This window comes from Aspergillus tubingensis (assembly GCF_013340325.1).
Source record: "Aspergillus tubingensis WU-2223L DNA, scaffold_9, whole genome shotgun sequence".
Lineage (NCBI taxonomy): Eukaryota > Fungi > Ascomycota > Eurotiomycetes > Eurotiales > Aspergillaceae > Aspergillus > Aspergillus tubingensis.
Window position 1 is genome coordinate 484,874 of NW_023336283.1, and position 242,653 is coordinate 727,526.

The 242,653-nt window shown below is 50.8% G+C and overlaps 78 protein-coding genes and 2 non-coding genes across 80 annotated transcripts; 45 read left to right on the forward strand and 35 right to left on the reverse strand.

The window, feature by feature from the left end:
• Positions 1 to 238: 238 nt before the first annotated feature.
• lcbA (serine C-palmitoyltransferase subunit lcbA) lies at positions 239 to 1,934 on the reverse strand (the record flags this gene model as incomplete). The annotated part of the gene is made up of 4 exons (XM_035503352.1): positions 239 to 421; positions 482 to 973; positions 1,029 to 1,539; positions 1,606 to 1,934. 4 exons carry the CDS (start codon positions 1,932 to 1,934, stop codon positions 239 to 241), a joined length of 1,515 nt encoding a protein of 504 aa, XP_035359245.1.
• A 772-nt stretch (positions 1,935 to 2,706) lies between these two features.
• Positions 2,707 to 8,529, reverse strand: AtWU_08245 (1,3-beta-glucan synthase; the record flags this gene model as incomplete). Its single annotated transcript, XM_035503353.1, has 3 exons — positions 2,707 to 2,992; positions 3,049 to 8,319; positions 8,396 to 8,529. 3 exons carry the CDS (start codon positions 8,527 to 8,529, stop codon positions 2,707 to 2,709), a joined length of 5,691 nt encoding a protein of 1,896 aa, XP_035359246.1.
• A 7,211-nt stretch (positions 8,530 to 15,740) lies between these two features.
• AtWU_t219 lies at positions 15,741 to 15,831 on the forward strand. Its single transcript is given in 2 exon segments — positions 15,741 to 15,776; positions 15,796 to 15,831. It is a non-coding gene; the product is annotated as a tRNA-Pro (tRNA).
• Positions 15,832 to 16,302: 471 nt separating this feature from the next.
• Positions 16,303 to 18,500, forward strand: AtWU_08246 (SprT family zinc-dependent metalloprotease; the record flags this gene model as incomplete). The annotated part of the gene is made up of 2 exons (XM_035503354.1): positions 16,303 to 17,369; positions 17,423 to 18,500. 2 exons carry the CDS (start codon positions 16,303 to 16,305, stop codon positions 18,498 to 18,500), a joined length of 2,145 nt encoding a protein of 714 aa, XP_035359247.1.
• Positions 18,501 to 18,844: 344 nt separating this feature from the next.
• mog1 (Ran GTPase-binding protein MOG1) lies at positions 18,845 to 19,594 on the reverse strand (the record flags this gene model as incomplete). Its single annotated transcript, XM_035503355.1, has 2 exons — positions 18,845 to 19,406; positions 19,506 to 19,594. 2 exons carry the CDS (start codon positions 19,592 to 19,594, stop codon positions 18,845 to 18,847), a joined length of 651 nt encoding a protein of 216 aa, XP_035359248.1.
• A 746-nt stretch (positions 19,595 to 20,340) lies between these two features.
• On the reverse strand, positions 20,341 to 21,935 carry AtWU_08248 (NYN domain-containing protein; the record flags this gene model as incomplete). The annotated part of the gene is made up of 2 exons (XM_035503356.1): positions 20,341 to 20,961; positions 21,009 to 21,935. The coding sequence occupies 2 exons, from the start codon at positions 21,933 to 21,935 to the stop codon at positions 20,341 to 20,343; spliced, it is 1,548 nt and encodes a 515-aa protein (XP_035359249.1).
• A 953-nt stretch (positions 21,936 to 22,888) lies between these two features.
• On the forward strand, positions 22,889 to 23,287 carry AtWU_08249 (heat shock 9/12 family protein; the record flags this gene model as incomplete). The annotated part of the gene is made up of 3 exons (XM_035503357.1): positions 22,889 to 22,922; positions 22,994 to 23,186; positions 23,248 to 23,287. The coding sequence occupies 3 exons, from the start codon at positions 22,889 to 22,891 to the stop codon at positions 23,285 to 23,287; spliced, it is 267 nt and encodes an 88-aa protein (XP_035359250.1).
• Positions 23,288 to 23,495: 208 nt separating this feature from the next.
• Positions 23,496 to 24,353, reverse strand: AtWU_08250 (uncharacterized protein; the record flags this gene model as incomplete). The annotated part of the gene is made up of 1 exon (XM_035503358.1): positions 23,496 to 24,353. One exon carries the CDS (start codon positions 24,351 to 24,353, stop codon positions 23,496 to 23,498), a length of 858 nt encoding a protein of 285 aa, XP_035359251.1.
• Positions 24,354 to 24,618: 265 nt separating this feature from the next.
• Positions 24,619 to 26,912, forward strand: cog6 (Golgi transport complex subunit COG6; the record flags this gene model as incomplete). The annotated part of the gene is made up of 2 exons (XM_035503359.1): positions 24,619 to 24,921; positions 24,978 to 26,912. 2 exons carry the CDS (start codon positions 24,619 to 24,621, stop codon positions 26,910 to 26,912), a joined length of 2,238 nt encoding a protein of 745 aa, XP_035359252.1.
• Positions 26,913 to 27,101: 189 nt separating this feature from the next.
• Positions 27,102 to 28,356, reverse strand: AtWU_08252 (Nif3-like dinuclear metal center hexameric protein; the record flags this gene model as incomplete). Its single annotated transcript, XM_035503360.1, has 4 exons — positions 27,102 to 27,940; positions 27,999 to 28,124; positions 28,182 to 28,225; positions 28,292 to 28,356. The coding sequence occupies 4 exons, from the start codon at positions 28,354 to 28,356 to the stop codon at positions 27,102 to 27,104; spliced, it is 1,074 nt and encodes a 357-aa protein (XP_035359253.1).
• A 475-nt stretch (positions 28,357 to 28,831) lies between these two features.
• On the forward strand, positions 28,832 to 29,326 carry AtWU_08253 (bola domain protein; the record flags this gene model as incomplete). Its single annotated transcript, XM_035503361.1, has 2 exons — positions 28,832 to 29,045; positions 29,151 to 29,326. The coding sequence occupies 2 exons, from the start codon at positions 28,832 to 28,834 to the stop codon at positions 29,324 to 29,326; spliced, it is 390 nt and encodes a 129-aa protein (XP_035359254.1).
• A 245-nt stretch (positions 29,327 to 29,571) lies between these two features.
• AtWU_08254 (peroxiredoxin family protein) lies at positions 29,572 to 30,421 on the reverse strand (the record flags this gene model as incomplete). Its single annotated transcript, XM_035503362.1, has 5 exons — positions 29,572 to 29,600; positions 29,654 to 29,819; positions 29,886 to 29,931; positions 29,997 to 30,096; positions 30,214 to 30,421. 5 exons carry the CDS (start codon positions 30,419 to 30,421, stop codon positions 29,572 to 29,574), a joined length of 549 nt encoding a protein of 182 aa, XP_035359255.1.
• A 3,290-nt stretch (positions 30,422 to 33,711) lies between these two features.
• skn7 (putative stress response transcription factor SrrA/Skn7) lies at positions 33,712 to 36,170 on the forward strand (the record flags this gene model as incomplete). Its single annotated transcript, XM_035503363.1, has 7 exons — positions 33,712 to 33,768; positions 33,862 to 33,878; positions 34,071 to 34,143; positions 34,225 to 34,368; positions 34,430 to 35,332; positions 35,384 to 35,573; positions 35,650 to 36,170. The coding sequence occupies 7 exons, from the start codon at positions 33,712 to 33,714 to the stop codon at positions 36,168 to 36,170; spliced, it is 1,905 nt and encodes a 634-aa protein (XP_035359256.1).
• A 947-nt stretch (positions 36,171 to 37,117) lies between these two features.
• AtWU_08256 (translation initiation factor eIF2B catalytic subunit epsilon) lies at positions 37,118 to 40,079 on the forward strand (the record flags this gene model as incomplete). Its single annotated transcript, XM_035503364.1, has 7 exons — positions 37,118 to 37,197; positions 37,552 to 37,588; positions 37,677 to 37,754; positions 37,829 to 37,885; positions 37,969 to 38,093; positions 38,170 to 39,344; positions 39,406 to 40,079. 7 exons carry the CDS (start codon positions 37,118 to 37,120, stop codon positions 40,077 to 40,079), a joined length of 2,226 nt encoding a protein of 741 aa, XP_035359257.1.
• Positions 40,080 to 41,647: 1,568 nt separating this feature from the next.
• On the forward strand, positions 41,648 to 43,362 carry AtWU_08257 (RING finger protein; the record flags this gene model as incomplete). Its single annotated transcript, XM_035503365.1, has 5 exons — positions 41,648 to 41,738; positions 41,813 to 42,341; positions 42,392 to 42,534; positions 42,583 to 43,278; positions 43,334 to 43,362. The coding sequence occupies 5 exons, from the start codon at positions 41,648 to 41,650 to the stop codon at positions 43,360 to 43,362; spliced, it is 1,488 nt and encodes a 495-aa protein (XP_035359258.1).
• A 2,586-nt stretch (positions 43,363 to 45,948) lies between these two features.
• mrsA (putative mitochondrial carrier protein) lies at positions 45,949 to 47,555 on the forward strand (the record flags this gene model as incomplete). The annotated part of the gene is made up of 8 exons (XM_035503366.1): positions 45,949 to 45,986; positions 46,190 to 46,259; positions 46,334 to 46,369; positions 46,486 to 46,618; positions 46,690 to 46,782; positions 46,845 to 46,901; positions 46,970 to 47,414; positions 47,504 to 47,555. The coding sequence occupies 8 exons, from the start codon at positions 45,949 to 45,951 to the stop codon at positions 47,553 to 47,555; spliced, it is 924 nt and encodes a 307-aa protein (XP_035359259.1).
• A 1,479-nt stretch (positions 47,556 to 49,034) lies between these two features.
• On the forward strand, positions 49,035 to 51,570 carry AtWU_08259 (putative AAA family ATPase; the record flags this gene model as incomplete). Its single annotated transcript, XM_035503367.1, has 3 exons — positions 49,035 to 49,121; positions 49,238 to 51,281; positions 51,350 to 51,570. The coding sequence occupies 3 exons, from the start codon at positions 49,035 to 49,037 to the stop codon at positions 51,568 to 51,570; spliced, it is 2,352 nt and encodes a 783-aa protein (XP_035359260.1).
• A 1,780-nt stretch (positions 51,571 to 53,350) lies between these two features.
• AtWU_08260 (epsin) lies at positions 53,351 to 55,376 on the reverse strand (the record flags this gene model as incomplete). The annotated part of the gene is made up of 4 exons (XM_035503368.1): positions 53,351 to 54,720; positions 54,791 to 55,011; positions 55,085 to 55,154; positions 55,304 to 55,376. The coding sequence occupies 4 exons, from the start codon at positions 55,374 to 55,376 to the stop codon at positions 53,351 to 53,353; spliced, it is 1,734 nt and encodes a 577-aa protein (XP_035359261.1).
• Positions 55,377 to 57,246: 1,870 nt separating this feature from the next.
• On the reverse strand, positions 57,247 to 59,078 carry trpE (anthranilate synthase TRP2; the record flags this gene model as incomplete). The annotated part of the gene is made up of 4 exons (XM_035503369.1): positions 57,247 to 58,568; positions 58,646 to 58,719; positions 58,795 to 58,943; positions 59,067 to 59,078. 4 exons carry the CDS (start codon positions 59,076 to 59,078, stop codon positions 57,247 to 57,249), a joined length of 1,557 nt encoding a protein of 518 aa, XP_035359262.1.
• Positions 59,079 to 59,994: 916 nt separating this feature from the next.
• On the forward strand, positions 59,995 to 60,932 carry AtWU_08262 (leucine--tRNA ligase; the record flags this gene model as incomplete). Its single annotated transcript, XM_035503370.1, has 2 exons — positions 59,995 to 60,539; positions 60,608 to 60,932. 2 exons carry the CDS (start codon positions 59,995 to 59,997, stop codon positions 60,930 to 60,932), a joined length of 870 nt encoding a protein of 289 aa, XP_035359263.1.
• Positions 60,933 to 61,551: 619 nt separating this feature from the next.
• Positions 61,552 to 63,787, reverse strand: AtWU_08263 (WD40 repeat domain-containing protein; the record flags this gene model as incomplete). The annotated part of the gene is made up of 5 exons (XM_035503371.1): positions 61,552 to 61,578; positions 61,634 to 63,304; positions 63,395 to 63,543; positions 63,614 to 63,630; positions 63,738 to 63,787. 5 exons carry the CDS (start codon positions 63,785 to 63,787, stop codon positions 61,552 to 61,554), a joined length of 1,914 nt encoding a protein of 637 aa, XP_035359264.1.
• Positions 63,788 to 66,630: 2,843 nt separating this feature from the next.
• Positions 66,631 to 67,809, forward strand: AtWU_08264 (rhomboid family protein; the record flags this gene model as incomplete). The annotated part of the gene is made up of 1 exon (XM_035503372.1): positions 66,631 to 67,809. The coding sequence occupies one exon, from the start codon at positions 66,631 to 66,633 to the stop codon at positions 67,807 to 67,809; it is 1,179 nt and encodes a 392-aa protein (XP_035359265.1).
• Positions 67,810 to 68,336: 527 nt separating this feature from the next.
• Positions 68,337 to 69,188, reverse strand: AtWU_08265 (mitochondrial 54S ribosomal protein mL61; the record flags this gene model as incomplete). Its single annotated transcript, XM_035503373.1, has 2 exons — positions 68,337 to 68,915; positions 69,150 to 69,188. The coding sequence occupies 2 exons, from the start codon at positions 69,186 to 69,188 to the stop codon at positions 68,337 to 68,339; spliced, it is 618 nt and encodes a 205-aa protein (XP_035359266.1).
• Positions 69,189 to 69,936: 748 nt separating this feature from the next.
• On the forward strand, positions 69,937 to 73,651 carry AtWU_08266 (leucine--tRNA ligase CDC60; the record flags this gene model as incomplete). The annotated part of the gene is made up of 4 exons (XM_035503374.1): positions 69,937 to 70,011; positions 70,092 to 72,595; positions 72,795 to 72,993; positions 73,049 to 73,651. The coding sequence occupies 4 exons, from the start codon at positions 69,937 to 69,939 to the stop codon at positions 73,649 to 73,651; spliced, it is 3,381 nt and encodes a 1,126-aa protein (XP_035359267.1).
• Positions 73,652 to 74,060: 409 nt separating this feature from the next.
• AtWU_08267 (aspartate aminotransferase) lies at positions 74,061 to 75,670 on the reverse strand (the record flags this gene model as incomplete). Its single annotated transcript, XM_035503375.1, has 7 exons — positions 74,061 to 74,274; positions 74,346 to 74,513; positions 74,574 to 74,653; positions 74,715 to 74,920; positions 74,976 to 75,378; positions 75,450 to 75,491; positions 75,545 to 75,670. The coding sequence occupies 7 exons, from the start codon at positions 75,668 to 75,670 to the stop codon at positions 74,061 to 74,063; spliced, it is 1,239 nt and encodes a 412-aa protein (XP_035359268.1).
• A 463-nt stretch (positions 75,671 to 76,133) lies between these two features.
• On the reverse strand, positions 76,134 to 78,193 carry AtWU_08268 (uncharacterized protein; the record flags this gene model as incomplete). The annotated part of the gene is made up of 2 exons (XM_035503376.1): positions 76,134 to 77,644; positions 77,722 to 78,193. The coding sequence occupies 2 exons, from the start codon at positions 78,191 to 78,193 to the stop codon at positions 76,134 to 76,136; spliced, it is 1,983 nt and encodes a 660-aa protein (XP_035359269.1).
• Positions 78,194 to 78,579: 386 nt separating this feature from the next.
• Positions 78,580 to 79,503, reverse strand: AtWU_08269 (telomere maintenance SDE2 family protein; the record flags this gene model as incomplete). The annotated part of the gene is made up of 1 exon (XM_035503377.1): positions 78,580 to 79,503. One exon carries the CDS (start codon positions 79,501 to 79,503, stop codon positions 78,580 to 78,582), a length of 924 nt encoding a protein of 307 aa, XP_035359270.1.
• A 282-nt stretch (positions 79,504 to 79,785) lies between these two features.
• On the forward strand, positions 79,786 to 80,615 carry AtWU_08270 (40S ribosomal protein eS10; the record flags this gene model as incomplete). The annotated part of the gene is made up of 4 exons (XM_035503378.1): positions 79,786 to 79,908; positions 79,987 to 80,023; positions 80,128 to 80,288; positions 80,361 to 80,615. 4 exons carry the CDS (start codon positions 79,786 to 79,788, stop codon positions 80,613 to 80,615), a joined length of 576 nt encoding a protein of 191 aa, XP_035359271.1.
• A 304-nt stretch (positions 80,616 to 80,919) lies between these two features.
• On the reverse strand, positions 80,920 to 82,613 carry AtWU_08271 (M20 family metallo-hydrolase; the record flags this gene model as incomplete). Its single annotated transcript, XM_035503379.1, has 3 exons — positions 80,920 to 81,862; positions 81,919 to 82,233; positions 82,363 to 82,613. The coding sequence occupies 3 exons, from the start codon at positions 82,611 to 82,613 to the stop codon at positions 80,920 to 80,922; spliced, it is 1,509 nt and encodes a 502-aa protein (XP_035359272.1).
• A 1,217-nt stretch (positions 82,614 to 83,830) lies between these two features.
• Positions 83,831 to 84,958, forward strand: AtWU_08272 (HIT family protein; the record flags this gene model as incomplete). Its single annotated transcript, XM_035503380.1, has 6 exons — positions 83,831 to 83,870; positions 83,979 to 84,061; positions 84,317 to 84,385; positions 84,590 to 84,682; positions 84,749 to 84,763; positions 84,851 to 84,958. 6 exons carry the CDS (start codon positions 83,831 to 83,833, stop codon positions 84,956 to 84,958), a joined length of 408 nt encoding a protein of 135 aa, XP_035359273.1.
• A 349-nt stretch (positions 84,959 to 85,307) lies between these two features.
• Positions 85,308 to 87,845, reverse strand: AtWU_08273 (CRAL-TRIO domain-containing protein; the record flags this gene model as incomplete). Its single annotated transcript, XM_035503381.1, has 5 exons — positions 85,308 to 85,798; positions 85,851 to 85,950; positions 86,000 to 86,041; positions 86,091 to 87,333; positions 87,814 to 87,845. The coding sequence occupies 5 exons, from the start codon at positions 87,843 to 87,845 to the stop codon at positions 85,308 to 85,310; spliced, it is 1,908 nt and encodes a 635-aa protein (XP_035359274.1).
• A 111-nt stretch (positions 87,846 to 87,956) lies between these two features.
• On the forward strand, positions 87,957 to 88,745 carry AtWU_08274 (DASH complex subunit DAM1; the record flags this gene model as incomplete). Its single annotated transcript, XM_035503382.1, has 4 exons — positions 87,957 to 88,271; positions 88,329 to 88,380; positions 88,432 to 88,483; positions 88,553 to 88,745. The coding sequence occupies 4 exons, from the start codon at positions 87,957 to 87,959 to the stop codon at positions 88,743 to 88,745; spliced, it is 612 nt and encodes a 203-aa protein (XP_035359275.1).
• A 1,354-nt stretch (positions 88,746 to 90,099) lies between these two features.
• On the forward strand, positions 90,100 to 91,915 carry AtWU_08275 (putative ubiquitin C-terminal hydrolase Ubp8; the record flags this gene model as incomplete). Its single annotated transcript, XM_035503383.1, has 7 exons — positions 90,100 to 90,151; positions 90,220 to 90,456; positions 90,506 to 90,613; positions 90,664 to 90,992; positions 91,049 to 91,474; positions 91,527 to 91,730; positions 91,796 to 91,915. 7 exons carry the CDS (start codon positions 90,100 to 90,102, stop codon positions 91,913 to 91,915), a joined length of 1,476 nt encoding a protein of 491 aa, XP_035359276.1.
• A 9,199-nt stretch (positions 91,916 to 101,114) lies between these two features.
• AtWU_08276 (Ytp1 family protein) lies at positions 101,115 to 103,086 on the forward strand (the record flags this gene model as incomplete). The annotated part of the gene is made up of 4 exons (XM_035503384.1): positions 101,115 to 101,376; positions 101,438 to 102,084; positions 102,138 to 102,839; positions 102,901 to 103,086. 4 exons carry the CDS (start codon positions 101,115 to 101,117, stop codon positions 103,084 to 103,086), a joined length of 1,797 nt encoding a protein of 598 aa, XP_035359277.1.
• A 993-nt stretch (positions 103,087 to 104,079) lies between these two features.
• On the forward strand, positions 104,080 to 105,000 carry AtWU_08277 (dienelactone hydrolase family protein; the record flags this gene model as incomplete). The annotated part of the gene is made up of 4 exons (XM_035503385.1): positions 104,080 to 104,167; positions 104,233 to 104,561; positions 104,619 to 104,736; positions 104,798 to 105,000. 4 exons carry the CDS (start codon positions 104,080 to 104,082, stop codon positions 104,998 to 105,000), a joined length of 738 nt encoding a protein of 245 aa, XP_035359278.1.
• Positions 105,001 to 105,744: 744 nt separating this feature from the next.
• AtWU_08278 (GPI-anchor transamidase subunit GAA1) lies at positions 105,745 to 109,387 on the forward strand (the record flags this gene model as incomplete). The annotated part of the gene is made up of 11 exons (XM_035503386.1): positions 105,745 to 105,937; positions 106,003 to 106,140; positions 106,211 to 106,292; positions 106,347 to 106,412; positions 106,464 to 106,585; positions 106,638 to 106,841; positions 107,105 to 107,122; positions 107,292 to 107,583; positions 107,667 to 107,905; positions 107,967 to 108,841; positions 108,899 to 109,387. 11 exons carry the CDS (start codon positions 105,745 to 105,747, stop codon positions 109,385 to 109,387), a joined length of 2,718 nt encoding a protein of 905 aa, XP_035359279.1.
• A 366-nt stretch (positions 109,388 to 109,753) lies between these two features.
• Positions 109,754 to 111,029, reverse strand: AtWU_08279 (proteasome regulatory particle lid subunit RPN9; the record flags this gene model as incomplete). The annotated part of the gene is made up of 3 exons (XM_035503387.1): positions 109,754 to 110,395; positions 110,456 to 110,691; positions 110,762 to 111,029. The coding sequence occupies 3 exons, from the start codon at positions 111,027 to 111,029 to the stop codon at positions 109,754 to 109,756; spliced, it is 1,146 nt and encodes a 381-aa protein (XP_035359280.1).
• Positions 111,030 to 111,607: 578 nt separating this feature from the next.
• Positions 111,608 to 112,462, forward strand: AtWU_08280 (class I SAM-dependent DNA methyltransferase; the record flags this gene model as incomplete). The annotated part of the gene is made up of 3 exons (XM_035503388.1): positions 111,608 to 111,645; positions 111,699 to 111,870; positions 111,941 to 112,462. The coding sequence occupies 3 exons, from the start codon at positions 111,608 to 111,610 to the stop codon at positions 112,460 to 112,462; spliced, it is 732 nt and encodes a 243-aa protein (XP_035359281.1).
• A 574-nt stretch (positions 112,463 to 113,036) lies between these two features.
• On the forward strand, positions 113,037 to 114,604 carry AtWU_08281 (complex I NDUFA9 subunit family protein; the record flags this gene model as incomplete). The annotated part of the gene is made up of 9 exons (XM_035503389.1): positions 113,037 to 113,185; positions 113,243 to 113,256; positions 113,322 to 113,384; positions 113,435 to 113,529; positions 113,583 to 113,674; positions 113,726 to 113,867; positions 113,915 to 114,073; positions 114,120 to 114,455; positions 114,506 to 114,604. 9 exons carry the CDS (start codon positions 113,037 to 113,039, stop codon positions 114,602 to 114,604), a joined length of 1,149 nt encoding a protein of 382 aa, XP_035359282.1.
• Positions 114,605 to 114,804: 200 nt separating this feature from the next.
• On the forward strand, positions 114,805 to 115,931 carry AtWU_08282 (uroporphyrinogen-III synthase HEM4; the record flags this gene model as incomplete). The annotated part of the gene is made up of 2 exons (XM_035503390.1): positions 114,805 to 115,102; positions 115,174 to 115,931. 2 exons carry the CDS (start codon positions 114,805 to 114,807, stop codon positions 115,929 to 115,931), a joined length of 1,056 nt encoding a protein of 351 aa, XP_035359283.1.
• Positions 115,932 to 116,295: 364 nt separating this feature from the next.
• AtWU_08283 (mitogen-activated protein kinase) lies at positions 116,296 to 117,502 on the reverse strand (the record flags this gene model as incomplete). The annotated part of the gene is made up of 4 exons (XM_035503391.1): positions 116,296 to 116,324; positions 116,374 to 117,103; positions 117,150 to 117,345; positions 117,393 to 117,502. The coding sequence occupies 4 exons, from the start codon at positions 117,500 to 117,502 to the stop codon at positions 116,296 to 116,298; spliced, it is 1,065 nt and encodes a 354-aa protein (XP_035359284.1).
• A 3,290-nt stretch (positions 117,503 to 120,792) lies between these two features.
• Positions 120,793 to 123,663, reverse strand: AtWU_08284 (COPII subunit SEC24; the record flags this gene model as incomplete). The annotated part of the gene is made up of 3 exons (XM_035503392.1): positions 120,793 to 121,368; positions 121,423 to 123,069; positions 123,127 to 123,663. 3 exons carry the CDS (start codon positions 123,661 to 123,663, stop codon positions 120,793 to 120,795), a joined length of 2,760 nt encoding a protein of 919 aa, XP_035359285.1.
• A 1,528-nt stretch (positions 123,664 to 125,191) lies between these two features.
• AtWU_08285 (kinesin family protein) lies at positions 125,192 to 127,551 on the forward strand (the record flags this gene model as incomplete). Its single annotated transcript, XM_035503393.1, has 3 exons — positions 125,192 to 125,450; positions 125,503 to 125,912; positions 125,962 to 127,551. The coding sequence occupies 3 exons, from the start codon at positions 125,192 to 125,194 to the stop codon at positions 127,549 to 127,551; spliced, it is 2,259 nt and encodes a 752-aa protein (XP_035359286.1).
• Positions 127,552 to 127,917: 366 nt separating this feature from the next.
• Positions 127,918 to 129,679, reverse strand: AtWU_08286 (MCT family MFS transporter; the record flags this gene model as incomplete). The annotated part of the gene is made up of 4 exons (XM_035503394.1): positions 127,918 to 128,356; positions 128,440 to 129,023; positions 129,128 to 129,234; positions 129,334 to 129,679. The coding sequence occupies 4 exons, from the start codon at positions 129,677 to 129,679 to the stop codon at positions 127,918 to 127,920; spliced, it is 1,476 nt and encodes a 491-aa protein (XP_035359287.1).
• A 599-nt stretch (positions 129,680 to 130,278) lies between these two features.
• On the reverse strand, positions 130,279 to 131,872 carry AtWU_08287 (AIM24 family protein; the record flags this gene model as incomplete). Its single annotated transcript, XM_035503395.1, has 7 exons — positions 130,279 to 130,602; positions 130,651 to 130,870; positions 130,922 to 131,040; positions 131,093 to 131,263; positions 131,323 to 131,394; positions 131,470 to 131,588; positions 131,665 to 131,872. 7 exons carry the CDS (start codon positions 131,870 to 131,872, stop codon positions 130,279 to 130,281), a joined length of 1,233 nt encoding a protein of 410 aa, XP_035359288.1.
• Positions 131,873 to 132,958: 1,086 nt separating this feature from the next.
• atm1 (ATP-binding cassette Fe/S cluster precursor transporter ATM1) lies at positions 132,959 to 135,482 on the forward strand (the record flags this gene model as incomplete). The annotated part of the gene is made up of 7 exons (XM_035503396.1): positions 132,959 to 133,336; positions 133,400 to 133,459; positions 133,513 to 133,627; positions 133,677 to 133,945; positions 133,999 to 135,045; positions 135,108 to 135,324; positions 135,403 to 135,482. The coding sequence occupies 7 exons, from the start codon at positions 132,959 to 132,961 to the stop codon at positions 135,480 to 135,482; spliced, it is 2,166 nt and encodes a 721-aa protein (XP_035359289.1).
• Positions 135,483 to 137,508: 2,026 nt separating this feature from the next.
• Positions 137,509 to 137,849, forward strand: AtWU_08289 (uncharacterized protein; the record flags this gene model as incomplete). The annotated part of the gene is made up of 2 exons (XM_035503397.1): positions 137,509 to 137,536; positions 137,650 to 137,849. 2 exons carry the CDS (start codon positions 137,509 to 137,511, stop codon positions 137,847 to 137,849), a joined length of 228 nt encoding a protein of 75 aa, XP_035359290.1.
• Positions 137,850 to 138,914: 1,065 nt separating this feature from the next.
• AtWU_08290 (VAC14 family protein) lies at positions 138,915 to 142,267 on the reverse strand (the record flags this gene model as incomplete). Its single annotated transcript, XM_035503398.1, has 10 exons — positions 138,915 to 139,392; positions 139,459 to 139,618; positions 139,685 to 139,764; positions 139,818 to 139,936; positions 139,988 to 140,092; positions 140,144 to 140,928; positions 140,985 to 141,672; positions 141,731 to 141,901; positions 141,961 to 142,123; positions 142,200 to 142,267. The coding sequence occupies 10 exons, from the start codon at positions 142,265 to 142,267 to the stop codon at positions 138,915 to 138,917; spliced, it is 2,817 nt and encodes a 938-aa protein (XP_035359291.1).
• A 766-nt stretch (positions 142,268 to 143,033) lies between these two features.
• Positions 143,034 to 145,837, reverse strand: AtWU_08291 (DNA-dependent ATPase RAD54; the record flags this gene model as incomplete). The annotated part of the gene is made up of 6 exons (XM_035503399.1): positions 143,034 to 144,580; positions 144,627 to 144,750; positions 144,801 to 144,884; positions 144,940 to 145,612; positions 145,670 to 145,698; positions 145,826 to 145,837. 6 exons carry the CDS (start codon positions 145,835 to 145,837, stop codon positions 143,034 to 143,036), a joined length of 2,469 nt encoding a protein of 822 aa, XP_035359292.1.
• A 742-nt stretch (positions 145,838 to 146,579) lies between these two features.
• AtWU_08292 (putative mitochondrial carrier protein) lies at positions 146,580 to 147,661 on the forward strand (the record flags this gene model as incomplete). Its single annotated transcript, XM_035503400.1, has 4 exons — positions 146,580 to 146,751; positions 146,808 to 147,147; positions 147,231 to 147,561; positions 147,617 to 147,661. The coding sequence occupies 4 exons, from the start codon at positions 146,580 to 146,582 to the stop codon at positions 147,659 to 147,661; spliced, it is 888 nt and encodes a 295-aa protein (XP_035359293.1).
• A 505-nt stretch (positions 147,662 to 148,166) lies between these two features.
• AtWU_08293 (putative C2H2 finger domain protein) lies at positions 148,167 to 148,696 on the reverse strand (the record flags this gene model as incomplete). Its single annotated transcript, XM_035503401.1, has 3 exons — positions 148,167 to 148,287; positions 148,376 to 148,555; positions 148,656 to 148,696. The coding sequence occupies 3 exons, from the start codon at positions 148,694 to 148,696 to the stop codon at positions 148,167 to 148,169; spliced, it is 342 nt and encodes a 113-aa protein (XP_035359294.1).
• Positions 148,697 to 150,020: 1,324 nt separating this feature from the next.
• Positions 150,021 to 152,912, forward strand: acoA (aconitate hydratase ACO1; the record flags this gene model as incomplete). Its single annotated transcript, XM_035503402.1, has 7 exons — positions 150,021 to 150,056; positions 150,183 to 150,200; positions 150,297 to 150,374; positions 150,465 to 150,484; positions 150,587 to 151,185; positions 151,244 to 152,589; positions 152,652 to 152,912. 7 exons carry the CDS (start codon positions 150,021 to 150,023, stop codon positions 152,910 to 152,912), a joined length of 2,358 nt encoding a protein of 785 aa, XP_035359295.1.
• A 1,089-nt stretch (positions 152,913 to 154,001) lies between these two features.
• Positions 154,002 to 155,060, forward strand: AtWU_08295 (putative metallo-beta-lactamase domain protein; the record flags this gene model as incomplete). The annotated part of the gene is made up of 4 exons (XM_035503403.1): positions 154,002 to 154,085; positions 154,152 to 154,164; positions 154,228 to 154,587; positions 154,642 to 155,060. The coding sequence occupies 4 exons, from the start codon at positions 154,002 to 154,004 to the stop codon at positions 155,058 to 155,060; spliced, it is 876 nt and encodes a 291-aa protein (XP_035359296.1).
• Positions 155,061 to 157,545: 2,485 nt separating this feature from the next.
• On the forward strand, positions 157,546 to 159,378 carry AtWU_08296 (glycosyltransferase family 20 protein; the record flags this gene model as incomplete). Its single annotated transcript, XM_035503404.1, has 5 exons — positions 157,546 to 157,852; positions 157,959 to 158,331; positions 158,397 to 158,767; positions 158,824 to 159,163; positions 159,216 to 159,378. The coding sequence occupies 5 exons, from the start codon at positions 157,546 to 157,548 to the stop codon at positions 159,376 to 159,378; spliced, it is 1,554 nt and encodes a 517-aa protein (XP_035359297.1).
• Positions 159,379 to 160,201: 823 nt separating this feature from the next.
• AtWU_08297 (uS17 family ribosomal protein) lies at positions 160,202 to 160,888 on the forward strand (the record flags this gene model as incomplete). Its single annotated transcript, XM_035503405.1, has 1 exon — positions 160,202 to 160,888. The coding sequence occupies one exon, from the start codon at positions 160,202 to 160,204 to the stop codon at positions 160,886 to 160,888; it is 687 nt and encodes a 228-aa protein (XP_035359298.1).
• Positions 160,889 to 162,435: 1,547 nt separating this feature from the next.
• On the forward strand, positions 162,436 to 165,370 carry AtWU_08298 (putative spindle pole body component; the record flags this gene model as incomplete). The annotated part of the gene is made up of 4 exons (XM_035503406.1): positions 162,436 to 162,492; positions 162,592 to 162,800; positions 162,871 to 165,259; positions 165,332 to 165,370. 4 exons carry the CDS (start codon positions 162,436 to 162,438, stop codon positions 165,368 to 165,370), a joined length of 2,694 nt encoding a protein of 897 aa, XP_035359299.1.
• Positions 165,371 to 166,261: 891 nt separating this feature from the next.
• AtWU_08299 (60S ribosomal protein eL8) lies at positions 166,262 to 167,559 on the reverse strand (the record flags this gene model as incomplete). Its single annotated transcript, XM_035503407.1, has 4 exons — positions 166,262 to 166,462; positions 166,540 to 167,049; positions 167,111 to 167,188; positions 167,557 to 167,559. The coding sequence occupies 4 exons, from the start codon at positions 167,557 to 167,559 to the stop codon at positions 166,262 to 166,264; spliced, it is 792 nt and encodes a 263-aa protein (XP_035359300.1).
• Positions 167,560 to 168,162: 603 nt separating this feature from the next.
• On the reverse strand, positions 168,163 to 168,805 carry AtWU_08300 (putative AP-3 adaptor complex subunit sigma; the record flags this gene model as incomplete). The annotated part of the gene is made up of 2 exons (XM_035503408.1): positions 168,163 to 168,651; positions 168,737 to 168,805. The coding sequence occupies 2 exons, from the start codon at positions 168,803 to 168,805 to the stop codon at positions 168,163 to 168,165; spliced, it is 558 nt and encodes a 185-aa protein (XP_035359301.1).
• A 389-nt stretch (positions 168,806 to 169,194) lies between these two features.
• AtWU_08301 (translation initiation/elongation factor MRX8) lies at positions 169,195 to 170,255 on the forward strand (the record flags this gene model as incomplete). Its single annotated transcript, XM_035503409.1, has 2 exons — positions 169,195 to 169,748; positions 169,820 to 170,255. The coding sequence occupies 2 exons, from the start codon at positions 169,195 to 169,197 to the stop codon at positions 170,253 to 170,255; spliced, it is 990 nt and encodes a 329-aa protein (XP_035359302.1).
• A 987-nt stretch (positions 170,256 to 171,242) lies between these two features.
• AtWU_08302 (F-box/WD repeat-containing protein) lies at positions 171,243 to 174,518 on the reverse strand (the record flags this gene model as incomplete). Its single annotated transcript, XM_035503410.1, has 3 exons — positions 171,243 to 171,368; positions 171,419 to 174,133; positions 174,222 to 174,518. 3 exons carry the CDS (start codon positions 174,516 to 174,518, stop codon positions 171,243 to 171,245), a joined length of 3,138 nt encoding a protein of 1,045 aa, XP_035359303.1.
• Positions 174,519 to 177,209: 2,691 nt separating this feature from the next.
• AtWU_08303 (putative meiosis specific protein Hop1) lies at positions 177,210 to 180,024 on the forward strand (the record flags this gene model as incomplete). Its single annotated transcript, XM_035503411.1, has 10 exons — positions 177,210 to 177,419; positions 177,477 to 177,499; positions 177,561 to 177,777; positions 177,827 to 178,106; positions 178,156 to 178,321; positions 178,370 to 178,667; positions 178,731 to 178,964; positions 179,008 to 179,236; positions 179,284 to 179,477; positions 179,527 to 180,024. The coding sequence occupies 10 exons, from the start codon at positions 177,210 to 177,212 to the stop codon at positions 180,022 to 180,024; spliced, it is 2,349 nt and encodes a 782-aa protein (XP_035359304.1).
• A 6,297-nt stretch (positions 180,025 to 186,321) lies between these two features.
• Positions 186,322 to 188,553, forward strand: AtWU_08304 (uncharacterized protein; the record flags this gene model as incomplete). The annotated part of the gene is made up of 1 exon (XM_035503412.1): positions 186,322 to 188,553. The coding sequence occupies one exon, from the start codon at positions 186,322 to 186,324 to the stop codon at positions 188,551 to 188,553; it is 2,232 nt and encodes a 743-aa protein (XP_035359305.1).
• A 1,972-nt stretch (positions 188,554 to 190,525) lies between these two features.
• AtWU_08305 (putative UDP-galactose transporter) lies at positions 190,526 to 192,130 on the forward strand (the record flags this gene model as incomplete). Its single annotated transcript, XM_035503413.1, has 4 exons — positions 190,526 to 190,594; positions 190,702 to 190,731; positions 190,796 to 191,770; positions 191,819 to 192,130. 4 exons carry the CDS (start codon positions 190,526 to 190,528, stop codon positions 192,128 to 192,130), a joined length of 1,386 nt encoding a protein of 461 aa, XP_035359306.1.
• A 480-nt stretch (positions 192,131 to 192,610) lies between these two features.
• Positions 192,611 to 197,524, forward strand: AtWU_08306 (putative DEAD/DEAH box DNA helicase (Mer3); the record flags this gene model as incomplete). Its single annotated transcript, XM_035503414.1, has 10 exons — positions 192,611 to 192,851; positions 192,921 to 193,052; positions 193,129 to 194,128; positions 194,180 to 194,361; positions 194,411 to 195,099; positions 195,154 to 195,729; positions 195,776 to 195,870; positions 195,986 to 196,083; positions 196,136 to 196,348; positions 196,410 to 197,524. 10 exons carry the CDS (start codon positions 192,611 to 192,613, stop codon positions 197,522 to 197,524), a joined length of 4,341 nt encoding a protein of 1,446 aa, XP_035359307.1.
• A 974-nt stretch (positions 197,525 to 198,498) lies between these two features.
• On the forward strand, positions 198,499 to 200,670 carry AtWU_08307 (uncharacterized protein; the record flags this gene model as incomplete). Its single annotated transcript, XM_035503415.1, has 4 exons — positions 198,499 to 198,522; positions 198,595 to 198,642; positions 198,700 to 199,339; positions 199,400 to 200,670. The coding sequence occupies 4 exons, from the start codon at positions 198,499 to 198,501 to the stop codon at positions 200,668 to 200,670; spliced, it is 1,983 nt and encodes a 660-aa protein (XP_035359308.1).
• A 470-nt stretch (positions 200,671 to 201,140) lies between these two features.
• On the forward strand, positions 201,141 to 201,860 carry AtWU_08308 (Mg-dependent acid phosphatase; the record flags this gene model as incomplete). The annotated part of the gene is made up of 2 exons (XM_035503416.1): positions 201,141 to 201,334; positions 201,395 to 201,860. 2 exons carry the CDS (start codon positions 201,141 to 201,143, stop codon positions 201,858 to 201,860), a joined length of 660 nt encoding a protein of 219 aa, XP_035359309.1.
• Positions 201,861 to 202,302: 442 nt separating this feature from the next.
• AtWU_08309 (transferase hexapeptide domain protein) lies at positions 202,303 to 203,085 on the forward strand (the record flags this gene model as incomplete). Its single annotated transcript, XM_035503417.1, has 1 exon — positions 202,303 to 203,085. One exon carries the CDS (start codon positions 202,303 to 202,305, stop codon positions 203,083 to 203,085), a length of 783 nt encoding a protein of 260 aa, XP_035359310.1.
• Positions 203,086 to 203,383: 298 nt separating this feature from the next.
• AtWU_08310 (putative filament-forming protein (Tpr/p270)) lies at positions 203,384 to 209,519 on the reverse strand (the record flags this gene model as incomplete). Its single annotated transcript, XM_035503418.1, has 2 exons — positions 203,384 to 209,178; positions 209,228 to 209,519. 2 exons carry the CDS (start codon positions 209,517 to 209,519, stop codon positions 203,384 to 203,386), a joined length of 6,087 nt encoding a protein of 2,028 aa, XP_035359311.1.
• A 652-nt stretch (positions 209,520 to 210,171) lies between these two features.
• On the forward strand, positions 210,172 to 211,056 carry AtWU_08311 (transcription factor TFIIE subunit TFA2; the record flags this gene model as incomplete). Its single annotated transcript, XM_035503419.1, has 1 exon — positions 210,172 to 211,056. The coding sequence occupies one exon, from the start codon at positions 210,172 to 210,174 to the stop codon at positions 211,054 to 211,056; it is 885 nt and encodes a 294-aa protein (XP_035359312.1).
• A 593-nt stretch (positions 211,057 to 211,649) lies between these two features.
• On the reverse strand, positions 211,650 to 212,549 carry AtWU_08312 (3,4-dihydroxy-2-butanone-4-phosphate synthase RIB3; the record flags this gene model as incomplete). Its single annotated transcript, XM_035503420.1, has 3 exons — positions 211,650 to 212,166; positions 212,250 to 212,367; positions 212,486 to 212,549. 3 exons carry the CDS (start codon positions 212,547 to 212,549, stop codon positions 211,650 to 211,652), a joined length of 699 nt encoding a protein of 232 aa, XP_035359313.1.
• Positions 212,550 to 213,402: 853 nt separating this feature from the next.
• AtWU_08313 (uncharacterized protein) lies at positions 213,403 to 215,545 on the reverse strand (the record flags this gene model as incomplete). The annotated part of the gene is made up of 2 exons (XM_035503421.1): positions 213,403 to 215,399; positions 215,503 to 215,545. 2 exons carry the CDS (start codon positions 215,543 to 215,545, stop codon positions 213,403 to 213,405), a joined length of 2,040 nt encoding a protein of 679 aa, XP_035359314.1.
• Positions 215,546 to 216,204: 659 nt separating this feature from the next.
• On the reverse strand, positions 216,205 to 217,883 carry AtWU_08314 (putative serine/threonine protein kinase; the record flags this gene model as incomplete). Its single annotated transcript, XM_035503422.1, has 2 exons — positions 216,205 to 217,723; positions 217,798 to 217,883. The coding sequence occupies 2 exons, from the start codon at positions 217,881 to 217,883 to the stop codon at positions 216,205 to 216,207; spliced, it is 1,605 nt and encodes a 534-aa protein (XP_035359315.1).
• Positions 217,884 to 219,136: 1,253 nt separating this feature from the next.
• AtWU_08315 (putative ubiquitin conjugating enzyme (UbcK)) lies at positions 219,137 to 219,825 on the forward strand (the record flags this gene model as incomplete). The annotated part of the gene is made up of 3 exons (XM_035503423.1): positions 219,137 to 219,243; positions 219,332 to 219,664; positions 219,720 to 219,825. The coding sequence occupies 3 exons, from the start codon at positions 219,137 to 219,139 to the stop codon at positions 219,823 to 219,825; spliced, it is 546 nt and encodes a 181-aa protein (XP_035359316.1).
• Positions 219,826 to 220,900: 1,075 nt separating this feature from the next.
• Positions 220,901 to 222,820, reverse strand: AtWU_08316 (NupC/NupG family nucleoside CNT transporter; the record flags this gene model as incomplete). Its single annotated transcript, XM_035503424.1, has 3 exons — positions 220,901 to 221,155; positions 221,212 to 222,463; positions 222,528 to 222,820. 3 exons carry the CDS (start codon positions 222,818 to 222,820, stop codon positions 220,901 to 220,903), a joined length of 1,800 nt encoding a protein of 599 aa, XP_035359317.1.
• Positions 222,821 to 224,886: 2,066 nt separating this feature from the next.
• Positions 224,887 to 224,958, reverse strand: AtWU_t220. The gene has a single exon. It is a non-coding gene; the product is annotated as a tRNA-Gln (tRNA).
• Positions 224,959 to 225,129: 171 nt separating this feature from the next.
• On the forward strand, positions 225,130 to 226,853 carry AtWU_08317 (putative CECR1 family adenosine deaminase; the record flags this gene model as incomplete). The annotated part of the gene is made up of 2 exons (XM_035503425.1): positions 225,130 to 225,256; positions 225,313 to 226,853. The coding sequence occupies 2 exons, from the start codon at positions 225,130 to 225,132 to the stop codon at positions 226,851 to 226,853; spliced, it is 1,668 nt and encodes a 555-aa protein (XP_035359318.1).
• Positions 226,854 to 227,876: 1,023 nt separating this feature from the next.
• Positions 227,877 to 234,457, forward strand: atg2 (putative autophagy regulatory protein Atg2; the record flags this gene model as incomplete). The annotated part of the gene is made up of 3 exons (XM_035503426.1): positions 227,877 to 228,038; positions 228,165 to 234,392; positions 234,440 to 234,457. 3 exons carry the CDS (start codon positions 227,877 to 227,879, stop codon positions 234,455 to 234,457), a joined length of 6,408 nt encoding a protein of 2,135 aa, XP_035359319.1.
• Positions 234,458 to 235,453: 996 nt separating this feature from the next.
• Positions 235,454 to 236,592, reverse strand: AtWU_08319 (RTA1 domain-containing protein; the record flags this gene model as incomplete). Its single annotated transcript, XM_035503427.1, has 3 exons — positions 235,454 to 235,746; positions 235,823 to 236,223; positions 236,303 to 236,592. 3 exons carry the CDS (start codon positions 236,590 to 236,592, stop codon positions 235,454 to 235,456), a joined length of 984 nt encoding a protein of 327 aa, XP_035359320.1.
• An 807-nt stretch (positions 236,593 to 237,399) lies between these two features.
• AtWU_08320 (glycosyltransferase family 32 protein) lies at positions 237,400 to 238,491 on the forward strand (the record flags this gene model as incomplete). The annotated part of the gene is made up of 1 exon (XM_035503428.1): positions 237,400 to 238,491. One exon carries the CDS (start codon positions 237,400 to 237,402, stop codon positions 238,489 to 238,491), a length of 1,092 nt encoding a protein of 363 aa, XP_035359321.1.
• A 90-nt stretch (positions 238,492 to 238,581) lies between these two features.
• Positions 238,582 to 240,684, reverse strand: AtWU_08321 (Zn(II)2Cys6 transcription factor; the record flags this gene model as incomplete). The annotated part of the gene is made up of 7 exons (XM_035503429.1): positions 238,582 to 239,279; positions 239,328 to 239,605; positions 239,653 to 239,859; positions 239,905 to 240,257; positions 240,307 to 240,370; positions 240,421 to 240,501; positions 240,551 to 240,684. 7 exons carry the CDS (start codon positions 240,682 to 240,684, stop codon positions 238,582 to 238,584), a joined length of 1,815 nt encoding a protein of 604 aa, XP_035359322.1.
• Positions 240,685 to 242,653: the final 1,969 nt, after the last annotated feature.

Genomic DNA, 242,653 nt, shown 5'->3' on the forward strand with positions numbered 1-242,653 from the left:
GCTTCAACAACCTCATACCACGCCTCAAGAAACGCATCTAGGTCGCATCAATCCACGGTGTAATATGTTATACAAGAAATCGTGTAGGGTGGTGTTCTATATCACCAACAAAAAGGGCAACCGCACGAATGAAAGAAGAAGGGTACAAGAGGCGTGTCATTGGAGCATTAATGTTCATGGCCACTTTTCAGGATAGGCCGGGAATTGAAATACGAGAATGAAAGGAAAAGGGAATTATTTACTTCCTTTTGCTCAGAACTTTCGTAATCGCGTGGCGAATGGTCGTTCCTGCTTTTTCAATCTCCTTTCTCGTCAATCCGATTGTCACGCAAACCTTCAAGGCAGGAGGAACAATCTGCTTCGGTTCGAAGTTATCCTGGAGAGTCTTCAGGCGACTGATAAGAACACCGTTTGCGAGACACTGTATCCAAATCAGTCAGTTATCTTTCCGTATAAGCCAATTTTGCCAAGCAACACTCACCTCGTCAACAATATCTTGGAGCAAGAATTGCTGGTCGTCAAGGGACAGCTTCTTCGCAGCAACCACCTCAGGCTTGAGGACCAGAATCATCATGGGGTTCTCGGGGGAACTGGTGCAATAAACCCAATCACTGCGAGGGTCCAACTGGGCCCACATGGCCTTGGTATGCTCCCGCAGCTGCGTCACAGTCTCGGGGCTGTTCTGGAGAAGGTTGATCGTAGCACTAGCAGTGGTAGACAAAAGAGCGGGAAGTGCCGCGGAGAAAGTATAAGCAGCAGCCGAGATACGCTGATGATGGACGATCTCTTCCGAGCCAGCACAGAAGCCACCTCCTGCAATCAGTGGGCCGGCCAGCGAGCCCACAATCATATCAACTTCCGCCGCATCGACATTCTGGTGCTCAGTCACACCACGGCCAGTTCGCCCAAGAACACCAAAAGACCAAGTCTCATCGAGGATCAGACGGAATTTGTACTTGAGTTTGAGCTCGATCTGGAACCTAGTCAGCTAAATCCACAGGAGAACCATGATGAGGATAAGCACTCACAATCTTAGGCAAATTCACCATGTCGCCGTAAGATTCAAAAAGACCTTCGGTGATAATGAACCGCCTAGTAAGAGGCTTCCTAGCTTGTTCCTTGGTAACCTTTGCAAGGACTCTCTCCAAGTCTTCCATATCATTATGCTCATACCAGCGAACAATGCTGCGAGAGATCTGGATACCCTTGCGAATAGCGAAGCTAACACCCTTGTCCGCAACAATGATATCACCACGCTTTGAGAACGCAGGAATGACACTGGAGATTGTCGAAAAGGCTTGCGCATAAATGATGCAGGATGCAGTACCGAGATAAGAGGCAACATCAGCCTCCGTCTTCATATGAACATCCTGAGTACCATAGAAACCGCGGGGACCACAAGGACCGACACCGTAGTTTCGCAGAGTCTGGATGGCCTTCTCCTTGAGCGACTCGTTCGTGTTAAAGTTGTAGTAGTTATAGGAACCGAGATTGGCGACCGTCCGACCGTTGCTCAACTTAGACTTGGGTCCAACTGGGCTGCAAGTCACCAACAGTCAGCATACCATGCCCGACAGGAAACAAATGAGGAAAGACAATACATACCCAACAATGACCGTCCGCTTATCAACCTCCATCGCCTCCAGTGGAGTAGGCTTTCCCACCAACGGCTCCGGAGTCCACTCATCCACCAAATCATCAACCTCATCCTCCGAAAGTTGAACCACACCCGGTTTAGTCGAATACTTCGGAGCGAGAAGGTAGCGGACCGCAAACAAGAAGAGGAAGAGTTCTACAGCCGAGCGGATCGGGTCGTTCTGGTAACTAGACTTCACATAACGTAGAAAAATCGCTGAACCGGGTAGACGATGGAAGAGGTCGGCGAGTTCATGGAGGTACTCCGAAAGGAGACGCTGAGTCTCCTGGATATCCATGACGGGAGAAAATCCACTTAGCGCTCAGGGCGCAAGTACCCAGGTAGCAGATGAGCGGAGTCTGAAGTTGAAATGAAGGAAAGACCCTCTATAAATGATTCGACAGCATCAGCGACTGAATAATAAGTCAAGGCAGCGGCATTCCCGGAGGTTCGAAGCAACGCGGCAAGTCCAACTTCCGGGATGGGCGCGGCCCTAACACGTGACTTGGCGCTCCTTGCAGGTCAGCTCGTTTCACGAAGCGTATCAAGCACTGAGCATCAAGAGGACCCTGAACATGCAGGTATTCTCAAATTATAATATTTACAGAGTCAAGGAAACGTACTATACGTCTACGTAAGAGTGGTGTTGGACTGGAACAATTAGGATCTGAAAATCTCAAGACTCTTTGAATTCATAGTCAACAGGACTAGAGGCAAAGAAGCCCTCTAGATAAACACCAAGGAAATCAAAGGCAGCCGATGCAATGGGACGATACAAGAAAAGCTGGCAAGTCTAGTGACCATACATAAAGGACAGAACAACACCTTGACAATACAAAACAGTTGAAAGAGATTGAACCCATTAATGTTGGCAACTGAAGGAGCATACACGCAGTTTCGTCAAGGGAAAAAAAGGTGGAGACGAAAAAGAAAAATAAAAGGCAAAGGTATGAGACTCGGCAGCGACATCAAGACGCTGGTTACTTTATACAGCTCGTTTCCATGTTCCATTTCCGAAAAAGAAAGACAGGTAAAATGTATTGAAAAACAATTTAGGACAAAAACAACCTCTAAGCAGATGCAGACGCCGCGGACGGGGTCCAGGCGGAGTAACCGACAGGAAGACCGTTACCAGTGTAACTGGAGATGGTATCGTTGTTGTCGGTATCCAGGGGCTGCATAAGACTCATGATGTTGAGGTTCACGCTGATGCCTTCATCGCGGGCAACCAGAGGAGCAATGAGAAGAATGAGGAACAGAACCAGCATAGTGAAATACAGGATCGCAAAGCGGACAACTCTTCTCTTGCGGAGCTTAGACTGCTTCAAAGAGTAGATGGGAGGGCGGATTTGACGACTGTTTGAATGTTAGTATAGATGAAAACGTAGGAATGAAGTGGATTCTGAACGTACCTAGGCCTCAGCCAGAAAAGGATGACGGAGTGGAACTTGTCGACATAGGGGATGCAGAGGGCAGGAAGCATGATGAAGAGGATAAGATGGCCCAGGACGAAGTCACCAGAGAAGTATCCGAGCTCGGTAATCTTACAGAGGAATTCTCTGCCAGGCTGGGAAAGCGAGTGCCAACCCATGTTGTACCATTTTCCGGTCCACCAAGCGATGTTCGACTGGTCATGCTTGAACTCTCTTGTCAGGGCGAGGGAGATGATCAGCTTGTAGATGAAGCGCTGGATTGCAGCGGCAGCGATCATTCCCAGGACCATGCGAGGCCACGACCAGCTCTCGAGGAAGAACATGACTTCGAAGATGACAAGCAGAACGATGACCGCAATGGCGTGTGCAATGGCAGCGAGGACAGCACCGAACTTCTTGCAGCACATGCCGAAGATGGGACCCATACAGCAAGCCATACCGAAGAACATACCCGAGACACCCGCGTTGACACCAATGGGACCGAAAGCGACGATCGCAATACGAACCACGGCATTGGATGCGCGCGCGTTGTCGTTGGAGATACCAGTTCTCGAGTTGATGTACAGGTAAGGAACCAGAGTTACAGCAACTTGGACGAGAGGGGCAATGATTTCACTGAAGAAAATGTTCGTGAACTTGGCCCTGGGAACATCGCCGGATCCCTTCTCTGAAGGAACACCAAGAAGCTTGCGCTTGTAACCTGTGAGACGGGTACGAGACAGGCGGCAGAAGGCAATCCAGGAGGAAGCATGCGAGCGCGAGTTACCACGAGACAGCCATCTGATGTAATCGCGGTAGTCGATGAAGAAGTCATGCCAGGCAAACTGGTGGGGGTTGAAGAGGAAGGGCGAAATGCAGAGAGCAAGCAGAGAAACCCAGAACCAGATCAGGGCGGGCGTCCAGACAGTGGATGTCGCGAACAGAAGCATGAGCAGGGAACGAGCACCGGCATAGATGGACGGTCCGGCGAAACGAGAGTACAAGACACCGAATGGGATGCGAGCCGTAGCGAAACCACGCCCAGTACCAATGTAGCGAGCACCACCGAAGGACAAGTTCTGGTGGACAGCGTTGGCATAGATCTGGCAGACGAACACCTCGAACATGAAAGAGAAAGAACCAAAGTGCTTGGCCAAACGAGTAGCCATGCGCCAAAGACCTCTCTCAGTCAGTTCCTGGACAGCCAGGGGAACGAAGGAGATGAAGAACACAATGAAGATGGAGACGACACAGCGGTTCACCCAGCCGATAATGGGAGTGAGATCCGCACAGTAGGTGGGACGCAGAGGGTCAGTAATGGGCAGGTTGGAGTTGTAACGGCAGGTGATAGTCTCGTGCTTCAGGGCACCAAGGTTGATCAGGACAATCATGAACATCTGCACAGACAACATAATGAACATGTTGTTAAGATGGAAACCAGGGTGAGCATAGTAGAAGGACAGGAAACGGTCGAGAGGCAGCTGTGTTCCGAGGTAGTAGTACTCTCTGGACAGCATCTGCTCACCCATACCAGTACCAATCTTGGTTGTGAAGTTCAGAATGGAGCCGAAACCCAAATCACGACCCTTACCGCACTGGAAGTACTCGCAGTGCTTGATGCGTCCACCACGGCACAGTGCAGTCATACCAGCATAAATATCCTCGTTCAGGTGGAGACCCTTTTGAGCCTTGGAGATACCACCACGCGTAGTCATGAAGATACCGTTCAGGAAATCAGGGTGACCATAGTGCAGCTTTCCACCAATCTGCGCAAGAGTACGAGCAAACAGGGTACCGAACGTCTGTTCCTTACTGGCAGCAACGTCACCAAGAACACCAACATTCTCGGAGAAAATGTATTCACGAGCACCGAGAATGGCGACGGGGGTCTCAGCCTCGGAGGCAATACCAGGGGTGTAGGGCGAGACATTGTCAGTGGTAAGTTCTTCGAACTCAGCAAGAACACTACGGATCTTGAGACACTCCTCCAGGTAGTTATCCTGGTTAGCGTCAATGACCTGGATGTATTCACCGCGGTAGAAGATGATAGAGTGGTTCTGGTTATCGGACTTGCCATCACCGAGGATAGGGTTTCCGGAGAGCTGGATGCGGAACTTGGGCTTGCGCATTCCGTTGTCAAGGAGCTCGCAGTGTCCATCAATCAAAGCCGAGTACAAGCGGGGCTCCTCACCCTCGTTAGCTGGCGGCTCCTCGTCAAGGTAAGCGATCTGGAGATCAGGGTAGGCACGCAGAAGGAACTCGGTGTTTTCACGCTCTTCCTTGTTGAACTTGGCATAACGCTGCATGGAGACACAGATCTTGAACTTGCGACGAGCCATCCTCTCAAGTTCACGTTCGAGCTTCTCGGAGTTACCACCAAACATCTGGACAACCTCGGGGTTCTCAACGCGGTAAAGCAGCTTGATAGCCCTGCTGTAGTTCATGAAACCGGAAATGGTTCTGTACAGGGTCTGAGAGCGAAGGGAGGACCAGATACGGGTACGGAGCGTGTATTCGGGAGCAGCAGACTTGAAACCGATGCAGTAGAAGGGAAGGTCATCGATCTTGCTCTTCTGCGCATCCTTCTCGTTCTTCTCAGGTTCGCCGTTGAATTGCGAGGTCTCATCAGCCAGAATCTTGGTGTCCTTGACGAAGCAGTCCCACTCGTGGGGATGAAGCTGTTTCAGGTATTCCAGCAGAGTAACACGAGAGTACGGCTCATCCTCACGGATAATTTCACGCAGCGACAGCAGAATCTTCTCGCCGTAGTGGGGGATAAGGACGGTGAAAGTGGGCATGTTGTCAACCGGGAGAGGCTCAGGCATGGGAGTGGCGACAGATTGGGCAAAGAAGGAGATACGACGCTCAGCCTCACTACCTGCGGGGAAGAACTCAGTCTTGAAGGACTGATCTTCCTGGGAAACGAAGAAGGTAGGAGCCCGCAGCGTACGCTTGCCCTCTTGTTCGGAGGGAACCTGGTGGTAAAGCAACTTCTGGACGTGATCAATCGCCAGCAAATGCTCACGGTACATGGAGATGATGATGGCGTTCCAAACTTGGGAGATGAGCACCTTAGGCTTGTACTTGATCTCCATGTCGGTCGTAGCCAACACCTTGGAGTAGATACGCTTCGGTAGGCGAGAGAAGATATTTCTCCAGGGCGACCAGATGGAGACACCGAGGTAGAAGGACCGCGCCACCGAGAAGATGGTGTTACAAATGACGTACCACAAGTAACTATCCAGGAAGAAGAGAGTCAAATCCATGAACATCATCAGACCGAGAAGAATCTGAGGCTGAGCGTGGCAAAGCACGTTGGGGATGTAGGTCACACCAGCACACTGATGGATACGCATCGGGGACAAGATGCGCATGGGATCCTTCAATGACAGGGTCAGGAAGAAGTAGGACTCGACCAGCTTCGCACCGAAAACACAGATCCACAGACCATAGGACATCCACATGTCATTGCCATTCAAGCGTGGGTAGCTCGCTGTGAATGTTTGACTGGCCACATATTGACGGCCGTGCTTCTTCAGGTAACTGCCAAACAGACCTCCAAGAGGCATGACAGAGAAGAAGAAGAACGTGGCCAGGGCAATGAAGAAGTGGACGATACCAATGATCAGGCAAATTGTCTCACTGAGAACGTTGTTGAAGCCGAAGACCACAACACCAGGAGCAAGATTGACAATGAAGACGGCAATGAGGAACATCAGACGCTTGCTGAGATGCTGAGCACCTGCCCACCGGCGAGGCACATACATCCACTCACAGAGCGTTGCGCAGATCTGAATGAAACCAACCAGGGCACCACCAAAACCGACAGCAGACCAATACTTTGAACCAGCGGGCTTATTGTCCAGCTGCTGCTGGTAGTTCTTGGTGTACAGGGTGGGAGCGTTGTAAGCAGTGAAGAACCAGAAAGCACCCAGGTGAATTACCCAGATACGGTTGAAGTTGGTGATCATGTGGAACCAAGACCGAGTCTCTCTGTACGTCTTGAAGAATGCTTTTTTCCAGTCGACGTCCTTCAACTTGGTCCATCTTTCAGCCGGGGGAACATCGACCAGACGAGTCTTATCCTCAAATGAGATGCGCTCGATACCCTCGGGGTACCAGAAAAGCTGATTCATATCATCGTATCCGATGATCTTTTCGTGATCACGCTCGCGGCGGACATACTTGCCATCCGAGATTTCATAACCCTGGTCACGGCAGAACTGGTAGAGGGGGGTGATGATCTCATTCAGGTAAGTGAATTCCTCCACCGGCTCGACCCGGCTCTGGCACTCGGGGGAGCTGTAGTAATCGTCGGCACACTTGAAGATGAAGCAAATGCACTCAGGCATGTAGCGGACCTGGTTAGCTTCACCCCAGCACAGCATGTACAGAGCCAGCTGGCGCACACGATCATGCGGGGACATGCGGTTCATGCGTGTCTTCCACCTGTAAACAGCAGCTTCCAGGCTATTGTCACCTTCCATGGCCTCGAGATTCTCCTCGACGTTTTCAGGATTCTGCTGTGCTGCGGCCTTGGCCGCTTTGCGAGCCTTCCTGGTCTTCCGGTCTGCTTTGCCCAACTTCATGTTGGCGAATCCCACGGCATCGTCCAAATCCAGGTGGGCAGCGAAATACCAACGGCGGTAGTTGGCATTGTCACCACCAATGTAGTCTGCGTGCAGAGACAGAAGGGCTTGGTTGGGCGTCATTCTGGAGGCACGGGAGTCCAGCTGTGTCATCAGGTGGTCGTACATGTTGCGCATGCTGTCCCTCTGGAAACCGAATTTGTTGACCAGGTCAATGAAGATATCTTCGATCTCCTCTTTGGAGACGGGAACCTGGCCATCTGATGCCCAGGCTGGGTATGGCTCCCGAGAACGCGGTCCACCAGGAAGGGCGTTTCCGTAGTCCATGCCGTATACGGGTGTCGAGGCGCCAGATGATCGGTTGGCGCCATACGAGACCTGCGAAGATGGCGGCCGGTATCCGTTGTATCCACGACCAGCATACTGGCTGTCGGCATAACTGTTGTAACGTTCGTCTCCACGGCCATAGTAATCCATATCCGCAGCTCGAGCAGTTTCCGACCTCATGGTGAAATCGCTAAAGGTCTCCGAATCCTCCTCAGAATCTCCACGGCGTCTTCCACGGGGTGCACCATTTCCTTGGTCATAGTACTGGTCACCGTAGTAGTCATCCTGGTGACCAGCATCGTAGTAACCACCCTCTTGGCCATATGCCTGACCTCCTTCTGCGTTGTAGTAGTTGCTGTTCGAGGGACAAACAATGGTCAATCAACTGAACATTCTGGGTACCGATTGTTGCATATAATGGGGAGACATACCCTCTATCATAATAGCTGTCACCATAATCGTTAGGATCGTAATAAGCCTGGCCATGTTCGTCCTGGTAGTACGCATCGCCATGCTCCTGATGGCCGTAGCCATCTTCGTAATGCCCTGCTGGATAGCCTGACATGTTGGATAGCCACAATCACCGAGCCGTGTAATAGCTTCTTCTAAAGCATGAGTATCAATAAGGCCTTATCTGGGGGGGTGGAGGATGGCGGTTCGTATCAAGATCCTGCAACTTACATCAACAGTGGCCCATTAAAAATTACTCTGATCCAATTTTCAGTGATAGAAGCATAAACAGATAACACTTCTTGGGCAATGGGATATGTATGTTCAGAACGCGTCGAAGATTGACTTTTGATGTTGTCGCAGCGTTCTTTTTCCTCTGAAGGCACCAGTGCCGGAGTGTGTTTCAAGGGTGTGTAAAACTAAACAACAATCTCAACTCGAAACGATCGTCTGCTTGTTTTTCTGTTGCTCGTATGTCGACTTCCAGGGCGGGGCCGGATGGTCGTCGCTGGAGGGACGTTTGATAAACGAATGGAAGGGTGAAGCGAAGTAAAGAACAAAACACGACTAGGGGGAGGGTCAAAAGCAAAAGCCTCCCGATTGCCGCTGGCTGAACCTGTCTCAGCCAAGAAAGGCCTCCCTCTTCTTTCCTCAAACGAAAGCAAGAAAGAAGGAAGGGAGGGAGGGAGAGGTCGCTAGTGTTGCAAAAGATGAGTCGGGGGGAAACGAAGTGTCGACGAAAAAAAGAGCGAACAGGAACCGAAAGGAAAATGAGGTCGAAGATCAAAAGAACGAAAGAAGGAAGGAAGGAACTAAGAGACGGACGGGGAGGGAGGAGGAGGCTTGAGTTGGACGGTAAGTGGTGAAAAGGGAATTGATTGACCACCCAAGCAGGGAAGATAGGACTGGCGCTACTCCCTAGTAGGACCTGGGAAGAAGGGGAGAGGGGGGGCGGCGCTGGTGGTTATTTTGGGATCTGGATCTGCTAATTTACTTGCGCGCCCAGTCCTGTACCTGTATGCGATACTGGATTATTCCTAAAAAGGTCCGGATGGTGTAAATATGGTAAGCAGACGGGTGCCCCTGCAGCCTATCACATCCCGATTCACCCTCCCCATTCATCCCACCTGCACCGGGCGGGGATTACCATCGGTATTACCGCACGCAGTACCAAAACGCGCGTATTGTTACCCACTTTTTTCGCCGTCCAACTAACTCTTGTCCACAACAACCACCACAAGCCCCCCCCGACGCCTCAGCCCTCACCATTTCTGGCCTGGAGATTCTTTGACTGTCGGTCGAATGAAGTGCGGATTACTTGGCAGGGTCCTCGGTGATTGGCTTACTGCCGCCTGAGGTGGCTCATGCTGCCTACCAAACTGACCTACCAGATGTCTTGTCAAGGATTCGAGGTGCCTCAGATACCATGGATAATGGGCCACACAAGCTGGAGTCGTTATTTACTTTTTAGTAACGTGGAAAATCTACGTATCTACCCCCCCCTCTGTTTTCAGTTATCCCCTTACCCTTTTTTTTTTCTTTCCTTTTTTTTTGGCAATGACTCCATCTTCCAATATATGATATCAATCAAGATAGTCAATGGTGTAATTATTACCCACCCTTAGGGGGGCGAACATCCCTTCCTCTTTCTCAATTCTGGAAACAGTGACAGCTCGAGGCTCTAGGTAGGAGAAGGTTAAGCGGCACAACAGGATGGCCAGACTGCGTTGGTGCCGGAATCCATGGGAATCAAGACGGCCCCTGAAGCCCCGACCCACCGCCAGGTAATGCAGATGGCGCAATGAAACTGTATCCATACGGTATGGTGTCTTTTGGCGTATCATCGTGACAGCAATTTACCATAGTTGTGTTTATGTTGCTTCGGAACGGCATGCAGGGATAATTCTCCTCATTCTTGAAGCCTGAAGACTGTCTCTCAACAACCGCCGCAGATATGGTCGTGGCCAGGGTAAAAATGCGTCGCTATGCAGTCTATGGTTGTTACAATCTTGATCTTGTTTATTTATGTTCATGGAGTACTGTGAGCCCCTCAAGGAGGAGGGGATGTTTGGTTCAACTGCTTTTTTCGGGCACTGCTTCGTTCCTGATCCAAGACCTGCACCCACGGTTGCCCTGTTGTATCTGGTGTGTCAGCATAATCACCTCGTCGGCGTAACGAGGTATCTCAGTAAACTACCCCATATTCAATGCCAATGTAAGCATTACTTGCGGGAGGGAACGGACTATAGAACTACCATACAGAGCTTTTACATCCGTCAGGCGACATCCACTCAGCGGAGGTATTATCGGATGCTCAGGAACTCCGTACATACATCCACGCTGCGGTTTCATTCTCAATCGAGCGTGAAGAGTTTGCACGACTTTATTCCATTTGCATCTATTATTTGCCGCTTGAATTTGCTACCCATTGACAGTACGTAACCTGGTAGTTCGAAAACAAACAAGTAGCGTCAGTCGATTTGCCACGGTGGGAAGCTATATTCACTGCGAGCCACTTAAGAAGCTACTCCGAACCATAACCGCTGATTAAGGTAGGTAGGTAGGTAACATTTCCATTTTTACTTTTTTTCCAATTATATCTTTCCCCCCTTGCCACCAATAGTTCATACTCGGCGGCTATCTCACATTGACGGGTAATCGGCCCTACAAAGTAGTACTAGAGGACGGGGTCCTCCGTCCAACTATCAAATCAAGTGTGCTATTCTTGTGGTTGACCCCGATGAACCCGCCTCGCGACGGTGGATGCAAACGGGTACTACTTACACAGAGAGGGTAGATCAAACTTTATATAGAGTGGAAGAAATAAGACGCATGACATGGTGGCTTTATCGAAGGTGGCAATACGATCTCTTGGGTTACTCAAACTGGGTGGATGTTCATTCAAGGTTAATGGGATGCAACTCCAATAGCAGAGGACTTGCAGGAATGCAGAGTATGGGGTTATGCAGTGGATTGTTTTCCATTCCTGAGGACAATAAACAACAATAGGAAGAGAAGCCATGCCATACTTGTTGTCCCAGCCACAAAAAACCATTTCATCCATTACGGAGTAGTATTAAACTATGCCGGGTGGTTCCGCTCGTTGATTTGGTTCATGAGGACAGGACAGGTCCTGAGAGGACAAGGTAAATTCCTAGTTGACCTGGCCCTTGGGGATTTGGGTGCCTTGAGTCATGGATCCCAATATTAATGTAGATTTGATTTTATCCACCTGACGAAGATAGACCCTGATGCCTTCTTTTGCTTGCTTCTGCTTGTCTGATCGATGAAATCCCGTCAGCAGCAAATTTGTGGTACTGTTAATTCACAAGACCCGTATGAACAAACACATGGGTAGAATTGAAAGTTACCTTACACGGAATACCTGTCAGCCACTTTACCTGCATGATAAACTGCGTAACGCAACTCAGCAAACCATGCGTTGACACCACATAAGCAAGTGACCCGTTTTTTCCCAGATAATAATGTAAGCATCAAACCACTAAGATTGAAGTGTTCGAGGCAAGCGAACCCCCCACCTACACATTAGACCCAACTTTGAGCCTTGGTAGACTTGGGTGGTTTCTTGCTTTTCTTTCGGTGCCTTCTTTGCTTCCTTGAAGGACTTCCGACAATATCTTGTTTCTGATTGGCAAGCTAAGGTTATCTTTGGGCCTTCCCGGATATCGTAAGAGATAATCAGGCTAGATGATCGACAAGACAATGTGGTCTGCCTTCTTCCCAGCCTTTTCTTCTCACTACACTGCGGGAAGGCTGGGAGAGCATAGCGGTGGGTACACACTAAGTGCTTAGCAGCCGACTACTGTATCTGCTTCATCTTAGACATTTTTCTTTCGCTTGTCGCCGGGAAAGCTGTGCTCCGGGCGGTGTTAAGAGGGGAAAGGTTCTAGAAGGATAGACTGGTCCTCTTGTGCGGGAATGAATGCTGAACGTGAAGCTTGTGCATCCACCGAATTATCTAGTATCTACGGGTGTACGCAACATGTTGATACTTGAACGATAGAGTCGGCTCCCAATTTAGATTCGGGCGAACATCACCCCAGAAAGGCAACTTTTTCTTCTTAAGACTTTTTCCGCCATAATGCAGGTCAAAAGCATGCACTTCTGAAAATTGTTTCCGAAATCTGTCGGTGACATGAATAAACACCTGCACCGAGATCGAAGGGCAACCAAGCAACCCTCGGAGCCATGGTTCCGGCTACTGCTGCACCACCGGTTGAGGTTCTCACAATATGTGTGTCTCATTTATTCTGCTAAGGTGTTCCCTGGTTCCCTTCTCATGTGGATATATTGTCTACGTTTATAGATTATAGATTGACTTTTTTGGTATTTCTATAACAAATTGATCCTCTACTATGGTCAGTACTTTTGACACAGATTGAAAATAGTTTCCGGACATGCTATGCCGGTGAACCATAGACCAGCTCCCCTATATATAAATAAATCTCTGCCCTTGCAGGTAGGATTCAGGAACACGGTCTTTCTCCGAACCCCTCGAGTCTACTTCTATTCTAAGTAGTAAATGCAACGCCAGAGTACAATGGAAGAATAATCGAATGTGGTCGACAAACTTGTGGGTATCCCAATTGACGAGTATCAAAGCACCACCATCATGCAAACGAGTGAGCCTGACATCTCCATAAGACCATAGCGTGCTCTCAGGCACAGCCATGCGATTGGCATTCAACGGATATTACTTGCTTATGCTGCATATTTTAATTGACTTTTTGAGCCATGCAATGATGGAGGTTGGTGAACCGCCAGGATCCCAGCCGTTCAATCTCATTGCAGCCAACAAATGCAACGATTGATCCATCTATCCATCCATCTTACTCCTCTGTAATAATTTACTACTGTGCTTACTGTGGAGTAGTTAACTTACTTACTGTGTAGGATCAGGACACCTTTCCAATACAGGTTTCATAAAATGGAGATAACCCAGAACCAATCCCTAAACAGCAATTCAGTGGGACTGGGACATGCGCGACCGGGGAACCGTCCAATCGGACCCGTCCGCCCGACAAAAGGGCCAACGGGTGGCGATTTCTTAACGCCGGACAACTCTCAACTGGCTGAAAGGGCCCGGACTGGTCCAAAAAAAACGACGACGTGGAACTCTTGTCTGGGAAGAGAAAAAAAGGGGGTGTGTGGTTTCAGGTTCCATTTGGCCCGACCTAGAACACTTCCCGGCACCACCAGGGCACCATTATTATCATCCTCCATTGATCGTGCCAATCAGCATGTTGATTTGGATTCCCCTTTCGTTCTTACAAACTAAACACATCTTGGTTTTGTAACTTGGTATCTTTTGTTTCGATTTACTTTACACCGCTTGGTTTTTGTTAGCCGATGGGGTATTAACTAACTATCAAGTACGTAGTTATAGGGTTGGGTTATTATTATCTTCTGCCTCGTTAATTATTAATGATCGCTAATGGACTCCTTATCCGCCTCGCTACTCCGTACTAAGATAGATACTTACTAGATACTATCTATATCAATCAATCAATAATTTTGGCTGAACAGGGGGAGTCTCGACTGTCGCGGAACCGAGTAGATACTCGGTACCTCATGAATAATCAGGGTTGACTCTGCCGACGGAAAAAGAAGCGATCATCACCATGCACAGCACGGTCGGTCATCTGCATAACTAACCACTGTGCTAATGTAGAGGGAGAGGCAGAGAGAGGAGGTTAGCCATCGTCATCCCATCTGTCCCGTGCTGTCCTGCCACCGACGGTCTCAGTAGGTACAGATGTTAGCAGCCTAGCATCGCCACACCGATATACCACGCTAACCATGTACATCTGCAACTCGATTACTTGAAACTCAGGATCGGCATGTGTCGAAGCAACATCGGGATCCAGAAGCACGGCAAGTCAAAAAGTTTGTTTGGCTGGGAGTGGGGTGATTAGCAACCTTGCTTGCGCACAGTTGTTCTGTCTGTCTGTCTGATCTGCACGGATGAGATGCTTCTCTCCGCATTCGGTTGTTCGAGTTATCAAGATGCAGTACTGTGTAGCTACGCGCAACTACCTCCGCAGTTATGGAGTATATGTGGCTCTTGTGGGTGGGATGATATGCATCTGCGTTTGGTTGGTTCGGTTGCGTTGCACGATGGAGGCAACGGTATCCCCAAAGCTTGATTTCATGTATTCTGTAGGCAGTGATCGAGTTCTGCGCTGTACTGTGCGATGCTGCTGTGGGCGACTTTCTGCTTGGTGTCTTAGACCTCATGGATGTAGTGTGACGTGAGTTCTGGTGGATGTGGGTGGATTGTCTCAGTCCGTCTGTTTTGGTTTGTTCGATAACTCTCGTGTGCCATATGATGTAGCTGTGCTTGGGCTGGCTGGGTTATACCAGTGTGTGTAATGGCCTATGTCGCCACACGGTAGTCGTATAGTGTATATGCCTAAGGGCCTGGTATGCCCTTTGGTTGATTGTGTTGTCCTCTGATCATCAATGCTGTGTGGCTGGTGAGAGTACTATATTATACTCTGATTCCCGATGATATATAGTGGTACTATGCCCGTGGGTATATGGTACATACAAGCCAATCACCCCAGGCTTTGCCGTGTAGTCCTTCCGCGATTGACCCTACACTCAGCCATGTTCTGTTGGCCGAAGTGTGAGCTACCGGTGGTATATACTCATAAGCTGTTGTTCTCTGCCATGCCCTTCGGTCCTGCCATGGTTGTTTGTTCAACCCTATAGACTCGGGACTTCCGATCCGTATCCCTGCCCCCCGCTTCTGCATCCCTAATTCACCGCATCTATGATGTCTATGGTGATATCATTATCTGTCCTGGTGACCGGTGTTTCACATGTCTAGTAGGTTCATGCCTGTTGCTCTTGCCGTGAGACGGGTTGTTATCCACGGCTGGAATACCGTGACTGATCAATATTGTATCCGTATGCCAGTCACCCCTGGGCTTGGTGCCACTAATATCCCTTCCTTGACACTACCGGCCACTACTAGTATGACATAGCTACCTGGTTTAGTAGCGGGTGTGTGTCGGTCTGTCGTATGTATAGCTGATGGAAATCGATGATGTAAATATTTTTGAGAGCTACACTCATTATTGCCATGTCAACGAACAATATGTAGCAACGTGCCAGGATTCGCTCATAGGATGAATAAGGATGCTAATCAACAAGAAGATAGACACGCCAATCAATCAGCCATATAATCCGTGGACAACCTGTCTACAAGGCCACAGACAGACCTACGGCATTGCTGTTCATGACTCTACAAAACATGCCCAGATTCATAGATCAAAAAGTTGAGGCCTAAATATATAACAAGCCCGGGTGGTCTAGTGGTATGATTCTCGCTTAGGGATACAAACCCAAGCATATCTGCGAGAGGTCCCGCGTTCGATCCGCGGCTCGGGCCTTGTCTTCATCTTTTTTGCTTTCATTTTTTTTTCTTTCTCATTTCACATGTAGGCATCTTTATGTATCGATAGGGACTTGAATCTGCGTTGTGAGACGATCAAACTTCCCGACCTTCGCTGATAACTGCATACCACGTACACCATGGAACCTTAAACCCAATGCCTGCCAGCACACCATCCCGTGGTAGGCGAACCAAGTACCGAGGTTGCCCTGCCAACCACGTCTCCTCGTCCATCCATCAACATTATCTAGACCACCTGCATAGATATATCCAGCACCAGCTCACACGCAGGTACACCACACCTACATCTGCAAGCCCGCAGACACCACATATTCCGAGCACCGGCATTACAGCAGGTGCATTCTGACATCTCACTTCCTGTCCTGCAGGAGTGGGAGGAGGAATAGGAGCTCTTGCTCGAGTCCCACCATCACCAACAGCCGCACCGCACGAGAAGACAAGACTACTATGGCTCGACTCAACCCATCCAGTCCCACAAAGCCAGCAAAGCTCCAAGAGCGCCGAACACCTCCACGGCAGAGGATCCTCAATCGTACAGCGACCATCAAGCGCGACACCAGAGACAACAAATACCCTCCGACGGGAAAAGCCAAGACAGTAGAACTATGGGCCGCCACCGAGACATGGACAAAGAGCCGATACTCCGCGACAACGCCAGCGATTGAAGAATCGTTGCAGAGGAATAATAATAACAGACTACAAAGATCGGGAACTGTTTCCAGTGGGGTATTCGATATCTTCTCGGACAATGGGGATGAGCAGAGTGAAACGGAGGAGAGCAGTTTGTCGTCTACTCGGTCTTTGATGTCGAATGAGGGACGCACTGCGGATCCTTTGAAGCTCTCCCAGGTCAATTCTTTGTTGCTTCCATTGTCGCAGCAGTCGCGGAATAATAGACCGCCGCGTAAGTCGGTCGGCTATAACTATGATAAGGAAAATGATCCGATCGATGATGAGGCAGAAGAGGCAGATGAGAGTTCCGGGCTCTCAAGGAACTCGTCTACTGCTTCGAACCGAGCGCCTACACGTACTACGAACAGAGATGTACAGCCGCGGGGCAGGTCCAGGACGAGGTATATGGGATATCGTCGAGAGGAGACGGAGTCGGAGGGCGAAGAAAGCGAAGATGATAATGGCTTTGACTCCCTGGACGATTTCATTGTCAGCGACAATGAAGATATCAGCTATCATGAGACGTCCGACGATGAAAGCCTCGAAGAAGAACAAGAAGAGAAACAGCCAACCCCTTCGCCGCCTAGGACTAGAAAGAGACTGCTTAGAGGGAGACGACCCCGTCCAGAAATAGAGCCAGAGACAACACCTCAGGATTCCCCGCGTGAAAGCCTTCACTTGGAGCCTTCGGTGCCTGCTACGATAACAATGGAGGTCCCCAAGCTCGAGGCAAAGCCCAAGAGGTTGTTTCAAAGCGAGCTCGAAATATCCGAGAAGTTGAACAAGCTGAAGCTGGACAATAAAGACATTGAGCCCAAACTGGAAGAGAAATACACTTATGAGTGAGTTTAGATGGAGACCCCCAGCCACCCATATATGTATTAACACCAAGCAGCAGTGTCGAAGAAGTAGACGCCCCCACCAAGAAGCTCCCATCGAGGAGCAGTGTTAAACTAGAGACGCCCCCATCTAGTCCAACAAAGGGACGCAGTTTACGATCTCCAACCAAGCTGAAGGCCCACATCCCACCAACACCACACCGAGAGAGCGTCGACGCATTCTGGAGTCAGGAAAACACCAACAACTGGATCGACCAGCACTCTCCGTGCAAGATCGACGATCTACTGCGCGAATTCGACGACTCAGACTCGGATGATGAATTCAGTGACAGGGATACTTTGCCCAAGACCGTAACACCGAAGACCACAACCAAGTCCTCAGCAAAAACACCCAGCAAGACAGCTATGAAGAAGGCCGAAGCGGAGCAGAGAAAGCTCGAGCGGGAGCGCGCAAAGGCATTTTTAGAGAACAGACAAGCCATGGCTGAGAAATTCTTCAAAGTCCTCGACGACACCGTGACCGACGGCCGACTCTCCAGAATGACCGCCTCGACAGGGGGCGTGATCATCGAATGGAAAAAGCGACTCCAAACGACCGCCGGTCGAGCATCCTGGAAATGTGTTACCCCGTCACCAAAGAAGGGAGGAGACCCGGCCATGCCACCGCAGCATTATGCCACCATCGAACTGGCAGCGAAAGTCGTCGACTGCGAAGAGCGGATTATCAAAACGGTCGCACACGAGTTCTGTCATTTGGCGAACTACATGATCTCAGGCGTGCATGATAACCCCCACGGCACTAGCTTCAAGGCATGGGCAAGCAAGTGCAAGGAAGCAATGAAGAACCATCCTGTCTACGGTGGGAAAGTCGAGATCTCGATCAAGCATGACTACGCCATCGACTATAAGTACGTCTGGCGCTGCGTGCACTGCAACTTGGACTATGGGCGTCACTCGAAGAGCATTGACCCCAAGAGACATCGATGCCGGTGCCAGGGCATCTTGCAACAGATTCAACCCAAGGTGAGGAATGTGTCGCCATTGAAGAAGTCGGTGAACGCGCCAGCACCAAGCGTCAGGGGACTGTTGAATGAGGTGGGCCGCGTGTTGAATGAGACGCAGAGGCAGACGTAATTGGAGGTTCTTGTGAAGATGGATTTGGGGATGATGATCTAGTAGGTATAATATTTGATGTATGTCATGACTGACGGTTGAATGTCTTGTTATTAGCGATCATGTACATACATACAGCTTGTTGTTACTTTCGTTCCTTTCTTTTCTCTGGATGTACAAACAGATCAATCAAGATACATACACCGATTACTGTGTTACCTTAAAATGTTTCTATAGTGATCCATGGATATTATCTACAACTATCTATCCAAGTAATAACCTAGCACGCACACACAATGGTATCATTCCTTCCACCACTCACACACCCAAGAAACACCAGAAGAAAGAAAGGAAGAAAGAGGGAATCATCCAAACAAATCCCACTCCACAACCACCAACCCATCCCCATCACCACCAAGCAACCCCTCCACCACCCCCCCAACAACCCCCTCCTCCCCCCTCAACCCCTCCTCATCCCCCCTCCCCTCAAACTCCTTAACCGGCACATTCCCCCAAACCACCAAATCACTCCCCTGCTCCTCCAACCTCACTACCAAAAACGCACACCTCACCACATCCTTCCCCACATTCCCCAACTCCACCCTCCCCGTATACACCCTCCCAGCCCCAGTCCCCTCCCGACGGCCCACACTCGTAATCGGTGTGCGGAAGCGGATAGTCTCTTTACTGACGGTGTCGTTTTCTTGGATGTCCAGGATGTGGTAGAGGATGGCGGCTTTGTCGAGGGTTTCTCTATCATCTTGGTTTTGCGTAGTGCTGGTGGCGGAGGCGAATAATTCGCCATGATTGGATAATGTTTCTTGGCTTGTGCTGTCCGGGACGTATTCGTTGATTTCGTAGATTAGGGTTGAGAGGGTTGTTGGGGAGAGGTAGAGTTCTTGGTGGTCGGGGATTTGGCGGAGGTTACTGTTATCATCAATTAGCATTGGTGTGGGGGATGAGGGGAGTGGAATAGGTTAGGTGGGGACGAGGGAAGTAAAGGAAGGGGAGGGGAAGTGTATATACCTAGCATCTAGCCAGCCCTTGGGGATGAGGCCTTTGATGGCGCCGCCGTAGAGGGGTTGCGGGGTGTATGTTGGTGGTGGTGAGGTCATGGTGGGATGGTGTTGTGTTGTGTAGAGTGGATGTGTGGTGTGGGGGTATGCGATTGCTTTTCTGATCAAAGTAGATGAATATGTATGAGAGGATAGGAAGGAGAAAAGAGGTATGTTGTAGATTGTTGGTATGATGGAGGAAAGGAAAAGCTCAGCTGCTGCGCGGAGCGGAACTTTGATTTGATTGATGGTGGGGGCGGGGTGTTCGGATGGGCGGCCGAGGAACAACTCTACTTAGTACTACTTATATTCTGGCAGAAGTGAAGACATCAGATTTGATACATTGATGAGGAGCCGATGATGGTATTTTAAATACCTCTGTCATATGGCTGGAGAGTGCGTATATGTTTTTCATCCCCAATTCTGGTATGCATCCCTGACAGATGGATATATATCTTTCTACTTCCATCCCTAGATAGTACCTGTAGTTCTGGATATCAACAACCTCAGATACTTCAACCATGATGAAGATACAAGCACACTAATTAGGAACACTAATACGAAATTCGATTAAATGCTACTAGGTAAATAAAAGTACTAGGTGCCATAAGCTTGTATGAACAGACACAGTGTATTCCATAGTTGAATCTAGGCTCAGCAGTGGTCTCGAGAATGGTTCAATTTGTTGTATCCTAATCTCGAGCTCCTATCACTGATAAATATCTTCATAGAACCACCAACATCCTATTCTGAAAGGAATAACAATCTGACCTGCCAGCAGCAACAACTAATGCAGTAACCAAAGCCTACATATCCAGCAGCTCCTCAATATACTCGTCCAACGCAATCATCCGAAACCGGTTCCCCCATTTCGCTCGGAATTCCTTCCGGCGATAAGCATAGCTCGTCACTTGGCTGAAGCTGACCAGCTCTACGGCCCAGCCCCGGCTCAGCGCCCGCTCTACCATCTTCATAAATCCGCCCGAGAATTCGGCTTCCGCCGCGTCTCCCGTGGCTAAAACGATGGTTGCCGGTTCGTCCGTGTCTAGCAAACTTTCGAGAATCTTCAGATGCAGAATTTCGTCCACACCCTGCTCAACCCAGCGCTCCTCTGATGCTTCGTTCGTTTCTGAACCGCTACCAGGGTCGTGAGCGCCAGCTCGAGGATTCTTGCGGAACCGCATTTGACGAGGAGTCATATGCTTGACTTTGTGGACCCGATCGAGGATGTTGGCTTCGTAACCAAGTTGTTCGCCTTCAGTGATGGCTGCAAATCGATCCGAGCCCACCAAGACTCGTTTGGCGGTGGGCCGGCCACGCTCGAGGATTAAAGAGAAGTTTTGGAATGACAAAGGCAATCGACGAATCCGCGTTTTCACCGGAATTTTGCGCGATAGCTTGACCGTATCGTGGAATCCAACCATGATCTGGCCCAGTTAGCACAAACACACCATTAGTCTTTAATCATACATACATTGGACATGTCAACAAAGACATGGATGGGACGGCGGGTAACATCCGTCTTTTTAGAGTTCAAAGGCCGTCCGACTTGGGTCACGGCATCTGCATAGTCGGGGAAGTTCTTCAAAAGCTTAGTCAAGAGACCAATCCTCCGATCAGCAGTAGACCTGTATGCAATAGGCTGTACGCGTAGCGTGCCAGTGTTGGGAGGGTTTTTCACAATCTTCGGGGGAGATGACTCCATCGACTCATCATAGGAGGAAGGCGGCGTCTCATATGGATCAGACATGGCACCCGCCGTGCCGACCTGCGGAGGGACCAGCGACGGAGTGCTTCCACTCATGAGCAGAGGAGGATCGAAGACGCTAAGGTTGCCATCAGACTCGGCTTCCACAGCGCTCTCAGAGGTGCTAGCCTCATCTACATGCTTGCTTAGTGCAACATCTGATTTATTGGGAGCTCGCTTCCCGGCGGTCTTGGCCTGCAAGTTGCGGGACCTGGAGACAGGTATAGGCTTTGACGGAGTACGGGAAGGCTCCTCATCCAAGCCTGCAGAGTCGACATGATCATTCAAAGGTCGTTTGAGGATTTCGATTCGCTTAGGCGATTGGGGCGTAGGGGTAGGCGAGTTTCGCTGAAGTTCACAAGGTTCAACTGGTGGGCGGGTGGCCGAGATGCTAGTACTGCCTAAAAGCTCCCAAAGAGAACCAAAGTCTCCTAGCTTCGGAGGGGCCCCCTCCACAGGCCTCACCTCGCGCACATCAGCAGAGGATGCGGAGCCATCGTTGTTGTTTGTCTCCCAAGCAGGCTGAACAATTGAGGCGGACTCCGGGTGGCGATAAGGAACCGATGAGCTACCAGTGCCGTAGGTCGGGGTGCGGAGGAGATTGATCACCGGAGTGAAATCCCAATTTGAAGCTGATTCAAACGATGATGGCATTACAAGTACGAGGGCGAAATTGGTGTGCAATGAGGGTGTTGATTGCCCGGCAGCAGCAGCTGGAGCAGTGATTGATAAGGCGAGCGGGGTTGCCTCCAGAGATAATCACAAACCGGCGGGCTCGCAGAGAACGTCAAGCACAAACGGAAAACGGTAGGTCAAAATCGCAAAGAAAAACAGAGCAAATAGATATAGAGCCGATCAACATGGTGGTCCAGCAGACCTAACGAGAGAGCGTGTTGGCGCCAAACGCATTGGAAGGACGAAGAGAGGGAGAGCGTCAGGCAGGACAACAGGCAGTCGGCCTGAAGGGACTCGCCGCGTGGCGGTGAACAGCTGGCCGCTTTCTGCTGGTGGCTACCGCTTGCTGTTTACATGGCATAACAAAGCTATACTATTTGCAGTCTAGCTCAGTATCGGTATTCGCTTTAACATACTTCCGAGAACATTCGAGCGCTAACCGCATCGAGCTACATGCGATCATGCAGACGTCATGACTAGGGGCGCCCCCAAAGAGGAAAGTCTGGACCAGATCGGCGAGGTCTGGCGCCATCCGCTTTTTCGACCTTGTAGTTTGTACACAATACACAGTACACAGTGAATAAACTCAAATATCGTCATGCCCCGATGACGCACATGCAAGATCCGGCGTCCTGATCGAAACCGGGGTACTCCCCTCATGATGACGTTGATTCGCTGGTATCTCTTCCAGGACTGCTTCCCCCCGGTTTCACTGGCTGCATTCACGTTTATCGATGGCGTAGCCATTCACTGCCAGGATAGTCGACGTCATGGAGCAACTTGAGGATTCAAAACTTATATAAAGACTTCTCTGCACCGTCGATGAGTGTCTCTTCCATCAACAATCCAATCATCTACAAATCGCAACATCCAATCCAAAACTCAATCACAACCAACACTTTTCAAGTTTTCTTAACAACCACTCAATCAACATGTCTGACGCCGGTCGCAAGGATTTCTCCACCAGTATGTCTCCTGTTCCTGCGTTCAGGCGCCCCATGCCAATTGGCTTGCGTGATACTTACTCGCTTCTGCAGAGGCTAAGGAGGAGATGACTCCTGACTCCACCAAGTCCACCCAGGACAAGGTTAAGGAGACCTTCACCGACACCACTGACCGTGTCGCCCGCGGCTTCCAGACCGATGATAGCAAGTCTGCTCCCCAGCAGGCCTTCGACAAGACTCAGCGTGCCAGCGACAACAACGCTCACGGCGGTGCTTCCGGCTCCATGTCAGTATATCCCTGATCATGCAGTGGTCAATGAGAACATCTTAACTAACAGACTCTGCAGTGGCGACAAGATCAAGGACACCCTTGGCCTAAACAAATAAGTGCACGGCACTTTCCAATACAATCGATCGACGAGTCATGACCAATAGCGTGGAATCGGAGAACGATGGGTTGGCGGCTCACTGCAGATTGTCCTTTTCATGATTTTATGAGTTGACGATACCACACCTTGATAGTATCACCTCTCCCTAGCTCAATACTAGTTGAACATTTGATAAACAAAGTCCTACATCATATGTAGTGTAGAATCTACTTTTCGGCAAGCTTCTCAGACATAGTGTTCCGTTGCTGGGTGAGTCGGTCAAGCTCCTGTTCTAGCTCCTTGTATTGCGCCCGAGCACCAGGGATGTCGCTTGGCAGATCATGGAGCTTCTTTACCCTTTCCACTAGTGTTTTAGTGCTCTCCAGCATCCTGATCACGCTCTGCTCTTCTGCAATTACTTCTTCAAGCGTGGGTCCCTTGCTCCTATTTCTCTCTAGCGAGGCAATTCGATCTTGGTATTCGCCAGCTTTGGCGCTGAGCAGTTTGGTTTCTCTTGTCCATTCCGCCGTTAGCGCTGGGAGGTTGGCTGGTGTTTCATACACCTCGTTGGTCTTGAGGTCTAAAAGTTGTTCTCGCAGCGTAGCCAGCTCTTCGCCCAAGTATTCGTGTAGTGCCTGTACTCTACTCATCTGCTGCTGCGCATCGAATTCCTCCACCGTAAGTTCAATGATCGATTGGCCCAGGTCTCTCGTACTTGTGCCCAAAGCCCCAAGTACTGCCGTTGTCTCTGCTAGGTCGTCCAGGTTTCGTCTGCCATTGTCGTCAAGACTATGCTCCACCTCATCCAGTATTTCCACCTTCTGCCTTTCCTCACTCTCCTCTCGGGCTTTGAAGCTTTCAACCGCCTGCTCGCGAGCCTGATGAAGGACGGTGGCTTCCTCATCCGCAGTATCATTGGCAGCGGCCAGTGCTAGGAGGGTGCGCAGTGTATCTTCATTTCGCTCGAAGCTGGGAACCGGATTCGGTGCGTACTGACGACTGAGCCATGCATTGACATAGGCCCAATCTTTGGCCTGAATGGCCGCTTGGCGCGCTTTTGCGGGGGAGAGGAGGGGGCTATCCATGGCAATCGTTCGTGTTGTTAGAAATTATCTGGGATATGCAAGGGTTGAATAGCCATGTAAAGGCCTAACAATCAAATATCTTGGTATTTTCTCAAGGATGCGGGCTGAGGAAAGGATTAGGTTCAAAGGTTGATTCAGGTACAGGGACGGATCAACAACCCGGCCGGGGAAAGCGCTGCGCCGAATCCCGCCTCCGCTTCCATCCCGCGGGACACTCGTAGTGACCATCCCAGCTAGACAGCTCGACTAGGCCAACAGTCCCACGATGGCGAGCTATTTCCCTCCCAATGGAGTCATCTCCAGCCATGGATCCACTCGAGCGTCCTCGCCAGCGTCCTCTCCGCTTTCACCCCCGGTACACCAGCGATCCAATGCCTTGTCCAACCGACTGACAAGTGTACTTTCGGCCTCCTATGCGGACTCGGACATTCGCGATGCGCTGGAGACACTCAGCCTCAGAGGGATACACAATACGGCAGAAGTTCGGAGACAGCTACGCTTGGATGTTCAGAAGGAAGTTGTCGATAGCAATGCCGAGATTGTGCGGGATTTCGGACTGGTTGCGGAGGTGAGATGCGCCGATGCTGAGAGATCCAATGGATGCTAACTTAGCCTGCTGCGCAGCAATTGAAACGGATAGGAACTGTGATTACCAACCTGAACCAGACTTGCGATGAGATGCGCAAACATATTGTCTCTGCCAGGCAGGAAACAGCACCAGTGCTCGAGGAAGCGTCGGCCTTGATGAAACAGAAGAAAGAGGCAGAGACCAAACAGGAGCTGCTGGAAGCTTTCACCCAACATTTCATCGTCCCCGATGAGGATCTGCTGATCTTGACACACGCCGAGGAGCCTATTGATGACCATTTCTTTGAAGTCCTCGCCAGAGTCAAGCAAGTCTACCGGGACTGTGAAGCATTGCTCGGGGGTGAGAACGAGCGACTAGGTCTGGAACTCATGGAGAAGAGCTCCAGAAGCCTCAACTCCGCCTACCAGAAACTCTACAGGTGGATACAGAAGGAGTTCAGATCCCTCAACCTTGAAGATCCTCGCATCAGCAGCTCTATCAGACGTGTTCTGCGAGTGCTGGCGGAGCGGCCAAGCTTGTTCCACAGCTGCCTGGATTTCTTCGCAGAGGCGCGAGACTACGTGCTCTCTGATGCCTTCCACTATGCCCTTACCGATGCTGTCTCTGGCACGACGGGTGACACCAACGTGAAGCCAATCGAGTTCTCCGCCCACGATCCCCTGCGGTACATCGGAGACATGCTGGCCTGGGTGCATTCCACCACCGTCTCCGAACGAGAGGCACTCGAGGCCCTCTTCGTCGCCGACGGCGAAGAGCTCGCCAAAGGCATCCAAGCCGGGCTAAGCAGCGAACCCTGGTCCCGTATCGACGAAGACAAAGAAGTATCATTCGACGGCCAAAAGGCTCTCAGCGACCTAGTCAACCGAGACCTCATTGGCGTCTCCCGGGCCCTGCGCCAGCGCGTCGAGCTAGTCATCCAAGGCCACGACGACCCCGTCACCTGCTACAAGGTAGTCAACCTACTATCCTTCTACCAAACGACCTTCAGCAAACTCCTCGGCCCGCAATCCAACCTGGCCGAGCTCCTTGAAACCCTCGAAAAGTTCACCTTCAACCACTTCGAAACCCTTATGCACGACGAAGTCAACAACATCTCAACAGACCCCTCAGCCCTCACACCCCCGGCGGACCTCTCCGCCCCCCAATTTCTCCAAGACGCCCTAGAAGTCCTCACCTCCCTAATGAAAACCCACGAGGCCTCCTACGGCGCCGACCCCATCCCCACACCCGGCCCCAAACCCACCTCACCACCACCCCAGGACACCACCACCACCACCACCAGCACCGAAAACAAATTCACCCCGGTCCTCCACTCCGCCCTGGAACCCTTCCTCGACCTAGCCAAATCCTCCGCCGCCGATCTCCCCTCCCACACCACCCAAACCATCTACCTAACCAACATCCACCTCACCGTCCGCACAACCATATCCCCCTACCCCTTCGCCAGCACCACTCACCTCTCCCCAATCCAAACAGCCCTCTCAACCCTCCGCACAGACCTCCTCGAAATCCAACACCGCTACCTCCTCACCTCCTCAGGTCTCCAAACCCTCCTCGCAGCCTTGGAGCCATTCTCCCCTCAACAACCACCCTCAGACCAACAGCAGAAGTCGTCATCGAAACCAAACATCTCAGATATCCTCACCCTCCCGGCCTTCCAGCCGCAGGCACTTGTGAATATCAGTCAGCAATTGGATGACTTCCTTCCGTCAGCGTTGATGGATGCTACGGAGAACTTGAAGCGCGTGGCGAGCGCGACGTTCGTGAAGAGCGTTACGGAGGATGCGGTCGAGGCGTTTTGTAGGGACTTTGAGTTTGTTGAGGGCATGGTTATTGCGGCGGATAATGAGGCGCGTGGAGGTGTGGTGGATGGGGAGGAGGGAGAGGAGGAGGAGGGAGAGGAGGAGAAGGGGGGTTTGAGGAGGTTGTTCCCTAGGACGACTGGGGAGATTAGGGTGTTGTTGAGCTGATTTAGCTTCTTCTTATTGTAGTAGTTGATAGGGGGTGGGTTGTGTGTTTGGGTTTGTGGATTGAATGTATATAGTGCGGATTGTGTTTGATAGCATTTGCTTCTTAGTTTTATATGTGAAGTTGAGTCGTTTATATTGTATATGCTATTTCATCTTCAGTTGATGTATGTAGTAAGTAGATAACTAGATCTACGCCTGACGAATCATAATACCATACGGATCACGATCCTTCTCACTAACATCCACCACACACTCCGCATCCCCAAACACCTCCTTCAACTCCGCACCAGCAGCACCACCCTTCAGACCATCCTTCCTCTTCGCCTCCCACTCCTCCTTCACCGCACCCGCCAACTTCTCCCTCATCACCGCACGCAGATACCCACGCTCCGTATTCGAATGCGCCAGCGCAACCACAACCGACCCACGCTCCACCGCCGCCAACGCCTCATGGTGACTCAACTCACCCGTGAAGAGCAGATCAGGGATCTTCCCGCCCGTGCCCTTCAATAAGATACTCGATCCGGAGCCAGGACATACACCCACAGTGCGGATCTTGATGTCCTCGACCGAGGAGGTCTGCGGAATAGCGATGGGAATACCGCCGGGGTATCCGACGCCCTGGGCGATGCGGTCCACGACGGCAGTGAGGGACTGGGGCTCGTCGAAGGTGACGATGCGGCCCATGCCGGCTGAATCCATGCCTTCGGGGACTGGGGGCGGAGAAGGGATGATTGTGTTGCGGACGTGGGGGACGGGAGTTGCGGGGGATGCGGGCTGGGGGTCGGGGAAGGTGGCGTGGGAGTATTGTGCTGAGGAGGATTTCTTGATGGTGGGCTTTGTGCTGGTGGTTGGGGCGATGGCGCCGGTGACGATGTCGCAGAGCCAGTCGGCCATGCCGCCGGGGGTGGCGTCAATGGCTGTGTGCGGGGAGTAGACGCTGATGCCTTCTTGGGCGAGACGGAGGAGGGATGATTGTTGGGGGTCGTTGAAGGTGATGGATTTGAGGCCACGGAAGATGATGGGGTCTAGATGTGTTAGTTGTGTTAGTCGGTGATGGGGGGTGTAGGAAGGGGTGTTGCATACGGTAGGCTACGACTACGGAGTCGCGGCGGGCAATTGCTTCGTCTGCAACTGCTTTGGTGAGGTCAATTGCTAGAAGGACGGAGTTTTTCTGTCGGCGGGTGTGGTCGAAGGGGGCTTCGAGGAGGACTGGAATATAGAGTCAATGGGGTGTAAAGCTGGTAGTAGAGGATGGGGGGAGCTTACGGCCGGTGTTGTCCCAGCTCTTATCTGCCAATGACTCGGGGTAGCTGTTGCATTGAACGAATTAGCAATTTTGGAACTCAATTGATCAATGTAGGTGACGGAAAGCATACAGCTTCCTCATGGAGCTCACCACTGCCTGCGTAAATGGCGATGAGGTGGGGTATGAAGCAGACATTGTGGAATATAAGCGGGCGGATTGGCGACGAAGAGAGTTCATAGACAATGTTGTTGTAGTCTGGGATATGCGATGATCAGGTGCAGTTCCGGGATGTCAGCTGGTCAGCGCAAAGTTGAGCTAGAAAATACCCCGCGAATGTAAAAGCAGATGAAGCTTTAGAAGAAGCGATGGAAGCCGAGGAGAAGCTGGCGCCACAGCTGCCCTAGTCCAGACTGGGGCTAGTACCCACCAGCCACAACGGCAGCTGACCAATCCGTTTCTTACGGTACGGTACGGGAGGAAGGAGAAAGAGGATCAATCCCAGCATGAAGGAATTCCGTCATCCTACATCGGAAGAAGCATCACCGCGCTGCCCACCCTTCTGACTCAAATCGCTCTTAACGACTCTCGGTCGCTTCACCTTAATATAACTTAATACTTTTAACTATTCAAGTACCTTATACTCCTTTGAAGTCGCCGCCCGGCTCGCTTGATGTACTCCCGCACCACTACCCTGTTGAGCAGAAGCTGCCGGTATCTTCTCCGCACCCCCGTCCATCACAAATCGCCGTTCTCGATTTCCGCGCGCTCCTTTGCGGCAGTCAACGCAGCCATGGCCGATACTTCGGGCGTTACGGCCGAGTCGCTGAAGAGCAAATTGATCGATCAGTTGCAGGCGCAGCATGTTGAGATTGAAGACTTGTCGGGTATGAAAGCGCCTGCTGATTAATTTCATCTCCATGAGGAAATGAATGAATGCTACACAACTATATGATTCCAAGACCAGATGTTGACGATAATGTTGTCTACAGGTGGTTGCGGACAGGCTTTCCAGGCCGTCATTGTCTCCCCCCAGTTCGAGAAGAAGACCATGCTTGCTCGCCATCGCCTGGTGAACTCGGCCCTCAAGGCTGAGATCGCTGCCATCCACGCCTGGACGCCCAAATGCTACACTCCCGAGCAGTGGCAGGCGCTGCACCAGGGCTAACTCTGTTGTGAAGACGGAGGCTAGAGGAATAGGGACTGGATATATCCTGGGGATTGACATGCCCTCGAGGGCATGCCGTCGGGCGTTGGGTTATTCGACATCATGGCTTTGCGCTGCCAGTTATGACTTATGGTTCGCTGGCTGTGGTTCTGAAAATAGAGTTCTATCGCAATAAATATTATGATATATTGTCATGTGAAGAGCCTAAGTATATAATTTTTTATATGCTAATTCTCTGGGCTGGTTTAGGCCAAGACCTTCTCGGCCGCAGAGACTACATAATCCGTTAGTAACAAACAATTTATATGCTGGTTTTTGGGATCATACCGTCAAGACCGATGTTGTCGGGCTCCACGAAAGCCTCCTTGACCTTGCCGTTCTCGACAAGCAGGGCGTAACGCTTGCTGCGGTTGTTTCCAAAGATGGAAGCGCTGTCGAAGGTCACATCCAGGGCCTCGGAGAACTTGCCACTGGGGTCACCCAAGAAGCGGATCTATCATGTAGCGTTAGTACACGGCACCGGGTGTTTCTCGTACAACCAGGTTATAAGATCACTTACGCCGCTCTTGCCCTCGGGGTCAAGGGAGGTAGCCCATGCCTTGGTGCTGTTGTCGGGTTAACCATGATACCCTCGATTAACGGATGACACAGTACGTGACCCGTAACTTACACGAAAGGGTCGTTGACTGCAACAACGAAGACCTGACCGGCCTCCTTCAGCTTGGGGTGGTTGATGAATCCAGGAACGTGGGTGGCAGAGCAGGCGGGGCCTAATTTCCGCCGAGGTGGAACGGTTAGCAATTTATCACCAGGGGATATCTTTAATAACAACAGCGACCACTCCTATTCAAGGCCGGGCCGACGATATCGGCACGAAGATGACATACTGAAGGCAGCAGGAACACCAACGATGACGCCCTTGCCCTTGAGCTCCTTGGCGAGGTTCACCTTGTTGCCGGGCGAGTTCTCAACCAGGACATCAAGGTCGGGGATGGCGTCTCCCTTCTGAACAAAAGCGGGTGCCGTGCTGTGGAAAAGAGCCCTCTGGGACAAGGTGCGAGGGACACCGGCGGTAAGACGACGAGCAGCAAACATGATGGCTACAGGGAGGAATGGATGATAATTTGACAAGGAATGTGTTTGGTATAGGAGATTAAATATTCCCGTTGGGGGGTTGCCACAGGAAGTTTAAATTGAGAAATGAGCGATATGGGAGGTGGAAGGAAGGAAGAAGGTGGGAGCTGGATGGAAGTTGATTATTGTTGTTCCTGAGCTGGTGGAGCTTCCTCAGCTTTCTCCAGAAATAACAAACATTAATTTAAATTGCTTCCCGTTCGGGAGGTCGGAACATTAAACATTGCGATGATTTCGTCATGGTCGCTTTTCGGCTGCAGCGCCCGGACGGTCGACTGGAGAACGTGGGGACTTGCTAAGGAGGAAGAGGAGGATAAGTATAGGACTTTCAACCATCCTTGATGGTCGAATGGGTTGATTGAAACAGCCAACTGCCCTCTGCAGATAAAGCCACACAATAGTGCGGTTGTGAACAGAATTCCGGGACCTCTTGCTGGTTTCAAAACAACCATCCACGTGAAAAAGGGCGATAACGCCATACTTTAAAGCCCACTTATGTATGTCTACATATCATCACATCAGATTCGCCTCCCCCGGCATGTGGGAAGTAGTACCAGACACAAGGCCGCGATGAAGAGGGAGGGGGGTGAGCATCGAATCAATCATACCGTGCGGACATCGACTCCGGCAAGATCTCATGGACCAGTCTCGATCGCTGCCTCAGAATCTCTGACAGCCTTTGTTCCCGCCAACTGACGGACACCAACCCTGCATTGTCTGTCTCTAAACTGCAAGGGTTCGTTTGCAGCATTCAAGTGGCTTTGGACCGGGGGGGTTTGAGTCTGGACTCTCAGCAGCACCTCCCCCATCTAGAACCTTGGCTGATAATTGATCTTATTCATGGGCTGGCTGGATGAGTGTGATAAGACGAGCATGAGAGGAGAAGACAGGAGTCGGATTAACCAGTAAATTAGTTGGGCATTTACTTACATAGTTTGTCTCGCATAATATTAATAGTACCAGCTTCCTTAGAACTAGTACATGATGTTCGGGAGGTGGCGTCTCCATGATCCATACTACTCCATAGCTCCTTGTGCTAAATTAAGAGCCCATCCGATCTCTCTATCACATCTTATGGCTCAATGAGGAAGACTGGAATTAGAATATGGCTATTTCATGGCCTGTCTCCGTTCTTTCTTTGTCATGTCGTTCTTACTTACACACCTGATAACCTGTTAGTTAGTTGTAATCATCTCTGGATCCTCGTATCGTCGGCTAACCCGCGAGAGGGGATCTGCAACTGTTGCCGAAATTGAGGGACCCCCTGAGAAGGGAAGCCATCTGTAGTAGAGGAAAAGATGGCCCAGCAGAGCAAAGTCGTGCACTGAAGGCATACATACATACATACTGTATGTAAGTAATGATGCAGTTGATTTGATTCTCTGGAACCCCACCTCGTACAAACCCGCTGGCTACCGCGGGGTCCGAGAGGAATGAACGAAGGCAAAAAGAGAAGACAAGGATGATGGGCTGAGAGATAAACATCAAAACGGTCATTGCTTCCGTCCACCCCTCCCTCCGTATACCACGACACGGCCGTTCGGGTTGTTGATCACTGCGCAGAATCCAAGGCCCCTCCACCTGAGGCAGCCTATCTCCATAGCTTCCCCCCCATCCTTTTCGTGCATCATTCTGCATCCATCAGGCGCACTGACAGCAGTCTTTGGACCGGTAATTCCGCCAGAAGAAGTGGTGGATACTGATCACTCACTCAGTCACACTTGCTTTGTTGCCTTCCTTACTTGGTGCCTTGTGCGTTTGTTTTTGGGTAATGGATATTCTCTTTCTGTCTTTTTATTATTACTTAATTATCTTTTTTTTCCTAGGCCGGAATTCTTTATTTACCCATTCATTTTATTTCCCTTTTCTTCTTTCTCTCTCTACCGTTTCTTCTTCGCCTTATACTTTGTATGTATGCTGGGAAAGTTAAAAAGGAGGGGAGCATAATTCTTGGTGAACGATATTGAGTTGTCAGTCCCTATTAGTTAGTTAGACCCGGGGGCTCTAAGATTTAGTTCCCAGTGTTAGGTTTTCGTTGGCTTAGCATTAAGAATTCTTCCTCTACCCCTCTTATGGATCTCCTTGCGTGAGGTCATCCCCCCCAGAATTAGAGACAAGTGCTGCATGAGAAACAGCCTCAAGATACCCGTCAAACGGAGAATTTCAAATTGCCAGAATGATTGGAGGACAAGTAGGTACTAGAGAAATTGTACATCTCTTTCGAAGTCAAGTAAGATTAACCGGAAGGGGTAAAGGGACGGAGAAGTGACAACCCAACGGGTGGGTTGGAAGTTGTGGCTAGTGACCACGTACTCGGGGGGGAAACCGGAAAACCCACTTGGGGCAATTGGAGATGCGTCGATAATAATCAATACCACTACTACCACTGCTACTTCATACATTTGACTACTGTAGATACTACAAGAAGAAACTTTGCTGGGCTGGGTGAACGTGAACCTGATTGCCAAATGAGAGTGAGCCATGGAAAGCAAATCACCGAACCACCTTTACCCACACGCCTGCCTTTTTCTAATCCACCCCCAACTCAGCAGCGCAGCAGCAGCAGCAGACAGGCAGACAGACAGACAGACTGACAAGACAAGAGAGGGGGGAGAAGAAAAGCCCCTCGGTGTTTCTCTCTCTCTCTCTCTCTCTCTGCTACCTAACCTAACTACCGACCGTTGACTGATGATTTAGGATTTTATTATAATTGAATGTTATTTGATTTGATTAGGATTTTCTTTTTCTCTTTTATTTTTTCTTTTTCCCTTCTTATTTCTTTTTTATCTTCCCCTCTTTAAGGGAAAAAAGGGCAACAAGACCAAGACTGAAAATAATAAATCCCCAAAAAATATCAGGCTCCACCAAAAGGAGGGACTGGAACTAAACCCGAACGGCATTGACTAATTAATCCCCATTCCTCCTACTTCCTCACTAACACTAAGGCTCACTAAACTAAACTTGCCTACCACCACCACCATCTCTCGACCACGACTACTACCTTACGCTCGTCTTTTTCTTTCTTTCCCTCCATTCCTCTTCTTTTCTTTCGTCCTCTTCTTTTTCTTGTCTGATCACTATTCTATTTCTCTCTCTCTCCAGTCTCCTTTCTTTCCCTTTTCCTTTGCCACCCGACATTTAATTTGACGACTGGCTGGTTTTTCTTCTTTCCCGTCCCTCCGCCCGTTTCTCGCCTTGCGACTTGTTGAGCCTGTTGCTTGTTCGATCGGTCGCGACCCATCTAGCCCACGATGGACGCTGGCCAGACCTCGACCAGCACCGCCCCCGCGGGCAACTCCAGCGATTTTGTAAGTGTCGCCCTCGATAGCGACCGTTGTGAACCTCATGATCGCTATTATTTTCTATGCGATTATTCTTCAGTTTGCTAACATGATGGTTAGGTACGAAAACTCTACAAGTGAGTTGTTCCCCTTTAACTACTTCCCTGTACCTTGCCTGCGCTTCATCACTTCGCTTTCTCGTCCGCCGGGTTTTTCAATCTCAAACCCCCCCGGCTTTCGCTGTTCGGTTGTCGCTGCGCCCTAGTAGAATCCAGCGATGCTCTGCATAATCTCGACATTGATCATGCGTGCTAATCCTCATCGCAAAGGATGCTCGAAGACCCATCGTACGCGGAAATCGTGCGGTGGGGTGACGAAGGAGACAGTTTTGTGGTCTTGGAGGTATGGCGCTCTTCGCATCTCCCACCCCGTCTGCCTTTCCTGCGGTCGCAATCCTCGAGGCTGACCTAGAAATCTATTCAGTGCGAAAAATTCACCAAGACCATCCTTCCGAAGCACTTCAAACACAGCAACTTTGCCAGTTTCGTGCGACAGCTGAACAAGTACGACTTCCACAAAGTGAGACAGAACAACGAGGAAAACGGACAGTCACCATACGGACAGAATGTAAGCAACCTGCGCTTAGTGGCAGTCGATGCGATAGGTTCTAACTGTACTTGCTCTCCAGGCCTGGGAGTTCAAACACCCTGAGTTCAGAGCGAACAGCAAAGAATCCCTAGATAACATTCGACGGAAGGCCCCGGCTCCGCGCAAACAGGCCCAGAGCACCGAAGACTCGGTTCCGACACAACAAATAGATTTGCTGAACCAGCAAATTGTGGCTCAACAACAACAGATTCATCAATTACACGAGCGACACACACGACTCAGCGTCGATCACCAGTTGATGATGCAGGAAGTTATGAGGGTGCAGAAGACCATCCTTAACCATGAAAATGTTATCCACCAGGTGATGACTTACCTGCTCTCCGTTGATGCCCGCCAGCGGCGCGACAGCAAAGCGGCTGCTGTGCCTTTCCAAGCCCAGGGTCAAGCCGGTTCGACCCTGAGCCCTTCACAGGGCGCATCCATGGACGACGAGCCCTCGTCACCCTTGCAGCATGCCTCGAAGCTCCTGAATGATATGAACGCAGAGATTCAATTCAATCTAGGGGGCCTAGAGTCCATGGGCGAGCCACCGAAAACTACCGCCGTGGTCCCTACACCTGCTCTGGAGACTGCTCCCCGGAATGGTGTCGCGCGGCCCTCTGCTGCTGACGCCAGTGCGAATACTGCTATGGTCTATTCCAAGATGAACGGAGAGATCGAGCCCGTCGTCTACCCGGTGGGCGCCACCAACGGAATCGATCCTATGTACAGTGAACATGTCAACAACGTCCCGTATCCCATGCCTCCCAAACAAGAGATTGACGAATCTCGACGGCAATTCCCCGACAACCGAAAAAAGAGCGCAAATGTCGATCCCGGTTGGGTGCGCAGCCCCCATATTCTGCTCGTGGAAGATGATGCGACATGCCGTCAAATTGGTGGCAAATTCCTATACTCCTTCTCGTGCCTGATTGATACCGCGGTATGTTACTTTTTCACAGACTCGGAACTCTCTCGACTAACATGGCTTCAGTTTGACGGCCTGGAAGCGGTGAACAAGATCCAGGATGGTTCCAAGTATGATCTCATTCTCATGGACATTATCATGCCCAATCTGGATGGTGTTTCTGCTTGCCACCTTATTCGCCAATTCGACAGGACCCCCATCATCGCCATGACATCTAACATTCGCAGTGACGATATCCAGCTCTACTTCCAGCATGGTATGTTCGCCACCCCCTGGGCTCCTTAGTACAGCCACTCTTGGGTCGCTATGTTAGTGACTAACAGCATTAATAGGAATGGATGACGTCCTTCCAAAGCCCTTCACAAGAAAGAGCCTTCTCGATATGCTTGAGAAACACTTGGTTCACCTGAAAACGATGCCGCCGGGCATAGAGGCTCCCCAATCGGCAGCAGCCGTTACGATGGCCGCGCAAAGCTCGGCCGCCCAGTCAGTCAAGGAGGACAGCTCTCCTGGGCAATCGCCAGCAACATCGATGACTGCTTGGCAATCACCGGGCCAATTTCCAGGCATGACTGCCGTGGCTCCTAACGTTCCGCAAGTCCAAGGCCAATATATACCCGCCGCCCCTGCTGCGGCTGCATATGCCGTAGATCAAAACGGAGTTCAGTATCCCGCACCCGCGGTGGCCCTTGCTACTACGGCGCCTGCGGCCGTCAGGCCGCAACCACCTCGACGACAGCTCTCGGAAATGTCGAGTGCCACCGAAAACCCCAATATGGCCAAACGGCCGCGCATGTACTCTCATCAAGCGCAGCCAATGGTTAACCCCATGCAAGCTGCGCGAACGGGCTAGATCGAGTGTCTTCCATCTCTCACCTCTTTTCTCGCCCTACACTAGATGAACAATGACCTTTACCCAATTCCCTTTGACACCCGCCTTCCCGCATCTCTCACCCCACTCCCGCTACGCCTCTCCACCTTACGATTTCCGTTGTTCTTCTCGTGATGAAGTCTTAGCCGTACGATACTGTTGTCTCGGGGAGTTGTACTGCTTCTGTGTTATTTTCCCGACGTTGCTCGATATATCCCGGTGTTGGAGGCGCGTGTTATTTACTTGCATAGGTTGCGAATCATTTTGCGGCAAACTGTTGCGTTGTTTTCGTTTCTACTGGCTGGATGGCCGATGCAGTCGAAAAAACTGGTACTCGAGGTATGGCATCCAGATACCTTGGTTTTGGCAGCAGGACCTTGGGCTGGCAGCATGTAGTGTCTATTGTACGCGTCATATGGACTTGTTATTCTTCTTGTTGGGGCGCTTTGTAACCAGTCTCCGTTGTTACGTGGAAGGTCAATTTGCTGTGGGTCAAACAGTTAGCTAAGCATATGATGCTCAACAGCAGGGTTGTTGGGTCAGGAGGTAGGAATCTATAGAGCCAAATTCAAAATCTATTATTAACTCCCATCATTTCCAACCACATAGATACTATTTAACGTTCAGCATATCCAGGTCTAGTAACAGAGTGCAAAAAGGGAATATGACGTTGCAGGCGCCCACCACTTTTTCCACACCAGCCCCGGAGGTTGAAATGGTGGCCACCCACCAGTTGAGCGGAGGGGAGAGCATCATCACCACCCTCGTCATCATACGACCCAGCGAACCGATCTGCCCACCCGATCCCTCCAAGCAGGCTGCACTTCCGATCTGGTGTTCATCAGCTTTATCCACGATAGATAAGGTTCTAGACCGTCGGTCCCTGAACAAGGGATATTCCTTCGAGTCCATGAGGGCCCAGGCCTTCGATGGTGTTCTGGACTCTGAAACCCCCGGCACTCGCTGAGCCACTGTGGCTGTACCCCTTCTGCAACGGTCATTCAATCACGTGAGATACTCATCACGTGCATTGTGACCAGGGGAGAGCAGCCGAGGTGAGGTGGGGGTGTTTGTGAGTAGGAGTAGGAGACAAACAAGACAAACAGGCCGCCAGGTGGGATGAAGAAGAAAGCGTGACTCTGACTACCTCCGCCCGACGGCGCCGGGCTTGGCGGAGATTTTGCGAGTTGAACGCGCCCTGGGCGAACTTATTCATTGTTGCTGTCGGATTGTGCCGATTGTTCTAGGTGACTTTTTACGCCTGCCATAATTTTCCCACAATACCCTGTTACTGCTATTTCCTATTTCTTGGACCTACGCCGTATCTGAGTCCCTTTGTGATTTGAGGTGGGGGAATTTCGAGAAATTACTCATCGGTCGATCTACATACCGTTCCTGATGTGAGTGCGCAATTGTGTGCCCTCAGCGCTCTTTGATGGAGGTTATGGACCTGTATTGTTCTGACTTGCTGACGCTTTTGGTGTATAGATGGGCCCGAAACAAAAAGGTGGTGCGGCGAAGAGGGGAAATGCCACGGAGGAGGTAGAGGAGACATTGCAGGCTGTTGTATGTTATATTCGAATCGCAGAGGAGAGGTTGGTGGTTTGTGGTTTTGAGCTAATGGCGCCGTGTGATTCTAGGTGCTTGCGGATACTTTTGAGACGAGGTTCGAGCCGTTCACACTTGAGAAGCCTAGGGTATGTGTGGTTGTGCTGCTGCGTTGACTGTATGCATCGATGGTGGGGGACTCTGAAGGCTGACGCAGGAGTGATTGATCTAGTGTCTCTTGCCGCTTGCGAACACTCCCTTGATTGAATATACGCTCGAGTTCCTTGCCAATGCCGGTGTGGAGGATGTCTTCCTGTACGGCGGAGCGCACTCCGATCAGCTGGAGAAATACATCAAGTACGTGCGGGCTTATACAGGATATGCTGGAGATATGTTATTGTGGTTGCCGGGCTGACAAGGAGGATTTGCACAGTGCGTCCAAATGGAGAGCGCCGTCGTCGCCTTTCAAGCAGCTGACTTTCCTCAAGTCGACGTCGACGTCGGTTGGAGATGTCATGCGTGATCTTGATGGCAAGCATCTCATCACGGGCGACTTCATTGTTGTCAGCGGTGATGTTATCAGCAACTTGCCCATCGAAGGCGCGCTAACTAAGCACCGTGCTCGCCGTGAAGCGGACAAGAACGCCATCATGACCATGATCTTGAGAGAGGCTGGCCGGAACCACAGAACTAAGTCCTCGTCTGTGTCCCCTGTTTTCGTTATCGACCCCACCAAGGACCGTTGCCTACACTACGAGGAGATCGACCATCATTCCCCCGAGTCTTCTCGCCTGAACATCGACGCGGAACTCATTACGACACACCAGGAGATTGACCTGCGCCAGGATCTGATCGACTGTAACATCGATATCTGCACACCCGATGTGCTGAGTCTCTGGTCCGACAGTTTCGATTACCAGACGCCCCGCAAGCAGTTCTTGTACGGTGTGCTGAAGGACTACGAGTTGAACGGAAAGACAATCCACACACACATTGTTAAGGACCACTACGCTGCCCGGGTCCGGAATCTGAAGGCGTACGACGCTGTCAGCAAGGATGTCATTTCGCGGTGGGCGTACCCTCTGTGCCCCGACACCAACCTGCTTCGCGGCCACAACTACGAGCTTCGGAAGGGAAGCCTGTACCAAGAGCAGGGTGTGACTCTGGCCCGCTCGTGCGTGATCGGTCGGCGCACGGTCATCGGCCAGGGCACCAGCATTGGAGACAAGACGACGGTCAAGAACACTGTTCTCGGACGCGACTGCAAGATCGGCAAGAACGTCACGCTGGATGGTGCTTATATCTGGGATGGCGCTGTCATCGGCGATGGAACGACTGTCAACCAAGCCATTGTTGCTGACCGGGCAGTGGTGGGCAAGAACTGCACCATTGAGCCTGGCTCTCTGATTTCATTTGGTGTCGAGATCGCCGATGGTGTCAAGGTTAGCGACGGAAGACGCATAACGACAGCCTACCGGGAGGAGGACGATGAGGTGCCGGCCAGTGAGCCCGAGGTTGTTGGAGAAGGCGGCAAGGGATATGAGTACGTTCCTTATGATGACGATGAGGACGAAGATGAGACGGCCAGCAATGCTTCGTCTGGTTTGAGTAAGTGCATTCTGCAGCTCCATTTTTTTTTGAGTCTGATTGGCTAACAATACTTTCGCAGTTTACAATATGGCGAACCTGTCTCTCTCTACAGAGTCTATCTCGACGCTTTCCTCCGAGATCTCAGAATTCGGCCGGTCTCGTTCGGGTAGTTTCAGTACTACAATGTCCGACGACGAGGACCAGGACCACTTTGTCCACGATGCCGCGGCGAGTGTCTACGACAGCTTGCGGGATGGCGTCACATCCGACGTGGTACAACTGGAGCTGGTCAGTCTGCGTATGACGGCGAACGCTTCCGACCACCAGGTCCGACGAGCCGTGGTCTCGGCGTTCATGAAGCGCATCCAGCAATTGATGGACGGCGGCAAGGGAGCGAGCGAGGCCATTCGAGAGATTTTCGGCAAGTACAAGGAGATTGTGGAGCGGTCACTGTTCGATCGCGACAGCGACGAGAAGCCCGATCAAGTGGACTTGCTGGTCCTCCTGCAGCAGGACCTGGCGCACCGCAGCCGTGGTGACACGGTCATGCTGTTCACGGCCAAGGAGCTGTACGACCTGGAGATCGTGGAGGAAGAAGCTTATGAGCAGTGGTGGGCCGATGAGCGGTCGAGCAGCACGGAGGAAATGCGGCAAGTGCGCAGCCAGTCGCAGCAGTTTGTGGACTGGTTGGCCAATGCGGAAGAAGAGGAGAGCAGCGAGGAGGAAGAAGAGAGTGATGAAGATGATGAGTAGATGATATAGACCATAGCCTAGAAGACTAGCAGAATTGACCAAAATTCAATGACAAAAAGGGGTTACTCCATTCATACTATTGCAGCATACCCATACCCAGCATGAATGGAGCTGCAGATGAAGCGTAGGTTGAATTGTTGCTAGTTCTTTCAGTGCCTTTATTTGGGTGCCTAATATCACAGGTATCAACCAGGCAGTCACGGGTATTACCCAAAGAAGCAAGTTAGATAATGAGATTGCCTGAATCAGTGACGATGGAATTATTTGTTGGCGATCGCCTGGTTCTTGCCTTGCTTCAGCCAGCACCATTCCAATAATAACTTCAAGATTGTTCTGTTTGTTGCTTCTAGATACGACTTGGATCCTCCCAGGTGGATAGACGACAGTGCACACATCATCTTCATTATTGTCATCATAGCACCCCTGTGATTATTGCTCACTATTTGACTCGGTAGTCGGTTAGTTACATGTCACATTGACTAAGAGGCGTGAGGGGAGGGGGGGGGGAAGAAGACCAGCTGTTGTCTTCCCAAGGTACTACCGTACTAGTCTATCTTTCTATCTATCTTACTCCGCACTTCTGGGAACTTTCTCTTCGATGTGCACGGCTCTATCTGCCTTTACCTGTTCCTCGAACTGTCTCTCCCCACAGTTTGGCTCTTTTGGTGGAGTTCATCCCCCTCTACTTTAGAACTTGGGCCTCCTGCTGCAGTTTGACCCTGCCAAGTCCCTAACATTTGGAGCCGCGATCGAGCATAATAAAGGGATACATCATTCCCTTTTTCCCTTTTTTTCACCCACTGGATCATTCCTCGAAATAGGGGATCCCAGTGCTGAGAAGATATTTTCGGACCGGAATCCACCTTGTTTTTCTTTTCTGATATTCCCCTTTTTGATCGAATCCACTGTTGCAGTTCAATCGCATCCAGAAAAAAACGGACCCCACACCCAGAATCCCTCCCGTGACGTCCGCCCGGCTGTTAGTGACACAACCCGCCCCTCCCTTTTGCCCAAGCAGCTGATTGAACATCATTAAGCTCTCTCCACGCAACGATCGGCTGAGGGCTAGTGCTGCCCTGTTCCCCTCGTTCCTACTACCTCTACCCTGTTTTCTTCTTCCTTATTGTCATCAGGGTATTTCCGTATCCCCCTTATTTTATTTCTTACCAAAGTTCCTGCTATTTCCGGTAGGCTGCGGGCTGTGTGTTGTCTCGAGAAAAAGAGGTCTCGACATCCCATCTCGAGGCCTACCTTTTTTTCGCGTCAGCACATAATACCGGCTTGCCACGGGCAGAAACGCTTTCACCACGCCTCCCCTCACGAGAAAGAGGAAGGCGGCCGCGGCGACGCTTGTAGATAACGAACCCAAAACAGCCGCCACCAAGGCTTCCGTCGCCCTTTCGCCTGCCGCCACCGCAACCTCCTCTTCGGGCCAATCCTCCCGCAAAAAGCAGAAGCCCGCGGTCCAGGACCCTGACTCTGATTATACCATAGCGACTCCTGGTAGCTTTTCGGTTCCCGTGCGATCGAAGGAGGAGGAGGATATCGATACTCCGGCGTCTACCAGCATGGAGTCGGATGAGGACTTTATGAGTGTCGGGTCGAGCCCGGATGATTTCCTGGATACCCAAGGAAGTGATGTCGAGAGTCTTGGGGAAGGTTAGTGATCGGGTTGACTACTTATTCTTGGTTATATGGTCATGCTGACGATATCCTACTTGCTTACTGTACAGACTTCGGTGACGATTTCGATGGCGGATTCTCTAAAGATAAGGATATCATCGCGACGAAACGAAAGCCTTATGAGGTTGAGTTTACTGTTTTGAGCCCGGAGGACATCGATCGTGAACAGAACTTGCAGATTAATGAGGTCTCCTCGATCCTTGGGCTGCCCCCAGAGTCGTCGGCTATTCTGCTGCGCTATGGACGATGGAATCGGGAGAAGTTGATCGAGTCATACATGGACCATCCCGAGAAGACGCTGGAGGAGGCAGGCCTCGGCACCAACTTTGATGGAACGCCAAAGACTGAAGTGATACCAGGTTTCGTGTGCGACATCTGCTGCGAGGACGGCGACGACCTTGAGACATATGCCATGCGTTGCGGGCACCGCTTCTGTGTGGATTGCTATCGTCATTATCTGAGACAGAAGATCCGGGAGGAGGGTGAAGCAGCGAGGATAGAATGCCCGAGTGATAGCTGCAATATGATTGTGGACTCGAAGTCATTAGGTCTTTTGGTGACAAACGATCTTAAGGAGAGGTTAGAATTGCAGCATGTCCTTTACTTGCCCTGTTACTGACGCCTTTTAGATACCACGCGCTTCTTACACGAACATACGTCGATGATAAAGACAACCTCAAATGGTGCCCGGCGCCCAACTGTGAATACGCGGTCGACTGCCCTATAAAGCAGCGTGATCTTCGTCGTGTCGTACCCACTGTACAGTGCGACTGTAGGCACTATTTCTGCTTTGGGTGCACACTAAATGACCACCAGCCAGCACCCTGCATGCTGGTGAAAATGTGGCTCAAGAAGTGCGAAGACGATTCCGAGACGGCGAACTGGATCTCTGCCAACACCAAGGAGTGTCCCCGATGCCACTCAACGATCGAAAAGAATGGTGGATGCAACCACATGACGTGTCGCAAGTGCAAGCACGAATTTTGCTGGATGTGCATGGGACTGTGGTCTGAACACGGCACTAGCTGGTATAACTGCAACCGCTACGAGGAGAAATCTGGATCAGATGCCCGAAGTGCGCAGGCGCGATCCCGGGCGTCGCTGGAGCGATATCTCCACTACTATAACCGCTATGCCAACCATGAACAGTCCGCCAAGCTGGACAAAGATTTGTATCTTAAGACGGAGAAGAAGATGACGAGCCTGCAGTCGCAGTCTGGACTCTCATGGATCGAGGTGCAGTTCCTCGATACCGCATCGCAGGCACTACAGCAATGTCGCCAGACGCTGAAGTGGACATATGCCTTTGCCTACTACCTCGCCCGCAACAATTTGACGGAGATCTTCGAGGACAACCAGAAGGATCTGGAAATGGCGGTGGAAAGCCTGAGTGAGATGTTCGAAAAGCCCGTACCGGAGCTGGCGAACTTGAAGGTCGACATCTTGGACAAGACGGCGTACTGTAACAAGCGTCGGGTGATCCTCCTCAGCGATACTGCAGAGAACTTGAAAAACGGTATGTCCCTTGTGATTTTGATAGACAATTCTGTATACTGACATGCAATTTCCAGGGGAATGGTCCTTCAACGTGGAATGGTAGACTACAGTATATAGAATGATCGAACTTACATCCTGTTGAGGCGCCACCCTCCCCCACTACTTCCTCAGCCGGTGGACGAGCTTCACGACGTGCATGACGACAGCGCATATGGTTTCTATCTATCTAAACAACTCTCTCTCTCTCTCACTCCGGCGTCCCTGATGTTTTCCTGGATGGTTCGTTATTCGTATGTATCAACTACTTCTGGCGATTTCTGTGCTGTACTTGTCATATATTTCTTCTTCCACATTTTTCCTCGAAACATATTAGTCAGAGGACTAATACTATCCGAGTTTGCCATTTCCATATTCAACGCCTCGAAGAGGGGAGGGATGTATTTGAGAGGCATGCACATGATGTGAACAGACTGAGTCGGGTGGGTAGGTGTCTAAAATTGACAAGTTGTGGGAGATTGTATGAAGAAAGAATGTCCGAGTAGGTAGATGCCTTATACGGAGGATTATAGTTAACAACTATTACAGTCACAAGGTATCCATGCTTATGCACCAGCTAGTCCAATTAGCCATAGGATGGATATCTGGGTACTAGAGAAAATGAAGAACCACGAAAATTGTACACAGAATCAACAACCTACATTGATTGATCCCACGTAGCAAGTCAGCGATGATCCACTAGATACTAGATTACTAGCCAGTTACCTTATCCAGTAAGTAGTAGTATTAGTAGTGCCAAACGCCAAACACCAATTCCCCAACAGCCAACGGCGCCAACTAGATGTCTACTACTACAGTAGCCTGCTTGAATAGTACTAATCAACTCGACCTCAGTCCGTTCAAGCACTGACACGAGATCTGAATATCCCCGAGCCAGGCATATACTGTCCCATTGAAAAGTAAAATAATGAAAATGAAAAAGAGAGGAATATCCATAAAAGGAACTTAACCCCGAGCCAGCACCCAAAAACAACCCGTGGCGAAAATTAATAATAATATTAAAAGGAAAATTCATTATTCTAGAATATGTCCAAAAGAAGTTGGATAGTGGAAGGTGTTAATCAATCAGATAAGCCAAACCGAGCCCGGCCCACCCCAAAACCAAAAGGAAACGAAGAGGAAAAAAAAGAGATCATCTGCACAGGCTGGCATGCACTGACTGGCACGGCGCCGCGGTGTGCCGTGCCGAAGTTTTGTGACTGATTGATTGATTGATTAAATGGATTCCTCCGTGCTTCGGCGGTTTGCTTACTTTACTTTACTTAGTTAGTCTCCATCTAACTGACTAACTACGGAATAAAGTAATAGTCTCTTCGCTTCGTGCCGGGGAAAGAAGAAGGAGAAAGGAATTTTTTTCTCCAGGTGATTAGATTAAGTAATAGATTTGATGGATGCTTTTTATGGGAAATTACCGGTTTAATGTCGCTGAATTTTTTTTATGCTGGATGGATGGATCGGGGCGAAAAAGAATTCATTATTCATTATTCAATAGTACTTCGGAGTAGTCGGTTGGGTTATGGAGATGGATGGGGCTCCGTCATCGGATCTGTCGTAGTTAGTCAGTTTTGCCTAGGTACTTTGGAGGTTCGTTAGTAAGGTAAGTTGTCTAAGGCAGTCTAGGTCGGGGATGCTGATTCAGCAAGTAGATTGTCTGTCTGTGTGTGTGAGCAAGGCAGGTGGTAAAAAAAGAAAAGATGGAAAATTTTGGGTAGTTCCGAGGAACACGTTCAGTAGGTAAGATAGACAATAATGATGTTTAGTTATCATGCGGAGGATAGGCATAGTGGGTGGTAATTGGGTAAGGATAAATTGGGGAGAAGCGGGCTAGAAAACACAAGGAATCAGGATGGAAGGAAGGGAAGGGAGGCAAGGCTGGATTTTATCAATCTCTCCATCTAATTAATAATTTTACCGAAGGGACGAACTGGTGAAAGTTCTCCCTCAATCAATTTATTTACCTATGACTATCTTACCTACTATCTAACTATCTACTACTTACTTGGGAGTAGTTTAGTTATGAGAAAGCTGAACTAAGTTAACTAACAAATAAATTACTGCTGCTCCGGGCGGGACTGTCGTGCATACTGACTGATACATCCTCAATACCACTTCAACAGCTGCATCCACGCGGGGATTCGGCCCGGTGAAACAGGTTGAAACCACCTCCGAACGGTATTAATGACCCGGGACTTGCTTTGCTCCTTTAGTTCACCTTCAGCAGCAAGAAATTCCCGACTGTCCAGAAAGATTATTATTTCCTATCTTTCGCCAGTCCGTCCTCTGCTCTCCTCCTCTCACCTTTCTCCTCTACTCCCCTCCCTTTGAGGCATTGAATAACTTCTTCCTCCCCGTCTTGTAATCGGGCTGATCCTACCTTTCTCCTCTCCTCGCCTCCTCTCCGTCTCGCTCCCTCCCCTTCCGCCCGATATTCTTCCTCTCGGAGTCCGGCTTCCTCTCCGCTCCGCAAGTCCGTTTTTCTGCGTCGGCATTTCCATCCTCGACCAAGTACCTCCACACTCCCAAGCTCGACCATCCCCCCCGAGCTGTCTGATATTCGATTCTTCTTCTGAAGAATATAAAATCGCCTCTTTCTCTAGCGACAGCAGCTGTGATACCAAACCAATCAAGCTCCATGGCGTCTCCCGAGCAAATTCCCGGGCAGGAATACGAGTATGTCGACCGTGTTATTTTCTCCTTCGTATTCGTGGCGATTTCGCTTGTTCGCGCAAGGCTATCTGCAGGGACTATCTCGTCAGCAGATATATCCTGCGATTGACTGCACTGTCCGATTTATTGCATTTTCCGGAGCGTTATTTCGCAACGATCTGCTTTCGGTGTTGGAATCCGCAGCTAACCCTCCATTCTGATAATAGCTATGAAGCCCTCCCCTCGAACTACGGCTTAGGCCGGAATATGCTGGCTGGCGCTTTTGCAGGAATAGCAGTATGTGGAAAACACCGTGATGAATTGGTGACTGGGTTCCGGTGGTTGTGCTAATGGGTGCCTGGTTGTTCTAGGAACACTCTGTTATGTATCCCGTCGACTTGCTGAAGGTACGTTGATGGTTGTAGGGGAGGTTTGAGATGGGTTGGAGGTGCTGGAGATTGATCGCTTCATCTCTTCTGTTGGACTTTGCGGGTGCGGTGGGCTAATGGTGGGGTTCGTACAGACACGCATGCAAATCCTGCATCCCTCGAATGGCGGGCTCTACACAGGCTTGACTAATGCGGTTTCGACCATCTACCGGATTGAAGGCTGGAGGACGCTATGGAAGGGCGTCTCGAGTGTTATCGTTGGTGCTGGTGAGTGCGACAATTTCGGGCGCGCCGTTGTAGGTGCTATCGCGGCGGAGGTTGACTTGGTGAATTTTTAGGTCCGGCTCATGCCGTTTACTTTGGTACATACGAGGTTGTTAAGGAGATGGCTGGTGGCAACGTGGACGATGGGCACCACCCGGTAGCAGCTGGTAGGTTTTGGTGTTTCGCTTGGAGGTGCGATGATTTTGGTGCAATTGCTGACGATGCCAAGCGCTGAGCGGTGCGTCCGCAACCATTGCTAGCGACGCCTTGATGAACCCCTTTGATGGTGAGTACTGCGCCATTTGCGCTCCGTCCTTCTCAGTCTGTTTTTGGGGTGTTGGCTAACTGAAGCAGTCATCAAGCAACGCATGCAGGTCCATGGCTCGGTACACAAGAGTATCCTTCAATGCGCCCGCTCCGTCTACAAGACAGAGGGTCTCCAGGCGTTCTACGTATCCTATCCCACTACGCTTTGCATGACGGTGCCTTTCACCGCCACTCAGTTTGTCGCCTACGAGTCCATCTCCAAGGTCATGAACCCGTCGCAGGATTACGACCCGTTCACGCACTGCATGGCGGGAGGTCTGGCGGGTGCATTCGCCGCCGGTATCACCACCCCGCTTGATGTTGTGAAGACGCTGCTGCAGACCCGAGGGCTGGCCCAGAACGAGGAGATCCGGTCGGCCAAGGGTCTGTTCAACGCTGCGGCCATTATCAAGCGGCAGTTTGGCTGGAAGGGATTCCTGCGTGGCGCTCGCCCCCGCATTATTTCTACCATGCCCAGCACCGCCATTTGCTGGTGAGTTTCCTTGCAACTTCCGACGGACCCATTGCAAAATTTACCCCGACGCTTGCGCATTGAAAACGGTTGCTGACGCAATTCTACAGGACCTCATATGAGATGGCCAAGGCCTACTTCAAGGGCCAGGTGGACAGCTAGATGCAAGCACGGCTTTAGCTAACGACCCGATCGCATGAATCCGACACAATCCAGCTCAGCGACCCTTTTTGACCTCTGGTTCCGACCTGACTCGTCCGCGGACCCAAGAAAAAAAAGACCCATTCCCCAAGAAACCATTAGTCACATGAATAGGAAGAAAGCCCGACCAAAAGCAAAACAGAAAAAAGAAAAGAAACGAAACGAAAGAAAAAAGATAGTCTTGTTGAACAAGCAGTCAAAAACAGAACAAAGCAAAATCTTCGTCCTTTGCGAGCATCACGTGCGCAGGACGGACCCGATCGAGCGCTGCAGGCTGAAATGAGCTCAACTGAGCTACGGGCGGGTTGAAGCTTTCTGCAGCTATCATCCCCTTCTCCTTGACCTCCTCTTCCTTTCTCCCTTCCTCTTCTTTTCCCGTCTGCTCTTGTTCTCGTTCGTCGGGGGGATTGCGCCAACTGCCGAGGCTCTCGGACTTAATTAACGCAAGCCCGGGCGATCACGAAATAGAGAACGGACCAGGAAAGGAGGAGGGATCCTTGACCGACTCCGAATGGGGAACCTTAACCTTCTGACGTGTATTTATCTGTTATGAACGGGGTGCTGATGGCTGGGCTTGATGGACGATGAATTCAGGCCTCCCGGGATGTTGGTGAGTGCTGCTTGTTCGTTATTATTGTTTTGAGTGCTTGGATCTGGGCCCTGAGCAAAAAGAAGGGCCCGGCGTATGTTTCAATTCGTGCTTCAATCGCGTTACTACTGGCGTTGGCATGCAGGGGAACATCTGGACGAGTTTCCTATATGTTTTTCACTTCTTCTGGTTGATCCTCGAGTTGCATTTTTATAAGTAGTTCTGGTTGGACGTCTTTCTTTTTTTGTGCCCCCAAATTTTAATGTTCGGATACAACTTTGCGCATCTGTCGGGTTGGATGCGGATGTTTCTGTATGTACGCTATAGAGGACCGGGATGACCATACTACCTATCTATCTATCTACCTATTTACCTACACCTATCCATGGCTCTTTTTGTGTGCATGAATCAGCTTCCGAGACACGGTGAGACATGATTTGAATGGAATAAATGAAGTTGTAGGGACTCTGGGGGGTCTCGAGGGGCGATTCCCAAGCAAAACCGCATGGCCGCCAAAGCCGGTAACCAACGACGTCACGCAGAAAACTGGGGAGGGCAAAACCGCCGCCGGATTCTGTCGTTCTGCTGCTGCTTCTCTTTCCTTGCTTCTTTCTGGCACTTTTCTTTTCCTCGTTACTACTTACTTCTTACTTCTTAACGTTCCCTCCCATGCTCGAGAGTGTTTCTATCTTCCTGTCATTCAATTGATCGCATACTCTCGTTCCTCCTATCCCTCTCCTTCCTCTTCCTCTTCTCCTCTTCTCCTCCCCTCATCTTCATCCTCATCCTTATCCTCTCATCTTGCGGGCGGGTCCTGCACATTCCGCCTTTTCCCCAGCGCTGGATGCATGATGCGCCCCAAGCCGGCGTCTTCGCTCCAGAAGACCTACGATGACTGCTACCTGATGTGCTCCACTGCCGTCTACTTTGAAGGCCAGGTTCGTGACTACTCAATGCTACCTTCCACTGCTTCCCCCCATTCCTCCTTTGCCTTCTCACAGACCCCCCTCTCCCTTCCACACTAATACTTACCTGCCTCGATCGGCAAAAACAGCAAAATGAAGAGGAAGCCTTGAGATCTTGGCGCTCCGCCCTGGAAACGATCTACTATCACAACGCTTATCGTGTCCCCTCCAAATACACTCCCAAAAACGAGACCGAACGTGCCCTTCAAGAGTCCATCCGCCAGCTCGAGCTTCAATGCCGCGAGCGGGTCGATCTCCTGCAGGCCCTCCGCGAAAGCAGAAAGGATTCCGCCGGTCGATCGCCTCCTCGAACCACTCCGGGCTGGATTGGTGACGGCACCGTCCCCGCGGTCGGATATACCGATCTCTCCAAACCCCCCACTATCCCCGGTCGCCCGCCCCCGACCACCACCGTCAGCTCCGACTCCATCAGGAGCGATCTTCAACCCAGCGCCGCGGCTTCGTCCCGGCCCATCCCCATCCCCGCTCAGCGCACCCAGTCGCATTCCTCGGGCAAAACGGACTCCCGCACCCCCAGTCCCGAGCGCCGGAAGATCATGCCGTTCACCCTGCGTACTAGTGATTTCAAGAAATTGGGCAAGAAGAAAGACACCTCCCGACGGAGAGAGCTGCGGCCGGCCGCAGCTTCTCAGGCCGCTGGGCTGGCCTGGGGGAGTATCTACAACACTCCCTCTTCGCCCGACAAGACCGCCAGCGATGCTGCTCTCGCGTCCTCCCGCCAGAGCGCCTCCAATGACCCCAGCTTTCGAAGGGAGCCGGCACCCCTTCGCGCCCATTCTGGAGATGGGCATGTCCCGCGGAAAGCATCAAATCCACCAACAGACGATCCAGATAGCCGTCGCACCGGACGAAAGCCTCGCGTGTCGGACCAGCCTGTCCGGCGGTCGCCTGCGAAGAAGTCGGCATCGAGCACTCCTTCGACGACACCGACGGTCTCCGCGTCTCGCACCCCAACTGCGGAGAGTCAGCTGCGGTCGTCTGCTCGTTCGCAGTCCGCCTCCGCAGGACCTGATGCGAAAGACGCTGTTCGTTCGCAGCCTCCGCCGAAGCCGTCTGTTAAGCCCAAGCCAGTGGCATTGAGGTCGGCCAATCCAACTTCATCTTCCCCTCGACGGTCTGTTGAGCCTATGGAGCGCTTAAGCCGGCCACCGACCAAGTCAACATCGCGTCCCCGCCTCGCCCCCACATCATCTACAGAGGATGCATTGGTTCCAGGTTTAGATCGTATGGCGTTATCGGGCAACAGTCCGGTCCGACCAACACCACAGCTCAAGCGGACCATAACGCCACCGTCGAGTGATCCGGAATCGCTAGGCCCCAAGTCTACCGAGCCAGACGAAGAAGATGCAGAGGAAGATGAGGGCGATATGTATTTGGACATTCTGAACAGGCTTCCCAAGGGGGTAGACGTCACTGCTGCTCGACAGATTCTGAACGATATAGTAGTCCGTGGCGACGAAGTTCATTGGGATGATATAGCAGGTCTAGATGGCGCGAAAAAGGCGCTTAAAGAAGCCGTGGTCTACCCATTCCTCCGACCTGATCTCTTCTCCGGTCTACGGGAGCCTGCTCGCGGCATGCTTCTATTTGGGCCCCCAGGCACAGGCAAGACGATGTTGGCACGCGCGGTCGCTACAGAATCCAAGTCGACTTTCTTCTCCGTCTCCGCATCGACACTGACTTCCAAATGGCATGGTGAGAGCGAGAAGCTCGTACGTGCTCTATTCGGACTCGCCAAGGCCCTCGCTCCATCCATCATCTTCGTCGACGAGATCGACTCGTTGCTCTCCGCCCGGTCATCAGGAACCGAGAACGAAGCCTCCCGGCGATCGAAGACGGAGTTTCTCATTCAATGGTCCGACCTACAGCGGGCAGCAGCCGGTCGCGAGCAAAAGGACAAGAAAATCGGCGACGCCAGCCGCGTGCTGGTCCTCGCGGCCACAAACATGCCTTGGGATATTGACGAAGCTGCGCGTCGTCGATTCGTGCGTCGACAATACATCCCTCTCCCGGAGCACGACGTTCGCGAACAACAACTACGGAAACTGCTCAGTCACCAGATCCATGAACTTTCCGACGAGGATATCGAAGTTCTGGTTCAAGTCACTGAAGGTAGGCAACATCTGCAACTCCCCCTACATGTATACAATGAATACAGAAACTAACAGCTATATGAACAGGCTTCTCAGGCTCCGACATGACCGCCCTCGCCAAAGACGCAGCCATGGGTCCTCTCCGTAACCTAGGCGAAGCGCTCCTGCACACCCCTATGGACCAGATCCGGCCAATACGGTTTCAGGACTTCCAGGCGAGCTTACTTTCAATCCGTCCCAGTGTGAGCAGGGAAGGGTTACAAGAATACGAAGAATGGGCTAGACAGTTTGGAGAGCGGGGAGGATAATCCTTTGGCTGTTCTAGCCTTTATGTCACGGCTTTTTCTTGCTCATCATTTGTCTGGCGTAACAGGCTGCGATGGGATACATGGTGTGCCAGGACAGGGGTAGGTTTATGTCTCATGTTGGATAACGATACGGTATGGTATGGGTATGATATGATATTTTTTTTTTGGTTCGGACGGGGTGTTTTTCTCTTTTTCCTGGGAATGAATGCATTGCTTATGGGTATGGGGTAGGTCAGGTTAGGTTAGGTCATTGGTAAGGGGCGCGTGTGTGGATGTCAGCGTTTCATCCAGGTTCCATCGATCAGAAATCAAATCCAAGAATCAAAATTCAAAGCTCGATGCAATGCAATGCAACCAACCAATCGGTAGACTACGAATTGCAACTGAAGTAATGTTTCATCATCCTTTCCCCTCTTCTCATCCAGAACCAAGTATCAAAGAGGAGAGAGAGGAAAGGGGAGGGGGCAAATGATGTAGATAGTGTAACACAGGGATGTAACATCACCTACTAATCTACTAACATAAGTAGAGAAAAGTATACATCACCACTCAATTCATATGACTGTCATATATAATAGTTACGTGCTAATTGAACAAGAAGAAAAAGAAACTTAATCGATACTGCGTGACAACGTAACTGATCGATCAACCATACAACAATATAATATAACCAATGCTTACTTATTATCATTCCCAACATTAAAGTCATTAGTAGATAAGTAGTACTTACTAACCAACTACTTCCTTTAGTACTAACCTTGTAAATATATACTACTCTATTAATAGTTACTATACACTGCTACTTGCTACTGCTATTGATTCCATAGTAGTCCCAATGATCTGAGTGAGAAGATGGAAGCTACTACTAATACCAGTCATTACTAAGTACTACTTACTAGATATATATTTATTATTACTATTACTCTTCCTATTGGTTACTGGTACAACTACTAGCAATATATCATCGTCTTGTAACTAGACAGACAAGACAACATTTGGATGGATGGATGGATGGGTGGTCAGTTACTAGTTCCTTGATCAACCAACTACTTAACTACTTGATTACTACTATCTACATGCATCAAAGACATGATAGACCGAATGACTATTGTACTAGTACTAATAGAGGTTTCCATCATAATATATATCCATTTTAAATCTAACCTAAGCTATGCTAACCTAACCTAACCTAACCTAGATTAGATAGAAGAAAAAAGTATCTACCAGAATAGAGAGAACTAAAAGACGATATCGTATGAAATGTGAAGAGAGTAAAAAAGTAGACGTAGGAGACATAAAAAGGAGGGCGAGAATGAGAGAAATAACACTCAAGATCAGAGTCATTCGTGGAAAGAAGAGAAAAAGAACAGGGTATATAGAATTCCGTGGATAGTGGTGAGTCAGAGGACAGACATATAGATGAACCAGCGTGCGTGGAGATAAGCGGTCACGGATGGACAAAGGGAATGATAAGTGCGAGGCAGAAATTGGTTGGTTGATTTGCATGGTGTAAGGCAATATCGTGGTGGTGATCTCAAGAGCGAGATGGGGGTGTTTCGTAGGTGAAAGAAGTGCCTCTGGTAGACCAGCGTGGCCACCATCTGTAAAAAGAGGTCGAGACATGTATCAAAAACAAGAAAATTGGTATCCGGATTCGACTCCTACAACTGCAGCTAGCAAGAAATGGAATGATAAAAACATAAAAACCCAAGCCTGATCAGGCTAGATATCTCAAAAACCATCACGAACCTCTCTCCCAACCGCGTATCATCACCTCTTTCTACAGGTCTATCAAACTGCCACCCTGTTGAGGTTGATGGTACGCCTGTTGTCCGCCCCAAGGGTTGTTGGCTGGCTGTGCAAAGCCCGTCTGCTGCGGCACAAATTGCTGCTGCTGCGGCTGCTGGCCGAAGAATGGGTTGTTGCCGGTGCGTGTTGCCCGTAACCGATCCAAACCCTGACCAGCGGAGTTGACAAATGTACCAGGAGCGGTGTGCTGCGCAGGAATACGCAGATCGCCAGTGTTGCCAAAAGTGTCCTGACCTTCGCCGGATGCCAGCAGCGCATTGAGCTGGGCGCGGTGCGGATCTTGCATTTGCGGAGGTGTGCTCTTCGGAGGTCCGAAGCTCTGCTGTGGCGGTGCAAGGTTCTGTGGGGACTGGAAGTTGGCGATTGGGTTGAACGAAGTGGTGGCTCGCTCTTCGGCCAACGTGTTCAATGACGGGGGTCCAGTCTGTGCGGGCTTGGGCTGGAACTGCTGCTGCGTACGCTGCGCAAATGGGTTGTTGGATCCAGTGGGCATGGGCCTCAGCGCGTCCGCCGATTGCTGGTTAGTGGCCCATGGGTTGTTGGTGCCGGTCGACAGGAAGTTGTCCTGCTGTTGCTGATTCTGGAACTGCTGCTGCTGCGGCTGCGGCTGTTGCTGCTGCTGCTGTGAGAAGAAGTCGGTGCTGCCGGTAGCTCCCCAAGGGTTGTTGGTATTGAAGGCAGTGTGTTGCGGTTGTAACGTTGCTTGCGGCTGCAGGAAGCTCTGCTGTTGCTGTTGTCCATAAAGGTTCTGATCGAATGCGGAGGGCTGGCCCTGGAATCCATTGGCGTATCCGTTGGGCATACCCGTCATCTGTCCCTGGAATCCAGTGGGCTGCGCATATTGGTTGTTCAGGTAGCCCGTAGTCAGGGGTTGCTGAGGATTGATGGGGTTGCCGAACCAGTCGACGGCGTTCTGCTGCTGATAGCCCTGGTTGTAGCCAGTGGGCTGTGCCTGGGCAGTCGGCACAGGAGCGTCGTCAAAGAGCGACTGCGCATTGCTCTCCTCCAACTCGCGCTTGCGCAGCTCTTCCTCTTCCTTGCTGAGCTTGATCGCCCGAGCCAGGTCCTCGTCATCCTCGGTTCCGGCCTCCTTGGCGCGGCGCTTGCGCTCCTCCTCGGCTTCGTACTTGCTCGCCTCGATGGCCAACCGATACTCGGCATCCTCATCATCGTTGGTCGCACGGCGACGTTCCCGCCGCTCACGGCGCGGCGGTTCCTGCCCATAACCTTGGTCATCGAGTCCGCTCACACGGGACTTCCACAACTTGCGGTCGGAGCGTTCACTGCGTAGTCTGTCTTCATCCAGAATGAGGGATGTAAGTTCCTTGGCGGCAACACGGACTGCCCAGGGACGAGTTAGCCACCACACGGATTCGGGGAAAAGCAAATCCACGAAATAGGGGGAGCCTACCATTCTGACCAACGTCTCGACCATCCTCATCAACGTATTGAAACTCGCGCAAGGTCTTGATGATGTAGACGTTCTTTCGGGCCCAGGTGACGACCAACTCGGAGCCTTCGTGTAGACAGTAATCGAGGACCTTCAATGACTTGAGTACGTGGCGCCAGTTCTTGCCCTTGTCGTTCAAGCGCTTGTCCAGCATATCCATGATCTCGTAGAAATCGGTCGGGCTGGATGATCACACCGGCGTCAGCTTCAATCGAGGACCACGAGAGCCAATGGCGGGGGGAGTAAGTGGCCTACCTGCTAAACGTCAAGGCAGCAATCTCTGCCATTTCGGTCCCCGTAGGGCCCCAGGGGTCATTACTTGTGGCTGTACGAAGCGAATTCACATGTTAGCAGAGTCCGAATGTCAGATCCGACCTTTTGTCAGGGATACCGTGCCGACCGACACCGTAGCATGATGCCCGATTGCGAAGGACCCCAAGAAACCCCGGACCGAAGGAACAGACGAAGACGTACCATTTCGAACTTTGACCTGAACGGAGGAATAACCCTTGGTCACGTTCTTGACACTGCGCACGACTTTGGACATTGTGGCGAGTTGGTGGATAGGGGGTGAGGTTGATTGTAGGTGGGTGTATGTGGCGTGGGGGATGGAGGTTGTAACGGCGGGAACTGGACCCTCGCAATGACGGACTCGGATCTCAATCCCTTCGCGGGGGGAGGAAGTGGACGGGAACGCGCGACACACGGGCGATGGCTTGGGAGGGGGGAAAAGAGAGAGATTTGGGGAGGTAAGTGCGATGGGAGCAGAGCCAGCCCGTCTCTCCTTATCGCGCGGTGAAAGTGGGGAAGATGATGGGGAGTGAGAAGTAGGAGTGGAGGTAGTAGAGTTGAAGGAGAATGAGGAGGAAGAGGTTAAGGTGAGAGAGAGAGAGAGAGAGAGACAGTAGTAACAGTCAGTCAGTTGGTGGCTGTTTAAGGCGTTAAGGTCGGGGGAGTCGGCGAGTGGCTGAACTGAAGAGGAACTCCGGCGGAGTATGTAAGCCGGATGCACACCAGTAGTTAACTAGTTATTTTAATTTAACAAGAAAACAGGGGGGGAGAGAGAGATGTATGATGATGATCGCTTGCACAACGGGAAAAGGAGGGAATGATGGGGACGGGATGAGAATGGAGAGGGTTCCAGGAAAGATGTTCAAATGGATGGAGAAAGAGAGAGATGTTGATTGTACCAGATGAAGAGAAAGAGAAAGAGAGAGTCAGTTGTGGTGGGCACTCACACCGGGAGATGACGACGCAAGCCTCAATCCAGCCAAAGTTTATCCAAACCACGACCGTTTTACTTTTCTATTTCTTTTTGCCCAATTCGTTTCCAGAAGGGTTCAAAGGGTTGAAAACTCAAATTGGATATTTGACAATCTCGAAAATGGAAATCGAAATCCGGGGGAGAGCAATAAGGGATGGAGAGTAGGAGGGAGATAATTGAGGGCGTGGGTACTGATCAGGCACTACAATACAATGTATTGACTATAGCGAAGTAGAAGAAGGGAGGGAAAAGAAAAAAAAAAGGGTCCACAACAAGGGAAAGATGGAGACAGTACAAGTACAAAAGTAGTCAAGTTACTATCAGACCATGGCAGAATTTCTTCAAAATGACACCATCTGTTTTGTTCCTCGCCTTCCGGACAAATCCTACCTACATACACCGTCCAACGATTGGTGATTCTTGCCACCTTGGTTCGGGGGCGGTGCTTATATTATTACTTTTGCCTCTACAGTACGAATTACTTATTCTTGCAGTATATGCCGTGGTTAACCAGCACATAAAACCATAGAATAATAACAATTCATCTGGACATTATATAAATAGTAGGAAGTATCCACCGACGTCATCGGCCGGGTCACTGCAGCAGTCCCCTCTCTTCCCCCCCAAAACACGTTCCTGACCAGCAAAACCCTTGCTGCCCTGTAAAGTAGTTAGTTACTACTAACCGATGATTCATCCAGAATCTTCCCCAAAGCAAGGAATGAAATTGAACTGGACTCCCCTCCCCACCCCAGGGCTCAACTCGTATCTGACAATCTACTGGCCTATCTAGATAGTATCGATCTCGTATCTCCATGTAATTCCCGGGGATGCATCCAGGCAGCAGGATTGGCAGTCCGTCGTGATCCGTCGGGCTTGACCTTCTCTCCCGTCTTCAAAACGCAGACTGCAATTCTCATACTCATATTTACTACTGGCTTCATACTACTATTTACTTCCCCCCTAGAAACCCTAACACTCATAAGTACTTAGTACTGCTACATGCTCTCAAATTCATAATCTATCAGGTTATTCCTGACACATGCAAATCCCTGGAATCGTAGAACATAAAAGATGAATGGAAATATAAACCTCAGAAAATGGAAAATAAAAATGGGCAAGATGGAAATAACAAGGCAACCAAATGCATCATCTACCCACGGCGACTTTCCTCTTCCAGACTCAAATACTTCGCCTCCGCCCCCTTGATGCATGCAATGTTCGCCCCCAGCTTGTTCAACGTCTCCACGTACTCGTCGTACGGGTCCGAGTCGAACACAATGCCTCCGCCCGCCTGCAGGTAGGCCACCCCGTTCTTCACCATCATCGTCCGCAGCGCAATGCACGTATCCATCGCCCCCGGCATCTCCGTCTGGCCATCCGCGCTGGCGATGTTATACCCAAAGTAGCCAACCGCTCCCGCATACACTCCGCGCTTCTCGCCCTCCAACTCCGCAATCAGCTGCATCGCCCGCACCTTGGGCGCTCCTGACACCGTGCCCGCCGGGAAGATCGACCGGAACGCATCGAACCGCGTCTTCTCCGGCCGCAGGATGCCCGACACCTGCGACACCAGATGCTGCACGTGCGAGAACTTCTCCACCACCATCAACCGGTCCACCTGCGTCGTGATCGGGTCGCACACCCGGTTCACATCATTGCGCGCCAGGTCCACCAGCATCACGTGTTCCGCCCGGTCCTTGATGCTGCTCGTCAGCTCGTTGGCCAGTGCCGCATCCTCCTCGGGCGTCTTCCCCCGCTTCACCGTGCCCGCAATCGGGTGCGTGATAATCCGTCCCTTCTCCTCCTTGACCAGCAGCTCGGGACTGGCTCCCACCAGCTGGAAGTCTTCGCAGTCGATGTAGAAGAGATATGGCGACGGGTTGACCGTGCGTAGGTGACGGAAGAGGTTGAAGGGATGGAGCGACGTCGGCCGGGACAACCGCTGCGACGGCACAGTCTGGAAAATATCACCCTTGGAGATGTGCTCCTTGAGCCGTGTAACATGGCGCTCGTATCCTTCCCGTCCAATGTTCGATGTGTACTCCTGGTTCTGAATGATCGGGCCTTGGGGCGGAAGAGCGTAGTCTGGTCGAAGAAGGACGTCAATGGTCCGCTGGAGAACCTCTTGTCCTTGGCGGTAGACGGACTCAAGTTCCGAGTCGTTGCCGGGAATGGAAATGTATGTGATGACCTTGACGACCTGGAAGAAGTGATCGAAGGCGACAATCGTGTCGAACAGCATGAAAAGCGACTCCGGAATTTGGAGGATATCCTTCATCGGCCGAGCCGTCTTGGGCTCGAAGTACCGCACGCAGTCATATCCCACGTATCCAATGGCACCACCAGTGAGCGGGGGCAGTGTCAAGCCAGGCACCGTCGCAACCCGAAAGCCGGAGAGTTCCTGCTCCAGGATGGGCATGGGGTCGCACTCGGGGCCATGACCGGGACCGGTCTTGATGATTTTGCGGGGACCTAGACGAAGGTACAGAAATCGTCAGTCTATCAGACTACCCCGCCACACAATAGCATTGAAGGACATTGCTGCATACCAGCACCGACGAAACTGTATCTGCCGATAGTCTCGGTCGTCGCAGCACTCTCGTAGAGGAAGGACAGTTTAGATCTGGACAAGCGAACCACGTTAGCGCATCTGTGCTTGCCCGCAAGCCATGTGGCCATCTTGCCGAGCGCCACTCACTTCTCCGCGATCTTCAGATAAGCCAATGTGGGGGTCAACAGGTCGGCCGGAATCGACGTAGTCAACGGAAGGAGGTTAGGAGGAAATTGCGCATTTTTCGACTGGGCGATAACTTCGCTGGCGGTCTCGAGGGACGGCACGACGGTAATCTGCGTGAGTCACATGGGGACATGAAATCAGTATCATATCAAACGACCCTCCGCGGGGTAATTCGTCGACTGGCAAGAATGGGAACAGTGATTGCCTGTAGAACAAAAGGAAGAGGCACTCACAGGTGGCGCCATCTTTGCGAGTCCGAAAGCGATGGGAATTCGACTTGTGCGGGGAGGAGAAGGAGGGGGGATTTGATTGAGAAATAAAAAGAGGCTAAGTTCGGGAAGCCGGAGGATCGGAGTATTTGCGGTGCTGACTGGGGACGGAGTAATTTGGGGAGGATTTAATCAAACAACTACTCGATACCGTCGCAGCTCCACAATTTATTGGGTGATATGAGCAGTTGCAAACCAACAGAGATAACCAACAGGACTGACTATTTCTTGAAGGAAGGATGACAAGTCGTCGAGGTTCAAATGGCAGGCGGCAAATTGTTGGCCAATTCGACTTCTGGGACCCTAAAGCGGGCTAGCGTGGATGGAAGGAATGGTTATCGAAGGTTGATCGAATAGACCGGGTTGACCGTCTTTTTCTCTTTCTCCCAGAAGGAAGCCTGCCGACGTATCTTTATTGCAGGTGGCAGTGTCTGTGTTTGCTGCCCATCAGGAATCGAGATCATCTTTGTGGGAGATCTGAGGGCGCACGTGCTCTTCAGCTGGGATCAGCCTGTTCCTTCTTCTCTGCTCTTCCAATCCCTGTCATCCTTGCCCCGGTTGCTGTGGAAGTAATCCCCGTCGCCCGCGGCTGGCTGATTGTCCCCTCTTCAGTCTCTCGAACACAACAACTCCACAGCCAGATCACAACTGACCGCACTAAAGTGAGTTGTTCTGCACCTGGGCCTATAAACAGAAAGCTACCCACATCTCATCGTTCATACTGACAGCGCAAGACACGTATATTCCTGCAGCCCGTGCAGCCTGGCTGCAGCCCGACATCCCTCCTTGCTACCGACTACTACCCTTTTCATCACGCTCGCCTGTATTTACTGAACCTCTTTCTGAGAAACAATCAAATCATTAGATTACATGGTCCTAACCCTAGCCAACCATGGAACACCCGCCTCCATCTCATTACGATGAGTTATCCCCTCCTTCCTCGGTAGCGGGCCAGATCTGGGACATGGCGCTCACGGACCCCGACTATGCCTCCCATATCCTCGACTCCAACGACACCGCCGCTCCCGTCTCCGCGCGTCTCACAAGACTAGCCCATCTGGCATCCCACTTCAATCCGACCTCCAAATCCGACTCCATGACCCTTCACCACTGTCTCGAGACCCTCGAGTCCCTGCTGGACCCACGCCCAGCCTTGACGCAAGAGCTCGCCCGATGCCGTCCTATAAGCCATTCCCGACAGTCCAACTCCATCGCTTCCATCTCCACGACCGACTCTCAAGATTTGGGCAATTCTGTTGCTTCGCTCGAAGAGATGTCACACCCTCCTCTCAAGGATATCTTGAGAGAGGTTACGACACTCAAAGTGGAATTCGACCGTCGTCGCAAGGAGTCGTCCGAGATATATGAGTTGCTCACACGAGAACGCGAAACACTAGCCCGAAAGATCGGCGAACTAGATGATGAAATTCACGAACTGTGAGGAACCCCAGGGACTTGTCGGTTTATGCTGTGGCCAGGATCGCTAATATACCCTGTAATCATAGAAATACAGACATCCTCGAAGACACTGCTGAGCGGGAAGCGATCCAAGGCACGATACGAGGACTCGAGGGTTGGGTGGATGAATGGCACAAACAGCGCCTATTGATTGCCGCTAAGAAACAGAGTGCTGCCTCACGGCGGAATGGTCAGCGAAGATGGACGAAATGCAAAGTCGACGAGGTCGAGGGCGACGGCGAAGCCCTGTTTGAGGGAATAACGGCATGGATGCGAGGATGGAAGGACGTCGAGGAGGTTTTTCGCATCCGAGAGCAGAATCGCACTTTGAGAAGGGAAGAAAGACAGAAGACACGGGCAAAATACGTATGAAATGAATTTTCGGCAGGAATGGGACGCTGGTCGATGAGGACGAAGGCGGGAATGAGATATTGTGATTGGGTATCAAACGTATCATCCCACACCGCAGCGGATGAGAAGGCTGCTGAATCATTCGCCTGAAGACCGAGCTTAGGGCGATCACTGATCGATCTGTCCAAGAAGAAATGGTACAGTGCAAGAAAGTAAAGAGGCAAAGAGAAAGAAGTCAATGTAGCCACCGTAACCATGTAGAGTTGCCAACCACCACCGCGTTTTTCCTGAAGACCCAAGCTGCGCCGTTTAGTATGGTCTAATCCAAAATCATGGGGGTAGAGCTAGAGATTATGGTACTGAAAGTAGATTGAAAGATCTCTGGAGTGACAAGGATGTCTGAACACGCTCCCACATCATGGCACGTCGGGGCCTGCCGAGAACCGGGAGCGGAGAGACGAGCGCTAGCAGAGGTGCCGACGCTAAGTGTGCAGCACCCAGCTAGGGATGAGTCCGGCCTGCCTTCGTCGCAAAAATAATAACGTCAAATGTGTATCGGATGGCTTTATTTACCATTTTCTTAATGTACTATCGAGAAGTAAAAGTTCGTAACGCAGCCGGCTCGCACGTCTCGTAAGAATCAGCGCTGCAGATTTACGATGGCCAGCTATTTAACGATAATCAGTGACAATGTTTCACGCGTAACGTCCAGGACGACATACCTGGTTTCCATAGCCGAAAGCAAGCTTTTTGCCATCGGTATCCCACGCTAGACTGCGATCCGGCACCGACTCCGCAGTGCCATTGTGTCCATTCACCATGGGACTAGAGTCTTCCTCCTTTTTCTGCTCTCCGGGACCCGGCACTTTCCATGTGGCCAGCGCAGTGCCTCCTCGCTGTGCATTCCAGATGAACAAACTCTCTTTACTGGCAGCAGCAAGGGCGTATCCGTCGGGAGAGAAAGTGCTAGCGAGAGCGGGTGCCGACGGGCCGAGAAACAATCGGTGGATACAGTTGAACTGTTTGGACTCCAGATCCAAATGCCATACCTTGACCGTGTCGTCGGTGGAGGAAGTGGCCAAAACGATTGTTTGTGCTGTTTCTGGTTGTTGCTGCTGTTCCATATTGGGCTTCAGCTCGATGGCCGTAATGTCGCCTTCATGGGCACCCTCATGGCGCATGTCATGGGTAGGCACCCATAGTGTAGCATTGGCGGAAGATGCAGTTACCGCCACGGATGAAGAGCCGGCATTCGCACAGCGGATGAATGACCACGGCTGGTCAGGGTCGCCAGATGAGAACGTCTTGGCGATGTGGATACTCGAATCGACATCGCATTGATAGACCGTCCCGTTACCACAAGCAAAAGCCTGGTTGGAGCCCAACCAACAAAGGTCAAAGATTGATCCCTCGATAACCTGAGGCGATGGGAATTCGTCCGGTCGTAATGAGTCGTCCCAGAGCGCTAGCTCAGAGATTCGGCTGTCCGAGGCAACCACGATCAAATGGGACCCGCTTTCCGCCCAGTGCAACCCAGTAATCATCCGCGGTACTTCGGGAAGAAGATCGACCGCATTGCCAGAGACGTCATACATGGTGATGGAGCCTCTCATGTCATTGTAGGTCGCGACGGCCAGCTTCTGGCCCAATGGATCCCAGGCGACTGCCGAGACACAGGTGCTATCCCCCTTGTTCGCTACGAGTTTCTCCTGTACCGGATCCGAGGATGAAGACAGCCTCCACAGGCTGCAGAAGGTATCACCGGCGGCCACGACGGTAGTAGGGTCCCGAGGGCGCCAGAGAGTGCGAGTCACGTGATCGTCACTAGCCAGATCGAGGATGGCGGTGTTGGGCCCAAGGTCGGCGGCCTTGGCGGGGGTGATCTGGACGCCAACGCTGTGGCCGGTGGTTAACGTGAAGGTCGGCGCCACCGGTGCTGGTACTGGTGCTGGTTCTGGTTCCTGGTCCTGCGAATCCGGTCGGCCGCCCATGCTCACATCTCCGTCACCGTCCACCTCCATGTCGGCTTTTGGAGGCAACTCATCGACTACCTCGGACTTATTTTCAGTCGTTACTCCATTAGTGTCAATTTCCATGGGAGTTTCATCACCGTTGGTCTCTCCGCTCTTGTGCGGCTTCTTCACGCCGGCGGGAGCTTGAGGTGGTGCTGGTGCTGGTGCTTTTGGTGCTTGGGGTGCCGCCGCCGCCTCGGCCGTCAAGTGACCGTTAATCACGCCGCCATCTCGCGGAACTTTGCTTGTAGGCGAGACAGGCGCCTGGTCTGTGCCAACGCCTGCCTCTCCGGAGCCACTTTGACCCTTTTCAGTTTCGGGTTCCAGCGGCGTAGGCCCGAAAAAGTAGTCAGACGATGTGAAGGCCGTAGGATTCCCATCCTGTTCATTATTAGTCCTTATGTTTTTTGTGTATGCATGTTACTCGAAAAATCTTGAGGCGCGTAGCAAAAATATCAATGAATATCATACCCTGTCGAGCGAATGCTCTAGTTCATGATACTGCAGGCCCTTTTGTACCAGGGATACTAGAGCATGAGTTTTGATGTATGGGGCAAACGGCAAACTCTGCGGGTCACGATTCCACGCGCGCTGTAAGGTGAGTGCAGCCTCGCCATGCCCTGTGGGAAAGTTAGTTTGCTTTTCCCGTGAAGAAAGGATAAGCACCAAATCATAGGGAAAGAATATTACCTGACTCTTGAAGATACCTATATGGAAGTTAGCAATGCATACAAACGGTCGAGAAACCCAATGACGCAGCATGGTAGGTACGTGTTACGGCAAAACGAGGTTGCAAAGGGAGTCTGATACATACCTCCATATTAGGTAATTGACGTGATGCGATGTGAGATCGGGTTGTGCCATTGTTACATGTATGACAGCTAGTAAGGTGGAGGGTCCGCTAGCATGCCAAAAACGAAAGGCTTTCTCCGTGAAAGGTAGCAAAGGATTAAGGCGGGGATTGCTGCAAGGCAGGGACTGGAGGGTACAATGGTCCGAGATGCTGCCAAGTCGAGCGCACCAAAGGTTTAGATGAGGAAGAAAACTCTTCTGACAGCTTCCCTCTCAAACAGAACCTGAATGAGAGACAGGAGGTCTCTGGACGAGAGGGGAGGGTCCGAGTGGGAAAGATGCAGCCAAGGCTGTGACAAGGGAGACGTTCAGTTCAGACGGTACTTGGGGAAGGGCGGATGTGAGTAAAACACGAAAAACGCAGGCTGGCGGATTAGTCGTGAGAAAAACTAAACCGAGGACCAGTCACAAAAGCACATTCTACATGCGCCTTGTTGCTGGACGGGGTTGGTGATGTATGGTGAAAGGAACACGAAAGACTGTTCTTTGAGATAGAGGGACAAATTGAAGGGAGAATGGAAGAGAGGGAGGGAGTGAAGAGCGAATAATATCGGGACGGGAGGAAATCGACACCAACGTGTGGCTTAAAGATAGCAGACCCGCTAGCGAACTGCAAAGGCCGGAGGGAGCAACACCAGAATCTTCGGGGAGAGTGGAAAAAGGCGGATGGACGGATAGACGGGGAGGAAGAAGAGAAAGGGAAGAAAGAGAAGCAGTTCAGATCCGGAGCGGGTGAATGAAACGAAATGATGGAGAAAGAGAGTTATGGGACCGACAGACAAGCCAGACAAGACACGACCGGCCGATGACCCCAGGGAAGCGTATGAGGAACTCCCGTTAGTTAGTGCCAAAGGTAGTTCGAACAGACCAGACCAGGTAAGGTACAGTCGTAGGATCGTGGAGGTGGTAGGGGTCGAGAAGAACAAAGTGAGGTAGGTTAGTTAGTCAGTGTCAAGTTAGTAAATAAGGCTAGGTTAGCAGGTACGTAAAGGTACGTAGGTACTTGGTCGACTGGCACTTTTTTCGACACTCGACAGTTTCGACCCTCACAGTCACGACAAGACAAGACAGTTTCCACGCCGCTGTGAAGTCCGTCTAAAGGTTTAGTCAAGAGTTACGGGTCCAACCACGCCCAACCAGGCCAAGGGTAAAAATGAGCAAAAAAGAAAAGAAAAATTCAAAGCTGGAATTTCTCCAGGCGCGGCTCTGGGACGCTGTTTCAGACGCTGAACGCACCGGGAGTGGGCATTTGGGCCTGGGACTTTTTCGGGGGGTGGGCTTGACTCGTTGTGGCGTCTAGGCCACGGCTAGCGTGCAGCTGCCCTCCAACCCACTTTGGGGCCCCTGGTCCATCCCAACTGGTCCAACTGCTCCATTCGGTCCTTCTGACGGCCTCCCGATCGGCCTCTACACTTATCCTCTTCCGGTTAGCCGGCACCGGCCCTTTCATGGTTCGATTGGCCCTTTCCCTTTGTCGTTCGCAGGATTTCTGTGCATTTTGCGCATTTTTCGTGGCCTTTTTTCCTTTTCCACCTTTTTTTTTTTTTATTTTTAATTTTTTAATTTTTAATTTTCCCTTCCTTGAAGGTGCTGATCGTGGCCAGTTAGATACCTTAGGCAGGATGTCGGTCATGTACCTACTGGGATGGTACCTACAGATGATGTCGCTTTAGTTCTTACCTTGTTCATCTGCAGAATTACAGACTGCCTAGAGTCATGATACTTGGTTGAAAGGCGATAATTTCACTGACTTTCGGAGAATATGACTAAATTTGAGGGATCAGATCACCCAAATGCAGTCTTAACACAGACTATCTGAGTTAGTGGTCTGCTTCATGCCCAGATTCAATTTTTCTCCTGCCAGCTGATAGCCTGGATCTAAATCTGGGGGCAGTTCACCCGTCTGCTAGGAATGCCGATCAGTTGTACATCCTTCTGGAGTTCTGTACATGCATGCATTGATGATTGTGGGCTGGAATCCATTCCCCCCGCCGGCAGAAAGGTTGCTGTGAAGGTCTCCCCCGTACGACTCTTGGTGCTAAGCAGTCTAAGCTTGCTTACCTTAGCTGCACTTTCTTCGCTCTTTCTTCAGTGGTCGGTCCACTTAGAAAGTCTGGCGGGTGGGTAACTAGGACATCACTGTAAATCTCCCTTGGGCTGAGCCACACCCCAGCGCTTGAGCCACACGTGACCCATGCGATCGGTTTAATCTCAATTCCTCCCCTGACACGGGTTCTTTTTGTCATGCATTCTCTAGAAGACTTCCACAATAGCCAGGGTGAGACCTGAGAAGGGATTATTGAGGAGACCCGGAAGCTTATTGAGCGGAAATGGCGCCGATAGTTATTTGACTCGTTATCAGTTCATGCCAGGCTGATTCGTAGTAGGCTCAAATATGAAAGGTAAATGATCAGTAGAGTCATTGTCGATGCGACTGGTGTCTGTCAGCAGATCCTATCCCGCACACAAAAACTTCAACGCCAACTTATTTTCCGCAAAACAAATTCAATGGTGGTAGACAACCTGCTGGTCATCCATGTTTCCCGATGACTGGATGCATTGTTGTCTTTCAATAATAACAAATGCCACGGCGGAGGCATGAATGGCGGCCTTGCGGATGCCATGCAAGGTATCCAATCAGAGAGACGCGATCCCGTCCTTGCAGGCTTGTCCGAAAATGGAACTCCCCCCAACGCCGCCCCGAGCGACTAGTCACCAGCGAGTCCAGCTCGTAGTACGGATCATCTGGTCTGGATGCATTTCACTTCTCCTTCCCACACTTCCTTTCCCCCAACCCCCGTTGGGCTCTGTCAACAGCCTGCGGTTTAATAGCCGCAAGAGCGTCCTCTGACACCATGGCGCCTCGAGTCAATATCCCTCCAGCGACCCGCATCTGTCTTATCAGCCTTCTCACCCTCTCCTTGCTGTATAATATCGCCCGATGGCGGCAACTTGACACCACGCCCGGCGCACCCGCCATCACCCCGATTATACCCTATTTGACACTCGTTCCTTCACAATTTCTTTTCTATCCGTGGACCCTCCTTACTGCGACATTTGTGGAGCAGAACATCTTCACCGTGCTTCTGAACGCGGCCATTCTCTTTTATGGCGGAAAATACCTGGAGCGCGCATGGGGATCCCGGGAGTTTGCGAAGTTCATCCTAGCCATCGCCGTCATCCCGAACGTGGTGATTGTTCCGCTCTATATTCTAGGAGCTGCCCTCAGGAGCGGCTCCAGCAGCGGGTACGCCTTGTTCTCTCATGACGAATGCACAACATCTTGCGCTTTCCCTACTGACTCACCGACTTCAAGCCTCACGCAGATATGCGGCGGTATCTCGATTCAAGCATCCTTCCTGGTCGCCTTCAAACAACTTGTCCCTGAGCATACGGTGACTATCTTCAAAGGCTTGGTCAAAATGCGGGTGAAGCACTTTCCCGCTCTGTTTTTGTTCCTGAACACGATCAGCGGGGTTGTCTTTGGCACGCATGTCGCAGCGATTCTTGCCTGGCTCGGCCTCTTGACCAGTTGGACCTACCTTCGCTTCTTTAAACGCCAGCCTGATCTTACCGGCACATCGACCGATGGGCTAGGCATCAAGGGTGATGCCAGCGAGACTTTTGCGTTTGCATGCCTCTTCCCGGACGTGCTTCAGCCACCAATCGCCTTTCTATCCGATCAAGTTTATGCTCTGCTGGTCGCCGTCAGGATCTGTACACCCTTCTCCGAGGAAGACATTGCCTCGGGTAACCAGCAGGTTCTGGCACGCGGAGAGGCAGGTCTTCCCAGTCTTCTTTCCAACCATCGCAACGGACGGGCCATGGCGAAGCGGGAAGAAGCGGAGCGCAGACGTGCTCTAGCACTCAAGGCTCTCGACCAGAGGCTTCAAGCAGCAGCAGCAGGAAGAGTGCAGCCAGCGACCTCTGCAGCGAATCAGCAAGGATCCAGCCATACTCAGACTCCGACACCCACAGTCTCAGCCGGCCAGAGTATGTTAGGAGAAACCAGCTATACCCCCGACCATGCGTGAGGCTGCAGCAACTCTACAAAGCATGGTTTCATGGAGTTTGGTCGGTTGTTTGGGATAGATTGCAAAGGAACAATGCAACGTAAAGTGTTTCTGCTGTTCAGCTTGTCATATACCAACCTTGGATTTTCTTTTGCAAGGAAGTGAGGTCTTCCCAGCAAGTGCAATTGTGTGACATGGGGCGGGGCTTGTTGGCCTTCACTGTACAAAATGTCTTCTACCTTTTTTCTTTTCCACAATGATGAATGAACATGATCACATACACATACACTAGTGCAGAGCCTGTGAAGGGAAATAGTAGACCGCCACACTACATAACATCCTTAACAATACCTCATACCCATGATCTCAGCAAAGCACAATGTATACTTGCAACAGAAAGAAAAGAAATTTCCCCAAACTACATAATCGAACAGGAATAATACAGAGAGATATATGCTATGCTACAAGACACGACGCCCCAAGGTCGTATACTATATTCCCACACAAGCCAAATCACCCATCCACATCACCCGATCAAAAGATCAACCCTACAACTGCCTCAACTTCTCGACCTCACCCCTAGCCTCCTGCAACATACGTTCCTGATCCGCCTTAGCCTGACGAATAGCCGCTATACGCGCGCGATCCTTATCACTCTGCTGCCTCAACTGCTCCAACTTCTGCAACTCAGACTCCTGCTCCGGAGTAGGCTGGATCTCCTGCGCGCCCGTCATGTTCTTCACCTTAGCCCAGATATCCTTGTAGTCGAGGTTCTTCACATCCAGAACAGCGGCCTGCTCCGCCTCTCCGGGGGCCGGGGCATGCTTGTCCGTGACGTCCTTAGCGGAGAGCAGGGATGCGGCGTTGCTGGCGCGCTCGGCGAAGTAGATCGTCAATGCGGCGGGACCTTCTTGTTCCTCTGTTTGGCGCACCGTCATGGGAATCGCTGGGTTGTAGTACTTGAGTCGGGGGAGGCAGTTGCGCCAGAAATGTCGTGCGCCTTGGTGTCCGCCGTAGATCTTGCGGGCGTATGTGAGGTGCAGCCGCGTGATGGCGGGGAATTCTTTAGAGGCGTTTGCGACAGTGGGGAGGGTTGCGGCTCCGGTGCCGACTTGGATGTTGAGGAGCTGGGATGGGGTGTTAGTAGGGTTGGGTTTGATGGGTTTCTCCGGTGGATGGTTGGGTTGGTTGATTGGTTCCGATATGGGAGGGATGGCATCGGTGGGTAGGGATTGGGGCTGTCGGGTTGTATTGAGGGTTCAAGGGGAGCTGGATGAGATTGTAGATTGAGAACATACCCTCTGTTAAATAGCAATGTTAGTATCTGGGTCATTGATAATGGGTGATGGTGGTCAACTTACGGTTTTCAGCTTCCGCATCCGCTTGAAGAGGTTGACCATTGTGACGGTTGGAGCGCCTGAGCGACTACTTTCTGATGGGAGATATGTCAAGGGATGGGATTTTCAGGTCGCGCCCGGCTGTAATTGATCTGGATGGGCCGACGACGGGGTGGTTAGATGGCTGCTGATTCGGAGCTGTCTCCCGTTGATTTTTGGGATCCCCGGCGGAAAGAAAAGCAGCCGATATCAGATCACGTGATGCTAAGATAATGTGCTGCGGCGATGTTGATGATAGTCTGTCATTACTTAGCAACTTTGGGTGATGACTCCTTTGACTGAACCCAGACGCCTAGCACCTTCTAGTTCATACAATGCCCATGTCTTCCCTCTATTCTGTTGTTCAAATTCCAAAGGAACTCGCTTTCACCGAGTCTAATCCTCCCGGGTTCAGCCTTCCCTTACAGCGTGATGACTCCAACATGCATCATTCGCTCCAGGAATTGCACTAAAGTTGTGACTCACAACTTAGAACAATCATTCCATATTCAAGGTCCACCTGCCATATCTTAATTACCTGAAAGAGGCTGAGCAATGAAGCCATCGCCCTTGATACTGGGATATCCCCATGCTCCGATACCGGATGAGGCAGGCGGTGACTCACGGACCGCCTTTTCCCACATTCGGAGTAATTCTTTTCGACCCCGCGGTGACTCCAGTCGCTCGATCTATATAACGCTGCCCTTTTCCCTCCTCGCCCTCGGGCTCATTATCTCCAGTTTGTCAGATTTATCCTTCTACATCCGGAGCCATGGCAGCCGCCGCCGCCGCTGCGTCTGCAGCTGCGCTCGAGCAGGGCACGAAAAACACTATGAAACTCGAGAATGTCTGCCTCACATGCCCCTCTTTGTCCCCCAAGAGACCCGATTTGACCTGGATTGAGCTGACCATGTATTATCTGCATAGACCGAGAAGAGAGATACCCTTATCGCCCTCGAGAAGAAGTACCAGGCCCAATGGAAGGCAAACAAGGTCTTTGAGGTCGATGCTCCCTCCGAGACGGAGGTGCCTTTCGGCAGCATGTCCGCCGCTGAGCTCCGTGAGAAGCACCCCAAGTTCTTCGGAACCATGGCCTACCCCTACATGAACGGTACCCTTCACGCCGGTCACAGTTTCACTGCTAGCAAGGTCGAATTTATGACCGGTGTTGCTCGCATGGAGGGCAAGAGGGCCCTTTTCCCTCTCGGATTCCACTGCACTGGTATGCCCATCAAGGCCTGTGCCGACAAGCTTCGGGATGAAGTCGCCAAGTTCGGCAAGAACTTCGAAGGCTACAGCGAAGAGTCTGAGGAGCAGGACAAGGCTGCCGTTGCCGCTCCCACCCAGGAGGTTAAGGCAGAGCAGGAGAAGTTCTCCGGAAAGAAGAGCAAGGCCGCTGCCAAGACCGTCAAGATGAAGTACCAGTTCCAGATTATGCTGGCTATTGGTATCCCCATTGAGGAGATCCACAAGTTCGCCGATGCCGCTCACTGGCTCCAGCACTTCCCCCCTCTCGCCATCCGTGATCTCGACAGCCTGGGTGCCCGTGTTGACTGGCGCAGACAGTTCGTCACCACCGACGCCAACCCCTACTATGACGCCTTTGTGCGCTGGCAGATGAACCGCCTTCACGAGCTGGGCAAGATCCAGTACGGCAACCGTTACACCATTTACTCTCCTAAGGACGGACAGCCTTGCATGGACCACGACCGCACTGAGGGTGAGGGTATCGGTCCCCAGGAATACACCGCTATGAAGCTCAAGGTCAAGGAGTGGGCTCCTGAGATCGCCGAACTCGTCAAGGGCAAGATTGAGGACGATGCCAATGTCTACTTCGTCCCCGCCACTCTGCGTCCGGAGACCATGTACGGACAGACCTGCTGCTTCCTTGGCCCCAAGATCACCTATGGTCTCTACAAGGTCAAGGAGAAGGAATACTTCGTCGTCACCAAGCGGGCTGCCTGGAACATGGCTTTCCAGGGCTACTTCGCCGACGGCGAGAAGTTCCTCAAGTCCCAGGACCAACTGCCCCTTGTCGTTGAGGCCCCCGGAACTGCCTATGTCGGTACTCTCGTCAACGCTCCCCTTTCTTTCCACACTGAAGGTGTGCGCATCCTTCCCATGGAGGGTGTCTCTGCCAGCAAGGGTACCGGTGTTGTCACTTCCGTGCCCTCGGATTCTCCCGATGATTACGCCACTTTGATGGATCTCGCGAAGAAGCCGGAGTACTATGGTATCAAGAAGGAGTGGGCTGAGCTGGAGATCTTCCCTCTCATCGAGACTCCGACGTACGGAAACCTCACTGCTCCCGCTCTCGTCAAGCAGCTCAAGATCAACTCTCCCAAGGACGTTAACCAGCTTGCACAGGCCAAGGAGTTGGCCTATGGTGAAGCTTTCTACAAGGGTACCATGATTGTCGGTGAGTACAAGGGACAGCCCGTGAGCGCTGTTAAGGAGAAGATCCGTAAGTCTCTGTACGAGAGCGGTGATGCCTTCCCCTTCGCCGACCCTATGGGCAAGGTTGTCAGCCGCAGTGGAGATGACTGTGTTGTTGCCTACCTCGGCCAGTGGTTCCTGAACTACGGTGAGAACGACGCCGAGTGGCAGAAGACCACCCTGAACCACGTTGTGAACACCCTGAACGCCTACTCGAACGAAACCAGGAACGGTTTCGAGAAGAACCTGTCCTGGCTCAACCGCTGGGCTTGCGCCAGAACCTACGGTCTGGGTTCGAAGCTGCCCTGGGACAAGCAGTTCCTTGTCGAGAGTTTGAGTGACAGTACCGTCTACATGGCCTACTACACCATCGCCCACTACCTGCACGGTGACCGCTACGGTAAGGAGCCTGGCTCCCTGAACGTGAAGGCCGAGCAGATGATCGACGAAGTCTGGGACTACGTCTTCACCAGACGTGAGCTCAGCGATGAGCTTGTCTCCAAGAGCGGTATCAGCAAGGAGGCTCTGCAGAAGATGCGTAGAGAATTCGAGTACTGGTACCCTCTGGACGTCCGTGTCTCCGGAAAGGATCTCATCCAGAACCACTTGACCTTCTTCCTGTACATCCACGTCGCCCTCTTCCCTCCTGAGTACTGGCCTCGCGGTGTCCGTGCTAACGGACACTTGCTGCTCAACGGTGAGAAGATGAGCAAGAGTACGGGTAACTTCCTTACCCTGAAGGATGCTGTCGACAAGTTCGGTGCTGATGCCACCCGTATCGCCTTCGCCGATGCTGGTGACGGTATCGAAGACGCCAACTTCGAGGAGACCGTCGCTAACAGCAACATCCTCCGTCTCCACACTCTCAAGGACTGGATGGAGGAAGTTGTCAAGGACGAGTCCCTGCGTACCGGCCCCGCCGATGCCTTCTGGGACAAGCTCTTCGACAACGAGCTTAACGGCCTTGTCCGTGAGACCAAGAAGCACTACCAGGAGTAAGTCACCTTTTATCCCCCTACAATCCCGCAACCACCTGTCCACATGATGTTCGCATATTCTACGTATTTGCTACTTCAGAGCCTTTCACGGCCATGAGACAAACATCACCACATGCCTGATGGACCCTTCACAAAAACTCTTCGTCTTGCTTCACTTGACTTCCACTTGGACTTTCATGAAGCTAACTACTTCTAGCACCAACTTCAAGCTCGCCCTGAAGTCCGGTCTGTACGACCTGGTCAGCGCCCGTGACTTCTACCGTGAAGCTACCACCACTGCCGGCATTGGCATGCACCGTGACGTCGTCCTCCGCTACATCGAGCTGCAGGCTCTGATGATGGCCGTCATTGCTCCTCACTGGTCCGAGCACATCTGGCTCGAGATCCTGAAGAAGGTTCGTACCTACCCCACAACCCACTCCAGCTCACCCCCACTAACACCCTATCCAGCCCTCGACCATCCACCACGCCCGCTTCCCCGAGGTCCCCGAGCCCTCCCTCGAGCTGTCCGCAGCCCTTGACTACGCCCGCTCGACCACCTCCAGCATCACCTCCGCGGAGGCCAACTTCGTGAAGAAGCTCTCCAAGGGCAAGCAGACTGCCTTCGACCCCCGCAAGCCCAAGAAGCTCAGCATCTACGCGGCCAAGAAGTTCCCTGTCTGGCAGGAGAAGTACATCGACCTTGTGCGCGAAGCCTTCGACGCAGTCAGCATCTCCTTCAACGACAAGGAGCTGAACGCCAAGGTCGGCAAGCTCGGCGAGATGAAGAAGGCTATGCCCTTCGTCCAGAGACTCAAGAAGCGTCTCGTTGTCGACAAGGAAGTCCCCGAGGCTGTCTTCGACCGCAAGCTGCCTTTCGATGAGTTCGCTGTCCTCAGCGAGATGGTTGCTGCTATTAAGCGCGTTACTGGCGCCAAGGAGCTGGAGATTGTTGCTGTCGATGAGGGTGGTAAGACTGGTGAGGTTGTTGGTACTGGTGAGAAGAGGGAGGGACTGCAGGCTGAGAATGCCGTTCCCGGCCAGCCTTCTTTCAACTTTGCCAATATTGAGTAGATGATGAAGATGAAGATGGTGATGATTATACATGATACAGATTAGATGAGATATCTTGATGGGTTTCATGTTTTCTTTCTTTTGTTTTAGTGAAAGATCATAAAATAGCAATTTCATTGGGTTATGTTAGATTTGTTGATTGGATTCGGTAATGCTTTGTAGTTTTGCTGTTACTGTTGGGTAGACATAGTATACTACCAACGATAACATCATACTCATTGCAATTTTACAGGACGAATCACGGTTCCACCAGGTAATGAAGCCAAAAAGACCAGATCGTTCATGCCAAACTCTTTAGTACCCCGATCATCCTGTAATATATATTATTAGCATCACGCCTAACCCCGCCTACGATATCTCAAAGTCAAGAGTAATAGAACGAGAATCGACAGACACGGTTACTTGGTACTCACCTTCTCAAACCCTCCCTCAACACATCCTCCTCCTGCGCATAGACAAGCCTAAACCACCCTGGGATGTTCCCATGCTCTTCGCACGGATGCAGGAATACACCTGCATTGACAAACTTCTGAGCGAGAGTGAATTCAGGCGGAGATGTGCTGTCACTGGTATCTTTGGGGAGATAGGGTGATAGGTCGATATATATAAAGAAGCCGGCGTTTCTGGAGGGAGCAATATAAGTTGCTATGTTGAACATAGTTTTGGAATGAGTTTCGGACACATCTTGACTTACCCTCCCTTTAAGTAGTTAATACCCTCTCGGGCAAGAGTGGATGTTGCGATTCGGTATGTTGAAGCAAGACTTTGTTGGCTTTTGGCAGTGAAGTCGCGAACGAAGTCTTGATCTTCGAGGATGGTGGTTCCGATTGTTACGGCTGCTGTGGAGGCGCTGTGGAGGCGTCTGTGAGTTGGGTTAGTTGACTTTCAGTTGCGAGTCGGGCAGGTAGTAGCCCGAACTTACAGGATTGCATTGCAGGAATGACGTAGGGGTTTGTTCTTTGTGATAAGGAAGCCTAGGTGGAGGCCGCCGGACGCGAAGTCCTGAGATCATATATGTTAGACACATTCTAATGAGCAGAGAAGAAAACGAGGTGCGGCTTACCTTGCTGAATCCGTACAACAAGTGCACCAGGTCAGGATTTATCAGCTCCGGGGTACTAAGGGATGATATAGAGGTGAATGGAACGGCATCTGGGTCTCCGGAATCAAAGACGCATGAAGCATAAATCTCGTCGCTGATCAGATGAAGCTGGTGCTTATTGCAGAATTTGAGAATCTCGGTCAGGGTTTCGACAGAATAGCAACGGCCTGGACGTAGTGTCAACGCTAGATTATTGATGAGCAATCAAGTGATAATCCATACCTATAGGATTATGCGGATTCACTAGCATCAATGCCCGGATGTGCACACCTCTCGCATGAGCATCTCTCACGGCCAATTCATACTTCTCGACAACAGAAGGAGCGAATGCCTCCTCTGCAGTGGTGTCTGCATATACCATCTGCACACCCGCTTCGACACCGTAATCAAGCTCAAATCGTCCATAAGCTGGCCTGCTGATTAAGATGCCGTCGCCTGGCTCAGCTAGGGTGAAACCAAGCATGCTCCCTATTGCAGTTGCGCCGCTGGCAACAATGACTTCTTCCGGGTCGATCGGAGTAATGGGAACGAGTAGATTGTTCAGATGCATTGCGACCGCTTTCTGTAGACGATGAATCGCATTGTTACCAGAGGTATAGGCAACTGATGCTACGTTGAACTCGACCTAAGCATGTAGAAGATATTGGTTGGGATTGCTGAGTTCCAGAGGAAAAAGAGAGAGGGCTGGATATTGACCTTGGTGTTGATGTAGTTGGCTATTTCTGCGCGCATTGGTGCCTATCTGCATATAAGTACTTTGGAGTTGTTGACTCAGTACTCAGATAACTTACATGTTCTGCTAATGCAAATGATATCATCCCCTCCGGATTCGTCTCTTTGCTGTACTCGTGCGGTAGAGCATAGCGCCACGGGATCTTGTGCAATTGCGCATTATTGCTGCCTCGAGACGAGAGCATTGTCGAAAAGGTACTTTATGGGATATGTTTGTTACCCTATAGAGCGTTGGTACACAGTTGAAGCGATTGTGTACTGTTCGAGGAGCGGATGCTTATCATATAGTTCCTAAAGGTAGAGAAGAGGGGTTGTAATACAACCACAGGTGGAAATACTAGCAGGATTAGATAATAACCTAGATTCTGGAAACGAACTCAAACAGTTGTGCGACATGCAGGTTAACTTGGGAGTGAGAAGAAAGGAGGAAGAATGAAGAGGGAAGAAGCCCACGTGAACGAAGGCAGTGGATGATAAACTAATAATCTGCTCACCAACAATCGATGATCTATTTATACATCAACCACCACCACACACCCCCAATCACTATAATACAACATTGTTTATCCCTTTCTAGTATACACCGTGAAACACCAATCGCTATGCAAATCATATACTATACAAGGTCATCCATGCTGGAAGACCGTCTCAGCTGTGCCGAGCTCGCTTCTCCAGTCCAATGTTCTGCCGTCCCCGAGGTCCCTTCGCGCGGTTGTCAGCGACCTTCTTCGCTTCTATGAACTTCCAGCATTCTATCGGAGCACGAGACCCAACATGGCGGCCGTGCGGAGTGAATACTTCCACTTGAGGGAACGACTTTGACGTCTCATTCTCAGACTCAGACTCCTTTGCGGACTTGGCTCGAACTTGAACTGTAAGCTCAACCCAGCCGCATCCTTCAATCAAAATATCGGTCGACATAACTTTGTATGGTAGAGACGGCATCTTCATATGCCCATCTTCAACCGCCTTGGCGATAGACCTGGGGAGGTGCGAACGAGTCACGTCCCATTTCAGGTCGAAAACACCTGCAGACGAGATGACCTGACCGGTACCTTCTCTGGCAATATTGGTCTTGGGGTAAGGGCGCTGCTCCGTTTGCATTTCAATAGCCTTTTCGGTTCTGGTGAGATGCGATTCAAGCGGGACGAAGCAAGCTGCCATCACGACATCCTCAGGGTTCATCGGCGTAATTCTGACGAGACCTCCTCCGAGAAGAAGTGATTGGCCAGGCTTGATCGAGAGGCGTTCAGGCTTCTTCCTCTTGGTCATGATCAAATCGCGTTTGAACTCATCACGGACATGGTCGGCCAGCTCGCCACGCTCGAGACCCGGCAGATCAATCATCTCGCCCCTTCCACGGCCAAATGGGATACGAATAGGTGATACTGTCGTGCCGGCTAGAGAAGAGACCACAGGGAGAATAGGATAGAGATCCTCTCGAGGCGCAGGGGGTAGAAGTCCCTCTGAATCAATAGCAGAAGGGTCATAGTGGGTAGCGATTTTGGACTCCTCCTCACGAAGCTCAATCAATTCCGCAATCTTCTCGAGATTCCTCGAATCCTTGGGAAAGCATGCCTCAATAAAACTGCTTTTACCAACGTTGGCCTTCCCAATCACCCAAATCCCTCCCCCATGCTCCCTAATCTCCTCCTTAACTTTCTTCGTCCACCATCCCCGCTGAGCACTAATCATATGCACATTCCCCAAGCGAAATTCCTCATGCGAGAGACCAAACGTATCACGAAGCACAGACCGTACATACTCCATCTTCGAATCAACCTGTTCCTTCGTAGCGGCCAACAGATCCGACCTATTAATAACAAAACTGATAGTCGGCAGCTTCTTCCCGCTCTTATACTTATAAGTCGCAGAGCGCCGATTCTTCGACCGCGGATCCATAATCCCCAGCGTATCGTAGATCTCCTTCACAACAGACATGGGGAAATCCGCCGCATCAACAACATGATAAATCCGATTATGTTTATGAGGCGACTCATCCAGATACGCGCGAAGGGATTCCATAGTCGGCGAAATAGCAGGAACGGCCTTGTTATGATGCAGCAGATCATGGCATCGATCGCAGATCTGTACTGGGGCTTTCGACTTCTCCAGATACTTGCCAGCAGTATCTGCCGCTTTCACCAGAGACGCACCAACTGCACAACAGGAATCAACCAGTTAGCAAATGAACCATACCCACCATCACAAGACAGATAAGAAGATAATCACTCACACTTCGGCCTCGGCACACTCCCCCCAACATCCGTAAGCTCCAGATATTTCTGAATCCGATCCGCCGCCTTCTCCCCCTCAGCCTTCAACCCGGACACTTCTTTCCCATTCTCCTCACCCTGACCACCCTCAACAACCTGCTTCGTCTCCGACAGGAGCTTCCGCGTCTGTTTCCTGGTCTTCCCATAAAACCCAGGCTCGTTCGGCTCGACAGTCTGCGCATACGCACCGCATCCGGGACAACACACGGGGAGGACAGCTTCTTCAATTGTTGGTTCAAGAGCCGGGCTTGCGCGTAGCGGAATACTCGTGGAAAAGCTGCGTAGCTGGGTGCGGGCTAGTATCTCCGGACGGGAAGAGAAAATCGCGGTTGTGGTTCGCAGGCACGGTTTGCGAAGGCGGGATATTTGTAAAGGCGCTCGGTGGTATGGTAGGCGCCCTCGTGGGATTATGCGCCCGAGGTATGGCGACATGGTTGGTGAGGTTTGGGGATGTTGGAGAGCTCGGAGAAGAAATGCGATGAAAGTCTAGTCTACTGATAGCGAGTGATAGCGGCGATAGCGTTGGTGGTCCGCGCCGGCGGCCGGAAAAAAGTTGCTGTGGCGAACTGACTAGCTGGTTCTATCATAGCTAATACGGGGTGTTGGGTGCTGTTGGAATACAAGATAATTAAGGAGAGGTGATTATTTGAAAGATATTATTTTCGATAGAATATGTACGCTAGCTATGGAGCTTAAGATGAAGTAACCGTGCTTCGCAAACCCTGATATCAATAATGAGCCAACAACATGAAAAACAACCAGAACCCTAGACCATACGCCGTAATCGCATGAATAAGGAAACATTCAATGACATTCAATCAAGCCTTCGCTTTTCCCTTACCCTTAGGATCCTCAGCCTCCTCCTCTTCCTCCGAGTCACTCATAAACTCGTCATCCTCATCAAAACCAATATACCGCCGAGGTGCAGCACTGCGCGCCGGCTCGGCCGACGACGGTCCAGGTGCATCCTCCATCTCCTGCTCATCGTCACTTTCCTCCTCGGAGCTAGAGGGCGTCTCCTGACCACTTCCCTCACTCGGGCTAGCACTTGTGCTTGATCCGCCCAGAATCGTATCGCGCAAGTTATCCGTCCACATACCATCCTTCATAGCCATAAGAACCGCCTCTCTCGCCTTCTCATTCATCTCGTCCTTGTCCTCCATCCACTGACCGTCAATCTTCTGCTTGCCACCCCCGTTCTTCAGCTCCTCCTGACGCTTCTCCGCCGCCTCGACAACAGCCTGCCACCGACGCCGGCGCTCCTCCTTCTCCTTCTTGTCCATCTCTGGCTTGAGAGCGAGGTACTCGGCCAATGCCTTGGCTTCGTTGACTGTGCGTAGACGACGGCCATCGAGGTTGCGGCTGGATCCATTGTCGTCGCCTTGGTTGCGCTTGCGCTTGCTGGACATCCGCCCACCAGCGGCACGGAGCTGGGATCCGAAACCTCCCTTACCACCGCATAGGGGGGCGCTGAGGCGGAGGGGGAGAATGGAGGCTGTGGCGAGGTTGTCATTGGTGCTGATGAGGTAGGATGCGATGGATTCGGATGAGGGGAGAAGTTGCTTGTTGCTGGTTGTTGTCAAGACCAGACGATTGAGTGGCAGAGAAGGAGGCAGGTATGAGGCGATTTTGTCCGTCAGGTCAGCGACGCTGGATGATGATGGTAGCGCGAAGGAGAGTGTTGATGGAAGTGAGAGACCGGGAAAGGTCGACAATAGGATGTTGACGTTTTGGGACGCCATGATGGTTGGTGATATCGCAGAGACAGTCAGTTAAGCAGTGCGTATATATCGAGTACTCGAAGGGCTGAGACTGTTGCTGCTCGTTGAATGTGGAGATGATCGATTGCAGAGGTGAGGCGCAGTTGACTTCATTCAGGATGCGGAGGAGTTCCCGATAAGGCCATTGATGACTAACAGGGAAACTTACCTCTTTGTGGCCTCAGGCCAAGACGCATCTTGCACGTGACGCAGCTTATCCGTCTAGCGGAGCGATTAGGGCCCCAACCCTGAAACCGCTTCCCGATGGGGAATTACCGCACTTTTTTCTCGACCGCAGCCGCTCCACTCACATCAACTACATTTAAACCACCCTCTTCGCGCGTTGTCAAGGCGATTCCCCGAAGAGCGCTAGGAACTCGCGACAATGTAAGTGATGCACCTAATATCGGCCATTGATATCATATAGGATGATGTAGCTAACCCTGATTCAGGCTTATCCCCAAGGAAGACCGCAAGAAGATCCACGAGTACCTCTTCCGCGGTATGTGAACACCTATATCGACCGAACCTTGTTTCCCCGAAACGTTGCGCGACGGTCGATCGATGGATGATGGATGAATCAGTCATGCTGACGGTTAACAATAGAGGGTGTGCTCGTGGCCAAGAAGGACTTCAACCTTCCCAAGCATGGCGACATTGACACCAAGAACCTCTACGTGATCAAGGCCTGCCAGTCCCTGACCTCCCGTGGTTTCGTCAAGACCCAGTTCTCGTGGCAGTACTACTACTACACCCTCACCCCCGAGGTACGTTTTATTCCATGATTATATCCGGCGCAGGATACGATAAGGACGGATTGTCTGACTGGTTTGATATAGGGTCTTGACTACCTCCGTGAGTGGCTCCACCTCCCCGCTGAGGTTGTCCCCGCCACCCACATCAAGCAGCAGCGTTCCCACGCTCCCCCTCGTGGCATGATGGGCGGTGAGGAGCGTGAGCGTCGTCCCCGTGCTCCTCGTGAGGGTGGCTACCGCCGCCGCGAGCAGGAGAACAAGGAGGGCGGTGCCCCCGGCGAGTTCGCTCCCAGCTTCCGTGGTGGATTCGGCCGTGGCCGTGGTGCTCCCTCCTCCTAAGGGGTGTCGCCTGCCGGTCTTCCAAGGGCTTAATGGGATTGTTGCCGGTGTGGCTTGAACGACTTTGAAAGAAGTCGGGCAGCTGTACCGTGCACGTCCTAAAAAAGAAGTTATGCCAAGCTACTGTTTCACAGTTATGATATAGTTAGGATTAATGGCATGATTTCATGACTTCATTTTATTTTCCATTTCGTAAGATAAATGGCGGCTAAATCTGCTGCTATATACATGCGCTTGATATACCAAAAGGCAACGCCGAGATGTATGCAGAGGCGCAACTATCGACACCCGCTGTCAACGCAGCTCATTTCGAGAACCTCTTCCGATCATAACGGATCACTGCTTGCAAGATGACTGATGCACCTGTTGCGCAGTCATCTGCGGAGCAGAACTCCTCTGGGTGATGGCTCAGCCCATCTTTGCAGGGAACGAAGATCATGCTGGTTGGGACTCTCTTGGAGGTAAAGACACTATCGTGACCCGCCCCGCTCATGATTGTCCGCATGAGGGACTTGGGCTCCGCAGCATTGACGTCCGAAACGACCGCCTCCGCGGATTGCTGCACGCACTCGATGCAGTCAGGGTGGAACTTGACAGCGGGCGAATCGAAGTCAAGGGTCCACTCTACGCGGCAAGGCTTGCCAATACCCTTACCCTCTTCTGCAGCGATCGAATCGAACTCCTTTCTCAATTGGTCTTCTACAACCTGGACCAGTTCGCTTTCTGGGCCGCGAATGTCGAGAGTGAAGCTGACAGTGCCGGGAACTGTGTTCACACTGCCGGGCTTTGCCTCTACAATACCAACGCTAGCCAGACAGCCGTGGGAGGAGGCAACCTCACGAGCGCGTACCATCATACGAGCAAAGGCATATAGGGCATCTGCACGGTGTTCGAACGCGGTGGTACCTGTGTGGGTGTCTCTGCCAAAGATTGTAAGGCGGAACCAACGGTATGCCTGAACGGCGGTAACGACACCAACGTGCTGACCTGCGGAAATCAGATGGGGTCCTTGCTCGATGTGTAGCTCGAAGTGGGCCGCCATGGGTGTTTGCTTGTATGAGCACGGGACACTTCCGAGATAGTTGATCTTCTCCAACGCAGACTTCATAGACTCTGGGGCAGAAGATGCGGTCGGGAGAGATGCGACTGTTGGGACTTCTTTAAGCCCATGTGCTCGTTCGAGAGGGATGCATTCTGCCCAAACGCCAGAAGACACCATGCTAATGGGGAACCGGGCACCCTCTTCGCTGTGATAGTGTTAGCGATGCGAGTTGAAGCATAGTAATAGCGATCCGGGTCGTACTTTGTCCAGTTGACAACTCCAATTCCACCTTCCGTCTCCAATCCCATTTCGTCAATTACTTTCAGTGTTTCAATACCGGAGAGAACACCCAAAATTCCATCATATCGGCCACCTGTCGGCTGCGTATCCAGATGGCTGCCAATGAAAGTGGGTGGGACGTCAGTCCGTCGTCCAGGGCGAACAGCGAAGATGTTACCCATTTCATCCACCGTGACCTCGCATTTTAATGCCTTTGTTGTCTCGATGAACCAGTCCCGTACTTGCTTGTCCTCCTGCGACAGTGCGAGTCGCTGCATGCCAGTGTCTGTGTGTTCACTGAATTGCTGTTAGACCAACTCTCGATCCATGGCAAAACGCAAGCCATTGGGTATGTCAAGCGGCTCCTTTGCATAAACCCAAAAGACCGCTTGTAGTGATTCCAAAGGGTGTTACAGTATCACTTACTCTCCCCAACGGATGCCATATCCCCACTGACAGCTATGATGGAGGTCCTTCGCCAAACGTTCTTTATTGGCCCTGAGAGCAGAGACCTCAGCCTCGGTTAGCTCCGTAGACAGCATGGTATGAGTCGTGGTAACTGAGAAAGCTCGACGTGAAGGTGTGAATACGGGTTTCGCGAATGCTGATCTTGTCTGCTTGGATAGGATCCCAGTAAACCTGGCAGCAGATAATCTTGGGTAGAAGATGAAGGCCATCTTGAGCCAAGTGAGCGCCCAAGGGGGCTATATCTTTTTCAATGGTCTTATTGTTGGAGACCCTTCCAGATAAGACGGCCCAATCGACAGTATGATAAGATAGCTAGGTGGGGTTGAGCTGGGGTCTCGGGCTTTCCACCGAATCAGATATCCGCGGATTTGGGTGACGATGGAGCGTTTTCTCGTACTCCAACGGTCTTGGCCGCTTATATAGGAAGGTACAAGAGTAGCTCGGCAATATGCGATTCTATTGATGATGAGGGGTAGGGAAGGCCTCCGGCGTCATTACCGATTGACAGGGCGTGGAGCAGTTGTAGTAGTGGGTTGACCAATGCAAGACGGACCAGCCATACGGACTGGAACCTTGCTGAAAGACGGATTGAATCAGGGCGAAGTTAGTTCTCCTTATAGGCTTCAATGCCATGTTCATTGCACGGTATAAGTTTTCCAAGTTGCGAGTACCTGGTGTCTAAAGAGGACGATTGCATCCACCCAACGATTCAAACAACACGACATGTACTGCTAAAGACACAAGGGGGAGGAGAGCTTCCGCTTGCGGAAGACTCGATCAGTGCTTGAGCACAGTATACAAGATCAGTGTTTCAACTGAATGGAGGGATACTGATAATAATCAGTAGTGGGTGAAATGTCTGAAGACAACTGTTTCTGGGAGCCGGCAACCATGTGTTCGTTCCCCTTAGCTTTATGGACTTGGTCGCTCAGTATAGCCAGTTACGCACACGCACCCTTAAAGGCAACGCAAACGCACCCCTTTCTCGAAAACTACCATAAAAGGGGGTAGAAAGTTGCAAGAAAAGACGAACATAATCTACTTAGATCATACAATAACGACCAAGAAAAAGAAAAACAATAAAATCGACAGCTGTGTCGATGGGTGATTCCAAAGATTGATGAGAGGAGTCTTTTGGGCAAACCACGGCCATCTCTGGTAAAAGGCAAGAAATGGGTTCTGAGCTAGTTTGTCCCACTCCTCGCAGATTCTACCTTAAAGTGCTTCTTATAGTACCCTCCGTCAGCCACCCGCCATAAGTTCGAGACCTCGCCGGCGCGAACCTTTTTCTTCCCTCAACTTATCTTTTCGTCTTCTTCCGCCTTGCGATTGCTAACCCCGCATCCAGCCATTGCGACCTTCAATTCCCCTCAGACATTATTACATTAATTGCCATCAACGTATATACTCAACCTCGTCACACAAGATGTCTTCCGCTGCCTGCATCTTCTGCAAGATCATCAAGGGTACGGTGCCTCCTACCTCTGCCCACCTACAAATACTATATTCTTTGTTCTCCAACTGCGCCCGCTGGTAGCAGTGATCCGATCCGGCTAACCCGACGTAAACAATAGGTGATATCCCTTCTTTCAAGCTCTTCGAGAGCGACAAGGTCTTTGCCTTCCTCGATATCCAGCCTCTTAGCCGTGGACATGCTGTAAGTGTGCTCCCCTATTTTCGCGAATGGCATATGCCCCTCTATCTGGAATATGACCCCCGCACGACAACTTCCTTGCTCTCTACATCGAGAGATGCAGTCGACAGTCCTTCAAAACCAATACTTATCCACAAATTCCACACCGACACTTCAATACCAAACCCTCAATAAACCCCATAACCTCCACGCCTCCTCTCCCAAAGACGACCAAAACAAGAAACCAAACCAAGCTAACATCTCACCCCCAAACCACAGCTCGTGATCCCCAAATACCACGGAGCCAAGCTCACCGACATCCCCGACGAAGATCTTCAGGAAATCCTGGTACGTAAACAGCGCCGACAAGCACTCTTAAAATAAGCTCAGGGCTCGATCCGCATGCTTTTATAAGGTCCCGCCTGATCGAGGACCCTGCGAGCACTTAACCCCCCCTCCCCTTCTCCTCTTTCAGTCTTCCCCGCAGCTACCTACCTACCTAGCCACAGGAACGAACAGATACTAACAAGGAATCTTCAACAAATCAAACAGCCCGTCGCAAAGAAGATCGCCAAGGCCACTGGCGCCGAGGACTTCAATATCCTCCAGAACAACGGTCGCATAGCGCACCAGGTTGTTGATCATGTAAGTTGATATTCTTTTATAGATATTGGAGGGGGGGGGATTAATGCTAATGTTTGACGTTTTCAGGTTCACTTCCACATGGTATGTTATCGCGCACTTCAAGGAACAGCATATGGCTGCTCATAATGCCATTGATTAGTTTCACTTGCTAACAGGATGCTGGAATAGATCCCCAAGCCTAACGAGAAGGAAGGTCTCGGTGTCGGCTGGCCCGCTCAGGAAACCGATATGGATAAGCTGAAGGCTCTGTTCGAGGAGCTCAAGGCTAAGATGTAAAGGGTGTAAGTAAGTAGTGCGGATATAGCAAGGGCTACGGCTGCGTCTATTTACATGCCATGTGCTATTATTATCAGTTCTGCTTTCACAATTGGAATATCTGTAGGGTACACACTGTAAGCTATGATACAGAAGATGATAGCCAACTTCTGTGGGAATGCATCTATCAAGAAAAATCCATTGCTCCATTTGAAACCACCAACAAAAACCGCAATCCAAGTATACATGCTCCATGACAGACAGGTAGAAGCTGTATGTACATGCTCTCACGATGTGAGCGTTATTATGACAAGTAGTCCTCTATCAACACACTCTAACAGTCTATCCTCATACCAAGGCTCGGAGCGTATTACTCGGCCTTCTCGTCGTTAAGTGCGTTTCCCTCAACCTTGCTCTTCGTGGGATAGAACTCGATCTTACCCTCACCTTGGATGACATCTAGTCTATCGTACAAGGAGGTGGCCCGAACGTATGGGTCAAGCTGCCAGTATTGGACCCTTAAGCGCTCGATCAGGTCCTTTCTCTTGTCTACCGCCGCCTTGACGGCGCTCTCATCCTTCTTCATCGTCGAAGAGATCCACTCGATGGTGGCGCCTTGAAGCTCCTGCGCCAGCTGCTGTCTCTCGGCCACCATTTCGTCCCGCTTGGCTGTGTCCTCCTGAAGCTTGTTCTCGTCGGGTTGAGGCTCGACATACTTGTAGGCCCAGTTTTCGTCACCTTCAAGCTCTTTCATGATGCGATCTTTGGGAATGAACTTCTCCAAGTCCTGGACATTCTTGGTGAACTGGATCTTAGAGGCGACCACAGGGTCGAGCCAGCCCTTAATGATATTCCAGATACCTGCAATCGAGGTTAGGATGGTTCCCTTGGATATCAAATCTGAAGAACTAACCTGAGAAGATCCAAGGAGCCTTGTGAATCAGAACAACTCCCAGACACTCCGGGTAGTTGGCTTCGAAGCACTTGATCATATACTTCACCGGGTGATAGTCCTATAACATGTCAGAGATGGAATCTGTTGGCAGTTGACAGGGTGCCTACCATGTTTGCTAGGGAGAAATCGGTCATATCGAAGACAACACACTATTACCTGTCAGTGCATGCTACTCTTACCGTGAGATTGTATACTCACAGCTGTTTCGACTGGAGGTGCAAGCATCATCCGAGCGGTCTCAATTGTGTACACAGTGAACCGGTCCAAAGCTTCTGTCTCCTGGTCGGCGGCCTTGTGCAAGCGCACTCTGACGACGCAGATCGGCCGGCCAAGCTTGTCCACACCATGGAGGAAACTCTTGCCCATGCGCATCTGCAACAGGAAGTCTTCACCGGCCTTCTTCTCAGCGGGATCTGAACTCTGGGATTTCTTCAGAGCACTTTGCTCGCCATTCTGCATGATGTCCTCATCCAACTTCACATCCAGCAGTCTCCAGCGAAGCGTAGAGATCAACATGACCAGAGCCTTCTTGACGTCCCACTTTCGCGCGCGCAGGAAGCGCAAGAGCAGAGAATCGGGATTGTCATGCTTGACCATATTCCAAAGAGTCACCCGGATCTCCTCAGGCTTCATATCCACAAGCGCCTGCTGGAACTCCTTCGATTGGCCATACTTGTCATCTCCATCGGCGATGCTGATAGAAGCGAGACTCGAAGCGATCCCGTTGGTCCCCTTGTCGCTAGCGCTATCTTCCTCCTCATCCGTGTTGCTCCGCCCGAAAAGACCGAACCTACTCCGCTTGGGCTGTTTCTTCTTATCTTGGGGTTGGCTTGCAGCAGCAGCGTCGCCGTTCTGCTGCTGAATCTGTTCAATAGCATCCAAATTGACACCGCAGACCTTCAACAGCAGGACCCAAAGCTCTTGCAGCTTGGCTTCCTGCTCTGGTGTGAGATTCCCCACAGTCCCGGGTGGTAGATCCATAGGCATTGTCTTTAGGGTTTCGATGACGCCGAGAAAGGGTACTTGCGATTCTTGCAAAGGTTCGAGTGAGTCGGAGATCGTAGGAATATCACCTCCCGACTTGCGGTATTTATCCTGCAGCCAGGCTCCTGCTCCGATAAGAAGTAGGGTGAATGTGACTGACCAGAACGACGCAGCTTCCCTCGGTTTGTAAGGTTGGGACAACGGCGAAGTGGAGAAGGGTCGTCTGAAGGATCGAGACCAAATCAGAGGACTTTGATTAGAGCACCGCGGTGGGAAGATCTGTGCACGTCCTGAATGCAGGAGTCTGCCCGACGCGAATTTGATGGAATTGGCCGAGGATGGAGGTAGACGGCGGCGCAGGGAGGAACAAGCATGCATGTGCTTATTCGTGAGGGCCAGAAGGCGATTGGAGAAGGACGAGTCAAATCCCAAAAGCAGAGATGCCGGCTGTCTTTTCCTGGTGTCCTCGTGAGTAAAATGAGAGACGAAGATCCGAGCCTAAATTTCCAGCCGGAAATAATGCGGGGAAGGAAGGCGAGAGGGAAGGAGGCGAAGAGAAGGCGGACGGTGCAGTTCGCTTGGAACCTTCACAGACAAGGTTCAGCTGCAGGAGACTAAGGGGAACTCACAGCGGTTGGATGCGGCAATAATGGGGAGAGGAAGATGAAGCAAGCGAACAGGATGGATTGCCAAGTCTCTTATTTTTGCCCGTCCGCAATCCAATGATGATAATCACACCAGGGGTCCCCTCCGGACTAGACGGAAGAACTAAGTAGTCCTAATTATAGGCTGATTGGACCATTTTGGGTCACAGTGGCGCCCCCGGGCAGCAAATCTGCAGACACCTGAGGCATGAAAAAGGAGGGTCCAGTGACTCGGCCTTGCCTAAAGCGGGGATCAACATCAACAAACCCAATCTTTCGCAACTCCTCCATACACAACTTGAAACACAACTGCGTCAAGTCGCATATTTGTGACAGCTTTTCTTCTATACTGTGCTTATTCCTATTTTGTCTTATCAGTGTCTCTCAACGGGCTTGGTTGCAGCCTTCAATTTGGGTGCACAGTCTCAGAATCGTCATGGATGCTTTTGCCCGCTCATCGTCTCGCCCACGGCCCTCGTCGCGACCCACGACTCCCTTAAGACCCAGTTCCCGGTCGTCGATCCGCGAAGCTCATGGCTATGGCAGCAGTATTGGTATGGCAGGCTACACCCAGCCTGCCATCAATGCCTTGGAACCCCAGTTTGCAGAGCTTGCAGACTCCATGGCCGACCTCGAGGCCAACTTCATGCACCTTCAGCTGATGCACGAAAGTTTAACTCGGTTCAGTGAGAGTTTTGCCAGTTTCCTCTATGGATTGAACATGAACGCGTTCTGTGTGGACTTCCCAGAGGTAATTGCGACTGAGAATAGTGGCTGTCTTCCCTCCTAAGCTGACGATCGGATACAGGCGCCCATTCCAGAGTCTTTCCGGAGAGCCAAGCAAGCAGAGGCACAGAATGGTATGGACACAGCTATGTAAAAGGAAGATCCAATACTAATAGCACGGGTAGAAGCCGAAGCCGAACAGCTGAAAGCGACCACTGAAGCGGAGATGACATTCATGTGAGTTTTGATTACTCCCCGGGCTAGTTGTTGATTGCTTTCCTCATACTAACAACATGACGCACTTAGGACTACGGACACTTCCTTCATCGAACATCCTTCGAGCACCGTTCCCTCCAAGCCTTCGGCCAAAATCCCGGCCCCGTCGCGTGGCACCACCAGAGGATCCACGCGTGGTTCGACAAGCAGTCGGTATGCGACACGGGGCGCCAATCGCGGCGCCCGTCCCAGCGCATTGCCCCGCGGACGAGGATTGCGGTGAAGGCAGGAACCCGGATGGTAGAAATTTTCAACAGGGCGCAGACGGTTGAGCCTGGAGAGGCACAAAGACTTGCGCGAAGGGAACGGTCTGCTATTGGCAATCCGTAGAGAATCCCTGCAATTCGCAACGCGCCTCCAAACCTTGAGGGGAACCCCGTTCCTGAAAGAACCTACGGCGACGATAGCGTTCCGTAACACGAAGCCTGCCGAGCGGCCTGTCCGATCTCAGCGGCTCGGATCTTTCTGAGGGAAGTTCTAGCTAGCCCAGGTGGTAGAGTTAGGGTAGGCTGGAAAACTCCAGTCTAGTGCCCACAACTATTTCAGGGCCCGGAGAAAATCTGGTCACGTATGATAGCATTACGCATAATGATGAATGCAAAATATTCCAAGTGTTGAAAGTGGGTGTCCTTGCGGCTCGAATAAGCGTTGTAGGACCATCGCCCGTCCCCAGAATGACCCACCCCGGGGTCAATGGGGAAAGACATCATCAAGGATCAGATGCCCCATCGTGATATTTGGAGGCGCACGGCCATAGTTTGCCAGTGTATATATCATGTTGGGTGATTTGTCGAGGCGACATAATAAATGCAAAAAAATAAAAATTCAAAATACCCCGGAAAGCACACCCAGTAAGGAAGCCAAAGACGCCAAAGCAACGATCTCGGATCAAATGCAGTCCCGGTTTCTTATCGCCCCGGAGCCGCGGTCGACCCTGGCGAAAAAAAGATCTGTCTTGCATCCAGCGCCCACCGTGCCTGTCTTCACGGGACGATCTCTATCCGTATATATAATTGACCTACTTGTGTATTGTATCATTTGTGGTCTCTGTCCGTCTATTTCATTGGGGCTGTCCTTGCACGGTCCTGAACAAGAAGACAGCGAGGGACCGAGTGACTCGAGGGGGGATCCCGCCGTGACCAAGTCCGATCCCGATTTGAACTGCGGAACACCCGGTGGCTGCGGAGAAACACTCGAGTGAACTGCTGCCCGCTCTCGACATTCCACTGCTTCGGTGGCTTTGCTATTGGCACGTCTTGTGAAGGTGCATTTCTTTCTCTTCATCCCCATTGGAGGACCTGACGTCCCCTAGCATACAGAGCTGATATGATTCATGCCTGCAGAGTCCTCCAGGGTAGTCCGTCCGATCCATGGATTCCTACTTGATCTGCAGTTGACCTGCTGAATATCCTTATCATCTCCTTCTCTCTACATTGAGAGGATAACTGTACTACCTCTTTTAACACACTCCTTCACCCATCTCAACTGGGAGCCTCACTCTAGGCTGAGCCAGGATAGGCTTCACGTGCGAGCTGTGACACTTGTTTCAATACGTTCATTCATAACTACCTCACACAATGGCTAGCGTCCTCTCCATATCATTACTTTCTGAGGCCGAATATGGCTGCGGTATGTGGAATTCATGCGCAGAGCTGTTTCCCGGATCTTTTTTGGCCCCTTTACTGACCTGATAACAGAGCATCTGGCCACGCTAATGGGGCAGGATGTGAGCACTGCAGAGCAGTTCAAGAACGCTTTTATCAAAGCGCATAATTCATTAGGCCATTTTCAGCGAGCGATGGATTCATCGAAGCAGAACGGTCGTCTCAAATCCAAAGATTTTCTGAAACCAAAGTACAACTGTTTGACATGCGGTGAAACGATGCCGATGGGCGGCCGAAAAGCCCATACCGAGAAGACTAGCCATCAATTCTGTAGGTGATTCTTGCCTTTTCCTATCAATGTTGACTAACAGTGTTCGAGACATGGATTCGCGAGCCCGCACAGTATATTGCCAGGCTTGTGGAGATTTCGTCTATGACCATGGCCTCGAACGACTTCGGTGCTCAACAACAGAAAGCGCTCTTCAAGGTTAGCATTTGACCTACTCTCCCGTTTGGTATAGCACTAACACGACAAAGTCGCCAAGAAACGTCGCTTCAGCGATAGCTCTGCGGACGAGCTTTACATTCGGAGCAATGCTAGCAAGCGTCCTTGCGCTAAGCAAGGTGTCAGGGGCTTGTTCAACCTCGGGCAAACCTGCTATCTCAATGTCATCCTTCAAACCCTCCTGCACGACCCAATACTGAACACCTATTTCCTTGGGAACGGTCATCAGCCCCACGACTGCACTGCTTCTGACTGCGTAGGATGTGCAGTTGCGGAGGCCTTCGCGGATTTCAACAGCAGCGACAAACCGGAAGGGTTCGCAGCTCTCAATCTTCTTCTAGCGTCATGGCGTGCAAGCTCTGTATGTTATCACGGACACTAAATCCTGATCAATGGCACTAACGGCAATTTATTCAGACATTAGCAGGTTATCAACAACAAGACGCACACGAGTATTACCAATTCCTCGTCGACAAGCTTCACCTTAGTACCGAGAATCACCGAGAAGGTCATGAAAAGGGTTGTCCTTGCTTCTTTCACAAGACCTTCTACGGCAAGCTCCGAAGCAGCGTGACTTGCGATAAGTGTGGCAACGTCACACGAACGGATGATCCTATGGTGGATCTCAGTCTCGATGTTCAAGTGCAGGCGAAGAAACGCGCCATGGGTGGCACAGGAGTTTCGTCGACGCCTACCCTGAGTGGATGTCTGGAGAGCTACACGTCTCCGGAGAAACTAATGGCAGGCGTGTACAACTGCAGTCACTGCGGCGGAACACCACAGAAGGCCACCAAACAACTGCGCATTCGAAAATTACCCGCCATTCTGTGCATGCAGCTAAAGGTATGTTCCTGCGCAAATTTCCTAGGACCAGACACAGACTTACCCAATACAGCGCTTTGAACACACCTTTTCCGTCTCGGAGAAACTAGAAGGCAAAATCGACTTTCCACTATCGATCAACATGCTCCCTTATACAACCTGCCCGCAGGCCAAAGTTGACAGGTCCAGATTCGTATATGACCTCTCATCTGCCGTAGTCCATCAAGGCAAACTCGATGCGGGGCATTACTACGTCTACTGCCGCCAGGGCGATGATGTGAGTTCTTGATCTCCCTCAGTCAGATTACTCCTAAACAGCCGTTCCTAACCCGAACTTCTCAGTGGGTACTCTTCAACGACGACAAAGTCACCGCTGTCACCGAGGCAGAAGTCCTCAACGCCGACGCGTATCTCCTATTCTACAATCTTCGATCACTGGCTTCTGCGCCGCAAAGAAGCTAGCTACTTATCGTGTACCATCACACCACATCATCACATCACATTGTACACTGGCGGCTGCCTCATCTTCTCGCATTCGGTTTCTCTTCAGCGACTCGGAGTCCACGGCTAGGAGTTGTATTATTATTGTTTGATTGGTTGGTTGCATGTATGCTCGTGTGGGAGAGTTGTGGTTGGCATCTTCGATCACGGATGCAAGACTGATGCTTGTCGTGTTGTGTTGCGTTTCTTTTCTTTGCTTGCTTTATACGCTCATTCGCTTAGATATAGCGGGTATGTCTGCGGCGTGCATATGCGTCAAGACTACCAGGTATAGTAGAAGGTTAAGGTTGCAGGTGTGGGTATACATGGCTGAGTGCCTCGCTAGATATGACTGGCGAATACAGACAGTATGGATATTTCGATCACTTGATTCTGATTCAGTAGATTAAAACCAAGGCTGCGTTAAACTGTACACCTAGACTGACATAGATGCTTCCATGTGACTCATGACATACTCCCAGTCAGTCATCTACACTACGCAGGTCCTACAGGAACTATCCACCAGAGGCAGTCCGATAACTGGACCCAAACCCAACTGACTACACCCATCAATAAGCCGGAAATATCAACTAGAGCAGAGCCGCACGATCCCAAAAGACATGCATAACCAGCCCATACGAATGATACGATCCCCAGCAGCACCCCCACCTCTCACAGGACAAGCCGGGGGGAAGAATCGGTGATTATCAAGAGATCCTCAATTCAATAGGAAATACCGTCCACACCAGCCAACAACAACAACCTAAACCCACCCCCTCTCGTCTCTAACCCTCAAATCCCATCTCTTCCTCAATCACACCTAAGAAAGATTAAAGGAAATTCCACCATGAACAAATAAGAAAAACACCATTTTATTTCATTCCATTGAAAATCAAGCCCGGGTTTCGGATTTCATTTGCGTTTTCGATTTCACAGACACACAACGCACACACACACTGTGGTAAAAGAATATAAGAGGCTACCGTTATCCCCCCCTGTATTTCTTCTTCCTCCGCTAATCCCCCGACATGGGAATTGTGGGGGATCGTTGGTTTATTTGATGATTGGGTGGTGTATGTGAAAGAGAGAATCGAAAGCGCCACGAGCACGTTTTTAACGAATCATCGTCGTGAGTAACGGAAAATGGGGATCGATGATGATATGGGGGATGGAGAAGATTCGATTTAACGGTACTGTTTGGGTGAGACGGTGTGTTAGTTAGGTTTCTCTGGGTTTGAGTTGTGTGGCGTGATTGTGGTTTTGGCTGTCGATGTCGTAGTGGCATTTCATTTCTTTTCATTTCATTCCGTTCCTGGTACCCATTCTTTTTCGTCGTCGCAAGTCCCATCTCTTTCTCTTTCGATATCCTCCTCGCCATGCCAATGCCATTTCGGATATAATGTGATTGTGGTACTGGTGCTGGAATATGCATGTGGGTGATGGTGAAACCAACCTTGTGGAAACCGATGTCAGAGGACTTCTCACGGAAGCACTGACGGCAGATGTTCATCTGTACGCAAAACCAGTTAGCCATTATTCCAGCACCCCAATATTTCGCATCGCAGAAGTCTGAATATATCCATACCCCGTACTTGCGGATCAGACCGGCGCGGTGGGAGCAGACACGGCTGTATTATTCCAACACAACGAATCAGCACATAACTTCCTTTCATATTTTCGTATATGTCCTCCATTCGATTTCATTTCTTCTCTCCTCTCCGAATCTCTCTCCCAATCCCACACATTATCTCCTCAGGAAAAATCGCAGAATACGCACCAAGAACGGGAACCCTTGCCGAACCTATCCATCACAGATCAATTAGCAACCACATCTATACCAAATTTCATCGGCACGGATTTCAACTTACTTGCGGGGCCGGCTGTACCAAACGGACTCGTGAGTCATCTTGAATCTGAGGCGAGAGAAACCTGGGGATGAGACGGTGTTTGGCAGGCGGTTTGTCGTCGCTGGGCGTTGAAGGGGGACGGGGATTCAACGAAAAGGTTAGGGTCGAAATTCCGTTTGTGTGTCTTTCCGGTTTCCGTGATGCGGGCTCGGACCATCTCGCTTGATGGGGGCGCTAAGCCTTGTTGGGATGGGGGATGATTGGGTGCTGGTCATGTGATATGGGTTTGGGGCTATTTTCAACTTTACTACTCCAGATGTCGGGCTCGGGGGGAGGTTGTTCCGGCGGATGTATATCGATGGGATTGATTAATGGAGAAGTTGTTCTTTTGTTGATTGCGTATAATGGTAAATTTTTTATTAAATTCTTGCTGCGTAGGTATTTTTTCAGCTCATGTATAATTATTTTCATTAAGATGTCTGCCTGCATTCCGTTCTACCTACCACGCCATCACTAACCTCGCTATACTCAATCGCGTACTTGAGAGCCCGAAACAGAATGGCCAAATACAACGAGACACATCTTTCCACTGGAATGCATATTTCTGATACATCCCACCTTACTCACAGATATATACTGCTCAGACCTTCTGTCTAGAATCATACAGAGAAAAGCTCATGCTACTCAGCACCCCCACCCACCTTCTTATACTTATACTTACCCCTCCCTTCAATCATACCAAGACAAGTTGAACTGCGCTCAATGAGCTCAACAACGCACAATTATCTCTGGTCCAGATTCTGGAAACCATGTATAAGCATGCTACTGTATCGAGATGCTACATGGATTATTTATCTAACAGACGGGTTGTAAAGAGGCAGACTACTACAGACTACAGGGGTACAGGTGCGTAAATAATCTAGTACTAAGCATAGTTAGTCAATAGTCACTTAGTATTTGGTATAGCTATTTGTAGCATCTATCCATGTTAGGTAATACTCTTACCCACTCATGTTCAGATAGGTACATAGATTAGTACTCCATAGAATACCCCCTCCCTCTCAGGGGAAAGGCATGGCTACATGCATTCAAGGATAAAAGGCAGGCATATAGACAGACAAAATAGAAAGGGTGAGGAAAGAAAAAAGTAAAACAAACTTGGGCAAAGAAAAGGGGATAGAAAAAGTAAGTAAGTATTATAGGGGTTTTCATAAGGCTTAGAGCTATCGGTGTAAGGCTGGCTAGGGAAGTAGCTAGCTAGCTAGTACATGCATCGATTGTGCATTAACTAATGAGATGTTTGTTGGAGGGGAACCATAAGACTAGTTGGTATGTGGTTGTCAGTTGGCCTTACAAAGATTTTATGGAAAAGTTATCCTATCCAATGTAGCTTTGTATAGTAGCTACAGGATACGTAGTATTTCAGTTGGGTGCTTTACTTAAGTGCATAAGTTGACCATTTGCTTAAATGAGCAATGGCCACAGATCAGACTAGATCACCCTGAAGGCCCCTTCAATTATAAGGAGTGGGATATAATTCCAGAGACAGCGTAGCAGGGGATCTATCTATTGACCAACGATCAACAAAGCAGTAACTACAGAAAGAAAAGCAAGCACAAGCTAGCTTCCTCAAAACCCGAACATCCGAGCTCCGACGTGATAGACTACTGTGTAGTCACTTGCGTTCGGGATTACCCGCTCGATTGGACCTAATAGGGCTAAGTAGTGATGATCACAGCAGGCGCGGTACAGGAGAAGCATCTAGCATCTGTCTAGTAGATGTTATTGGTGCTGTGTGTATAAGCGATTGGTCCGTCTCGCTTGGATCAGAGAGATCATCTGTGTACAAAGTAGCAAGGTACTTGTGCCTGGATGGCCATTCCGGCGCCGATTTTCGGGGGTTTCCTTATTGTTAGTACTTAGTAGGCATTGGTGTAGTTGATTTCTTATGTCGCGTGAGCTAGTTAATCAGACAAGTAATGTAGAATGTAGCGAAAGGCTGTCTTGTGATAGGGATCATAAACTTGTGACTACTGCAGGACATATCCATGTCTCGTTTCAGACTAGTAGGGTTGGTTTGTATCTCCCCGCAGTCACCCTCACCGTTTTTGCGGCATGTTGCGGTGACTGCTGGTCACACTTACCTACTCTAAGGGCTATGCTTGCGGTTTGGTAAAACACAGTATATGACTGACATCTTCATGTAAGGGGTGTGGTTCGCAATCACTTGACCTTACGTATACTGCGCCTTGCACATTCTTCGGCAAGTTAAACTGAACGAGAAAAGTGAATGAAGAAGGCTCGATAAAAACACTCTGGCTAAGGTGTAGTTTAGTATTAAGTACTATGCCTTGTGAGACGGGCATGACGCGAAACGGCACTTGAGATCATGTAAGCTGAAGTAGCTATGGAAATTGGCATATTGGAAAAGCCAATAGTATTGGAAATGGCCCTGAACGAGCAAAGAATCTGGGGTAGTAGTTCCCTAGCATACGGGAATGTATAAGAAGAGGGCGTTTCTGGACCGAAGTGAGTGCTTCTGTGCCACCCTGAGAGTTAGGACCCCTATGCCCTGCCAGATTAATCAACGATAATTGATCGGACCATCTAGTTGATGGCCATCGAACCTGCTAGAGAAGAGCTGGCTGTTATAGTTATCCTCGATGTCGCTTAATGAACCGTACCAGCTAGCGTGACAGTCCAGGAGCGAATCACAAAGGAACCAGAAACTGTAAAGGGAGTACCTGAGCAGTCTCACCAACCAGGCCAACCGGTTAAAGCGGCACCATCATCGGAGTGAAGCCGGAATTAGCGGCACGGAGATTATGGCCTGCCTAGTATAGTCAAGTGCTGAGCCATGGTTTGTCTCCGCTTAGAAAGAATGAGCTCTGCGGGCGGCATCCGCCGGCTGTTTTGCGTACCCTTGCCCAATATCAAAATTTTTTCGCCAATCGAATTAATTCGACCAAAGTTGCGGTGGAATCCACATGGAAAGAAAAGTCTCCGAGTTTATGAGCCTGATCAAGAAAATGATTGGGCGATGCATCGGAAATGGTCCGTCCAATCACTAGTACTTACTACCTAAGGACCTACACATGCGATGACCTGTAAGCTGAACGCCATATGTAAGAGTGGTAAACCCTGAATGGCGACATGTCAACATGACAGTTGTAGTCTAGGCCTCCCATCGATGACGGAGATTGAAATGCGGCAGCCTTCGTGCAAATGCCGCCAGACACAGGCAGGGAAACCTGAAGAGTGTAAAGTAAGCCGATTGAGCCGGATGTGCCGAACGCGAGGTCATGGGATCGGGTCGATCTTATCAGGCCTAATTTTTATGGCGGGTCCCATTTAGTTTGTGTGTCGGCTTGACAGCACGGATGTCCAGCAGTCCAATATGGCAATGATTGCTGCGTAGTCTGATCGTGTTGGTAGATAGACTCACCAGGACAGTGGCATTCACAATAAGACAATAGTAACATCCACCTTCATTCTCATCCTCATAGACAATTGTAACCATGATGTGGGTTTTACTTCTATCAAGCAGTCTAGAGGAACCATACCATGACGTCAACGACATGATCGCAACAAGTATCCGATCTTTCCTCACGACGAGCGTCGCGTCATGAGCGATGAGTCAGTGCTGGTCATACGATGCATAAGTACGGGTGCGGTGGGAAAGGGCCAGCCAGGCCTGAAAACGGTCAAAGAGAGAGAAAAAAAAAGTGGATAATATACTTATAAAACTTAACTAGAGAAAGAGGCTCGACAATGATTGAATGGTTCAATGCGAGAGTTCTCCGGGAAGGACAGATGTGTCTGTAGACGGGAGGTGCGTGGATGTAAGAAAAGGTGACGAGAAGCGCATGGACGGTGTTTATGCCGCCCGGGCAGTTCATACAGAACGGAAGAGCGCGGATGCGGATTGTGATTCTCGCCCGGTGATGCCAAGCCGCGATCGTCGTTGGGTTGTCAGAAGGGGAGCAAAAGGGCGATAGATACTGGCAGAATCATTACACGGGCACGGACAGGGCTAGCAATCACTAGCAAACAGCCCAACGTGCGAGGCCCGCCAGGTGGGGTTTGCTTCCGAGGGAAGAGGGATGCCACTAAAGGATGCCACTAAAGCCGGCAGAGATCGACGCTTGTTGGTGGTCTGTCTACTTGACAAACGTAGATACACAAGGTAGCTCGATATAAGGATTAAGATCGAGTACTATTGTATTGAGTACTCTGAGACTCATATGTGGCGGCTGTGTTGGTTACACCACTGTTGCACAATCATCGTGCTAATGAACATCTCTCTGGCAGTTAGTTCATGGTCGCTTGTCAGTCTAACCTGTTTGTGTTGTATAGATGCGATCGTCGCCAACCCTACTAAAAGGCCGGTCGGCGCCAGCACATCCGCGGTCTGTACCTGTCCATGGACTCCAGGGCATGCACCGCTCTCCTCGCTTGTAGCACCGACCTTTAGTGCAACCACCTGCATCGCAACGTCACGCTACACTGGCATGCGCCTGAGTCGACGATCAGCCCACCAGAACCTGGAGATAAAAGTCATGGGCCAGTTGGGTACATTCCAGATGGGCCACTGTTCAACAGGGCTGGACAGCTATCCATCCATCTTTAGGCACGGCGCTGTCTCCTACATCCACTGCAGCTCCTCTGTGCTCATGTAGCTGGTTCCAACACTAATTGGAGCGGAATTGTCCAAAGTAGTAGTCCGTAGGGCGAGAGACAGCTTGCCGTAGATGGCACCGATCGACCTCTGCAGAAAGAGGGGTTATGTTAGTTAGTACAGTAGGTCTTGACTTCAGCTCGCCCTTTGGTCGCGGAGGATACTTCCTGCTTTAGCAGCTCTCCGTCCCAAGTCCCCTCCAATTCACAGTTTGCAATAAGCCAGCATCATGTCAGAGTATGCCTGTGCTGCTTGCTCGTTCGCGGTCCGTTGCATATGTAGTTGGTACATGGTAGTCGGGGCTGGTGATAGATCGCTCCGCACTATAAACCAACATAACACACTATGGCATCCCCCCTTTCAACAGTCCCCACCAACTCTTTTCTACCGCCGATGTGAGGGGAGATGAAACTGGATGCATGACTGTCCTCTGGTGATGTCGCGAAATCCAATCATCTCGAATACTGCGTATTCGACACAATCTATCCTAAACAACAGCCCCTGGCAGTTCACTCTTCACAAGCTCGAATAGCCGCCGAGACGGAGAGATCTATCTCTCAGTGTGTCACGTACTAAACGCTTCGTAGGCTTATTGCGCACCATCTTACAAGTCGCGGGAAGGCGGGACCTAAGAAATTGGGCGTATCAGGATCCCTGCATTCTGGACTTCTGTTTACATCCCCCGCGATCGAATGACTGCTGCGCCTTCGGGGGGCTGTCAGACGGACAGAAAGGGATGGATAGATACATGGCATGAGCGTCCTGGCATACTAGTACTGATTACAGAGGACGGCGTGGAGACGAGATCGGAGCCAAAGGGCGTACAGGCCACTGCCAGACACGCAGATGAAGGTGGACCGGCATAGTAGTCCCATAGACTTGCAGCCTTGCTGACCCTTTTCACCAATAGTGCGAACCTGTGCTTAATGACCCTTCTTTGTGGTTCTGGCATCACGAGAAAGTTGTGCTGTCCCGCTGCATTAGTAATATATCCGCGGAGGGGCCATGAAGCAGAAGCAGATAGAAAAAGGCCCGAAAACAGGCGAACAGGATCCCGAAGCGGATGGAGAACAAGAAGGGAGCATCCACTGGTGCGCTCTAGGCCATACGCTAAAAGTCCGGTACCTTGGGATGAGGTCATTTCTCATGGCGCGTCAGCGCACCGTGACCTGGAAGTCGAGTATCTCTCCCGGTCGCTCCGGGCTTCCGAGAACCCAAATCTGCCAAGAGGAGTAATTTTCTTTTTACTTTCCTCTTTTTCCTTTGAAAATACCCTTTCCCTAGGCTCTTTTTTTCGTGCCCCTCTTCGGCTTTATTGGAAATTGGTTCATATGATTTGAAGAGACAACATGCACTTCTCTTGTTCCCATTATTAAGTAGTTCCATTTCCCACACAATAAGCTTTGATTCTGAAGAAGGTTCATACCCCAGCAAGATGCATCGTGAGTCAGAGGCTGAGAGCTCGTGATCCCAGGAGGCTTTGCTACAAGTAGTAAGAGAAGTATACGGATTGAGTAGTAGGGATGATGTTGGAAAGGAAGTAAGATGGAAGGGAGGGATTGGCTGACAGGCGAAAAGATCCCGAGAAAAGTGTAAGTGGATAATGGAATGGAAAAGAAAAATAACATTTTTTGAATGGAAGAGGAAATAAAGTTCCAGGCATTGGAGGCGGTGATTAGTCCAAAAAGAATGATCGGCTCCATCGCTGGATGACTTCGGGAGGCATGAGTGGTGGTACCAGCGTTCTCAGCACCACACCTCATGATGACGATGAAAGCTTTGAAAGGATCGAGCTATATCATGGGCATAGCCTCAACATGGAATCCGAGAGTATCTTGGTAATAATCATTACCCTTATTCTGTGCAGAAAGAGAAAACAAAAGAGGAGACAGAGGTCAAGCAAACAAAGCAGCAGTCAGAACAAAAACCAGACTGGGGAGGTGAACAGCGTCACTCCTGGGAGGCCTTATTACATTTTTTTTTTTTTTTTTTTTCCTTTTTCCCTTTTTCCATTTCCCTGCTAGCGCGAGGGTGCCAGTGAGTAACTCCACTTTCGGCACACGGAGCTTTGGGGAGCTCCAGCAGGATCGCTTGTTTCCACGGCCTCTCGGTCTTGTTGCATCCTATCCCCGCCAGCTCCGAAGGAAGGAGAGCTGCGACCACAAGGCGCGAATGGAAAAGGAAAAAATTAAGTCATGAGTAATGATTAAATAAAAAGTCTCGCGCGACCCTCTCTGGCAATCCCGGTCTTCAGCCTTCCGTCTCGTCTCTCTACCTACCTGTATGGTCCACCGTTGGTCGGCTGGGTTTCCTTGGATTCTTCGCCCATTCTTATACTTATACTTCCTGCCTTCCCTTCCCTTCCACAATCGTCCGTTGCTTCCATACTTCAGCCCTACCGACCTGTCTGTCCCCCCGACGTATTCCCACGTACTGCCCTCCGCCAGGTGGTAGCCGCGCCCATCCGCATCCCAGCTTCCTCCGTACAAATTTCTTCTGCCATCTTGCTTGCGACAAGTGGAGCTGGGAGTTGGCTTGATCTCTTAGTCGTCTCTCCTGCTCGCACTTGACTCCAGTTTGTCGCGCGTCGAAGAGATATACTTTACCTTTTCTTTTTGGATTTTCCCGTCCGTAATAATATAGAAGCTCCCCCCTCATGTGGCAGAGAGCTTCCCGTGCCGCATTCGCGGCAGCTTTCCTTCTCGCCTCCGTTGCGAATGCGCTTCCCCACGGAGATGATGAAGCGATGGATATGGACATGGGTATGGACATGAGTCACAGCGAGTCCACCCAGGAATCGTCTACAGAAGCAGATGACGATTCCCCCATGAGCTACTTCGCGTATGGGAAACACGGCACCGCGATTGCCGTTCACATCGGTCTGATGATTCTCGCATGGTGCTTCATTCTGCCAACAGGTATAGCTCATTCTAACCTATCCTCCACAAAAGCACCGAAAACTAACACTTGCAATAACAGCGGTCATGTTCAGCGTCGCACGGTCACGTTTCGCATTGCCGTCGCAATTCCTTTTCTTGGTATGCAATGCGGTGGGATTGCTCATTGGAATCATCTACAACAGCCAGACCCCCGATTTGTATGAGAACAACGCTCATCACAAGATTGGCTGGATCGCAACCTGGGTGATGAGCGCTCAGGTCATCATGTCATTGATCTTTGCCTATGCTGGCAGAGGCGAGTCGGAGTCGACTTCTTATGAACGGGCAGCGTTTCTTCCCGTTTCTACCGATGAGATGGAGAGCCCCCAGATGTACTCTGGTGGTATCCGCCATTCGTACCGCTGGTCGCGCGACAGTGGACAGGGCACGGAGAGAAACTCCTCTTCCCTCCACAGTCGCCCTGGGTCGCCTTCTTGTGCGTCGCCTTCGGATGAGTATGACGGTTTCGAAAAGCCCGAGGATCCGCTCCCCGAACACTCGTCCCAACCGCGCGGTTGGTTCCGCATCCCCTTCGCCGACCGATTCCTTGCCAGTCGTGTGCCTCGTATGGTCTCTACTCGGGCGCTTCGCATTATCTCGACCATCTATGCTGTTATCGACAGAATCATCTTGCCGTTTGGCTTCGTGGCTATTGCGACCGGTGGTGTGACTTATGGTGGTCTTATGGTAAGTTTCTAGTATGGGCCACTTCGTAGATCTTCGCTAACGCGCGTTTGCAGAGAGGCAAGGAGGTCTTCAATGGTCTTGCGCACTTTATCAAAGGAGGTATCTTTTTCTGGTATGGTCTTTTGACTCTGGGACGTATGCTTGGCTGCTGGGCCGACCTGGGCTGGGCCTGGAACGTGAAGCCGTCCAGTCCCATTGTCGGTAAATGGAAGGCCAAGATCCCTACGGGTGAATTCACTGAATCGTTCGTGATCTTCCTCTACGGCGTCACCAACGTTTTCTTGGAGCATCTCACCAGTTGGGGTGGCGCATGGACTGCCACTGACCTTGAGCATGTGTCCATCTCCATCATGTTCTTCGGCGGCGGTCTCTGTGGTATGCTCTTCGAGTCAAAGCGCGTCAAAGGCTGGTTGAACAGCACAGTCCTCCAATATCCCTCTCATATGAGTGCGCACACGTCGACAGATACCGCATGGCAGCTTCCTGACACCCAGGGCGTGTCACTGAACCCCATGCCTGCGTTGGTCATCCTTCTGTTGGGTATGATGATGGGTTCGCACCACCAGGATAGTATGGTATCGACCATGGTGCACAAGCAGTGGGGTAACCTCCTGGTCGGCTTTGCACTGGCTCGTGGTATGACCTATGTCATCATGTACCTCAAGCCCCCGACCTCCTACCTTCCATCTCGCCCGCCAACCGAGATCGTCGCTGCTTTCTGCTTGATCTCGGGTGGTTTGGTCTTCATGCTTAGTGTAAGTTCAGCAAAGGAATCACAATTCCTACACAGGACACGTTGGCTAACTCTTAGGATAGACCCGGAGCGTGATTCAAACCCTGGAGTACTATGACCTCGACGCGATGTTTGTGTTCACAGTTACTATGGGACTGACCGCCTTCATCATGTCGTGCGAAATTCTCTCCATTGCCCTGAAGGCCTGGGCGGTGAAGCGGGAGTCGCGCCCTGCGCTGCCGCCTTTCCAGTTCCCGGCCTCCGCCTGATTTTATTCATGTCTTCCGTTCTGCCGGGCTCCATCTGACTCGAGACGAGTTTGATGACGACACCGGACAGATGCGCAAAACAAAACGAACATACTCGCCCAAAAACAACACCATCTGCTTTTGACAGCATTATACCCCTTACAACATTTGATTTTCTTCGGCCTGGTGTCGCGGCTCGGACATTCGGGTGACGATCATAATACGACCATAGTATATACCACGGCCTTGTCTATGACCCTATTTATCTCTGATGTGCCCCCGTGTTAATGAATGATATCCCTGTGATGGAAGGATAATGAGGAGGTGATTTATGACTTTCCTAGTTCTGCCGACATAATGAAACCATAATATACCATTGTATATGGACTATCTACATTTACTCTTACCTCTATCGTACCCAGAACTTCGTCTAAGACTAAGCTATAATGCCCCAAGTTAATTCCCCTGAATCCTCTAGGTGCAGATCCCTTCTTCACACTTGGAACAGACGGTGGAGGTAGATCCCGGGGTTAAAACTCGCTAAAATCCGAGCCGCCTGACGAAGCTTAACCAAAAAGCGTGACGCCCGACGTCGGCGAGAATTGCCGGTCGGCAGACTCTCGGGGGGCGTTTTCAAGGTACACGAACCGCCACCCGGCGAATTCTGATAACCTCCACGATGGATATTATTGGTAGCCGACTTCACATCCTTTGCTTGAATGGCTGTAACATAGGCTCATGCGCAATGGCATATTATGTCTAGCGAATTTATTGGGCGGTGTCGGACATCCTACCGTGTCATTCAGGCATTAGTAATGGGGTGAGGGGCAGCAAGTGGGGAGGGGCATTTTTGGGGAAAGAAGACGGTCCAGAGTGGATGCTGCTCATTTGAGGCAAAGCCCTGTGGATATATCTAGTCGCCATTCCCTCCTTTGACATCCTTGTCATTAGAACATCCCATATACCTTTTTTCTATACATCCCTTCAATACACCAAACCCAACCACCCGTCACCATGGCCTCTAACCCTCCCGGAGCTTGCTGTGCCCAGGGCTTCAAGCACGAAGGCACCCCTGTCGGTGAAGTCAAGAAGATCAACAACAGTATGTTATCCGATTAGATCCCCACAGAACCATGACCCTCTTCTAACACCGTCTTTCCCGAACAGTCGACACCTACATTGTCTACCCCAAGGACAACAAGACCCCGGAGAAGGCTGTCCTCTTCCTGAGCGATATCTTCGGTCTCTTCAACAACGCTAAGCTCCTCGCCGATGAGTTCGCCAACAATGGATACCTGTGTGTCCTCCCCGACCTTTTCAGCGGCGACGCCGTCGACCCCGTCGCCATGGAGTCCGGCAAGTTTGACATTGGTGCCTGGTTCCCCAACCACCAGACCGCCAACGTCGACCCCATCGTCGAGTCGACCATCAAGTACATCAAGGGAGACTTGGGCGTTAAGCGCATCGGCGCTGTCGGTTACTGCTTCGGTGCCAAGGTAAGTTGAAATCGACTAGCCGAAAGGTATTATGTTGCTAACGAGGCGTGTTTCCAGTACGTCTGCCGCTTCATGAAGGACGGCCAGGTCGACGTTGGTTTCAACGCCCACCCCTCTTTCGTCACCCACGAGGAGCTTGGTGCCATCCAGGGCCCTCTGTCCATTGCTGCTGCTCGTAAGTGGAATCCTTCATCGCAACGCGTGCGAGGCCGCGCATGCTGACTTGGTTTGAACAGAAATCGACAACATCTTCACCACCCAGCTCCGTCACGAGTCTGAGGAGACCCTCATCAAGACTGGCAAGCCCTGGCAGATCAACCTGTACAGCGGTGTCTCCCACGGCTTCGCTGTCCGCGCTGACTTGAGCGTCCCCCACTTCAAGTGGTCCAAGGAGCAGGCTTTCTGCCAGGCCGTCAACTGGTTCAAGCAGTACCTGTAAATGTCTGAGGTAGAATTAGCGGCATCTTCTGTACATGTTACCATTAGTTAGATAATGAACCGGCATGAGGCATGATAATTTCGGTAATTATCAAAGCGAAAGAAATCATTGTAGAGAGAAGTAAGCGACGATGTTGGTTACTCTGTAAAGCATAAAGGAACGATAAGCGTTATCTTCCACGTGACCCCGGAGGATCCGCGCTGGGAAGAGAAAAGGCGAGACCAGATCAGCTTTCAATTTAAGAGCAACCAGATCCAGCCACCCCCGGAAAGCACTAAAGTAGTGCCTCTGCTCTCTTCCCTGGGGCTGTCTGGCCTTATATTCTAACTTATTGTTTCCCGCTATTTTTCTGCGCTGTTTGAGTTCCATCCGTTGGCTTGTTTCATCTTGGCTCAATTCCCGTCGCGTATACCGGAGTTTGCGTGCATTGCATCCAGTGGCTTCAAAACGAGTCATTGCCAATGGTTCAAAGTTCATAAGTCCTTCATCAAAACCAACAGAATTACCATCTCTCGAATTGTCCTACTCGGTTCCGCTCCTTTCCTCGACCACACGAGACACTCTCAAGCCCTCGTGACTATTCCATCGCTCCCTAGACTCCGCCAGTCCCGTGTTGTACATCGCACCTCGACTTTCACCGCGCCTTCATTGATATATTCCGCCTGCGATACTATCGACCTTCATCTATCATTGTAATAAACTTGCCTTGACATATCGCCTTGCTACGGCCATTCGCACTCGACCATGGCCACTCCCGCTGCCCTTCCGCCGCTACCCTTCAACCCGTCCAGGGTACGATCTTACGTCCTCCGCCTACCGCTTTTCACCCGGCTCGTGCTTCTAGCGATTATTGTATTCTGGCTGCTGGAGCTTCAGACAATCTGGAGTGTGGTACAATGGGGCTCCGTGATACCAGAGGAGGTTGGATTCGGCACTAGTATGTCTCTTCGGGCACACGTGGCCTTGCTTGCAAGTACAGCCAGGTTCTGACTCTTAGGACAGTGTACCGTCTTAACACCTACCCTTTCATCCACTTGGGATTCTTCCATGCCTTCTTGAATATACTTGCGCTCACGCCCTTGTTGGAGCGCTTTGAGGCCGAGCATGGCACATTGACCGCCGTTGCGCTGTTCATTGGACGTAAGTTGCTTCATGGTGTGCTTTAGGACGGGTGGACGAATGTGCTAATGGATGTTTACTTCTCGTTTAGCTCTTTCTACGCTCCCTGCAGGCATTTATATTCTGATTGAGAGGTTTGTTTTGCATAGGAATACTGCGGTCGTGGGTTCAAGGTGAGTGCTCTGTAGCATCTCTGGGTTGTCAAATGGTATCTAATGGGTGTTCAGTATCTGGGTCTTCCTTCTCCTGGGCTCCGAGGCCATTCGGACCTTCAAATCAAACCCCTACTTTAGGTATGTTCGAGCACTAGTCTCTGTCTCAGTTCCCGACTAATGCGGCTTCAGTCTTGGGTCGACCAAGATTCCGACGTGGACCTCGCCCTTGTTCGCATGCGCTCTTGTCTCGATTCTTGTGCCAAACACCAGCTTCCTTGGCCATCTATGCGCTATCCTAGTCGGATACTTGCGTAAGTAATTGTTTTTCAGTAGACCTCGGTTCGCAGCTAATCCGCTCGACAGTCGGCCTTGGGGTCCTCAAGATTTTCGTTCCCCCGGAGAAGGTTTTGAGATGGATTGAGGGCAAGCTCAATTTGCTCGGAAGACTGCCACACTACGTGTCAGTGGATCAGAAGACGTACGGCCGTTATGGAGTCCTTCCCACGACTACCACCGGCGGAGAAAGGGGAACCCCGATGAGCTTCCTCGGCTCATCGCAACGCCTTGGTCCGTGAGGACTAAGAACTAACGCTATACCTAAGTGGATACATTCTTGTGCATATTTAATTAGCATTATACGGCATTCAATAGTGACTCGCAATATTGCGTGGAAAGCAAATAATACTGAATCTAGGGGAAGTTGTGCAGGTGGTCTATAGCGGTTGACGTAAATTTGCGGGCAGATCAATTAGTGCTCCGTAGCGGCGGTAGACATCTTGCTCCGATCAAGCACCACCTTCACCATGGGATTTGGTTCCCTAATGCTTCAGATCTCATGGCCTTGAAATGTAAGATTCAAATTGATTTCTACTCTAACGCTCTATCTACGAAACTCGTTGCCCCCTTTTTGCCTTGCCCTCCCTACAGCTCCATGCTACTCACCCTCCACCTTACCCCGGATTGTCGCGAAGGACACCTCAAACGAGACCAGACCACGCTGACAGGTATTCATAACAGCTGCGATCCGCAAAGTGCGGAATAACCCTCACTTCCTCTTCGTGCACCTACCGCACATCCTCTCATTCATCTGCATCGTCGCCGGCGTTGTTTGGCTCCTCCTACTCCCCCTCAACGATTACTCCCGACAGACCTACATCTCCGAGAACGCGCTCCTGCCGGGTCAAGTTCACGCCTATTTCTCCGGTAGCGAGCAACACATCTTCCGTGGGTACAAGAAGGAGCTAGAGGGGGTACTTGAAGGGCAGACTGCCGAGGGACAGGAAGCATGGAATGATGCCTTTACTCCTGCGTATGTTACTGGAGCTCCGCACCGTCGCGAATGGGAGTACGATATGAATTCAATTTGCTGACTGGACATATAATGCTGCTTAGTGTGTCGGATAAGATCCAATCAATTTTGAAAGCTACCGGGTTGAAAGTCGCCACGCAGAACTACGAATACACGTCGTCAGGGATCACGCATCAGGGACAGAATGTCTACGCGATTATTCAGGCGCCGCGAGGAGATGCCACCGAAGCTATTGTGCTTGTGGCGGCTTGGAAGACCGTGGAGGATGAACTGAATTTGAATGGTATTACGCTTGCTCTTACACTGGCGAGATACTTTAAGCGTGGGTGGCTTCCTCGGTCGTTATGGGATGTGGTATGGTTTGCTAATTGGATGGAGAACAGGGTGGTCGCTGTGGTCGAAGGATATCATCTTCTTGTTTCCGCCGGACAGTAAGGCAGGCACTCAGGCATGGATTGATGCATACCATGATATGCAGCCGGCGTTTGTGCAGCCCCTTCCCTTGAAGAGCGGTGCTTTGCAAGGAGGCTTGGTGATCGAATACCCGTTTGACCATCGCTTCGAGTCTCTGCATATCCTCTACGACGGCGTTAATGGTCAGTTGCCTAACCTAGATCTGTTCAACACGGCTATATCTATTACCGGTGGGCAGATGGGCATCGGGACCAATCTGCAGGAGATGTGGGATCACGATGATAGTTACGAGATGCGGTTGCAGACCATTATGAGAGGAATGGTCAAGCAGGGCTTTGGCTATGCCACGGGTCCTCACAGCAGTTTCATGCCGTATCACATAGATGCTATCACACTCCAGACGAAGGGCGAAGGTTGGCAGGATGAGATGGCACTGGGCCGCACAGTTGAGAGTCTCTGCCGCAGCTTGAACAACCTCCTCGAGCATCTGCACCAGAGTTTCTTCTTCTATCTTCTCATGCAGACCAACCGGTTCGTCAGCATCGGCACATATCTCCCCAGCGCGATGCTGATTGCCGGTAACTTCACCATCATGGCAATCGCTCTCTGGCTCCGGACAGGCTACTACCCTGGCTCGCAGCAAGCCTCGAAGCCCACGAAAGAACAAGTCACAACCACGACCACAACTACAGAGAAGCACGACGACGAACAAGCACCACCCGCGAAAGCAGACGCCAGTAACAACATCATAGAACGTCAACTGGCCCTCCCGCTCACTCTCGTCGTCAGCCTCCATCTCCTGGGTCTAATCCCCCTCTACATCTTCAACAACATCCCCCACCAGGTCCGTATCCCCCCTTCCCCTATAACAACCCAAACTCATTTCTAACAACCAACGCAGTACTACCCAACAGCAACCTACACCAGCATCCTCGCCAACTTCATCCTCCCCCTCCTCCTCTCCGCCACCCTCTCCTACACCCTAACCCCCCAGCCACAACAATACCACCTCATCAAATCCTTCTCCCTCCTCATTCTCGGCCTCTTCCTCTCCACCCTCGCAACCCTCAACTTCTCCCTCTCCTTCATGGTCGGTCTCCTCTGCGCCCCGCTAAGCTTCATCCACCGCATCAACCCGCAAACCACCTCCCGTCCCCTCAGATACGTCCTCAGTACGCTCGCTCTGGCACTATTGAATGTACTCTCCCCGCCTGTCGTCCTGCTCGCAGCGTGCTGGTACTTCAGCGCTGATGTCGAGACGGTCTTGACGCAAGCCGCTTTCGGGTGGGATGTCTGGGGCGTGTGGACGCAGGTCGTTGTTTGGTGTGTTTGGTGGCCTGCTTGGGTGGCCGGGTGTGCATTGGTTGGGTTCTCTCTGTTCTCATCCTGATTGAATGATAACGAGTTGAGTATATGCTTGGGGGGTGGGATCAAGGGCTTTAAGACTTGATTGATAGGTTGAAAGAAGTCTTACATAGGTGGAGGCAAGGATGGATAGATCAATAGTTCGTTATCTCTTTTTCCGTTTCTGTACTATAATAGGCATGCATTTATGTATGTATAGGTTGAAAGTTACATCATATCAGATGTTATTGTGGATGTGAGTGTAAAGAGAGCTAGAGAGGGCTTCGTAGATCTCAATTATAATGAGGTTCTAGTACTTGTTCGTACATACATGCATGGTAAGTCTTTTACCCATCAGACAGGACTAATCATAAGAAACAGAAGACGATATAAAAGAGATAGAAAATGGGACCTATGCAGCCCACACATCCTTTCCAACGCCCTCGATCCAGTGACCCAGCTGGTTGACACCAGCATCCCAATCCTTCAGACGGTTCCGCATGCCCTCGATCTGCTTCATATCCAGAACCTTCGGCTGCACCCAGTTGATCTGGGCGACCTGAGCCACCTGATCAATGGCACCCTTGAGCAGACCCAGCGACAAGGCCTTCATGATCAGATGCTCGATCTCCTGGGGCTTGACCTTCGTTTCGGCGGAGATGGACGAGAAAGTCAGGTTGCGGTCGTGCGGGGGCCGACGGAAGACCATCTCCGTCAGCGCGGACAGGGAGATCTTCTGGTACAGGAAAATGCGGTGTTGCTCGAGCAGCTGGTTCTTGGAGATGTTTCCGGCGAGGACGTCGTAGGCGGTCAGGTCGCCGCGGTTGAAGGCGAACAGGAGCTCGCGCAGCCAGCTGTGCGGCGTCTCGGTGAGAGAGTCCAGGATCGGGTGCAGGAGGAGTTCACCGAAGTTGTAGATAGTGTCGGAGACGAGCGCGGCCACGCTAAGGTTGTATGCGCGGGAGACGCGCTCGGCTTCACTGAGATCCTCGAGGTTGATGCAGGCGAGGTAGAGGAGGGCGTTCTTGTAGAAGGAGGCGAATTCTTGTTTGGCCTGTGGATTGGGTGAACAGGGTTAGTGAGGTCTATGTGGCGGGTGCGGGGGGGGGCATACGTGGTAGTAGTCCGCGTTGACTTTGTAGAAGGATGCGTGCACCACAGTCTCAACGGAGTCGAACGTGTCCAGCACTTTCTGGCATGTCTCCAGGTCCTTCTGCGCACCGTTCAGGTCTTGTAGCCGTTGCTTGACGTTGGCGACATCCGCGAGGGCGTAGATGTAAGCATCTTGTGACTCGGGCTTGTTGACTTTGTCTGCCAGCGATGTGAGGAAGGTGAGGCGTTCTTGGTCATCTGATAGCAATAATGTTAGCGATGCTTTTGGTTTGCGAAGATCCATACAGGGATTAGCTGGGATACGAACTTGAGCACTCTGTTGACGCCATCAACCCCAGCGAGACGAACTTGAGCTGATTGATTCTGTCGGCGAAGCTGAGGACGAAACTCTTGAATATCGGTAGTCGCTGGGCAGCGCTCTCTGGTAGACGGAAGAATTCAATCAAGGAATCCGTAAGCTGATGCCATAGTTTGCGTTCCCAGTAATCTTCGAAGCTCAGGAAATAGGCCTGGCATTGCTCGGGAGCTTGCTGCAGCTGGTCGGCGAGGAAATCGGAGATCCGTTGGTTCTCCATGTTGGAGGAGGATTAGGAATACGGTATGAGGTCTAGGATGGGATGGATGAAAGACCGAAAGGAGGGAGAAGGAGAATGGGCGTAATGGAGGGAGATGGAGGCAGGGAAGCTGATCTGAAGTGGAAGCGGAGCTGGTCGTGATGCAGCGCCGTCGAGCTCGGGCGGTGAGGCACATGACATCCTACATCATCTTCCGTCTATTGCAGTATAGTTATCGTAACTTCTCCGGCTTCATTTAGGGTGAGAACTAGCGTATCCATTCATTCATTCATTGGGCAGAAATTGCTGGTCCTGATGTGAGCGTGTTAGCTGAAGGTGCCTGATCCGCTTTAGGGATTAACTTGGCGGCGACATTGGAGGGTCTACAAGAAGTATCCGATATGTCTCCGAACTTGCCTACTGTAAGCTTCTGGTCAGTCTGCTCAGCCATGGTCAAGCAAGCTATAAATATGGCTCTCTACACCCGCCTTCCCCCTGTCTCGTAGTCATCCTAAGATACTTTCCCAACACCAATTGATCAATTAAATCATTTCATACGTAGCTATACTGTGATAGCTAAGCCGAATCTCTATCTAAACATGGCAGAGCACACAGAGAGGAACCGTCAGTACTTTGAGTATGTGCACACCACCTTTTCTTTGCTTGATGATGTTGTCTTATGCTTTACAGCAAGCTGGCCAAGTCCTACACCAGCGACTTCAAAAGTATCCTGGAATCCATTTGCAGACTGGTGGACAGTCACCGTCCATGGATCAGTGATGCATGGATCGACACTGAAGCTGGAAAGGGGAAAGAGATCAAGATGTTAGAGTATGCATGTGGGACTGGGCCTGTTTCTTTGGTAAGTTACTATGTCTCGTTCGCATTGCTATTGAAGTAGCATTGTCATGAACCGCGAGTTAATTTCATAGACGTTGGCACCTTATGTCTCGAAGATCGTTGGACTCGACGTTTCGGATAATATGATTAGCGAGTACAACAACAATGCCAAAGAAGCGGGCTATGAAGACAAGATGGTCGCACTCAAGGGTGACCTTTTGGCTGAGTCTGCTCCGGCAGAGCTCTCAGGGCCCGAGTACTTTGACTTTGATCTCGTGGTTGTCAGCATGGCCCTTCACCACTTCGAGAGGCCAGAGTTAGCCATGGCCCGCTTTGGAGAGCGTCTGGAGAAAGGTGGTGTGTGCGTTATTGTCGACATTGTGCCAGACGATCACCACCATGGCCATTGTCACAATGTTGAGCATGGCTTTGGCGATGCTGCGCATACGGTCAAAAGCCATGGATTTACCATGGATCAAATGAAGCAGCTGTACGAAGAAGCTGGACTTGGAACGGGCTTCAAATATGATATTTCGAAGGAGCAGGTTGTATTCCGCAAGGATGGGAAAGAGCATCTGAAGACCATATTCATTGCTCGTGGGCAGCGTGCGTGATAGCAAAGGAATAGGTTGCTTATGCTTTGGTGATTAGCTTATAAATGCGATATGACAAGCGTCACGTTCGTTCAGCAGTAATGCGATGTTCATTTTCCACAGGTTCTGCAGCAATTGACTTTGTAGTTCTTGGTTGTTAGTGGTAGGTTCATTTGGATCTCGACATGACGATGATGAGCGCCTAGCAACCAATCAGAGGCTTTGAATAGTCAGACGCGCTCCGGTGTGAAATGCAGTGACGGCCATAACCACGCCTCCATAGCTAGATATGTGTGTAGATTTTGATGGCTGAAAGATTCATTCATCTAGATACTTAATCAATCACACAATTGTCTGAAGGACAAGTAGGAAAGAGTTGGCAGACAATTGAAAGGTCGAGGGTGCTGTCCGAAAAAGGACTAGCGCCAAGTCCCGTGCCAACTCCAGGATATTCGGGACCACGACTTTCGACCAGCTGCAGTACAAGTCCTGACGTCGAGCTACGCTCTCTCCCCTCTCCTCACCATTGTCCATTGAAACACCGATCCGGACGCAGTTCGGTGGTCTCGTCCGTTTCATATCCAGAATTGAGACCATGCAGACGTCCCGGGCCGTCAATTCCGCCATGGGCGCCAGGGCATTTGTCCCCGCTCCTAAGATCCGATTCCAGATCCAGCGCCGGAATCTTCAGGATGTCGCGATCACTAGAACTGGAAAGCCGATTCTGAAGGTCCAGGGTGGCCGGTAAGGCGCATTGTCGTTGTGATGGAGCTCCGCGATGCTGACTAGTCTTTGCTACAGGTCCTCTTTGGGAGGTACATATCCCTCTTCTGCCGCGCCGGTCTCACGCTACCAGATGGCTAAAATTGCTCTACTTTAGGTCACACCGCGACCGTCTTCGGTGCTACTGGTTTCCTCGGTCGTTACATCGTCAACAAACTCGGTATGTTGGTCAATTGGTCGGAAGGGAGCACAGGAATTGACGCCTTCCAGCTACGCAGGGATGCACCGTTGTCGTCCCCTACCGTGAGGAGATGACGAAGAGACACTTGAAGGTCACTGGTGACCTTGGCCGTGTCAACTTCATTGTATGATCCGTCAATAATAGTGTGGTTGGCTTGGCCCACTAATCGTGGTCTAGGAATACGACTTGCGCAACACCCAGTCCATTGAGGAGGCTGTGCGCCATTCCGATGTTGTCTACAACCTTGTCGGTCGTCAATATCCCACCAAGTCAGTCCTCCATAGGCACGAGAAGGCGATGCGCTGCTAATAACTGGGCAGGAACTTCTCCTACACTGACGTCCACGTCGACGGTACGGAGCGCATCGTTGAGGCTGTTGCCAAGTACGACGTTGACCGCTTCATCCACGTCTCTTCCTACAACGCCAGCCGGGACTCTCCTTCCGAGTACTTTGCGACCAAGGTCCGTGGATCGATCCGCCATAGTTACTTTCATACTGATTGTCGCAGGCCTGGGGTGAGGAGATCGTCCGCAACATCTACCCCGAGACCACCATTGTCCGCCCTGCGCCCATGTTCGGTTTCGAGGACAACCTCCTCCACAAGCTCGCTCGTGTGACCAACCTCCTCACATCGAACCACATGCAGGAGCGCTACTGGCCCGTTCACGTATGTTAAGAGGTTGACTTTGTTAGGATTCAGCTAACATGCATAGGCCATTGATGTCGGTACTGCTCTGGAGCGCATGCTGCACGACGACAGCACCGTCGGTCAGACCTTCGAGCTGTACGGTCCCAAGAACTACTCCACCGCCGAGATTGCCGAGCTGGTCGACCGCGAAATCGTCAAGCACCGCCGTCACGTCAACGTGCCCAAGGCCATCCTCAAGCCTCTGGCTTACTACCTGAACAAGTACCTCTGGTGGCCCACCATCTCCGCCGACGAGGTGGAGCGTGAGTTCATCGACCAGGTGATCGACCCCAACGCCAAGACGTTCAAGGATCTCGACATTGAGCCTGTCGACCTCAGCACCCTGACCTTCCACTACCTGGTAAGCACCCCTTGACCAAATCAATCCTCTCAGAAACTAACAAGATGCAGCTGGGTTACCGTAGCGCCTCGTACTACGATCTCCCTCCGGCCACGGAGCGCGAGAGACAGGAGGAGAAGAAGTACCTGCACGTTCTGGACGACCAGTAGTCTGTTTTTTTAGTGTACATAACCTACTAGACCCAAATTTCGTTTGTTCCGTCACAGTGTAGTTGTATTACTCAGTAGAAGAATAGCCGCGGCTTCTCCGCATCCGTCCATCCCACTTCACCACAACAACAACCCTCACTCATCCTCGTCCACAACCTCAACCACACCACCACACCCCTAATTAACTACAAATCAACACAATGACCTCCCCAGAAATCACCAACAAACCCCCCATAATCCTCCTCAAAACCAAATCCACCCCGCACGACAACTACTCCGACTACTTCCACCACCCCACCAGCAACTACACACCCACCTTCATCCCAGTCCTCTCGCACAACTTCCACACCGAGAGACTACGCTCCATCCGCGAGCTCTTCACATCCGGCCAATTACTCCCTTCTCAGAAGAATAATGACCGAAAATACGGCGGATTGATCTTCACCAGCCAGCGCGCAGTCGAAGGCTTCGGGAGAGTACTTGCTGAACTTGACGCTGGTAATTCACCCTACCCCACCACTACCACACCATACAAAATCAACAATCATACAGAGACTAACAAGAAACAGACAGCGAAGCTAAAGCTACACTAAAAACCTCCTCCCAAAACCTCCCCATCTACACCGTCGGACCCGCAACATCGCGCTCCCTCACGACCATCATTGACAAATACCTACCGCACGCGAGCATCCACGGCGCAGATACAGGGAATGGAGAGGCATTAGCGAAGTATATTCTTGAACACTATAATTCTCTTTATACTACTACCAATACCACCACCACGACGTCATCAAATCCCAATGGGGAAGATGTATACAAGCCACCGTTACTTTTCCTCGTTGGCGAACAACGACGGGATATTATCCCGCGGAAACTTATGAATCCTGATCTCCCCCCGGGGGAGGGTATTGGTGTTGATGAGGTGATTGTGTATGAGACGGGGGTGATGGAGGGGTTTGAGGAGAGTTTTAGGGGGGTGGTTGAGAGGGAGAGGGAGGTTATGAGGAATAATAATAATAATAATAGTACTACTGGGGGGGAGGGGAAAGGGAGGGTGGTGTGGACGGTGGTGTTTTCGCCGACGGGGTGTGAGGGGATGTTGAGGGGGTTGGGGTATTTGGATGATAAGAGTGGTAGTGGTTGGGGGAAGGTGGATGGGGATAGAAAGAGGAGGAGGTTCTTTGTTGCGACGATTGGGCCGACGACGAGGGATTATTTGAGGAGGGAGTTTGGGTTTGAGGCGGATGTTTGTGCGGAGAGGCCGAGTCCTGAGGGGGTGGGGGAGGGGATTGAGAGGTTTATGAATGAAATGATGAAATCTTCTTAGGAGACTTAGGGGTGGTGGGTGTTGGTGGTGTAAGATACCTGTGATGTGTATATACCCTTAGTTTAAGAAGTTCATACCACTCTATCAATCGCTAACGTAATGTATATTCAAGCTGGACTATCGCTGAAACTGCACGCCGCTTCCACATCAACATCAACAATAATCTCGAGATGCTGCAGTCATGACTCCCTCACATATGGGCTATTCGACATATTACTGCGTACAAGGCCAGCGCGCTGAGTGCTGCTGCCTGTTCTCTATGCATCATGGGTATGTGCTAAGCCAACTCCGTCCATCATGTCAGGCTCTGCCTTTGTTCCGTGTCGGGTGGTATATCAATTGCATTCATCGACTCGTGAAGCCTTTACCGCATAATCTCCTCGTAGATCAGGACTGCGCATGTTAGTAATAAGACTCTCTCAAAGTAGGCGGTATTACTCACGCTTCAATTGCTCCTTGCTGAGTGCATCTTTGTTCTTGTCGAAATCAAAGAAGCCTTCGGGGATCGGGGGCGCCGTGGGCTCATCATCGGGGTCATGGTAGGGCTCCAGGTACGGATGACGCAACGCCTCCTCGACAGTGATACGCTTCGCAGGGTTGAACGCCAGGAGCTTCTCCAGAAGGTCCAGCGCCAGCTCGTTGCTCTTGGGGAACATTGCGCGGAAGGGGATCTTCTTCTTGAAGGGAAGTGAGCGAATGTACTCCCGAGCCCGGCGAGACTTGATGCCGTAGTAGTCTTCCATGGTTGGTGTGCCAAGGACATCAAGGATCAAAGTCAACTGGTGGTGGTAGTCCTTTCCGGGGAACAGCGGCTTTCCACTCAGCATTTCTGCCAAGATACAGCCGACACTCCAGACATCGATCGCCTTGGTGTATTCCTTGAACGTCAACATAATCTCCGGGGCACGGTACCAACGCGTCGCAACGTATTCCGTCATGAAGCCAGAGTTGTCGTCGGTCGATGCGGCTGACCGGGCCAGACCAAAGTCACAGACTTTCAGGTCGCAGTTTGCGTTGAGGAGAAGGTTGGAGGGCTTGAGATCACGGTGAAGGACGTTGGCGGAGTGCATGGCCTTGAGCGCACGCAAGGTCTGGTAGATGAAGTATTGGCAGTGGTCATCGGAGAGGTCCTGGGTACGAATGACCCGGTGCATATCCGTCTCCATCAGTTCCTAGATTCGTCAGTTTCATCTTATCTAGGCTCTGCAATGAGCGTACCTGAATCAGATACACCTCGTTGAAGCTCTCATAATTCCGAGGCCTCTGGATATCCAGAATGGAGATGATGTTCTCGTGGTTGAAGTAGCGCAGCAGCTTCATCTCACGCAAAGTCCGCAAGCAGAACATCGAGTGGTCGAAGGGAGTGATCTTCTTGATGGCGACTTTCTGGCCAGAGGGCTTGTGAATAGCAGAGCTTGGGTTCATTAGTACGCCGCCATCATTTACATGTGAGCAACTCACCAAACGACACCGTAAGCTCCCTCACCAATAACATCCTGGATCTCATACTGGTCGGAAACGTTGAAAGAGATCTTGCGCGACCCCCCTTGAGGAGGCATTTGCTGCACCATGTTTGCGGTTGTGTACTATCAAGTGTCAGTCAAAGTCAATGAGCGTATATGCTGCAATCAGTAGTGTTGGGCCGTGTTCTCATTATACTATCTCATCACATCTCATGACACCCTCTGAAGTGACAAGGTAGGCCCGTCACATGCAGCAACAAAATGGCCTATTGAGTAACACCGCGACCCACCACATGTTCAAGCAACAGACACCAGGCTAGCGCTTACAGGAGGGCTCTCGATTGAAGTTGGTTATGTTGGGAGGCTAATAACCGCCAATGCGCATGCTAGGGCGAGAGTGGTAGACGAGTGACAGTCGTTCGGGAGCTGTCAAGGATCGGAAGCGGGGTACAGCGCGTCTGCAATCGAAACCACGGAGGACCCGCAAGTAGCCGCCAGGAGTTTCGGAGGCGCCTGTACGTTCGGGATGTGAGGGATTCAATGTAGAATCGGGAACCAGTAGCGGTTGGTCGTGAGGCAGACTGGGTGAGCCGCTCAGCAAGGACGTGCGGTGGATGTACAGTATGTGATGACCTAAAAAGGAACTGAGGGATGTCAATGAACCGGTCCAACACGAGCGGAGAGAACCTTTTGTAATACGCAGGTCAAGAGGCAAGAAGTCGCTGAAAAGGAGATGAACTTACCAATGTTGAGGAGCTATTTTCACACTCCGTCTGGCGTTTCACAGTTCCGTTCTATTTTTAAATCCGTTGTATGGTGAATCCCTCGTAGCTTGCGCTATGCAACCGCGAGTCAGTTTCAAAGGGTTCTTTGAGCTTTCTCGAATAGGTAGTGGAAACACACCAGGGGCAGATCGGAGAGGGGGGGGAACACAGAAGAAGAGTAAGCGCAGGAGGAGGGAGAAAAGACAGCAGGAGCAGTTCGAGGGGATGTGGAGAGGGGATGGAGAGACACAGAGCAATAGTGAAGGCAGTAGTAGGAAGCAATGAGGAGACTAGCGTACGTAGTTGGAAGTTAATAAACCGGGCGCGGATCGGCCAGAGTGGGGTGGGGCTGGATGAAGAGGAAGAAGAGAGAGAGATGAAAGAAGACAGAAGATGAGGGAGATGAGTAACAAAAAGGAACTTGACAACAATAGCTACAATAGATGAATAGAAAGAGAGAGAGGGAACAAGTGTTCTTGCGCAGTGAATGCGTGGCCTCCCACTTCTTTGAAGACGCAACACAGATGAGGGGGAGAGAGAGAGAGGGACAGAGCGAGAGAGAGAGCCTACCAAATCTCGGGATGCTCCAAGAAGACCCGGAAAACGTGGAGCAAGTTATCGATAGAAGGCACCGACCCAAGGAACGACACTCGATAGCAGATAAGCCACAAGCTGTAGTTTAGGGAAGTTTGAAGGGCCAGGGGGGGAAGTTGAAATTGATAAATATAGCACTTGAACCAACAATGGAGAAACCACCTACTACTAGTAGTAACTATGACCACCAACAAACAGCCACCAGTGGGAGAGTCCGAAAGTTAAGGGAAATTCCATCTTATCCAGCTGGAGGCGAGATGGCCTGAAGCAACTGGCAGCGAGACAGTCCAACTGGTTAAAACAGAACTATTTGGTTACGGTACGGTACGCGTGCCTGATCCAGTGTTCCACCAGGAACATCATCTCCATCATCTCCATCTAGACTATCATCTATTTTGTAAAAGATATTTATGTTGATTGACTATATATTGAACTATACACCATATACAATTCAGTCCCAAACTCAATAATCTATTCACACAAATTTCCCATCAATCCCAAACCCGTCTCTCGTCTCTTCATCTCACCTTAGTTTTGACCCATCTCATACCATTTCTGGCCCCCTCCTTCTACCCAAACTAACCCCATACTAACTATAACTACCACTACTACTTACTCTCATCCAAGCAAGAAATCAAAATGAGCAACTCCGTACAACTCACCAACTTACTCCATACAGTAGGAGACAAGACAGACAGACCCGTCACTCGCAACAGCCTCACAGTCGATCAACCCCGTCCCCTCCTTACATCCTGTCATCTTAAACGTGGCCGTCAACCACCCACACCCTAGAATGAGCCCCTCCCCCCCTCCCTCTAACTTCTGAGGCTACGTCTCGACCAGTGTTTCAACGCCTTTTTCTCCGCCCAGACGAGACACACCTAAACAGTCAGATACTACAGTACTTACCGCCACGGCGCCAAAACCGCAACCCAACCCATCCCTCAGTTTCACACTCAGTCCTCTCCCCCCCACCAGCTCCAACCAACGCTCTAATCACATTCCCTTACACCAACTACCTATCTACCTGGTTTTCTTTCCCGCACAGATAAATTTAACCACGGAGTGAGAGGGAGGGCGGGGGCGCAGTACATACCCCATCAATCAATCAATCAAATCACACTTCGCTACGCTACGCTACTTTACTTCATTCTCATCACATAAGACTAGTCTGCTAAATTCTCGTCACATTTTCCCTACAGCTCGCTCGTACTTCGTGCCCTTTCCGCGGCAAGCAAGTGTCCAATCTCCCCACCCGATTCGTCCAACCCTGCCCTGTGTGATCTAAAGTTTATGGTGCAGGTCTTGTCACAGGCTCATAAGTAGTACTCCTCCGTAGTAGTAGTAACTTAGTTTTTTATGTGCAGTGATTGGGGAAACCTTGTTTTTGCTATTTATTATTTTTTTTTAGCACGGGAAGGAGAATCTATCTACTAAACTAAGAGGAGAGGGAGTGGAGACAACTACTTACTTACTGTGTATGGACGGGAAGGGAAGTAAGTAAGTCTGTGCCCTGTCGGTGTGGTGATGGCACATGTGGGTGGGTATATTTCGGAATGGGAATGAGATGGCCATTGCCGATGGATGGTGGTGAGACTACTACTGACTATGTATAGACTATATAGGCTTTTATTTTCTATGAAGAGAAGCGTGGGGTTTAAGGTATAAGGTATTATACTTAGACTACTCCGCAGTACTCAGTACTAGTAGATAGAGAGAACCACGGACTAAATGGTTTTGACCGTCCATTTTTTTCGTTTCTTCCCATTGATTGAACCAACAGCCGGAATAAGTTACAACATCGCCAAACAGACAACAGAATCCATGGGGAATGTATGGGTGGAATTTCTTCCATATAATTTACCAAAAACAAAGGAAAATGGAACAAGGATAATTCGAAAAAAGAAGCTTTATCATTACTGAACAACCTGTAGGCGTGTTCAAGCTCGTCAGCCCGATCTGACTCCCAAGTATGTGAAAACGAGGTGTCCAATGCCGGCAGAGGTAGAGCGCTTATGGGGGGGAAATAAAATGGGGTGATCAAACCTTTTCCCGCAGCGAGCCCATCCACTGCACCAGGCTGACGCTCTGGTCAGCACGGTCCTCAACCAGCATGGTCTGCGCCCATAAGCGAAGTCCAGGCTCTCCGTCCTCCTTCACCACATACAGGTGTGGCACCACAATGCTGCCCACGCCCTTCGATCGGTGATCCCGGCTCTTCTCGATCACCGCCCGCACCCGCTGGTTGAACTCATTGTCCACATCCGGCAGGTTCTGCTTACCCACGCGGAGTTGCGACTTGTCTTGCAGGCCAAAGACATCTTCGATCAGCTGGGGCACCGCATCGCGTCCAACCCACAGGAACTGCGTCTGGCCGTCATCGATGAGGTAGAGACCATAAGGAACAATGCGCTCGGATGACAGGTTGATTGGGGGAGGGAGAAGGATCTCGCCAGTCTGCTCATCGGGCAATCCAGCAGTGTCGGGCATGTCGTGAAGAGAGTACATCTTAGGGTAGATGTACTGCATGAGGAGAGGAAGGGGGAGCGTCGAAAGCAAGCAAAGGGCAGCAGAGCGCATGTCGGTGGGTATTTGCGCGGATTTGCGAAGACCAAGCTAAATGGTGTTAGCAAATACGGTTGAACATGCAAACCTAAGGGCAGGACTTACGTTTTTGATCATGGCAAGGAAGAGGACTGGCAAGCCTCTCAGGTTGGCAGGGAACTGAAGACCACCGCCGCTGACACTGCCTCCAGCCAATTCCTTCCGGTAGGTCGACAGCAGTTCGACGGCCTTGGTCTGCAGAGCCTCGCGGGCAGGCTCCAGCCCGCTGCTCAGGGCCCGCTCAACAGCCTTGTGACTGAAGTAAGTAGCAACAGCTTGTTGATCGGCCGAAGCGTAGACATCAGCCAGGTTCTGCGTCGTAGGGAGCGCCAGAGTCAACACCCGGATTCTCCGCTCGCCGTTGCATGTAGTGTGCAGAACCGCCGTCTGCAAGCAAACAACGGGTTTCGTGACGGTCTCGTCAATCGCCACTTCAACGACATACGCTTGGTCACGCGGGAAAGCAGGGAAGGCACAGAGATCGGAACTGCGGTTGAAAAAGTTACCGTAGAAGGTGTTCATGCGCAGACCGGTCGTAGCACGAACACGGAGCACAGCCTCCAAGCCAATCTCCGAAGAAAGGTAGTCGGAGAATTCACGAGCGAACTTGATCGCATCCTCCCCACGAGCGGCGTTCCATCCGGGGTAGAAGTAAGTCTGACCACCGGTGTAGCGGGGCAGGTTACTGAGAGACGCAACGTCTTGGTACTGTGAAGAGAACAAGAACATGTCAACAGAGACCTGCGCCTTGGAGCACTCGACAGCGAAGCTCTTGTAGAAGCTGTTCGCCGTCTGCAGCAGACTGCTCTCTTTGCTAGTGCCGAGGACCTTCTTGTCTTCTCTCATGGTCAACGAGCCATGGCCAATGTTGGGCAGAGAGGAGCTGAGCACGGTCATCTTGCCTCCCACGGGGGAGATCAGCTTGTAACCAGCACGCAGAGCGGATCCCATGGCGCAGGCGTTGCTCTGGGTGTTCTGGAACATTTCCTGCAGCTTATCGAGGAAGATTTCGATGTTCTCACGGCACTCGCTCAGGGTCACCAAAAGATCGCCCGGGATGGGAAGGAAAGGCTCATCCAAATCACTGATGACCAGCATTCTAGGGTCCGAGTTCTCCGAGCCATCGCGGGGAATACTGAAGTAATGGAGACTGGAGTCGACCGCGATGAATCCCAGTCGTGTCCGACGGTCCGCATTCGGGATCCGGTCAAGGCTCTCCTTGATGCAGCGGGCAGTGGTAGCCAAAAGGCCGTTCGTGACAGAAGCGTAGCTCACGTCAATCAAGAAGAGATAAACAAGCGGCTGCGGGGGCCGGACCATGTATTCTTGGGGAGCAACGAATTCAACCACCGAGTGGTTGAGATCAGGCCTCAACGACCTGTCTGCGGGCTTCTGCAGCGCGGTATCCCAATCAAATGCCTGAGGCACATCGTTTGTCAGGTTGCACATGTTGCAACGCCAGCGGTGTCCATGGTCGAGGAATGTCACGAAAGGATTGATGTAGGATCGGCAGCGTCGGCAACGCGAGATGACTTGGTCTGGGACAACAGGAACGGGGTCTTCGGAGTCATGGAGAGCTGCATAGGGCTGGATGACAAGAGCGAAAGGCAGCTTGGACTTCTTCAGTAGCGAACTTGTTGTCGGGACGGCGTTCAAGGTCGAGCGAACGTATTTCGGAGGGCAGTTGGCATAGGGAGAAGGGTAAACGCTGGTCTAGCGGGAAAGTCAGCAATCCAATAATTCGCAACTTGGATGACATCAGAGACATACACCGGGCGGCAGAACAATGGGGGGTGGTGGGTAATCGAGCTCGGCGACATTGAAGGGCTGGGTAAGGAGATCGGTTGGGTAGAGCTGGTTGAGGGGAACAGCCCGCGGGGCCTGAGCCTGGGGAGCTTGGGCGACCGGCTGCGGTGGCAGGAGGTGCGGATCGGTCATGCCCATAGCACCAAACTGCTGGGTCATCTGTGCGACTTGAGGGCTGGCGGGCGCCGCATATCCTGGGGCCGCAGCCTGCATCTGAGTTGGGTCTGCTCCATACATTGGTTGCTGGTATCCCGCAGCCTGTGGTTGCGGCGGGTATGCTCCGTAGCTGCCACCGGCGGGCAACTGACCTCCCAGAGCAGCATTGGCACCAGATCCAAAGTCAAAGGCTTCGCCGGCATAAACACGCTTCTTCCGACCTCCAGCCTGGCCTTGGGCCGGGGCACCAGCAGCCAACCCCGCGGGTTGTTGCACGGGAGACCCATAATCGGCAGGCTGACCGTACCCTTCCTGGGGAGGGTAGCCCCCTTGTGGTGCTGCCATGGAGGATTGTGTGTATTTATCGTCTGTCGGGGAAAGGTGAGGTGGTTTCCCGAGGGTTTGTTAGGGCGATGTCGAGGGTGTTGCGCGGTCGGATAAATCGTCACTGGCTCACTGGATCGTCGGTCAACATTCGAAGTGGGAGGTGGAAAGGGGAATGGAAGGCTAGAGGGACGGCGGCATACTAACAACCAAGGATTTACCGGATCGCAGAAACACAGGTGTCAAACGGAGGGGAAAGAGCACGTCAATGCCACACTCCGGAGCAGGCGAGGTGTCCTGAAAGAGTTGGGAGGAGCTGTGGGAGTCGGAGAGGCGACGATGAACGATGGAGGATGATAGGATGGATGATGGTGTACGGTGGCCTTTGCGGCTGCCGCGCCTGGGCCAATCAGCTCCCCGCGGCCTAACCGACTCTCAATCAACTTTCACTGAAGCCCATTATTTGGGCATATTTTATTGAACCAGTATTTATATGGATGGGCTTGCAATACAGGATATATAGAAAGACTTTCATTTCTTAAAGTTATCGGATTGTAAAATATAATGGTTGTGTTAGCATTATTGTAAGTCATTGGTAGTAGATTATAGTAAGTAGTTGTGTGATGGTCGCTGCCTTGGGCTTATGATCTCATACTCATCAGGGATGGTAGTACTGGTTATACTCTAGCCCTACAGCATCAATCGGAAGCTCAAAGACTGACAGAGCTATTTATTGATCGAGACCCTTGAGCTTGACAGGTTAGATTGAGGAAACCTTAGTCATGGGTCTACATAAACTATGCACCCACATGCTACTATGGTTTGACGATGGTGCTTGAGCACTAATTTATATATTCAATGCTGACTGCAAAGTACTAATCTACAGCACACAAACTTGTACTACCAAACAATAGAGCACATGGACATAACAAAGAAGGTACTAAGTAGTACAAACACATTCTTTCGAATCCGACGACATTCCTCAATATGACTTTTGCAGGAAAGAAGCAAAAGAAACCATGGCGATGCATGATACTGCACCCTAAATCGGAAGGGTGGGATGCCTGGGGTAGACGAACGTGGGAGGTTGCCGTGCCAACAACACTGACCGCTGCCAGTCGCACCACACCGAAGCTATCCCTGTCGGTTCACAGGGCACATTGTCTCTTACCCACCAAGTTGTCGGCCCACCGTTCATCGTCAGTTTGCTTTCTGCCGTTGTTTTCTGTTTTATTTCCTTCAATTATCTGCTCATTGCCGCCTGGAGTGCTTGGATTGCGGGTTGTCGATCCAGCGCCTGACTTTTAGGATCCAAGAGTGCAAAATACTTCGACGGCAGCTTCTTTTACGTTTAGCTGCTCACTATTGGTCCTACCTCTACGTTGAGTCGGAACTTATTCTTATGCCGCCATAAGTATCGACAACTCAATTTGGTCAAAGGGGCTGGATCGGATAGCTTGAAGCGACGGTACAACGAAGTCCCAGAACTACATCCCCCAACCGTTGGTGATAATCTCGAATCCGATTCATATCACCACTTCAATACACAATGAGCGTCCGGGTAGTCGCGCGGGTCCGACCGCTTCTCAAATCGGAACGGGAGTTAGATGTCATCCTACGCACCGGATCGTCCAACCAGGCATGCGATAAGACGAGTTCCCAGGGGAAAGGCGCACTGGCAGCCTTGAGGGATCGGGATAACCTAGTGCGAATCCCGAATCCCAAGAACGAAGGCGAAGAATACTCGTTTCAGTTCAATGCTGTCTACGATGCGGAAGCTTCGCAGCAGGAGCTTTTCGATGCAGAGGGTTTGTGACGCCAATAATCTGGGAGGTAACGACATACTGATGGAACGTGCAGTTGCTCCTACTGTCAAGCATCTCTTCAATGGCTTCGACGTAACGATATTCGCATACGGGGTTACAGGAACTGGAAAGACGCACACAATGAGAGGCGGTAAAAGCCTGGCTGATCGTGGCGCCATTCCTCGTCTCCTGAGCAGCATTTACAGACGCAGCCGGAAGATGGAGAAGGACAGTGACGGGGAAACTACTGTCAAGGTGTCTTTGAGCTACTACGAGATCTACAATGACAAGGTTTTCGACCTATTCGAACCCCCCGAGAAGAGGACGCTGGCTGGACTACCTCTTCGAGACAACGGCGGCAAGACAGTCGTCGTGGGTTTGACGGAGAGGCCATGCCATACTCTGAAGGAATTCGAGCTATTGTATGATCAAGCCAATACCAACAGGTCCACATCTGCAACAAAGGTTTGCCCCCACGCTGTTCCCGAAAGAAGGTCGATATTAACTATTGTAGCTTAATGCCCACTCATCACGATCTCATGCCATCCTCTGCGTGCGCGTCGCAGTCACCACTGGAGATAAAACGCGTATTAGTACCGCATCTGCTATCGACCTTGCTGGCTCCGAAGATAACCGCCGGACGGATAATGACAAAGAGCGCATGGTTGAGTCCGCTAGTATCAACAAGAGCCTTTTCGTCCTGGCTCAGTGTGTCGAGGCAATCAGCAAGAAGCACTCGAGGATACCGTATCGAGAATCGAAGATGACGAGGATTCTATCGCTGGGACAGAACAATGGGCTGACTGTGATGATCTTGAACCTGGCGCCGGTCAGGTCCTACCATCTGGACACAATAAGCTCACTCAACTTCGCCAACCGCACGAAGAAGATCGAAGTGCGCGAGGTAGAAAATGAGCCAATGTTCAAGGGGCCCCCTAGACCAGCATCGCGGCCTTCGGTGACAGCCCAACGGCAACCCCTGCGGCCTCTGACAGCTTCCGTGAACGTGAACCTGACTGCCGCAGCCAAAGACAACACCAAGACCCTCGAAAAGCCCGCAAAGGCTTTCCACGTCTACTCGGATAAGACGCACCCTAGAACTACCACACAGTTCAAGAAACCCGAGCCCCCTAAGCGGACTTCCATGAGCTCCCGGCCTTCTCTGAGTTCCGATATCACCCGCCTCTCATCGAAGCCTTCTCGTCTCGCTCAACCAACACAGCAGCCTCAAAAGCACCATGATGACATCTCCGCCGCCAAGATCGAAGAGATGGTAGAAAAGAAGGTTGAGGAGATTCTGGCTGTGCGAGCCGTCAGTGAGCAGTCGAGACAAACACAGGTCCGCGAACTGAATGAGCAAGTCCAGCGGCGTCTGGAACTTCTCGAGCAACGCATCGAAGGCTCCGAAGATGCAAGGGCCGAAGGGTTGTCATACCTGCTCATGGCAAAGCAACACCAAGCACGTGGCGAGGATAACTTCGCTCTCAGGATGTATCAGCTAGCCCTGCCATACTTCCCGGACAATGAGAAGTTATCCAGGAAGATTGCCAGCTTGAAGGAGCGTATGCACGGCAAGCCGCGCCAGGACGCCGACACCACCGGCACCATCGGCCACTCCGGCCCCAAGAGAGAACTCGGCAGTATGCTATCCCTCAAGAAGCAGCCCGCTAAGACGCACCTCAAGCGCGTTGCTGAAGACTCGGACGCGGACTACGAGGAACCCGAAGCGGCCCTTGAACAATTCAGCGACGAAGACATCGAGGAAATCACCCACGCAAGACGCAAGAAGCGCACAAAGACCAAGTCCCCACTGGACGATGAACGCGCCAGCGTCGACGTGATGAACGAGGAACCACCCTCCCCACGGACAATCCACCTCCTCTCCATCATCAACTCGCGCGACGTCAGCCAGATCAAGTTGCTGAAAGGCGTGGGAGTCAAAAAGGCCGAGGCTATCGTTGACTGCTTGTGCGAAATGGATCAACACAGCGCCAGCCAAGATGAAGAAGCGCGGTTCCACATCAACAGCCTTGCGGAGCTGAGCCAGCTCAAGGGTGTGGGTGTGAAGAGTGTCCAGAGCATGCGAAACGGAGTTCTGGTATAACAGTACAGACATTGTGCATTGTTTCTACGTTTGGAGCTGGGAGTTCACTATATACATTGTCGACTTGCATTTCCTGTTGTTTGCTTGCTAGCATATCTGTTTTCTTGTGGCTTTATCATTCATTGCCGTGGCTTTGCACTGCACAGCGAAGGTGTTTGGGAGTTGAAAGAGAGGATCGAATCGAAACATCTATATAGGCATCTATCTATTCCAATTATTGCTCAAGATACTCTAAAGCACTATACCATCTATTTTCGTTAACTTGCTTGTTAAATAATCCCATCATTTTACCATAATATAACCACCACCACATCCCCACCCACCCCCCTCCCCCCCAACACAACAAACTCGAACCAACACTCAATCTCAAACCCTCTTCCCCCACCACCCCCTCCACCCCACAATCCTCCCCTTCGCAGCACAATAAAACCCCGTCCCGGCAAGCATAACCACCGCACAAAACACAAACAACTTAGTATAACTTCCTCCCAGGGGATCCGGCAACAAAGCCCCCGCAATCGGCGTGCCCGTGAGCGCCGCAAACGACACAATACAAAAGTATGTCCCGCTGCGCACACCAATCTCCCTGATCTCGGAGATCTGGGCCACCAGCGCTGGGGCAAGACTCACCACCGTGCCGGAGGTGAAGCCATACAGGGCGCTGAAGACAATGGCGGGGGCGTTGCCGGTGGAGGGAAGCCAGAGCGCGAGAACGAGGATCCCGGATGCTAGTGTCATTAGGATCATGAGGTTGAAGCGTCCGAAGACGTCCGCCAGGTAGGGCGGGATGATGCGGCCTGGGAAACTGATGCCCCTCCCCTGTCCGGGGGAGGGGGTGTAGTTAGATATCTGGTGGATTTTGGGTTTGGGGGTGGGGATGTGATTTACCTAGCTGCATTAAGGACCGGAATCAGATACGAAGCCAAGGTAGGGGACATGCCGTGACGCTGAGCCTGGGAGGGAATGAACGAGAAGGGAAGGAACATGCCCCAGAAGAAGCAGAAGGTTCCGGCGGTGGTGAGGATGAAGGGGAGTTCGCGGAGGGGACGGACGAAGTCGCGGATATGGTATTGTTTTCTGGTGTGGACGAGACGGGAGGTGGTGGTGAGGTTTGTGATGATGAGGAGGAAGAGGATCAGGAAGCCGCAGATGCGCATGGCCCAGCCGAAGCTGAGGAGGTCGAAGAGGCGAGTGAGCATGATGGGGAGGATGACGCCGCCGAGACTGGCGCCGCTGGTGGCGATGCCTAGGGCGAGGGCGCGACGACGGCCGAACCAGGTGCTGATGGAGTTGACGCCGGAGTGGAAGAGGGCGCTGTTGCCGATGGGACTGCAGATGCCTTGGGCCAGGAGGATTTGGTAGTATTCCGTGGAGATGGAGGTCATCATTATGCCGAGGACGTGGAGGATGGTGCCGACGAGGATGATGTAGCGGGGGCCGTAGTTGTCGAAGAGGATGCCGATGAAGGGGCCCTATTTTTGGGTGCTCTGTCAGTTTGGGGGTTGATTGATTGATGTTGGTGATGGTGATGGCTGTTGGGGGCAGACGTTAGGGCTGGGGGGAGGAAAAGACGGACCCCGAAGAACATCATGAATGTCATTAGCGATGTGATCCATGTTATGGAGCTAGTGGACATGTCACTCAGTTGATGAGTTTGGTAGTAGTCGATGAATATTCCCATGCCTGGGGAGTCGCATGTTAGCTAACAAGCTGCGCAATCGGTCATTGGAGATTGGTTCCCAGCAGAAGGTGTTGACGAGGTGTCTGATAACCAATACTCACAGTTATTCCAGCCAAAACTCACGAACATGCTACAGAATCCTCCGAAAACCGTCATCCAGGCTGCGAGTCCGCCATCTGGAGGTCCCTCAGGTGTCGATGCTGGCTGGTGGTCCTGGACAATGACGCTGGATTTCTCCGACGTATGACCTGCATTTGTATTCTCTCCGGGTTTTTCTCCGGAAGTCGTAGTGCCTTGTGTATCGCTTTGCTGCGCCTCTACATCGTCACTTGTATCTGAAGCAGATACTGGCAGGTGGAAGGGTTCTTTCACATCATCCCCCACGGGTTCGCTGGCCGGAATGGCCTCATTCGGTGGTGGTTGTTGTTGTTGTTGTTGTTGCGTCATGGTTTCTGCAGCAGAATAGGGCTGGCCTCTGTCACAAGGATGTTTGCTTTCCGCTGCTGCGAATTAGGGAATGTGATTTTGGGGGCTTGGGCTTGGGCGTGGGGGAATCTGGTGGCATCGATCTGGGCCTCGAGACCTTAGATAGCGAGGTCTGACCCCGGATTCCCACAAGTGAAAAAAAAAAAAGAGTTCGACCAGCGGTGTGATTCTCGTGAACATTCCAAAGGGGAGGTCCTTGCTGTGGACTTAAAATGGAACGTTTATGTTTGTGAGACAACGAGGCCCCTTGCGAGATCCCTTCATTCATGGAAATTTCCCCCCACCACATGTCAACCGGTTTATACGTGGGTGCCTGTTGGCTAGGTAGTTTCAAGACAATGCAAGGCGGGAAATTGCTTCGATTTGATCAAGATCACTAACAGTGGATAGAAAATAGGGAGAAAGGAGAAATAACGTTCACGTGGGGTGTAGTCGGACACAAGCTATTGTCTATAGTACATTGAGCCTGCAATGAAACAAAATAAATGAAAAAGATACCTGGATGTCGGGGCGCTATGATTTATGCGTGAAGAACAGCAACAGATTGATACTGTTTCAGCTTAGTTTTTCTGTCCTGCTTTCTCAATAATGACCTTGCCCTCCTTCGTCAAGGTGGCAATGCTTTGCTCCGTGCCCTTGAGCTCATTGGTCAATTCGTCCACAGTTCTGTGTGGCCCTGGTCCAGCATTAACAGCTTCCTCAGCAGCCTTCACATACTCATCTCCTGGTTGGCGCTTCCCCTCAGTAGGCTTCGCCGGGCCAATGGTCAAGCCTCGAGGTGCACTGGCGATTTCGTTAACTTCGTGTGAGGTCAGAACCTCGTTGATACGAGGACCGCGGGTCTGTAGAAGGATGGTCGAGGGTCCATCGAATTGGAGGAACAACTATGTAGGGTTAGCAGTAACTTGACAGCCTCGCAGGATGCAACATACCCGATCCCCCCAGATGGTCTTCCGAGACCATGTACGGATCGTGTGCATAATTCTCATCGTCGACTTCCAAGTACTCGATTCCGACATGTCTTGGATGAACTTGGAGTTCTGGATGAAGGCCGGGAGACTCTTAAGTCCCGGGACCTGGAACCTCAAGGTCGTAGACTTGAAGCGATAGGGGCGTGGGGGGTTGGACGACATGGTGTAGGCAACGACGTTGCTATGCGACATCAGTAAAAGCTGGTCAATCATTGCGACAGGACGTGCTTACCTCGGGTGAACAATGTATTGCTCTCCAGCCTTGAGCTCAACGGAATAGAGTTGACCGTTACCAACCAGCGCCAACAAACCTCGTCCTGTGACCTCAGAGCTACCCCAGTGGGCAAGGCTCTTCGCGGGTTAGTCTAGCCTTTATACACAAGACCCAATGAGGATCACGAACCAGACTTGTGTTTATAGTTGGGCGGATAGAAAGCGAGCGACCCGTCCAGGCAAGCAATGCCCGTTTCTGGGCCACCATCCAATCCACGGAGCCATTCAAGTGAACGACAGCAAAGGAGGTATTCGGAGAACGAACGGAAACCAGCGCGGTCACTGGACTTGCCGAAGAGACCTAGCAGTCAAGTGTCAAAACCATACAAACTGTTCATATCCTGGGGAGGCCAGCCTAACCTTCTGGTAGAGGAACGGCACGCCGACGACAGCCCTCCGGAAGGGTTCTAGGACGCTCAATGTAGAAACCACCTGCGTTGATGCCAAAGTCGTTAACCCTAGAGCAGCGTACAGGGTAGAGCATTAACCACAACAATATGCGCATACATTGTCTGCCTTTCCACTCAATCCGACCAAGGTACCCCGACGAGTGTAAAGGTTCTGAGAAGCGGAGAGCGAAACCGATAGTAGAGAGTAGGGCGCGCCGATGACATCGAATCGTGCATCTAGTTATGATTGCGGCTTGTTAGCGCGGTCTGCTCGGGTTTTGAAGCGGGTTCGGGGTCCAGCTTGGAAACTTACCGGCAGACTCAGCAGAGCTAGGGGTGCTGGAGATGGGAAGATGGTCGCCATTGACGGTAGCAGGCTCCTCCGCAGGCGCCGCGCGAATCTGGACGCATCTGGTCTGCCATCCGCGGCGCAGCAGTGCCCCTTGTCGCGCCCGGGGAGGGACGACTCGAGTCCAGGACAGAGTCCTCGCGGCACTCCTCCAAGGTTGAGTCGATACCATCATGGAGGGTCTCTGCCGAACGAAGTGCAGATGGGGAGAAGCTGGGGTTGAGAATGCAACTGCTCGTCCTCCGCGGTAATTCTTCTTCTTGCCCGGATTCACGCTTCCAGATCGGGAAAAGCGCTATTGCGGCTTGGCACTGCGAACTTGTCGATATTTAAAGCTGTTTCATCCACTTTTGCCTTGCAGTGAGGGTATGATGGTCACTGTCGCTGGGTATATATTATTATGAAGATGGCTCAGATAATAAAATTTGTGCTGAATATCTCAATCCGATGGTGGTTTGTGAGACACAAGCTGTGTTGCACTGATGTCATACCTATCTCACGTGTCTACCTTGACTATATGAGAGATCTTTTAAGTATCCCCTCTATTACTTCAGTGGACTATCAATCTGACTGCTACCCGCTAATGTCTACTATATAAGAGCATATATCTCCTAATCCTGTTAGTAGCGATGAAGCTGGACCTGTGTTGACCATGTTTCTAAACAATATCGGCACATTACCTTTACGACGTCACTAACTTTCCTACTAAGGATGACATACTTATACCGGATACCTTCAAGCTACACAGCAATTGCTCAAGCAGGAATTGATTAAACTGAGAGACGACTCAATTCACGTAGACTTATGAAGAGATGTGATTAAACATCAGAAAGACAGTATGTTGCTGAACTGCCGCATTCGTACCGAGAGTAACGTAATTTACCGGAGACCTGGAGATACTCGGAATCGGCGATTGCGACAGAACTGCCTTTCCTGGTGCTATCGCTGCAGCCTCCCTCGCTGAATCACCTCTACTTATTTCTCCATAACTTTCCCTTCTGGACACTCAATCAATGATCCGCCATACAGGGTGTTGTGAATAAACATCGCCCTGATCCACCGCGGTCCCCAGTACCTTTTCCATCTCGCGCCCTCATACTTTATCCCCCGCCGCCGCCGACGTTTTCCTCCGAACCCGGCGGTCCCCATCACGAGGCGGAAATTCGCGCAAGGCCTCACCACCACCGCAATGCTCCATTGGCTATAAAGACGGTCCTTGCACACCTCCGGTCGCTGTGAAGAGCATCTACCGACCATCATGCTGCCCAGGGCGGCCCGCACGCCTTGCTGGCGTGCCTCGGGACGCTTTCTACACCACACTTCAGCCGTTCCGCGCCCAACGTCATGGGCGTCAGCTTCCTACGGCTTTCAGCTCAGATCGTTCTCAACCACTAGAGGCCCACTGAGTAGCCAGACCTCTCAGAACTCCCCGACGAAGTCGCAGACACCAGACCCCAAAGATCCTTCTACTACCCGACCCAGCGCTGCCAATGTCGCGCAAAGTCCGCCGGGTACCCAAAATGCTACCGCGACTCCGAAGAAAGACCTGCTCAGTGAAGCTACCGTGGGGAGAAAGGAGCAGAGGAAGGCGGACTGGGCGATAATGAAGGAAATGGCAAAGTATCTCTGGCCTAAGGTGAGCTGGATCCGCGGCGTTTTGGATGAGCGAGGCATAGGGTGCTAATAGAGAACGGTGCAGGGTGACTGGGGAACGAAGCTTCGTGTCGGCACGGCCCTATCGCTGCTGGTTGGAGGAAAGGTGAGCTATGCTACCTACTGGGTCTCCTGCATCTGTACTCACTATCCAACCAGATTTTGAATGTCGAAGTACCCTTCTATTTCAAGAACATCGTTGATTCCATGAACGTGGACTTCTCGACCTTTGGCGGAACCGCTTACACAGTCGCAGGCTCGATGATTATTGCCTGTAAGAGATCCCCGCATGCAGGAAGACTGTATCTAACAATGGTTACCAGACGGTGTTACTAGGATCGGGGCTACACTCTTCCAAGAACTGCGCAATGCTGTGTTCGCCAGTGTTGCGCAGAAGGCGATCCGCAAGGTTGCGGGAAATGTATTCAAGCACCTGCTCCAGCTCGATCTTAACTTCCACCTCTCACGGCAGACCGGTGGTTTGACGCGAGCAATTGACCGTGGAACCAAGGGCATCAGTTTCTTGTTGACGTCTATGGTTTTCCACGTGGTGCCAACTGCCTTGGAGATTTCTCTTGTCTGCGGTATTCTGGTATGGCCTGCGCTGCACCATCTGTCCAGATATGGCATTACTGACTGTGTTAGACCTACCAATATGGTGTCCAATTTGCGGCGATCACAGCCGCAACCATGGTGACCTACTCTGCTTTCACGATCATGACCACCGCCTGGCGAACCAAGTTCCGCAAGCAGGCGAATGCTGCAGACAACCGTGGTGCTACCGTTGCTGTCGACTCTCTGATCAACTATGAGGCGGTTAAGTATTTCAACAACGAGAAATTCGAAGTTGCACGCTACGATAAGGCCCTGAAGGCCTACGAGGATGCTTCCATCAAGGTCACGACGTCGCTGGCTTTCCTCAACTCCGGCCAGAACATGATCTTCTCGAGTGCCCTGGCAGGCATGATGTATCTCGCCGCCAACGGCGTTGCTAGCGGCAGTCTGACTGTAGGTGATCTGGTCATGGTTAATCAGCTCGTCTTCCAGCTCTCCGTCCCGCTCAACTTCTTGGGCTCGGTGTACCGTGAGCTCCGCCAGTCTTTGCTGGACATGGAGACCCTCTTCAACCTGCAGAAAGTCAACGTGAACATCACCGAGCGACCGGATGCCAAGCCCCTCCAGCTGAAGCAGGGCGGCGAGATTCGATTCGAGAACGTCACCTTTGGCTACCACCCCGACCGACCCATTCTCAAGAACGCTAGCTTTACGATTCCTGCCGGCCAGAAGTTCGCTATCGTTGGACCTAGTGGTTGCGGCAAGTCGACTATCCTGAGACTGCTGTTCCGCTACTACGATGTCCAAGAGGGCCGGATCCTCGTTGACGGTCAGGATGTACGCGATGTGACTCTGGAAAGTCTCCGCAAGGCTATCGGTGTTGTGCCCCAAGATACACCTCTGTTCAACGATACAATCGCGCACAACATCCGCTACGGCCGGATTGAGGCGACCGATGAAGAAGTCCACCAGGCGGCGCAACGTGCACACATCCACGAGCTGATCCAGAAGCTGCCTGACGGCTACAAGACTGCGGTGGGTGAGCGAGGCATGATGATTTCTGGAGGTGAAAAGCAGCGACTGGCGATTTCCCGACTGATCCTGAAGGATCCGGAGCTGCTGTTCTTCGATGAAGCGGTAAGTCAATGGTTATTGTTCAGCATAGAAGGCGGCTAAGTATACTAATTATGAACGGGTAGACCTCAGCTTTGGACACCTACACGGAACAAGCGCTACTGCAGAACATCAACAGCATCCTAAAGGAGAAGCGACGCACGAGCGTCTTCGTGGCGCACCGACTGCGCACGATCTATGACTGCGACCAGATCCTCGTATTGAAGGAGGGGCAAGTAGCGGAGAAGGGATCGCATCGCGACCTTCTGGAGCAGAATGGCATCTACGCCGAGCTGTGGAACGGTAAGAGACCCGCCGTCGGAAGCCCGGAAGGAGTTGGTGTATTTCAAACACGAAAGCTAACTAAATCCTGCGCCACAGCCCAAGAAATGTCCCTCGCACAGGACGTGGACAGCGAGCCGACAGCTGCGGAGGAAGAGGAGAGTACTACTAAGAAGTAGTGCAGAACGCGAGGCACGACGATAAGCAGCAAGCAATCACCCAATGAAAGGGAATTGTATGATTCCCTTCCTTTCCTTCTTTTGTTCTATATTTCTTGGCGCTTTAGACTTTTTTTTTCGACTGAACGATACAAATGGGAAACTATCAAAGTAGATATCTACACAATAGCCACTATATGTGTAACTATCTACGTTACTAGTCAGTTGCCCACCAACTTACGTAAACGCCCTCCTCTGTGACTGTCGTGTACGTGCACCATTCGGTGAAATGTGGGAAAGCCACCTCCCCCCCCAATCATCCCACACGCAATCTAAACGACGGACTAGTCTACCGGGTTGCCACGAGGGGAACTGAACCGAAGGAAGGCAAGCGGGCGGTTCCAATAAAAATAACTGGAGCCGTGGAAAAGAAAAGCACGCAAGGCAAGGCACGGCCAGGCCATTTAGACGGAACCACCGGCACATTCGAAACTGGCCTTAGCGTCTTACCCCGTCTCGGTTCTACCCTTTTCGACCCAGCGAGCGAGCCGATCTGGTACGCAGGGTCTTGAGTCAGGGAGAACCAGGGATAAGGAGGAGAGAATGATAGATTGATATTGTAGATTCCATGTTGAACGAGTGAAGGAATAATAATGTTCAGAATTGGATGGTTGGTGCCCAAGTACGAGCACAATTCGATTCGTGGTTTATCTATCTGCCTGAGGGTGAGTCTAATGATGTTAACCGTGCGTTAGGGGGTAACAGAAGAAAGAAAACAAATCTCCGGGCGGGAGGTGGGGAGGTTTTGAGTTTGAGGAAGGAAGAAGAGAAGAGAAGAGAAGTTCTGGATGGATGATGGATGGAAAGACTCGCCAATAGCGGGAGATCATAGACGATAGTGTCAGTTAGATAGGTAGATAATTATCTCAAGTGAAAAAGAGAAAAAGTCAATTGAGCAATCTCTGCTACTTTGACTGTTGAATGTCTCTGCTTGAGAAAGATAGTCAGGGGTATTGAAGAGTCTGGTCTGGTCTGTGTGGTGGTGACGGACGTCTAGTTCGTGGTCTAGTATTTCCTTAGTGTATTTGGATTCCGTACCTGACGGTGGTGGGCATACTTAGTCGAGGCTAATGATTGGATGGACTCCCCTGGCTAGGCCCAGACAGGAAGGGACGCCCCTCCCCCAAACCACGTTGCGCCTTCCTGACTGGTGGTCGGTGCAGCAAGTCCACACCCGTCCGGCCATCGTGCCTTCCAGTTCCTCTCTTTCCCACACGTTTTGTTCGGCTCCTTCCTTCCTTCCCAATTATTCCCCCAGTCCCAAGTCAGTCAGTCCGTCGTTCTTTCCACATTCGTTGTTTTCCCCTACTAGTATCTATCTAACTATCGTCATCGTTCTCCATTATCTCCTCTTTCTTCTGCTGCTTCTTCTTCTATTTCTCCACCACGTCTCTCTTTTGACCGTTTCTTTGTTCCTTCTCTTCTACTACTCTTTCACCTTGCATTCTTCATTGGCACGTAACCCTCGGTGGCTTGTCTTCCCTGCGTGGTCGGCTGCATTCCTTCTCCACAAGCCTCTCTCTTTATCCATCAATTCCTACCAGCCATCCCACCAAGGGTACCACTAAATCACTATCGGCGCCTTATTTATCATTGACTTCTTGACTATTGCTTAGCTCCGGAGCACTATCTGTCTTGGTGTGAACACTTACTTTTCCCACCATCTGCTGCCACGTCCACTAGCCCGTCGTCGTCCCTCTTCGCAAATCGGGTCTTTCTTCCCTCCCTTTTCCTTTTTATCTACGCCAACCTGCCCCTCTCGCGTCCGCCGTGTTACCTCTCCCACCCTTCCGGACCGTTATCTCAGCAATTGGCATCGCTTCACCTTCGCACTCTCCCTATCAACAATTCTTGGAGATTATCATCCTTGAACCCCGCATATACACTCCCAGAAACTCCCTGGGGTGATTATACGATCCGCTTTGGATTTGGTGCACAAGAGAAATAAAGTCATATATTGCAAGGCGCTACGCTACATACATACACAATGGGTTTCATCGAGAAGTTGCAAGCAAGTACGTTGTCTCCATCTCCTAGGAGTTCACCCATTACTACCACACCTTATCTCGAAGCATCACGGTCATTGTGACATCGTTCAATTCCTGTACTAACCATCCATTCCTTACAGAGATCGAGCTCTACCGGCTAGAGCAGCGCTATGCTCGTCGCAAACACCGCAGCACCTTTTCAGGGGTTCCCTACGTCGACGGGGAATACGTCTACGTCGGCGGATCCAACTCCTCGTCAGGGACCGTCTCCAAGCACTCGACAGGCAGCTACTGGAAAGCCTCTACGTGGGGATCGTCTGGCGACTCGCGCTGGCGGTGATGCACCTTTTTCGTCATTCTTCAAGCGCTGTCTTTTCGTTTTGCTCGACTACCAATCCTCCTCATAATGTCCATGTCGAGGATGCGACGACCTATCCTTGTTTTTCATTCATGGGTGAAGAAAGTGAACGCAAAAAGTTCATGTCATCTTTCTCTACTTCCGTCCTTCGGTACTCCGTTTTGGCCGTTGGCTTCAACCGCGACATTTGAAAGCTAGCGTTGCATATTTGATCAGCCATTTGGTTTGGTTTGCTCTCATCTGCGCAATTGCTTGTCATATTGATTACCGCCTGCCGTACCATCAACACGCGTCTCAAGCCATTGATCCAAGGGACGTCGATACTTTTTTGTTTCCCCGAATCTATCTCGGAGTTATCTGGCATCATCTTATTGACGCGATTTATGCCTGTTTGCTTTTTTGGCTGCAAGCACTCCTTTTTGCTACAATTGTTCTGGATCCCTTTCCGCTCTGTTCTACAGTTGGCGGGATAGATATTTGTGCTGCCATTTTGTGCACTTCACATACCCCTCAAGCCCATTAGCGAGTCGTTCTGTGACTTGACTTGTTGGTGTATCCTTTCTTCACACCCTTTTTCGCCAATTCGAGGCTGTTACGCCTCACTGTACATAGGCTTTTACATTCCAATCAAGAGATATGACGATCACCAGCGTGGCCCCCACCCAGGTAGATGCTTAAATTCTGAGGTGCTTGGATATAATAGGACAATCGTCAGACCAACACGCAGATCTACAGCCTTGCGTCGGCCCCTTTGCTCTATTACCTTAGCGTAAATCCTTAGAGCGACTTTCTTACTCAGTCTATAGAAGTAGCAAGAGACACTACTAACACCACGACCTATGTATATACCTTACTATCACCATTTTTATCTCACGTAATGATAGTATCATCACACCTCAACTAGCAACTAGATAGCTAACCCCATTCTCATTCCTAGCAATGTATGCATGATACGCTATAACGCGATAACATAACACACCACTCCCCCCTACTCCTATACTATACTATAACCCCTAAATATAACCATAACTATAACTAAACCCACAATCACCTCTTCGACTTCCTGCCCCCAATCCCCAACCTCCCCAGATTCGACAAACTAGATTTATGTCTATGCGCACCACCCAGAATGCCTCCCGGCGAGGATTTACCTGCACCCCCCTCGTTCGTTCCCCGACCACCACTACCACCTTCATTCCCCGCACCTCCGGTATTCCCTCCTCCGGCTAATCCCCGCGGAGCATCAGGTAAAGCGGAGACCCGATCTCTGGTGCTACCGCCGCCGCGGACCTGATCGCTTGCGTTATTGGTATTGGTGTTATTGTTGCTGGAGGATGAGGGTCCGTCTGCGTCGAAGGGACGCTGCGAGGCGCGTTGAGACCGGCGGGCTTTCTCTTGCACGGTCTTGAATTTGTCGAGGAGCTCGACCCATCGGATTGGGGGGTCGTCGCGTTTTAGTCGGCTGTTGGTGGAGCGGTCGTAGGTGGAGGTGGAGGAGGTGGTGGATGAGGAGGAGAGGGTGGTTCTTTGGGTTTGGGGTGTTAGTTGGTGGTTGGTGCAGATGGGTAAGTGGGGTAGGGGATGGACTTACTGTCGGGGGCCGGTGTGGATGAGGCCGATACTGCTGACGCTGTTGAGGCGGTTTTTGAGAGCTGCGAAGGCGGAGCTCTGGGGGAGGAGCATGAGGACGCCGTAGAGGCATTTGTAGAGGTAGGGGTATCGTTCTGGTTCGAGGAGCTGGAGGCGGAGGTCTGGGGGGGTGCGGTTAGTTGGTGTGAGGTGGTTTAAGGTGTGCTGCAGGTGGTGGGGGGACTCACAGGTGAAGACGGGTGATTCGAGGAGTTGGACTAGCTTGTCTATTTGGATTAACATGTTCACTGTCATTTCGAGCTCGGCACTGATGGAAGGTTAGTGATGCTGGGTTATCGGGGAGGGGGGAGGATGTCTTACAAGACTTGGAGGAGGTTGTATGCTTGTTCGTAGGCTTGCGCGAGTAGACAGAGGGAGAATGTAGAGACGGCATTGTGGCACCACGACCGGAATAGCGCTACAAAGAACATCTGTCCATCCTGTGGAGATTGTAAGTTTGGTGAATACTCGGCCTGTGAAGGAACCCTTACCTTGGCGTCCAGATTCCTTAAGCGCTTTCTCAGTTCCGAGAGTTCAGGGGCGGTTATCAGATTGTTGTTCAGATTCTGGACCATGATACTGGCGAACTCAATATCCTTTCACGGTGTGAGTTGCTACATTCGATAAACGGGATTTGTGGGTCTCACCTCTTCCTTCTCGAGGCAATCTGCCAGCGTCCGATATATGCGCTCTGGACTAAGATTCATGCACAGTTGTCGGATAATCAGATTCCCCCGTACCTCGAGCAGGTGTCTGTCCGTGGAGAACAGCTGCAGGAGATTCACCATGAAAGACTTGAAGTAACTGTCCTCGCTGTTTCTGGAAATCTGTGACAGAAGCTGGAGATCTTTGGTGACGACGGCCTCGGCTGGATCGGACAGTGTCTTCAGAAGAGCAGGAAAGGTGCCATCATTGAATGCGATTACCTTCTTGGGCGCCTTTCGGTGCAACATGATAAGCCAGGAAAGCGCGGCTACTCTAGTGGCTTCGTTTTCGTTCAGGAACTGTAGGGTAAGGGAGTTCACGGCAGCAGCATAATCGAGGTCGGCGGGTGGTAATGGTGTTGACATGCTGCTTCGAGGGGTTTGTTCGACTGATGCCTCTGGCTGAGACAATTGCTTCTTGGATTCACTCGATGGCGTCTCTGGAGGCTTGCTAACCGGCGTAGACGACCTTCGCTCCGTATTTTCTTTGCTGGTACTTTTCAATGCCGCTTGCCGACTTTCATCTACTGTATCTTCGGACAGCGTGACGATATACTCCATTAAAGACGTGTTGACCCGGTTGGCGGCCTGCCGCACTTGATCCGAACCACTGGACATTGCTGGGAGCACTTGAGTGAGGAGACGGGGAACGAAAGGGAGAATGTCTTCTGGGCTGATTTCGAAGAAGTTGTCGATCCAGCGCAGCGCAGTTAACTGCATTTCCTCCACTAATGACTAGTGATAAGTATCGAACCACTGCAACCGAGCATCATGCCTTGCTTACCGAAAGATGTATCCACGAAACCGACAAGAATGTCTAATATCTTGGCATAGTCAATCTGGACATCTTGTCCGGGAATCCAGTCCCCATCCACGTGCAAGCCTTCCTCATCGGTAACTGACCCTGCCTCAGAGTCCTCTATGGCGTTGTCAGTCACTTCAGACTCGACAGCTACAGTCTGGTCGGTAGTCGTCGCAACGCTCATACTATCGCTGGTAGTGGACTGCCTGATATCGCTGCCTTGGCCTTTCCGGCTTTCTTCGATGCCCTTCTTGAGTCGCGCAATCCTCTTGATCTCCGACAGGAATCTATCCAGAAGCGCTTGGGTAGCGACGTTGACATCTCTGTTCGGATCACCCAGAAACTTGATCAAACCTCCTAGAAATTCCGGCAAATACGATATCAACTCCAGATCGGGGATGGTATCCAGCAAAGTCAGCCATGATACCAGGAATGTGCGGGTAAACGCGCTGATGACATGGATTCGCTCTTTGAGCAAAGGTATGAATTTGGGTAGCGAAAAGGCGGTAGGAAGTTCAGCATCGTCCAAGCCTTCAGGATCTGTCGCTTCCTTTTCGCTAAGCTGTAAGACGGAGATATGGGAGGCTGCGGATTCCGATACGATGTCTTTGACGAGTCTATCGAGGAGTTCTGCGCCGTTTTTGACCGAAAGCTCCGAATCAGATGCTAGCTGGCGGTGTGTAAGCTGTTAGGCCAGAACAGTAAGGACATAGGAGAAAACCCCTTACCTTGCTCAATGCATCGAATATTTCATTGAAAAAGAGTAGCACCTCGCCTTTCGCAACTTTAGCTATGTTGTACATGCTCTCGCAGGCATAATACCTGACTCGCGCATCTTGGTCGGAAAAGCAAGCAAGCACCGGCGGTACGATTTCCTTCAGATAAGGAGCAACCCCTTCCTAGCAACCTTGAACTCAGCCCCTGCAAAATCCATTCAGTATATCCTGGTGCAACTCACGGATCCTAATGCTATGGAAGCCGCAGCAAGTCCGATTAAACCGCCGTTTCTCGCGTGAGGTTGGTGTACCGCATAGGCGTAGTCATGGCAGAGTTGGTCGACAATCTTTTGGATCTCCTCGTGTTCACCCCTGAAAGCAGCATCGCGGACGACCTTCTCGAGCCTGGTAATAAACCCATGTGTATTAGCCACCCGCCATATTATTGTCTGACATATGTCGCCTTATCGATAATGCATACTCGAGGGCCCCCTGTTTCCTCCGGTCGTAAAGCTTATCATTCAGCGAGCGCTGAATTGAGTGATCCATCTCTCAAACAAACATGGGTAATGACGACTGAGTCACAAGCACCGGGGTTGTTGATTTAGATAAGTGGTTTTCATGGCGTGAAGGCGATGTCTGACTAGGCTGGGCGGTGAGGCGACGACGGTCTCGACTCTCTCGTGTTCGCAAAGACCTGTAGCTATTCCCGAGCCATCGGCTATTAATGGTAAGTGTTTCAGGGTAAACAAAACAGATGCAGGCGCTTTCTGATCAGAAAACACCCGTCAGATGCTCTAGTCTCGTCGCTAGGCGGTTGCTGGGCTGTCAAGGTGGGGAGGACTCACAACAAGATGCGTTGGCAAACGTGGATGGCTGTCTTAGCGGACGCGAAGTGACGTAGTGTCAGCAGCGAATCGACGCTTTGTCGGCTTTCCCGCCCGACCGTTTTGCATTGTTCATCCCTATAGTGTAACTAATAACCATGCCCCCTTGCACCGCAGATCATTCTGTCATTCTACAAAGGAAGAATTCTCCCTTCATGCAATGCACTACTATAGACGTACAGTAAGTGATAATTTTGGAATAATAAAAAAAGCCATAGTTATCGACATTGTGAGGTCTAGAACGCCACTGTATCATGTCTTCTAGTTCATGTTTATACAAACGCTCAGCGAAAAACATACACCTATCCTCGTTTAACCAAATGTATCGTGAAAGAATAACGCTTCCCAAAGCAAAGCAGATTGCACACAAAGTCAATGACGCTCCAAAGAAATACAGGTCATGACAATATTCAACAGGTAAGCTACCATCAATGGCTGATATACTGAAAAACGGCAGAGACATCACGCTCTCCAGTCTCTTGACGAATCAGCAAGTCTTGGATCTTGCTGAGAGCCCCATGCTCTCCGTCATTGACAAAATGATTCCAAGTACTAGTGTCACCGTACAACATGGCTGGCGCCTTGATGTATTGTGTTCCCTCTGGTCGGCATCGCTTGCATTTGAACGTGTCATGCGTATCGCTCCGCGTTTCCGGTTTGAATTGGAAAAGCTCTCGGAGGGATTCCAGCGAGAAGTGTCGCTCGACGTCCTCCGCCGAATCCACGACGCACGAAGAAAGCGACTGTTTATGAGACTGGCGCTGGAAGATCTTCTCCTCGATTGATCCAGTCGCGATGAAGCGGTAGACAAAACAATCCTTCTTCTGGCCATCACGCCATACTCGTGCCAAAGCTTGCTGGTCGGCAGCTGGATTCCAATCGGGATCAAAAAGAACAAGGCGGTTTGCACCTATTAAGTTCAGGCCGCAGCCACCGGCCTTGCTGCTCAACAGGAAGACAAACTCTTCCCCATCGGGATTATTGAATTTATCAACCAGCTTCTGTCGTTTCCCAACCGTCATGGTTCCGTCTAATCGCAAGGAGCCGTACCCACGGGTTCTGCACAGCTTCTCGAACAGGTCGAGGGTCTGGGTGTAGTTGCTAATCAAAACAATCTTGTCATTAGTATCCTGGCGAATACGCGCTAGCATTCGATCCAAGACCATCATCTTTCCTGAATACCAAGACTTGATATCTCTATCACGCCCTCGTGCTTCCGGTGGGACATAGTCCTCCGGGAAGGTGTACTCGCAACCCGGAAGGTCATTAGAGAGATTAAGGAGGTCCGGGTGGTTGCAAAGTTTCTTTAGAAGGCCGATTGCCTTCAAGGGCTGACTTCCCTTTCCGCGGAGTAAGCTTTTGATTTCGGGACTCTGAATGAAATGCTTATAGAGGCCCAGTTGGAATTCGGACATGTTGCAGAAAACAACATGTTCGTACTTGACGGGCAAGTACTTTGACAAAATGTCGTTCGTGCGTCGTATGATAAACTTGTTTACGATGCTGGAGAGTTCTGCAAGACGCTCATCACCCTTCTTGAGGTCTTCTTCGGTTCCTGCGGCATCTCTTCCTCTGAGAATAGGCAACTCAAACCTTTTCCGGAACTCATTCTGCGACCCCAGTAGATTAGGGTTCGCAAAATGGAGAAGAGCAAAGTATTCCGAGAGATCGTTCTGAATGGGAGTGCCGGACAAGATTACTCGACGCTGTACATTCAGGCCGTTGAGCGCTGTCCATGTCAAACTCTCCTTGTTCTTCAATCGATGCCCTTCGTCACAAAGAAGTAGGCCGATGGGACTGTCCCTCAGTGTATCGACGTATAACCGGAGTGTTTCATATGATATAATGAGTACTGGTCTGACAATAGACCGACCCGAAGCAATGGCCCATTGTTTCATCTGACTGATGAGCTCCGTCTTCGAGGCTTTACCGTCGACCGCAAATGGTGTGATGGCATCCTTGCCCAACCATTTCACTGCAACTGTTAGCAGATGTGTGATCCAGTAGCGAAGCCAACTCACCAAGTTCATTGGCCCAATTTCCGACCAAACTTGACGGGCAAGCGATGATGCACTTCTGTATGGTTGTTACTCCCGCTTCCGGGGACTGCTTGAGTAGAGTCCACATCAATGAGATACATTGAAGCTATCAGCACCATTAGTCTTCTGTTCCGTGTCACGGGATGTTCAGCTCACCGTCTTGCCCAGACCCATCCCATCTGCCATGATGCAACCATTCGCATTCTTGTCAACCATGCCAGTTGTACAACGATAAAGAAACTTTTCTCGGAGCATTAGTACATAGCAACAAGGCCTGTGCGAAGCGAATGCTAACCTTGACACCCTCAACCTGGTGAGGTCGTAGCACTTTCGCCAGCCGTGGATCTATAACAACCGGGACCTTCGGTCGCCCTTCAGTCTTCTTCTTGAGCCCAAGAATATCTGCCAAGCTCTTGTGTACCAATGGCTCATCCAATTTTGGCTTCTGCTCCTCGGCATCGACCGTGGCCTCTTCCTTCGATTCTGGCTCATTGACATCATCGACTGTTGGATCATATAGCACTATAGCAAACTCCCCGCTCGGATCATGCAATGGCTTCACAACAAATGTAGCGCCTTGCCTCATACCAAGCGTAGGCGCTGGCCTAGAGCTATTATAGGCATCAGACGACTTATTGATCAGAGGAATCTTAAATCTTTGTCTGAAAGTCATCTCTTTGTCCTTGACCTTGAAGCTAGGAAACCTGTTCGCATCTCTTGTTGCTAGCGCTAAGCGGTCCTCGTTTGTATAAGGCTTGACGCTGTCGTCGTCCACCGTGCCATCGGCCCCTGCATAGTTCACCTTCCTACGCTTCCTCGCTGGCTTGTCTGACGCCCTTGTAGCCGTGGCTAGACCTGGACATTTGAAGGGTTTCGATAGACGGTCGACGCTGTTCGTGGAGCTGGCCTGCAGCGGCTTGGACGGTGTGCCTGCACCATCTTGGTTTACGACTGGCCGTGGCCGGTACCTGAATACGTAAGCTTGTGCTGCGGGATAAATCCGAGGAAGTCATTATTGATCTTACATTAGCACTTCTCTATCAAATACTCGTGGCTGGCTAGGATCGTGTCAGTTGGCGGTTGTGGTTGTCAATAATGACCGGCCGAACTCGACGCGTGTTTGCCACTGCCTAGCGCGTCTCCCGCATCTTGTTGGCAACACCAAAATATCACGCTGTCACGTGATTGTTCATGGCAATTGTATGGAGTAGCCGGCTCATAGAGGTATCTCGCTAGGCAAATCCACTTTGAGCCAAGTCCTTTGATGAAATATATTATTTAGTACTTAAGTAATTCTTAGATCACACTATATCCGGATCTCGGCTTATTTAACAGCATGTGTACGTGCCATGGCCTTGAACACAACGTCCGGTTAGCGAAGCGGCACTTGAATGATGCATCCAAGGAAATGGAACCTTCAAGCATTCTCTACATAAACCTAGCTCGACTAAAAACGATTGATTATATAGAGGACATACTAGTGCTACTGCCAGGGATGTTCGGCCACTTCTGGAGTTTTGCCCAGATAGCATTGACAATACATGATGCTGCATGATCTGCATAATATATATAGTCTTGGCATGAACCTCTGCAGCCCTACTGCATGACACACACATTTCTTTTTCCGCACTAGTAGCACTCATCTCAAGATAGTACTGTATTCTGTCTAAAGCACTTGAAAATGCAGTTTGCTCAACATCAAAAAAGCACAATGCTATTGGACCTGCAAGCAAGAGTAGGAGGCCGGATGGATGGAAAGTTTTTACTATAGCCCTTTCAGTATAGCGTCCGGTTCGCCTTCTTGAGGTGGGACCGTTTAGTCAATGGAACCTCAGCCCGTCGAATGATAATAACCAGGTTGTTCCTACCATAGTCACAATGCTCATTATCACCATTTGCTGCTGAATCGTTCATTCAGCACTGGCCCCTCGGCCCATGTCTTCCGATTTCTGGGCTGGCTACATTAGCGGTGCCATTGGAATCATCATCGGCAATCCCCTCGATGTCATCAAAGTGCGGTTGCAGGCAGGACGCACTCCAGATATCGCCGCATCAACCACACCCCAGCAATTGAGTCGCTTTGATAGCGCTACTTCCCTGGTTCGAGGTTTGCAAATATTCCGATGATGTAAATTACGCGTCTAGTATTAACCGTTTCATCAGGCGCCGCTGCCCCAATCCTCGGATATGGGGCCCTCAATGCACTACTCTTTGTGGCTTATAACCGATCACTGAAGTTCCTGGATAGTTCAATCATTGACCCTACAAACCCACAAGGTGTCTCCTTAAGTAAGATCTGGCTTGCCGGTGCTGCAGGTGGGGTGGCCAGCTGGACTGTGTCATCTCCGACGGAGTTCATCAAATGTAGGGCCCAGCTTGACTCACGCCCCGGGGTGTCGTCATGGACGATTGCGAAAGACATTGTCCGAACACGCGGCTGGACGGGCCTTTATTTCGGAGGAGGGGTCACTTGTGCGAGAGACGCAATTGGCTATGGGTTTTAGTATGTGAATCCTTTCCCCGGATCTTCCCCCGCGATTTCAATGAGGCTCTTCACAGAGTATTGACCTACATCCTTTCTTGCAGCTTTTGGTCTTATGAATACTGCAAGCGGCTTACGGCCTCTAATGACGATGATGCGACCATGACTGCTACGAAAGTCTTATTATGCGGTGGCATTGCTGGGATTGTTACCTGGGCCTCTGTCTTCCCTCTAGATGTGATCAAGACAAGACTGCAGGCGAGAACGATTGAATTGTCCCCTGAACATCGCCCCTTGATGCAGCCTTCAGCTAAGCCATACACCGCAAGCTCCATCCAGATTGCCAAAGAAGCGTACCGCAATGAAGGACTCAAAGCGTTTTATCGCGGCCTAGGAGTTTGTAGTGTGAGAGCCTTCATAGTCAATGCTGTTCAGGTATGTCAACCCGGGTTTGAAATAGTGTAACGCATTGCTAACGATCCATTCCAAGTGGGCGACATACGAGTGGCTGATGAAGTATTTACAAAATCCATAAACGTACAATGCAACAATGTCCAAGCATCTACATACTACGTACGGAGTTCTCCGCAAGGATACGCGCATCTCAATATTGAAGTGCTGTGTATTATTGCAGCTCGTAAATTAAATTCGTCCTAAAGGAGCCGTGTCTGATAAAGTGGGGCCAAGCTAGATGGGGGCTCCGAGAAACGGCAGTTTTAATGGTTTTACCGCAGAACGAAACCGGCGTATCCGGGAACTTTCCACCCCCACTGGCGGTTTTCGGCGCATGTGGTTTCACGTGTTATCCAGCGATTTTGGCCCATCGCTGATTGGGTGATTCTTTCGTCGACATGCAGCCAGTAATATCGTCCGTGAAACAACGACGTCAAAACGGCGTAGATGCGCGAAAAAATTTTTCAAGCCCATTGAGAGTAGATATGTTGCCAGCAGAGCTCTTGCCGATGCTCTTGGGGCTATCCTGCATCGCAGTGACAGTCGAGAGAGCACTGCGATTGGCAATTTCACTTCATGGCGAGAATCTAATCCTCCATAATGACCATCTCGGTGGTCTCTTGCGACCTCACACCATTGTCTGTACCCAAGCCGACGGCAGCCTCAGCAGCCTTCTGTGTGTGTGCCTCTTCGCGCAAGATGCGGAGTCTAATAACAGGCGCATAGGTCAGCATTTATGTGTCCAAAAAGTATTTGCGACCGAGGCCGCGACATCGTAGATATGTTGGCCACACACCTTCTCTTGTGGTTCTTGCCCTTCGTATGGGCGGCCATATTATGCTCGCTCTCAAACCATTTGGAGCACTCGACGCAATAATGCTTTCCTAGGCCGGGAAGGTCCTCTTCGTCTTTCGTAGCTTTGTATAGTTCGAGGTGTCTCGCGGACGCGATATCAGCCCGGACCTGATCATAATCTCTATCGATTTTATCAGATCATTAGCAGTCTATTCAGCTTTACGCAGCCCTTCCAACTTGAACCCTCATGATAGTGATCATTCAGAAATTAGCCTACATACCTGGTCCTGCGCTTCGTCTTAATTTTCCTAACAGCTCCCATTTTGATAGACTGCGGCCCAAAAAAAGAACTGCCTGATGGATTTGCTAGTGAGCTGTCGCAAAGTGTTTTTCCACCGATATACGGAATGAAACTAAGACTTTAGGCGGTGCAAGAGCGGGTCGCTTATCACCAAAATTCCGCCTTTGTGTGCGAAAGAAGAATTTCCTGAAACATGTTGCTCATTATTGGTCAAAATCAGCTGGGTCTTGGCGGCGGGCCGCGGGATTCCCATCGGTAGGCCTCGGCTCTGACTCGGCTCTGTCAGCGCTTTTGGTCGCTTCCGTACGGCCATTTCCCCGGTGTCTCGTAATTTATGACGTTGCCATGTTCCGGCACGTTGCTCCGGAAAGCATCTCGTCCAGTTGCGATCCAGGTGAAATAATACGCTAACTGCCTCCATGTCTCCTAAGCAACCCAACTCATTCAAGCGGTCTGGCATTACTTACGAGGTTGGGCGCGTAGAATCTGTCATATTATCTCATTCTCATTGATGTAAATTTTCCAAATAATTTTTTTGACCTGTGCTTGCAAGTCTTGATGAAGCTTTAAGCTAGGATGTAGTAGAAGTGAGTGACGTCGATGATGTTCCCCCAGGATGAATGGATGTAATACAGGGCACATGATTGGACTATGTGCCTCACATGCCCTGTGCACGCCGCCGCACAGGCTGGTCGGAATTACAAGGTATGAACACAGCAGTAGTGAAGTTAGGTTTTACCTAGGTAAGACACTAGTTCGTGGCAGTCCATGGGGGAGAATGCATGGGGGAGATAATAATACCTAGTAGATCAAACTATGCTTTTTGAGGGTCAGCTGAAAGGAGCAAAACCACTGACAGTGAGGCCTTTTCGAATCCAAAGGCAACCTTACGTTGACCGGGTAAAGCCATTATGGGTCCTTCTTAGTTTTTTTCATTTACGGAGTGGTCAGAAAGGAGGGAGCGAGGTCTGCAGGCCAAACGGAAATTACAGGTGTATCCGTATCCATACGGTAAGAAAGGGGTCCCACGGATGGTCCAGCCACCTTCCTTCTCTCCGGTCGCATGCAACGCTTGCGTAAAGGTCGGTACTGTCAGGAGCGGTTACGGGTCCTCTTCTCCGGTTCAGTAAATCGCTCTCGGTGGTGGAAACAAGAATTCTTTCCCACTCAAGCTTCCTTTTTATCTACTCCATTTTCCCTTTCTTCCTTTATCCCTTTCCTTTCCTCTTCTTTTCCCACTCCACTCCATCTTTTGCTGCTTCCTCTCGTCGAAGCTAGCTTTTGCTGTTGTTTGGATTGGCTCTCCTGTGTTGCGGCCCTGCCCACCTCATAGAGAGCTTCCACCATGATTACCACAAGGCTTGCGCGCATGGGTGCGCTGGTAAGTCCATTCCAGACACGTTGTCCCCCGTCTGGCGAAGAAGTCATGGCATTCTGTCCAGGAATGAAATGCATCTAGCTGGGCGTCTGTGTAGCTCAATGGAAACTAATCAGATCTGCTCTCTAGGCCCCTAAGTCCCGCCTTGTAAGCGTTTACCCGCAATCCAGTTCAAGCTCGCATCACCAAATTACAGCGGAAGTGCGATGGTTCGATGAATAGAAATACTAATCAAATGTGCAGATGCTCGGGGCTCGGGGTATGGCCACCGTCACCGACTCTCCCCTCGACAAGAAGGTCGAGATGACCAACCTGGAGAAGGTGAGTGAAACTTTCCATTACGTCTCGGCTGGCTTCGGGTAGTGCGGGCGCCAGATTTGGGAATATGATCCGCTAACAATGCCTGTGTAGGGTAACTACATCAACTACAAGTATGATAGCACTCTTGATTCTTTGGAGAATCGGGCGCGATCTCTCAATCGCGTCTTCTCAGGCCAATGAGCTGTAAGCTAATATGACTACCACTTCTACAGGAAGATGTCCGAGAACCTCGACATCGTTCGTCGTCGTCTGAGCCGTCCTCTCACATACGCCGAGAAGGTTCTGTACTCTCACCTTGACGACCCCCACGGACAAGAGATTGAGCGTGGCAGCTCCTACCTCAAGCTTCGCCCCGACCGTGTCGCTTGCCAGGATGCCACTGCCCAGATGGCTATCCTCCAGTTCATGTCCGCTGGCATGCCCTCCGTCGCTACTCCCACTACCGTCCACTGTGACCACTTGATTGAGGCCCAGGTCGGTGGCGACAAGGATCTTGCTCGTGCCAACGACATCAACAAGGAAGTCTACGACTTCCTTGCCTCCGCTACTGCCAAGTACAACATCGGTTTCTGGAAGCCCGGTTCCGGTATCATCCACCAGATCGTTCTGGAGAACTACGCTTTCCCCGGTGGTCTGATGATCGGTACCGACTCTCACACCCCTAACGCTGGTGGTCTCGCCACTGCTGCCATTGGTGTTGGTGGTGCTGATGCCGTCGACGTTATGGCCGGTCTCCCTTGGGAGCTGAAGGCCCCTAAGGTCATCGGTGTTAAGCTCACTGGCCAGATGTCTGGCTGGACTACTCCTAAGGGTAAGTTGATTTCTAATGTGTCTTGCACAATCGGACGAGCGTTAACAGTAAAATTTAGATATCATCCTCAAGGTTGCTGGTCTCCTCACCGTCAAGGGTGGTACTGGCGCTATCATCGAGTACCACGGACCTGGTGTCAACTCCCTGTCCTGCACTGGTATGGCCACCATCTGTAACATGGGTGCTGAGATTGGTGCCACCACCTCCATGTTCCCCTTCAACGACCGCATGTACGACTACCTGAAGGCCACCAAGCGTCAGCACATTGGTAACTTCTCCCGCGAGTACGCCAAGGAGCTCCGCGAGGATGAGGGTGCTGAGTACGACCAGCTGATCGAGATCAACCTGTCTGAGCTCGAGCCCCACGTTAACGGTCCCTTCACTCCTGACTTGGCCACCCCCATCTCCAAGTTCAAGGAGGCCGTTGATGCCAACAAGTGGCCCGAGGAGCTGAAGGTCGGTCTTATCGGCTCTTGCACCAACTCCTCCTACGAGGACATGTCCCGTGCCGCCTCCATTGCTCAGGACGCCCTTGACCACGGTCTCAAGTCCAAGTCTCTCTTCACCGTCACCCCCGGTTCCGAGCAGATCCGCGCTACCATTGAGCGCGATGGTCAGCTCAAGACCCTCGAGGAGTACGGTGGTGTCATCCTTGCCAACGCCTGCGGTCCTTGCATTGGACAGTGGGATCGTAAGGACGTCAAGAAGGGTGAGCCCAACTCTATCATCTCCTCCTACAACCGTAACTTCACCGGTCGTAACGATGCCAACCCCGCCACCCACGCTTTCGTCGCCTCTCCCGACCTTGTCGTCGCCATGACCGTTGCCGGTACCCTCAAGTTCAACCCTCTCACCGACAAGCTGAAGGACAAGGACGGCAAGGAGTTCTTGCTCAAGCCTCCCACCGGTGAGGGTCTCCCTGCTCAGGGCTACGACCCCGGCCGTGACACCTACCAGGCTCCCCCCACCAACCGCGACGGCGTCGACGTCGCTGTCTCTCCTTCCAGTGACCGTCTCCAGATCCTTGCTGGTTTCGAGAAGTGGGATGGCAAGGATGCCACTGACATCCCTATCCTGATCAAGTGCCAGGGCAAGACTACCACCGATCACATCTCCATGGCTGGCCCGTGGTTGAAGTACCGTGGTCACCTTGACAACATCTCCAACAACATGCTGATCGGTGCCATCAACGCCGAGAACGGTGAGGCCAACAAGGTCAAGAACGCCTTCACCGGCGAGTACGATGCTGTCCCCGCCACTGCCCGTGACTACAAGGCCCGTGGCATCAAGTGGGTTGTCATCGGTGACTGGAACTACGGTGAGGGTTCTTCCCGTGAGCACGCCGCTCTGGAGCCCCGCCACCTTGGTGGTCTTGCCATCATCACCCGCTCCTTCGCTCGTATCGTAAGTGCTATCCGTTCTTTACTATCAAAAAAATCTGAACGCGAACTAACATCTTCCTTTAGCACGAGACCAACCTGAAGAAGCAGGGTATGCTTCCTCTTACCTTCTCCGACCCCGCCGACTACGACAAGATCAAGCCCGAGGACAAGGTCGACCTCCTCTGCACTGAGCTCGAGGTTGGCAAGCCCGTCACTCTGCGTGTCCACCCCAAGGACGGTGCCTCCTTCGACGTCAAGCTCAGCCACACCTTCAACGAGTCCCAGATTGAGTGGTTCCGCGATGGTTCCGCCCTCAACACCATGGCCCGCAAGGCTGGTAACTAAATCTAATGGCGATTGCCAACATGCATGACATGGGCCTCATAGGCCCGTCTGTATATTATGATCGCTGTTTTCTGTTTGTTGCGAAAAGATATGATACCTGAAAGATCTGCTTGCGGGGTTTGGTTATCCTACCCTCGCGCCATGGCAGTCTGCTCTGATGCCAAACAACTGCATTGGACGCGAAAGCGGCTGCCTATGGTACCTCTATGATGGGAATATCCGGCGTCGTCTTTCGAAAAATTTAACGATTTGTTTCTGTTGCCGCTCTGGGCCTGTTTTCTTTTGTACCCCTGTGATTTTCCGGTGGACTACATGGATATATCTTTGTTTTTGTTTTATATCATACACTGTATGTTAGGGCTTGCGTGCATACCACATTTCCTTCTGTTCCAAGATGGATCTTGCCCGTAGACGTTGTAATCAGTTTGCTGTAGTACTCCCGGTGAGCAGAACGGTCACTACACCTCCAATGGCGTATTCGGACATACATATGTTACAATTTGCCCGATTTTGCGACTTGCTGCAAATAGGCCTGACTTCATTGGTGCTGACATAACTAAGTTCCTTTCTCAGCCGAGGCCTACACGGCTGTTCACCCCGCCTCGGAAACGTGACTCTGATAGTATAGCCGATCCATCATGATAAGGAGTGTTCAGATAGAGTAGACTCATAGTATCTGCTCCTCTCTGCTCACAATCTCTCAGCTGCATCCAAGATTGAAAGAATATCACTGTCGGCCTCTTTCTTCTCTGGATACCCCACGTGACTGAGTACAGCTGACCCACTGGCCTAATTGCTCGTGAGTCTCTAATGATTTCCTATTCTTACTCTGATCATCCTGCTGAGTACTAAATCCTATATAGAAGGCTACGATATTGACCGACAATAGTACATACTTCAAGTGATTGCTCGGTTGCCTCTGTGGTAGGGGAAAATACTTGTAAGTATGCCTATATCCTGCGCAATTTCTAGAGTCAATGCTTGCTCCTGGACCCAACCAAAGTATCCGACGTAGCGCAGATGGCTAATGCGAGTTGGTGTCTGGCAGTCGCAGATCAATCGCACTGAAGTGTGGTATATGCTGGAGACATGGCTACCCAGCTAGTCTCTCTGGCGGAGGTGGAGAGGCTCAGCGCCTCGGTCGTACGGATATTGGGGGGCAATCCCGGCAAGGTGAGTCAATGTTGAGATAACACGCCGGTCTTGGTGGACATAGAAACTAATATACCTTTCTTATAGTTCACTCTGCAAGGTTTGTTCTCTCACACACACTTTTAGCGGTACAGGCGTGTCATCCTAACCGAATTTCCAACAGGCACGAATACGTATCTAATCGGGCGAGGTCGTCAACGCATCCTCATTGACACCGGTCAGGGTGAACCCTCCTGGGCAGCTCGGCTTAAGTCTCTTTTGGCAGAAGAGAATGCAACTGTGCATCAGGCGCTCCTCACGCATTGGCATCCAGACCATGTCAAAGGCGTTCCTGACCTCTTAGCATTATGTCCGGACGCTATCATCTACAAGAATGATCCAGACCTCGGCCAAGAGAGCATTGAAGACGGTCAGATCTTCAGTGTTGAAGGTGCAACACTACGAGCATACCATACCCCGGGTCATACGGTGGACCATATGATGTTTGTTCTTGAAGAAGAGGATTCAGTCTTTACGGGCGATCGTGAGTATTATGGCAATTTCTACTTCCTGCCTCATGGCTAACTGCGCTTGTCAGATGTCTTGGGCCATGGCACGAGTGTCTTTGAGGACCTTTCGTCCTATATATCTAGCCTAAAGCGAATGCAGAACCGGGTTTCGGGTCGCGGCTATCCTGGCCACGGAGCTGTTATCGAGAATGCGACAGCAAAGATCACAGAGTACATCAAGCACCGCCAACAGCGAGAGGATGAAGTGGTTCGCGTTCTCCGATATAATCACCTCGATGTCGCAGATGGGGAAGCATCGCCGGAGCGTAAACGGTCCTGGACCCCACTGGAACTAGTCAAGGTGATTTACAAAGATGTGCCGGAAAGCCTTCATCTGCCTGCATCTAATGGAGTGTTGCTTGTTCTGAAGAAATTAGAGGACGAAGGCCGGGTAAGCCGAGATGCTGATGGGCGATGGGTTCTGGAAACTGGACGATCTGCGCTTTGAGATATTACGAGAAGGGCTGGGTTGTTGAGTTATTATCATAGTAGATATATCAGTAGATCTTTGTTTCGGGATTATATAGCATATGTTATTAGGGATCCGATGTTAGCCGCTCACCGATGCAAGAAGATGCCTGTGACCGCCGTGCAGTGCGTGCATATTCACCTAATCATAGACATATGCTGATATTCCTGCCATTCACAACCATTATCCCTTGCATGCTTCTACTGCCGTACAGTATAGATATATCGTGCCCATCAACGAGAAGAACATAGATCGTCACATCATTGTACTAGTGAAGCTTTTAACAAATCCACTCCCCCTTCCTTCAGCGATAATAACCTTGTCAACTAGCGGTCTGATTCCATCGCATCAGTCTTACCACACAACAAGAAATGGCACCGAATGTAGTAAGAGTATCGAGAACAGCTTGTCTCAGATTAACCAAGACAGAAGCAACAAAGAAACATAGATAGGCTAGTTATGATGCCATATAGTTCCCATGGAGGAACGGAATGGAGCCTCTGTAACTAGTAGTGATTGGTTGAGACCGACTTCATTATGACTATCGAGACTCTTATCGTCCAGTTAAGCTTGGGGAGCAGCGAGATCCGAGTACCAGGTAGAGAGAGATAATGGGTGGGAAATGTTTTCTGGTTATGTCCCCACATCAGAACTTGAGCTACCAAAACTACTTACTGACTTGCATCCTGCGCACTGATCTTATCTGACAAGGAAGTTCTCTCGCGAATTAAGTCAAACATACGATTTTTGTTTGTAAGTCTATGCATCGAGTGTGCCATGGAATGCCATTAAGTAAAAATGATCAACTGAACTGCATAGCAGTTACCTCACCACCAGACAGTATTCAGTCAGTCCTTTTGTCTACACTAAGGAATGTGGCTGTTATCATAAGACGTAGTGAGTTTCAGAAGCATCAAGATATACAGAGTCAGTGAATCCATTAATGTTGGGATCAAAGTAGTATAGAGAGTCCAGACCCGTCCATAACAGCGGGGTATTGATTTCACCACCCGATCGAAAGCGCCTCTCGGGCAGCAAGAAGGGAAGAAAGGTTAACAAGAAGGGAGATAGTGTGAGTGAGTGAGTGAGTGAGTGAAATCCTGCAATGCTCGTGTTTGTTCGTACCTTTGCGGGGATCAACATTCATCAAAAGTATGCAGATGACTTGCTTTTCTCCCCACGCCACCCAGCATGTTACTTTGTAGATGGACCAAGTGAGAGTGAAGTAGTCAGGTTGGATTCTATACCACTGATCAGGGTTAAAGATAGTAGCCTTTATTACTGCTGGGGTGACATTACAACGTTGAACCGTCATCAGGCCATTTGATCTGGGTAGGACCTGAAACGAGGAAGTAGTACCTCAGTAACTTATCGTAGATTTCCCTTGTTGAGGGGAAACTGGAAGTGTTGGCATCATCCAAAGCCAAGGACGAGTGTGAGTGGCTGGCCAGATTCCCGCATCCATTGCGACCGCTGGTCATCTCTGACTTCATCGCCCACTTCGTCGGAACTACTACTCTTGTCCCCTTGTTCCCTCCCCCCCAATATTCTTTCCCCAACTCATCTTTCCACCACACCACTTTTTTTTTTTCTTCCCCCCACTTCTCGTCATCTCTTTCCTGTGAAAGCGATAGGCTGTAAAGGAGAGTCCCTCAAAAAATATTTGAAAGGAGACAAAAATAAAAAGAAGGGAGTCACAAGCAGCCTGTCAGAGTGTGTCATTTATCCAACCTACACTTGCAACATTCCGGAATAACAAAACTGACTCTTGCTTGCTCGCTGGCCCACTCCGTCTTCCTTCTCACTGCTTTTTCCCTGTCGATGAACTTGCTAGTGAGGAGCTCTAGGTGGACTCCCGGCACTACTGCTCTTGGTTCTTCTTCGGCCCAAACCTGGGTCACTTGGTCCGCGCGCCGGTCTCTAAAGTGAGGTCACTCCCTCAATTCTTCCCCGCCGCCTTTAAGCTGCTTCCCAGTATCAGGAAGCACCAAGCACCAAAAAGCACCAGCTTCTTGGCTTCAAGGCATTCCAGGTCGCCATCCGTGACCTTCCTTTTCTTCCTCTTCTTTTTCTTGACTCCTAACTTAACCTTCACTCGATCCCTCTTTGTTATCCCTAAGCTTTCTTGCTCGGTGCCTGGGTTCACTCGGCTTCATTCAATTGGTGAACAGTGGTCCAAAACTGACTACCACCCGGCTTTTTCCTTCTTCCTGGTTCTTCACTGAAGACCAACAAGGCTCAAAGATTATAATCCGATAACTACCGTCTCTGCAGCTTACGACCCCAGAGCCCCGCCTCCGTCTACTCTTATTTCCTCGTCCCTGGCGTCTTCTTTGATAAGCCAGTCTCGTCCTTTGTCCTCAATTCAGACCCTCATTGGTCGCTTACTCGGTCTAACTACTTAGTACATTTGTACATACTTACATCTGACTATCTGCGTCGGTGCCCCGCCAATTCCGACAGCATGCCTTCCCTTGAGAACCCCACCTTCCAGAGTGAGGCTCGGTTGCTCCTCGTCTCCAATCGGCTTCCAATCACCATCAAGCGATCGGATGATGGTCGCTATGACTTCTCCATGTCCTCCGGTGGCCTGGTCAGCGGATTGAGTGGCCTGTCCAAGTCCACGACCTTCCAATGGTACGGCTGGCCCGGTTTGGAGGTCCCGGAGGAGGAGATTCCCGTTGTGAAGCAACGCCTGAAGCAGGAGTATAACGCTGTGCCAGTGTTCATTGATGACGAGCTGGCAGATCGTCACTACAATGGCTTCTCTAGTTAGTATTATCAATCTCCTTATCGTACTGAGGATCTGTGATGGTTGCTCCCTCATTGATCCCGGCTGAAGGCGCTTGCTTGCTGACAGATGCCCACTGCTCACAGACTCTATTCTCTGGCCCCTCTTCCATTACCATCCCGGTGAGATTACCTTTGACGAGTCCGCCTGGGAGGCATACAAGGAGGCCAACCGTCTCTTCGCCAAAGCGGTTGCGAAGGAAGTTCAAGATGGCGACTTGATCTGGGTGCATGATTATCACTTGATGCTCCTTCCCGAGATGCTGCGCGAGGAGATCGGCCAGAGCAAGGAAAATGTCAAGATTGGCTTCTTCCTCCACACGCCCTTCCCTAGCAGCGAAATCTACAGAATCCTCCCAGTGCGGAACGAGTTGTTGCTCGGTGTTCTGCATTGCGACCTGATCGGGTTCCATACCTACGACTACACTAGACACTTTTTGAGTGCTTGCTCGCGACTCTTGTATGTATTGGATTGACTACATCCTCTTCAAAGGCAATGGAGGTGCTAATATCATGGATACCTAGGGGCTTAACAACTACACCTAATGGGATTGAGTTCCAGGGCAAGATCATTGCCTGCGGTGCCTTCCCTATCGGCATCGACCCGGAGAAGTTTGAAGAGGGGTTGAAGAAGGAGAAGGTCCAGAAACGCATTGCGATGCTGGAACAAAAGTTCCAGGGCGTGAAACTCATGGTGGGTGTGGACCGCTTGGATTACATCAAGGGTGTCCCCCAAAAATTGCATGCCCTTGAGGTGTTCCTTAGCGATCATCCGGAGTGGGTTGGCAAGGTTGTCCTGGTCCAGGTTGCTGTTCCTAGTCGACAAGATGTGGAAGAATACCAGAACTTGAGAGCTGTTGTTAATGAGTTGGTGGGCCGGATTAACGGCAAATTTGGTAGGTTTCGCGTTGCCTCTGAAAGAGACCCTATCGCTGACTTGACGGATGATCAGGCACCGTTGAATTCATGCCTATCCACTTCCTGCACAAGTCTGTCAACTTTGACGAGCTAATTGCTCTGTACGCGGTTTCCGACGCCTGCATTGTTTCGTCGACCCGCGACGGAATGAACCTCGTTGCCTATGAGTACATCGCCACACAGAAGAAGCGTCATGGTGTCTTGGTGCTTTCCGAGTTCGCGGGTGCCGCTCAGAGCCTGAACGGCAGTATCATTATCAACCCCTGGAACACCGAAGAGCTGGCGGGTGCTTATCAGGAAGCGGTAACCATGAGCGACGAGCAGAGGGCCCTCAACTTCTCCAAGCTCGACAAATATGTCAATAAATATACAAGGTTCGATCATACCTGAGATGACGAGGAGCTTTGACACTGACCATGTTTCTAGTGCTTTCTGGGGCCAGTCCTTCGTGACCGAACTGACTCGCATCTCGGAGCATTCGGCGGAGAAGTTCCATGCTAAGAAGGCTTCTTTCAGCGACAACAACTCCGAGAACGGAGAACGTTCTAACGGTGTAGATACCCCGGACCAGGAGCAAGTGGCACAGTGAGCTTGGTGCCCCCGCTTTGTATGATTGTTTACGGCCGAAGATCCATTGAATATGGCGATGCGTGAATGATTGATTTAAGACGTCTATTTTACTGGTATATGAGCACAAGGCGTGGCGAAGGGCTTCTTCCTACAGTTTTACATCTCGGTTTCGCGTATGGAATATTACAAGAGTGAACACTGTGTTCTGGCCTTAATTCCAGGGTATGGTTGGGCAACAGACATCGGAGCGTTTGGTTTTTTCTGTGTACATGGGAGCATATCGCGATCCCTCGGCCATTGGTCCCTCTCTACTCTACAATATGCGTTGGGCGTCGGTGTTATTAGGATTTCAGTGGCCTAAAATAGTGGGCGGTCCATTTCATGTTACATATAAACACATAGTTACACACCAAATATTGCATTCATTAATGACCATCATTTACTTGTTATGCTTAGAGGTTTGCATTTGTGCAGACACCCTGCGGAGGAAGCGTGGAGAAGAATGGGATGCAAAATATGCAAACATGCCCGAGATTTCAGAAATTCTCGGCGAACTCGTCCGCGGCCGCGATGCTCCTCCGGCCTGGACAGCAAGCCTCGCAGCAAGCCCCATCGTGCTCAACAGGGTCAATCGCCAATTAATTGCTATCTCGCTGAGCGGATAGACTCTCAAGTTTTCTCGGAGGATTCCAAAGGCCGATAATTCCTGTCGTACCCCGTGCCCGGCACCGCCGCAACGTCTACAAAAACTCCCGTCCAAGCGGATTGACCTGGCCGTGCTTCCTCCCCAGCACCATCTCTACAACCAAAGGAGCATTCGGTCCTTCATATACACCACCACAATGCGTCCCGCCAATTTCCTCCGGGCTCTTCAGCCCCTGCGCTCCTCCATGATGCGCTCCACCACCACTACTTCCTCCACAACAGCGCCCTCTCTATACCAGACCACCCTGCGCTCCCTCACGACCACCGTCCCCCGACTCAACGAGCAACAGCAACAACAACCACAACAACAAGAAGCCGACCTATCTTCTTCCACTACTACTACCACCACCGCCGCCGTCCCCCCCTCCCTCCGCAGCTACCCCTACAAGACCAAGACCGGCACCGTCGTCTCCGTCGGCCGCATGGACCGCACCGTCCGCGTCAGCCACCGCCACACCATCTGGGACGCACACATCCAGAAGCCCTACCCCAAGATAACGAACTACCTGGTGTCGGATCCGCGGAACTCGCTGCGCGAGGGCGACGTCATTGAGTTCTCGTCCGGCTACCCGAAGAGCCGGAATGTGCGCCACGTTGTGGAGAGAATCATTGCGCCGTTTGGATCCGCTATTGAGGATAGACCGGCTGTTTTGACTCGTGAGGAGAGGGATGCTGAGCGTGCGGCTAAGAGGGCTGCTAAGTGGGAGCGTAGAGAGGCGAGGAGGGCCGAGGCTGGTGTGTCTGAGAGTGAGGGGAAGGGTGGGGAGCATGTTGGGAGGATTAGGAGGTTGGTGCTTGAGAGGACTGGAGGGGTTGAGGTTTAGGTTGTGTTTGATTTGAGTGAGTGGATTTGATTGAGGAATGGAGGACGAGAGGGGGGTTAGAGATGAGAGGTTAGATAGATGGGTTGGTATGGTTGTTGTGGGGTTGGTTTCCTTTTATCTCTTATCTGTTCCAATATGTTGTATGTAAACATTGTGTGTCTGTATATTACTAGCTATTTACTTTTTCATGGCATATTGTGCTTTTGTCTTGGATTGGCTGTTGGGTTGGTTGGTTGTGTGTAGATGTGTAGCTGGGCTGGATATCACTAGGGTCTGAGGGCATATATCAAATGTGCAATCCTGTAGCAAGGCACTATTACCCTTTGTGCATGGTAATACATTTACTGCACTCATCTACTGGGGAATACACAGTAATGTTCTTAGTACGATATCCGGTAGTTCCCACTGCACGATATACAGCGACATCCAACCTCAATTAGTCTAGACTACTGACTCATGCCACATACATGTAGGCAATTGAAGAAGCAGGAAATAACCGGGCCATGACATTTAATTCTATGATATAGAAGGAATAATCCAGGTGAAATGCATGCACTGTTTTGAAGAACGATCACGTGACTATCATTTTACTTGCGGGGTTGAGTATAGACTCGAATGTACATTATCCTGTAGTATGATATTTTACTGGTTACTTTGATAGGTATCATCAGTATTTACAAGATGTATTAAATACTGTTCTCCGGAACATGTCTGTCAAAACGACATGAAAGTGACCTCACCTCCACACAGTAAATATATGCCTGCAGATGTACTCCCAAGTACTCCTACATCACAGGAGACGACATGCACGAACAGTGAAACAACTAAAACCAACAACATGGAAAGAACCAGCATTCACCAAACTCAAAATATACATAATATATAATCTATCTTTTCCATATATCTACTACTACATACCCTCCCAATAACTATATAAATCCCCCACCCAAATTGGTACCTGAACGGGCAGTCAGTACTCGAAAGTTGGTTCGCCGCCAAGCCAAGCCTTTTCCATTGGGTCGCGAAAGTCACCCCAGCGACTCTTGATCCGTTGTTTACTTTCCAGCTTCCCTTTTCTCTCTCCTCTTTCAACTTTCTTGTTGACTTCATCAATTTCTCCCCCCACTTCCGCCTCCATTAAACCTTTTTTCTTCTTCCCCCCTGACGTCGCGCTGTCACCCCCCCTATTTTCGACACGCCATCCTTTTCTCGAAAACTAGTTCCTTTATTCATCCGGCGAACCTAACCCGAAGCAAAAAGCCCCTCTCAATCAGAACCAACCTTTCTGTCAGTCAACTTTCCGCCGCCGCCGCCGCCCGTGCACGAGATCTGCGATCGGAATATACGCTACTACGAATAAACCCCAAGGTGTGTGTGCGTGTTTGTGTGGGTGCTTTATTTCAGTTGTTAGCGATAAGGTCCGTCGCTATTTGGGGTTTCAAGTTATAAGCCACTTCAGTGATTGGACTGCACGCTTGCGAATTAACCGAATCGAAGTTCGATGCTGACTGATTGCCAATCTGCAGACTTATTTTTAGATATTCAATATGGCCGAGGAGGAGGATTTCTCTTCCTTGCCATTGACGGATCGGTTCTCGCACAAGGTTAGTTTGTCGCTGTTTTGCTCCCGGTTCCCCATGTTTAGGGTTCGCGGGGTTGTTATTATATATCTGAATACTGACATGTCTGTGCTCTCGGATTAGAACTGGAAAGCCCGCAAGAATGGATATGAGGATGCGAAACAACAATTTGAGAAGTCGCCTGATGAGTCGGATCCCGTTTTCACGCCATTCATACAAGATCCCGGCTTGTGGAAAGGGGCTGTGGCAGACTCCAATGTCGCGGCTCAACAAGAGGGTCTTGGATCTTATTGCGCATTCTTGAAATTCGGTGGTGTTCAGGCTTGTACAAGGTATGTTTCACGGAATATTGATGCTGTTTGAACAATTCATGGTGGTTGATGGCTAACATGTGTGGTGAAGGACCCGAGCAACTACCGTCTTCCCGATATGTGAAAAGGGTCTCCCATCCACGCGACCCGCTGCCAAAACGAATGCGATCGAAGCCCTGTTATTATGTGTTGAGCTGGATAAATCGGATCCCGTCATCGAAGAAATGCTCCCCGCTCTGTCACACAAAGTCCCCAAGGTTATTGCCGCTGCGCTGGCAGGATTGAGAGCAATTTATCACAACTTCGGTTGCAAGATTGTTGACCCCAAGCCTGTGTTGAAGGCCTTGCCAAAGGTTTTCGGCCATGCCGACAAGAATGTCCGTGCGGAAGCGCAGAACCTCACTGTGGAGCTCTACCGCTGGCTGAAGGAAGCCATCAAACCGCTTTTCTGGAACGAACTCAAGCCCGTACAGCAACAGGATTTGGAGAAGCTGTTTGAAAATGTCAAGCAAGAGCCGGCGCCCAAGCAGGAGAGGTTCACGAGGGCACAGCAAGATGCCATGGCCGCAGCCAGCGCTGCGCCAGAGGGTGATGACGATGAGTTTGAAGGAGGTGAGGAATACCCGGCAGAGGAAGATGAAGGAGAGGTCGATGCTTTCGACCTGGCCGAGCCCGTTGATGTCTTCTCCAAGATCCCAGGTAACTTCCAGGAGCAGCTTTCTTCTTCGAAGTGGAAGGATAGGAAAGAGGCCCTGGACGCTCTGCACACTGTATTGAACGTTCCCCGGATCAAGGATGGACCGTTCGATGACGTTATTCGTATGTTGGCTAAATCCATGAAGGATGCAAACATCGCCGTTGTAACCGTTGCCGCCAACTGTATCGAACTTCTTGCCAAGGGAATTCGCAGTGGATTCGTCAAGTATCGGCCTACCATCATGTCGCCCATGCTGGAGCGCTTGAAGGAAAAGAAGCAGAGTGTGGCGGATGCCCTGGGTCAAGCTTTGGATGCAGTATTCATCGCGACTAGCTTGTCAGAGTGCCTGGAGGAGATTCTCGAATTCCTCAAGCACAAGAACCCTCAAGTCAAACAGGAAACACTCAAGTTCTTGATCCGTTGCCTACGTACAACCAGAGATGTTCCGGCGAAACCGGAAGTCAAGTCGATAGCTGAGGCAGGCACGAAACTCCTTACTGAATCTACTGAGGTCAACCGTGCCGGAGGAGCTGAAGTTCTCGGTACCTTGATGAAGATCATGGGCGAGCGGGCGATGAACCCCTATCTGGACGGTCTCGACGACATCAGGAAGACCAAAATCAAGGAATTCTTCGAAACAGCGGAGGTCAAGGCAAAGGATAGACCTAAGCCGATCGTGGCACCGCCGAAACCTGCCCCTGGAAAGAAGGTCGTGGCGAAGAAGCCTGCACTGGGAGCCAAGAGGCCGGCTGCTGCCGCGCCTCCTGTCGAGGAACCCGTAGCTGCTCCGTCACCCAAGCCCGCAAGGTCCGTTGCTTCTAAGCTTGGAGGGCCCGCCAAACCTGGTGGTCTGCCGGCTCCTGGCGGTCTCAAGAAGAGGCTCGGTGGCCCTGGAGGAATTGCATCTCCGCAGCGGCGGGTTGTCTCTCCTCCCACGGAGGAGCAGCCGCCTGCACCGGCACCTCCCAAATTTGGTCTGGGAAGAGGACTTGCAGGCCGACCGATTGCGAAACCAGCGGCTCCTAGCGAGCCTGCGCCCGCTCCTGCAGCTCCTCAATTCAGCGGAATCTCGGCCCTGGAACGAGCTGAGTTGGATGAGCTACGTGCGGAGAAGGAGCGGTTCATGCGTATGGTTGAGGACCTGAGGTCTGAGAGGACCAAGCTGAACTCGCAAGTGATGGAGCTTCAAGACCAGAACGCGCAGCTAATTGAAGACCACACAAGGGATGTCCTGAGTATCAAGGCCAAGGAAACCCAACTGGTTCGCGCACGAAGCGATGCAGAGTCAGCGGAGCAGACTGTCCAAAAGCAGCAGCGGGAAATTGAGCGCCTGAAGCGTGAGCTCGCAAGAGCTCTTCGTGCTAGTGCCATTAGCCCTCCCAACACCCTACCGGAGAATATCGGTATGCCTATGTCCGAATCAGGCTCCGTATACCAAGAAGATGGCCGTGCACCGATGTCACGGGCTGGTCTCATGGGCTCGCGATTCGAGAGCTCACGGCCGCGCTCCTATGCTTCGGCTAGCCCGAGTGAGGAGAAGGAGAACAATGGCCTGGAATCCTCGGGACTCAGCGCTAGAGAGGCAGGGCTTGGTCGGCGCAAGCTCAGTCCTAGCTTGGGTACCGGCTACTCTGGCTTGGGAAGTCCGACTCGGTCATCAGGACTGGGCTCGGGCAGTGCTTCTGGCGAAGAACAACCCGCCAGGAGTGCCGAGCCAGCGGAGAGCTGGAAGAGAGCTGCGGAAGTAACCAGCCAACTCAAGGCAAGAATCGAACAAATGAAGGTATGGATCAACGATAACCTGGTTCCCTGATCTGTTCCTGGCGAAACATTTGCTGACTTGGAAGTGCAACAGGCAAGGCAAGGGCTTACACGACCACCCTCTCAACGCTGATGAATGAATGAATGACACGACTACTCTCCACCTCCTTTTACACCTACCTGTTCCCCGGAAGTGTTCTTCATTCTCATTTCGCTGAGTTAGCTTCATTGTCTCTTTTATCTTCTCATTGGGCGGGTCTTTCGGTCAATATTCTTCTTCCACTACCACCATCTATACACTCTAGTTCGGATTGCTTTTGCGTTTTATTACATTGGGGTGTGCGCGGACATTCTCTTGCCTGGACTGGGAAACAAATGGGTTCAAGGGGGGCATCTGGGTGCATTGATTTGATTTTGTGTTTTTCTTTGTGTTTTGCTCCATACCATCATACCATACCATTGCCATACCTTGTTTTTGCTTGAGTGATTACATGACTTGATTGATGTATAGACAACCAAACCTTTCTGTACCATGTTTTAATGTGATGCTGTATTGTACGGGTCATGACTTGTTTGCTCTATCGATATGGTTGGCTTGCACTGCATCGGCAGTTAATTTTGTGGGGCCGGATTAAAGGGCTAGATCAGTCCAGATAAAATTTTCATGGCTTTTCTGCTTAAGTCCACCTGAATGAACACAAGCGATCGATCTAAGACTTTTACCACTTACTTCGATCTACAACTAAGATGTACATATTGCAGACGTCACATGAATGCTCAAACTCTCAAGACAACTTCCTACAAAGTTCACACACACACACACACAAAAGATAACAAAACCGGAGCTGTGGTTGTTGTTGATGTCTGAAATAGCATTCATGGGTATCTGCAACGTGTACATGAAGAGTATAGGAAAATAGGATAGGATGAAGAAGAAGGGTCATTAGAAGTTTCGTTGATGGTATAAGATTTTTTTTATCCCGTCGGTGTTGTTAGTAGCTCGCTGGTTAGGCTAGCTAGCTTTTTAGACACGGATAGCACCCTCAACGGCCTTGCGCTTCTTCTCCTGGCGGGCAACAGCCTTGGCGCCCATGATACCACCACCCCAGTGACGGCGGGACTCCTCGTACTTGTCGGAGTAGCCCTCCTTGACGGCGGAGAGGAGCTTGGCGAACTCGGCCTTGTCCTCGGAGCGGACCTCGGTGAGAGCGAGGACAGCGGAGGTCTATAATACCATATATTAGTTGTCTGCTACTACTAATATATAAAATAGAGTATATAGGAGTAATGGAATTGACATACCTTCTTGTGAACAACAGTTCCAAGACGAGCCTTACCCTTAACAATAGCGTAAGGGACACCCATCTTGCGGCAAAGAGCGGGCAGGAAGACAACCAGCTCAATGGGGTCAACGTCGTGAGCAATCAGGACAAGGGAAGCCTTCTTGTTCTCGACGAGGCCGACAACGTGGTTAAGACCGTACTTGACGTTGTAGGGCTTCTTGGAGACATCCTCCTTCTTCTTGCCCTCAGCGACGGCGGTGGCCTCGGCGTGGAGACGCTCCTTCTTCTCGACCTTGGTCTCGGGACGGTACTTGTTGAGGAACTTGAAGGTCTGGGCAGCGGTGTTGCGGTCCAGGGTGTTCTGGAACTGAGCAATGGAAGGAGGGACCTTGAGACGGAGGTTCAAGATCTTCTTCTGGCGCTGAAGACGGACATACTCGGGCCACTTGACGAAACGGCCGAGGTTGCGCTTGGGCTGGATGTCCTGGCCAATGCCGAAGTTGCGGGGGCGCTTCTCGATGAGAGGGTTCTATTCATACCATGTTAGTATCCTTCATAGTTAGTTAGGGTTTGGAGTGGTGAGTGCCTACCTTGGGAGCCTTCTTAGCGCCAGCCTTACCCTGGGGGTAAGGGAGGGGAGCAGTCTTCTTTCCGGACTTCTGGGCAGGCTATCATTGAGAAAAGAAGATCAGCAATCTTGTTCCACCATCTTGCTGCATCTTCCTTGAACTCTAGGGAGGATACACAAACTGTCCCAGAAAGAAAGATCAAGTTTCCATGATTTCCCTGAGGGAGCAGTTTGTGTAAAACCTCCAGCCAAAAATCATCGCTGATCACAACCCTCCTCCGCAATCGTTTTACAGATTGTGAAGAAGAGAAGCGAATCAACGGAAATTTGTGTCGCTTCTCGACATGTTGCGATATGAAGCGAGACGGAAGCAATTCTCGTCTCACGACATGTTTCGCAGCGTATAGTCGATAGGCTCAATTCTAATTGAATAGAAGAGGCGTGAAATGGACGATTCTATGTGCTTACCATTTTGTCGACGGGATCCGCGGCGGCGTTGGGTGCAGGATTGACAGTCAAGAAGAAGAAGAAAAGAAGAAGTTCAATTAATTTCGCGCTCTGAGAAGAAATCCATTAGCGCCATTTGCTTGTGTGGGCCGCGGGCGGATTATCTTGTTTGCCGGGGCTGGGTGTTGGTTCGGTCAGGTGATCTAGGGTTAGCCCTCGGGGTTGATGTAGCAGAATGGGCCAATCATGTTGGATGTCTCTTACATGTATTTGCATGGCAGTCTAGACTTTGATGATGGTCGTCTACTAGTATTCAGTTGATATGCGCACTCATTCATTTAATGGATTCTCTATTACTTTAGTGGGTCCATAGCATGCAACACACTTATTAGTCGTACTGTTCTCGAGACATCCTCGATAGTCATTTAGGTCAAAGGACATCTATAAATCTAATTCCCAACATACATCCACTAGAAACGCCAAACTCATGCTCAGGTATCCATGACACTATCCATCTATATAGCACACCAACAGCCATCCACCGAACCAAACATGATTCAAACAAAAATAGCAACCCATATCGTAACCTAATCGTAACATACCCCGACCCATCAACTCACGCTCACCTCACCTCCAAGCCCCCAACCCAGGCAGCCCCGTCCTCCCAATCCCCGAACTAGCCGCCTGAATAGCCCTCTTCTTCCCCAAATTACCCTCCTGATCCCTCACCGCCGACACAATCTTATCAATATTCGTCTCCACCACCACACCGCCAACAATCATCTCACTCAGCACCGCATGCATAGTCTCATACCCGAAGATGAGATCCAGCTCGCACACGTTCTCGAACATGCGATCCAACGCCTCCACAAAGACCTGGATCAGATCGATCAGCGCCAGCGGCGACTCAGTCGACGTGGAGATCATGATGAACGACAAGGTGGCATAGTTCCGGTAGGTGATTTGGGTGGGGGCGTCGGAGGGGCCGTTTTCTGCGCCGGAGCTGGCGCCGCGGGAGAGAAGTGGTGGGAGGGGGAGGAAGTTGCAGGCGCTGGCGGGGCGTTGGGAGACGAGGTTGTAGATTTGCGCGATTAGGGATTGTTTGGTTTGGGTGTCCTGGTTGGTTGGGCATTGTTAGTATGGGATGCTTGGTGGGTGAGGAGTGGGTTGGTTGGGAAGATGCGATTGAGTGTAGACTCACGATCTGTGTGTAGAACTTGGTTAAACGGGGCTGTCCGTTGTTATTAAAGACGAGGACGGCGTTGATCATCTTGGTGCAGTGTCCGCGGGGCACGGGTGATTCTAGCTCGGTGTTGGACGTGTTCTGCGGGCGATAGAAATCGAAGGATGACTCCTAAGTATGAAGTAAGGATAGGCGATCAAGCCAGTTGGTGGAAAAGAGCAGCACGTAAAAGTAGTGACCGTGTAAGGGGGGGAATAATGACCGATGATGAGCGATAGATGAAGCTGTCTCTCAGACTGCCTTATCGGCCTGGAGCGGAGACTCGGCAAAGGTTCCCCGAGCTTCGAACCGCAGCTCGGAAGACTTTCTTATCCGGGGACAATTTCTGGAGAAGCTCTTTGATTTGGAGAAATCCATCCAAATACTACAAGTCGATCATTGCACCTCTTCCGTCTAACTCGGCCGCTCAGCACATCATGAAGAACCGAGTCTTCTCATTAAGGCCCTTCTGCCTTCCCCAAGCGCAGATCCTCCCCATTCGTCGCAACTATTCGACAAGCAAACCTCCGAATCCGCAATCGCAACCTCAACCGCGGCCGCAGCCCAACAACAAACTACAGTTCAAAGACATCCCCGCCACAGCAGTGAACTACTACTGGGACACACAAGCACCGGATGAAGGCCAATTAGCGTACGCAGACAAATTCTTCGCTCCCTCGCGCCACTCCCCAATCAAGCTCTGGACCCTGAGCAAGTTCCGCACGACGCCGCTCTCCTCGACGACCCCCGAAGTAGCGTTTCTAGGGCGGTCGAATGTCGGGAAAAGCTCATTGCTGAATGCCCTCATGGGGCAGGAGATATGCTGGACGTCATCGAAGCCAGGGCGCACGCAGACGATGAACGCATTCGGTATCGGAGGGACAAAGGGCGGCGAGTCGAAGGTCGTGTTGCTTGATATGCCGGGATACGGAAAGGGGAGTCGATCGGAATGGGGGAATGAGATTATGAAGTATTTGAAGAATAGGAAGCAGTGAGTATTGCACATCTTATCCTAAGCTTATATGGCATCGACACAGGCTAACAAACTGTCTAATCATATAGACTCCGCCGCACCTTCATCCTCATCGACGGCCAGCACGGCATCAAGCACTCCGACGAAGGCATACTCGAATTGTTCCGCCACTACGCCATCCCACACCAGATCATCGTCTCGAAAGTTGATAATATCATGGCGGCGAGGACGAGTCAACTCGCCTCTGGAGTAACAGAGGAACGTCTGCTCCAGACACAGAAGAAGATACAGGAGCTCCGTCCTATCATCCAGCCTGTTGGCCGAGACGAAGGTCCCGGTGCTCTGGGCGAAATTCTGACATGCAGTTCGAAGGTCCTCCGGACTCCTGGAAATTATCTGGGTATTAGTCCCATTCGCTGGGCTATCTTGTCTGCTGCTGGCTATGATGGGATGATGGAGGTGAAGTCTAGCCATGGTCAACCTGATCTGACGGGGTCGAGCATGTCCTCTGGGGCTGGACCTTGAGGGGTTTTGGTGCATTCTCTGGCTGCTGAAATGTTCGTTGATAGTGCGCACTGATCCTTATGGACTGGCCAGCTTGGCTAGCTGCGAGAAGGATCGCGCGATGGGGCTCTGCTGGTCTCATGTCGCTGTTGCTGCAGCGATTATCTAGTGGATGTTGAGACTGCTTTACATGCTGAGTAGTTATCATTCAACATAGAGATGCAATACTGGGTCCGTGGAATAATTCACGATATGTGCGGCCTCGTACCTCGAGCCGGGCCCAGGATATCACACCGCTCAGCCTGCACCATGGTTTTTGGACTGTTAAGGACCGCGCCACCTTACACCGCGCTTCCCGGGGTGGGCGGGGTCAAGTAGGAAAAGCGGAAAAGCTAGTCTCATCTTCGACTATGTTTACGACGGAGCCATGCGCTTCCAGGCTAAAGATGCTCGACAAGGGTTCTTCTCACGTGCACGAAGATGCTTACGGAAGAATAGGATAGCTGGATTGTAAATACAAGAATCATATCGTATTCGATTGCAGATAAAGCCACTTCAAGTCTATAGTATTCGGATATAAAACAGAGACGGGGTAGTCGGAATATGTAGAAGCTCGGAGACGGGAGCGCCCGTGTTAAACAGAGGCGGACAGGAGGACAAAAGGATGCATATCGAGCATGCGGATGTGGTATGATCGAGGAGGTAAGAGAGAAGAGTTATTAGACAAGAGGCTGATTGGTGAGTCCGTTTTGAATGCCAAAACGCCTGTCCGTCATGATGCAGCATGTCAAGGGATGCTAACCGCGCTATGCAAACTCTCATAAAGGTAATTATAGTTCCATTGATTGGGGGTATCGTAGTTATGTCATGGTTCGAATATGTTGCGAAAAAGAAAAAGGGGGAATATAACGTGAGAAATTGCCGTTCGTGTTGCCTGTCGCAGAGGACACAAGAATCCTTCATCTGCCCAAGCAGTGAAGTAGGCAGTCGGCGACAGACGTAGTATGTTCAGGCGTCCGAAAGGTCGTAATCTTCGTCGGTGTCACTGACTTCCTGACCCCATCTATTAACGACGATGCGTCTTCCTAACTGTTCGCTTGGTACTCCATCGCGGGAAGCGCCAAAGTCAAGGACCTAAGATTTCTTAGTGAATGGCAATTGAATGCTTGATAGACTGAACTTACCTCAATGTATGTTAAGCTGTCACGCTGCACTGCAGCGACACATCTCCGGTCGTTGAACTTTACCTGCCACACGCCACTGAGGTCGGTGAGAAGGTCCCGGACACAATCTCCGGTTTTTACATCCCACATCTTCAGTGTCCGATCTGATCCAGAAATGACCTTCTGGCCATCATGCTGGAAACAAGTGATTGCACCAGTGTGAGCACTCAGCATATTCCTGCACTGCCCAGTTTCAGGATCCCAGATCCTCAGCGTAGAATCCGCAGCCGCCGACACTAGACGATCACACTTGAGGTCAAGCAGACCAACAAGGGACGTGTGGCCTTCCAGATTGTACAAGATAGAACCCGTTTCCAATGACCACACCTTGACCATGTTATCCATGGATCCACTGATACAACGATTCCTCTTATGGTCAAGAACGACACTATACACCTTCAAAGTATGACCTTGAAGCCGATGTACAGTCTCTCCTGTGGATATTTTCCATACACGCACGGTGCAGTCATAGCTTCCACTCACTAACGTGTCACCATGCGCTGCGATCGCCCGGACAGAGTGCTGATGCCCAGTGAGGACACGGACAAAGTATGGGCAGTCTGTGTCATCGACATGAGGTCCGCTCTGATAATAACCCGGATCTCCTGGTTTGGGAAGTTTCCAGACACGAAGGTTCGAGTCACGAGAGCCTGTAATGATCAATGGTTCCTTTGGCATCATCTCAGGTGTGCCATCCGCCTTCTTTCCCACCTCGACCGGTAAGACAATCTGCAGGCAGCGCACGGTAGAGGTGTGGCCATGAAATATTTGAGTGCACCGAGCCTTTTCGATGTCCCAAACTCTTACCGACCTGTCGGTAGACCCAGAAACCAAAGTGTTGCCATAATACTCAAGTGCCCATACACCACCTTCATGGCCTTCAAGAGTGGCCTTGAGCTCACCAGTCCTAGTGTCATAAACATTGATGTTCGTGTCATCGCTCCCAGTAAGCACCTTCTCCGTATCGAACTGGAGACAAGTGACAACGTGGCGATCATGGGCGCGGAAGGCGATGTGTCTTGGCTTGACAACGGGTTTCATCCAAGCCTTGTGGATTGAATGGTGACGCTGATAGAGCGATTTGTAGAGGTGAAGACCGCGAAGTGATGGCAAGCCGATCTCTGGATATGGGACGGCCGCCGCAGCAGCATTCGCAGCCGCATAAGGTCCCTCCGAAGCCGAAACCTCTTTCCTCCAATCCGAAGACTCGGAGTGATCAGTGCCACTGGAGGAGATCTTGCGCTTCGAAAGCTTACGGCTAGACACACGGGTGCACGCTTTCCTTTTAGGCCGGCGACTCACGGACAAAGTCCTATCACTAGACTCACCAAAGGCTTGCAAGGCAGGAACAGAAGATTCTGGATCTGGCTTGATGAAAGGAGACATACTCATGTCCTTCTCAAAATCCTCGCAGCCATTCGGAAATTGCCATCCCCAGCCCTCCCTGATCGCACGATCCAACTCGCCCTCGGGAAGAACATATCCGTCCCTATCAAAAAGCTCCTTCCAGGACTTTTCGTCGGAATTAATGATATGCCTCCATTTCTTGGACACCTGAGCTGCGCGGCACATGGTCTGAACGTCGAAATATTTCACGATGTTAAGACTGAGCTCGAGCGGAAGCAGGGACAGGAAGTCACATTTCAAGGCAGGGTTGACAACGTCCGCAACAAAGTGCAGCGTCTGTTTCGGGCAGCGCCTCAGGAATTGGTACATCATATATGTTTTCATACTGTCAGGTACTGAGTCAAAGAAGTCCAGCACATTGGGTATATCCATCATGGAAGTGGGGCGCTGCATCATGGGTCCGGCAAGCTGTTCGGGCTTGGCAACATACGTCGCTTCGCCGTTGGAGTCCCCTACGGGCAAAGGCCCAATAAAGCGAGAATCACTGTTATCAAAGCTAGAGTCCGTGTCCTCTTGTTCTTCACCAGAATCGAAAGAGGAATCGATGTTCGCGGCATTTAGAGCCGCCACTGGAGACAAACTGGGACTGGGCAAGCACATATCTTGGGCAACGATATTGTCGATAAAAGGCTGTGAAGATGACTCCGTAGGCAGATGCTGGGAATTGTCACCCGGTGCATCATAACCTGAATCCTGACTTGCAGCAATCCCGGTCAAGTGTTGCCGAGGGTCCGACCCTGTCCTTTCCAATGCAGGTCTGGCAAAACCGGTCTCAGTAGCGCAGCCAGATTGTCTGTCATGTTCCTGCATGATAGTATTTGTACGCAAGGTCTCTTTTCTGGCGTCCACTGTCTGCGAGGGCCCCTGAGACTCGACTTCCGAGGATAAAGGAGACCGTAGTAATGTCTCCCTACGAGCATTACTCGCACTGTGAATCCTCCTTCTCGACAATATCCCTTCCATGGCGTTATTGCTATTGGTTTCCGTCTCCGGGGTGGCTAAGCCAGCCACGGTAGGATGTACTGGCGTGGAGCCATGAGAACGAGCGGGACGGAACGAAGGCTCTGATGGCACTCGCGCGGAACGTGCCCGTAGTGATCCTTGTTGTGCTTCCGTAAGCCGACGCTTGGAGATCGACAGGTGATTAGATTGTTGGTTGGAGGTTCTATGTGCAAGACGTCTTGATAGCTGGTTATCGTCCGAAGTGAAGGAGGCCACAGATCGCACAAGACCGTTCGAAGTTTTGAGCGCGTCATTCTTCTCATGCAACTATAGAAGTCAATATACAAGGTCCAGGAGTCAAGTCACGTAGCCGGAGAGTAGAAGGGCTCGTGAAAAACAATAAATGAAGACATACCTCGTTCAATGTGCCCGCAGCATCTTCCGGTTCATTAAACACAACCGACTTACCACCAAGTTCAAATCGTATATTTCGCAACGCCGATGGTGTAGGGGCAGATGCCAGTGGGTACACCTTGGGATCCAGATCCTGCGTCGCGCGTGGCGGCCTAATGAGCACAGGAGGAAACGTCGTAGTGGTTGTGGTTGTCGTCGTAACAACAGTAGTTCGGGTAGCAGGGGCGAAGGAAAATTGACCGACGGAGGTACTGGGAGACCCAGGACCGAGGCCCCGACCATTTCCATCTTCCTCCATGATAAGGTTGCCGAAGGAATATGCGACCGACTCAGTGGTATGTCCGAAGTTGGGTTACTAGGAAGAGCGTGTAGTAGCGTGATGGCGTGGCAAGGATGAATCAGCTTCGACAGACTTGTTGGCTATGACGCATCAGATATGGCTGCTGGAGGGCTGTTTCGTGTCGAGGAGCTGGTGGTGAGAATGGGGGATTGTTGTTTATGTGATGGAGTTGATCGGCCGTACGTCCAGCAAGAAGTCGGTGTCAAATGAGGACCGCCAACAGGTATACACGCCCGCAAAGAGCAACCGAATGCGCACAGCTGTGGAGGAGTGATCGTTAAAACATGACCGTGAGTACCGAACGAATAAGGGCCTGGACGAGGTGTGGAAGATAGGCCGGTGTGTAGAGAAGGTGAAGGGAAGTGAACGAGGGCAGGCTGTGGCGTGCTCTGCTGACAAGGAGGTGTTGGGCGGCGGAGAATGATCGAGGGAGCTGAACCAGAAGGTGGTTGGTTGTGCCTCCTTCAGGTCAGGCTTAGGCTCTTCGCAGCAGCCGGCGGTTCTGTCCTCAGTGGCTCCCGGCTAGCCCAATCTGGCGGCTTCCCGAGGCTGGTGGCTCCGCAATGTGAAGACTAAATCCTATTTAAAATATATTGACGGCCGATGATTCCCCATCTGTGAGACAGAGAGAGAGAGGAGAAGAAAGTGTGAGGAAGAAAGATAGCAGGCAGTAGAAGAAGGATAGTTGTAGTGATGGAGGAAGAAAAAGGAATGGAAAGAAAGAAAACAGGAGCAACGGAGACAAATGAAAAAGGGTCAAGGAAAAAACCTTAGAGGCAAGGCGGGTTCTGAATTTGCCGTCCTGCAGTCGGGGATCACCCAGCGCTCGGAGCAACTCTTCCCTGGGGGTGAGAACCACTTTCCAGGATCGTTATAACGATGTATCCAATGGTGGAGTTGACGGGTGTTGTGCCTATTAGACTTATGACTAGATTCTTACCCGGGAGGGGACTGGATACAGCACTAACTAACAAGTTGCTTGCCCACATTAAAGTACTAATTATTTATTACCAGATAATTATCCTACTACGTACGTATGAGGGTAATTTGTATCAACATGACGGTGCCTGCTTTGTCCCCACTGATCTATTTCTCCATTCCTCAAAGACTCTCACCTCAAAACAAGGAAATTTAAAATCGTTTTGTCGAACCGCTGTTGGTGTTTTGTGGATGGATGATAGCCGCCGCCAGATTCCATCATCCCAGATCTCTTCACACTTGACAGATATGGCTCCAGCACACCCACTGCATATGACATCTCACTTTTTACGTTTTTTTCTCGTGCCTTCGCAATTTCATTCGATATGTGACCTCAGACTTTCGCAGAATTTCCAGTAGTCCTTGACCCAGTAACCGTTGGTTTTCCTGGCTGGCTTCGCCACTGGTCCAATACACGTGACTTGGTGGGGTCCATTGTATCGTCCAGAATTCCTTCGGCGTCTTTTTCGATTCGATGGTTCAACTGCTTGCGGTAGATAGATGGAAGAATACACAGGTAAACTTGCTGGCTGGAATCTTCGGTTACCGGTAACCGACCATGCAGTTTAGTGCACTTAGCAACCACCCCATATCAATTTCCCCATGAAGGAGCTACTGATACACTCATACTTTACACACATTGATGCTTATCAGTTACACATCAGTTGTTGTTCAGATAACTACTTGAAAAAAAAAAAAAAAAAAAAAAAAAAAAAAAAAAAAAAAAAAAAAAAAAAAAAAAAAAAAAGAAAAGTCTTTTTCTCAAGATAGGATGGCAACTACCTGGGTGTGAAATGTGGACAGAGAACATTGCGGGGAAATGCCAGAGATAAGTGCGTATCACACAGGATGAGGGGATGGGGGTTGTGGCTCGTAATTTCATCTACCGCGGGACTGCCCTATCGACTGTTTCGGACCAGCGTTATCAGCCAGGCATGTGTCTGACTTCTAACCAAATTAGCTCCAACTACCCCAAATGTACTATCTCTTAGGTGCTACTAAGTAGTAGCGATACAATTTGTCCTCTAGACTACCAACCTGCGAATGGACACTGCTTCATGAAAGGGGTATAAATACCCTTTCGATTAAGGTCAAGCAGATCAAGTTGATGCATCATGTTTATCTTCCCTACACGATGTCTCGGACAATCTTCTGTCCGTTTGTTGTTCAGGAGAAACCGCTCAAGAATGCAAACCGATCATTTCATCGCCATAGCATTATTGGTTGTACCACTTTTGAAGTATGTGGTATCTGCAACATTGAAGTGACGGGTAATTTTCAGATACCAACCCGACTTCACCCCCTCTCTATATATAGTTTCAAACCAGTCGGGGACGACGTTACGTGAGACGTGAACTTCCCCCAAACATGACATAAGAAGACATACGAAGTAATTGCACTATTGCCTCCATACATACAGAGCAACCCTTTTATGGCCACTGCCCAATTCTGCTGTAAAGAAAATTCAGTATCAATGGAGGGACAAACGCACTGGCAACTCCCGTGACCATACCGTGGGTATTCGTTTGTCGTCAACCTGACTTTGGTTCTTCACACGGTGCCTCAATCCCCAGCCTCATTCTTCCTAGCATGATTTGCTGACCGCCATCTTTCATAGTTTCACTCCTGAATACCTACATGTAGCGCAGTTTCACTATATAGCGACCCAGCATGGTTCGAATTAAGTTCACCGGGCCTCCGTCGACGGTCCAGGTACAGACTCCGCAGAACCTCCAGTCCCTTGCCGCTGACAGCAAGTCTGTTGCTCGCATCAGGGCACAAGATGTGATTGAAGCTTCCGCTATCCTGAAGCTCCAAGAAAACATGCATCTACAGCAACTACAGAGCCTAGAGATGGTCCAGATCATGCTACATGTCTCGGTATGCGGCTTTTTCTCTCCCATGATACGCTTTCATATATCTGATACCACTACATAGTTTGGAACACTTTTTTATCTTCGGTTCGTTGGGTGCCGGTCTGAAAATCCCTAGATCTGAGCCAGTCTTATATGTGTTGCGTAGGGAGTTTCTACCGCTTCCGTGTTTCGACGATCGGGACTTGAGAGAAGCCCAACGTGAGGGCGACCTTTCTTATCGACAGTTCATTGACAAGCACACGCACAGAGAAGACATCGCTTCCAAAGAAGATGTACCCTTTGGCAGAGGCAAGAAAGGTCAGCCGCTGAAGATCATACTCCGAGGATCAGATCCCAAAGCGGATATGATTCTTGATATTCTGGTCAGTTTCCATTATCGCTGGTAATGATCCTCTCTATTTACATGCGCAGGAAACTGGCATCTTTGATGCACTTAGCAAAAACGTGCTTGAAGCTGTTCAATTGACCATACTGGTCGATAAGGATGCGCCCGAGCATGTGCTAGAATCATACACATTCTCCTTTAGATACACAGGGGCGGAAGGTGATGTTAATAATCGCCTTGAAAGCTTATCTCTCGAACAAATGGGCTGTGTGGCCGACATGAAAACTGCACAGACAGCCCGGATAGGCCTAGAGACGATCGTACGGCGCTTGATCACTCTTAGTGCCTTTCTTCCCACTCTACCGAGTATGTACCTTTATACAATCACCTGAACTGCTGCTGATAATATGTCCAGACAAGAGAAGCTTAGGGGTGCATCTTTTCTATACGGAGGATTGCCCTCCTGACTATGAGCCCCCGGGGTTCAATGGGGCCGATGATGATACGATCAAATTCCCTCTCAGCGAAAACTGGAAAAGGGAATCGCAATCTTGTGGACAAATGAACAGTGGACGGCATACGTAAGTGGCCACCCAAGTTTGGTAACCTTGACTAATTAAATGGCGTAGTGTTGGGCTTAAAGTCACCTCGCTCAAATGGACCGGATCCGAGCCTGAGGGAGCAGAACCGCTGCCTCAGATACCTCCTGATCTTGAGTTCAACGACCCCGTACGAAGAACGAAAGATATTGGATTTGATGACAAAGAAGACATCTTACGTACACTGGGAGGTAGTGGCAGTCTATCTATGGAGAACGGCTTACGCCAGGACACTGATCTCTGCTTATCTCTTTGTAAGAAAACCGAGAACGAAAAAGTGTCGACGCAGGATCTTGTGGATAAGCATCAATTACAAATGATGCTACCTGTAAGTTGAAGACCCATGAGGATCGAGCATTGAGACGGTTGGCAAATTGACTAATTTGGATAGTCGCAAGGGATTGAAGGTTCGGATGGTGAACTGGCACCTACACAGCCACTTAAACCTGGCACCGCCTTTGGGAATGGCATTGCGACGAGATGTCAGAAGTTTGCCCTTACGGAAGAAAGCAGGCACAATATCAAGGAATATCTGCATTCAGACGACTCTAATGCTACGAGAACAGCCGAAGATGAAAATAAGGTCAGATGCCAATGCGGCTGGGATGGTGAAGAGGAGGCCATGGTAAGTTGACAACCCATAGGTAGACCAAAACTAACTTTGATAGGCCCAATGTGCCTTTTGTCATACGCGTCAACATTTGTTATGCTATGGATACGAAGATGCCCATGACCCAAGAGTCCCCGACATTCATGCTTGCTATCACTGCTTGCTTATGCCGGACGAACCTCATATACTCAATCAGATGAGTCGTTTGGTACTCTTGAGGAGAGCCGTAAGGATCATTCTAAATGAGGGTTATCCCCATAGAACGTCGCTATTCACACAAAAGCTACGTGAGTACCTCAGAGTCTATATTGCTGTACCCTCTGACCCTTCACAGATTGCAACGGGCAGACCCTTGTCCAGATTATAGATCTGCTTAAAAAGCGCAGACTCCTCCAGCCGACCCCGGGAAGTAAAGTCAAAGGATTTTCACTAAAGGGTTTGCCCAGGTTCATGTTCCCTAGCTCAGGGGACATACAAGCCAGGCTACAAGCGGAGATACTTAGCCCCATGATCAAGATTCAGCATCATGTAAGCTAACCTGCAACGGAAGGCAGATCATAACGCTAACCTACTCCAGTACGTCCAAGACACCCCGCAGGACTCGCTTCAACCATCCCAAGTAGTGACAAATGATGAGCTACACAGCACCACAAGATCCTTTTCTCAGGAAGATGAATTGGAAGACACGCTTCTTGATGCTCAAGAAGGTGGAAGGAAGACGCCCGTACCAATGGAGAAATCCACAAGCATGGTAGCAGAAACCGGAAGTCGAAAGAGACTGGCGTCACTGGCAAACGAACAAAGCCAGCCCCATACCCCAAAACATACTGCTCATAAAGATGCGTCCACATCAAGAAGAGTCAGTGATCGAGTCTTGAGGAAAGACAGCAGGAACCAAGCCGAACAGCAAGTCAAGTCCGTCAAAAACGTAACTCCTCGCTCCAAGCAAACGCCCAATCGTCGGACTCCCAGCGAAGGCAGTCTACGCCGCAGCAACCGCAAGAGACGCAAGATCAGCAATTACTCCAAACTTGTTGATGTTGGCGCAGAGCAATCCGAGAACGACAGTTCCTAGTCGGATACTCACCCCGAGCACGAAAGTTATCGCTGTCTCTTACTTGAAACAGCCAAAGAAAGCCTAAACTCACTTACTGGACATTACAGGTCGACCATATATGCGTCAATGAGAAGAAGATGGGACAAGAATGGCGTCATTAGAGGAAACTCCTTTCAAGATAGTGGTTCGAATATCCGTGCACCCGACAATCGAGGTATCCGGTCAGTGCAGTGCACCCGCAACCCCGGTGTTTCAACCCAGCAACTATTGATTCAAAAATGAAGCTTAAGGGTCCGCTCGGGGAGGAGAGAGTGGAGAGAATTGGGCCATGGCACGAGCAGGACCCTGGAACGTCTGGAGATGAGAGAAGCTGAGTGATTAGCAGCTAGCTACTTTAGCTACTTACCTTTTATGTATTCCGGAGCATGATCACCCATCACCATACTCGGAGCTATTCGGGCCCTTGGCACTGACTGTATTCTACATAGCTTAGTAGTAACTCACCGAGATAACGAAAACAGAACATGCACCCCAAACTTACAGATCATGGACACTGTTTCATAGTTAGACAACAGCATACCCACTAAAGTAAAAGAGAACAGCCTATTGCCCCTCAGGTAGCAACGAAGTGCCAAATATAGTCAGTCCTGCGCGCCAGCCAGCCAGCATCATGCCTCCACTAATAGTAGCAGTAGTCCTAGTACATCAGAAGCCACTGCTACACGTATTCCTTCTTTATCATAAATCAGAGCTACTACACACACATACCATCTGAATCCCATACACACCAAAACTACTACCAAACCAAACAAAAACTTCCAACAACTCCCTATCTTTCTGACTTGTCTCCCCTACCCAAAAAAGCGATGACACTCTCTGACACGAAGCGTCCAGAATTTCTCCATTCGTTGGTATTCGTGCCATGGAAGCCCTTGACCCTGAAAAGTCCCTGACAGGTTTAAGCTCATGGCTAAGTAACATGGTGAAACAACTCCAGGTCTGGCCCGGCAGTTCGGTGCTTGCCGGACTGCCGAACCAACCACTTACCTCTCTTCTGGGTTTCCTTGTGACCGAACGACTCCGTTTACTGCTGTAAAAAAAAAAGTATCTTTGGGGGAGGGGTTCTGTGTGTAGTTTGGTTGCGTGGTCGGTCTAGGAGGGTTGGTGAAACGCGCGATGCGATGGGCTAGGTTCGCTTCGCAGTTCTTCTTCTCCTGATGGGTTGGGTATGATGGTGTAGTGTAGTATAGTGTAGAGGCGATTGGGGTTTATGATCGACGGACATATACCCACCCACTTGCTCACTTACTTACTTACTCCTTATTCACATGCTAACAGGCAGCCCAGTAAGTAGTTAGTAAGTACGCAGTTTGCGCGCTGCACGTAAGTAGTTATCCGCTCGCGTATCGATCTCGGCAAAAATGCATGTGCTTAGATAGAGTAGACTAGATAAGAATCAGTATCTGAATAGATCCGAATCAAATCATATCTGCTAGTAAAGTAAAGTATTCTGCTCCGTGGTGCTGAGCCGTCATATTCGGAGCATTGTCGAAAGGGGGATTAGATCGATCGTGAGGGACGCGGGAGTGGCTACAGGCTAACAGGGGAGATATCCAGAGTTCCAGACTAATTCAGGTCCCCGAGCACTTTTACTCTGTAGGGATGGAGCTAACAATAGGTCGGTACCGATAGTTAGAGAAGTGTCAAGTCCGCAATGTCTATTTTCGGGTAGACGAGCATACAATAACTCAATGCGGGAATGATAGACGTGGGGATCCGAACTCGCTCAGGGCGGCAATCAGGTCAAATTCATGCTGGAGTTCCCTCAGGGCTGAACCAATTCTTTGTAAGTGCTAGTCTCTGTGGATTCAAACGTTTGAGACCAGGGCGAGGGAAATTTTTTTCTCGGGCTTTGTTTTCTGCAGGTTGTACTATTGCAACGAGCTTCTCTATTTTTGGTTTCTAAAGATTGGTTCAGATGTTTTCTTTTTCTTGTTCGGGGGAGAAAAAGCGAGTAAATATCAAGGTTTGGTTGATCGCCACGGACCCGATAAAAAGGGGCACTAAGATTCGAAACTTCCCAATTCCCCGCAATTGAAGCTCCTTAGCAAGTGGATGGGGAGAAAGTGGTGCTATTGTCGACTATTTGACCCTGACAAAGGTTAACCTGGGAAACTTTTGGGGTCTGTGTGGATGGTTGTAACTATTGGCTTGTTTGTAGATTGAATGCTTGGGCCGAAAACTGGGGATGCTCTACCTCATTCCGCCTTGGTAACTAGAGCACCTCCAGTGCTGAGATGGTCTTAGCCTGGAGCTTCGGATTGCGAATTATGCACTTAAGATATGAATGCTTAGTACGTAAATGGATTCACCAAGAAGTCTGCTATTAGTTGGGACTTTGTGTGACCCAGATTACGAAGGCGCTATTTTCCGTTCAGACGCGAGCTATGCAGAATATTGGCAGGTTAGAGGAGCTTGAGATAGACCCAATGGCTTGAATCACCGAACCTGCAGTAAGCAGTATAGGTGTTCAACAACCAGTCTCGCATGCGTTTGGAGCAAAGAGCTGCTATTCGCCATCCAGGAGCACAGTGGCACCTTATGCAGTACCTCGTCGCTAAGGAATCTGCAATTGATCTGACGTTGTTTGTGCAGATTCAATGATTTGCTGTTCAAGCTTATCAACAGTCCGTCCTCCCCAGTAAGTTTCTGCCGAACGGCGTGGAGCTGGCTAGAGCTCTGGATCCTAAGGTTTGAGAGTAGACAACTCGCCGAGGATAGTCGAGAGGAGTCGGATAAAATCACCGCTGCAGCAAAGACGTTTAAACCGACGATACAACTCTATTGACTCAAGAACGGTAGGAACCCGCGGATCCTTTGTTGTACGTAGCAACTGCGTACTAGAACTGTGGATATAGCTATGGAGGCTATTCGCAACAGGGGTCAGGGAGACCTCATGGGGTAACATAAGCTTTTCCTTTCCACAGGCACATCCTGCTAGCTTATATAGTGCTGTTAATCCTTTCAGATCTGTTTGCGTATGGTTTCGGGAGTACCTTCCATATGCTCCAAATCGTCTGGGGTGAGGCTCCAAATTGAACCGACGTCTCAGTGACCAAAGGAGTAAAGCATGTGGCCTTTCCTTAAGGCCCATTCAGAAGGGCATATATGAGCTTCTCTTGCGATTAGTGCTGCTAGTAGGATTGAAATAAGACACTGAGTTCCACAAGCAGAAGATCACAGCCGAGTCACACAAGACGAACAAGAAGAAATCGAGGATAGTTATGCAAGTCGCACGAAGAACCACGATCTTGTAGGGCACTTATGATGGAAGATTATCGGTTGAGCTTCATTGGTAGATGTCTCGCTCTGAGTGTATGAGGTCACGTCACCAGGTGCGCGTCTAAAACCTCAGCGTCCGGACACATCCGGTAAGTTGACGGTCGGGCGGATGGCGGCTTGGCCGATGATCTGCAAAATTGACTTTGACGGACAAGGAGCACTGAAGAGCTCTGGACGCTGTTCAGTTTCGGTTTTCCCCTACTGCAGTTACTTCCATGATGGAGGAGCTAATAGAGCGGCACAGAATTAATTGCCCGAGAGTGTGTTGTGGTGTAGACCAGTTGTGTAGTTGACCCTAGTTCTGGCTACGGCCATGCCATGCTCAATAGGGGGTGACCTCTTAACAATGGCAACCATTGCACACAAAAGGAGCCGGTACAATTCCCCATGGTCTACTTACCCAACTATGCTGATGCCAATCAACTTTGTTCCGATGGACTGGTAGGTTTGAACATCAACCTTCGATAAGGTGTCTTAACGGGGCGCTATTCCAGCAACTTTCCATGGAAACCTTGCAATGGCTTTGTCGATTATTGACGACGATCGAGTAGCACATGCATCCAAGATTTGAGATTGTGCGTTGAGGGTTGCATTATCCTAGCGGAGACTGATGCCCTGTGCACGACTATTTGCCTCACAGCCATTAGCGGGATTGTCACGGGCGTCAACAGGGCCAAGGGATGGTACGTATGAATTAGAAATAAACAGACCCAATGACATACCAATTTCAGCCTGGAGGGTCGAGTTCTTGAGAGACCACTCTGTTCCTGCTTGGATCGAGTCCACGAAGACTATTGAATCGGCACTTGGGGAACCCCACTACTATGGCGCTTGAGTATAACATTTGGTGAGCGGGATGACGATCAGCAGCAACTGCAACTCCTATTGGAAGAGACTTTCAAGGGACGGCTGAGCGGGCGAAGCGGCGATGGAAAGTAGTTCTTCACCAGTTCACTACTCTCCATCGATCGCGAATGGCAGAACCCGTGGAGAAGCCCGAGCGGCAGCAGCCCCTTAATTTGAAACCATGACTGGTTCCTGACGGAGTGCACGCGTCGGTCCAATCTCCGGTGCCGACGTCAGTGGCATACGACGTGTAGTAAAAGTCAATCAATTCATGACGGAGAAAATATGGTGGCAATGTTCTTATTTGCTTTTTTACTTGGATGTAGGCAAGAAAGAATAGCTTGGTAAACCAGAATAGTTAGTAATGAAGTGGCTGCGCTGGTTTCTTTGCCGCATTGCCCGAATAGTTCAAATCGAACCTGGGCGCACGTGTCCAGCCGCGTCTAAACCAGAAAGAGACGAAGGACTGCAGCGACTATTGACCTTTAGAATATCCCCTGGAATCCAAAGAAGACGGAAAGGAAAGACGGTCGAAGTTTACTGTACGAACGAGAGACGGCGCAAGGGGAGACCGAACTAGGATTAGATCCATGATGGTGGGATATCGGGGTTGTTCATCCCTGTTGGCCAACTCATACATACTTATTATCTTCAAGTACGAGAATGCGTTTCTCTTGCTGGACGAAGCATTTTGCGAGGCACTGACTGACAGTTCTCATGCGTACAACTATAGAGCACACACATATTGGACCACCACCAGAAAAATGGTCTGATTTCGGAACAACTAATTTAGAAAAGAAAAAACAAATCCACAAAAAATAAACAACTGCAAGACACGGACATCCCACCCATCCTCCTCGAAATCTTGCCTTGACTTGAATGGGAATCGCTCGCCTCGGGCCACCAGCAGCCATTGAATCCACCTTGGAACCTCCTCCACTGGATGGGCCACTCAGAACCTCTCAGGAGCCGCTTTGCGATCTATGGACCCATGGTTGTGTGCCTGTCGATTCTTACTGCTATTGTAGGGTGCTAAGGTGCCACTACCGGCTTGCAATTGTCTGCTGACACGAATCTTAATTCTCTGGGCTAACGTAGGCAGCCTGTCGCCCGTCTCTTGCCCTCTCTCCTGATGATGGACCACCATGCCGGTTCTCGCCCGTCTGGAAGTATGACAACCGGGTCTCTCCTGGGCCCACGAGAATGGCTTTGTTCCCCATCGATTTTCTGGTTCCAAGCAATTGGCGAATGAGCCTTCTATGCTCCTCGCGGATCTCTTCAACTCTGAGCTGGCCCATGCTGAGTTTAGACTGTTTCTGGCGTCTTTGACTTTTGCCCCTTAAGCCGCGACCCTCCACGCTTTTTGAAATTCTTTCCCCCCCATCTTTTGTCCGCTCACATGTAATGAAATCGCGGCCACTTATATATAGTACCTAATAGGTCTCTCGGCTCGCACGGCCGGTTCTTCTTTGATTCTGGTCAATTCCCCTGCAAAATCTGTTACATCATTCACAAGCTCCTCGGGGACCCTCTTTTGTATTCCTGCGAGCTGCTACTACTATTAAGCCAGGTCATATTTCACTCGTTCCGCCGGACCTGCATACTAGTCCCTCTTTTCCCAATTTCCCTTTTACTCTTTCTTCTAGTTGTCATTTTATTTCTCCGTGACTCGCCTGATCCGTCTCTCCAGTCCCTGCTTGGTACTTTGACACGCTCCCCAAAAGAACGCCAATTCCCTGGAGATTTTATTCTTTTGACCGCTTCTTCAATTTCGAATTTGGTGTGTCTTGTGGCGCTCCGAAACGAGGATCTTTAGTGACCGAAACGGTAAACATACGGGCTTGGGGGTACTCACCGACTTGGGGTGGGGAACATTGAAAGACACCTCCGGCTTTCTACCAAACCTCCTGAATCCTCCGACCTAAAGACGTCGGGATCAATTGTTTACTTCGATTCAAAGAACTCTTGCTCTCTTTTGACATTCACCACTTCTTGCTATCTGGTTATAGCTCGATTTTTGGAGAAGAGACATCGGGATTGTAGCCCGCAGTGTCGACGTGGGTCACGCCCATACTAAATTTATTAATGCCCCAGCAGTCCATACCTATCCCACCAAGGACTTCCAGCATGCATGCCTCTAAAAGTGGAGTGCTTTCACCCGCAGCCAGCCCGGGAGATTCGAGGAATGAGAACACATCTAAGGCCTACAAAATCCTCGGCACAACAGATGCCTCCGTCCACGAGACTCATTCTAAGCGTGACGACAAACGACGCTCGAGACGACCAAGCTTCATGAGAGCTCCGGAGATCAAATCGCAGAAGAGTGGTGGTTTTGTTCCCTTCCCGACTGCTGCTCCAGAGACCACTATTCCCCCACAACACCTCCGTGTTCGGGCATCATCACCCCTGCTGGGCCATGAGTTTCGCCCAGATGATGCTCCTGGACAGCCGATGCCAGCGTCGACAAAGAAAATCCACCAGTCAGGTTCAGCCTCCGCCCTATTCTCCTATTTCAGTTCTCGGGATTCATCAGCCAATACAATTCCTGGCATTGGAGTCGCGACATCCGACTTCGGGCCTGCAGCTGAAGGTAAACCAGAGTCACGGCAAAGCGCCGAGTCTGGTTCTAGCCTCAGGCAACCGAAAGGCCCGATGAAAGACTCAAAGCGTAAAATGCGCCCACCCCGGATCGACCTCTCCCTACTGTTTCCCAAGCCCAAGGCAACCGCTGAGCCACTCCTGTCGCCGCAACGCTTGGTGGCCTCTCCCTCTGCTATCTCCATAGTTTCTGAGCATCCGGTCACCAAGGCAAAAAACATTGAGGACCATGCAGCTGGCACCAAGCTCGCAAAGACGCCACCTCACCTGGTAAAGACGACCGACCAAACCTACGGCGGTCGGGCTCCTGAGGCATCATCCTACGAGACTAAGACGTCGAACTGGCTTGATCCGTCCTTGGAGAGGACCGTGCGGGCCAGTGAGATGGATTTAGCCTTGCAGAAACTGCAGCAAGATTCTCGGCGCAATACCAAGGGTCGCTCTAACCGCTCACAGTCGCGATCCCAAGGCCAAGATAAACGGCGAACCGGTGATTCTCGCGCCCCGGATGATAACTTGTGGAAGGTTACCTCAAACAGTTCTGGCAGTGAGTGGAGCAAGGAGACCTACTTATCTCCTAAAGCTCGTTCTCGCCAAAGCTCACATCGTGTTTCAAATCACTCCGAACCCAGGAGACCAAATTTGCATGCGTCTGCTGCATTGGAGAAGTGCTCGGTGCCAAAGAAGAGTAGTCGAACTACACTGAAGACTGCGGACTTGAATAGCTCCAGCGTGCTTTGCCTCTCCTCTTCGGAGGATGAAGATGATGACGAGGACCTCAACAGCGATCGACTTAACAGAGATCGAAATGCTAGAGACAGCGTTGCAACCTACGGCGAATTCGAAGCCGAGATATGTACAGCATCGGCGGCACAAGCGACAAAGGGCACATTACGGAGCATTGATCAGCCGATGTCCGTCACTAGCCGTGGATCGCGCCCATCACAGAGGCTTCAATCCGCTCGTCGGGACGTGTCTCAGTCCTCAGCCGAGAGGTCATCATATATGGCCAGCTGTCAATCTCGTCGATCCAGCGATATACCCACAATCTCTGAGCCGGAATTCTTCCACGGAGATCCGATATTCAATCATCAGAGACAGAGCCAGCTCAGAAAGCCCCCCTCTGCCTCCCAGAAGGAGACTAATAGAAGAAGCCGAGTCATCGCGGTGACGAGACAGGAGGAGCATCTCCTCGAGGCAATGCGACAAAGGAAGGGGAAGATTACGCCCAGTATCTTCCAGGAGAGCCGATTTAACAGTAGCTTGGAGCCCGACCAAGGTTCCATGCTGTCTGTTCCTTCGCGGGATTCTTTTTATGGATCAGACATGTCATTTTTACGCCTAAGCCCTGCTTTCCCTCCTAAATCGGTCCAAGCCAATGCGAGTCGCAATGAAAGGGAAGGCTCCGTTTGTCAGAGCACTTTTTCCGACGAGGAGCAGAGGACCATCAACTCATTCCCTTCTCCCCGTGCTAGCTTGGCTTTCTCCGAGGGTCTTTCGTCTCCATCGACCAGCGCAGCCTCGCCGTTGACACCGACGCTCCCCATCCACCGCTTCTCCCCCATACCGTCTCAAGGGCCACCACCCCGTCGTCCTATTCCCGCTGTGCCGCAAGACAAGAGGCGGCACTCACGGCGGCGTACAGATAGCAGCGAGGCAATTGTCCTGGAAGAGCCCGAGGAGCCGAAGCAAAGGGATGAACTTCCCATGTGGACATTGCGGTGGAATAACGACAATGGAACTATGACGGCTGTACACTGAACATGATGTTGCTTGTTGCAAGATGCTCGCAGTCATGATACCCACTCATTTTACTTTTTTGAACTTTGATGACATGTTTTACTCAACCTTTACAATACCTACCTTCGCCTGCACACTCACTCACCCATTTCTATACCTGTGACTCAACATACACTCTTTGGTTTTCCTTAATTACGTTCTCCTTTTCGAATCGATCAAGCGAAATACGGCCAGATGGCATCTATTTTGGAATTTTTTATTACTCATGTTTGGTTGGTTATGGCTACTTATGCTATACGGCAAAAGACATTTTGTAAATAGACGACCTAGACTTGAGGGGGCTACTATCGGACACTGTCCACATAATTGAACCATCTATGCTGATAACTCTACTGTAGAGCTTACTTGCCCGTATTTAAGGACCTGCTGCATTATACGTGATCATAAGACCTGGGACCTTCTGTGTATTGCCCACACTCTTTCAGACGTTTTTCTCGCAAGGTGTATGTCGAGTAGAGTTCCAGAAGGCCTAATATAGTAAGGATAATGGTTGGGGAATGGTTCGAACCACCGACATGCGGGAAGAAGCAAAACAGTTACCCAACGGAAGGTGTCAGTCAGATGACATAGCAAGCTATCGCAAGGAGAGTTGCAGTTGCGACGATCTCCCTTCTACTTAATATCATGGCGGTGAAAATGGCCACCCTGTATGCTCTCACTTTCTTCCTTCCCTCTCTAGATAGTTAAGAGCGTTCAACACGGAAAGTAATGTCAATGTATATGTGTTGTGTCAATCATTCGTCTCTACGATGGCCAAGGCCCACCCTACGGGCTTCGAGAATCGGCTCCTGTAAGATTATCATACCTTGCCTAATTCGAAGCATCAGTGAAGGATTGCTGTTAGGCCCCCAAATTCCTCCGGTCCGAGCCGCATGGATTGGGCTGTAATGACCCCGGTGAGAGGAATGCTGATGATGATCCCAACCGACGACATAATCTCACGTCGAGGCCTCACCGGCCGTGCGTTGCGAGTATAGAGGGGAACTGGAACTTTGGTACACAAACCAAGGTTCTGAGTTCTGCCAAGAAACATCCGTTCGACTGGGTCTGGCCCTCGCTTTGTGAGTTATTGTGTGAGTAGCTAGGCCGTCGGCTTTGATTCCCGTCAAAAGACCAAGCCTTGTAACGTGATAAGATTTACTGCAGATCATGCATGTTTACTATTATTGATATCACGGTGATATTAGCTGACTGCAATACCGTGTGTTGCCGATCGGACCTTACCAAATAGTATCATGGCACGTTGATGATGAGCGGAACGTAGCGTAATCTGCAGCTTGCGCGCTTTGTTGTGGGTACAAAGAGCAGATATTCCGTCAGCTGGATCTGCGCAGTGCAGTGACGAGGTCGATCGAGGCATGTATGTCTTAACCTGACGTCAGATGCGATCCTCAGGGGGGCAGTTCTGGGCGAAAGTCGAAGCACTTGGTTCTGGGACCGAATTTAATGTATGGCTGGGAGGAACCAAAAGTGCCCATCCGAACAAGCAAAGGGACTAGACCGCCACCTGCCCCGTGATCCACACCGCCCAAACAAGCGTCTCAAGAATACCCCGGATCCCTCATATTTTAGTCCATTCGCTCCCTCATTCTTCTGGTTTTCCCCCCGTTTGCGCTCAGTTTTTCGACCTCCATTGAGGCCTTTTATCCTCGAGAGCTCTGTTCTCGAGCTCTCCGATCCTTGATACACTCCGCGACCGTATCGGTTCCCTTTGTGTCGGTCTAGTTCGCTAGCAAATTCCTCGTCAAGCGTGAAGACACCCCTCTCCCACCACGACCACGCGCCCAATTTGTATGCGACATCCTCGGTAATCGAGTGCGGAGTTCCTGTCCGTTCGCCGCCCGACAATTTCGACTGCTCTTCATAATTCACCCTGCTCGTTACCTTAAAGAGAATCGCCAGTCTAGTTAAGGGGAAGACAAATATCGTCAGTATGGGGGAGCCCGCCCAGCGCCAGTCCTCGGGACTGGGATCGGTTTGGAAACATCTGTCTTGGGCACTGGTAAGTCACTGGTCATATTGCACATACTGTCACTATGACAATCCTGCTGCTTGTCTGCTTTAAACTCTTGAGGATCTACTCACTGACATTGTTTTTGATGGAAATAGTTGACCGTGCAGTGCACGTCCTTTGTCTTGGTGAGTCGCTCCCCTCGACTCTGATCATAGCGTCCATGGTTGCTTATATCTCGTCCTCCCATAGCTATTGCATTATTCCAGAGTTATGTCGCCGGCTGGCGGCAAGCGTTACCTAACGTCTACTACCGTTTTCTTCAATGAGGTCGTAAAGCTCGCTATCTCCCTGACCATGGCGCTGTACGAGGTTTCGAAGACAGCCCCTCCTTCGGTTCCCGCGACGTCGCTTTTCTTCTCCCTCACAACTGCCATATTCTCCGGTGATAGCTGGAAGCTTGCTATTCCTGCCTGTCTCTATACGCTTGCGAATTCGCTGCAGTACATCGCTCTGTCGAATCTGCCGCCAGCCACCTTCCAGGCATCGTACCAATTGAAACTGATTGTCGTGGCTATAGCCAGCTTGGTACTGCTTAAGAGACCTGTCTCGCTCCGGAAATTGGGGCTCATGGTTCTTCTCTTGGCGGGAGTTGCTTTGGTGCAGATGCCTATTGGTAACACTGACGATATGACTCTCCAAGACGAGACTGCGCGTCTTGCATTCCCCCGGTCTCTGGAAGAGTGGAAAGCGTCCAAGCTAGGACGCGAGAACCTCCATAAGCGTTCTGCAACCTATGAGGGGATTGAGGAGGATATGATGACCGCCAACCCTAGACTTAATGCTACCGTCGGCCTCTTGGCCACAGTTGGCGCCTGCCTCGCCTCTGGCGTTGCAAGCGTTTACTTCGAGAAAGTGCTGAAGGATAGTGCCAAGTCAACATCGCTCTGGATCCGTAACGTGCAGTTGTCCGTCTATTCGATATTCCCGGCGCTTTTCATCGGGGTTATTTTCTTGGATGGCGAGAAGGTTGCTGCCAATGGCTTCTTCGAGGGCTACAACTGGATTGTCTGGTCCACTGTTGTCGTTCAGGCTATTGGTGGCATTGCCACGTCCTTTTACATTGGTTACGCATTCAGGGATGGCAAGAACATGGCCATGGCTGCGAGTATTGTACTCACAACACTGGCTAGCGTTTGGCTATTTGAGTTTGAACTCACTGCCAATGTATGTGACCGTATTCCTTCATTTATGAGTAGGTGCTAATCTTCACAGTATCTCCTGGGATCATTCGCAGTATTGGTGGTTACCTGCCTTTGCGAGGATGCAAGTTCTGCATCTGCCCAGGCTAAGCGCCAAACCTTCCGTCCGCCTCCGATCCGCGTGGATCGCTACGAGAAGGAAAGCAAGAGTGGGGATGCTTCACCAGCTTCCCCATCGCCTAATGAGATCTCCATAAAGCTTCCTGGAACCCCCTTCCTCTCTACTGATGGGCTTTCGACGTCCAGGCCTACATCCCCGGGCCACGTACGCGCTGGCCGCACCCCAAGCGGTGGATATTTCGAAAAGCACTCACGAGACCACTGAACTACAATTTGCGGACATTATCTTCGCAATCTCCGCGTAGGGATGACCTTCGCGTTGCTGTATCATGTTTTTCCGGGAAGTAAATAAGGATGGATAGAAGCGATGATGCCCCTTTTGCTTTCGTCATATAGGTTCCACTTTCTTGTACTTTATTTACATCATTTTCTTTCGTTGTTGATTCTTTCGACTCGCAATCCTACAACCCACGGATCATTTTCACATTGAGCAATCTACTTTCCTAGGAATTGAAGACCGGCAAATCCAAAAGGCTTTAAGTCAATTGCTACATGTATCATCAATCTTGACTTCTGTCCGCGTGCTGTATGCTGGCCGTAGAAGACCCCACGTGCTTCATAGCGGGTGACTTTTCCCCTTCCCCATCTACCCAGTTCTGGTTCAACCTCCTCTCACCTTTCCGTGGTAAACGTGGATGTGGCAGCGTCTTGCCCATCGTATGATTCCATCATCTCACCATCTAACATGCGGCACAATACTTATCGTTCAATCCCTCAAGCCCGTCGGAATGCTCCCTATAAGCGTAGGGCCGTTCCTCAACTCCCTACTCCCAGCCGATCAAACCCAAGTGCCATCATTGATCAAAGGCTAGTCCAAGGTGCACAGGAACCTTTGTTCAATCGACTACCCAGAGAGGGCTCTAGGAGCTATCGGCCTGAGCTGCAGTTGTTTTCTCGGGACGATGATCTAGAGCTGGATGCCTTTGGTATGCCGATCAACTACCCCACAATGCCATCTCAGAGTATTTAGATCAGGCTGATCATCTAAACCTTAGACCTTGAACTCCTGGCCCAATCGGATGAGCAAGGACAGAGTCCTCAGACAGCTGGTTCATTCGCAGACCGTAGCTCGTTGTCCAGGCCTCCCCAAAGAACAGACTATAACCAGGTTTCTCGTTTCTTTCAAGGTCAGAGCACATGCTCGATATAAGGTTCATGGATCCCAGCCCTGAAGGATCGAGCTAACATGGCTTGAAACAACAGCGGGTCCTCATGCCACTCCACGTCAAAGTTTCGGCTCTAGTTCTTCGGATACGGGTGTGAGATCGCCATCTAGTCCATTGATAAGGATGCGAGCTGGTAGGGCGAATGCATATGCTTCCGAACATGACTTCGAGAACGATGTTGAATGTCATACTTCCTCCAACCGTGAAATACTGGCTTCTCACTCTGCTGAGATATCGTCAGTTACCCGCCAAGACCGGCAAAGAGGCCCCTTCCAACAACATCTTCCAGTTTCAATTCGAGGAATTGTCCTGATATCTGTGCATGAGCTCCCAGATAAATACCGGTCGATCTTTCCCTTCCCCGTATTCAATGCCGTACAGTCAAAATGTTTCCAATCGGTCTACAAGACCGATAGCAACATTGTTCTTGCCGCACCTACAGGCAGTGGCAAAACAGCTATAATGGAACTGGCAATATGTCGTCTACTCAACTGCCTCAAAGATGAACGGTTCAAAGTGATATATCAGGCACCTACCAAGTCTCTTTGTTCCGAGAAGTTCAGAGACTGGAGTAGAAAGTTCAATACATTAGGGCTGCAATGTGCAGAGTTGACCGGTGATACAGACCACACTCAACTGAGGAGTGTTCAGAACAGCCAAGTGATCATCACGACACCCGAGAAGTGGGACAGCATGACACGGAAGTGGAAGGACCATGCACGCTTAATGCAGCTCGTCAAGCTATTCCTCATTGATGAAGTTCACATCCTCAAGGAAGCGCGTGGTGCAACCCTAGAGGCTGTCGTATCTCGCATGAAAGCAAACGGGTCGAACGTTCGCTTTATCGCTCTAAGTGCTACGGTTCCAAATTCAGATGATATAGCAACGTGGCTAGGTAGGGATTCAGTAAATCAGCACGTGCCTGCCCACAGAGAGCATTTTGGGGAAGACTTTCGTCCTGTGAAGTTGCAGAAGTTCGTGTATGGCTACCAGTCTCACGCCAACGATTTCGCATTCGACAAGATGTGTACCTCTAAGTAAGTTGTCCCCATAAAAAAAAGAGTTTGCTATTGATGTTCTTCCGGTAGACTTGCAGATATTATAACATCTCATTCTCGAAAGAAGCCAATAATGATATTTTGCTGCACGAGGAATTCCGCTGTTGCTACCGCGAAGGAGCTTACACGCTTGTGGACCATGTCCAATCCTCCTGCTAGGTTATGGAAGGGACCAGGAAGGTCTATGGAAGTGCAGAGCGTTGACTTAAGAGGTACCACTTTTTCCGCTCAAGATATGGTGATACAGATTAACTTGTGTAGCCACGATTGCTGCTGGAGTAGCTTTCCATCACGCTGGCCTTGATCCAATTGATCGCCGCTCGGTCGAGACAGGGTTCCTCAATGGACAGGTTAGCATAATTTGTTGCACATCAACTCTTGCAGTTGGTGTTAATATGCCCTGCCATCTTGTCATAATAAAAGGAACAGTCGGGTGGCAAGAGGGAGGCTGCAAAGAATATTCCGACCTAGAAATCATGCAAATGCTAGGGCGCGCCGGTAGACCACAGTTCGATGGCAGTGCCACAGCGGTAATAATGACAAGACAAGCACGCGAAGCTCACTATGAGAGGCTCGTGTCTGGCTCTGAGAGCCTTGAAAGCTGCTTACATTTGAATCTTACTGACCATCTAAATGCAGAAATCGGACTTGGCAACATCACAGACATCGAATCTGCTATCAGATGGCTCGCTGGTACTTTTTTCTTCATTAGATTGAAAAGAAACCCGACATATTATCGACTGAAGGAAGACGCTGATAAAGAAGATGAAGAGGACATGCTCCGACAGATATGTCAGAGAGATATAAAGCTTCTTCAGGATTGTGGACTGGTCTCCGCCGATAGTCTCAAATCCACCAAGTTTGGTGATGCCATGGCGCGATACTATGTGCGCTTCGAGACGATGAAGACCTTGCTTACTTTGAAGCCTCATTCAACCGTACCTCAAATTGTAAGGAATTGTACTTCTGCCGCAGGGCATACTCAAGACTAACCATCTATATAGCTGTCGGTAATTTCGAGAGCAGATGAATTCCATGAGATACGCCTCAAGGCGGGCGAGAAGTCCCTATATAAAGAGATTAATCGCTCCAATGCAATTCGGTTCCCAGTGAACGTGGATATAGCACTTTCCGCACACAAGATATCACTGTTGATCCAGTCCGAGTTAGGTGCTGTTGATTTGCCAGATGGCGAACCATTCCAGAAGCACAGGTTCACTTTCCAACAGGACAAGACATTCGTCTTTTCTCACATCAACAGGCTCATCCGATGTATAATTGACTGTCAGGTAGGCCTTGAAGACTCTTTCACGCTACGAAATGCACTAGAGCTTGCAAGGAGCTTCGGTGCCAAAGTCTGGGATGACTCCCCACTTCAGATGAAGCAGATCGAACAAATTGGTGTGGTTGCCGTTCGAAAACTAGCGTCGTCAGGAATCACTAGCATTGAAGCACTGGAGCTTTGTGAACCTCATCAAATTGATATGATCTTGAGCAGAAATCCCCCGTTCGGGAGGAAGTTGTTGGAGCGGCTTGTTGATTTTCCCAAGCTTCGAGTGTCCGTCAAGATGATTGGCAAGGTATTATACCAGAAGCCTTTAAGATCTCTTGCTGATACAGTAGCAGGAAACAAAGACTGGTACAGTTGTACAGGTCAATATAAGAAGCGAGGTCGCCTTCATGAACGAGAAATGTCCGACATACTTCCAACGTCGCCCCGTGTATGTCTGCTTCATGGCGGGTACTTCAGATGGTCGTTTGCTCGACTTCCGACGCATAAGGCAAGTATTATCGATGACATACCAAGCACACTTCAACGACTCTAATTCGATTTAGTGCCAGTAAGATGCCCAGTGGTCAGGAAATACTCTTCAGTGCGGAGCTGAAAAGCGCCGGCCAATCGGTGACGTGCTACGCAATGTGTGACGATATAGGTACCCAGGAATGCCCCTGACCGTCATGTAACATGACTGCTGACGATCTTAGCTGGGACTATGCGATCCGCACAGTTGAAACCTGATCTCCCTGCAAGCTTGTTTCCGTCTCAGCTAGATCCTCCGTCCGATGTAGTGTCGGAAAGGCCCAAACCTAACATCTCTCGCCGACGCAGTAACGACACCTCCCAGACCAAATCCGTCGCCCGAAATATCAACATTTGGGACAGTGACGATCTTTTGTTCGGGGATTTCCTAGAAAATGGTAAGTTGGATTGCTCCTAGTGAAGATGGGCATTCAACGGATTGACCCGAATCATCTGCAGACCAAGCCGAGAACTGGTCGTGTGTCGATAAGCTGCCACAATCGCCAGAAGACAAAGCACAGCTTCCAAGAAATACGAGTAAGGGCCCGAATCAAAGCAACAATCAGATAGTTGAAACAGTAGAGGCTGTCAGACTCGAAAACGGTCGATGGGCCTGCAACCATCGGTGCAAAGATAAGACAACGTATTACAATGATCCCATGTCCAAAGGAAAACAACTAATTGCAAGCAGATGTAAGCATCTCTGCTGTCGAGAAGGACTCGAGAAGCCACCCAAAGCAAACAAGAAGCGACCAGGTGACGATGATAAGGACAAGGGTAAGAAGACAGCGGGGCTCAGTCAGACAACCCTTTCAGCAACAATAGCCAAAAAGGACACTACCACCCAAGCGAGTAACCCTTCTGATTCCGAAGCACAGAGACACTTACTAGAAACCCCGGTCTCAACACACAAACCATCCTCAGTAAACACGGATACCAACAAAAACAATAAGCCAGGAAATGACTCTGGCTGTCCAGTTTCAAAGAACATACTAGAATCCTCAAGTGATTACGGAAACGACAGCTTCAGTGACTTCCCTTCACCATCCGCCCTGCTGCTCGGAAAGGCCATAGTAGCAACATCGTCGAAGAAACAGGATCCCGAAGCCCCCACTATCGAAGACAACGCTATGAGAGACTTGAATACAGAAGACTGGAGTGATGATGATGGATGGCCCAACTTCCAGTTACCACCAGTGACGGATATGGTTTCTGCACCCGAAGATGGTCCAAAAGAGAACATTCAACCAGCACAAGGCCTTGATAAGACTGATATAATCAATCCAGCCTCCACAGAGGTCAAAGTGATGATACAGAATGATCAAAATGATAGACCTGACTATCATGAATCTACTCCTGCTGGTTCCCATGGGAAGAAACGGAAGGTTCTCTTGACTACGACCGTTGACGCCAATAGAAAGAGGTGCAAGATGAACAAAGACATCGTAGCTACTTATCCAAGCTCTTTCCAGCCCGGTGGTACTACAAATGTAGCAGCTGAGGTTCCCGCAGGCTGGGAGGATGTTGACCCTGCTCTACTGCATGAGTTCAAGGATATTATCAATTTGTTCTAAAGCTTGATAGCTAGACATAATCTGTGAAATTCAGCATGTGGTGCGGATATGGAAGCATCCATCCACATTCCTTCCTTCACAAGTACATCTAGTATCACAGTAGGCAACCGAATGTTGTCAGAATATGCGGAGAATGCCATACAGAAGTGAAACTTAGTATAGTGAACCACTTAAGAATTTCGCACGCGAGGTAAACACCGTAATAAGCCCTTCAGATACTGCTCAAGGAGTAGAAAAAGAACACACACACTCGCTCATCTTCTCCAAAGCATGAGTTGCCATCGCAATGTGAAAGTGAATGAGAAAAAGAGTGAAAGCCCTCGAAGGCCCAAAAGGGAAACGCGCTGAAAGTCACGCACCCCCAGGCCTACTTTCTATAAGACCTTCTAGCTTTGTCCGTGACTCTCATGTCTCACATCACCTGCCTTCAGTTTCCAACACTATCTTTCCAGACTCTTCCTAATCTGCATTAGCGAGGTTCATGGAACAGTGCAGAAACACACAGGTAGTGTTTCACGCTAGTGCTGATTTGTATACATTTCGATATAGGGCTGGCTGTTGACACATTCTCCTCTTCACTGATCTAGATTTCTCTCTCTCTTCTCCACTAACAAACAATCTTCTGCTTCCCAACTTCGCGTCGATAGACGATTCATCTATCACAACATACCGAAATTAACTTCGAAGCACATCAATAGTCAGGTATGTGATTCAATATGATTCTTTTTTTCACAGAATCCTGTCTTTTGTTCTTCGGGGTTGTGTGTACTTTGACACAGGTGACGCGCCCGCACGCCTCGCTGCATCATGACTTGACCATCGCTAAGCGAATAGTTGGGCACAATATATCCCGTCCCATCTTTCATCGGTTTTATCACTTCTTTTATCTTGGACTTCGTCAGTACTCTTGAAGCAGGCATGCTAACTTGGAATCAGAGAAGTTGCACACTGTACCTTCGTGGTCGTTCCTCAATATGGGGAAGCTCAACTACCTTGGCGTGAGTTCTTCCATTGAGTATCAAAATATGATAACCCTAGAGAACAGTGGCTGACGATGACTTGCTGAATAGCGAAAGATTAGAGGCATCAAAGCGGGCCAGGCCGTCTTAACTAGCTTGGTAGGTGGTAGTCGAGTGGTCTTAACTCTAGCGAAGTAGACTGACAACTGCTTATAGAAAAAGCGATTGCCGCCTGAAGATCGCAATAAACCGGGCAACCATGAATCGGCTTTACGAGACCCTGTCGTTGAAATCGATATTACCGGGAAAGAGTTGACGGATGTTGGCCTCAACCAGTTCATCGATGTCTTGATCGAGTGCATCAAATTTGAAATCAAAGAAGTTAGAGAGGGCAAAGTTCATACCTCCCGCATAGTAAAGGTCGCTGAGCTCCACTTCCAAGGTAACCAGCTTACCGTGGAGTCGTTGGCTAAACTGGCAGAGGTAGTCGCTTTATCGAAAGGTGACCTTCGGGAACTGGATCTCTCCAAGAACCAGCTTCACATTGAGACTGCGGAAGATGTGGAAAAGTGGGAGGCCTTTCTCGGGAAGTTTAAAAATTGTTACATGCTCAAGAAGCTTGATCTGAGTGGTAACCCCCTTGGTTGTCTGGGCATTGAGCACTTCGCGCGGGTCTACCTCAAAAGTGACCTCGACTGGCTTTTGAGTGATGCTCCGGACATTATTGGTCCTGACCCTAACGCCAAAAGTGATTCAATTGATGATGATTTGGCTAGAATGAAGTTGTCGGACAAGGAAAACGAGCCTAAGGGATCCAAAAAGTCGCCTGACAAGGGTAAAAACGCCCGTCCGAAAAGTAGGTGCACGGCTTCCTCTTCTAGGTATGTATCTGGAACTAACAGATGACCTTTTCTAGGCCACACACAAATTGAATGGGCCGAAGAGGCCGAGTTTACTTGCACTCGGGGTCTGCGTTCCATTCCTCATCTCATCCTATCGGAGATTGGACTGTCCAACACCAGTGCCCTTCATCTGCAAAGCATGCTCAGAGCTCAACACACGCCGGAGCACCTACTTAAGTTCCTTCCTCAAGGGAAGTCTGTGACTCTTCCTCAAACTGCGTCCCTATGCAAGAGCATAATTTGGCGCCCTACCAATGATCTCCCGCCATACACAGTGCGGCTACTGGAGGTGGCAGAAAGTCTTCGTGATGTGGTGTCCGATACAGAGGCTGAAGGGCAGAGTATAAACGACGAGAATGACGGCAAAGAGTATGCCAGCCGCGGCAGAAACAAAGGACAAGACCATGACGAGAAACCCGCAAATCAGGTTGGGAATGATCTGAAAACCGAATACGCTCGTCTCTGCAAACGCGTCCAACTTGAGGCAATCAAGATAGAAGGCGTGCATAGCAGCACACTTTGGAGCACCGCACTGAAAATGATGCTCATATCACGGACAATCTTGCTGGATGATGACAATCGTCCGAGATCGGATAGTAAGGTGGGAGGCACCGATGTCGAGAATAACGTACGCGTGGACGAAGGCGAGAAAGAGGCGGAGTCGATTCAAGGAGACGACAGCTCATCTGATGGGCCAAACTACGCCCATGTGGAGTTTGTTGAGCCTCGTAACCGGACTCGCGTGCGGTTTGTCGAACCTAATACTGGTGCATACTCGTATCCAGGTGAAGATATCGCGCACATAGGCCCTCCGGTTACGAACACTGCCCCTGAAGGGGCCGGACAACGCGCCGGTCCATCCTACTCCCGCTATGAAGCGTTCGTCTCCGAATTTCCCACGCCTCAGGAGGCATATGAACCTTCTGCATCGATGAATGCGGCTGTCGCGACTGAAGTCATGCAAATCCCTTCTGCAGCGTCCTCAAGCTCGGGTACAAGGAGCCGGAACCCTGATGAAGACCGCGTGTTGCGGTTCGACGTTCCTTTAAAGGTTTGGCGACGAACGATTGCCTATGTCGTCGGCGCGAATGGGCTGCTTGACAATGAGCAGCAGAATTGCATTCTGAAGTATGCCGCTAGCTGGGAGGCCCTCGAACACGCACAAACATTCCAAGGCGCCGAAGAGCACCAACAGATTTGGAAGCTCCTCCAGACGTTGGATTGCTTCAATTACAGCGTGTGGAAGGCTGATCGATCCAAGGTGAAGTCGATCAAGGGGAAATGAAAACTGCAGGACAGGTATTTCAGATCGCAATGTGAAACGCAGAAGACATGATTTCAAAAGTTCAAAAAGGAGAGCCACTGTACGAGTGATCAGTCGATGAAGGTGCTCGACTCAGATTCGGGATGTCTGCCGGCCAGAGCCTGGTCTTTGTATGACACTGATCAACGAGATCCTTGTCTGGCGAGTCCATAATAATAGCTTAATAATGATAATGATGATAAAAATTGATTTCTGCGTAATAGATGTCAGAACTATCGACACGTAGGATCGAAGTTTTACTCCAAGATGCCTCACTCAGTCTTTTGGTGAATCCCCCTTCCCCGCACGTGACCCCTCATTATCCATCTTCGCCATCTTCGCCTTTACCTTCACCTTCACCTCTACCATTCACCTCTTCTTCTCCTTCTAACGAATCCCCTAAAACGAGAGATAGCGTGTCGATCCAGAATCCTCCCTAGGCTCAAACAACCATGATGCGGACCAAAAGAACCAACACTCAGCCCTTAGAAGATGCCTCCATCTCGCCCGCCACCTTCAACGACGGCCTTCCCCTCCCGAAGCTGATCGCCTTTGATCTCGACTACACTCTCTGGCCATTCTGGGTCGACACGCACGTCAGCGCCCCTATCAAGCCCCGCGACAACAATTCCCGCTGCACGGATCGGTATGTCCCCTCATCCCCTAGCAAAACCACTACCATATAACTCACCCTCACATCCCGCAGCTGGAACGAGTCATTCGCCTTCTACCCCGCCGTCTCCTCTATCGTCTACGCCTGCAAAAGCAAGAACATTCCGCTAGCTCTAGCCTCGCGCACTCACACCCCCGATCTCGCCCGCGACATGCTCAAAGCTCTGCACATCATCCCTACGTTCTCTGATAACCCCGCGGCGAAGACCAAATCTGTGCGCGCACTGGACTACTTCGACTACGTGCAGATCTTCCCGGCGAACAAGACGCAGCATTTCTCGCGCATTCAGCAGGCGAGCGGGGTGGCGTATGAGGAGATGTTGTTTTTTGATGATGAGGCGAGGAACCGGAATGTTGAGACTGAGTTGGGGGTGACGTTTTGTCTGGTGAAGGATGGGATGACGAGGGAGGAGGTGGATCGGGGAGTTTGGGCGTGGCGGAAGAGGAATGGGATTAAGCAGCGCAAGGAGGGGGATGTAGAGAATGGGGATGAAGAGTGATGTTGTGTGTGGGGTGGGTTATAGACATGCGTTGTAGATATGGGTGTTGGCGTTTAGTTGGGTTTTGCTATGTTAGATATGATGATAGATACCCGGTTGGGATAGATGACGACTATATACTTATACTTTTGATATGTACATTAAATACATTGGTTTATGTATCAAGCGTGGTAATAATCTATAAGGGAATATGGTGCTACTCTTCCTCTACGGAGTACTCACGGGCCCGTGTCGGTCTCCACAACTCACCTCCGCGGACATCAATCAACTTCCACCATAACATCCGCAACCACAATCAACAACACAACACAGCACAACCAAACACAACAGATACTACTCAGTCTATCGCCTACATACCTACCTACAAAACCTTCCCACCACTCTCAATCACCTCTTCTCTACAATCTCACATCAGAACACCACCACCACCACCAACCCAAATATGGACCCCCGACAACACCAACAATCATCAACATCAACACACCTCAAACCACCACCCTCCCACCACACCCAGCAACGCGCACCCCCCTCCCCCTCCCACTCCCAATCTCACCACCACCGCACCCCCATAACCGCGCACCCCAGCGCCACCATCTCCGAAAGCCTGCTAATCCAAGGCTCGCACCCAATCTCCATCGGAGCGAGCACAATAATCCACCCACGAGCTCGAATCTACTCCTACGAAGGGCCCGTAATAATCGGCAACGGATGCATAATCAGCGAGAAGAGCGTTATCGGGTCCGCGCCCACCACCTCCACATCCACAACATCAACCACATCTACATCAAGCGGCATCGCCAGCAAAGACGAAGGGTCGATTCTACCTATCCGCATCTCGAACAGCGTGACAATCGGCCCAGGGGCGCAGATCCTTCCCGGGGCGCATATTCATAGTGCGAGTTGTGTGGAGGCGCGCGCGGTGATTGGGAGGAGGAGCGTGGTGGGATCGCATTGTCGGGTGTGTGCGGGCGTTGAGGTGGCGGATGGGGATGGGGTTGCGGATTGGATGGTTGTTTGGGGGGGTGGGAATCGGAGGAGGAGGAGGGCTGTGGGGAGGGTGGAGCCGAGTAAGGTGGTTTTTCCTGCACCAGCAGGAGGGAATGGTGGAGGGAATGGTGTTGGGGGAAATGGGTTGGAGGGGAGGGTGATTGAGGAGGCGAGGTTGATGGTGTTGCAGAGGGAGAGGGATGCGTTGGTTAGGTTGATTGGGGGGAGGAGGAGATGAGATGTTTTTTTTATTGTGATAGATTGTTGGATGATGGGGGGAAGGGGGGTTTGTTTCTGCTCTATACCCAGTTCATATGCATAGTTTTGAAAACACTGCAAGCAAGCATCATGTTATTTTGTGCACGTTCTTGACTTGCTAAGTCTCGATGTATCTTACTACTTAATATGGCACGTATCGTTTAAGACAAAAGAAATCTGATGTTGCATAGAACATCTACCCTATCCCAGCAGACACATTGAGACATAAAGTACATGGAAAAAATGAAAGAAAAATGCAATTCACGCTGTCCTAGATCCTATGACCCCCGGGTATGACCTCCTCCCCTCATGCGCTTTCCTCCAGTGGCTCCTCCTTCGCCTCCAGCTTCTCCTCCATCCTCACGAGCACGCTTGTTGCCCTGAGGCACGAACTGGCGAGCACCGGCATTCAGCGAGCGGCCTGGACTAGCCTGTCCCTGCTGCGCGGCATTCGTAGCCTGTACATTTTGGTTTCCGCCGCGTCCATGACCTCCGCGTCCGCCACGGCCCCGGGGCAGACCAGAGCCGCGCTGGCTAGGAGCTTGCTGCTGGGCTTGACCCTGACCTTGCGCCTGTTGCTGCTGGCCCTGTTGCTGGCCAAAAGGATTCGCCTGCGACCCGCCGCGGCCGCCGGTTCTGCCGCCTCGTGCGACGGGCAATCCGGATGTCAGTGCTCGCATAAGACCGGGAGCATTGCCGGCCGGAGGCTTGCTGGGCAACGAGGTGGGTTGCTTGTTCTGGCTCTGCCCGAACGGGTTCGGAGGAGCATTGGTGGTTGGCTGAGCCGTTGCAGGGGCAGCTTGTTGTTGTGCTGCTTGTTCAGGCGCAGGTTGTTGCTGCGGTTGCTGCTGTGCTGGGGCACCTGTCTGCGGCGTAGATTCAGCAGAAGGTGGCTCGGCTGTGGAAGCTGCTGCAGGCTCCGCAGGCTGTGCCTGGGGTGCAGCTGCAGGCGTAGTTGCGGGTGTGGCCGCAGGAGTGGCCGTCGGAGCAGGCGACGGCGATGGTACCACCGGGGTAGCCTGGGCCGCTGCGGGCGCGGGAGACGGTGCAGGCGCAGGGGATGCCACCTGGGCGGGCTTGGCCTGCGCCGCCGGAGGCGCTCTGGTGGTCTTTGCGACCTCCCACACTTCGACAACGGGCTTCTGTGGTGTCTCCGTAGCAGCCTTCTGAACCACATCGATCTTGGCCTGGGCTGTCCTGTATCGGGTATCCAGCATGCTTAGCTTCGCCAGTGATTTCTTGTCCGACAACTCGACGGCAGCCTTGATCTTCTCCTCCACACCCTCTTCATGGGCCTTCTTCAACGCTTCTCTCTCTTCGTTAAACTTCTGCTCCAGTGTGCTCATGGCCTCCTGGTTGGCTTGGCTCTCCTGCTTGTCAGTTTCCTTTTGCTTAGCCACCTGGGTGCGGATGTTGCTCCGAATGATGTTACGAATGGTCTCGTTCTTGGCAACAAGCTCCCTGGCTTGCGCGTCCGTCAGCTCAGGCAGTCCAGTGTCCTTGGAAGGTGTCGCTGGAGCAGCCGCAGGAGTCGCCGGCGTTGCTGGCACCTGCTCGGATTTGGGAGCTGGGGTTCCAGGTTCCTGAGGAGCGGCTGGTTGACTGGACTTCAACCGCTCAACTTCCTGCCGATGAGCAGCCCGGACTTCAGCCAGCTTGCTGTTGAACATCTCCTTCAGCTTGTCAGAGCGTTCCTTGATCTTGGCCTCGTGTTCTGTTTCCTTCGCGGCCAACGCAGTCTCCTTCTCCGCAAGAGCTGCCTCGAGACGCTGCACCTTCTCTTCCAGAGCCTTCACGCGTTGGTCGTCAGAGGCGGCAGGCGGCTGCGTTGTTGGCGCAGGGAACTGAGAAGCAGGCGTCGAGTCAACACCCGTAGTTCCTTCGACAGCAGGAGCTGCAGGTGCTGCAGGTTTCTCGGCCATCCTCGTCTTCAACTCATTCAGCTCCTCCCGAGTCGTCTTGAGTTCTTCTTGAATAACTTCCTTCTCTTGCACGACCGTATTCAGCTCCACTTGTTTAGCGTTGATACGGCCAGTCAACTCCTTAGACCGAGCCTTGAATTGGTCCGTGAGCTTCGTGCGCAGTTCTTGCACACGATCCTCCGCATGCTTCAACTGTTCTGGGAATGCAGCAGCCTGGGTTTGTAGAGTGTCCCGGGCAGCAACGGCCTCATCACGTTCCTTTTCCAAAGTCTCAAGTTTCTCCTTCAGACCTTCCATTTCCGCAGGGTCTACCCGATCGTACTTCTGCAAGATGTTCTGCGTACGTTGCTGCCACCGGTCCCTGTCATCCTGCAGCAACTTCAGCTCTCCATCCTTCGTCTCCACAGTGTTCTCTAGCTCCCGGATTCTAGTCTCTAGCGGTTGAATCTGCTGAACAAGTTCTTCGATGCGAGAAGACTTCTCCGCAAGTGAAGTTTCCGCCTGCTTGACCTGGTTACGCAGCGTAACACTACTCTCGCGGAACAGGTTGAGTTCGTTCAGGGTCTCCATCAACTTGTTGTGGCTGAGAGCACTGTGTTCACTGTCGGCAGCCGCGCGACGCTGCTGCTCGAGCTTAAGCCGGGCTTCGTCAAGCTGGGTCTGGGTGTAGTCGAGTTGCTGACGAAGACGCTTGCTTTCCTGGGTTGACAAATGGTACTGCACATCGACGATTTCCTTCTCACGACGCAGGAACTTAATCACCTCCTGGAGGCCTTCGAGGTTGGGCGCCCCAGCCTCTCCGTCCTCATCCCCCTCAGGAATGTTAGCCCGGTCGCGCTGGAGGGCTGCGATCTGGTTTGTAATGTTCTCGAGTTGGGTATGCAGCAACGTATTCTGGTGGAGAACTTCCTCGCGGCGCTTCTGCAGTTCCGTAAGCTCACTCTCATACCGGTCCTTGATCTCAGTCCAGCTTTCCTCCTTCTGAGCAAGGTCCTTCTTGAAAGTGTCGGCCTGAGTCCGGAGTTCGACAACTTCCAGCTTCAGCTGGTTAGCTTCGGACCGGACCAATTGTAGGGTCTTCGCGGCTTCGGCATGCTTGACCAACTCGGTCTCGTAGTTCTGTTGGGCATGCTGCGCGATTTCAGCTTGTGCCTTGAGATCCTCCTGGTGGAATTGAGCAGAAGCGATCTGCCGTTCATTTTCGTCCTTCAACCTTGTGATCTCTGCTTCCAGCGCGGCCTTCTGCTCCTCCAAATGCCGGCCAGCCTCCCCTTGCTCGTCACGCAGTTTGGTAAGTTCGCCATTCGTAGTCGAAAGCTCGGTAGAAATTTCTTCGATGCGCTTCTCAAGGTCCTGAATCTTCTTATCCTTCTCTTCGATGAGACGCTCCGTTTCCTCCCGATACTGTTCCTGGGTCTCAGTAACCGACTGCAGACGCTCTTCGCTCTGCTGACTGATAGCCTTGTAGTCTTCCACCCGCTCTTCCGCGTGCTGTAGCTCATTCTTTGTCAACTCCAGATCACGACGGAGCTCGGAAACTTCAATACCAAGCTCCTGTTCGCGTGTCAAACCACTCTCCTGGCCTTCCTCCGGAACCGCAGGCGCTTCAGTAGGAGCAGCAGACACACTTGGCTTAGTCTGCACAACCTGAAGGCGTTCTTCGGCGCTACGCAGCTCGACAGTGAGTTCGTCGACTCTCGACTGCAAGTGATCTCTTGTCGTCTTCGCAGCAACCAACTCCTCCCGAGCGGCGCCCAAGCTCGTCACCAAGTCATCAATTCGCTTCTGACTTTGCTCATGTTCGTATTCCCTGCGCAAAGATGCCTTCTTTCCCTCCTCAACCTCATCGTTAAGCTTCCGCTTGGTGGATTGAAGCTCCGATTCGAGAGACTCCACGCTACTCTGCAAACGACGACGACTCTCAGCATCGGTATGCTCCCGCTCATTGAGGATGGTTTGAAGATTGGCGTTGAGAGAATCAAGTCGGCCTCTCTCGTTGCGCAGTGTCTCGTTGTCCTCGATGAGTCTCTTCTCGATATTCTTCCAGAGATCCTTCTCTGCCTTAAGGTTGGCATTCTCCCGTTGAAGGCTCTCAACGAGACCCTTCGTCTCCACCAAATCTTCCGCAGCCTGCTGAGTCCTGATGTCTTGTCGGTTGGCGTTCTCCAGAAGTGTGGCGTAGCGTTTCTGCATTTCTGCGTTTTCGTTCTTGAGCATGTCGAAATTGCCCTGGAGAAGCTCGGCTCTTTGGGTGGCGGCAACAAGCTGGCTGCTGGAGCGGCTAATTTCGCTCATCAGTTCACTGTTCTTCCTGGACAGCTCATTGACCTGTTGCTTCAATGCCGCATGATCGGTGGCGGACTCCTCGCGGAAGCTGTCGAAGTGTGCCTGCACCTTGCGCAACAGATCAGCGTAGTCTGGAACATCCTTTGCCGGCTCTTCGGAAGCGGGAGGAGCTGCGCCCAGAGGAAGAGACTGTGAGAAGACAGATGCGTCGCCAACGGTTTGACGACGGCGGGTAAGCATGCTCCGGAAGGTATCCCTCTCCTTAACATAACTCTTTGTTTGGGCGACGAGGTTAGCGATCTCGTCACGGTAAGTCTGCACTCGGATTCTCAGCTCCTTCAACTCTTCTTGCTCTTGTTGACGGATGGCATCCTGCTCGCGGGCCTCTGCGCCCTCCATCTTATCCCCAAGCTCTCTCAACATACGGCGGAGAGTGACATTCTGCTCTTGGAGCTCGTGAAGATCCTTGAACGTCATCAAATTGCGACTGATGAAACGTCCGGTTGGGTTGAGATCAGCAGAAGAGTCATCAATCTCCTGGCGTGCAATCTTCTCGAGTTCCTCTCTATCGTACGTGGTCTCGCCTTCCTTCAGAATGGCATTTTCCAAAACCAAGACCTTAATCTGAGCGCTCAAATCTCTCAGTTGCTGACGCAAAATGTCTCCTTCACGGGCCAATCCCTCCACTTGACCTTGCCACTTCCTTGCCTCCTTGGTTGCGTCGTCTCGTTCCTTCCCAGCGGTTTCCAAGATGTTGGACATTTCGACGACAGCATTCTCGAGTCTACCGTGATCTGCACGAAGTTCATCAATTTCAGGCTTGCTGGCCTCAAGATCCTGGACCATCTCGTCTAGAGTCGATCTAAGCTCTTGGTTTGTCTTTTGCTCCATGGCCAGCGATGTCCGCATCTTGTCGTACTCGGTATACATCTGCGTCAGGGTGAGTCCTCCCTTTCCGCGCGACGCTCTAGGTGAAAACGCGCCCACTGGAGTACTGGGACGCATTGGGGTACTGGGCCCTGCGCCATTCAGCGCCGGGCTCATGGATCTCCTTCCAGCAAAACCATCGGATTCGAGCTGGCTGACCGTGAGCTCAAGCTCAGCAACGCGGCGCTCAGCAGCTTCTTTGTCGGCGTGTTCGGTTTCGATTTCCACTCGGAGACGGGAAATCTGCTCCGCAGCATCTTCTCTTGCTTTGTCCAGTGCGAGTTGACATTCCTTGGCACGCTGCTTCGAAGTCTCGGCAGCATTCGACTGCAATTCGGCCAGTCTACTTGCACTATCCAATTCAATTCTGAACGACTCGGTCGCCTTGATGGCGTCTTCTCTGAGCTGGTTGATGCTGGAAAGCGCTTCTTCATAACGCTGCTCCACCTCATCCAGGCGGCTCTTGAGGGCGTTCTCGCTCCGTCTCAAGGAGTCAACATTGGCACTGATCTCCTCATTTTCGCGTTGAAGCTCCGAAATCCGGGCGCTCTTCTCCTTGCGGAATTTCAGATACTCGGCGGACTTCGTCTTCAATTCCGTCTCAAACCACTCGTTGTTTTTCTTTGTCAATTCCAAATCCTGCTGGAGGCTCTGCTCACGGAACTTAGCGCTGGCGGAGGCAGAGTTTGCGGCCTGGAGGTTCTGCTCGGCGGTGGAGAGTTCGCGTCTCAATTCGATCGTCTTCTTGTGTTGTGTCGAGAGCTCCTCGGCAAGCTTGTCATAGGCTGCAGACTTGGATTCGAGGAGTGATAGAGTGTCTCGGTTGGAAGCTTCGAGCGACGAGATGCGAGATTTCAATGAGCTGGCTTCGGATTCGTTTGACGTGGAGGACGACTTGAGTGTAGCAATCTCGGATTCCAGGGTAGAGCGAATGTTTTCTGCAGAGCGTAAGTAAACGCGTAGTTGCGGGTCCGCATAGGAACTAACCGGACTCGTGGAGTTTCTTCCTTGTTTCCTCGACTTCGGCATGGCCCTTCTCGACCGAGCTCTTCAGGACCTTAATCTTGTTGTCTCTGGAGCGGACGGCATTATCTAGTTCCACCTCGAGGCGTATCTTATCAGACTTGAGCTCATCATGCTCGCGTGCTTTTGTGGTAATAGCTTCCAAAAGCTGATTGACTAGTTCGACCGTAGGAGCTGTGGTGAGGGTGCTCAAAGTCGACTCGGCAATGGCGTAGTGCGACGAAATAAACGGTAACTCAATCGTAGCAGCAGCCATGATTACCATGGGCTGTCCGCAGCGATAGCTGCTGGCAAATGAAGGGTAATGCTATATGACGACAAACAATGGACGAAGTGACGGAACAAGCCACAGTAGGTGAATCGGAATGGGTCTGCTGCGCGTTGAAAGAAATTCCCCTTAGCGAGAGCGCACAGCTTCCAGGTAGCAGACTAAGCCATGGAATAGCGCTGGGAATGATGGAATGGGCACTAGTGAAGGGGAGAAGATGAACAGGGCCCCGTTGCGCGATGAGATGTAACGAACGAGAGGCTCCATGGCTGGGCGGAGCTCTCGATATGGTTAGCGTATGTCAACACTCACGTGATGTCATGTCCGCCTCAGGCCGGAACGGGTGCATCGCAAAGTCTCAGGCGGCGATGACGACCTTCTTCCTTCTCTTTCTCTCCCCACATCCCCACTGATTCTATTTACCTCGTCTGTGAGGTACTCTTGATCTAGGGATTGTCCCCCGGGGTTGGCCCATTTCTCTCTGTTCTCATATGATATAACACAGCCTTTACCAGAGCTCCTTTGTGCTCTCACAAAGCGAGGCCTCGCCTCAATCTGGCTTCACTGCCCCCTTGGCCTCGATCTTCGTTCTACGTCTCCTTCTCAGGTGTAATCTAGGCACAGCCTTACCACCGCCAACATGTCGCATCTTCAACAGCAACTGAAGAGCTTCAACGCCGGTGTTATGGACTATGCAGCCCGCATGCCCCAACAGCGTCGTTTCGTGCACAACGCCAACAACACTTCAGCGAGCAGTTCCCAGCTTCCCTCCTCTACGTCTACACCTACTCCAAGCGACGATGCGAGACGCAAACGACACGATGCGGATATCGTTTACTCGCAGCCTGCCAATACCGGCACAGGAAAGGATATCATGACGCAGGTTGTCTTTGCGATCGAGCACATGAAGTCCAAGGGAATCCCGCTCAAGTTCGCCGATATTGTCTCCTACTTGTCCCTTCAACATCGGGCCAATGACCAAGGCTATGTTCAAGCACTGCGGAGCATTCTGCAGATGCACGAGAAGGTCCAGTACGATCCCAGCGGCGCAAACGGCGAAGGCACTTTCAGCTTCCGTCCCCCGCACAACATCCGTACTGCCGAACAGCTCCTCCAGAAACTCCAGTCCCAGTCGACTGGTGCGGGAATGAGTGTGCGCGAACTTCGCGAGGGTTGGCCCAACGTGGAAGACACGATCAACAAGCTCGAGAAGGAAGGCAAGCTGCTGGTCACTCGGAACAAGAAGGACGATCATGCCAAGATGGTTTGGGCCAATGATCCATCCTTGATTCAGCACTTTGATCCTGAGTTCCGTCAGATCTGGGAGAAGATCAAGGTTCCTGATCAGCAGGCTGTTAAGGAAGAGCTGGAAAAGGCGGGTATTTTACCTACCAACAAGAACAAGGTTGTCAAGGCCCGGCCGAAGATTGAGAACAAGAAGGTGAAAAAGCCACGGCGGAGTGGGAAGACCACCAACACTCACATGATGGGCGTTTTGAGAGATTATTCGCACCTCAAACGGTAGTGCTTGGTTTCGTCGCCTCCTGGTTCCGAAAAGTGTGCCACTGTCTTTTTGGTTTTTTTCCTGCTTGGGGCTTACATTGCATTATACTGGCGTTTGTAGGGGTATTAGACATGGGGTTGTTCTATGGTTACCTGTACAATTATATTAGCAAAATCGATACCCGGATAATTAAATGGTTATAGAGGCTTGTCCAGGTTTCTGGTTAGATGTTCTAATCTACTACTTCAGTAGGAAGGAGTGATATTATCTAGTTATGTTCAACATATGTATACATTCGATTGATATCCAAGCCAAAAGTTACTAATTCTATTGACGAAGCCAACATCCCTCCAACCGTGCACCCTCCATCTAGTAAGTATATACACCCAGCCAATTTTCGAGTTCATTTCCCCCTTGAATGCAACGAGGTCCATCCGGTCCCATGAGGTAAACCACGAAAGAGAGTGAATATGAAAGGTATGAAACAAGACAGTAGAAAGCACGCATGTTAAGATGCTCCACCAAGAACAATATGGAACAAGAAGGCGTGCAAGAGAGGCGACGAAGAGAAGAAATCATGTATGAGGAATCGATCAACACTCACTCACTCTCACTCAGTACCCATTAACAGCAGCAGCACCCTCCACCTTCTCAACATACTCCACCAGATCCTCAATCGTACACACCTTGATCCCCCACTTCTTCCCAAATCTCAAACACCCATCCCGTCTCATCATCCCATTGTTGCCTCCAATCTCCGGAACTCCCTGGACGACCTCTCCATCCTCCACAAGTTCTGCGATGACACCCGCCTGCGTCTTGCCCGCCAACCGACAGAACTCCACTGCCGCCTCAGTATGTCCCTTGCGTTCCCTAACACCTCCGGGTCTAGCCTGTAGCGGAATCACATGGCCGGGTCGTCGCAGATCCGCTGCCGTGGAGGTGGGAGATCCCAAGATCCGACAGGCAAGGGCGCGGTCCTGTGCCGAGATACCTGTTGTTATGGAGGGATCAGCTGCGTCGACGGAGACGGTATATGCGGTTCCCTTGGGATCGGCGTTCTCGGTAACCATTTGGGGGAGGGCGAGTCGGGCGGCTATTTCGGGGGTGACAGGGGCGCAGATCAGCCCACTGCTCATTCATCGTTAGCATAGATGATCTTGTTGAGTAACATTTGATATGCTGGTGGGGGGTGGGGGAGATGGGGGTTTCACCTTGTGTGGCGAACTAGGAAGGCCATTTGCGCCGGAGTGATGGAGTCGGCGGCGATGATGAGATCGCCTTCATTTTCGCGGTCTTGGTCATCGAGCACGATGATGAATTCGCCGTTCTCTGGTAAATTGGTGTGGTTGTTAGTTATATGGGTGTAGTATGTATGTGTCATGGGTGTGGTGGGATGGATTTGCCCCGCGCCGGCGCGGGTTGGAGGTTCTGGAGCTGGGTGACTCACTGAAGGCTGCTATTGTGTCCTCAATAGAGTCGAATTGAAGGGTTGGGTCCGAAGGAGAATGCATGTTGGCTGGTGGTTCGGTTTGGTTGTCTTGTATGAAGGAGGTGGTTGTCTTGGAGAATTGTTCCCCTCGTTGCTTTGCGGAATTGGAGGCGGGGCTGAGGGAATGGCTAAATGCTACCTTGAGGGTAACTGGATCCTCTGATGGAATGGGGAGATTGGTAGGTTTGGAATTGCTGGTGCTGTCCACGAATTGAACCCAGTTTAAGTGCGAAACCTCGAGGGTTTATAACAATTGCGCCGAGTACACTGTGCTTTGCGATTCCGTCGCGATCCTTGAGTGGGATGACTGTATCTTCGGGGCGGAGACTCGGAGGCTCGGATTCGGAGGACGCGGGGAGGGGAGGACAGAGGGGATGGGATTTCGCCTTTACTTTTGGAATGAGGTAATTGAAGGAGCTGTTTATGGGATATGGTAGAAATTATGTGTAACTGAAAGCAAAGAAGCAGAAGCGGAGCCCGTCAAAGAGACCGAGAGAATGGGAAGGAAAGGCAAAACCCGTGGGGGCTCACTAATGGTTTGTCAGAAGCCAGTCATCGCGGCAGGCCGAGGCCGTTGGAGATTATCGCCGCACCCGAGAACGACGGAACTAGGCAATTCATCGGACAAACGTAAGGGGCAAACGGGCAAGAAGACATAGTGTAATCTTGTATATTTGATCTAAAAAGGATCACTCGCAGTTTCTATCTAAGCACAAGGGTATCGCTACCATAACATCAAGCCCGAACTGGAGGTATATTCAACCAAACCAACGAATCATGCATGAAGGGGTACGTGCAGAATCTCTTGAAAAGACAAGTATGCGTTAATCAGATGCGCTTCATCTATTTCATTGGAGGGAAACATCATCTTCAAATCACAGCCCCAGTCCCCCCATCCGTCTCACTTCGTCGGCCTGCCTCTCCAGTGCCCTGCGCATCATCGTGGCATATTCATCTTCCCGCCGACGTAGCTCCCGCCGTTTATTCCGTCGCTCTTCACGCTCCGTTTCCCCGATATTTCCATCGAGAGTTACAGCATCATCTTCTTCGTCCGAATCTGGACCCATGTCCGGGAGGTTAGAGAAATGGACGCGTCCGATGTGTTCCCCTGTCCAGACAAGTAGTTCATCACCTGTCAAGCTGCCGCCGGTTGGGAGAATCTTTCGAGCAACTTCACCCTCGCTGCGAGACCGCGATAGGCTACCCCATAATCCGAATGTCTGTTCTTCCTCTTCACCGTTGGTATCAGCGTTGCTTCCCAAATGAGTGGACGTTTCCCCATTGCGCTGTGGGTAGTATCTTCGCTGCGGTTGGTATGAATTAATGTTCAGGCGCCGAACTTCGGAACGTCCATCACGCTCAACCCATTTGATATTTCCGTCTGCATCGGAGTAGACGATACGGGTCCCGTGTGATTCGACTGAGAGCACCTTGGATCTAGCGACACTCTGCCGATTTTGGTATACTGTAGACAGGTTGGACGAGCAGCCCGATGGATCGCTCTTGGCGTTGGTGTTGGAGGGAGTGAGATTGTAGAGCTCAAGAGAACCCCGCCCTTTGTAGTCACCGCAGGCCACCAATTTGTGGGACGCGGGAAATTCAGAGTTGGGAGAGACAGGGAATCGCGGCGCCGGAACAGCAGCAAGTCCGCAGAGTTGACCACCAGAATGAATTGTGTTCTGAAGCCGTGGGAAAAAGCGACGGTCATACTGCAAGATGCTTGGGAAACGACCAGCGAGGAAGATCGAGTTCACGTGCGGTGCGGGAGGGTGTAGAAGCGAGAGAGGTCCTGGCTGGAATAAGGGTGCATAGTTGTCACTGTTCTTTGAGAGATCAGGGCTTCGTATCCGGTGCGGGGGTTGTCCGTTCGGTTGTAGCTGCAAAAGTGGTGAATCGGGCGGAGAATAGATCTCAGATTTAGGGACCAGCGAGACGGTCGGCTCCTCACAACGTAGAGTGATAGCCTCCTGCTCCTCCGTCGCTGACATTCTGCCATCGTAGATGTGAAGACTCAAAGTGGTAGCCACCGTCAACGGTACAGAATAATCCGTCTCCTGGGACAAGGCAAAAACGGACCAAGGGAAGCGTTGTTGGGAAATAACAGTGAGACTTTCGAGATCTACCTCGTTTAGAATATTCCCGACAGCCAGGTAGGCCCTCCGACGCATAGAGTCTACGCTCACACATTCTCCCAGATTCACGAATTCCAAGGCTTGCTTTGCTCCAGAGTTGTCTCGTCTGCCAAACCGGTTGGCCATCAATATTCCCGGCGAGCTGACTCCAAGAACCTTACCCTTGGTGCTCTGGGATCCAATCGAATGCGAGTGATTGAGATCCCAAATGCAGACACTACCGTCATCAAGGGGCGCAACGACTTTGTTCTGTCGAGCAGTACTCCAATCCCGGAGCAGTCCCATTCCTTTGACCTCTCGGTATTCCCTTTTCCCACCCTGTGATACCCTGGTGAAGGGTTGCTGCATCCAACTAAGTGAAATGGGGCCATTTCGAGCAATGTACTCCGAGTACCAGTTCACCTCCTCCCCTTCGTAAGACGGGTCCCACGACGCCGCCGCTCTGGATCTTTGCCCATAAGACGGCGTTTGATCCAAGCCGCTTGTTTTACCATCTCTTAGCCCAACAGACGCGCCTGGCTGTATCAGCGATCGAAGCGAAGTTTGGCCTAATGAGCTGAGGGAAGCCGTGGAGTTGGTGAGTAGGCTCTCGGAGGTCTTGTTGGTAGCGGAACGCAAGGCTCCGGAAGCGCTCCATGACTCTTCGAAGCAGTGGAGTCTCCAGAGGTTGTTATCCCGGGCCACGGAGAATAGCCGCCTCGAGACGGACTGAAGTTGTACCCGCTCGTGTGGGGTGAGATCTAAGGGTGCGTCAGCTAATGCTAATGAAGGTCTAGCACATGGCATGAAACCGGTGATGTGGGGTAACCTGGACCCTGGAAGAAATGGGGGCAATCATCGTACAGTCAATAATCTCGCAGAGGATCTCTACGGGGAGTTTCTCCATGGGTGAGACTGGGAAAAGAGAACCATTGAGGGCCAACGGGTCTGACTCATTTAGCTTGTGCGACGGAGGGTGTAAGCAAAGGCCATAACTGTTTCTTGGGGATGAAGCTCCATTTTATCCCCCCACAATCCGCAATCTAGACCGTCGTCACGTGGGGGATGCGCAGTCCGACAAGCAACAGTTCAGTCTAGCATCGCCGATCAACTTCACACGTAACTGATAAAAAATTGCTAAGGCATATAGGAAGGCTTATGTGGCTTACGTAGGTTGGTCTAGAAGTTCAATTGAATTATTCTGCCCTGTAACCTAAAAGCTCTTGTTGCATTTGGAATGCCGGATACTACATTCCAGCGCTATCATAGGCGGATTACTAGTCCTATATATAGCAAAGTTACACCGCACGGATTCTTGATGATTCTTGAAATTTCCGAAGGCCTTCCATTCTCTTGACACTCATTCGATTTGAGTCAAAACACTAATATCAACTAAGAGCCAGAACCTGATAAGCAGCCAAAACCTTTTCCTTCCCTACCCAATCCTTACCCAACCGTCATTAATGGCATTACTCGTACATTAACCGTCAGACGCGATACCAGGCAATAACAGCAATAATATAGGCGCCTGGTCGAGGTGCATAAGCATGTATCCTGGCTGTATTTCTAGCAGTCAGGCTTGTAGACGGCGTCCTTGCAAAGCACGGCCACCTTTTTGAAGAAACGCCGCCATTCCAGCGGATCGCCCTTCACCTTCATAAACTCAATCTCGAATAGGCCCTCGGAGACACATTCGATCAAGACTTTACCCTGCAAAGTGCACATCCTCCCATCCCGAGTTACGATACGAAGCATTGCGGAAGTGTCCCCTGCGGAAACGGCGGGAACCGCAGGAACCGGAACCCCTAAACGATGCAAAGCCTCGCAGATTAGAGGCACTAGAATCTTAAGCTCCCACGTAGAGAAGAATCGTGTCATGGGACGAGAAGGCACGATATCATGGAATCGCTGCGCTTTCTGCGTCCGACTCAGGGGTACGGACGGATGAGGCGAGAATTGTGACATTGACGGCTCATCCTCTAGATGGTCGAGGGCCGACATGTCGTCGGCAGAGAACGGTCGCCCCAGGGGTTGTGTTGATGAGAACGCATCCGCCACTTGCGGGGTATCCCAGTCGACCAGCATATCAGTCCTCGGCATCTCCGGCTGCGTTGATGAAATCCTTTGTTCAGCATCAATCCCATCACCCAGATCGATATCCATTCGACCCCCACCAAAACTACCCCCATGGGGTTGAGCGAAAGGATCTTGGGAAAAGTCGATATGGAGTGACTCAAACATGGTTGTAGCTAAGTTGATCGGATCCCTTAATGTGCCATTTCGGGATAGGTATTTGTTCGGTCGGGTATACCAGGGATGTCTCCGAACGTCCTCCAGGGAAAAGCGGTTAGAGGGGTCGATGTTCAGCATTCCACGTAGTAGCGAAAGAGTCTCTATAGGCAATTGCTGCCAAAGCTCATCAGATGTGCGTCCATTTGTTGCGATGTATTCCTGAAATTCGTAACTGGTCTCTGTCGGACTATCCCACGGGGTGTTTCCAGCCAAGAGGACAAACAGGACGATTCCGCAGGACCAGATGTCCACTAGGTCCGGTCGGTAGCCTGCACCTTTCATCATATGTTTGCTACTGCAAGATATCACCTCGGGTGCAATATATGGAGGACTCCCACAAAAAGTTGTAGACAATTTCGTCACGCCCTTGTACTCGAATAACGTGGCTAGCCCAAAGTCTGCGATTTTCAGGTTCCCGTCGGCTGTCAACAGCATATTTTCCGGCTTGATGTCGCGGTGACCCACGCCCTTCGAATGCATATAACCCACGGCACTTATCAGTTGCGAGAAGTATACATGCGCGATGTCCTCGCCAACACCCTCGTCAGCCTCGATCTTGTCGAACAGATCACCACCCTCGGCCAACTCCATCGCGATCCAACGCCAGATGTCATCTTCCCCAGTTTGGAAGAATGAGATTATATTGTTATGATCCCCGATATGCTTGTGGACTGTCGCCTCCATTTGTAGCTGACGCGGGCTGACCTTTCCATGACGGGCGGCGTACTCTTTATGGATGAACTTGACTGCGAAAACGGGATTGTCTGTGTAGGTGGGGACGGCCTTCTTGATGCTGCGCCGTAACTCTTCGTCAGCAGATGCTTGAGATTATAAACATCAGAGCACAATCGATGAAGTCAATCTTACCAAGCGTAAGCACCCTGACCAATTGTTTTGGAAACGATGCGAAACGGCAAGTCATTCGGCAGCGGGGCCAGCTGAGAGTGGTGCATGTTGACGAAGATTCACGAGAAGGACCGAATATGACAGATCAACTGAGATTCACAGATCTTGTCATTTAGGGGGGAAGTCAATATTGAGCCATGATCGTGTGACGGTGGCGAGTATCAATGCAAGGGCGATGGAAGGAGAACGAAGCTGAAGAGAACGCGCTGGGCGGAACGCGAGAGCCACTTTATCCTCTTTGGGTAATCTGTTGATCGGCTGCCTGGCACAGCCTTTAGTGGACCCAACATGATGAATAGAGAGGAAGGGGGATATCTCGACAGAGAAATGGAATCAAAGATCAGTAAGACAGGAAAATAGTTGAAGTTATTTGACTTGAGTGAGGAATGCGAAGACCAGGAGAGATGCAGCTACGAGCATTATATCGACTACTTGACCGCCTGATCTGCCCTGGACTTAACAGACACACTGGCCACGCTGCTTTTGCTGGCTTGATCTGGACCCGCAGCAGCCAATAATGAAGTCCAACTGTAGGGAAGAGATCCGGAGTCGCACCGAAACGACACCACAATTACTTTGTATGAACTTGCATCGACACTGGCCAGTATTTCACTTAACCGAAAACAAAAGTAGAAGAATTGGAGGGAAAATGGTGCATCATCACTTCTTCTCCTTACAAGAACCTTGAGATCCCATCACGGGAGAGAATCACTAGAAAACTGAGTTTCGCGATGACAAAATGACTAGCGACTCACGATAACTTCCCAAGTGTGACGGATGAAGATGATCTGGACCGGTCATCTGGTGGAGCCCCAAAGAATCAGTTGGCGGCGGCGTTGCCGGGCGGATGGCCGAGTAAACAATGAAAGACCGAACATCCCCTCCATTATTGTCAACCCGACATGAACCCACTTTAATTCTTCCTCCCCCCTGCTTTCTATTTCTCTAGGATTTCGAGCTTGACTACTTCAGTGATACTGGTAGACAACAATTTTCCATTCCTCCACCTCTTTTTGCCTAACGTTCCATCAAGGCTTGTTCTGAGTTCACAGCATCCGGGGATTCATCGGGTGGGTCAATCCGCTTCCCCTCCAGCCAACTGTCCCGCTGCATTCGGAGCCAGCGTCATTCCAGACGAACCCTCTTCTTCTTCCTCTTCCTTTCTCTTCCTACCGATTACGACGGTCCGTTCAACTCTACCTGGCATTCCTCCCATCCCGGAAACTCTCGTCATCGTCTCTTCCTCTTAAACCGACCGTTGCTTCCGCTATAACCCCCGATCTCTTTACACTTCTTCATAATGGACTACAGCATGGAAGACACACAGAACTCGGCTCCTGACGCCCACGAGGCGTCCAAGCTCAACTCGTCAGCCCAGAGAACCGACATTCAGAGCGTCACCAAACGGTTCGTACTACGATGCTGAATGCAGCCTCCATAATCACTTACATTTCCTCTGGAATCTTGCATACTGATTATCATTCTATCTCGCCAGCCTCCAAGCCGAGCTGATGCAGCTAATGCTCTCCCCCTCTCCGGGAATCTCGGCCTTCCCTGACGCCGACGGCAACCTCCTCTCCTGGACTGCCACTATCAGCGGACCGGCTGAAACTCCTTACGAAGGACTTACTTTCCGTCTTTCCTTTGCCTTCCCCAACAACTACCCTTACGCTCCCCCTACTGTTCTATTCAAGACTCCCATCTACCACCCTAATGTCGACTTCTCCGGCCGTATCTGTCTGGACATCCTGAAGGACAAGTGGAGTGCCGTCTACAACGTGCAGAGTGTTCTCCTTAGTCTGCAGAGTCTTCTGGGTGAACCTAACAAGTAAGACGAAACCACATCGCAACGTTCCGACCGTTCATGCTAACAGCTACTTAAGCGCGAGCCCTCTCAACGCCCAAGCTGCTGAGCTCTGGGACACCGACCAGGAAGAATACAAAAAACACGTTATGGCCCGGCACCGCGACATCGAAGACATCGAGTAATTGGTTCGTCCATAATCGTCGTCGTCCGTTCGGTTGTTCCCGCAGACATGGGACGGACCGACTTGCATTGCATGAGATCGGGGTCTGTGCGTTTCATTTGGGGGCAACGGTTGCATGGTGCATTCTAATCTTCGTCGTAACGAAGTCATGAGTTCAGCACCGATGATTTTTCAGGAGTTTATGCGTTCGGGGAATTCTCGTTTGGGACCACAATTGGAATGGAAATACAGGAGCCCGCGTGTCCCGGGACAAATACCCTGCTTTGATTTTACATTCGTTCTTATTATTACCTGCACATGATGTTGGGTTCGTTGGTAGCTATTACGTAGGCAATCACTGAACAAAGAGATAGCTTCCATTGTATTTTCGATCAATATAAGTGTTGACATTTTCTATACTAACCTAAGTAGCAGAATACATAGGAGCTACTATCGCCATCGCCAGGGTGAAAAGTAACCCTGCCGACAATATATCCACCATAACCGGGACTATTAAGGCACGACAGGAAGGTCTTTTGCGCTAGAAGAGTGTCCTCCACAAGCAAGCACAGCAAATACTGGAGAGTAAACAAATAAACAACCCATGATCCATTGTTCTATCGCTATTTACTCACCCCAATGTTACTTTCCTAGACAGTACTTAGTGTCACGGAGTACACATAGTACTACATAGCTACAACTCCAACCCTCTGCAATAAGTAGTACTAGAAAGATAGCTGCTGCCCTAACTAACATCTCATCGTCTCTTAATCCAATTCATTGAGCTATGCTACAAACTAATCCACAGCCCAGAGACTGTTAAGAGAGTGAAAGCATCAGCACCTTCCTAAAGCAGGTGAAGAGCGGCGACGTCTTCCGGACTTGGCAAGCCCCTCGGAGATCTTCCTCATACATCTACTTTACACGCAAACAGACAGCTAGAGAAAATACCAATTCGACGTTACTCCTTTTATCCTCTTGCTGCAGAAGATCAACTGCCATCCCAAACCGAATAACTGCGAACACAGCTCAATCTGGCACATTGTTGTAACTCTCACTTAGGTAAACATAACGCTAGATCTACTACCCGCAGCACTCTAAATAGCAATCATTCCTGCAATCGCCGCGCTCATAAGTGTGCTGATCGCTCCTGTTATCATTGCACTAACCGCCACGCGAGATACATCTCCTGCCCGTTCGGGAGCCAGCTGTGCCAGAACTCCGATCTGGTTTCCTAGGGAGCCGATGTTCGCGAATCCGCAGAGCGCGTACGTGGCTATTAGTCTTGATCGCGGAGATAGAGATTGGTATTGCGGTTCGGTTTGGAGGGCTGAGTATGCTATGAATTCGTTCTAACGGTTGTATCCCTTGTTAGAGGTAGGTTCTGGGTATTGGAGAATAAGCTTACCATGACAAGCTTCATGCCGATTAGTTGTGCTACTTTCAGGAGGTCGTCGTCCCGGGAAACACCCAAAAGGAAGGAAACAGGGTAGCAGATATACCCCATAATGAGTTGGATCGTCAAAGGAGGATCGTTGATATTCAGGTAGCATCCCCACCAGGTGAGAAGACCGTTGGCTAGACCGACCAGAGAAATGATACAAAGTAGGTTGGCGGTGATCATGCCTGCGATTTTGATACCCATCCAGGCGCCATTGGCAAACGCGTGAAGGGCGTTTGCGGCTTGATGCTCTTCGTCTTCCGGAACGGTGACATGGCCTGCTGTGAGGGTTTCTTCTTTTTCGGGCCAGCGTATCTTGGATGCTGCCAAGGAGGCGGGGATGCTCATGACGCAGGAAGATACAAGGGCTTGAGGATTGACGCCCATGCCAATGTATGCGATGAGACCAGAGCCGGCGATGGTGGCAAATCCAGAGGTCATAATTTGATGAATTTCCGCCATGGTCAGGTGCGGTACAAATGGCCTTATAAGCATGGCTGATTCCCCCTGCCCGATGAACGGGGAGGCCGCTGCAACAACCGCTTCTGCCCCGGACACACGCATCGACCAGAAAAAGAATGTCGCAAATTTGCGAACGAACCATTGTAAGATGCCGGCATGATATAGGAGCTGCACAAGAGATACAAAGAACATAATTGCGGGGATAACACTGACGATGAACCATCCTTTGTGTTTCTCAGCCCAGCCTGTCTCGATGAGGAAGTCGACACCTTGCTCTGCGAACCCCAGTAGTTTCTGGGCCAGTGTCGATATGAAGTTAAAGATGTCGTATCCCGCCCGTGTCCGCAGGACGAATAAAGCCACAAGGAATTGAACCAACATGCCGACGATGACGGTATGCCAGACGATATTCTTGCGGTCCCGAGAGAAAATCCATAGGATGAACAAGAAAACGATCAGCCCGAATAGGCTAACTGCTCTGTCGGCTCGCGTGTTTTCTGGTGTATCCGCAGAGACGAAACAACCGATCATAATCACGGCAATTGTCGTTATCGCTGCTCCTGGTATACGAAACCTTGGAGGCACATGGCTCACAATACGTGAGACGGTCTGTTTCCAGATCCAGAATACCGGTCTAGTGAGCACAGAGATGGGAAGATAGAGAAAGAGTATACGAAGTGTGATAGCCAGATAGACGAGAAAGGGGATCAACCATCCTAGGTCATCACGGTGAAGGATAAGCCCCGCAACCCACCACCTGGTGATTAGGAATAGGTGAGCTTGCAAATCTATGGGGTTAAAAGTGCAGCAATTAAGCTCACCCTGTGAAAAGTATCAGAATTCCAGCATATGCCACATGCCTGGGGTACCTGGACATGCAACGCCGATATTGTTTCCGAGGAGTGTGGCTTATGTCGGCTTCTTCGATATCATTTTGTTTGCCCTGATGTTCTTCTGTGGGTAGCTTCTTCATGTCTGGGGCACTGATATCATCGCCACGGGGGATTTCTGAGTTACCTGCATGAACACCTGCAGTCTCATTCGAATCGCTGCAAGCCTGTGACATGATCGTGGTCTTCTGGCTAATCGCCAGGGCTTTTTCATCTGCCGTCATCTCTGGGGTACTAACTTCTCGGGGAGGAGACGGTGAATTAGTCACGGATCCAAGGGATAAGAGACTGTCCCATGGTGCATCTGCAGCTTCTCCTAAGGTATTTGCGGGGGGGATGGCACGCGAACCGAAGGTGTCTTATGGTGGGCTTACGGTGAGACACGTCTAATCAAGAATGATGAGAACTAAGCAGCCTATGTTGCTCCGGCCATGATCAAGCCTCGAGGTTGTACAACGTGGGTCAAAAAGCTCTATCGACGGGCAAGACGCATTATGCCAGGGATGGAGTCGCGGCCACTCCGGCGGTCTACCCTTTATACTTTCTCGTCTTTGTGTCACCTGGGGCCTTTGCTGCTTGCTGTCACTGGCCGTGTATCCAGGGACGAGCATCTGTGCGGGGTGTCCTCTTTCATCCAGGAAAGTGTGCGGAGTAGTGTAAGTTTATTGATGACGACTGAGCAAACTGTTCTATCTTGCCTTCCGGCCATTAGCCTAATCCTAACTCTTTGCGCTGAAGGGGCTAGCTAATATGCTTCTTGATGACATCTCTATGACCAGTCACATGGCTCACTATTGCATCGACCTGCAATGCTTTCCATGTTGAGTTTATGGGCATTCAGTTGTAGCTCGAATACAGTCGGTCTGATTGGCTGGAAAAGGTGTGGTCTGCGCCGTATCTTGGTTCTACTAGTATGCGTGCTGCATCAGAACAATAATCCTGCAAATCCTGTGGACACTATTGCCTTACCACTATAATTTTGCCTTGTCTTTTTCGATGTTTGCTTTTTGCTTAGAATTTCACTTGGTCCCGGTGACGAATGTTGTTACAAACTCTTAATTTTTAAAGCAGTGGCGGAAAGACACAGGCTTCCTACTTTTGACCTCCTCAAGACTTTTTTAGTATCGAAGAGTGCGAAATGTTTTCCAGTGGGGTGCCACATGGCAGAAAACCTTTCGCAATTGCTATGGATGTCCCATACGTTTAGCCATGACTCCTAGTCATCCACCTGGCTGGCTACCATTGATCAAAACTCGGAGAAATGTGACGTTGCAGCCTAAAATTTCATCACAGAACCATATAAAAGATCAGTACGCTTGACTAGGGCCTGACAATGCTATGAGAAGCACTTGGAGAGAATAAAACAAGAGATCCAAGCACTTGATTATTCGGTCTCCAGAAAGCAGTGGGAATAAGCCAAAATATTGTGTTTCCCGTTCATCTTGTCTGATTTCTGGACTCTCGAATCATCGATCTGCGAATTATATGTTCATGGCTAACAGTTTTGCTAGCGGTTTTGAACACCGTATGCAGGAATAGATGATGCATGGCCTGCGAGTGCTTAGAACTCGTGGTATCCTTGGCGTCTGGACGCCCTGATCGTGGGCAAAATAATTATATGTATGGTACTTATGGACACCTTCTCTTTCGCGAAACAGTAGTTGACTCCATTTGCTTCTATTTAATATATCAATTTTTGGTGATTTTAGTTCCTACGACCTCTGCGGCAGTTATATATATTCATCCCCGACGCTAGTAGATGATACTGGAGAAAAGAGGGAGACTGGGACATCACTCGACAGCAGAACGGACGCTACACTGGAACAGAGCCCAGAGCTCACATGGCGTGTTTCCTGCAAGTTGCACTTTGTCTGAATGGCTTATTCCCGCATGCGGTCTGCGACACTTGAAACGTTACATTGAGGGAAACGGCAAGCGGGTAGGAGCAAGGAAAGTCGTTGTACTGTGAGACGGGGATGTACAACCTGACAGCAAGACATGAATGCTACTAGATATATATTGCCGTTGACCACCACAGTACCAGGGTGTATATGTACTACATTCAATGGATCCTGGAATTATTGGAACGTGATCAGTGTGGGATACACAAAGCAGAAACCCCAAAAAGATCGACCGGCCGGTGCAGTGGACGCAACCGGTACACATCAGCGACCGCATCGGTATACCCTTTTAACGACCATTCAATTACAGCAGAACAGTTTTGACTTGACTGGGTCAAAAATTAACGACGCGACAGACTGCTTGTGTGCATGCAAGAAGGAAGACAAAAAGGTCGTGCCCGGGATCGAACCGGGATTGCTGGAATCAGAATCCAGAGTGATAACCATTACACTACACAACCTGTTGTTGTGATAAACGGGTTACTTTCTAGTCTTACAAGCTAAAGAATTCAGAAAATCAAGAAACAAGGTCGTGATATGACCTCATTGTTTTCGCCAGCTCAAGGTACCTGAATCGACTCTACCCCGCTAATCTGTTTCACACATGCTACAATATGCATAGTTCACACAACATGGAGCCGCAGTCGAATGAGGAGTGGCAAATTGAGGAGGGCATCCCCCAAGTTGAAGATCCATTTATCCAGCAATATCTGCGGGGTCGGAGTTCGCTTATTCTGGAAGAACAAAAGCAGCGGCATGGTGGGTAGTATCACGCTCAACATATTTACTTGGACTTGGCTAATCAACGATACTAGATAGCAACCTTACTAAGGCTTTACCGCCAACAGCTGCTAGAGCTTGCAATATTGTCGCCAGAATCCGCGACCGGGAGCTACATCAGCTTTCTTCTTTGTCGGGTTTAGATGATGCTCGCTTTCCCGAGGCCAAGTCCCTGGATTGGGATAGGGTGCAGGAGACAAAGCTGTGGAGAATCATCAAGGCGATGCCTAAAGGATCTTTGTTGCATGCTCCGTTACATGCCATGATCAATGCGGACTTTCTGATCGATGTGGCCTTCGCTACCCCGGGAATGTGTGTCTTTGCAACGCAGCCTTTGATATCCCAGAGTGACTTGGATGAGAAGACATTTGCCTTCCAATACTCATTGGCGGCATCGAAAGACTTGGAAGACGGACCTACTGTGTGGTCGTCTGCGTACGAGCCCTCAAGTCCCATCCCACTGAGAAAGGCGGCCTCTTCTTTTCCGTACGGGGGAGAGGATGGGTTTCGTGACTGGCTGCGAAGCCGATGTATCCCTCAAGCGGGGCGTGCGAATTATCATAGCCGTGCGATGCCGATTGTGAATTCTCTGCTCAGCTATGAGCCTATCCTGCGGGCATGCTTGCGACATGTATTTGCTCGGCTTCAGAACGATGGGATCAAATACGCGGAGTTCAGGACGACTTTTACTTTCCCATATCGCAAGGAAGGGAAGGATATCCCCGAAGAAGGTCATAGCGATTGGTGCCACGTGTTTCAGGAAGAGCTTGCACGTTTCCAAGGGACGCAGGAAGGGCAAGGGTTTTACGGAGCGCGGATTATATGGGCCTGTCCCGGCTCATTGTCGAAGCGAGACATTGTTGAGAACATGAAAGATTGCATCCTGGCAAAGTATGATTATCCCGATACGATTTGCGGATTTGATATGATAGTGGGTAAGGATGATCAGCACTCGCTCACTGATCTGGTTCCCATACTATTTTGGTTTCGCAAAGAGTGTTCTGCAGAGGGCTTGGATATCTCTTTCTGCTTCCACGCTGGCGAATCCCTGAGAACTGGGGGAGACCAAGGTTTGTTCGATGCTATCTTGTTGGGCGCGCGGAGGATATGCCAAGGGCTCTCGCTCAGCCAACATCCATTACTGATCGAGCTGATCAAGGAGAAAAAAATCCTGATTGAGTGCAGCCCGCTCTCAGATGAGATCCTTGGACTCACCGACAGTATTCAAACGCATCCTCTACCTGTCCTATTAGCTCGTGGTGTTCCTGTATCTCTTGGTATTAATGCGCCGGGCTTGCTCGGTGAATCAAACGACCTGACCCGACAGTTCTGGCAAGCGCTTCAAGGGATTGACAGCATGGGTCTTACGGGCCTTGCAATGATGGTGGAGAACTCCATCCGGTGGAGCTGCTACCAAGACCAGCCATCGGCGGAGTGGCAGTCCGATCTTCGGGAAGGGATCTTGGGGGAGGGGACGAAGGCTAGCCGTTTGCAGGAATGGTATGCAGAGTTTGAGAAATTCTGCCAGTGGGTTACAGAGGAATTTGCGGAGGCGGAAGGTGAAGAGCAAGACTGAATTATGCCACATTCCACCCATAGTGTATCCGTCAACAGCCATTCCCCAAAGTTGCATTAAACCTTCATAATGAAGGGGTACGCTTAGTAATGACATAGCGGTATGCCGAGATGAATAAGCAGAACGTGCTCGTTATGCAAAGCAACAACGCTTGCAGCTTTTCAGGAGAACATTGCCTCATCGCAGCAGTCGTTAGTTTGACCGGTCGCAGGTAGAGTGGAATTTAATGTAGACTAGACTAGAATATGATCAGCGTCCTGGTGAGCAGAATCATGTCGGCTGCTGCTTGCTGCATGATTTATTGTGTGGAGGTTAAACTCCAGAAGAGTGGATGATGGACTACTCCACGAGCCAGTGCGATAAGGGGGGACAAAGGAGAGAGATTCTGCAGCAGGATGGCCGTTGATTTTGTTTCTTCTTCATCTTCGATAATATCTTGAATATTATTTACTTTTTCTTCCACTCTCGTGGTAAATATTGAGTTATTATTTTCCGTTTTATCACCGTTAGGCCGAGGCTAAAATAAACAGTGTCGAGAAGTCCACCAGACACCGAACGAATCGCTCATTTGCCATGATTCAGCTGGCAGTTGCTTGCCCGGCATTTGCACTTCAGCCAGCTGTTCTGGACATTTTCCCGGAGCCGAGTGCTCATCCTCTGGTTGACAATTCAAAACCCTCCATGAGGCGATAAGTTCGACGTAAGTGTGAGTTGTCATGGTGTGATTTGGGGAGGCCCGGCCCAAGCTCCGCCTGACTATTGCGGTTGATCTTCGCTATCTCTCTCCTCCTCCACTAGCGCCTACATCCCCGAACGTCATCCTTCCCTCCGGCACCTTCACCAAACCCTCCGCATTTGTTCCCCCCGACACACTTGTTGTGCTGGTGCCTGTCCCAGGGAGCAAGGCATCTCTCAACTCCCCGATCGTCTCTTTCTTGTCCTTGTTGCCTTATTATGTTTTTGCTCAGATGACAGTTGCCATCTTCAAATGAGCCCCCGCCGGCTCCTTTGCCCCCCCACAAAATGGCCTACTTCTTGCCGTCGTTCTTCCAAAAGCGATTGCTCCGATATGCGTTATCTCGTCTCGGCCTTGTCGATACAGAGGCCCTTGACCTGGACAGCCTGGGTATTCGCTGGGGACAACGAAGTACCGTGGAACTACGAGATATTGGGTTGAGGCTGGATGTAAGTGCACTGATCGTGCCCCCGATGAGCTTAGCTAGCTTCCCTGGCTCTCAATCCGCTGCTGTTCCCCGCTGGGTTTTCGGACATCCGGCATGTGCTAATCAGAAAAACTCTATATCGAAATAGAAATTAGCTACGCTTCTTCACCTTCCTCCTTCAAGTGAGCTCGTCAGCGCCCGGGTTCGTTTCCTGAAGATCACCGTCCCCGCGGATATCTACAGCAGCGGCATCGTCTGCCAGGCCAGCGGCATCGACGTCCATCTGAGACTACTTTCCGACGACTCTCGCCATGCTGGACAAGGCGACAGACCAACGGGGTCTGGCTCTGGCCATGACCCTGCCCCCGATCCGATCATCCCTAATCCGACCGACCTCGCTCAATCGTTCCTCCAGGCTGAACCAAAGGAGGAAAAGGAAGAACTGAAGGCTGCCATATCATCTCAATCTCAGGTCCTTCACCGTACATCCACATCAGGCAGCGATGATGAAGAGGAGCTTGGCTACGGCAATGAGGGCGTCTCGTTGCCGAGTTTCGTTGCTGCGTTCCTCAAAGGTGTCGCAGACCGTCTGCAGGTCCAGGTGGATGACATATCCATCCGAGTCGACATGGAGACGAAACAGGATGCACCATTAAAGAGGCAACCGGAAGATAAGCCTGACTTGGTCACGGGGTTACTGACTGTTGGACAAGTCAAGGTGGATGCTGTGTCTTCGCCATCGAGTGAGGATGAGACTTCCTCACGGAATCAGCGACGGCTGATCTCGTTGTCTGACATCAACGTCGCCTTGGTGTCGGAACCTGTCGTTTTTTCTAATTACTCAAGGTTCACTGTCCCGATATCTCCAGAGATCACGTCTCCAGAGAGTCCTTTGCAGCCAAAGCCGAGCCCTCCCCCGAGCCATGTTTCGTCCCCGCCATCTGAGCCCGCGTCTGAAGAGGACACCGCACTGGACTTGACAAGGTCGATACTCTTCGAGCCATCTCGTGGACTATCAGAATCAAAGATAATAGAACAATATGCGCCCGAACATGCGCCCGAGATGGAAGGATCTGTGTGCACCTACGACGGCAGATTTTCTGACGCCGACACGGAGGAGGAAACCAGGAGTTATGGTTACATGGGAGAGTCGCAGAACCTACCGGTTGACGATGAGATACTGGACAATCCTGCGTATCTTGATTCTGTGATAGATTCGCATCTTCATGATGATGAGCTTGATGGCACTGATCATTTTTCACCGGAAGTCGGTCACCATATTTTGGGCAATGAAGATACCCCGCGCCTTCGGACACCAGAGTTGCACGCCGCCGGATCAGCATCACACTACAGTGATACACAGAATGCTATGATCCTTGCGCCCAGGTCACAGGTACCAGCTGTCACTAGCTTCGCACAGGATCACCTACAACATCCTGAAGCGGTTGATGTTCCTACTCGACCAGCCTTGCCCGCGATGGGGCTAGAGGTTACGCAAGATCCCCAGCCGTATGCTGATAACCAACCATCGCCTGTTACCTCTGTACCTCCTTCCGAAGCGAGTAGTTCAAGCTCAACATCCGGATCTTTCAACCAGGACGAGCTTTCCGAGTCCAGGCTCTTTTCTAACGAGGAGGCACAGAGTATGTACATGAGTGCCATAAGTCATGATTCTATGTCAAGAAGCTTCATGCCAAATATTCCCGGTGCCTGGGATTCCCCGGAATCCACGGTAGTCAGGGACTCACATGCTCATGTGCACCATGGAAACGGGCCCGATGTACATCATATGGACCAGGATCATGATGATGAGACTGCTGCCACCCCTAAACTAACTCCGCAGGCAGGATTGCATATCTCGCAGGAGTGCCTTATAGATGATTCTCCCGAGGCACAACATGAGCTCACTGACAAAGAACGTTCTCAGGATTCATCAGGCCTGAACAAATTCTCTGACGTCGCAAGACGGTTCTTTAGCATCGACAAGGTCGTCATTTCCATACCTTCCGTGGATGAAGATGGCGACAGCGCAGATGACACCCCATCTGCGTCCTACACTGAAGAAGAAACTAGCGGCCTGGAGGAGACGACGGCATGCTTGCGTGAATCAGCAACTGAAGACTACTTTGTGCCGCCTGGCAGGAAGGCTTCTACACGAACTCGCAGTGATACGATCAGACCGGCCTCATACGGGCACGAGGCCGCCGAAAAAGCTTCTCGGCCTTCGCAGCATGATGGGCAGACACAGTCTAAGCGGAGCCCGAACGACTTGGAGGTTGAGATATTCTCTGCGGAACTCCAATTCGACATCGCCATCGGCTGGCTCGTGCTCAAGGTTGGACACAAGATTCTTAATGCTTTCAGCAATGACAGCGAGGTCAGCCAGGACATGAGTCAGCCGCAAGAGCAGAAGCGACAGGCTATCAAGTTGGCTCTTCGCAACCTTGCCATCAAATTTGTCGAGCATGTTCCCGGATATTCATACCCTGCCGAAACAGACAGCTCGCCATTCTTCGGTCTGCTGCATAACGATATTTTGTTGCAGACATGTCTGTCGGGCCTTGAAGCTCAGCTTTCAATTGACAAAGACATTACGAAGCTCCATCTGAATATCAAAGGGTTTAGTCTCGGGTTCGCCTCTGAACACTTAATATCGTTCAGCGAGAATTTCAAGATGCGCGATTCCGTTAGAGACGTCCTGTCAGCCGAGCAAGGGGATATCGATCTGTCTATCACAAAATCACCTGATTCCACCACTGTAAACCTCATGACACTTCCTTTACAGCTAAACTTGAATATCCAGCGACTGGAAGAGGCCATAGGCTGGTTTGGGGGGCTGAGCACGATATTGGAACTTGGCAACTCGATCTCATCGGCGTCATCTCCGAAGGGGCCGAAGAAGGAGGCCCCGAAGCGTCCTCGTGGTGTGCACTTCGAAGAATTTCCTCCACCGGCAGCGAGTGAACGAACAGGCTCGGCGCCCTTGAAGGTAAATGTCAGGATCGGAGGGCTTGCAGCAGATGTGGTCGGAGAGACCCACTATGTCAGGCTGAGGACAACCGCTGCCAAGATCGTTAGCAGGCCTAGTGGCGTAGCAGTGCAGATAGACAAGGCCAAAGTTACCGGCCCCTTGCCTCTGGACGATTCTCGGGACGCTCCAGCCAAGATAAGTCTGACCGATATCAGGGTTGAGTACCGATTTTCTCCGAAGGAAGAAGACTTGGACCGGCTACTAGGCTTAATCACTCCGTCCAAGGACAAGTACGACGAAGATGATGATATCATGTTAGATACGCTCTTCCGCCAGCGGAGGCAGGGTTCTGTACTCTGCGTCACGGTCTCTGGAGCACGGGTTGCTGTTTCTCGCACTACTGATCTCGACTCCATCTCCCAGCTGGCAGATGAATTGAGCCGACTGTCGAATGTCACAAAGTACCTACCGGAGGATGACAGGCCTGGTGTGCTGACCCTTGCACTGATGCGTGAACTTGAGGTTCAGGTGCATATAGGTGGGAAGGTGGGGGAAATGAGCGCCGTTCTTCGAAATACCGAGCTAGCCTTTATAAGTCTGCCTTCACTCATTGCTGCGCAGCTGGGCTCTATATCGGTTGCTAGGAATAGGGACGAAGAGCTTGTGGGAGAAGCATCGGCAATCGGTCACAAATCCAGCCCAAGCCAGAGTCCACTTCCAGTCCTGATGGCGCGCTATATTGCTGACGAGATGGACCCCACGGTCAAAGTGAAGTTACACAACTTCCGCGCAGAATATACACTCCCATCTATCATCGCCTTCCTCGGCCTCAGTGAGGATATGACTACTGGGGATGTGGCTGCCAACATGGCAAGCTCCTTGGCCAACCTCGCAGAGTTGCAGCCTCCACATCAGAACGTCCAACCGGAGAAAGAGGGCCGTTCTGACACCCCTTCAAAGCCTATCAAGTTGACAATAGACCTTCGAGACTGCGTGCTCGGTCTCAACCCACGCGGCACCGGTGCGAAAGGCCTCGTAGTTCTTACAAACGCCAAGTTTTCTGGTGCAATACATGATCCCGTGTCTTCTGATGCCACACTAGAGCTCCGGAAAGCGTCTCTCATGATCATAGATGATGTGGCGAACGTGGGATATGCAGACAATGTCCAGAGGAGAAGCTCAGCTCCTCCGCACAGCAATCAGGTGCAGTCTTTTATTGACCATGGTTTTGTGACGGTTTGCACAATTTCTTCAGCCACAGCTACGGTCAAGATAGTGAAGCTGAGTGATGATGGGGCAAAGTCACTCGATGTGGAGCTGAGAGATGATCTGCTGATCCTGGAGACCTGTGCCGACTCAACACAGACTCTCATAAGCATCGTCAATGGGCTCCAGCCTCCTACTCCCCCAAGCGTAGCTGCGAAGTACCGTACAGAAGTACTGCCCATCCAGGATATGCTATCTTCTTTTACTGGAGATGCTTTCTTTACAGACATGCCGGAGCAACCCGAAACGACGGAGCCTGCTGATCAGGATCAGGGAGAAGGACATTTGGAAGATGAGCGTGACTATGTCAGTGACTTCAAACATGTCACCTCGGTCCCCGAACATGGATCTTTGACAGAGGGTATGATGGCGGGTTCGAACGAACTACTAGATAGCTTCCACTCGCAGTACTATGTGTCATCGAGTATCTCCGAGCTGGACTTCCGAGAGGATCACTTTGCCCAAAAATCTGCTGTTGGTGGTACAGCGCATCGCTGGGATTCTACCCAAAACACTTACGGACTCTCAGACGACTCCAAGCTTCAGAAGAGCCCGCTGAGGATCAGAGTCCGCGACGCACATGTGATCTGGAACTTGTTCGATGGATACGACTGGCAGCGGACTAGGGATACCATATCAAAGGCTGTGAAGGACGTGGAGCGGAAAGCCATTGAACGGCGTGCGCGTGCTGGCAGCCGAGCGTCTCCCAGCTTTGACGAGGAAGAAGAGTCTGTGATCGGCGACTGCTTGTTCAACTCGATCTATATCGGTGTCCCTGCCAATAAGGATCCCCGCGACATCCGTAATGACATCAATCGCAACATCGACGACCTCGCTAGTGAAACGGGAAGCTACGCGACTACGACGACTGTCACTGGGGCCACGGTCCGGCAAAGCCAGTCGCCCTCGGTCCGAGGAAAGAAGCTGCGCTTGTCTCGAAGCAAGTACCATAAGATGACATTCGAACTCAAGGGCATATGTGCGGACCTGGTCGTATTCCCACCCGATTCCGGGGAAACACAGAGCTCATTAGATGTTCGCATTAAAGACCTGGAGGTGTTTGATCATGTGCCTACTTCTACGTGGAAGAAATTCGCAACATATATGCACGAAGCGGGCGAGAAAGAGAGTGGGACAAGCATGATTCACCTGGAGATTTTGACTGTGAGACCGGTACCTCAGCTTGCAGCAACCGAAATCGTGCTTAAGGCGACCATACTCCCTCTGCGGTTACATGTCGATCAAGACGCTTTGGATTTTATATGCCGCTTCTTCGAATTCCGTGATGATTCAGCGCCGACTCCAACCGCTCCGAGCGATGTTCCCTTTTTACAAAGAGTCGAGGTGAATGCCGTTCCTGTCAGACTTGATTTCAAGCCTAAGCGAGTCGACTACGCGGGACTCAGGTCTGGCCGGACGACCGAGTTCATGAATTTCTTCATACTGGATGCAGCTGACATGACCATGCGACACGTCATCATCTACGGGGTGTCGGGCTTTGACAAGCTTGGGCAAACGCTCAACGACATCTGGATGCCAGATATCAAGAGGAACCAGCTGCCAGGCGTGCTGGCTGGACTTGCTCCGATCCGGTCTCTCGTTAACGTGGGCGGAGGGGTGAAGGATCTCGTGGCGGTACCTGTGCGCGAGTACCGCAAAGACGGTCGCCTTGTACGAAGCATCCAAAAAGGCGCATTATCCTTCGCGAAGACCACTTCGAACGAGCTCGTCAAGCTGGGTGCCAAGCTTGCTATCGGAACACAGACGGTCCTCCAAGGCGCCGAAGATATTCTCACTACCCCTAATGCGTCGGGAGCTGGCGTAGAAGACGAGTACGCGGACGATGAAGAAGCGAAGAAGATCTCTCTGTACGCCGATCAACCCGTAGGGGTGGTCCAAGGTCTTCGCGGCGCATTCCGGGGGCTGGAGCGCGATCTGCTTCTGACACGGGATGCCATAGTCGCGGTGCCTGGCGAAGTTATGGAAAGTGGAAGCGCCAAGGCCGCCGCCAAAGCTGTCTGGAAGCGTGCTCCGACTGTGGTTCTTCGGCCTGCCATTGGTGTATCCAAGGCCGTGGGGCAGACGCTGCTGGGGGCTGGGAACACACTGGATCCTAGTAACCGGCGAAAGATGGAAGATGTAAGTCAATACCATCAGTAGCTGACCGTATACTAACATGCTTGCAGAAATATAAACGCCATTAACGGCTTTGTCGCTGCATCGTTGGCAGTGCTTAGTTCTTCTGGGTGCTTAGTTCTTCTGGGATGGTTTGGTGCATAATTGATTGGGACATCTACCGGAGCAGGTCACACATTCACCTGCGGGCAGGTTAGGTTACCTGGGACTGATTTAATGATGACTATGACGGATGATTCTTTGCTTAGCACTACTACCCCTTGAGTTTTTTGATACAATGATGGCTTTCAAGCATGATTGGTGTTGGATTGATATTGATATTTTTGGGGATGTTTATGATTAAGATTGGTATTAGTTTGAGGCAGGTAGACTGGATGTGAAATATGAATGCTAGATTATGCAGTGTATACTTGATTTGAGATGTACTGGTGTAGCTGTAGAAATCCAGTTGCTATCAGCAGCAACTACTGTGCAGCAGAAAAATAGATAGTAGTCGATGAATTGAGAGTGGAACCTCATTTCCTAACCCTACCTAAATCCCGAACCCGAAACCGAAACCGATCAAGCCAATCAATCATGTTGGTAGATTGAGAAGATCTTAGCGCGTGATCAGCAAAATGCTCAGCCACGACTGGGATCTAATTACTTGCTTGTTTGCTGACCTACCTGCATGCCTGAATAGGAAGGTACGACTAGATTCGAAGAGTATGCTAAGATAGTACTAGCAAATGGTTATTCATCCATGATGACACGAGCGTACCTCTACTTAGGTACTATATACGTGAAATAAGTAATTGCAGTCTTCCACTAAACTGTGGAGAATGATCCGATGGACCCTCTACATCCGATATGAAGATAATTCAGCCTTAAAATAGATACCATAGAAAATCCTGAAAAAAAAAAAAAAAAAAAAAAAAAGAATCTGGTCAATGCAATCTATAACAAACCACAAAACAACCATCTTATCAAGCATCGACAACAAAACTCCGAATTTGTATCCAAGACCACACACACACACACATGAAGACATATCAACCAACCAACCGACCAAAAAGAAAAAAACATCAAACAGAAGGAGCATAACCCTTCCCCACCTGATGATCCAAAAACGCCAAATCAACACCATCCCTCCCACTCCCCTGCTTCACCCTCGACCACTTCGTCTGCTTCCACAACCCCCCAAAGCAAAACCCCGGATGCATTACCGTCATGGCCGACGTAGCCAACACAATCATCGCGCCCTCCAGCACCATGAAATCCACTTCATCGTTGGCAAGTTTACTATGAAATCCACCTTTCAACTCGGCGACTCTGAATACGGAGCGGATGAAGATGGTTATTGTTGCGAGGGATAGGCCTGTCCATAATCATAACAACAACATTAGCCATACGCAACCCTAAAAAAGGGGAAAGAAGGAATGGAATAAACATACCACCCAAAAACCCCCTCCACAGCCTCCCCCCTCTAACCTCCCTCATCCTAGCATCCCCATTACTCAATCTATACGGATTCTTCCACACGCGATAGGCAAACTCCCCACAAAGCCCCATAAACAACACCAGGGACACAACTTGACTGGCTAGCCCCGCTATCATAATATTCACCCCTGTCTGGGCGAGATCCGCTTGGTCTGCGTCCGCGGTGGAGGTGATTGCGCCGCCGGCGGCTTGGAGGATTAGGGAGATGAGGTCGCAGGTGATGAAGAGGTAGGTGTAGGTTTTTGGGTGGAGGAGGGAGGTGTGTGCGGCGCCGTAGAGGGTTATGATTCGGGTGAGGCAGATGTAGATGGAGGCGGAGAGGAGGGCTGGTGCAATAGTCAAACAAATCAGGTATCTAGTTCAAGTTTAGGGTTTTGTTAGTAGGGGGTTGGATGTGAGAAGAATGGTATGGGTATGGGTAGGGGGGTATGTACTCAAGGTAAGGAGTGAATTTAAACGGGTTATAGTGCATTTGAATCCGCCCTACATAGCCGATTATCTCTAGGAGAAGACCGCCGAAGAGACCCGTTAGGTAGCCCCAGGTGCGGTAGCGGATTCCGAGGATGAGTTGGGCGATGAGGAGGGCGGCGAAGACGGCGGCGTAGAAGATGTTGCCGGCCAGGGAGGGGACGTAGTTGACGTAGGCGTCGGAGAGGGGGCAGGTGGTGAGGGTGCAGTAGTCGGAGGGGTCGAGGGATGTGCTGTTCGTCGTCGTGTTGGACATTTTGATGTATTGTATATCATGTATAGTAAGTGTAGTGAGTAAATGAATAATTCAATTGAAGATGGAGATGGAGATGGAGATGTTATATGTACAGCTGGCTCCCATCTCCCTCATATACAGCAGCACATTATACTAAGGACGATCCAAAAATATCCCATCCTTCATCAACCCTCTTGACAAGCCTCACTGGAATAAGCGAAGCCTAATCAGGCCCCCAGTATACCCCCAACCCTAACTGCATCAGATTAAATCAGCTCAATTGAAGTGTCATAGTCACTGGTAAGCACCAGCCCAACAAAAATCTATCTTGGCACATCTCGGAACGAACCGAGAGGTACTATCACTGGCGGAGAAGAAACGTAAAAGCCACGATGGATGAGCTTCAATCAAGCACCGCCTCGTTGCCAAGAGAGGGTGTCATATAGTAGTTTATATAGAAAGAGGGTTGTGCGGACATGGACACGGACACGGACGGACACGGATACGGACTTTTATAGTGAGTTGGGATGGATACGGCCCCAAACGGACACGGAGAATGTGTACCCACTTCTCGTGAGACTGCTATTTCTGTTAGGGTTGAACTAGATATAGAATGAGGCTGGCTTGAGACTTGTGAGGGACAGCCGTTGCGAGGCTCATTCGATCCTTTGATAATACTATCAAGATGATGATCAGAGCTCTAATCAGAGGATTAGGATTGGTGGTGTAGATATGTCTAGATGTTGCCTACCACTTTCTCCTGAACTTCTACTCTTGTTCAAGTCACAAGTGTGGTGAACTGTCTCTTCACCTCGCATCATCTACACAATGTCTTCCCGCACAACACTCAAGACCATACGCAATCATATCCAGCACCAAGCTGCACGCTGCCGCGCTTCTCTTCCAGACATTTCCCTAGCACCCAGACTCCAAGTCATAGTCACCAAGGCCCGCCAGGGTCCCTTCATCTTCTGTCTCAGCTTCTATCTCCTCTCGACTTGTCTCTCATGGCTCATCTCAACAATACATTTCTCCTCTCAATTACACGCCCACACCCTCTCTTCTGATAGCCTTTACGCCTATGAAACACCACCTTCGGAAATCACCACAAAACCATACCAATGGGCACCTCCACCATCATCACCTCTTAATATCACCTCTCCCTCATCCATTCCCCCCATCATCCACCGCATATGGCGCGGTGACCTCACCAAGCCCATCCCCGAAGAATACATCAACGCCAGCTTCTCCTGCCATAACCAGAACCCGACATACGAGCAATATATCTGGACAGACACAACGGCCCGTCAGTTCATCGAGGTATACTTCCCCTGGTTCGCACCCATATACAATGACCATCTCCTCCCCGTGCAGCGCGTCGACGTGCTCCGATACTTCCTCCTCTGGCATTACGGGGGTGTGTACCTGGACCCTGAACTCGGGTGCCAGTGGCCATTGGATTTTTTGTTAATGGGTGCAGAGCAAGATGGCAAGGTGCTGCTGCCTCAGCACTGGCCGTACGGGGTCGGGAATGAGTTCATCGCGAGTAAGCCGAACCATCCGTTTGTGATCAAGGTGGCGCTGAGTGTGCATGAACATCGATGGGAATTTGTGCCAGCATATGCTATGGCTTTTTTGAGTGCTGGGGCGGTGTTGGTGAGTCGGGTGCTGGGCATGTGGTTGTCTACTGTTGGGGGTGGAGTAGGCATTGTGCCCGGGGATATCTTTGAGGGGACTGAAGAGGCATTCTTTATGCGGTTTGTCGGGGAGAGGCTGCGCGGTGATGAGGTTGCGGTGTCGGAGTGGTTCTTTGGGAATTGGGTGGGTTGGTGTGCGGCTGGGATTGCGCTTGGGGTGATGGGGTTGATGGTGTTTGGGGTGAGGAGGCAGCCGAGGAAGCGGGGGTATACTCTGGTGTAGATAGCTGTTGATGAAATTGGACTGTATTGAATAAAGCATTAATGGGATTGCTTTTGTCTTGACTGAGATAGATGGCAGTGATTTCATCGCTCAGCGCAAGCGCTGCTCAGACGCCTTCGTGTACTCCATCCAGTCAACGAGTATCTCATCAATTGTTGCGTCGGGAAAGAAGCCCGGCCATTGCATATCATACACTTCACGGGGTATCATTGTATAATCATTTATACCATCCAGTGACAGCTGCGCGGATTCAAGGTGATTGTTCTCAGCTCCGGATGGGCTCATGTTACTAGGTTGTACTGGAGGCTGAAAGGAATCACTCTTTTGTCTTGATAACATCCGATTTTCAAACCACCACTGAACTCGCTTCAGACGCTGTTCATAGTGGTAGAACACATCTCGGTCACCGGAGGCATCCATACTAGACGTAACCAGTGCCTGCATACGAAGGATGCACCGACTAAGCATGCTGGATATGTCTAATGCACGGCACAACTCCGCCGTGTGAGGCTGTATCGAAGGCTCTGATGCTGCTACAACAAGCTTACTCGCAAGAGTCAGTGCAAAGCCAATCTGGATCCATATGGCGTTGTTGAATGCCATTTCACTGCGCAACGGGAGGCAGACGTAGTAGTCAAGTAGAGCTTTGGCCGCAACGAGACCCATCCGGAGAGCCTCGATCTGAAATGAAACTTCACGTCTTGGGCTCTGCGTTTTGGGCTTATTATCGAACAAACTGATCTGGCAGAGATACAGTTCGGCCGTATAGTATTGCATGAAAAGGATATCTGTGTCATCAGTATCATGACGAAGTCCATCATAAGCTGCTTACTTACTGTTCTCATGCAACGGACACGGTAGACTAGCCCGATATTGCTCCAGCTCTAGTTTCATCTCACGAAAAGAACGCTCACTGCTTGAGCCAGGACCGTGGGTCCCTAGAATGTTCTGTGCTGAGATAGAAGTGATCTTCTCCGATAGCCGTTGAAGCTGTACTATATGGAGTAGGTGCTGGTCGGAGGCATACTCGGCATCTGTGGCCAGGAGCTTGCAGCATTCATCAAAATAAGGCATGTACGAAAAGGTGCATTGCTTGTGTAGGATTTGCGAAACGCTACGAGACGTTAACTCCAGTACTAATCGTGTAGAAGCTACCCTTACCTCGATGAAAAATAGAATATTCCGAGAACGGCCCGTCTCTCATCATGCCCCCAAGACACCGACTCTTTGTGTTCTTCCGGATTAAAGTTCACTCGAGTCCTCCAGAGCCGATATTCAGGCGCGCGGTCCAGTTGCAGGTCCGTGATAATGCTGATCGCAAGATGCAAATATTGCGAGAACCGGCGCGGCCGTGAATGATATTGACACCTAGACCTGTCAGCTCGGCATACAAACATAGACTATCAGGCGTACCATGCAATATGGACTAGCAGCCCTTGCAGCACCTCGAATGAGACTGGTCCATCGAAGATCATGCAGTCGCTAACCTTCTTCTTCACCTCTTTTTCGAGCATACGCTGCAAAGGCATGTTGTCATACAGAGTAGCCGTTAAGATGGTAAGGAAAAGAAACGGTTTGTCTCTCCTGAGACTCTCAGCAGAGGTCTGTGGTGGGATGACTACGAATGGACTATGAGGCATAAGCGTTGCGCGGAATTCATTCAGCAGCATATTGGCAGCATCCACGGTAAGCAAGCCTTTGTCAATGGCATCTTTGGACTGTGATGCAGTGCTTGCAGGACTTTCATCGGTTGTGCTGCTAGTTCTCTATAAAACGTTTAGCCCTCTGCCTAGCGAATGGGGGTGTTGTACGCACCGGAATTGGGGATACCGACGTCGCTAGCAACTGGTCGACTTTGGCTTCGAGTAGATCGATCCTCCTTTCGCGCGATGAGAAGACGAACTACATGGTCCGAGGTTCGCAACTCACTTGTCCTTGCTATCTCTCTTGATCCCTCCATTTGTGCTTCGAGACTCTGGAAAGTGACACTCTTTCCCTAGGCGTTCGCATCTAGACCTAGTAAGCCAACCAAACAATCAGCTCGCTCAGACAAGCTCACCGATCGCAGCTCCCGGTAGCCCCGTGGCGGATGCACCGTATCTTGGCTCTGGCACAATTCTGACATGTCCTTACTGAGCCGTTAGAATACCGGCCCCTGGGGCGGGCAAGCTCAGATTGGACCAAGTGAGCCATCACAGATGGAGATTTCCGCGTCAGCGCTGCATTCGATAGATCCGACGGTCAACCGGTGATCTTGGAAGCCTGCAGGGAGTCGAGCGATCCATCCGAGTTCCGTGCGCAGACCGAGCGAGATGACAAGGGGAGCTGGATGGAATGGGACCATGTAGACCCCAGCCATGGAGATTAAAGCAGATTAGCCCGAGTCCACAAGAGGCGAAGCGAAGCTGGCAGATGCGGGGCGGAGTTTGTACCCGCCAGCCACACTAATGCCGCCCGGTCACGTCCACTGCCTCTTGGCGCGTCAGCTCCCTTCCTCTCTGCTGCAAGTACCGGTTTGCATTGAGTTGGAGCACTTTGCCTGAGCTTTCTTTAGAAACTACCAAGTATATCAATCTGAGACGACTGGTTGTCGCGATCAGACTTCGAGGCCGTGCGATGTACCGAATCCGTGATGCTTCCATGGTTCCTCGCAGATATACTTCTCTACCAAGTGGGTCCTGTGCTAGTGCACCAGCACATTTAGACCGTAAGTACGAATTGACTTCTTTGTCTGAGCTGTTGCTCGTGTTGGAACCACTAACCAATCATCGAAGCCAACCTGAGCGAAGAATGACGCTTCCATCTGATTGAAGCTATCGCGCATGGATATGCTCGGAACTGCCTACTGCTGTTGTGCCTGTTCCTCGGCCGGCGACCTGACAGGGCACCAATCAGTGACTGATTTAACCAGAGAAATCCTGTTCCTAGATGCTCTCGGCAATGCTCATGTAAAATGGATGTAGCTCAAGGTTCCGGGATGATGGTTCCATGTATCCTCTCCGGGCACACACTAATCATCTGCAAGCCGGGCTATGGCTTGCTTTCTATACATGATTCAATATTGAAAGAGGAAATAAGTGCGCATAGTTAGCCTTACTTAGTCTACTGGTAGCCACTATTCAGTCCCTAGCCCGCTGCGATATTCAGCCGCGGAGATGACTTGGCGAGCGAATGGCTAGACTAACTCACCGTTCAGTTTACTTCTTAGCTACACTGGCTATGCATGACAGCCTTCGGGATGACTATATGAATACAAGCGCATCAGACGACAGAATAGACTTCTCCGAGCGTGCTATAGTTAATCGCCTATCAACAGTCAAGTCAATCCAGGGGCCAATTGCATGAGGTCATCTGGAGCTCATAGATCGGCTCTCAATAAACCCGGAGAAATCTAGACTGCGAGAACGCGAAGACGACTCCGAGTCTAGATCCAGTTTGGCGACAAGGCAAAGGTGATGCGGTTCGTATCTGCTGCCCAACCCATGGCACAATCCACCCATGGGTCTGGAGTATCGCTCGGAGTAGAGTTTATAGAAGACATGGATGTGACGGCAATAATAGTATCACGGATAAGTATCGCACTTGCCGTAATAGTCCATGTTGACAGGATTGGTTCGGTATTCTGTTCTGAATACCATAACTGGTGACATGAAAGCTAGCTTCTCAAAATATGGTGAAGGACGAAGTGTGTAGAGAGGCTAGTGCAGCATTGGGGGTTATTCTGTGACGCTGTAAATTGTATAGCCAATTATAGAGTTCGAATACAACTACCCACCAGTCAATGGCTCGACGAACCAATATTATTACTTACTAAGGAGGTAGTCACACAGCGATAGCTTAGTCTAGGCCTTGGGAGCAAAGTAGGTCTTCTGCACTGCGTCGTAATCTGGGGTCTGCGGGAATGTTCCACCAAATTGCCTGGCATTTTACTAAAGAGATCACGAGATAGGTACGAAGCTCCTGAGACACGATAAGGCGTACCGCAGCTTCAGAGTGCTTTGTGAAACATTGGCAGGTACAGGGCACTACAAGGACGATCTTGGTGACGTTTCCACTCTTGCAGTGTCGGTCAACGTAGTTCAATGGAGAGTGGTTTCCTCTCGTGGCTTATGAGATGGCAGGTCTTGGCTTCGTTGGTGAGAGAATGCCACGCTACAATCGG